This window comes from Xenopus tropicalis, chromosome 4, assembly GCF_000004195.4.
Source record: "Xenopus tropicalis strain Nigerian chromosome 4, UCB_Xtro_10.0, whole genome shotgun sequence".
Taxonomy (NCBI): Eukaryota; Metazoa; Chordata; class Amphibia; order Anura; family Pipidae; genus Xenopus; species Xenopus tropicalis.
Genome location: NC_030680.2, coordinates 27,035,408 through 27,323,765, shown reverse-complemented (window position 1 = coordinate 27,323,765; position 288,358 = coordinate 27,035,408). Strand labels below are relative to the sequence as shown.

The following is a 288,358-nucleotide window of genomic DNA, read 5'->3' as shown; positions in this document are numbered from 1 at the left end:
ATATTGACAAAGACAAGCAACTAAACAGAGAACTTCTTCTTGCAGGACAAGAAATCACAACAAGTGACAGCACAGAAAGAGCAAGAAATGGAAAATGCTACAGCCATTCATGTGACAGCAAATGTAATAAAGTAAGAACTGAGACCTCTTGTCCAGTATGTCACTGTGAACATGAAGGAAGACGATATTTATCAGGTAAATCAGCCAAAGGTATACGTGTTCCTTAAAATGCAAGCAACCGAACAGAGCAACTAAACAGAGAACTTCTTCTTGCAGGTCATGAAATCTCAAGAATCCACAGTAGAGAAAGGGTTGGAAAATGCTACAGCCATGTATGTGACAGCACTTGTAAGAAGATAAGAACTGAAACTCCATGTACAGTAACTACTCCAAGCACAACAACCCCCACATGTTACTGTCATCATGAAGGAAAAGAGTATTTACCAGGTAATTCAGCCAATGCTAGAATGCCTGCGTGTTCCTTAAAGGTCATTTTAACCCAAAAAAGATTTAGTGTAAACTAACTCAGACTGCTGCCCACCTGAGCACTTTAGGAATTTGTATTCCTTTTTTGTATTTTAAGTAGCTTCTGAAATAATTGCAATTTTAGGCAGTTATCTTCTAATGGGCAACCTTTCATCGCAACAGCTTTTTGAATACTCAGAGTGTCAGTGGCCTTAGTTGTCCAAGAATGTTTTATACACTGCCTGTATTTACTTACATGTTGAGTTGCTACCTCTAAGTTGAGCCAAAAGCCTGCCATAAACAGTCTGGGAATCTTGGCTGATATCTTTAAAGCTATGGCTATTGCATAGTTTTAGTCAGAGCAAGGTCCAGGGACACTAGCAGTGCAGGACGGCCGAGGATCCCGTCTGTTGTTACGCTACCTTGCCATCATTTCCAATGGCCTGTCTGTCCTAATCATTTCCATGGAGTGGTGGTGGCCCATGGGAGAGAGCTTTTTTTCTCTTAAACCTGGATATCTTCTCTGTAACCTGCACTTCAAATTTATTTTGCTGTTAGAGGCCTGCATTGCTCATACTGGCAATCTATTTGGTGTATTTGCATAGATATATTTCTCTATATCCATACATACAGATTTAATAGGCTTTAAGGATATATTGATATCAACTCGGTGCAAAATTACATACGCTTTTACCAGTCAGTGGAGGTTCTTAGGATAAATAAATGAGCCCCCTGTGTGCAGGTACAATGTTTTTATTACAACAGATGCAGGGAAGGCGGCATGACAGTCCTTTTAAACAATAGCTTTACAGATAAATGGAGTTCTCTGCAACTAATATTGACAAAGACAAGCAACTAAACTGAGAACTTCTTCTTGCAGGACAAGAAATCACAACAAGCGACAGCTCAGAAAGAGCAAGAAATGGAAAATGCTACAGCCATTCATGTGACAGCCAATGTAATAAAGTAAGAACTGAGACCTCTTGTCCAGTATGTCACTGTGAACATGAAGGAAGACGATATTTATCAGGTAAATCAGAAAAAGGTCTACATGTTCCGTAAAAGGCAAGCAACCGAACAGAGCAACTAAACAGAGAACTTCTTCTTGCAGGTCATGAAATCTCAAGAATCCACAGTAGAGAAAGGGATGGAAAATGCTACAGCCATGTATGTGACAGCACTTGTAAGAAGATAAGAACTGAAACTCCATGTACAGTAACTACTCCAAGCACAACAACCCCCACATGTTACTGTCATCATGAAGGAAAAGAGTATTTACCAGGTAATTCAGCCAATTGCTGGAATGCCTGTGTGTTAATTAAAGGTCATTTTAACCCAAAAATGATTTAGTGTAAACTAACTCAGACTGCTGCCCTTCTGAGCACTTAAGGAATTTGTATTCCTTTTTTGTATTTTAAGTAGCTTCTGAAATAATTGCAATTTTAGGCAGTTATCTTCTAATGGGCAACCTTTCATCGCAACAGCTTTTTGAATACTCAGAGTGTCAGTGGCCTTAGTTGTCCAAGAATGTTTTATACATTGCCTGTATTTACTTACATGTTGAGTTGCTACCTCTAAGTTGAGCCAAAAGCCTGCCATAAGCAGTCTTGGAATCTTGGCTGATATCTTTAAATCTATGGCTATTGCATAGTTTTAGTCAGAGCAAGGTCAAGGGACCCTAGCAGTGCAGGACGGCCGAGGATCCCGTCTGTTGTTACGCTACCTTGCCATCATTTCCAATTGCCTGTCTGTCCTAATCATTTCCATGGAGTGGTGGTGGCCCATGGGAGAGAGCTTTTTTTTCTCTTAAACCTGGATATCTTCTCTGTAACCTGCACTTCAAATTTATTTTGCTGTTAGAGGCCTGCATTGCTCATACTGGCAATCTATTCTGTGTATTTGCATAGATATATTTCTCTATATCCATACATACAGATTTAATAGGCTTTAAGGATATATTGATATCAACTCGGTGCAAAATTACATACGCTTTTACCAGTCAGTGGAGTTTGGTAGGATAAATAAATGAGCCCCCTGTGTGCAGGTACAATGTTTTTATTACAACAGATGCAGGGAAGGCGGCATGACAGTCCTTTTATACAATAGCTTTACAGATAAATGGAGTTCTCTACAACTAATATTGACAAAGACAAGCAACTAAACAGAGAACTTCTTCTTGCAGGACAAGAAATCACAACAAGTGACAGCTCAGAAAGAGCAAGAAATGGAAAATGCTACAGCCATTCATGTGACAGCAAATGTAATAAAGTAAGAACTGAGACCTCTTGTCCAGTATGTCACTGTGAACATGAAGGAAGACGATATTTATCAGGTAAATCAGCCAAACGTCTACGTGTTCCTTAAAAGGCAAGCAACCGAACAGAGCAACTAAACAGAGAACTTCTTCTTGCAGGTCATGAAATCTCAAGAATCCACAGTAGAGAAAGGGATGGAAAATGCTACAGCCATGTATGTGACAGCACTTGTAAGAAGATAAGAACTGAAACTCCATGTACAGTAACTACTCCAAGCACAACAACACCCACATGTTACTGTCATCATGAAGGAAAAGAGTATTTACCAGGTAAATCAGCCAATGCTAGAATGCCTGTGTGTTCCTTAAAGGTCATTTTAACCCAAAAAAGATTTAGTGTAAACTAACTCAGACTGCTGCCCACCTGAGCACTTTAGGAATTTGTATTCCTTTTTTGTATTTTAAGTAGCTTCTGAAATAATCGCAATTGTAGGCAGTTATCTTCTAATGGGCAACCTTTCATCGCAACAGCTTTTTGAATACTCAGAGTGTCAGTGGCCTTAGTTGTCCAAGAATGTTTTATACACTGCCTGTATTTACTTACATGTTGAGTTGCTACCTCTAAGTTGAGCCAAAAGCCTGCCATAAACAGTCTGGGAAACTTGGCTGATATCTTTAAAGCTATGGCTATTGCATAGTTTTAGTCAGAGCAAGGTCCAGGGACCCTAGCAGTGCAGGACGGCGGAGGATCCCGTCTGTTGTTATGCTACCTTGCCATCATTTCCAATGGCCTGTCTGTCCTAATCATTTCCATGGAGTGGTGGTGGCCCATGGGAGAGAGCTTTTTTTCTCTTCAACCTGGATATCTTCTCTGTAACCTGCACTTCAAATTGTTTTTGCTGTTAGAGGCCTGCATTGCTCATACTGGCAATCTATTCGGTGTATTTGCATAGATATATTTCTCTATATCCATACATACAGATTTAATAGGCTTTAAGGATATATTGATATCAACTCGGTGCAAAATTACATACGCTTTTACCAGGCAGTGGAGGTTGGTAGGATAAATAAATGAGCCCCCTGTGTGCAGGTACAATGTTTTTATTACAACAGATACAGGGAAGGTGGCATGACAGTCCTTTTATACAATAGCTTTACAGATAAATGGAGTTCTCTGCAACTAATATTGACAAAAACAAGCAACTAAACTGAGAACTTCTTCTTGCAGGACAAGAAATCACAACAAGCGACAGCTCAGAAAGAGCAAGAAATGGAAAATGCTACAGCCATTCATGTGACAGCCAATGTAATAAAGTAAGAACTGAGACCTCTTGTCCAGTATGTCACTGTGAACATGAAGGAAGACGATATTTATCAGGTAAATCAGCCAAAGGTCTACGTGTTCCTTAAAAGGCAAGCAACTGAACAGAGCAACTAAACAGAGAACTTCTTCTTGCAGGTCATGAAATCTCAAGAATCCACAGTAGAGAAAGGGATGGAAAATGCTACAGCCATGTATGTGACAGCACTTGTAAGAAGATAAGAACTGAAACTCCATGTACAGTAACTACTCCAAGCACAACAACCCCCACATGTTACTGTCATCATGAAGGAAAAGAGTATTTACCAGGTAATTCAGCCAATGCTAGAATGCCTGCGTGTTCCTTAAAGGTCATTTTAACCCAAAAAAGATTTAGTGTAAACTTACTCAGACTGCTGCCCTTCTGAGCACTTAAGGAATTTGTATTCCTTTTTTGTATTTTAAGTAGCTTCTGAAATAATTGCAATTTTAGGCAGTTATCTTCTAATGGGCAACCTTTCATCGCAACAGCTTTTTGAATACTCAGAGTGTCAGTGGCCTTAGTTGTCCAAGAATGTTTTATACACTGCCTGTATTTACTTACATGTTGAGTTGCTACCTCTAAGTTGAGCCAAAAGCCTGCCATAAACAGTCTGGGAATCTTGTCTGATATCTTTAAAGCTATGGCTATTGCATAGTTTTAGTCAGAGCAAGGTCCAGGGACCCTAGCAGTGCAGGACGGCCGAGGATCCCGTCTGTTGTTACGCTACCTTGCCATCATTTCCAATGGCCTGTCTGTCCTAATCATTTCCATGGAGTGGTGGTGGCCCATGGGAGAGAGCTTTTTTTTCTCTTAAACCTGGATATCTTCTCTGTAACCTGCACTTCAAATTTATTTTGCTGTTAGAGGCCTGCATTGCTCATACTGGCAATCTATTCGGTGTATTTGCATAGATATATTTCTCTATATCCATACATACAGATTTAATAGGCTTTAAGGATATATTGATATCAACTCGGTGCAAAATTACATACGCTTTTACCAGTCAGTGGAGTTTGGTAGGATAAATAAATGAGCCCCCTGTGTGCAGGTACAATGTTTTTATTACAACAGATGCAGGGAAGGCGGCATGACAGTCCTTTTATACAATAGCTTTACAGATAAATGGAGTTCTCTACAACTAATATTGACAAAGACAAGCAACTAAACAGAGAACTTCTTCTTGCAGGACAAGAAATTACAACAAGCGACAGCTCAGAAAGAGCAAGAAATGGAAAATGCTACAGCCATTCATGTGACAGCAAATGTAATAAAGTAAGAACTGAGACCTCTTGTCCAGTATGTCACTGTGAACATGAAGGAAGACGATATTTATCAGGTAAATCAGCCAAAGGTCTACGTGTTCCTTAAAAGGCAAGCAACCGAACAGAGCAACTAAACAGAGAACTTCTTCTTGCAGGTCATAAAATCTCAAGAATCCACAGTAGAGAAAGGGATGGAAAATGCTACAGCCATGTATGTGACAGCACTTGTAAGAAGATAAGAACTGAAACTCCATGTACAGTAACTACTCCAAGCACAACAACCCCCACATGTTACTGTCATCATGAAGGAAAAGAGTATTTACCAGGTAATTCAGCCAATGCTAGAATGCCTGCGTGTTCCTTAAAGGTCATTTTAACCCAAAAAAGATTTAGTGTAAACTAACTCAGACTGCTGCCCAACTGAGCACTTTAGGAATTTGTATTCCTTTTTTTTATTTTAAGTAGCTTCTGAAATAATTGCAATTTTAGGCAGTTATCTTCTAATGGGCAACCTTTCATCGCAACAGCTTTTTGAATACTCAGAGTGTCAGTGGCCTTAGTTGTCCAAGAATGTTTTATACACTGCCTGTATTTACTTACATGTTGAGTTGCTACCTCTAAGTTGAGCCAAAAGCCTGCCATAAACAGTCTGGGAAACTTAGCTGATATCTTTAAAGCTATGGCTATTGCATAGTTTTAGTCAGAGCAAGGTCCAGGGACCCTAGCAGTGCAGGACGGCCGAGGATCCCGTCTGTTGTTACGCTACCTTGCCATCATTTCCAATGGCCTGTCTGTCCTAATCATTTCCATGGAGTGGTGGTGGCCCATGGGAGAGAGCTTTTTTTCTCTTCAACCTGGATATCTTCTCTGTAACCTGCACTTCAAATTTATTTTGCTGTTAGAGGCCTGCATTGCTCATACTGGCAATCTATTCGGTGTATTTGCATAGATATATTTCTCTATATCCATACATACAGATTTAATAGGCTTTAAGGATATATTGATATCAACTCGGTGCAAAATTACATACGCTTTTACCAGTCAGTGGAGGTTGGTAGGATAAATAAATGAGCCCCCTGTGTGCAGGTACAATGTTTTTATTACAACAGATGCAGGGAAGGCGGCATGACAGTCCTTTTATACAATAGCTTTACAGATAAATGGAGTTCTCTGCAACTAATATTGACAAAAACAAGCAACTAAACTGAGAACTTCTTCTTGCAGGACAAGAAATCACAACAAGCGACAGCTCAGAAAGAGCAAGAAATGGAAAATGCTACAGCCACTCATGTGACAGCCAATGTAATAAAGTAAGAACTGAGACCTCTTGTCCAGTATGTCACTGTGAACATGAAGGAAGACGGTATTTATCAGGTAAATCAGCCAAAGGTCTACATGTTCCGTAAAAGGCAAGCAACCGAACAGAGCAACTAAACAGAGAACTTCTTCTTGCAGGTCATGAAATCTCAAGAATCCACAGTAGAGAAAGGGATGGAAAATGCTACAGCCATGTATGTGACAGCACTTGTAAGAAGATAAGAACTGAAACTCCATGTACAGTAACTACTCCAAGCACAACAACCCCCACATGTTACTGTCATCATGAAGGAAAAGAGTATTTACCAGGTAATTCAGCCAATTGCTGGAATGCCTGTGTGTTCCTTAAAGGTCATTTTAACCCAAAAATGATTTAGTGTAAACTAAGTCAGACTGCTGCCCTTCTGAGCACTTAAGGAATTTGTATTCCTTTTTTGTATTTTAAGTAGCTTCTGAAATAATTGCAATTTTAGGCAGTTATCTTCTAATGGGCAACCTTTCATCGCAACAGCTTTTTGAATACTTAGAGTGTCAGTGGCCTTAGTTGTCCAAGAATGTTTTATACACTGCCTGTATTTACTTACATGTTGAGTTGCTACCTCTAAGTTGAGCCAAAAGCCTGCCATAAACAGTCTGGGAAACTTAGCTGATATCTTTAAAGCTATGGCTATTGCAAAGTTCTAGTCAGAGCAAGGTCCAGGGACCCTAGCAGTGCAGGACGGCCGAGGATCCCGTCTGTTGTTATGCTACCTTGCCATCATTTCCAATGGCCTGTCAGTCCTAATCATTTCCATGGAGTGGTGGTGGCCCATGGGAGAGAGCTTTTTTTCTCTTAAACCTGGATATCTTCTCTGTAACCTGCACTTCAAATTTATTTTGCTGTTAGAGGCCTGCATTGCTCATACTGGCAATCTATTCGGTGTATTTGCATAGATATATTTCTCTATATCCATACATACAGATTTAATAGGCTTTAAGGATATATTGATATCAACTCGGTGCAAAATTACATACGCTTTTACCAGTCAGTGGAGTTTGGTAGGATAAATAAATGAGCCCCCTGTGTGCAGGTACAATGTTTTTATTACAACAGATGCAGGGAAGGCGGCATGACAGTCCTTTAATACAATAGCTTTACAGATAAATGGAGTTCTCTGCAACTAATATTGACAAAGACAAGCAACTAAACAGAGAACTTCTTCTTGCAGGACAAGAAATCACAACAAGTGACAGCTCAGAAAGAGCAAGAAATGGAAAATGCTACAGCCATTCATGTGACAGCAAATGTAATAAAGTAAGAACTGAGACCTCTTGTCCAGTATGTCACTGTGAACATGAAGGAAGACGATATTTATCAGGTAAATCAGCCAAAGGTCTACGTGTTCCTTAAAAGGCAAGCAACTGAACAGAGCAACTAAACAGAGAACTTCTTCTTGCAGGTCACGAAATCTCAAGAATTGACAGTAGAGAAAGGAATGGAAAATGCTACAGCCATGTATGTGACAGCTCCTGTAAGAAGATAAGAATTGAAGCCTCATGTACATTTACTACTCCAAGCACAACAACCCCAGTCACAACAACCCCCACATGTTACTGTCATCATGAAGGAAAAGAGTATTTACCAGGTAAATCAGCCAATGCTAGAATGCCTGTGTGTTCCTTAAAGGTCATTTTAACTCAAAAAAGATTTAGGGTAAACTTACTCAGACTGCTGTCCTCCTGAGCACTTTAGGAATTTGTATTCATTTTTTGCATTTTAAGTAGCTTCCGAAGTAATTGCAATTTTAGGCAGTTATCTTCTAAAGGGCAACCTTTCATGGCAACAGCTTTTGGAATGCTCAGAGTGTCAGTGGCCCTAACTGTCCAAGAATCTTTTATACACTGCCTGTATTTACTTACATCTTGACTTGCTATCTCTAACTTGAGCCAAAAGCCAGCCATAAGCAGTGTGGGAATCTTGTCTGACATCTTGACATCTATGGCTATTGCATACTTTTAGTCAGAGCAAGGTCCAGGGACCCTAGCAGTGCAGGAAGGCCGAGGATCCCAACTGTTGTTAGGTTACCTTGCCATCATTTCCAATGGCCTGTCTGTCCTAATCATAGCCATGGTGTGGTGGTGGTGGCCCGTGAGAGAGAGCTTTTTCCTGTAAAACCTGGATACTTTTTCTGTAACATGCACTTAGAATTTGTTTCACTGTTAGAGGCCTGCATCACTTATACTGGCAATCCATTCTGTGTATTTCCATAGATATAGTTCTCTATATCCGTAAATACAGATAGAATAGGCTTTGCGTATACATTGATCTCAACACGGTGCAATATTACATACCCTTTTTGCCAGTGAATGGAGTTTGGTAGGATAAATAAATGATCCCCCTGTGTGCAGGCAAGATATATTTATTACAAGAGATGCAGGGGAGGCGGCGCAACAGTCCTTTTATACAATAGCTCTATAGAAAAATGGAGTTCTCTGCAACTAATATTGACAAAGACAAGCAACTAAACAGAGAACTTCTTCTTGCAGGTCAAGAAATTACAACAAGTGACAGCACAGAAAGAGCAAGAAATGGAAAATGCTACAGCCATTCATGTGACAGCAAGTGTAATAAAATAAGAAGTGAGACCATTTGTCCAGTATGTCACTGTGAACATGAAGGAAGACGGTTTTCACCAGGTAAATCAGCCAACTGTCAGCGTATTCCTTAAAAGCAAGCAACTGAACAGAGCAACTAAACAGAGAACTTCTTCTTGCAGGTCACGAAATCTCAAGAATTGACAGTAGAGAAAGGAATGGAAAATGCTACAGCCATGTATGTGACAGCTCCTGTAAGAAGATAAGAATTGAAGCCTCATGTACATTTACTACTCCAAGCACAACAACCCCAGTCACAACAACCCCCACATGTTACTGTCATCATGAAGGAAAAGAGTATTTACCAGGTAAATCAGCCAATGCTAGAATGCCTGTGTGTTCCTTAAAGGTCATTTTAACTCAAAAAAGATTTAGGGTAAACTTACTCAGACTGCTGTCCTCCTGAGCACTTTAGGAATTTGTATTCATTTTTTGTATTTTAAGGAGCTTCCGAAGTAATTGCAATTTTAGGCAGTTATCTTCTAAAGGGCAACCTTTCATGGCAACAGCTTTTGGAATGCTCAGAGTGTCAGTGGCCCTAACTGTCCAAGAATCTTTTATACACTGCCTGTATTTACTTACATCTTGACTTGCTATCTCTAACTTGAGCCAAAAGCCAGCCATAAGCATTCTGGGAATCTTGTCTGACATCTTGACATCTATGGCTATTGCATACTTTTAGTCAGAGCAAGGTCCAGGGACCCTAGCAGTGCAGGAAGGCCGAGGATCCCAACTGTTGTTAGGTTACCTTGCCATCATTTCCAATGGCCTGTCTGTCCTAATCATAGCCATGGTGTGGTGGTGGCCTGTGAGAGAGAGCTTTTTCCTGTAAAACCTGGATACTTTTTCTGTAACATGCACTTAGAATTTGTTTCACTGTTAGAGGCCTGCATCACTTATACTGGCAATCCATTCTGTGTATTTCCATAGATATAGTTCTCTATATCCGTAAATACAGATAGAATAGGCTTTACGTATACATTGATCTCAACACGGTGCAATATTACATACCCTTTTTGCCAGTGAATGGAGTTTGGTAGGATAAATAAATGATCCCCCTGTGTGCAGGTAAGATGTATTTATTACAAGGGATGCAGGGGAGGCGGCGCAACAGTCCTTTTATACAATAGCTCTATAGAAAAATGGAGTTCTCTGCAACTAATATTGACAAAGACAAGCAACTAAACAGAGAACTTCTTCTTGCAGGTCAAGAAATTACAACAAGTGACAGCACAGAAAGAGCAAGAAATGGAAAATGCTACAGCCATTCATGTGACAGCAAGTGTAATAAAATAAGAAGTGAGACCATTTGTCCAGTATGTCACTGTGAACATGAAGGAAGACGGTTTTCACCAGGTAAATCAGCCAACTGTCAGCGTATTCCTTAAAAGCAAGCAACTGAACAGAGCAACTAAACAGAGAACTTCTTCTTGCAGGTCACGAAATCTCAAGAATTGACAGTAGAGAAAGGAATGGAAAATGCTACAGCCATGTATGTGACAGCTCCTGTAAGAAGATAAGAATTGAAGCCTCATGTACATTTACTACTCCAAGCACAACAACCCCAGTCACAACAACCCCCACATGTTACTGTCATCATGAAGGAAAGAGTATTTACCAGGTAAATCAGCCAATGCTAGAATGCCTGTGTGTTCCTTAAAGGTCATTTTAACTCAAAAAAGATTTAGGGTAAACTTACTCAGACTGCTGTCCTCCTGAGCACTTTAGGAATTTGTATTCATTTTTTGTATTTTAAGTAGCTTCCGAAGTAATTGCAATTTAAGGCAGTTATCTTCTAAAGGACAACCTTTCATGGCAACAGCTTTTGGAATGCTCAGAGTGTCAGTGGCCCTAACTGTCCAAGAATCTTTTATACACTGCCTGTATTTACTTACATCTTGACTTGCTATCTCTAACTTGAGCCAAAAGCCAGCCATAAGCAGTCTGGGAATCTTGTCTGACATCTTGACATCTATGGCTATTGCATACTTTTAGTCAGAGCAAGGTCCAGGGACCCTAGCAGTGCAGGAAGGCCGAGGATCCCAACTGTTGTTACCTTACCTTGCCATCATTTCCAATGGCCTGTCTGTCCTAATCATAGCCATGGTGTGGTGGTGGCCTGTGAGAGAGAGCTTTTTCCTGTAAAACCTGGATACTTTTTCTGTAACATGCACTTAGAATTTGTTTCACTGTTAGAGGCCTGCATCACTTATACTGGCAATCCATTCTGTGTATTTCCATAGATATAGTTCTCTATATCCGTAAATACAGATAGAATAGGCTTTACGTATACATTGATCTCAACACGGTGCAATATTACATACCCTTTTTGCCAGTGAATGGAGTTTGGTAGGATAAATAAATGATCCCCCTGTGTGCAGGCAAGATATATTTATTGCAAGAGATGCAGGGGAGGCGGCGCAACAGTCCTTTTATACAATAGCTCTATAGAAAAATGGAGTTCTCTGCAACTAATATTGACAAAGACAAGCAACTAAACAGAGAACTTCTTCTTGCAGGTCAAGAAATTACAACAAGTGACAGCACAGAAAGAGCAAGAAATGGAAAATGCTACAGCCATTCATGTGACAGCAAGTGTAATAAATAAGAAGTGAGACCATTTGTCCAGTATGTCACTGTGAACATGAAGGAAGACGGTTTTCACCAGGTAAATCAGCCAACTGTCAGCGTATTCCTTAAAAGCAAGCAACTGAACAGAGCAACTAAACAGAGAACTTCTTCTTGCAGGTCACGAAATCTCAAGAATTGACAGTAGAGAAAGGAATGGAAAATGCTACAGCCATGTATGTGACAGCTCCTGTAAGAAGATAAGAATTGAAGCCTCATGTACATTTACTACTCCAAGCACATCAACCCCAGTCACAACAACCCCCACATGTTACTGTCATCATGAAGGAAAAGAGTATTTACCAGGTAAATCAGCCAATGCTAGAATGCCTGTGTGTTCCTTAAAGGTCATTTTAACTCAAAAAAGATTTAGGGTAAACTTACTCAGACTGCTGTCCTCCTGAGCACTTTAGGAATTTGTATTCATTTTTTGTATTTTAAGGAGCTTCCGAAGTAATTGCAATTTTAGGCAGTTATCTTCTAAAGGGCAACCTTTCATGGCAACAGCTTTTGGAATGCTCAGAGTGTCAGTGGCCCTAACTGTCCAAGAATCTTTTATACACTGCCTGTATTTACTTACATCTTGACTTGCTATCTCTAACTTGAGCCAAAAGCCAGCCATAAGCAGTCTTGGAATCTTGTCTGACATCTTGACATCTATGGCTATTGCATACTTTTAGTCAGAGCAAGGTCCAGGGACCCTAGCAGTGCAGGAAGGCCGAGGATCCCAACTGTTGTTAGGTTACCTTGCCATCATTTCCAATGGCCTGTCTGTCCTAATCATAGCCATGGTGTGGTGGTGGCCTGTGAGAGAGAGCTTTTTCCTTTAAAACCTGGATACTTTTTCTGTAACATGCACTTAGAATTTGTTTCACTGTTAGAGGCCTGCATCACTTATACTGGCAATCCATTCTGTGTATTTCCATAGATATAGTTCTCTATATCCGTAAATACAGATAGAATAGGCTTTACGTATACATTGATCTCAACACGGTGCAATATTACATACCCTTTTTGCCAGTGAATGGAGTTTGGTAGGATAAATAAATGATCCCCCTGTGTGCAGGCAAGATATATTTATTACAAGAGATGCAGGGGAGGTGGCGCAACAGTCCTTTTATACAATAGCTCTATAGAAAAATGGAGTTCTCTGCAACTAATATTGACAAAGACAAGCAACTAAACAGAGAACTTCTTCTTGCAGGTCAAGAAATTACAACAAGTGACAGCACAGAAAGAGCAAGAAATGGAAAATGCTACAGCCATTCATGTGACAGCAAGTGTAATAAAATAAGAAGTGAGACCATTTGTCCAGTATGTCACTGTGAACATGAAGGAAGACGGTTTTCACCAGGTAAATCAGCCAACTGTCAGCGTATTCCTTAAAAGCAAGCAACTGAACAGAGCAACTAAACAGAGAACTTCTTCTTGCAGGTCACGAAATCTCAAGAATTGACAGTAGAGAAAGGAATGGAAAATGCTACAGCCATGTATGTGACAGCTCCTGTAAGAAGATAAGAATTGAAGCCTCATGTACATTTACTACTCCAAGCACAACAACCCCAGTCACAACAACCCCCACATGTTACTGTCATCATGAAGGAAAAGTGTATTTACCAGGTAAATCAGCCAATGCTAGAATGCCTGTGTGTTCCTTAAAGGTCATTTTAACTCAAAAAAGATTTAGGGTAAACTTACTCAGACTGCTGTCCTCCTGAGCACTTTAGGAATTTGTATTCATTTTTTGTATTTTAAGGAGCTTCCGAAGTAATTGCAATTTTAGGCAGTTATCTTCTAAAGGGCAACCTTTCATGGCAACAGCTTTTGGAATGCTCAGAGTGTCAGTGGCCCTAACTGTCCAAGAATCTTTTATACACTGCCTGTATTTACTTACATCTTGACTTGCTATCTCTAACTTGAGCCAAAAGCCAGCCATAAGCATTCTGGGAATCTTGTCTGACATCTTGACATCTATGGCTATTGCATACTTTTAGTCAGAGCAAGGTCCAGGGACCCTAGCAGTGCAGGAAGGCCGAGGATCCCAACTGTTGTTAGGTTACCTTGCCATCATTTCCAATGGCCTGTCTGTCCTAATCATAGCCATGGTGTGGTGGTGGCCTGTGAGAGAGAGCTTTTTCCTGTAAAACCTGGATACTTTTTCTGTAACATGCACTTAGAATTTGTTTCACTGTTAGAGGCCTGCATCACTTATACTGGCAATCCATTCTGTGTATTTCCATAGATATAGTTCTCTATATCCGTAAATACAGATAGAATAGGCTTTACGTATACATTGATCTCAACACGGTGCAATATTACATACCCTTTTTGCCAGTGAATGGAGTTTGGTAGGATAAATAAATGATCCCCCTGTGTGCAGGTAAGATGTATTTATTACAAGGGATGCAGGGGAGGCGGCGCAACAGTCCTTTTATACAATAGCTCTATAGAAAAATGGAGTTCTCTGCAACTAATATTGACAAAGACAAGCAACTAAACAGAGAACTTCTTCTTGCAGGTCAAGAAATTACAACAAGTGACAGCACAGAAAGAGCAAGAAATGGAAAATGCTACAGCCATTCATGTGACAGCAAGTGTGATAAAATAAGAAGTGAGACCATTTGTCCAGTATGTCACTGTGAACATGAAGGAAGACGGTTTTCACCAGGTAAATCAGCCAACTGTCAGCGTATTCCTTAAAAGCAAGCAACTGAACAGAGCAACTAAACAGAGAACTTCTTCTTGCAGGTCACGAAATCTCAAGAATTGACAGTAGAGAAAGGAATGGAAAATGCTACAGCCATGTATGTGACAGCTCCTGTAAGAAGATAAGAATTGAAGCCTCATGTACATTTACTACTCCAAGCACAACAACCCCAGTCACAACAACCCCCACATGTTACTGTCATCATGAAGGAAAAGAGTATTTACCAGGTAAATCAGCCAATGCTAGAATGCCTGTGTGTTCCTTAAAGGTCATTTTAACTCAAAAAAGATTTAGGGTAAACTTACTCAGACTGCTGTCCTCCTGAGCACTTTAGGAATTTCTATTCATTTTTTGTATTTTAAGTAGCTTCCGAAGTAATTGCAATTTAAGGCAGTTATCTTCTAAAGGGCAACCTTTCATGGCAACAGCTTTTGGAATGCTCAGAGTGTCAGTGGCCCTAACTGTCCAAGAATCTTTTATACACTGCCTGTATTTACTTACATCTTGACTTGCTATCTCTAACTTGAGCCAAAAGCCAGCCATAAGCAGTCTGGGAATCTTGTCTGACATCTTGACATCTATGGCTATTGCATACTTTTAGTCAGAGCAAGGTCCAGGGACCCTAGCAGTGCAGGAAGGCCGAGGATCCCAACTGTTGTTACCTTACCTTGCCATCATTTCCAATGGCCTGTCTGTCCTAATCATAGCCATGGTGTGGTGGTGGCCTGTGAGAGAGAGCTTTTTCCTGTAAAACCTGGATACTTTTTCTGTAACATGCACTTAGAATTTGTTTCACTGTTAGAGGCCTGCATCACTTATACTGGCAATCCATTCTGTGTATTTCCATAGATATAGTTCTCTATATCCGTAAATACAGATAGAATAGGCTTTACGTATACATTGATCTCAACACGGTGCAATATTACATACCCTTTTTGCCAGTGAATGGAGTTTGGTAGGATAAATAAATGATCCCCCTGTGTGCAGGTAAGATGTATTTATTACAAGGGATGCAGGGGAGGCGGCGCAACAGTCCTTTTATACAATAGCTATATAGAAAAATGGAGTTCTCTGCAACTAATATTGACAAAGACAAGCAACTAAACAGAGAACTTCTTCTTGCAGGTCAAGAAATTACAACAAGTGACAGCACAGAAAGAGCAAGAAATGGAAAATGCTACAGCCATTCATGTGACAGCAAGTGTAATAAAATAAGAAGTGAGACCATTTGTCCAGTATGTCACTGTGAACATGAAGGAAGACGGTTTTCACCAGGTAAATCAGCCAACTGTCAGCGTATTCCTTAAAAGCAAGCAACTGAACAGAGCAACTAAACAGAGAACTTCTTCTTGCAGGTCACGAAATCTCAAGAATTGACAGTAGAGAAAGGAATGGAAAATGCTACAGCCATGTATGTGACAGCTCCTGTAAGAAGATAAGAATTGAAGCCTCATGTACATTTACTACTCCAAGCACAACAACCCCAGTCACAACAACCCCCACATGTTACTGTCATCATGAAGGAAAAGAGTATTTACCAGGTAAATCGGCCAATGCTAGAATGCCTGTGTGTTCCTTAAAGGTCATTTTAACTCAAAAAAGATTTAGGGTAAACTTACTCAGACTGCTGTCCTCCTGAGCACTTTAGGAATTTCTATTCATTTTTTGTATTTTAAGTAGCTTCCGAAGTAATTGCAATTTTAGGCAGTTATCTTCTAAAGGGCAACCTTTCATGGCAACAGCTTTTGGAATGCTCAGAGTGTCAGTGGCCCTAACTGTCCAAGAATCTTTTATACACTGCCTGTATTTACTTACATCTTGACTTGCTATCTCTAACTTGAGCCAAAAGCCAGCCATAAGCAGTCTGGGAATCTTGTCTGACATCTTGACATCTATGGCTATTGCATACTTTTAGTCAGAGCAAGGTCCAGGGACCCTAGCAGTGCAGGAAGGCCGAGGATCCCAACTGTTGTTACCTTACCTTGCCATCATTTCCAATGGCCTGTCTGTCCTAATCATAGCCATGGTGTGGTGGTGGCCTGTGAGAGAGAGCTTTTTCCTGTAAAACCTGGATACTTTTTCTGTAACATGCACTTAGAATTTGTTTCACTGTTAGAGGCCTGCATCACTTATACTGGCAATCCATTCTGTGTATTTCCATAGATATAGTTCTCTATATCCGTAAATACAGATAGAATAGGCTTTACGTATACATTGATCTCAACACGGTGCAATATTACATACCCTTTTTGCCAGTGAATGGAGTTTGGTAGGATAAATAAATGATCCCCCTGTGTGCAGGTAAGATGTATTTATTACAAGGGATGCAGGGGAGGCGGCGCAACAGTCCTTTTATACAATAGCTCTATAGAAAAATGGAGTTCTCTGCAACTAATATTGACAAAGACAAGCAACTAAACAGAGAACTTCTTCTTGCAGGTCAAGAAATTACAACAAGTGACAGCACAGAAAGAGCAAGAAATGGAAAATGCTACAGCCATTCATGTGACAGCAAGTGTAATAAAATAAGAAGTGAGACCATTTGTCCAGTATGTCACTGTGAACATGAAGGAAGACGGTTTTCACCAGGTAAATCAGCCAACTGTCAGCGTATTCCTTAAAAGCAAGCAACTGAACAGAGCAACTAAACAGAGAACTTCTTCTTGCAGGTCACGAAATCTCAAGAATTGACAGTAGAGAAAGGAATGGAAAATGCTACAGCCATGTATGTGACAGCTCCTGTAAGAAGATAAGAATTGAAGCCTCATGTACATTTACTACTCCAAGCACAACAACCCCAGTCACAACAACCCCCACATGTTACTGTCATCATGAAGGAAAAGAGTATTTACCAGGTAAATCAGCCAATGCTAGAATGCCTGTGTGTTCCTTAAAGGTCATTTTAACTCAAAAAAGATTTAGGGTAAACTTACTCAGACTGCTGTCCTCCTGAGCACTTTAGGAATTTCTATTCATTTTTTGTATTTTAAGTAGCTTCCGAAGTAATTGCAATTTTAGGCAGTTATCTTCTAAAGGGCAACCTTTCATGGCAACAGCTTTTGGAATGCTCAGAGTGTCAGTGGCCCTAACTGTCCAAGAATCTTTTATACACTGCCTGTATTTACTTACATCTTGACTTGCTATCTCTAACTTGAGCCAAAAGCCAGCCATAAGCAGTCTGGGAATCTTGTCTGACATCTTGACATCTATGGCTATTGCATACTTTTAGTCAGAGCAAGGTCCAGGGACCCTAGCAGTGCAGGAAGGCCGAGGATCCCAACTGTTGTTACCTTACCTTGCCATCATTTCCAATGGCCTGTCTGTCCTAATCATAGGCATGGTGTGGTGGTGGCCTGTGAGAGAGAGCTTTTTCCTGTAAAACCTGGATACTTTTTCTGTAACATGCACTTAGAATTTGTTTCACTGTTAGAGGCCTGCATCACTTATACTGGCAATCCATTCTGTGTATTTCCATAGATATAGTTCTCTATATCCGTAAATACAGATAGAATAGGCTTTACGTATACATTGATCTCAACACGGTGCAATATTACATACCCTTTTTGCCAGTGAATGGAGTTTGGTAGGATAAATAAATGATCCCCCTGTGTGCAGGCAAGATGTATTTATTACAAGAGATGCAGGGGAGGCGGCGCAACAGTCCTTTTATACAATAGCTCTATAGAAAAATGGAGTTCTCTGCAACTAATATTGACAAAGACAAGCAACTAAACAGAGAACTTCTTCTTGCAGGTCAAGAAATTACAACAAGTGACAGCACAGAAAGAGCAAGAAATGGAAAATGCTACAGCCATTCATGTGACAGCAAGTGTAATAAAATAAGAAGTGAGACCATTTGTCCAGTATGTCACTGTGAACATGAAGGAAGACGGTTTTCACCAGGTAAATCAGCCAACTGTCAGCGTATTCCTTAAAAGCAAGCAACTGAACAGAGCAACTAAACAGAGAACTTCTTCTTGCAGGTCACGAAATCTCAAGAATTGACAGTAGAGAAAGGAATGGAAAATGCTACAGCCATGTATGTGACAGCTCCTGTAAGAAGATAAGAATTGAAGCCTCATGTACATTTACTACTCCAAGCACAACAACCCCAGTCACAACAACCCCCACATGTTACTGTCATCATGAAGGAAAAGAGTATTTACCAGGTAAATCAGCCAATGCTAGAATGCCTGTGTGTTCCTTAAAGGTCATTTTAACTCAAAAAAGATTTAGGGTAAACTTACTCAGACTGCTGTCCTCCTGAGCACTTTAGGAATTTCTATTCATTTTTTGTATTTTAAGTAGCTTCCGAAGTAACTGCAATTTTAGGCAGTTATCTTCTAAAGGGCAACCTTTCATGGCAACAGCTTTTGGAATGCTCAGAGTGTCAGTGGCCCTAACTGTCCAAGAATCTTTTATACACTGCCTGTATTTACTTACATCTTGACTTGCTATCTCTAACTTGAGCCAAAAGCCAGCCATAAGCAGTCTGGGAATCTTGTCTGACATCTTGACATCTATGGCTATTGCATACTTTTAGTCAGAGCAAGGTCCAGGGACCCTAGCAGTGCAGGAAGGCCGAGGATCCCAACTGTTGTTACCTTACCTTGCCATCATTTCCAATGGCCTGTCTGTCCTAATCATAGCCATGGTGTGGTGGTGGCCTGTGAGAGAGAGCTTTTTCCTGTAAAACCTGGATACTTTTTCTGTAACATGCACTTAGAATTTGTTTCACTGTTAGAGGCCTGCATCACTTATACTGGCAATCCATTCTGTGTATTTCCATAGATATAGTTCTCTATATCCGTAAATACAGATAGAATAGGCTTTACGTATACATTGATCTCAACACGGAGCAATATTACATACCCTTTTTGCCAGTGAATGGAGTTTGGTAGGATAAATAAATGATTCCCCTGCGTGCAGGCAAGATGTATTTATTACAAGAGATGCAGGGGAGGCGGCGCAACAGTGCTTTTATACAATAGCTCTATAGAAAAATGGAGTTCTCTGCAACTAATATTGACAAAGACAAGCAACTAAACAGAGAACTTCTTCTTGCAGGTCAAGAAATTACAACAAGTGACAGCACAGAAAGAGCAAGAAATGGAAAATGCTACAGCCATTCATGTGACAGCAAGTGTAATAAAATAAGAAGTGAGACCATTTGTCCAGTATGTCACTGTGAACATGAAGGAAGACGGTTTTCACCAGGTAAATCAGCCAACTGTCAGCGTATTCCTTAAAAGCAATCAACTGAACAGAGCAACTAAACAGAGAACTTCTTCTTGCAGGTCACGAAATCTCAAGAATTGACAGTAGAGAAAGGAATGGAAAATGCTACAGCCATGTATGTGACAGCTCCTGTAAGAAGATAAGAATTGAAGCCTCATGTACATTTACTACTCCAAGCACAACAACCCCAGTCACAACAACCCCCACATGTTACTGTCATCATGAAGGAAAAGAGTATTTACCAGGTAAATCAGCCAATGCTAGAATGCCTGTGTGTTCCTTAAAGGTCATTTTAACTCAAAAAAGATTTAGGGTAAACTTACTCAGACTGCTGTCCTCCTGAGCACTTTAGGAATTTGTATTCATTTTTTGTATTTTAAGGAGCTTCCGAAGTAATTGCAATTTTAGGCAGTTATCTTCTAAAGGGCAACCTTTCATGGCAACAGCTTTTGGAATGCTCAGAGTGTCAGTGGCCCTAACTGTCCAAGAATCTTTTATACACTGCCTGTATTTACTTACATCTTGACTTGCTATCTCTAACTTGAGCCAAAAGCCAGCCATAAGCATTCTGGGAATCTTGTCTGACATCTTGACATCTATGGCTATTGCATACTTTTAGTCAGAGCAAGGTCCAGGGACCCTAGCAGTGCAGGAAGGCCGAGGATCCCAACTGTTGTTACCTTACCTTGCCATCATTTCCAATGGCCTGTCTGTCCTAATCATAGCCATGGTGTGGTGGTGGCCTGTGAGAGAGAGCTTTTTCCTGTAAATCCTGGATACTTTTTCTGTAACATGCACTTAGAATTTGTTTCACTGTTAGAGGCCTGCATCACTTATACTGGCAATCCATTCTGTGTATTTCCATAGATATAGTTCTCTATATCCGTAAATACAGATAGAATAGGCTTTACGTATACATTGATCTCAACACGGTGCAATATTACATACCCTTTTTGCCAGTGAATGGAGTTTGGTAGGATAAATAAATGATCCCCCTGTGTGCAGGCAAGATATATTTATTACAAGAGATGCAGGGGAGGCGGCGCAACAGTCCTTTTATACAATAGCTCTATAGAAAAATGGAGTTCTCTGCAACTAATATTGACAAAGACAAGCAACTAAACAGAGAACTTCTTCTTGCAGGTCAAGAAATTACAACAAGTGACAGCACAGAAAGAGCAAGAAATGGAAAATGCTACAGCCATTCATGTGACAGCAAGTGTAATAAAATAAGAAGTGAGACCATTTGTCCAGTATGTCACTGTGAACATGAAGGAAGACGGTTTTCACCAGGTAAATCAGCCAACTGTCAGCGTATTCCTTAAAAGCAAGCAACTGAACAGAGCAACTAAACAGAGAACTTCTTCTTGCAGGTCACGAAATCTCAAGAATTGACAGTAGAGAAAGGAATGGAAAATGCTACAGCCATGTATGTGACAGCTCCTGTAAGAAGATAAGAATTGAAGCCTCATGTACATTTACTACTCCAAGCACAACAACCCCAGTCACAACAACCCCCACATGTTACTGTCATCATGAAGGAAAAGAGTATTTACCAGGTAAATCAGCCAATGCTAGAATGCCTGTGTGTTCCTTAAAGGTCATTTTAACTCAAAAAAGATTTAGGGTAAACTTACTCAGACTGCTGTCCTCCTGAGCACTTTAGGAATTTGTATTCATTTTTTGTATTTTAAGTAGCTTCCGAAGTAATTGCAATTTTAGGCAGTTATCTTCTAAAGGGCAACCTTTCATGGCAACAGCTTTTGGAATGCTCAGAGTGTCAGTGGCCCTAACTGTCCAAGAATCTTTTATACACTGCCTGTATTTACTTACATCTTGACTTGCTATCTCTAACTTGAGCCAAAAGCCAGCCATAAGCAGTCTGGGAATCTTGTCTGACATCTTGACATCTATGGCTATTGCATACTTTTAGTCAGAGCAAGGTCCAGGGACCCTAGCAGTGCAGGAAGGCCGAGGATCCCAACTGTTGTTACCTTACCTTGCCATCATTTCCAATGGCCTGTCTGTCCTAATCATAGCCATGGTGTGGTGGTGGCCTGTGAGAGAGAGCTTTTTCCTGTAAAACCTGGATACTTTTTCTGTAACATGCACTTAGAATTTGTTTCACTGTTAGAGGCCTGCATCACTTATACTGGCAATCCATTCTGTGTATTTCCATAGATATAGTTCTCTATATCCGTAAATACAGATAGAATAGGCTTTACGTATACATTGATCTCAACACGGTGCAATATTACATACCCTTTTTGCCAGTGAATGGAGTTTGGTAGGATAAATAAATGATCCCCCTGTGTGCAGGCAAGATGTATTTATTACAAGAGATGCAGGGGAGGCGGCGCAACAGTCCTTTTATACAATAGCTCTATAGAAAAATGGAGTTCTCTGCAACTAATATTGACAAAGACAAGCAACTAAACAGAGAACTTCTTCTTGCAGGTCAAGAAATTACAACAAGTGACAGCACAGAAAGAGCAAGAAATGGAAAATGCTACAGCCATTCATGTGACAGCAAGTGTAATAAAATAAGAAGTGAGACCATTTGTCCAGTATGTCACTGTGAACATGAAGGAAGACGGTTTTCACCAGGTAAATCAGCCAACTGTCAGCGTATTCCTTAAAAGCAATCAACTGAACAGAGCAACTAAACAGAGAACTTCTTCTTGCAGGTCACGAAATCTCAAGAATTGACAGTAGAGAAAGGAATGGAAAATGCTACAGCCATGTATGTGACAGCTCCTGTAAGAAGATAAGAATTGAAGCCTCATGTACATTTACTACTCCAAGCACAACAACCCCAGTCACAACAACCCCCACATGTTACTGTCATCATGAAGGAAAAGAGTATTTACCAGGTAAATCAGCCAATGCTAGAATGCCTGTGTGTTCCTTAAAGGTCATTTTAACTCAAAAAAGATTTAGGGTAAACTTACTCAGACTGCTGTCCTCCTGAGCACTTTAGGAATTTGTATTCACTTTTTGTATTTTAAGTAGCTTCCGAAGTAATTGCAATTTTAGGCAGTTGTCTTCTAAAGGGCAACCTTTCATGGCAACAGCTTTTGGAATGCTCAGAGTGTCAGTGGCCCTAACTGTCCAAGAATCTTTTATACACTGCCTGTATTTACTTACATCTTGACTTGCTATCTCTAACTTGAGCCAAAAGCCAGCCATAAGCAGTGTGGGAATCTTGTCTGACATCTTGACATCTATGGCTATTGCATACTTTTAGTCAGAGCAAGGTCCAGGGACCCTAGCAGTGCAGGAAGGCCGAGGATCCCAACTGTTGTTACCTTACCTTGCCATCATTTCCAATGGCCTGTCTGTCCTAATCATAGCCATGGTGTGGTGGTGGCCTGTGAGAGAGATCTTTTTCCTGTAAAACCTGGATACTTTTTCTGTAACATGCACTTAGAATTTGTTTCACTGTTAGAGGCCTGCATCACTTATACTGGCAATCCATTCTGTGTATTTCCATAGATATAGTTCTCTATATCCGTAAATACAGATAGAATAGGCTTTACGTATACATTGATCTCAACACGGTGCAATATTACATACCCTTTTTGCCAGTGAATGGAGTTTGGTAGGATAAATAAATGATCCCCCTGTGTGCAGGCAAGATATATTTATTACAAGAGATGCAGGGGAGGCGGCGCAACAGTCCTTTTATACAATAGCTCTATAGAAAAATGGAGTTCTCTGCAACTAATATTGACAAAGACAAGCAACTAAACAGAGAACTTCTTCTTGCAGGTCAAGAAATTACAACAAGTGACAGCACAGAAAGAGCAAGAAATGGAAAATGCTACAGCCATTCATGTGACAGCAAGTGTAATAAAATAAGAAGTGAGACCATTTGTCCAGTATGTCACTGTGAACATGAAGGAAGACGGTTTTCACCAGGTAAATCAGCCAACTGTCAGCGTATTCCTTAAAAGCAAGCAACTGAACAGAGCAACTAAACAGAGAACTTCTTCTTGCAGGTCACGAAATCTCAAGAATTGACAGTAGAGAAAGGAATGGAAAATGCTACAGCCATGTATGTGACAGCTCCTGTAAGAAGATAAGAATTGAAGCCTCATGTACATTTACTACTCCAAGCACAACAACCCCAGTCACAACAACCCCCACATGTTACTGTCATCATGAAGGAAAAGAGTATTTACCAGGTAAATCAGCCAATGCTAGAATGCCTGTGTGTTCCTTAAAGGCCATTTTAACTCAAAAAAGATTTAGGGTAAACTTACTCAGACTGCTGTCCTCCTGAGCACTTTAGGAATTTGTATTCATTTTTTGTATTTTAAGTAGCTTCCGAAGTAATTGCAATTTTAGGCAGTTATCTTCTAATGGGCAACCTTTCATGGCAACAGCCTTTGGAATGCTCAGAGTGTCAGTGGCCCTAACTGTCCAAGAATCTTTTATACACTGCCTGTATTTACTTACATCTTGACTTGCTATCTCTAACTTGAGCCAAAAGCCAGCCATAAGCAGTCTGGGAATCTTGTCTGACATCTTGACATCTATGGCTATTGCATACTTTTAGTCAGAGCAAGGTCCAGGGACCCTAGCAGTGCAGGAAGGCCGAGGATCCCAACTGTTGTTAGGTTACCTTGCCATCATTTCCAATGGCCTGTCTGTCCTAATCATAGCCATGGTGTGGTGGTGGTGGCCTGTGAGAGAGACCTTTTTTCTGTGAAACCTGGATACTTTTTCTGTAACATGCACTTAGAATTTGTTTCACTGTTAGAGGCCTGCATCACTTATACTGGCAATCCATTCTGTGTATTTCCATAGATATAGTTCTCTATATCCGTAAATACAGATAGAATAGGCTTTACTTATACATTGATCTCAACACGGTGCAATATTACATACCCTTTTTGCCAGTGAATGGAGTTTGATAGGATAAATAAATGATCCCCCTGTGTGCAGGCAAGATGTATTTATTACAAGAGATGCAGAGGAGGCGGCGCAACAGTCCTTTTATACAATAGCTCTATAGAAAAATGGAGTTCTCTGCAACTAATATTGACAAAGACAAGCAACTAAACAGAGAACTTCTTCTTGCAGGTCAAGAAATTACAACAAGTGACAGCACAGAAAGAGCAAGAAATGGAAAATGCTACAGCCATTCATGTGACAACAAATGTAATAAAATAAGAAGTGAGACCATTTGTCCAGTATGTCACTGTGAACATGAAGGAAGACGGTTTTCACCAGGTAAATCAGCCAACTGTCAGCGTATTCCTTAAAAGCAAGCAACTGAACAGAGCAACTAAACAGAGAACTTCTTCTTGCAGGTCACGAAATCTCAAGAATCGACAGTAGAGAAAGGGATGGAAAATGCTACAGCCATGTATGTGACAGCTCCTGTAAGAAGATAAGAATTGAAGCCTCATGTACATTTACTACTCCAAGCACAACATCCCCAGTCACAACAACCCCCACATGTTCCTGTCATCATGAAGGAAAAGAGTATTTACCAGGTAAATCAGCCAATGCTAGAATGCCTTGTTTTCCTTAAAGGTAATTTTAACCCAAAAAAGACTTACTCAGTCTGCTGTCCTGCGGAGCACTTTAGGTATTTGTATTCTTTTTTGTATCTTAGTAAGCTTCTGAAATAATTGCAATTTTAGGCCATTATCCTCTAAATGCTTGTGTGTTCCTTAAAGGTCATGTTAATGCATATGCACTTCTGAATTTTACTTTCACTGAGCAAACCTTCATGACAGCTTTTTGGATACCCAGAGTGACCCTAACTGTTCAATCTCTTTTCATGAACTTCTTCTTTTCCATTATCCCTTTAGTTGTCTACTCTCATTTCAGCCAAAATCTTGATCTGAGCTTTCTAAAAATGTAAATATCTCTGAAACCACTTTTAATAAAATATATACATATATTGCAAAATTGAACAGAGAGCAACACTGATTATACCTGTTCATTCTATGGGATTAATTTCCATATATATACAGTATACAGTTTTTAAAAAAGCTGTTTAGTAAAGGTCTGCCCAGTAGAAAACATAATTTAAACTGCTATTATCTCAGAATCCACTTAAAATAGAGATAATTATAAGTGCTCAGAGCACCTCTTTACACTAAGGGGCACATGTACTAAAATCCAATTTTTGGGGGGCTTCAAACACGATATGGTAAAAATTTGTAGTAACCACAATCATTTCTGATGTTCTAAAATGTCACAGAAATAGTCAGTTGTGGAAAAATTTAGAGTTTACATCCCAAAATCTTAATTTTTTCGAGTTGAAAGCATTGTTTAAAGTCGAAAAATTCCACTTTCAACTGACATCCATTTCCATGAATCCTTTTCATTTTTCCCAAACAGGAATTGCTCCTTCAGGCATTTTAGGAGCACTGGCACTCATTCTTGGACAACAATAATGTGTTTAAGTTTCAGTTGAAACTGGGTGAAGCTGAAAACAATCATAGGATTAACTTTCCCTTAAAAGGTGTTAAACTGAAAACAATGAGGGGGTTAAATTCCCCTTTGAAGCTGGGTGAAACTTAAAACAATAAGGGGGTTAAGTTCCCCTTTCAAGATGAGTGAAACTGATAACAATGGGGGGATTAATTTATCCTTTAAGGACAGGCTGTCACTGACTATTCTGTGCCTCCATGGGACTCAATGGTACTTGACAGATGAAACCTGTTGAACTTTTATTTTACAAAAACAAAACATTAATAAATCACAAATTATGGGAGTTATTTTAGAAAAACTCAAATGTTTCTGGGAATAATAACGAAAAAATCGAGTTCTGGTGAAAACCTACTTGTAAATCTCGAAATTATCCAGAAGAAAAAATCCAAATTTATCTCATAATTGCTTAGCAAATGTGCCCCTAAATCTTGGAGAGGCAGTGGAACAGTACTTTTATACAATAGCTATATAGAATAATGGACCTCCCTAGAGCTATTATTGACAAGAACAAGCAACTGGAAGAAGGAAAATGCTGCAGCTATATATGTGACAATATGTATTTTATTACATATGTAATAAAATAAGAACTGAGAGCTCATGTACACTTCCAAACACAACACCCCAATCACAACACCCCCCACATGTTTCTGTCATGTTAATTTACAATAAATTCTGGAGGGGCAGTGGAACACTGTCCTCAAATTTAAATTGGCAAGTATAATAAACTAAACAGAGAACTTTTTTTTTGCAGGTCAAAAAGTAATAGGTAGTGAAAGTAGAGAACGTGATGGAAAATGCTACATCTATGTATGTGACAGCACTTGTCAGACATTAAAAACTAAGACGCCTTGTGAAACAACTCAAAGTAAGTTTTTACCACTAAACAAGAGACATTTTATCACTAGGGTAATAGCAGGGATAAAAATTAACTATTAATTAAATATTATCTAATTGCCATATTCATATTATTGTTATAATGCACCACTGTATTACTGCCTAGTACAATAAAATGGAAGAAAAGTAAACCACACAATAATATTGCATAGAGCAATCATTTTCTTATCTACTCTGTTTGAGGTTATGATATATGACAAATCAGCAGGCATATGATAATAATGTCAATGTCGGTGTAAAGAAATTTAGTTTTTATGGATGTAAGAGTACCTTTTTTGCAGCAGCTCTCATTTCAAACAGTAAGATGGAAAGTGATTTCCATTAATACAATATAAAACGTTCAATGTTGCTGTTCTTGTTTTCGTTATATCTACTTTAAAAGAGTTGTCATGCGTATAATTTATACTGAGTCAAAAAAGAAAGAAAAATAAACCGCCTATAGGAGCATTAAGGTCATCCTAAATAAGTCATAAGAATGATGGTGAAATAACTTTTTTTCAGTAATTACAATTAACAAACTTTTTTTATGTGTGTTTGTTAAGTTTGTTTTAATTTTAACATCTACCCAAATTTTAAATGCAGAATTAATTATTGTTTCTTGAGTGAATTATTGTTTCTTGAGTGAATGTTAGTGACACAAAAATAAATATGAAACAAAGTGATCTGATTTTTCTGTATTGTTAAATAAGTGTTTCACCTTTAAATTGATTTTTTTGTAAGTTGTAAATGGCAAACAGCTGCCTTATTGATTTTTGATTACTTTCAAGAAATGAAATTCTAGGCATGAGAAACATAGAACACAATATAAAAATAATCAATTGAATTTGTTTTAGAATACTGCTATCTTCACACTGGGGGCCAGATTTATGATTGTTCCAAACTTTTGGCTTGAACAACCAGAAAGGAAATCCTGCATGAGTTCAAAAACTCTTTGTGGGGTTGGGGCAAAACCTAATTGCCCAAAACAGGAAGATAACCCAGCCTCTGAAGTTGGCCGCAGGTCTGACTATGAGTTTAAATGTCAGGTAGCAAAGAACAAATCATGCAAGGACCAAAAAATAAAATGCTACTGGCCTCCAAATGGTATATTATTGATTTGTGTAGTGGAGGAACTAAATATTGAAAAAAGAAAACCCAGTGTTCATGTTGGCTAGGAAAACCAATAACTAATTGCTTTAACAGTATTCCCCTTAAAAAAGAAGATTAAAAAAGATACAAAGTCCCTTTATGAGTAGTGATGAGAGAATCTGCCCTGTTTTGCTGAAAAATTTGCAAGTCTAAACAACGAAAAATTCACAAATCTAAACAACAAAAAATTCATGAAACAGCTAAAATATCATGTGTCAAAATACGGAACACCGAAATTCGCTGTGAATCCATGCCTGGCAAATAATTTCGCCCATCACTATTTATGAGAATGGGCACAGGGAAATTAACAGTATTTAAGAGGGTGGAAATACACAATCCCCTCACATAGATTTAATAAAATGTGAGGAGTATGATTTAATTTTTACAAAACAGTATTTAATATCTTGTTAAATTTTTAATGTATTATAATTTCAATATATTTTTTATTTATTCTAACAGCAACATCTTCAACAACAACCCCTTCAACAACAATTCACACCACAAAATGTTCCTGTTATCACAATGGGAAAGCATACATGCCAGGTAAAGCATTAACCCAAAAAATCTAGAAACTGGTGGGATATATATATATATATATATATATATATATATATACCCCACTGAATACTGATACTGTCACTCATTAGTACATATACGGTGTATATATAATATATAATAATGTAGTTAAACAAGAGATAAGTAAACTTTTTTACTCAGTACAGTTTTCTAAAGAAAAAAAAAGAAAAAGGATTTAGCACCTGTGTCATTATTATGCATCCCTCACTTTCCACATTAACCAATTATATCAGAGTATGACTTTACCCACCACATGTTTGTCTAAGAAACTGCTAAGTTTGGAAAAAGTAGGCAACATGAGAGTTTATTTGTGAGTAACAGTTTTAGCATAGCAGAAAGGAGCTTCTATAACAAGGTCAGGCAATGTATTTTTTTTTTTTTTTTTAAATTAAGGAATATATACCATTCCTTAATTTAAAAAAACAAACAAAAAAACAAAAACAAACCTTATCCCTACTGTTAACAGGGACAAGCAACTAATGAAATGGCTTCTTTTACAGGTGAGGAAATAACAAGAAATAAAATCCTTGGAAAGTGCTACAAAGTTGTATGTGATGGAAGTTGTGGAGAAATACCTGCCATTGAGTTCCCGTGTGAAATTACAACAACACCAACAACTACACCAACTACAAAAACAACAACACCATCAAGTACAACAACCACCAAGTCAACCACCATCACTTCAATCAGTACAACTACACCTTGTGTAGTAAGTTCCTATCAGTATGATTTTGGTGGCATTTTGATTAATAGTTGCACTCATAATAATGTGCCCCTCAATATTAAAGTCTTCACAAGACCTTGCTTTCCAGCATCAACCCACATATGAAACATATATTTATTAGTGAGGGACCAAATTCAGTATTTGTCAAGATCCCAGCAATTCTTGCAGAATCCAGATTTGGCTGAATCTTTAGGGTTCAGATTTGGTTCCAAACTTAAAGTTATGTGAATTTAAACCTCTGGGAAACTGACTTGGACCAATATTTGTCCACAGATATGCAAGAAAAAAAACACTGTACTCCCAGAAACATTACAACATGTAATTGAAACTCTGGACTGCATAGTTAACCACAAAATTTTATTTTGAAAGTCCCAAGAGTATAGGTTTTTCTTTGGTTCTTGTAACCCATTTTTTTGTTTAGTGGCAGCTTTAATGATATTGTTTATGGAAATTTTGCCCATCCAGCTTTCATGAAAATGAGGAACTATGCTATTGGGATTTAAAATGGAATCTATTAAATACTATTATACTAATTTCTATGTACTCAATTTTCCTGCATCTACAGCCCCATACAAGTTGGCAGATTTTCAATTGCACCAAAGCTGTGTGCAATGGAAACGGTGAGCTACAGATTGTTCAAAAATCTTGCACACCTCCACCAGAGATTAACTGTGCCAATAAAATGAAGCCAATTGCTGTTCCTGATGATGACTCCTGTTGCTGGCATTGGGAGTGTCCTTGTGAGTATATACCTAAATGATAAAAGCTAAGCCCTAAGGGTCTTTTTACGATGCCATCTATTATGATTTAGATAGTAAAACTGTTCCATTAAGTGTTAGCTTTCAGTATTCACAGACAGATTTCAATAATTTGTGTGGGTAACTATATTAATCAGATACAGAGTAAACTACTTGGTCCTAGCATCACCATCACCAGTAATAATGGATATGGACTAATCAATAATCAATACAAAATAATCATACAGACACATAAAACAGCAAAGAGGAGCAACAATCATCCTTATATCATTTGCAAAAATCTAACATTGTTCAATTAATAGTGCACTTGGGGTACTTAATAAGGGTGATTTATTAATTTAAAGTAATCTGGCCAGGTTGCATATTAACAAAGGGACAATCTGGACTTTAAGCAGCCATATACTGATGCTCTCCGCTGCTATCTCTTTACCTCTCTGAAGTTGCTACTTTCACAGAGATGTCTTTTGTCTTTGGTTGCTGTTGGCAACTGCACTTGTGCAAGTTAGCACCTGTGGTAGTAAATGAGCCTTTGATTCAGCTGCAAAATACAGGACAGCCATCTATAGTACATTTTAAATAAATTATTCAATTTTCTTTGGATACAAATTTGTTTAGGTTGCCATCTTACCTATATTAATATTTTTATTTAGGCGTCTGTAGTGGTTGGGGAGATTCTCACTATCTTACCTTTGATGGAACCTATTATTCATACCAAGGAAGATGCACCTATGTTCTAGTGGAAGAAATTGTGAAAACCATCGATAACTTTGGCATTTACCTTGACAATTATGATTGCGGACATAAAACTGGTATTACCTGCCCACGCAAACTTACTGTACGACATAAAACTCAGGAAATTCTAATTTCACCTAAAACATCTACTCCTACAAGCTTAGAGGTAAGTAAATTTAAAAAAAAAAAATTGTTCATATTAAAACATTATGTTAATATATTGTGGAGATGATATTATGTATTTTCTATCCTAGACTCGTGTAAATGGAAATCTTGTATTGCTTCCTTACACAAAATATGGAGTAACAATTTACCAGTCCGGAGTATATTTAGTAGTTGAAATACCAGAGCTGCACACCAATGTGACTTACAATGGTTTGACCTTCAGTATAATGATGCCATATGGAAAGTTTTATAAAAACACACATGGACAATGCGGTAAGTGACAGCATAAAGGCAAAGCTTTATTATCCTTCATGTAATTACAGCCTTGTTCACATACACAGCAGGTGTAAAATTTCTGCTTTTGATCTCATTCAAACTTTGTAAGTTTTCATTGTTAGTTTGATTCTAAAGGATTTACCATATTAGTAATCTATGTGTATTTTCCTTTCCAAACAAGTCCAGTTGCTTTAAAATTTATTTATACTAGATATACCATGACCTGGATGAGTGAAAATCGTCATAGACATATTTTCCTTTCCTTTTTCTTGTTGAGTTTTGTATCATTGCATTACATTGCACCAATAACTGTGATAAAATGTTTCTGTCTTGCTTTTTTAAATTTAGCCTATGTTTTAGAATGACAAATACCTCAGTAAACTCATTTATACCTGTATGAGCAGAGTTCAATATTGTGCAATGCCACTGTGATATATGGTTGAAATAACAACATTGTAAATACAGATTTATTCAGAGTTTGTGTTTTGTTTTATCAACATTAGCATTTTCCAAAATAGTGGGTTGCACCAAAAACTGTAACATAATTTCACTGTTTTATCTTAGGTACTTGCACCAACAACCAAGCTGATGATTTAATGATGGCTAATGGTAAAGTTACAACTAGCGCTGCAGCTATGGCTGATTCTTTTATGGTGCATAACCCAGACAAGCCTCGATGCAACAGCATTCCTCCAGTACATCATAACACTTGCAAATCTGCTGTCTGTGATCTCATCATGGGACCGTAAGAATTGACTTGAGATTTATTCATAATAAATTTATTAAATAATATCATTATGCATTATTCTCATTGCTGTTAAATGGTGATAGGAAAAATGTATTGTGAAAGGTTCCTAAGGACAGAAAATAACTTGCCAAGTTCACACAACCATATCAAAATACAACCTGTAGATAGCCTTAACTGTAACTATATAACAAAATACATGTTGTTTGTTCCTGCTGGCTCTTACAAACAAAAATAGCTTTTGTATTGATGTTTGGAAGGCGTACTAGGCCTAGACTATTCTTAAGACAACCAATAATGGAAGATTTGCTTCTGCCCTATACTTCTTTAGCAATTCAGGTATTCCATGAAATTGTTATTGCACATAATGATTTGTTGATGTGGGGTGCATAAAATAGCATACAACATGCATATCAAGATAATGATTGTATATGTTTCCCAGACCATTGCTCAGTTCATAAACAGTTGTTATATGGCGCTTAATTAATTCAGTGAAAAACTCTTACTATTGATCTCATATAAAGTCTATTTTAGTCCATGAAAAAATTAGATTTAAGGCTAAGAGATATTTTAAACAAGCCAGATCAAGTGAACAGAGTAGATAAAGGGCCATTACATAGGATAAAAAAGGAATTTGAGTCAAGTAAAGGAAAACTTTTCGTAAGAGTAGACCAATGATCTAAGGTTTTACAGTGATCCATTGACTTTTTAGATGAATTATCCTTATGTAGCTATGGAACTGAGCAGAAGTTGAGGTTGATAGAAGACTCACTCCATAAAGTTGTATATTTTTGTTACGGCTTCCTAAATGGATCTGATGCCTCAAAAATTCTGTCCTGTCTCCAAAAGGACAACTTAATACTTGGATTTAACTTCATAAACCCTGTATATTTTAAATTTTTAACCTGTAGTACCCTAGAAGTAAGTTTCCATGTTTCACCCAAGCGTTTGCATAATGCTCATTGCACCAATGTAAAGCAAGAATAGTATTTGTAATCTACCTTATATAAAAACACAGATTTCCTTTGTTCCTCTTTATTAGAATAAAAGATTTATGTATTAGCACCATTCCATGTTTATAGCTTTGCAAGATATTATTCATTGATTCCAAGTTAGATTTCAGTTATGAGGATTAATTGTATTTTACTTACAGTGTTTTATTGCTCTAAAAGTGCAATTTATGTTTAACTCTCGCACACCATCTTTAATTTGTGGATAGAATAAAAAACACTACTTTAAGAAGTTATTTACTCTTTCACATTTTCAAATGAACTAATTCTATATTGGTATTTATTTAAAGGGTTTTCCAAAACTGCCATGCATTCCATTCACCAGAACCTTTCTACCAAGCCTGCCTTTTGGACAGTTGCAATAAGGCCAACTCAGATAGTGAATGTTCAAGTTTACAACATTATGCTTCAATCTGTGGTGATCGTGGTGTCTGCATTCAGTGGAGAAGCCATGCCCCATCTTGTCGTAAGTTTCCTATTCAGCTCTTGCTTATTAGATCAAAACTCATCACTAAATAAAGGTACAGTGTATACATATACATATTCAGTAGAAGCATTCTAATAATGGCCTTATTTATCAATTTTTGAGTTTGGTTATTCAAGAGTGTTTAAAAAAAATTGAATATATTTATTCATATGGAAATCTATTTCAAATAAAAAAACTTGAATACTTCAAATTTGTGGGTTTACAAACTAGACAAACTAAAAAAATCTCGAATTGAAAATATGGCTTGACTTTGCTCAGGACAACCCCCATTGACTTCTATATAAAATTAAAGTTTTACATTTGAGTTTTCAGTTTTTTTGCATTTAATAAATATCAGACATTCAAGGTTTTGAACCATAATTCGAAGTGTGTGAGTTTTAGCACTATAAAACTCGAGAAATCACCCCCTAAAAGCAATAATTTATATCTTTCTCTTGTTTTAGCATTTACTTGTCCTTCTAACAAAGTGTATGATGCATGTGGCCCGGCTCTCCCCATCACTTGTCAAACTAGGTAAGTAGTTATTCCTGTGTTAAATGTTCTGGGAAAAATAATAAAACCTTCAGTTACTATATTTGTATAATACAAAAAATGTCTATAAAACTCCTTAATGACGCTGCAATTAAGATCAATGAATAAGTAGTCAACCTTCAAAGCAATAGATTTTTGACTTTTTGATTTTTGTTTCCTGTCATTTACATATATATGCAACAATTTATTTAGTGCACAGTGAGTGAAAATATATTAATATAAATCACAATACATTTTTAGGTTTTATGTTCTGCAATAAAATGTGCCATAATGCATATACCTGAGCCCAGAACTTCCTTATTAAATAACAGTATTAAGTATAAAGCCACTAAGTTCAGTTCAGAGACCCACATTTTTTATAAGATTTTAATAGATCAGCTTTATTATTCTAAGACATATTTAGCACAAAACTATACTAAAATTATTTCTTTTCAACATATAGATCCCATTAGTAATTTGGGGGCAAGGGGAGTCAGATTATGCATTTCATTAATGCATAGCCCATCAAGAACATTACTTCACCAATCTATTGCCTTTAGTTTTAAGTAAAATATTTAACTTGATTTCTGAATCTGTGTGGTCTTTGTTTAGGCCAACAGATACAATGGCAATGAAAAATGACAGACGTGTTGTGGAAGGATGCTTCTGTGCCAAAGGCAGCATGCCATTTAGCACGAAAATTGATACCTGCGTAAGCGAATGTGGTGAGTAAATGTACTGATGTTTTATGCAGACAGGCTGATTTTTATGCAGACAAGCTAAACTATCTATAGGACTCAATAGGGGGAATGTAATACAAATTGTTAACAGAAAAAATATTCACAATGAGAAATGTATGCCTTTGCATAAACAAATTTTCTTTGGGCAAATTCAATTTTTAGACTGCTTCTGAAAGTGGAGAAAAGATATTTTTTTAGTTTGTTCACCAAATGTCATAAAACTTCTTTCTATGGTATGGTTTTTGTACTGTGCGTTTTGCTCATGCGCATAAAAGAATTGCAGGTGTGCCAGCTGAGCTGGGGGTGGGAAGCATGTAGGTGCCCCTTTTCCTGTTCACCAATATGTGCATCATACAGATACAATTTAGGGAATGCGTGTAGGTGCAGTTCACAACAAAACCCTGTTTTGTGCTGGTCTGGTTCTTTCTCTGCTAACAGAGCTCCAATACTCCTATGGCTTTTACACCAGCCTGTTACTTGGTCATGCCACCAGGAATTATTTACTGTTTGGATTGAGTGTGCTGTTCTTACTTTTGGTAGTACAGTAAGAGTATAGTGAGAGAATTCTTGGGATAAGGGATATTTTTGTAATTTAGATCACCAGACCCAGTCTTCTACAATCATTTAAATATCAAATAAATATAATAGGATTGTTTTGTCTCCAATATGGATTTATGTAGCTTAGTTTAGATCAAGTCCAATGATCCATGTTATGTTTAGAGAGAAAGAGAATTAGAATTACTTGCTTAAAACAGACTCCCCTTTCGGCAAAATGGATTTCTAGATAGTGGCTCATACCACTGTAGGATCTTAAGTAGTGAGTTTAAGAAACTCAAATCTGCAGGTCCAGATTGAGAAACCAGTGCTATATATGACGATCCCTATAAGTATGATATATGTTTTATTAATGAACAGATTTACTAAAATTAAATCAGTTTTTAAAATTAGAATTACTTGCTTTAAACAGACTCCCCTTTCGGCAAAATGGATTTCTAGATAGTAGCTCATACCACTGTAGGATCTTAAGTAGTGAGTTTAAGAAACTCAAATCTGCAGGTCCAGATTGAGAAACCAGTGCTATATATGATGATCCCTATAAGTATGATATATGTTTTATTAATGAACAGATTTACTAAAATTCTGTTTTACTGAATTTGCTATTGGATATTTTCCTTCTTTCTTATGAACTTTTTCTTTATTTTTCCAGGATGTGTTGGGCCAGACAACATTCCCCGCAAGGTATTCATTTTTGATTTATATATGAATATATGAAAATAAGTATAGTTGTTGTTATGGAATTTTGCCACTATTTTAACTTTAAACTTAGTGCTGGTGTTTTGTTGGTTTAGTTAAAAATTAAACATGTCTTGGAAAAAAGATGACAATCTTCCTGTTTTGCTGAGCCAAGTGGTAACCTAATCCATATGTCGTTTAGACAATTTTATTTATTTTTCAGTTAAATGATACATCATGCTATGTTTCACTGTGTATTTTATGGTATCCCTATATACATTAACTTACTGTGCCCACAGCAATCAACCTGTGATGAGAAAATTATTCAACCTTGGCCCTACATTATTCTGACCTGGCTTTATTTACAAAAGTTTCAGACGTTTACCTTGTTGATAGATTGGGTATTTGTGTTAAATACTCTTTTAAATACACTTTCCTTTCTTTACAGTATGGAGAATCCTTTGAGTTTAACTGTGAGACCTGCAAGTGTTTGGAGGGTGGTAATGGAATAACCTGCCAAAAACAACAGTGCCATCATGCAAGAAATGAAGAGTGTACTCGAGAAGGCTTCTACAAAGTGACTCAAGTCAGTGCTACAAACAAGTGTTGTGAAGAAACTGTATGCAGTAAGTATAGTTTATCACACACAAAAAGTTTAGAGGTCTTTTCCTACCATGACTAAACTCACAAATGAAAAAAGTATCCTTATTTATGACAAAAGTGACAAATAAAATGATGTACGCCAAAATGCTTAATCTGTTAAGCTTTTAGATGGTGTATTTTTATAATAATATGGCATAAATGGCAAAAAATTTGGCATTTTTTAATCAAAAACATTGGATTGTTTTTGCAAAAAAACATATATGTTAGGGAGAGAGAGGCTGAAAGGTGCCACAGAGCCCTTCGTAAATGCAAGACAAGCATTGACAGCTATCTTAAAACAGAAAGTATTCACATGCCTCATTCTATGCACATGGCACTGATTTTAAACCAAGAATTAAAAGCTTTGACCTTTATTTTAGTTCAAGGCATTATAGGTGGAGACATGCAAATGACAGGGACAATAAGGAGTCATTTGCATGTCCCTGTATATAATGCCTTAAGCAAAGGTCAAAGTCTTTAATTGGTGGGGTGTATAGTATATTGCCACCTTGTCCCTTGTCAATTACTTTTAAATTACATTTGTGAGGTCTGCAAATCAATGCAATTTATATCAAATTCAAATAAAACCAATACATGTAAAAAAAACCTGATTTTTGGATAATCTTGTTTAAAGGATGTGACCCAAGTCGGTGCTCAAATACCTTCCCTAAATGTGGACCTGGATTTGAACTTAAAGGTGGCATCAATGAAGGACATTGTTGTCCTACTTATGTTTGTGGTAAGTTTATGGTAAAGTGAATGCATGCAATTAAAAGTGACTAAAATAGATATCTTAGGATTTAACAAAATATACAATGAATAGAAGACTCTGCATTGAGTCATGTTATCATTAATGTAGCAACCTAGTGCTAAAAATAAGGCACACCCTAGAAGAAGAGTTTCAGGGTTTTAAATCTACAAGAGAAAACAGGAGAAAAATAGGGTCATGTAGGCAGAAGGTAGTAGATAAGAAAGCAGAGAAAATAGGCAGAAAATTGGGTGTGGTACAAAAATAGGATAAAAGGGGAAACTTGGCAAAATTGGGGAAAAAAGGAATGTGGGTGGAAATAGAAAGGCGGGTGTGATGGATATAGGGAAAAGGCTTTTAGAGGCTGTGGGGAGAAAATGATAAAAAATGAGTAACAGGAGAAATACTGTTGAAAATTTGTTGTGATATGTAACTTACTAAAATAATATCAAACATCTGATGCATTTTTTTCTTCCAGAACCAAAACCTGTTTGTGTTAGAGGAAATGCTGAATACTTGGTAAGAAGCATTTTTTAGAGCTAAATAAAAAATAACAACAAAAAAAATATTAAACCTACTAAAGTTAAGTCATAGCTTCATAGCTATCATAGATTTTGGCAGGCCAATTTTACTAAAATGATGTGAAACCATACATGAATAATAATTAAACAGAGTCTTTGCAACTTTTCACAGCATCAGCCAAGCCTTCAGTGTTTTTTTTATCCTAGACAACACTAAAGGTGGACTATAGAATCCAATATCCTTTATAGATATTAAATGGGTAGTATACCCTGTATTGGACATGGGTTTAATGAATAGGACTTCATTGGCCCTGTTTGGTCCTCATGAGTTAGATAATTAGATTTCCATTATACAACACCTTTCTGTCACCCTTTGTTGTGACTGTTTCATCAGCAGGAGTCCATTATGTGGAAGGGTTATCTGTACACTGTACAATATAATTATCTACCTCTCAAAAATAAAAATAAATTCTGTTTAGCCTAAGAAAAAACAAAACAGAGTGACAACACAGTTACATGGTTAAGCTGGTTTGAAAAAAGACCAAAGCCTTTCAAGTCCAATCCAAATAAACCCCAGTGAGCATATTTATACACAGACTTATTATATACAGACCTATCTATACACTCACATATATAAACCATATACTAAACTTTATATGCCAGTACCTATGCCAGCTAACTAACTGTAGTTCTTAAGATCACAAAAGTCTTGAATATTATACTTATTTAAGAAATCTTCCAAATCTCACAATATCACCCTTTAGGGTGTTCCACAACCTCACTCAATGAAAGTTCTGTTCCTTCAGTCTAAAGCCTATGGTGCATTGATTTTTTTCTATGAGGCAAAAGATTGCTCCCTATCTGTTTATAATATCCTCTAGTGTACTTAAAAAGTACATAAAGAATAATCAAGCCCCCCCTCCCAAGCACATTTTCTACAAAGAAAATCACCCCAACCTTGACATTTTTTCCTTTTAGCAAGTCCTCCATCCCTCTTAACAGTTATGATGCATGTCTCTGCACTCTCTCCAGCTTATTAATATCCATGTTAAAGGAATAATGTCATTGGAAATCCTGGATTGAAATCCATTTTTTAAAAGCACACATTTTTAATTTGAAATTTCATATGGGGGTAGCCATATTCTTTGAGTTTTACCAACTTGAAAAAAACTTGAAAAACTCAAATGTCTCAAATTGAAAATATGGCTTCACTTTGCCTAGTACAACTTTTATTGACTTCCACATGTCTAACACACAATCCAATAAAACTTAATACTGCCCAGAAGTGCAAAATATGTGGTTCTACGGATCATGTTCTTGAGATTCAGAACTGTCGTTTTTATGTTCTTGGACACTGAGGACAAATAACCTCAATGTTGGAATAAGTAATCATTGACACAACTTACTAAAGAATATTATTGCACTTCTTTGGTAATTGTTAGGTACATGGTAATAGGTAACATTTTAATGTTATAAAGTGGTGCATTGCAGGTGTTGTAAAAGCCAAAGTTGTACTGCTATGGTCTAAAAATATATTATATATTTGCACCAAAACTTAAGTTTTTTTCTTTTGTGTTCCGACAGCCTGGATCTCATGTCTATTCAGAGAACTGTGAGAATTGTGTTTGTGCACAAAATGGACACAACTTTACAATAGCCTGCAACCCAGTTGTCTGCAACATACACTGCCCAGCTGTAAGTAGTGTGCAATGAGCATTAAAATATTTTGATAATGGCAAGAGGCATGAATTTATTTCACATACTCTTCTTATATATTGTGTACTGTGCTGAAGTAATGTAACAAATCTCTTCTACATACAAAATAGCACTATAAAAGTAATGTTCAAAATATACAGGTTTATTAATAGTTTCTAATTACTTCAACAGGGTTTTAAGGTGAAGAAAAATTCCCCATCTGACTGCTGTGGTACCTGTCAGCAAACCAACTGTGTTGTGAAGTATGATGGCTCCTACAGGATTATGAATGTAAGTTCAGTCATAGCTAAATGTTATATTGCAGCAAAATTATCTAGCATGTATATTTCATTTAGATGAGTTGTATGTGTTCATTTATTTTTTTTATTGTTTTTATGTTTTTAATGTCAAGTTAAAATGTAACAACATAAAATATCTTACAATTTATCCTACTCTATTTTTATCTTTATTTTAGAATGGAGATGTTCTGCCCTCTATGAACGATAACTGCACAATGTATAAATGCTCATTAATCAATGATCAGTTCATCACCACTGTCACTCAAATGTCTTGCCCCTCATTAAATGAAGAAGACTGTGAGCCTGTAAGTAATCCTTATTTGCCATGAACCATAATACATAATCATATCATACTATCATTTGCATAACTGTATCCTGTGACCTTAAGGTGTCACTAATTCATATATGTAGTTGGTTATAGAAGGCTACATACAAATGCATATTTTGTGTAGGGAAGATAGCAGTCCTATATTGGACAGTCCTTAGCCCTTATTAAGCAACATTCTTTACCCAGTATGGCAAGTTACAATTCCCTACTTGCTTATTATGGAACATTCCTGCTTCACCCTTTAGTGCCAGTTAAAGAGCTAGCTGATCACTATTTTAGTCCTTCTCCTCTTTCTTGCAGTCTCTGTACCTAAACAACATAGGCCAAAAAGGCACACTGTAATGTTTATCCATTTCTTCACACCTCAGTAATGTATTAAAGCTACCTTCAGTTCAAAGCAGTGGTCAAAACATAATTTACTTAACATTCTGTCCCTTAAGATGAATGACCTGTCCTGCTGTTTGCTGCCTACAATGGCCTGGCAACATGTATACAATATATGGATCAATAGTACAATGATTCTTTGTCGTTTCTATGGTTGGTTAAAGTAGGTCCAGTTTCAAAAGCTAGGGCAAGTACCATAGTCTTGCAAAAAATATTGAGACACATTTGTAAACAGAAGCTGCATTAGTATTAACAATCCCTGTTTTTGTCTGGCTCTTACTCTTCATGGTTTGTGCTTTTGGTGACCTTTAGGCTAAACGCTGCAACTGTAAATCTCTTGCTTATAATCCATAATTGTACAAATATATTGCATATCATGAATGTTATCCTAATATACACTACTTTTTTCCCCCAATACCAGGGAAGCATTCAACTCTTACCCAATGGATGCTGTAAAACATGTAAGTCCTTTATAAATTTAAAAAATGTGATTACGTGTGTGTTTCCATGCCTTTTCATTGATTCACCATCCATGATACAATAATTTTATTAGAAAACAGTTTGTTTTCCTTTTTAGTTTTCAAACAATTCATGAAAGAATAACAACAAAATGTTTCTTTAGGAGCTCATAAAATACTATTTGACTTTAACTATATTATGCCACCCATCTAATTGCCCCTGTGCGACTGAGTTGACAGCAGAGTTCCTTTATTGGATGTAATTTTAATTAAACAAATTTTGTTTATGATAACAAGCCAAAAAAAGCATTACATTACAATGTAAAAATAAATGATAAGATGGCATTCTTTATAGACTAAACAGAAATGTATTTTTAAACAGAGAGATTAAGAATTACTCTTAAGGGCTCTGGCACACAGGGAAATTAGTCGCCTGCGAAAAGTCACCCGACTTACATGTTCGCTGGTGGGATGGCGGGTCATGGCAACTCGGGGAGATTAGTCGCCCGTGATTTGTCGCGGGAGACTAATCTCCCCGTGTGCCAGAGCCCTAAAACATTACTTTAAAATGTATATAACTTAAATGTCACATTTAGTTAAACCATGTTGGATGTAATAAAATGGCCATTCTTTAAATGACTGTAATGTAACTCCACTACAGGTATCCAAAAGAAGGACTCCTGCAAGGTACAGGCATTTGATGATTACTTGTCCTACCAAGGGTGCAGATCTGTGAGCAGGATCAAAATGTCTCGCTGTGAAGGAGCCTGCGGAAAAGTTTCAAGGTAAGATGAAAATAATAGTTACATAAACTGAATATAATATACAGTATGATTATATACATATATGGTGCCAATGATTTCCAACTTTCCCAGTCTATTTGTTTCAAGAGTAAGTGTCCCTTACATTAAAAAAATTCACTGTACATGAGGTTAAATTTATAACTTTCCATACTAAACTTTAACTTCAGGGGTTCTTATAGTCTAGTCTTGATAAATATACCTTTGTCTAAGTTTTAAATAATGATATTCCCTAATTGTATTAAATGCAAGCCCTGGCAAGAACAATTTCCAACAGATGTTTTACATTTATAATTATATTTAATTTATAATTTAACATTCTGCTCTGAAAATTAAAATAATTCTGGCTACAGATGCTAAAAAGTCTGACTTTAATAAATATTATTAGACTGCCTTTAGAATTCTGGTACCTATTCACTAAGTATCACTTACTGCTATGTATGACTATTCAAAAAAATATTTTTAACCAAAAGTGGGCTTATCCCAATGATAGTGTAGGAGGCTTGTGTAAGTGGCCCAAAAGGGATATAAAAAACATTCCATATAAGGTAGTTATCTGGGTTTTCTTATACCCTATATAGAGAGATGAAAATAGTTTGTGCAAGCATAGGGATTAATTAATTACAATTCTGCTGAAAATGTGGGGGTATATTAGACCCTTAATTAGGTAATATGCTGAGTCATTTGTCTAGAAATATACTTTTTTGCAAGTAGAAATTGAAAGGGGTAATTTTATAAAAAGTTTCAAGTTTGCCTACATCTAGTAACCCATAGCAACTATTCAGATGTTTGTTTTCAAGCAGCTGACCAGTAAATAGCTGATTGGTTGCTAAGGCTTATTAACAAGTAACAAACTTAAGACCATCAATTGCAGCACCCCCTAAGGGGCTGCATGAGCCTAATTTAGTAGACACAGAAGACATTCTTTTATGTACAATAGTCTTCAAATTATCTCATTACAAACAAAACATGACAAATTGTAAGTTGGAGAAAAACCACTTCTGTGAAAGACAATTTAAATTTAACTTTATTGTATTTCCTTTACCTAGGTACTCTGCTGAAGAACATACTATGTCCCATACATGTTCTTGCTGCAATGAGGTTCAGACTAAAAGAAGTAAAGTCAAGCTGCAGTGCCCCGATGGAACATTAATTGATCATGAGTACATTGATGTGCTGGAGTGCAAGTGTGCTGGCACTAAATGTCCAGGTAGAAACGTCTAGTCTAAATCTTTAAGGAGGTATTTTAATTAGAGAAAAACACAATTATTTAATATTTTAATCACTTTACTGTCAATTAAATTTATTGTTAATTTGTATGATTTATACCTTTACCTCCTCAAATAAAGTACTTTCTGATGCAATGCAAAGATTTGTATGCTTCTTATTACACTGGTTTTCTTCTTTTCTAACTCCACCTTCACCTTCAAGTTCACCTCAATTTGTCAGGTGTATTTTCATAAATTTCCTAATGTGAGAAGCCAACTGGGTGCCCTAGGCAACCCGGTCGGCCACCTCACCCCTGCACCTCCCCCCTTCACTTGTGCATGCATGTGCAGTCACGCTGTCAAGCATGGGTGGGAGTCGTTGCCCCCACCACGTAATGAAAACAGGGGGGGCAAATAGAAGGGAGTGCAGGCTAGGGGTAGGCAGGAGAGGTTCCTGTCTGGCTCCCCCAATCAATGTACCCTAGGCAGTTGCCTCTTCTGCCTATCCCTAGCTTATCCCTACCTTATCATACCTTATCATACTCTCCTTTAAGAGAATATGTGATGTGAAAACTTTCTGTTGACAATACTCCAAATGCTCACTGTTCAGTAAATATGCCCAAGTATGCATTATAGAGTTTGAGGGCAAGATCCTCTATTCATTTTTTTACTCTTAAATTTATCCTTAAGGAATAAAGTCTCAAAAGTGTAACAGATTTATATTGTAAATTTAGAAATAAAAAGCAAAAAATAGAGAAGCACACTTTGGTATTGAATAAAGAAGAATAGAATTGAATAGTGGAAAAGATGATCATAGCATCAGGTTTTTTTTATGAGTAAAAAAGAAAATGCATAAAAAGGAAGAGTTTGACATGCAAAAAGAAACAGGTACAAGAGAACTGCACCAATGGGCTAATAGAGGAATATGGAGAGCACTGCACAACAATACAGAAGAGAAATAGTGGAATATGGGTAGCAGAGAAAGAAAAGAGAGAGTGTGGACTTCAGATAACGTACAGTATATAGAAGAACATTTTACAAAAAAAAGTAGAATATAATATTGAATAAAAGGGGAAAGAAAAAGGAAGGACCTAAGCAACCATTTATGAACAAGAGAAAAGAAAGTGTGAGAGCAAACACTTAGGGGCACATTTACTAATCCACAAATCCGAATCACGAATAGGAAAAAAACGGATTGGAAACGAAAATTTCTAAAGATCGCAAATATCACGAAAATGCTTACGAAAAAATCGTATTAGTCACGATAATATCGTATTGGCGATCCGAAAGTCACGAAATGTTCGTACCGAACAATTGTAAACAGTGGTAAAACCCTTCCGATTTTTTCGTGCAAACGTCCGAAAAAGTCGTGCGGCATACGAAAAAGTCGCGAGGACGCCCGAAAAAAACGGCGAAAATACACTCGGAGCATTCGCATGAATGCTCGAGCGTTCGTGCTTTTGTAAATGTGCCCCTTACTGTACAATTAATAGAAGAAATGGGATGGCGGAGAAAGGAGGAAGATGGGGATATCAAAGGGAGAAAGAGTTAATGGAGTAATAAGGAGAGAAATCCAAAAGAGAAGAAAAAAGAAAGGGAGAATGACACTTTGACTGTATTCTGAAAATAAAAGGGGAGGGAATTTAAAATAATATTTAAAGTAATAGAATGGCAGTAGGAGGTAAAAAAATGAAAAAAAGGACTTCACAAAGGTGATAATAGAATGATTTGAAGATATAAAAAAATAGTTTATGACTAACATAGAAGAGAGAAAAAATTAAGGAGAGTGAAACTAAAGTGAGCAGATATGAAGAAGGTGGGCAAAAGGTGCAGAAACAGAGATGTACAGGCAGGGTATAGGCAGTAAAAGGAAGAAACAGACCTGGACCAGAGCCAAAAATTATATATGGCTGTATGTATATGCATGGTATATATAAGGTTACAGACCTTTACATAGCTTTCAGTAAAGTGGAAGTGGAAGACATTTTGTTTCACAATGTGACATTCCTGTGACATTATCTTGCATCTACAAAGGTGATGGAGCTTTGATTACAGTTTTTTTTTTACTATTTCAAAGCCATATGGTATTTTTAAGTCTAAGCAATATTAGTACCACATGGGCCTGCAGACCTTGACTATATTGCAGAGTATAGTCAGGACAGGAAATCACAGCATATTGTGATTTTGAATTTCAACATAAACTATAACATGTACAAAAGTTTGTTAATTCAAAGCACCAAGACACATTGGGCATTAAATGTGTGTATGTAGGGATTCCAAATTATACCTGACAAGTAGTAATTTCAAGGCTTTCATTTTAACTAATTCAAAGACACACTGCTTGTATTATGTGGGGTAAAAGCAAAAAAAATCTAACCCTTGAAAACTTTTATTTTTGGAAAATAGATATTCTCTAGGATCCAAAATGGGTAAAAATGTTTTTATACTAAAACTAAAATGCTTTCCTAAAATATTTTTTATAAATTTATTGCCTGAAAGTTTCCCTTTTGCAGCATCTTATCTCCTGCAAATAATTTGGTAGCAAGATTAAATAACCTAAAAATGAATGCCAACAGTCTACTGAGCAGTATGATGCCCAATGTACATAGGTTTACCAAAGTTTATGTCATGTAGAGGCCCCAAAATGAAATGTAAGCACACAAATTTTCATGATTACCACTTTAGATGCTGTACACTGAAGCACACTTTGTGTATTTTATGTGTCATAAGAGTCCAAAGAGTATATGGACCCTTAAAAATGATATATATTTAAAAAGGACACATTCTGCCAAACATCCTCAATTTAAACACCAGGGATCTATTAAAAAGTTCATGTCCAATATGCATAGATTTACCAATGTATGTGGCATTCAGTGACCCTAAATGCAAATAGTGCAGATATAAATTTTCTCAGCTGCAATTCAGCTTTTGCAAAATAGTACCCTGCATGAGTATTTTGTGTTATAATTGGCTGGTGACTGTAATTGTACAAAGACCCTTGAATACCATAAATTTAAAAGTACACATTCTTTCGAATAGGTAGAAACAAGTAATGAACAACAATAATTCAGTAATAAATATAATAACATCAAAAAATCAATTAAAATTATGCAAATACAGTAGTAGTTAAAAAACTTGATCCACTCATGAAACTGAGAATAGTTTTTTGATGAAAAACAAATTACAAAATTATATAATTAATAATCAAAAAAACAGCTAATTTTAGTAATATGTGTGTTGTGTGTAGATGTGTAAATAAGGGGGACACCATTTTTATAGCAAAAGGGCTGCTAGACCAATGAGGTTACTTATCAAAAGTCTTGCACAGCAGAAAGCATGGGGGTGACGCAGGGGGTTGTATTGCGCTACCATAGAATCCTCATAGAGAAACTCTAACCGGCAAAGAATATAACAGATATGTTCTAGGCAGTTAAACCTTCTTCTGCTAGCATGTACGATATACATGCTGGTCAGGAAAAGTGTTAAAACCCTGTATCAATTGATACTTTGATATCAGCTCTTAAAGCTACCAGTGTAACCCATATAAAAGGTAATTAGAAATTACTCAGGTATTTTTTGGTCACTAGTTTTTATTGTTCTTAGGTAAGGTTAGGTTACAGTTGAACTTAATAAAGAGTTAATTCAAAAAGAGTTTCTTTGAATTGAGATAATGATCATGAAACAATTACACAATAAACACAAAATGAGAGTCAGTAAGTAATGGCACCCATAAACATTATATAAACTAGAAAGCAATGGGTCCTACACCCAAAATACATTATATTCAGTGAAAAGTAATGGTATAAGGTCCCCTACCTGTATATTGATTCCTGGACACCTGTGCAGAAGTGCAACCAATCAGTCAAGATTTGTTGTTGCACGGGGGCACATGTGGAAGTTGACCCCGCACATGTGCACTGTATTTATGCATTACCATCGTTTCTCCCCCACTGTTCTGTAATTCTATGTGCTCCTAAGTTAACACCCATTCTTAGAGTAAGTATGTGATCAGAGAGTAGGAGGGCTCAGTGGGTGGTCAAGTTGCTGAGGGCATACGTTATATGCCTGAAGGAAAAGTTGAGTTTTAGGTAACCATTTAAAAGTCTGGAGTTTCTGAGAGTGTCTAATGGGACAGGGAAGAGGATTCCAGAATATAGGTGCAGTACATGAAATGCCCTGAATTCAAGAGTGAGAGGAAGTAATTAGTGAGAGGGTGGTTGTGTGCAGATAGAAGGTAGTGTCTTGGGGTGTACTTGGTGATTAGGGAGGTAATATATATGGTGGTGTGGAACTGGTGATCACTTTGTATGTGAGTACAAGAATCTTAAATTGAATCATGTATATGCCTGAACAGACCAAACATTTCAAGGGCTTCACACCATCAGTGGAAAAAGTACACACTGATGAAGAGAGAAGCCCTTAAAATGTTTGGTCTGTATGTGCATTCTGCAATAAACAGGTTTGAGGTATTTTTTTACACCAGCAAACCATTTTGTGTGCATCTCCTTTTCTCCTTTTGTGCTCATTGTTATAGGCACCTAGCTAGGTGCATCTGGAAGATCTGCACCAATGGATAATGGACTGAGTTTACAATGAGGAACTGTGAGTGTATGGACTTTTTGTGTTTGTACTATTATAGGAACCAACCAGCAGGTGGTGCTAGTGTTACAAAATTTATTATATTGGAAGTTCATAAAAACAAATAATGTAAATTGCAAAAGTGCTTGAGCAATTTTTTAAGGTTTACTTATGCTTAAAATTCAAAAAAAAATCATTGTGATATAGTCCCTTGTGTTAATAGGAGCAAATCATGCAATAATATAAGGAACTTTCACCCTGCAAGATAAACAAAAACATATAACAATACTTTTATGAATACTGAGCTTGTTGCCAAAATATCAAACGTATTATGTAAAATATGTTCATACAGAATTATAGTGACCACAGCATATGAAATGTACACTTGTCTTGGTCATTCACACATACTTGTAAGTTTATTTGGGAAAGGACTGAGCACACTTTTTAACATATGCTCTTGCCTTTTATAGATACTTGGGGGGTAGTAGCATACTGAAACCAGGCATATACTCTTGGACACAAGGTTCTCTCTCTTATCCCAGGAAGGACAGACACACCTTCTCTCTCTCTTCCCTGGAGGGACAGACAGATCTCTCTTTTGAAGATGGGCACACATCCAGACATGCACACACATATATGACATGCACATATATCACATATACTTAACATTATATTTATATGCATTAATTGTACAGATTATTCCTGTGAAGGAGTCTGTGAATTCCAACAGCCAATGGACGCCAGCAGTATTCACTGGCCAATCAGAGGAGCTCAAGAGAAGAAGCTGGTGACTGGGGACTTGCCTGTTGAAGTTTTCAGTTAGGAGTTTTTGCTAGATAAAATAAAGAAGTTATTTCTCTTGCAATTGTGGTTGCTTGTGAGCAGTCATTGATTAGATCGCGGTGCCTCCCATCACAATCACCTTGGTGAGTGGTACTTTGACCATAATACTTGCACAAAAATGTTTTAATAAATACATGATATTCTACTTTAGCCCTCTTTCACTACTGCATGAGATCTAGCACGCATTCACTTGCGTGTGGCGCTACAGGAGCCCTTTGCCTCTGCTATCTGGAAGAGCAGGTACACTGATAAATGGCGTGCCTCCACCCAGGGTCAGGACAGGTTGAACTGCGGTACCCTTCCCTGGGAAACTTCTCTGATCCACAACACACACTGGAAAGATTGATGGATTTATTGGCCTATGTTATACCTTTAAATTTGCAGAGATAGATACAGCCTGCCAGCCAGGGGCAACTCCACTTACATAACATAGCTTATACTTTCTGAACTGAGGGAAATCCCCCACTTATGTGGCAAGTGCTTTTGAGTCTTGAGAAGAACTGCCTTTGGCTTTCCGTGCCCTGAGAAGAGCGCACTTTGCTCTCCAGAGCCCTGTACAGGACCCTCTTTTCTTCCGCACCCTAAAAGAGTGCACTTTCTGCCACTGGGGGGTTCCCAATTACTTTCTTATACAGAACACTTTCTAAGCTACCAGCACCTTGCTTGTCTCTCTGCTTCCTTGTTCCCAGCAGCACCTCCTTCTCTCACTTCCTTCCTGCCAGCTCACACAGAGGGTGGGGGCTCCTCCTCCTTGCACAGTAACAACACAGAGGAGAGACAAGTGTACACAGCTCCCCTACACTACATTGACGAGCCAGCCAATAAACACTGAGCTTTATAAACCACATGTATACCCACTTTGAAAGGTTCATAAGGGGGGGGTATAATAATACATATAAGAGTGTGCAGTATGTATGAAGCTTCCATAAGTCTTTAAGTAAAAGAACCTACGGTGGATTTTTGTGTAAGTATCAGAGGCATTGACACAGGAGTGCAGCAAGGAGTATTCTGCCTTCCGTAAGTATGGGTTTTATTAATAATTTGTCATGTAAGAGCAAATTAGAATTTAAAATTCTAAATGATTTGTCTGATGCAAAGTTATGGTCAAAGTCAGTGTGTGGATGCAAATTTAGAGTTAGATGAAGGAGTGTAATTTTCCAAACAAAAGCACAAAATTAACAATGTAATGTTAATGGTGAAAACATTTAACATGTTAAAGGAACAGTAACACCAAAAAATTCAAGTGTATAAAAGAATTTCCAATATAATGTACTGCACTGAAAACACTACTATGGTTTATATGAAGAATGCAGCTGTGTAGCCATGGGGGCAGCCATTCAAAGGAGAAAAGGCACAGGCACATAGCAGATAACAGATAAAACACTATTGTATTCTACAGAGCTTATCCGTTATCTGCTATGTAACCTGTGCCTTTTCTCCTTTTTTCCAGCTTGAATGGCTGCCCCCGGAGCTACACAGCAGCTTATTATAGATAAACTATAGTAGAGTTAATGTAGCAAACACACAACTTTTACCAGTGCGGGGCAACAGTACATTATATTTCATTTACTTTAAAACTCTTTAATGTTTTGGTGTTACTGTTCCTTTAATGTGCTCTAGTGAGAGGGACGCTGAGGAAGTACAGGTTATCTCTGAAACATTAAAAGAAAAGAAATGTGACTCAGTTGTATGATTCTGGCAGAGATAGGAAAACATAATGTCAAACTGACAGAGTCAGTTTTGCAACAAAATAAACTGACACGTTTCTGTGATCACTAAAAAACAGAGACAATTCCACAGAGTATGCCGGATATTAATGACCCAGAATTGGATTATCAAACGGCAAAGTTAAAATTAAAAATTGACAAACATTTGTTAAAAATTGCTAAGACTTTTCAAAAGTTAGATAGAAAATAGTCACATATTTGAGACTTACTGCTTCAAATATATTTCAGAAACACGAAAAAAATTTTTTTTTAAAAGATGGCTACCTGTATCTATAACAAGTTGGTTGCCAGACTTAAACATGGTGAGTGCAACTAGTTTGCATGCATGCAAAGACATGCAAGTTACAGGATGATGTTTTTGCATTTGAGGCAATGTTTGAAAAAGCATACAGATTGGTCAGGAAATTAACTGATGTAAATTAACCAGTACCAAAGTCCATGATCAATGAATTTGTACAATTGTTTTCAAGAAACAATTGCTTATATTGAGAAATATACTGTAGATTGGAACTTCTATCACACAGCTCAGAATCTACTGATAAGCAGATAGGATCCCTGAAAGAATCAGTTTTAAAGAAAGCCAATTCCAATTAATTTTTGGTTTGTCATTTTTGTGGTAATATGGGGCACCTAATCTGAAAATGCTTTTGTTTACGTCAGCATACAAAAATAATTAGTAAAAAATAATTCTATGAGGAAAGTATAAGGTCAGATAAATAGGGATTCACAAAGATGTGACTCTGGTATAGAGACTAGCAACAGCTACAATCCCAAAATAACCATGACCAGCACAACCCATGGAGGTCAGGAAAGATTTGAACTAAATTATTCACTAGAGGTTTACAAAATTTGTATTAATTAACCAAAGGTTTCAGAATTGTTGTAAAGCAAAGTTAATATATACATGGAAATGTGTATTGTGTTTAAAGGAACAGTAACACCAAAAAATGAAAGTGTATAAAAGTAACTAAAATATAATGTGCTGCTGCCCTGCACTGGTAAAAGTTGTGTGTTTACTTCAGAAAGTCTACTATAATTTATACAAATAAGCTGCTATGTAGCCATGGAGGCAGCCATTCAAAGGAGAAAAGGCACAGGCACATAGCAGATAACAGATAAAACACTATTGTATTCTACAGAACTTATCTGTTATCTGCTATGTAACCTGTGCCTTTTCTCCTTTTTTCCAGCTTGAATGGCTGCCCCCATGGCTACACAGCAGCTTATTATATAAATTATAGTAGTGTTACTGTAGCAAACACACCAGTTTTACCAGTGCAGGGCAACAGTGCATTATATATTTATTACTTTAAAGCTCTTTCAATTTTTGGTGTTACTGTTCCTTTAAATAGCCATTTATCTCACTAACATATAATCAAAGCAGGTTCCATATAATTTTGCCTAATATGGGCAAGGTTGTCCCCAGATTAATTAAACAATATTGTATATGCTGCTAGCTGGAGCTGGTAAACCATGGGATAGTGTGGAAATATTGTTTATGTGGGAGAATGTATTCTAGTATGTTGCATTTTCATTTCCATGTATATTGACAAAAGTGTCTAAAATTAAAAATTAATTAGCCAACTTTTACTGAATAAGACCCTAAGAAATTTTAATACTTTGGTTGAAAGGGAATGAAATTGCTATGGTGCTAGAACAGCAATTCCTTGAGACAGCAGAACAGCTGCTGGGGGTGATTAGTGTACTATGTATATTTCCCTATGTGGCTGAGGAAATAGCCAACTCATAGTATCATAGTATGATATGGCTGGAAGAAAATTATTTCTGAATCTATGTCTCTACTATGTTTTAATGTTTTTTCCTAATTTCCCCTAGGAGTTATGGTTTAGTCCAAGTGGAAAAGGAAATTATTTGTATTTTTGTTTTCCTCTTTTGAAAGTGCATGAGGAAAATTGCATGTGAGATTAATAGTTTGGTGCTCATTTACTCAAACAGATTAACCAATTGCAATATACTGTAACATAGTTAGACTGTAATTGAGTGGTCCAAGGTAAGGGAATGATGTCCTTCCTGCACAAGGACTGTTGTCGCAATTTGTCATGTGGTGTTTATAAGTGACTGACAGGTGCATGTGGGTATGGTAGTTAATGTGAATAAGGGGTGATGTCAGGAACAGCCACAGGTGGGTGGCTGGCAGGTAGGAGCTTATATGCCGTGTAATATGGGTACAGGGGGTACTGCGCTTGTTGATAGGCAGGAAACAAGTTATGTTGCTGAAACATGATTTATTAATGAAAATAGAGTAATAAGAAATATGGAAGTCCTTACAACAGGCCAGTGGTAAGAGGCAGGCAGAAGACGAAACAAATCCGGAAAGCAGGCAGAGGGTCTGGACTGGCAGCAAACAAGGAGGGTCCGGAATAACAGGCAGTGGTCAAGGCAGGCTGAAGACAGGGAAAGTCCAAATAATCAGGCTGAGGTCAATACCGGGAGATCAAACAGAGGTCGGAAACAGGAGTTGTAGAACAGGGTAAGGTGAATGGAATCAGGCAGGTATGCGGGCAGGAGTCAGGCAGGAACAGGGACTGGAACAAGCAGGTAAGGACACTGGAACGCAAAAGGGCTCAATGATCAAGCAACCAGGGGTTGCTTGTGACAGGCTTATAAAGCCGTTAATTGTCTGATTGCAACCACCTGGGCTAATTAAAGGAGGAGAAGGTGAACATAAACACAGAAGCAAAGAAGAGGGGTTAACAGAATGTTCAGGGCTGGATGCCCAAGGTCTCTAGTGGCTCAGTGAGGTAATGCTGAACCTGCCTAACATAGAGTCCAGAGTTCTGGTACAGGCAGGTCCTGACAGGTGATTAACATAAATTAACAGTCTTTCCCCTTGGTTTGCAAAATATGTGGCAAATAAAGAACTAAAAGTGCACATATTAGGAAAAAGTGGTACTGCACAGATTAATGTATTGACATTATTTCTAAAATGTATGATGAATGATATCTTGCAATGATACATTTTTTAAGAGTACTCCATATACATCTTAAAGATTTTTGATGATTATATTTTGAGATCTATCAGATAATCTTGCCAATTATATGAAAAACAGTTTCAAAAATCAACAGAGATGAATTACAAGATGTATACTGTATGACCTAGTCTGGATTCACTGTTTAATTTTTATTTTGTTAAATGTACACTCTTTGTTTAGGGTATATTTTATCAAGGTCATAAAGTCTGAATGACATGTTTGTCTCCTAGTTGGCAACTGCCAACTGTTAAAGGTATTTTTGTTTGCATGCCAGGATACCTGAGTTAGCTATAGCTATGTATTGTATTACAAAAGTAGTTAGTATCCTGAACTGCCTGACAGCAGAGATGTGTGAGAACATAACTAGTTTTACAGTTTCCTAAGGAATGAAGGGTGATCCAAATCAAATGTGGTTTGATATGGGTCAGCTATTATGGTGATGATATAATATATTCCTTTATCTTTATACATTGTAGAATAGGTTGTAACAAAGGATAATGGAATAAAGGGTAAGAATCACAGGTATCATATGGAATTATGTTTTTAAAAGGTGGTAACATCTCTGAAGGGTAGTAATTATTTGTCAATGAAGCCATAGTTTAGTCTAACATATAAGAAACCCACATAACATCTGAGGAATAGTTAAGATTGTTATGAAATAATGCAGATTTATAATCTAGAAGGAGGGGTAATATTTGTCAAAAATCATTATGTAATATCACATCAGTTAATTGTATGAAGTTTTATGTGCAGTAAGATACAAATTTGTGAGATGTTTTGCCTAAATCATCCTTAGTGCCTGATTTATCAAGCTCAAACTAGCAAAATTATGCAAAGAAGAGTTATGAATATTGCATTTTTTATATTGGTAATGAGTCTTGAATATATAAAATGTATGAAATACTTTTGTTTGCAAAACAGTTGGTCGCAGTCTTTCCAAGCTTGTACTTGCTGTTTAAAGATGATAATGCCAGATCAACAGTGCAAATGTGTGATAAAAGACATGGCAAGGCAGAAAGCACATTTGCTACTATCTGGTATTAATTCATATATTATTATGATGAATTGTGGTAATAGCATAAATGAAAAAAATCTCACTTTAATGAACAAGAAAATACATATTATTTAATACCTCAAAGAAATAATAAATTTGATCATATACCTCACTGTTCAACTTTTATTGAATAGACCACTAAACCACTAGACCACTAAACCGGTCTGATTTTAAATTTACATTTTTATGTACTTTGGATACATTTATGTATGAATGTTTAGAAGTGTCTTTATGTAACATGTTTATTAATATTGTTTCTTATCCATATAATTGTAAAATTATAGGTTTAAATTAGTTATTACTTTTGTTAAAGTGTTAAATGAGGGTTCATTTTTATTGACATGTCCCCTTTATTCCCCTTACAGTACTGACAGTACTGTACTCCTACTATTAGTTGGTTTGTTTATTTATTTTTTTTGTTAAAATAATTCAGTTCTTATTTTGTAAATTCATCATATATTTACACAATACACAACAATACACAAAAGCTCACGTTTTATTTCTTGTTGTTTTTTCCAGACAGTAACAAGTTCTGCATGGAATGACATGGTAATACAGTGATTGGGTTAATATATATCTATAAATATCAGTGACACTGATTTTTGACCAAGGAAATTGTAGCAATTGTAGAAATTGTAGCCCCAAAGCCAGCAGTATAGAGAAAAGTTAATATGCATATACTTCAGCTAATAACATTATACTACAGAGAGAGCTTTTACTTATGTTTTACCTGCTCAGAATATAAGTAAGTAAACTTCTTCTATCCCTACCTTTTCTCTGCCCCCTCAGCCCAGTTCATCTCACTCAGGCAGCCTGGGCCCAAAACAATCAACTAAAAGGCAATGTCATGCTGTGGCACTGAGCTGTTGCTACAGCAACTCGTTGCTTCTCACCCAATCACAGCTACATCTGATTCTGCCAATCTTTAAACATAAACCAATCTAATTTGGCTGCTGGTCATAAGGATCCCTTGTCATGCAGCCCCTACGCTTAAAGCTCCAGGGCTTGTCTGGAGGAGCATAGAAGGGTTTCTGTGGTGCAGGAAGGAAGGCGGGCAGCACTACTGCTGATGGTTGGCTAATTTATTATTGGTCAACATATGTGCTCAACACTTTTCATATATAAAAAAATGTCCCCACTTCAACATATCAAACAACAATGGCTTTCCCCCCAAGTTATGCATTTTCTGGACATATGGCAGCACCATAAAAAAGCATACCATTGGCTCCCTCAGCTACATTTGAACTGCTTATTTCAAACATCTTACTGACCCAATGGGGGAACTAGCAATATGCACCAATTCATTTCATAACAAAAAATGTACAGCTGCAAACATTTGGCAACCTGCAACAACTACTTCACCTTACAAGATCAGTGTTTTAGCAATATCTTCAGATCAAACACTGTGGGCAATCTTTGCCAGATAGCAGAACTCACCAGATAATTGGAATCCACAAAGGTTCTTTATTTAGGGCAGATGTATAAATGTTGGAGTGGATGACAAATGCCAGAGGTGAAAAAGAATATTGCTTTCCTAACCCCTGGAGTAGCTTCTAAAATGTGGAAAGCAGGAACAGGAAAGGAATGATGGGAGGGGAATGGAAGGGTCTATAGACTTAGAAATAAACATCTTGCAATATGACCTTGGTCACTAGGTGGCAGTATAACAATGTGTATGCACATAAACCATGATATTTAAACCTAACACACAACTATTAACTGCTGGGGCAGCACAGGGGCTATTTAATAACACTTGGATTTTTCTTTACGATTCTGATTTTTTTGTGCTAAAAGGTGCAGAAAAAAGTTACACATTTTTCAGGATTTACTATGTGACAAAACAAAGATCCATATCCAATTATTCAACAGCTAAAACCTGCCAATATCATGTATAAGTCAATGGTAGATCGATTTGTAACACTGGTTTTTTTGTGCAACAATTTGAAAACATGACCAAATGGACAAATGAACAAGTGGACAAATTGTTTTTTTTGCTACTTTTTTATTTTATTTGAATTTTTATAAAGAAAAAAAATGGAAATGTTATAGTTGTAGTAAATCTGCCCCTAAGTGTATACCCAGCTATACTCTTAAAATGTATTACACTTTCAGAAACACCCAGGAAAATTCTCTATGACTGCTATTTAACCCCAAATAAACTGAAATGAATTTACAAAAATATGCCAAATATATGCTGGAGAGGATGCCACCTAAAGGGAGACCCCCATCCACATCTGGTAAGGTTGCCATTGCTGTTGGAACAGCATATAAAGCAAACCTAAGAACCTACAAATGACTATATCACCTGGCTTACTGCTTCTGCGTCTGATTCCCCCCAACATTCCTAAGCCATTCCACACTATCATTTCTCATATGATTTAAGCAATTGCCAATTATTTTTTAAAAAATAGATCCTGACAATTTCACTTATTATTAGGGAACTGGATTTTTGTAAATGTAGAAGTCCCACACAAAAAAAGAGGAGAAATTGCAAGAAATCTTCCCACAAGGAGGTCTCTCAGTCCCTATTGGTAATGGTAACCACAAGTGCTACTAACTAAGGTTAGTCAGACCCAATTCAATCTATATAGAAAACACAAAAAGGAAGGGCATGCTCTGGCGAAGAAAGTTTTTAAAAAAAGTTTAACAAGAATAAAATATTCCACTTACAATTTTTAGTGTATTTACATACGATCATCAAGCAATACAGTATTCAGCCCCACGTGCTTTGTCCAAAAAGAACTTCATCAGGGGCACATAATTTTCAAGCTTGCAAGGTCTTCTATGCTATCAGAGCCAGTGGGTCTAGACAGGAGGAAGGAGACTCTCAGGATGGAAGGAGGGTCGTAATTACCACAAAACCATGCAGCATAGGGTGGTGGACAAGGAAGAGAACCCTGTGAAGGGCCTAAGCTCAAAGCTCAGATACAGGTATAGCACCCATTATACAGAATGCTCGGGACCAAGGGTTTTCCGGATAAGGGGTCTTTCTGTAATTTGGATCACCATACTTTTTTTTTTTTCAATTCTTTATTTAAAGTTTTGCAAATATGGGGAAGGGATACAAAAGAGAAAAGGGAGGGTAGGGAGGGGAAATTGCATGTTTAAACTTTACATTGTTTGTCAACAAAGATATTCAAGCAAATCTGTCATCAAGTCATTCCTAGATTTTCACATATAAATTAAATTAACTATACCTTGCACTCATTACGTCTATTGTTCTTTTTGTGGATGGCTGTCCTTGAAATTCGTGTCAAAGTGACCTTAGATAATCTAACCAAGGGGTCCAGATATTTTTATACTGATAACTGTTATTATGTATCATGAAGGTTATTTCTTCCATTTGCCATATGTCTTCAGTGTTTGCTAACCATTCCGTAAATGAAGGGGGGTCTATAGATTTCCATTTTCTAGGGATGAGCGCCTTTGCGGATTGTTGGATTACCATACTTTAAGTCTACTAAAAAATCAATAAAACTTGAATTAAATCAAACAGGATTGTTTTGCATTCAATAAGGATTATTTATATCTTAGTTGGGATCAATTACAGGTACTGTTTTATTACTACAGAGAAAAGGGAAATCAGTTTTCAAATTCTGAATTATTTGATTAAAATGGAGGCTTTGGGAGACAGCTGTTCTGTAATTTGGAGCTTTCTGGATAACGGGTTTCTGGATAAGGGATCCCATACCTGTACAATGATAAGAATGATGTCTGCAGTAATCAGACAACAGCATCTCTTGTTGTTTGTGGCTTAATCCCTTCACATCACTACTGCCACTGGAAACACTGCATGTAGCAGAAGTAGCGGAGTTCTGCAATGGCCTCACAACATATACAATAATGTTTAATTAATCTGTAATTCTGTATTCAAGAAAAGTTTTTGGTCTGGAGGGATAAAGATGAAAGAGCTGGCAGAGGGCCTCTTCTTCCACACATTGGGGCAAATTTACTAATGGACAAATGTTGAATTTTGCCAAGAATGTTGTTATAACATGAACAATTTACTAAAAGATGAGTGTAATAAGTTTTGGAAAATTATCTTCGCATCAGAGAAAATTTTCCTCACTGTCACATAAAGTCACATTTTGACAATTGACTATTTGACAAGCTCATTATCTTCAACATGTCCTCCATGCTAATATCCCACATTTGTTATTTCTTAATAGTGAAAAAAAATGCAGAAATTTTAACCATGAGAAAATGTGGCACCTTTCTCTCACAAAAGCATACTTACATTTTTTAGCAAATATTCAAAGTCTTGCCCAGGAGCTGTAACCCAAGGCAACCAATCAGCAGGTAACATTTACCTTAATGGTAAACCTTATTGGTTGCTGTGTTTTACTGATCCTGGGCAAACTTAGTGCCTTTTATTACATATGGGGTGTTATATATTCTTTACAATTTCCTTTATGAAAGTTTTGAGCTTTCTTGTCTACAGAGTGTGTATAGAGAAAATGATAGTGCAGTGCAGGACATTTATGGATACATTTACTATGCAATTTTGAGAAAAAGTTGATTTTTTTTTTTTACTTCTTAGTATTTTCGATTTACGAATGGGTTTTTCCCTGTACTCAATTTTTCCGATATGGTTTTTAGAAAATAATTTTGAAAATAACTTCTATAATTTATCATTTATTAATGTTTAATTAACTTTTTTTTTTGAAAAATAACATTTGGCAGCTTTTATCTGTTGAGTTCCATTGGGTCCTATTGAGGCTTAGAATAGTAGAGGAATAGAATAGTCAGTGACAGTCCTTGGCACATTTTTAGGGGAAATTAATTCATCATTGTTTTAAATTTCACCCAATTTTAAGGGGAAGTTAATCATATCATTGTTTTCTACTTCATAAACTTTCAAGAGGATGTTAATCTCATCATTGTTTTCTAATTCACCCAGTTTCAAGTAAAACATAAACACATTATTGTATTGTTTTGCAAGAATGAGTGCCAATGCTCATAGAATGGCTGCTGGAGCAATTCCTGTTTGGGAAAAATAAAGAGGATTCATGGAAACATACAGCCATTTAAACTTAAAACTTTCATACAACCGATGACAGCAGTAGCATGACATTTTATAAATACAACAGTGATATAGTTTAATTTGAATTTCTAGTTTATAGACCAGGAGAAAACACATTTTAGTAAATCCTAAATGAAGGATCCTGGACAGTGGGATTTGGTTTAAAAATGATGACTTTCCATTGAAAAGCAGGATAGTTGGGAGGCAGCCTCTGTTATCACATATTTAATTGCTGTTCCATTGTTTAAAGGAGTAAGAATTCAAATGGCAAAACATATTTCTTGTAGGAATACATCCACATACTTGGACTAGGAGTTGGTCACCCTACTGTCCTTGAAAAAAACACATGCCATTGTTGGAAATATAAAGCAGTAGCTGCTTAATCCTGGGTCTCACATAAAATTCTTACATTTAGATGTCCGTTGTCCTTAGCAGCAAAAATGTTTTTTTTTAATCAATTTAGTCATCAACTCAAACACACTCAAACTGTCATGTCATGCCATCTCCACTCTCTCCCTCCTCACTAATGCCCTATGCAGCTGCTATATCTCTTCAATTAAGACACTAAAGGCCATTTACTAATAGTCGGATGTTTTTTCCAAGATTTACTAGGCAACAAAACTGCTAAATCCGACAAGTCAATGGCAGATGTCCCTCTCCTGGAGGATCCTTCTTGCTTTAGAGGTTTTTGACGCTGTTTTTTGTACGACAGTTCAAAAAAGTAGAGGTTTCAGTGTGGCAATTCTCCCAGTTTTGTGACTTTTGCCTGAACCTCAGACTTCTTTGAAAAATTAAAGCATGGTGTATGTTTCAGGCTACTTTACAAAAGACTAAGCAGTCGCCTACAGGTGAAGAGATTTATTGCAGGCAACTAATCTGTAATATCCCCAAAGACCATTGTTTGTCATTATTATTCACTTTGACTAATAACTGGGCTTCCAAATCAAACAAACAGCCCTCCTACTAACAAAATTATTTGTTGTTGGCCACAAATGTCTGCTTCTCCTCTTCAAATTATTTATTAGCAAGTTATTAACAAATAGTACTATGGACTATGATTTTCTCAGGGTGGGCGTAAGGCCTATTCCTAGTATAGATGCACCAGAGCACACCCATGTGTTCAACCATGTGCCTTGGTGCATGCTGGTTCATTAATCAGCATGTTTAAACAAATGTATTGGTCTTATTAAGATTTATTACAAACAAATATGGAACAGTTGATTGACTGGTAGGGGGTACACTTGTCAAGGTTTCAGGAATCTGAATCACAGTCCTTGTTTTTTACTCCTTATTTTGATTAATCACAAGTAGACAACAGACATATTAATATACATGTATAGTTCCAGACTGTATATCACTTTTGATGTAAAAGGACATTAGACTATCATTTTTTAAAGTTTTCTTATTGCCTATTGATAAAGTATTGATATCTATATTTTTACAAAAGGCTTCAAATACATTTTCCATACTGAAAACATAAAGCTATGGGGACAGGGGGATCCATGTCATGTCCTATGCTATTACCTTATTTTTAAACTTCTGTGGAATTTAAGGTTTTAACTCTTGTGCTAGTATTCTGGTGAAGATTTTTCGATAAATATTCAACAATGACATAGGTCTATAATTATTGCAACTGGCTGGATAATAACCGAAATGTACTAGTAAGAAATCTTTGTTCAGTATATAAACATTATCAACACCATTAGTAAAATCAGTAAAAAAGGAGATTTATTTTAACCATTTACCTCTTATCCTTAAGAGGCAAGCTCTTTAAAAACTATTTTCTTCATATAAAAGATATTTATAATTTAAAAAAAAAAGTATTCAAGTTAGATATGTAGTTAAGCAGCAAATTGCAGCCCTATAGTCAGACTGTTCTTTTACAGATCTACACAATTAAACAGTAATGCGCATGGTCTTCCTCTTCATGGTCATTTGCATATCTGTGATCCTATTGGCTAAATCCAATGTTAGCAGCCAATCAGATCAAGGACATGCAAGTGACCATGAAAAGAATAGGTCATTGTCAAAATTGCAGAATTGGGCTGCAGTTTCTACAGCTTCTTACATAATCCACAGCAGGGAGGATCACTGACTCAGCCTGGGAGTTGGCTATCCCTTGCAAAGCAATAACAATGCATAAGTTTTATTGACAATATATTGCAAATGTGTTTTAGATGAAGAAAATGGTTGTTTAAGTGTATGTCTTTAAAGGTGAATGTCCTCTTTAAAAATATTTTATAAAAGCTTTCTAAGAAGCCATATGGTCCAGGAGCATTTACATGTTTAATCATTTATTTTGCTTGGATTAGAGAAAAGGAGAATCAAAATTTCTCCCTCTGCCATTGTTGGAGTGATATCACCCCCTCCCAGCAAGTGATCAGCAGAACAATGGGAAGGGAGCAAGATAGCAGCTCCCAGTAGGTATCAGAATAGCACTCAATAGTAAGAAGTCTGGCTTGGGACTCCTCCAGTTACATGGGAGTAGGAGAAAAAATAGGTTACCTAAAAGCAGTTCTAATGTGTAGCGTTGGCTCCTTCTGAAAGCTTAGATTTACAAAAAAACTTAGATGGATGCCTACGCACCAATATTACCACTTAAAAGAAAAAAATACATTTGATGGTTCAAGAATAAAAATTTAAATGGTAGAGGGAATTTTTCGCTATGCAAACAGTGTAAAATAAAAAGTACCCCATAAAAATCATGACAGTATCCCTTTAAAAATGTAACCCTTGAGTGTAGTATTATTCACTTCAGGTGTGGATCACAATCTGTTTTCATATGTAACGGGTTGTATTACCCAACTAGTGTGAGGTTGTTATAGTAGCGGCATCTGAATAACCAGAAGGTGGCATTGTGTTCATTTTAATCAATGACTAAGACACACTGATAACTTTTAGTTATATTGTATTTTCAATTGCAATAAATATAATACCTTATGGCCATATTATTGTCTGGTACTTGGACCCTCAATTAGATTTAAGAAAAAATAATTAAGCATCTACCTGGCTCCCAATTAATCAATGCTGCATACTGGGTTACTTATGGCATAGCTGTACATGGGCCCAATAATCCAGCCCCCTGTCTTAGGCTGATGCCACACGTGGCGTTTTTACGCGGCGTTTTTTCTCAGCCTAAAAACGCTGCACAAGCCACACATGGCGTTTTTCAGCCTAGTACTGGTGACGTAAGCAAATCCTGTTGCCATGGTGCTAATAGTGCGAAATAGCAAAAAACGCAGCGTATTTCCGCTAGGTCTGGCAGCTGCCTTTGCGTATCCATAGGAATAGCTTGCTTTGCAAGTACTGGCGTATTTCAGCCAACGCTTGAAAAATCCGTGCTTAGGCGTTTTCTAGCGTATTTCCGCATTGTGTGGTTTGCTTCGCATCTTTTCAAGCTATTTCTATGGATGATGATATCAGGCGTTTTTCAGCCGCCGAGAGAATTAGAAAATACGCAGCGTAAAAACGCCACGTGTGGCATCAGCCTTATATTCTAAGGCTGTCTGGCATACCTATACCAAAAATAATACCTCAGCCTGCCAACTAAATGCTTAACCAGAATGGTGCATCTCTCTTATATTTTGTGAGACTGTCTGATATTCAGTAAGACTGTTTAGAATGCCTACACCAATGATTTTGCATCAGCGTGCCAGCTAGGCTTTCAAATAGATTGATACAGCTCAGCCATATACAAGTTCTGATGACCATTCCACCCTCATTCCACATCATTGTACTATTAACTGACATGATTGGGCTTTGTATGGTTGAGCCGTTAGTACCCTACTGAAGTTATCAGTGCATCTCATTAGACATTGATTAAAGTAGACACACTGCCACCTTCTGGTTTTTCAAGTGCCAATATTATAGCAACCTCACTCTAGTGTGTTAAAGTTCCCCCTCTACCTACTTGGGTAATACAACCCATTATATATGTAGGAACCCTATGGAATTAGGGCATCCTATGGGTTTAAAGGAACAGTAACACCAAAAAATTCAAGTGTATGAAAGAAATTCCAATATAATGTACTGCTGCCCTGCACTGGTACAACTGGGGTGTTTGCCTCAGAAACACTACTATGGTTTATATAAAGAATGCAGCTATGTAGCCATGGGGGCAGCCATTCAAAGGAGAAAAGGCACAGGCACTTAGCAGATAACAGATAAAACACTATTGTATTCTACAGAGCATATCAGTTATCTGCTATGTAACCTGTGCCTTTTCTCCTTTTTTCCAGCTTGAATGGCTGCCCCCAGGGCTACACAGCAGCTTATTATATATATAAACTATATTAGAGTTACTGAAGCAAACATACACGTTTTACCAGTGCAGGGCAACAGTACATTATATTTCATTTACTTTAAAACTCTTTAATTTTTTGGTGTTACTGTTCCTTTAAGTTGCTACACTTTCCTATTGTCTTGTTGCTGGGTATATGTCCATGTAACCATTTGACTCATTTCTATATTTTGCATTATTGGCCCATAGTTTGGATGACCACTTCCTGCACACTGTAATATAGAGTTTAAAGAGGGGGTAGATCTTGTGCTTTAGACTTCCTTATCTAGGTACATGTGTTCCAGAAAGCCTGGGATAAACTGGACCCAGAAATGTTTTGCCATGAGGGGACCATCATCTCCAGTAAAGTTGGGGAACAGGGACCCTGTGACTGAGGATTATTTAGTGTACAGGATAAAACTTTTAATAGCACATTCTAGGAACATGAGGCAGCTCAGAACTGGCTAGTAAGAGCAGCTTGTGTGCTCCAACCAGGAGAGATTGCGGGGAGTAGTTCTCCTATAGGTGCTGTGGCTCTAGTGAAGGGACCATTGTACAGGTTTGGGACCTGTTATCTAGAATGCTCGGGACCTGGGGTTTTCCGGATAAGGGATCTTTATGTAATTTAGATCTCCATAACTTAAGTCTGCTAAAAATCATTTTAATATTAAATAAACCCAATAGGGTTGTTTTGCCTCCAATAAGGATTAATTATATCTTAGTTGGGATCAAGTACAAGGTACTGTTTTAAAATTACAGAGAAAAAGGAAATCATTTTTAAAAACTAGAATTATTTACTTATAATGGAGTCTATGAGAGATGGCCTTTCTGGATCTTTCTGGATAACAGGGTTCCACATAAGGGATCCCATACCTGTACTGAAAGGGGAATCATTCTATATTAAACCTTGGTTCAGTTCTACTGAATGGGATTGGGGCCATTGGAGGTGGAAACCCTGGGGACATTTCTCATACTCCCCAAGATGGTCACCACGGTGGTGCCACAATGCTTTGTTCTGTATATGACTGTACCTGACATTTTGCTTCACTGCCTCATGCACTGTGAGTATTTTCCTTGAGCATTTGTCAAGGACAAATACATTTTTAGTTCAGATTTGTTGCAAAGTACTCTTGACATCCTGTTTCTCTATTCCTTTAATTTGTGGCAGTGGAGGTGTACAGTTTTACTACATCACCTCAATACTTTCTTCCATTTGACAAGGCCCATTCTGATGGATAGAGAGAGTTCAAATGTAACCCATGATCTCATTAGCCAGATTTGGCTGATTAAGTCAAGATAGGGTTACATTTATAAAAAATAAATTGTGATCCACACCTGATGTGAATAATGCTACAAGGGCTACAGTTTTAGGGAATTTTTTAAATTGTTCTAGAGTTCTAAAAGTTATGTTTTAATTCCAGTCTGTTATCGAGGTGCCCACTTACATATGTCTCTCTATCTGTTTAAATTACACTTATTCACATATAAAGGTACACTTCAAGAGAGCCGAGTTTATCGTTTATATCTTGAATGGTTTGGAGCTTAGCCTTGCCCTGTTGGAGATTTCTTTGCTTCCTTATTGTAGCTTTCCTTTAGTTAAGGTGGGGACCTTAGGTGGAGGTATTGACATTTGGCTTGTGTTGCATGATTCATTGAATGTGCCAGTACGAGTAAGGGTTGGCTTGTTTCTCCCATATACAGGAACTGTAGATTATTCCAGCATCCATATTTAATGGTAATGCCTTGTTATGGTCTCAAATCACAGATTTCAACAGCTTTTCCAGGAGCTTGTGGAGGCCAATTTATTGGATGCACCAGTTTTGGATTCTGGGATTTCAACAGTGATTGGTGGATAATAGCATGAGGAGTGGTTCTAGATTCTACTGTGCATGTTTGCAAATATTGTCAAGAAAGCAGAATCTTAATATGACATGGCCAAAGATGGAAGCCTTCAGCCCTACTGTGCAGCTTTGCTGGGAACGGAGGACCCAGGGCATTTTCATGGGGTTGGGGACAATAAATTAACATCAAGGATGAGGGATTTTTTTTAACTTTAAGAGTTAACAAAATACCATTTTTTGGGGGAGTCTATTGTATCTTGTCTACGTGCCCTCTACCCTGTTTCCTCCTATATTATTTGAAGTTGGCAAACATCCTTTCTTCCATACTTTTATTGCGTAGGTTGTTTGCTTTTCAGTTATTTGTATTGTATTTATTTATTTGTATAGCATGACAAATGCACGCAGTGCTTTAGAAGGCGTTATTTGTTGTTTGAGGTTGGATTAAGTTCTCCATTAAATTGCCAGCGCCTTCGTTCTGTGTCCTATTTCTATAATCCAAGTGTTAAATGGTATTTTTTTTAACTGTATTTGCTCTTGTTTGATTGATTTTGTTTGATAATCTGTCTGGCAGGCTTACTGAAGTCTTTAATGTTACTATTACGCATTCAGTGTTCAGCCTTGGGCTGATGATGTGGACAAACAGGTGACTAGATCTCCAGAAATCAGATACAGTATCTACAATCTGCCCAGCAGTCTAATGTAAAAAGCATTAGTGCACATCAATATGTACTAATTTAAATCTACTTTATAGGAATTTTAACTTTTAATAAAGCTTTATTATTATTATCATAGAAGAATCTATCCTAGCAAATCATTAACTAGTCTAAATTATGTTTTACCATTCTACATATTTACAGGCTACATGTAAAAATGCAGTCCCAGTCTTTTTATTCAGATGCTCACCTATTCATCTTCCATTCAGACTTCCAAAATACTGCCTGCTTACAATCCCCTCACCATAAACTACAGAATCCATGAGCTGTTATAGGGGAGGCATATTAAGTAACTTTCAACGTCGGGAAAAAAAAAAGTTTGAAAAAACTTGTGCTTTATTTTTCTTGAATGCTAGTTTATTTAAAGGAACAGTAACACCAAAAAATAAAAGCAATTAAAATATAATGTACTGCTGTGCTGCACTGGTAAATGTTGTGTGTTTACATAGCAGATAACAGATATGCTCTGTAGAATACAATAGTGTTTTATCTGTTATCTGCTATGTAACCTGTGCCTTTTCTCCTCGGAATGGCTGCCCTCATGGCTACATAGCAGCATTGTTTATATAAATTTCCTGAGGCAAACACACAGTTTTACCAATGCAAGACAGCAGTACATTATATTCTAATTACTTTTATACACAAGGAGAATCACATTATTCCATTGTTTTCAATGAGAGTAAAAAAACTTGAATGTAGTAAATGAGCAAATCTGTAGAAAATTTGTGAAATGCGGCTACTGCACAATTTTTATGACATGAATCCCTAACCGAATCCTGGATTCGGTGCATCCCTAGTTTTTTCAGACCCGAAAACCTCTTACAGCTACTGCAACTATAATCTGTTCTTATTTTTAACCCACTGGGGTTTTATTACTGTCAGTTAAAAATATTGCCTACATTGCCATATGGAAAAGAGTAGACAATGTAGGCAATATTTTAACAACACTTATGCGGATAAATTGCCAGGTGTAGGGTGAACGATTCAATATGGGGCACTTTAAACTTAAGAAAGAGAAACAATGAATAAGATATTATCTTTTTATTGATTATGGGAAAAATAATGTTGTTGATTTCTGGTGTACTTGGATATTCTTTCATTCTTCAATTTTGATTACATAGTAACTGTTTATTGTTTCTCCTAGGGCATGTTGGGACTGACAACATTTCCCACAAGGCGTTCATTTTTCCATTTGTATATAAGAAAACAAATACGGTTGTTTTAATAGGCTTTTGTCACCATGAAAAAATTCAATATTCCAACTTTAAACATTAATGGTGAGTTTAGGTACAAAATGTACCTAGCCAGCCAGCCATCCTGTTTCTCTAAGCCAAGTGCTAACTTAATGCGCATGTTGTTTTTATATTTTCCATCAGTTTACCTTTAAATTTGAATAGCTTTTCATATGTTGACTTTTATATACATTTGAAAGAATGTACCTTGTTAGCTATAAGTATTAAAGGAGAAGGAAATGTAAAACTAAGTTTTATCAGAAATACAGCCATAAGCACTCACAGAAACACTGCGCTGAGTCCTCTATCAAAAGAAACACAGGATTTCTTGTATCCATGTAAAATATTAAGGTTTGAAAATTGGTGATACAGTGGGTTTGAAGGAGTTAATAGCTGTGGTCATTTATGCTGTCCTGTCTTAGCCATACACATATTGACACATAGTCCTTTGTTCCTTACATCAGCAATGTCCCTAAGCAACATATGGAATGCCCTATGCATAAGGGTGGGGGAAGTGTAGAGGGTATACAAAGAACAAAGAAGAGCCTGACACACAAGCACACAAGGACACAAGGACACAAGCACAGACACACATGCTACACATTCAGACACTCTCACACACATTTATCCACATAATACACTTTTTAGACCTCACATTAACCCTTTCACTGCCAGCCATTTGGGACCAAAGTGGAACTTTTGAACATTTTGCACTGTTTCACTTTAGGGGCCTTTCCTCTAGGGGACTTTTAGTTTACCCAGGAAAGCAATGTATTGTTTTTTTCAGGACAACCTAAGCTTTCAAAATTGGTGTAATTCCAATTCTGTAACAAGATATAGGCTTCTAAATGTCTAAAAAAATTTTTCAAAAAATCACATTTTCCATAATATAAACACACATACCAGAAACAAAAATTATTTTATGTACAAAAATACAACTGATTTGGAAATTCCCATGTCTCCTGAACGTGCCAATACCAAATATATATAGTTTTATGGAGATTTCTCACTTGTATAGGTCAAAAACTCCCAGCAGTACACTACCAAATTAACAAAGCACTGCTTCAGAAAGCTGCATACTTTAGATTTCAAGACCAAAAAATCCATTAACAGAAGGTTTATCCCAGAAAATTACACATTTCTGGAAAGAACAGATTCTGGGGAATCCAAAATAGGCACAACTGGCTGTCTACTCCAAACTATCAAGTCACAATGCTTTCCTAAAGTTATTGGTTTTTATCAAAATTTGTGAAATTTAAAAAAAAAAATCATTTCAAAGCTTCCAGTCTATAGTATCTGATCTCCTTTAGGTCATAAAGTAACCAAATAAAACACCCTAAATATGAACGCCAGGGGTCCACTGAACAGTTTGATGTGCAATATGTATAGGTTTAGCTAAGTATGTGACATGTAGGGGCCCCAATGTGAACATACCCCCATATGAACTGTCATTTCTGTCATTTCAGCTCCTGCAAAATCAACACATTTAGCTTTATTTATTTAATCAACACATTTGGCTTTATTTGTGGAATAAAGCTAGTATAAAGTACGCTCACCCCAGAAATCCATATATTTTTGTAAAGTACACATTCCCCTGAATCTATAATGGGTAAACATTTCTTTTTACTCCAAAGTTCCTAGCCGTAAAGCTTTCCTGTTTGGCGATTTTTATGACATTTCAGAAAATTGCCTAAAAATGTTGCAATTTGACACATTTATCTCACACAATTTCTTGCATACAGAGGAATATCACCAAATATCTGCCAAATAGGAACACCTAAGGTCTACTGAACAGTTTGATGCCCAATATGCAAAGTCTGTGGTATGTACTGACCCCGAAATGAAAATAGCGCATATGGATTTCTCGCCTGCCAACTCAGCTTTTGCATACAGAGCCCCCTGACAGCATATTATGTGCAATAACACCCCCTAACTATACAGAAAAACCCAGAAAACCATATAGTTTTGGAAAGTACACATTCTGACATATCCAACATCGGTAAAGAATCCTTTCTACACCGAAGTACCAATCTGCAAAGCTTTCCTAAAGTTAGTGGTTTTTATGACCTTTCAGAAAATCGCCTAAAAAAATTGCAATTTGCTGCATTTATCTCACACAATTTCTTGCGTACAAAGGCAAATCACCCCAAATAGGAACACCAGAGGTCTTTTGCACACAGAGCCCCCTGACAGCCTATTATATGCAGTAAGACCCCCAAACTACACAGGGACCCCCAGAAAACCATATATTTTTGGAAAGTACACATTCTGACAAATCCAACAAGGGTAAAGAGTCCTTTCTACACCAAAGTACCAATCTGCAAAGCTTTCCTAAAGTTAGTGGTTTTTATGACATTTGAGAAAATCGCATAAAAATGTTGCAGTTTGCCGCATTTATCTCACACAATTTCTTGCGTACAAAGGCAAGTCACCCCAAATAGGAACACCTAAGGTCTACTGAACAGTTTGATGCCCAATATAAATAGATATACCAAAGTCTGCGGTATGTACTGACCCCAAAATGAAAATAGCGCATATGGATTTCTCGCCTGCCAACTCAGCTTTTGCATACAGAGCCCCCTGACAGAGTATTATGTGCTGTAACCCCCTAACTATACAGAGACCCCCAGAAAACCATATATTTTTGGAAAGTGCACATTCTGATGAATTCAAAATAGGCAAAGTTATTTTTCTACACCAAAGTTACACATGGCCAGACCCCACCCCGCACAACTACAGAGAATTTGCCACTAATCTCAGAAACCTCAACCTACACCGACTTGAACTAACCAAAAAACAATTATTACATGCCACGGCCACCACTTTTGCCTATGGAGACAAAAATGGCAAACCTCTGGCCTTCTTAGCCAAGGCAACAGAGAACATCACAGCTGTTCCTAAAATAATATCCGCTGTGGGAGAGACACTTATCTCACCAACAGATATAGCCGCAGAGTTCAGCAACTACTACTCTTCACTATATACATCCACTGCACACTACTCCAACCAGGAACTTCACGACTATCTCAACACACTCCCTCTACCAAAACTTACACGGCAACAAACAAGTACGTAGACTCCCCTATTACCCAATACGAAATAGCGGAAGCCATATTATCTCTCCCTCCAGGCAAATCCCCAGGACCAGATGGTCTTATAATAGAATGGTACTGAACACACATTAAAGAAATAGTCCCCAAATTGCATGAAACATTCATGTCCTCCTTTGAAAGCTTCTCCTTCCCTAAATCTTTTTATGATGCAACCATAGTGGTAATACCCAAACCCGGAAAAGATAAAACACTCTGCTCCTCATACAGACCAATATCCTTTAACCTGAGAAGACTCTTTCTCAACCTACAAATCCCACATGAAAACCCAGGCTCCAGATTAGTAGTGTCACTGGACACTGCCAAGGCCTTTGACTCTATCGAGTGGCTATACCTTTGGGAAGTCCTAACCAGAATGAACTTTAGCCCAACCTTTACTAAATGGATTAAACTAATGTATAAAGAACCTAAAGCTAAAATCAGGGTAAATGGGATCCTATCCCCCACAATTAGACTTACTCGAGGCACCTGCCAGGGCTGCCCCCTCTCCCCACTTCTTTTTGCACTAGCCATCGAACCCATGGCAATTGCAATCGGACACTCCCAACAAGTCAAAGGCCTCATATACAAAACAGTCGAAGAAAAGATTTAATTATATGCAGACGATACATTACTGTATCTTGCCGACCCCCACAACTCATTTACATCTGCAATTCAGATAATCAAACGCTTTGGCACGTTCTCGGGACTGCAAATTAATTGGGAAAAATCCATAATCTTCCCCGTAGATGGGCAAATACCACAAATGACAGACCCAGAATGCACCCTCAAAATCACAAATAACTTTAAATACCTGCAACATAACCTGTATCCACTGCACAACCGGTTTAAAGACACTCTTAAATTTTGGACAAAACTACCCTTAACATTAATCGGGAGAATTAATATATGTAAAATGATTTTCTTATCAAAATGTTTATATATCTTCAGTAACACCCCCAGCTATATACCCAAAAAAGCCCTACAGGACATCGACCGGACACAGTCCGAATTCATCTGGGGAAACAAAACCCCCTCCCTTTCTAGACCAACGCTTAACGCCCCCCTAGACTACCTAGGACTTACATCCCCCAACTACAAATTATACTACTTAGCCTCCCAAAACTCCCACATTGCTAATTGGAAAGTATTTGACACCGAAAACCCAGCATCACTATTAGAAGCTCTATATGCAACCTCCATTGAAAGCCTACACAATGCTCTTTACAGAAGTCGAAATGACATTAGCCCCCTACCACCAGTTCTAGATGCCACAAAGAGGGCATGGGATACTATGAGGTATCTCACCAACACAACAGAGCTGCTATCACCCGATACACCACTATGGGGCAATAGCAACCGTAAACACTTTGCAGCATTTCCAGAGGCAGCAATCTGGGCCAAAATAGGAATTAAGCACATCGACCATTTATATACAAATGGAACCCTGAACACTTTACCCCAGCTATGCCAAGCTACTTCCCGACCCGACCTGTCGGAGCTTAGATATGCGCAAATTACGCATCTCTGTTCCGCCCAATTCCCAATATCAGCACCACAAATCCAGCGTACTGATCTGGAAAAATTAATAACTCAAACAGCTACACAGAAACTTCTCTCCAGCACATACAAACACCTGATCTCTAAGCGTTATGACCCACGGCCCAGAGTAAAATACAAATGGAAAGCAAGCGGGATCCACATAGAATCTGATGATTGGGATGAAATTATTGAAAACCTAAATCAACCTTTAGTGAGTGTGAGAGACAGACTCATACAATTTAAAATCATTCATCAAACCTACCTCACACCCCAAAAACTACACACCATTGGAAGACTTGCCTCTCCTAACTGCTTGAGATGCAGGGCCTCCTCCGCTAATTTCCTCCATCTAATGTGGGATTGCCCAGACATACAAAAATTCTGGAGGCAAATTGTACAATTCATGGCCACAGAACTGTCACTCCCCCAAGTCTATAGCCCAACTATGTGCCTATTAGGCCTACTTGACTCCCTGGTGCCCAGAGCATATACCAGATGTTTAATGAGGCTACTTTTCTTCTACGCAAAAAAGACAATCGCCATGCACTGGATGGGCCCAACCCCACCGACACTCGGCAAATGGATCTCTCTGATCAACTCTCAACTACAACTATACAAACTCACTTACCTGGCCAGAGGCTGTGCAAACAAATTTGAAGGAATTTGGTCCCCATGGCTCGAATCCTCAGCAACTACCACCGAATGAAAACCAAAGATGTCCGGTCCCCCCCCCCCTTTTTTTCTCTCCCCTCTCTTTCCTACTTTTCTAACTTTTCAGTTAAAAAAAAAACAATAAAAATATGTTTAAAAAAAAAAAAGTTACACATGGCAAAGCTATGCTAAAAACAGATCAGGAATACTAATACAGGGATAAAAATGCAATAAAACCACAAAAATTGTGTGAATTAGTGAAACAACAAAATAAGTCACTTGACAGTGTAATTAGTGGTCAGAATATCTGATCCAATAGTCATGCTGTCAAAACATAGAGTTTTTTAGGGAAAATAAACTAAAAACAAAGTGGTTAAAAAAAAAGTGTTTGTGTATACATGTGTGTACATGTGTAAAAGTTGTGCGACAGTGTGTAAGTGTGTATATTAGTGTATATAAGTGTAAATGAAAAAAACAAACAAAAAAAACCTGCTAAATTTTCTGCTGTAAATGTGTGTAAATGTATGTAAGTGTGTGTAAGTGAGTGTGTAAGTGCAAAAAAAACCCACCTTACCTGTCCTGAAGCAAGGATCGCAGTCCTGGTCCTCCTGCTGCAGTTTTCATCCGGGCCGGTGCTTGGGGGGGGTGAACAGGAAGCAGGAAGTAAAGACTAAGCAGCAGACGCGATGCAATCACATCTGTTGCTTGGAGGTCAGCCCTGCGATGCGCTCGTTGCCCAGGGGGCTGTCATTGCTAAAAACTCTCTGCAGAATCGCCACATGCCGCTTCTGCAGAGAGTATCTTTATCTGACAAACAACGTCCGGCGCTCGTTGTTGACAGATAAAGCCTTTTACTGCAACAACGTATGCCGTACGTTGTTGGCAGTAAAAAGGTTAATACATTCATATATTAGGTTTTATGGTTTTGGTAGGCTGTCGATGATATATCTTAATTGTTATAATTTGTATGTATTTTTCTGTAACATTATTTCCACACATTAAATATACTTAATATATCACCCTGGTGAGTGGTATTTGTTGACCATAGAACTTACACAAACTTGGTAAATATACAGCAGTAATTACAATCCGTTTTTGTAAACATGTTCTTTGATATCAGACTTCCTCTCTCAGAAAAATCTTTCATTCCCGGGGCCAGAGTCTGCGCAGCTCTCTCCTCTCTCCCGTCTCCTGCTCAGCCCTCCCTTAAGAATTCATAAATCTCACTCCTCCCTCCCTTAGGAATGTGTACTCTGAGCTACTAGCCTTTAGAGCTACAGCAGGAACCTGGGAAGACCAAGCTAAAATGGCAGCTGCAATGTTAAACAAATGGAGGGAGCTTCTAGGGCTCTTTACTCAGGTATAGTAAAGCTTTCTGCAGCATAGATATAGTGTTCTATGTGGTGAATCTATTGGCAGTAAAATGCCAAAATGACCTTCCTTCTGCTTTAAATAACTTAAAGGAGAATGCAAGTCAAAATGTAAAAAGCATACTGCCCAATAGTCCTCCTATTGTTTAGTAAAAATGCCACACTTTTGGCTCACCTAATCATATATTTACTCAGTCACACTTACTTCACATTTTCTAGAACAGGCAGCCATCTCTAAAAAGGTATTCTCCCTTCCTTTCCCTCCTTGCTTCATACTGCACATGTGTTTCATTCCCTCCCCCCCTCCCATCTGCCAGATCAGCTTCTGATTGGCTGGTGGGCATGTGTAGCTCAGAACAGGAGACAGGATCAAGTTACACACATGCTCAAAGAATAGGAAGGCGGCCGCTGGCAGCCTACAGGAAGGGGAGAGAGATTTCAATGATGTCACTGTAGTCTTCACACTGCTGTAGGCTGCCAGCACCATATCTCAGAGAAGCAAGCAGGGATCTGGGAATTTAGATATGCAGTACTTAAAAAGAATGCCTTTAGACTTACTCTTAATTTATATTAACCTTTCATTGTCCTTTAACTTGTTCTTACTTTGCACTATGGGAATCCTTTGAGTTTAATCATGGTGGCCTAACATAAGAAATGAAGACTCTGGAAGGTTTCTCCCAAGTTACTCAGTGCTACAAAAAAACTGTTTGTGGAAAAACTGTATGAGTGAGTATCTAAGATGTCTATCATCATGTTATGTGTGTCAACAGCAAATAGAGTATTTGACAATTCTCTAACAAGAGAAAATGCACAATAAATGACTAACATCATAGAATAAATTCCAGCAGAGTGGTTAAGCCAAAAGTGAGAGAGAGAAAAAACCTTCAGCCACAGACAATTTGCCCAGATGTCTAAAACTGGCCATATATACCCAGATTTGGTAGGGCAATTTGGACAATTTTGATGATGCTACCCAACAATCAAGGCATTGATGTCACCTCATGGGGTTGATTGTGGCAGCCCGAAAGAAAAAATCAGTAGCATTTACCATTCTCTGTGTATGGGCAGCTATATGGGATCCATTCTTCAGTTTGATCTCTTAAATATGGTGAAGTGATGGTTAGGGGCACATTTACTTATCCACGAATGCTCCGAGCGTTTGTTCGATCGGTCCAATCATATTTTCCATGACTTTTTCATACCTTGTGTGACTTTTCCAGTGCTTTCGCAACTTTTTCGATGCTGGCGCGACTTTTTCGTATTTTTAGCGCAAAAAAATTGTATCGGTTTTGCCGCTGTTTACAATCATTCGATACGAAAATTTCATGACTTTTGGGTCGCCAATACAATATTATTGTGACTAATACGATTTTTCCATAAGCATTTTCGTGATATTTGTGAAATTTTCATTTCCAATCTGAATTTTTCCCATTGATAAATCTGCCCCTTAGTATATGGCCACCTTAAAGTGCTTGCCTAATCTTAAATACAATTGTTTTGTTTAAATCATGAATTTCATGAACATTTTAAATAATGATATGTGTAAATACAAAGTGAACTGAAGCAACTGAAAGCAATTTCTGTCTGTACTTTGACTTCTTTGACTTTGACTTCTTAGTTTTCAACATGTAAGTCATTGTGGGAAATGGAGTCTTGCCTGAAGAATTGTTGATTACTGATGCAGGGTTGCAATGGTATAAGTAGTCAGAGGAAGAAGAAGGAATTGTGAGCCAGGCAAATATTATTTCCATAACAATTATCTAACTGTAAGGGGATGTAACCCTATCCTCACCGCTTCTGGCACTTTTGACAGTGTTACACTCCACGTGTGGTGCTTACCTGATGGCGCGGGACAAACCTGAATCACTCCGCAGTGGTATTGGGAGAGACTGGGTACCTGGTACTTATTAGCGCAGTGCCTCCACCTAGTGGGATCCGGGAGTGCACCTACGGGTGGCCCCACTAGGAACAATAATAATGCACACACAGTACTTGATAAACGAAATAACTTTTATCTGAAATAAAGGGGAAACTAATACACATAACACTCCTATCAAAGTGGCAATAAGGGCCTCACTAACTATCTTTGCCAGCACAATCTATCTCACTATCAATGTCTAGCTCAGTCCAAAGGAAACAGTTTATATACTTTAAATCTTCAAGCGCCCCTTTATTACTGTCACTTTAATTATACTCACTCCAGGGATCTCTTTGGGCAATTCACACAGAACCTTCAGGCAAGTCCAGCACCTACAGACATGCAGTGCGACTACTAGCCCCTTTAGCTACTCAGATGGGATTCCCCTGCAGGTGTTTGTTCCTCCAGTCAGGACTCCTCACAGAATCTCTGTCTCTCCAGGTACAGGATCTGCCTTCCCTGTACCAGCCTGTTCCAAAAGACAGCTTCTTCTTGTGCTGCTCCTCTCTCTGAGCCCACTTGCAGCTTCTGGAGCTCTGGAACTTTCTTTCTCCTCCTCCTCCTGACTTCCTCTGCCAGGCTTTCCAGCTTCATTACATTACATTAACATTTATTTATAAAGCGCCAACATATTCCGCAGCGCTGTACAATATGTAGCTTCCTTTTCTTTTTTGTGGCTCCCAGGCTGCTTTGCAACTTCCTGCAGCCCTGAGCTTGCTGCTCACCTTGTTGCTAGGCAGCAGCTCACAGCACAAAGACAGTCTCAGTGCCTGCTCCCCTACAGGGAACAGCAGCAGGAGGGGGGTAAGAGCAGGGACCCAGCACTACCTCCCTACAGGGACTTCAACCCAGCTGCACAGCACTGCTCAAGCAAACTTTACTCAGTTGTTAATGGACTACAAATCCCAGAATAATGTCACATATTTTGTAAGCTCTACAAATATTGTAAGCTCTTCGGGGCAGGGACCTCCTTCCTACGGTGTCTCATACCACATGGCACTTATTCCCTGTGCATTTATATATATTTATTGTATTTATTTATTATAACACTTGTCCTCCCTGTGTGTCATTTTGTATTTTGTAAGATTGTACAGGGCTGCGTACCCTTGCGGCGCTTTATAAATAAAATTATACATACACATAAAATGAAGGTTGAGGTATGCTGGAAGCTGTAGTCCAGCAACATCAGGGTTGTATTCTTAAAGCAATATTGCACAATAAAACTTTTCCCTAAATCTCCACAGCCAGCACCTGCTTTTAAAATGCAAAAAATCCTCCAATGAGAATCCCAGCTGACCTGTGTAAACCTGGCTCCATGTTCTCTGTTCCTGCAATTGGAATTGTAAGCATCAAGCACAGTTTCCCGGCCAGCACTGAACAAGTCTGTCCTTTATCTCCATGTCTGATTGCAGTATCATATAATGAAGGAAGAAAATGACATCTCTATATGCAAGATAACAGCAAGGTGTCTGACATCTCATTGTTCAGTTCTTTTGCATTTATAATAATGTTTTTATCAGTAGAATTTGCATTGTGAATTTTGCAGCTATAATTACGTTTTTTAGCAACTTCTATAGCAAAGCTAGAGGCACAGTGACATAGTTTGGTTTACAACCCCTTTAAAATCATTGACCATTTTGCATTAATATATATATATATGAGAAACTTCTATACCAAAATTAGCTTTTGTTCTGCTATCCATTTTTTTTAATTTTTTCCTATTCAAAATATAACATTTTCTAAAAGTTGTTCTTTATATGAGTAAAGAACAACTGTCAAAAGAGATGGGTGAATAAATGGTGGTGGGTGAATATCATTAAAAGAGAAACAAATTGAGAAAAATAGGGAAAGCGCCCGAAGCACGGCTTCGGGCACTGTGTTTAGAAAACCAAAGCTGCAAAAATTTTAACTTCTGATGCATTTGTTGAATGCCCCCTTTCCAGAATTAAAACAACTATGGACAGTAAAGCTTGGACGTACATCATACAGGGCGGGGGATAGGGAAGACTGGCAGTATGAAAAGTGTGAAAGGAGAGTGTGAAACATGGACGTAATTTACCTGTCAACTTTTTAAATGAGCGTGTGTCTCTACTTCGTGGTTCCTGCTGGTATGAAGTGCGCCAGTACTCTGGGTCAATCATCAACCTTAACACTACGAAGAAAGAAAACAGCAGAACAAAGTACAAAGGGGCAGAAAAGGGCAATTTTAGACAGAAAGATGAGTGGAACAGAAAGGAGAGGGGGAGAAAACAGCTAAATACAATGGAAAAAAGGGGGAGGATGAAAGAGTTTGGATAGAATTAGAAAAATAGGTAAAAGATATAGCATGAGACCCAGGACAGTGGAAAATGACAGAAGGTATGCACTCATACATTTGTATAATTGAACAAACAGTATGCAATAGAACAAAGAGAAAAGAAATTAAATGAAAAAAAACAGCAGAAGGTAAAAATAATGTGTGAGCGGAGGAATCATGGGCAACATGAGTAAAAAGTAGTTTGAAAAAATTCTGGAATATTTATTGCACAGTGGAACGCACAACCATTCATCTCTGCTGGAGTTTTAGATGAGGTAAGGGAGAGAATGATTAGCAGCATGGGAGAATTTAGGGAGAAGAAAGGATAGAGGAACGCTGCTTGTGTATGTGTGGTTAGGTAATGCTTGTAATCTATACATGTTCTGCACTGATTTTGCTGGCATATTTGGGGTTAATAAAGCACTTATGATCCATTTCTGTAGTGATATATTACTGGTATGTCTGGGATTAATTTGATTATTGTCCATTTTCTTGCTGAACCTAATTCAAATGCCTAAAATCATGTAACTTTAGGTCACAAGATCAAGGAAATTTGAATCTTTTTTTCTGTGGGCTCCTCGTCCATTTTTTGTCCTTCCTTATGCAAATTAGGGTTTGAATTGGGATCCCCCCAAAAAATATATTTGATGCATCCATATAAAATATGCCTAGTAATAAATATGTACATATATAATTATATATTTTATTATAATAGAGTGAGTGTGTATGACTTCATGTGTTTCCTATGCAAAGCACGAGGCCCCACCAAGTAGAACTTTTCCTAGGATTGGCCAAGGCCTTAAAATGGCCCTGACTTCAACAACTATCTCCTAATTTGCCCCTTGATTCTCTATTGCCGTTGCTTATTTTCCCTTACATAAAATGGGCAACAACTTCTGCATGCTGCCGCTGCTGTGTGTTTTTTTTGGTTGTTATTTTTTTCCTTGCTTACCTAAGATTTGTAAAAACCCTGTAAAACTTTGGGGAGCATAGAGTTGCTCTTCATACTGTATGGCATATACAGTATATATATGCAATGTGGTCATCCCTTACCTTATTTGCTGCATAAATTAACATCAACTCCAGACACTTAGGGGCAGGCTTATCAAAATGTTAGATTAGAGCTCCCCACAGAAAAATTCATCCACTTTTTATCCATTTGTATGGGATTTTTAGAAGCGTAAAAAGTGAACTCTAACTTTCATCCATATATAAATGCGCTTCTAAAATTCCATAGGAATTCAATGAGAAGTTTTCTGTGGTGAGCTTTAATTTTGCACTGATAAAGCTGCCCCTTAGGGCAAACAGAAATGCAGAAAAACCAATTCACTTCCTGAACTCACTTATTCTTTCTGCACTCAATTAGCCTGGCCTGCCGAAGATGCCATCTGTTTGTTATTGGCAAAACCTGCTTCTGTGAAAATCAGATGTCATTCTCCAGTATGCCAGAGTAATCAATTGCAGAAAAAAAACCAGTGAGTTCAGGAAATCACCTTGTTCTTCAGCAATCGAATGATCCGACCACTGATGGGTAATTTTGATAAAAATGCTCCTTAAATTTTCAAGATCTTTCATTAACTTGCCAGAGTTTAAATACCAATTTGTTCTATTGTTCTTGAAACTCAAATTCAAATGTGTAATTCTTGCTGTGAGAAAACTCAAATTGCATTATAAACTAGAATTCAAATATTGATAAATCTGCCCTGCCTGCCTGAAACCACAGTGATTTATAAGGGTTCCAGGAAGTGCTCAAGAAATGATCTACTTGGATGCAGGTTCTTTATACATTTAATATACTTGATTTTGTATTTTTCCATGACTTTTCATTTATATAAAAATTACAAAATTATTATTACAAAATTATATTTATTGGAAATGAAATAAAGCCAAATTTCTGGCATCACTATTACTCAAAATAAGCACCTGTTGTTACCAAAAGGGGTCCTTCAAGGGGATTAACTTCAAAATATCAAAATTAGTAGTCAGGAACCCCAGGTCTCCAATACTTTATGGACCATGTGTTGATCTCTGCCATTTTGTGAGTGGTTGAAGAAAACAGAAGTCTTAAACAAAGAAATGGGCGATAAACATGTTTTTACTGTATAGTTGAAGTCAAAGAGGACACCAACCTAGTGATTTAAATACAGGTATGGGATCCCTTATCCGGAAACCCATTATCCAGAAAGTTCAGAATTACAGAAAGGCCGTCTCCCATAGACTTCATTATCAGCAAATAATTTTAATTTTATAAAATGATTTCCTTTTTCTCTTTAATAATAAAACAGTACCTTGTACTTGATCCCAACTAAGATATAATTACCCCTTATTGGGGGCAGAACAGCCCTATTGGGTTTATTTCATGGTTAAATGATTCCCTTTTCTCTGTAATAATAAAACAGTACCTGTACTTGATCCCAACTAAGATATAATTACCCCTTATTGGGGGCAGAACAGCCCTATTGGGTTTATTTCATGGTTAAATGATTCCCTTTTCTCTGTAATAATAAAACAGTACCTGTACTTGATCCCAACTAAGATATAATTACCCCTTATTGGGGGCAGAACAGCCCTATTGGGTTTATTTAATGGTTAAATGATTCCCTTTTCTCTGTAATAATAAAACAGTACCTGTACTTGATCCCAACTAAGATATAATTACCCCTTATTGGGGGCAGAACAGCCCTATTGGGTTTATTTCATGGTTAAATGATTCCCTTTTCTCTGTAATAATAAAACAGTACCTTGTACTTGATCCCAAATAAGATGTAATTAATCCTTATTGGGGGCAAAACAATCCTATTGGGTTTATTGACTATTTAAATGATTTTTAGCAGACTTAAATTATGGAGATCCAAATTACAGATAGATCTATTATCTGGAAAACCCTAGGTCCCGAGCATTCTGGATAACTGGTCCCATACCTGTACTGAGAGTAGAGCCTCAAAATGGGATTTGAAGCTTTCTGTATAGCACTTGCACATTGCCTGCTAGATACCACTAGTGTAAAATGACTTGTGGTCTAAACAAATGAAATCATAGTAAAGGGTGTATATATTCACGTTAGTGATGAGCGAATCTGTCCCGCTTCGCTTCGCCATCAAATTTCATGAAACAGCAAGAAAATCCGTGAAACGGGCAAAAATTTGCGAAACGCATTTGTTGCGCAATTTTTTTGTCGCCCGTGTCTTTTGTCACATGCGTCTTTTTTTTTTGTTGCCCATGCTTTTTTACGCTTTTTTGATGCGACTGCGCCCAATTTGACAATTTTTTCTGCTGCAAATTTTCACAGGAGCTTTGCAAAACAATTCGCTGATGGCTAAATGTGGAAATTCGCAGAGAATCCATGCCTGGTGAAATAATTCGCTCATCACTAATTCATGTTTTTCTGAAACCTGATGATCAGTTTGCCCTTATGCGAGTTAATGATTATGCTATTTTTACACAATGGCTTAAAGCCTTTCCTGAATACCGGTAGTGTTATATGCTTACTTACATTACTTTCTAGAGTTCTCCCCTGACAGGACAGAGAGGTGTTGCTGTTATATTCCACTGAACAAATTAAACATATAGTGGCAGATTGGCAATTAGATTTCAACAGTTAGAAAACCACAGCAAAGCATCTGATGTAATGAGTAATGTTTTACTCTTTTTACACAGCACAATAAATAACCCCTATGTGTATTTAACCCTTTAAGTGCCAGCCGAATTCGTCATTTCGGTTCCCCCCAGTGCCAGACGTTTTTTAAGCATTTTGTACTCATTCACTTTAACAATGTTTTTTGGTAGGAAAACCTCCATGAAACTAGGGAAATTATATATCGTTTTTTTCGTCACTAATTGGGCTTCGACATACATACCAAATTTTATAACTTTTCTGGAGATATGATGTGTATTTTGGGTGAAATATGTAAAAAAAAAAAAATTATGAAAAATTTCTGTATATTTTGAGGTTTTTTTCCATAGAAAAGTTAATTTTACACAATTTTTTTTGTCGTTTGTAAAAGCCCTGATACTCCCAAGTCCAACGATACCAAATATGTGGTGGTACCCCACAGTTCCTGTCCAGAAGTAACCCCCAAACTAAAGCAATACTTAGTACAATATCACACCAGAACAAAGCGGAAAAGCGCTTGTAACAGTTGATGCAGCATAACTTACATGTAAATCTAAAATATCCCCTCATGTTCGGTATCTTTAGAAACTACAGACCTTCAGGTTTCTAGGTGCAATGTAGTTTTCTCTCAAAAGCCAAATACTTTTTTTCTAAAACGTAAACTTGGACGCATGATCAAATGTGGATTTGACAAAAAAAAATCTCATAAAAATATTCTAACAAAGGCAAATTTGAAAGACAAACTTCTCCTGAATAAAATGATGCCCCATATGTATGGGTGCACATAAAGACATGGGCACCAAACACTCCAAAGCAGGGGCAATGCACAAGGGCAATTACAGCTAAAAATGTGGGTGCTGTGCTCTATGTGCACTACCTGCAGTTTTTCAGTGTTACCCCCCCTACCTGTGAAATAACCCCCACAAACTATATATTTCTGAAAAGTGCACACCTTCAGCTATTCAGAGACACCATTCTTCTCTTACTACATGGAAAATTGTGGCTGCAGTCCCTTGCAGAAGTCAGCGCTTTGGTCAGAAATCAAGGAAAAACCAGATACAAACCTAGATTTCTCCCCAAAATCTCCATGGCAACTACCAAAAACTTACTAAACATCAATCTGCAAGTTCCCCTGAATAAAACGATACCCCATATGTATGGGTGCACATAAAGACGTGGCCACCAAATGCCCCAAAACAGGGGCAATGTATAAGGGCAAATTCAGTTGAAATTTTGGGGGCTGCGCTCTATGTGCACTACCTGCAGTTTTTCAGTGTTAACCCCCCCTACCTGTGAGATAACCCCCACAATCTATATATTTACGAAAAGTGCACACCTTCAGCTATTCAGAGACACCACTCTCCTCTTTCTACATGGAAAATTGTGGCCGCAGTCCCTTGCAGAAGTCAGCGCTTTGGTCAGAAATCAAGGAAAAACCAGATACAAACCTAGATTTCTCCCCAAAATCCCCATGGCAACTACCAAAATCTTACTAACCATCAATCTGCAAGTTCCCCTGAATAAAACAATACCCCATATGTATGGGTGCACATAAAGACGTGGCCACCAAATGCCCCAAAACAGGGGCAATGTATAAGGGCAATTTCAGTTGAAATTTTGGGGGCTGCACTCTATGTGCACTACCTGCAGTTTATCAGTGTTAACCCCCCCTACCTGTGAAATAACCCCCAAAATCTATATATTTACGAAAAGTGCACACCTTCAGCTATTCAGAGACACCACTCTTCTCTTTCTACATGGAAAATTGTGGCCGCAGTCCCTTGCAGAAGTCAGCGCTTTGGTCAGAAATCAAGGAAAAACCAGATACAAACCTAGATTTCTCCCCAAAATCCCCATGGCAACTACCAAAATCTTACTAACCATCAATCTGCAAGTTCCCCTGAATAAAACGATACCCCATATGTATGGGTGCACATAAAGACGTGGCCACCAAATGCCCCAAAACAGGGGCAATGCATAAGGGCAATTTCAGTTGAAATTTTGGGGGCTGCGCTCTATGTGCACTACCTGCAGTTTTTCAGTGTTAACCCCCCCTACCTTTGAGATAACCCCCACCATCTATATATTTACAAAAAGTGCACACCTTCAGCTATTCAGAGACGCCACTCTTCTCTTTCTACATGGAAAATTGTGGCCGCAGTCCCTTGCAGAAGTCAGCACTTTGGTCAGAAATCAAGGAAAAACCAGATACAAACCTAGATTTCTCGCCAAAATCTCCATGGCAACTACCAAAATCTTACTAACAATCAATCTGCAAGTTCCCCTGAATAAAACGATACCCCATATGTATGGGTGCACATAAAGACGTGGCCACCAAATGCCCCAAAACAGGGGCAATGCATAAGGGAAATTTCAGTTGAAATTTTGGGGGCTGCGCTCTGTGCACTACCTGCAGTTTTTCAGTGTTAACCCCCCCTACCTGTGAAATAACCCCCAAAATCTATATATTTACGAAACCTGCACACCTTCAGCTATTCAGAGACACCACTCTTCTCTTTCTACATGGAAAATTGTGGCTGCAGTCCCTTGCAGAAGTCAGCGCTTTGGTCAGAAATCAAGGAAAAACCAGATACAAACCTAGATTTCTCCCCAAAATCTCCATGGCAACTACCAAAAACGTACTAAACATCAATCTGCAAGTTGCCCTGAATAAAACGGTACCCCATATGTATGGGTGCACATAAAGACGTGGCCACCAAATGCCCCAAAACAGGGGCAATGCAGAAGGGTGGGCTGTGCTCTATGTGCTCTACCTGCAGTTATTTAGTCTAAACACCCCCCTACCTGTGAAATAACCCCCACAATCAATATATTTACGAAAAGTGCACAACTTCAGCTATTCAGAGACACCACTCTTCTCTTTCTACATGGAAAATTGTGGCCGCAGTCCCTTGCAGAAGTCAGCGCTTTGGTCAGAAATCAAGGAAAAACCAGATACAAACCTAGATTTTGGTCAGAAATCAAGGAAAAACCAGATAAAAAAACCTAGATTTCTCCCCAAAATCTCCATGGCAACTACCAAAAACTTACTAAACCTCAATTTGCAAGTTCCCCTGAATAAAACGATACCCCATATGTATGGGTGCACATAAAGACGTGGCCACCAAATGCCCCAAAACAGGGGCAATGCAGAAGGGTGGGCTGTGCTCTATGTGCTCTACCTGCAGTTATTTAGTCTAAACACCCCCCTACCTGTGAAATAACCCCCACAATCAATATATTTACGAAAAGTGCACAACTTCAGCTATTCAGAGACACCACTCTTCTCTTTCTACATGGAAAATTGTGGCCGCAGTCCCTTGCAGAAGTCAGCGCTTTGGTCAGAAATCAAGGAAAAACCAGATACAAACCTAGATTTCTCTCCAAAATTTCCATGGCAACTACCAAAAACTTACTAAACATCAATCTGCAAGTTCCCCTGAATAAAACGATACCTATGTCTGGTTGCACATAAGTACATGGCCGCCAAACCTGAAAATGCATAATATTGGGGCTGCACTCTATGCACCCCTTTTTTTTTGCCTGCACCCGAATGAATGGAATACGCTCGGGTGCAGGCACATGTAGCCGATATACGCATGAAAACGCGTGAGAATGCAAAGCCTCGCGTTTTCATGCGTATATCGGCTACATGTGCCTGCACCCGAGCGTATTCCATTCATTCGGGTGCAGGCACAAGTAGCAGGCGTAGGGCTGAATTTTCGGCAAGCGTTTTTCCACTTGCTGAAAAAATCAGCCCTACGCCATGTGTGGCATCAGCCTAACCCTTGGCAATAGAAACTACCAGAACAATCTTAGCACCTCTGGACCTTTCTAGAACAACTGAAATCAAATGAAGTTAAAATGGAATAAAACCACTAAAAGCAATCAAAGAACAATAATTGCAATGAAATCGGTGGTCAGAGCCCTGGATCCACCAATGTCACTGCAAAAGCAACCTTTTTGGGGCACTAAATACACAATAAAGAACAATGCAAAGATAAAACACCATAAAATCAGTAAAATCCAATAAAACCACCTAAACCAACAGAAGAACAATAATTGCAATGAAATTGGTGGTCCGAGCCCTGGATCCACCAACGTCACTGCAAATTCAGCACCCAATAGCAATAAAAAAAGTTACAATACAATACAATAATAAAAAAACAGAAATCAATTATGAAAATGCCAAAAAAACACTAAAATGCAACCAAATAAATCAGATAATTATAGAGCAAGATCAGAAATAAAGTTTTAGTAAAAAAAAAAGACTGCCAAAGAAAGCAAAGAAAGAAAGAAAAGAAAAGAAAGATAGAAAAAAAAAAAAAAAAAAGTAAGTGTAAGTAAGTGTAAGTGTAAGTGTGTGTGTAAGTGTCTGTGTGTGCTTGGGAAAGTTGTAAATAAGTGTGTATGTGTGCAAAAGTGTAATAATGACAAAGATAGAAGAAAAAATTGAAAAAAAAAAAAAAAAATTTAGACAGTTGAGATAGAAATAAGCAAAATAAACAGTGGTAGAGAGTTGTAGTTCAGCTTACCCAAGGCAGGCAGGCGATCAGGGGCGACCAATCTGGCAGGAAGGCAGCAGGGGAGCTCCATCACGTCCGAAGTGCGCAGCAGGAATGAGGAGCCGACAGTAGGCGGCGCTATTTAAAGGGACAGCAGTGGACACGTCATCATCGCGTGTCCACTGCTGTCATTGGCTGGCGACGCGATCGGGGGACCGGATCGGTGAGTATGTTGTTCTTTGCTCGTTGCCTAGGGGGTTGTGAAGGGTTTACAAGCGCTGCGCTGCTTTAAAAGCCAGCGCAGCGCTTGTAAACCTGATAGTGCTGTAGGACGTAGATTCTACGTCCTGTGGCACTTTGGTCCTTTGCTACCCAGGACGTAGAATCTACGTCCTATGGCACTAAAAAGGTTAAACATTTGAGCAAACTTAGGAAAACTAAACCTTCAGAATAAATACTGGGGCTTTCAGTCTTCTTTCTTCCTTAATCTGATCAGTCCCACGTGTCTGTTAGACACTAGAGTCACTTTATCTAATATTTATTTAAAAGAGCAATTCTTGTTTATGATAACCAACAGCCAATCAATCATTATGGACTAAAAGAGCAAATAAAACAAATTATCAACTAAATAATAAAGAAAGAAATCATTATTACAAAATGTTTACAACTTTCAAGTTACATTTAGTAATATAATGTTATATTATGTAAGATGTAATGAATTAGTCCTTTTTTAATGGCTGTTATGGGGGTTAAAAAGTCTTAGGGGCGTATTTATTATGCTGTGTAAAACTAATTCACCGAAAAAACGGAGTAAAAAGCTGTGTAAAATAAATGGAAAAGATCGCCATCTGAATGCCGGATATTACGCCGTTATTTTCCATAAGTTCCGGTGGAAGAAAAAATGCGTAAAACAATTATGCCGTTTTTCGCCATTTTTACACGGGAAGCCTGGCGATGTGTGACGAATTTTTTCGCCGTTTTTTACACAGCATAATAAATATGCCCCTTTATGTAAAGGATACTGTGGAATCTTTTCAATTTAAAGGAATACTGTCATGGGAATAGAGCTTCCCCGGCAGAACCCTGCATTGAAATCCATTTTTCAAAAACACAATTTTTTTTTAATATATTTAATGTTGCCATATTCTCCATGGATTCGCAGTGATTTTCCACATTTTGCTATGAGCAAGTTGTTCTGTGAAAATTTGCAGTGGAAAAATTTGTTGGGCGTGAAATTATATTGTCTTGCTTTTTAATGTCATACTTTTCAATGCCTTTGTGATAGTTTGTATTGCTGCTAGAAATATTATCTAAAGTTGTTTATACTGAAGATTAGTGAATCACTTGCAATTACTGTTAGAAGGGTGGTTCACCTCTACATTAACTTTTAGCATGTCCTATTTCTAGCAACTTTGCAATTGATTGAAACTATTTGCCTTTCTCTTCTACATTTTTACAGCTTTCAAATGGGGGTCACTGACCCCGATAGGCAAAAACTATAGCTCACTGCACAAATGTATTAATATTGTTACTTTTTATTACTTATCTTACTATTCAGCCCCTCGCCTATATTCCAGTCTTTCATTTAACCCACTGCCTGGTTACTAAAGTAAACAAGACCCTATCAACAAGATAGATACTGAAATTACTACCTGAAGAGCTGATGAACAAAAAGCTAAATAATTGAAAAACCGCAAAGAACAAAAAATGAAAATCAATAGCAAATTGCCTCAGAATATCAGTGTCTATATCACATTAAAACAATAACCCCTTTAAGTAAAGCTTGCACAGTGTCACATCTAATGGTGATGTGAAATAATAAGAATATTGCATTATTATTATTAACATTTATTTATAAAGCGCCAACATATTCCGCAGCGCTGTACAATAAGTGGGTTTCATACATTGGACATACAGAGTAACATATAAAGCAATCAATAACCGATACAAGAGGTGAAGAGAGACCTGCCCAAAAGAGCTTACAATCTACAAGGAGAAAGGATTGAGACACAAGGTGTGGGAATGGGCATGACCAGAGTTGTGAGAGGTGTGGCACAGGGTATTGTTAAACTAGATTAGGGTAAGCTTCTCTAAATAAATGTGTTTTTAGAGATCTCTTGAAGGCAGAGAGATTGGTAGAAAGTCTGATTCGTGGGAGCGAATTCCAGAGAAGGGGGGCAGCCCATGCAAAGTCTTGAATGCGAGCGTGTGAGGAGGGAATGAGAGAGGAGTTGAGGAGCAGGTCAGTAGAGGAGCGTAACAAACGGGTTGGATGGTACCTAGAGATAAGTTCAGAGATGTAGGGTGGGGCAGAGTTATGAACAGCTTTAAATGTGAGAGTCATTAGTTTGAATTTTATCCTGGATGGTAGGGGAAGCCAGTGCAGGGATTGGCAGAGGGGCATGGCAGAGGAGGAGCGGTTGGAGAGGTGTATGAGCCTGGCAGCAGTATTCATTATGGACTGGAGAGGGGACAGTCTTTGGAGGGGAAGGCCAATTAATAGGGAGTTACAGTAGTCCAGGCGAGATATTATAAGAGAGTGAATAAGAATTTTGGCAGCATCTTGGGTGATAAATGATCGTATTTTGGAGATATTTCTTAGGTGAAAGTGACATGATTTGATAAGTGATTGGATATGAGGAGTGAAGGACAGGGCAGAATCAAGAATAACCCCAAGGGTGATGGTAGAATTGTTAACCGTTATAGATACCTCGGGAACAATGTGGGCGTTGGATGGGGGAAAGAGAACCAGTTCAGTCTTAGAGAGGTTTAGTTTAAGGTAACGTTGGGACATCCAAGTGGAGATAGCGGACAGGCAGGAAGAGACGCGAGTTATACACTCTTATCCTGAATCAAGACACTGTAGGGCAAGTCCACCAGATATAGTATAGAAACCCACTTGTGCACCCCAACAACAATTGGCCTTTTGTTAGCCTAAAAGCTTTAAAGCTCTGAGGTGTCAAAAATGGAAATGTATGAAATGAGTATAGTATTTAGGTGTTGAGTATATTTCAGCTGTGAACAAAGGAAACCTTATTCATGCATGCTGTTTGCTACATAGTGGGGTTAAGTGGGGTTGTTATAAAAAGTCTTAAATTTGCCTACATCTAGTAACCTACTGTATAGCAACCAATCATATCTTTGTTCTCAAACAGTTGACCAATAAATTGTACATGCTGATTGGGTGTTAAGGGTTACCAGACAAGAAGCAAACATATAGCATAACTCCCCCCCACAATAGTGTAGGCAATAATAATTAATATATGGTGCTGGTTTCAATCTGAGCTAAAGGTTTTATATTAAATATTGCCCCTTTATTGGAGTTCTCTATAGAATTCCTATGGTCCCTTCCATTTTTTAAATGAGGTTTGGAAATATGCTAGCAGTCTTTGCCAGAAGTACAGGAGGAGGGGTATAGCCAATCACAGCCATCTTGTTTTCTTAACTCCATCTTGTTCATATCATTTAATATTAGAGGGTTTTGAAATAAGATTAAGTTGTTTTTTTCTGTCAAAAAGCTGTTTGATGAGTATTGCTGAGTCCGCCTGGCAGAGGGTCCTCAACTGTACATAAGGCTCCTCCTCTCATTGTATTTGCATAACTGAGGGGCCTTGTTGTGTTGGCCAACTGGACACCACTGCCTGTTCTGCTTTTAGAGAGAACAGTGCTAACTTCTCAACTGGTACAATTGAATTCTTTAAGGTCAATAATTTTAATAAAAAAATTGGTCGTTCAGTAAGTCCATACATGAATTAAAAGAATATTATCATGGGAAACATGTTTTTTTCAAAACACATATCAGGATGCTGAACGATGAGCCACTGTAAGAATTCATAGAGGAAAGACCTTCTACTTCTTCCAGTGACTGAGAGTGAGATAGGACTGGACCAAGTGGAGGAGTGGCAGAAGTGCCAAGCCGGGTGTTTAAGCCGAATCGAGAGGCAGAAGAATGGTCAAACAGGCAGAAGGTACTGACCTTCTGGCAGTACGGTTCGGAATCAAAGGTCAGGCTGGGTCAGAAAATCAGAAATACAGGAACAGGAATAATGCTTACTGTCTTCACCAGGGTAACAAACACTTTGCAGTCATTCCAGGCCCTTGGTGTCCTTTTAAACGCAATACGCATGTGCAATTGTTCAGACACGCCATCTTGGAGCAGGGTAGTAACGCGACAAAGTGTGGGCCCAGTGACCGTGCCTGCTGAGCTGCTCCCAGGTACCTTACAACACATCAGTTAATCCATTTTTTAGGTGCAAACAGATTTTTTTTATGTTTATTTTTGAAATTTCACATGGGTGCCACAGCCATGTGACCTGGGAAGGTAGCAAAATACCATCTACCTGACACCTGTATTGCTAAAAGTGGTAGATATCAGAATAGCACTCAATAGTAAAAATCCAAATCTGGCTCATGACTCCATTTACATGTGAGTAGAAAGAACAAAAGCTTAAGCAGTTATGATGTGTAATACTGGCTTCTATTGAAAGCTCAGAATCAGGCAAAATGGCGCCGACACACCAATATTACGATTAAACAAAAAATTCATTTGTTGGTTCAAAAATAATATTTTAAATGGTTGAGTGAATTGTTTGCTATATAAACAATGTAACAATGTAATTTAGAAATAAAAAATACCCTATAAAATCATGACAGAATCCCTTTAACATAGTAACATAGTAACATAGTAAGTTGGGTTGAAAAAAGACATACGTCCATCACGTTCAACCATAATGACTATATATAACCTGCCTAACTTGATCCAGAGGAAGGCAAAAAACCCCATCTGAAGCCTCTCTAATTTGCCGCAGAGGGGAAAAAATTCCTTCCTGACTCCAAGATGGCAATCGGACCAGTTCCTGGATCAACTTGTACTAAGAGCTATCCCCCATACCCCTGTATTCCCTCTCTTGTACTGAGAGCTATCTCCCATACCCCTGTATTCCCTCACTTGTACTGAGAGCTATCTCCCATACCCCTGTATTCCCTCACTTGTACTGAGAGCTATCTCCCATACCCCTGTATTCCCTCACTTGTAATAAGAGCTATCTCCCATACCCCTGTATTCCCTCACTTGTACTGAGAGCTATCTCCCCTACCCCTGTATTCCCTCACTTGTACTAAGAGCTATTTCCCATAACCCTGTATTCCCTCACTTGTACTGAGAGCTATCTCCCCTACCCCTGTATTCCCTCACTTGTACTGAGAGCTATCTCCCCTACCCCTGTATTCCCTCACTTGTACTAAGAGCTATTTCCCATAACCCTGTATTCCCTCACTTGTACTGAGAGCTATCTCCCCTACCCCTGTATTCCCTCACTTGTACTGAGAGCTATCTCCCCTACCCCTGTATTCCCTCACTTGTACTGAGAGCTATCTCCCCTACCCCTGTATTCCCTCACTTGTACTGAGAGCTATCTCCCCTACCCCTGTATTCCCTCACTTGTACTAAGAGCTATTTCCCATAACCCTGTATTCCCTCACTTGTACTGAGAGCTATCTCCCATACCCCTGTATTCCCTCACTTGTACTGAGAGCTATCTCCCATACCCCTGTATTCCCTCACTTGTACTGAGAGCTATCTCCCCTACCCCTGTATTCCCTCACTTGTACTGAGAGCTATCTCCCATAACCCTGTATTCCCTCACTTGTACTGAGAGCTAAGCAAGTAATTTGAACTAAAAGTACAAATGTAGGAAATGTCAGGGATGACAAAAGTAACATAGTAACATAGTAAGTTGGGTTGAAAAAAGACATACGTCCATCACGTTCAACCATAATGCCAGTGGGGAACTGAAACGTTGGTCACAATAAACCTCTGAATATTATTTCACATCTTCGTGACTCCTTGTGAAAATCCTGTGTGTGCCGTCACCCCATGCCTGTCTAGATTTTGTTTTGCCACAGGCACCCAGGTATTATTGTTCCTTATGGTGTGCAGCTTCCCAGCACTTCCTATTGTATATATATATTACACAAAATAACATCTTGCAATACTATCTCACAGAACTTCAGCTGGACGTAGCGCCTCATCCCCAGGCCCAACCCCAGGCACCCCAGGCTGCAGAGGCTCTTCAGGCCCCCGATGCCCCACAGGCCCCCGAGGCACCACAGGCCCCCCGAGGCACCACAGTTCCCCGAGGACCCCCAGGCACCCGAGGACCCCCAGGCACCCGAGGACCCACAGTCCCCCGAGGACCCACAGGCCCCCGAGGACCCACAGTCCCCTGAGGACCCCCAGGCACCCGAGGACCCCACGCTGCAGAGTCCCACCCGGCTACACCAGCAGCTCTGAACTCTCCCCAGGCCAAACACTGGGCATCAGGTCCTCCACCCTCACGACAGACCGAAGATGTGGGGGCCCAAACAACACCTGGATGGACTGACCCCACACTTCGGTCAGTGCAGGAGGACCTGAACACTATAAAGGCCCAGTTGGCCGAGCTCCGGGGGGACATGGCCCAGCTGCAGCAGGATGTGGGGGAACTCAAGGCCAGCAAGGCCTAAGTTTTTAATGTTTTAAATTTTATTGTTAAAATAAAACTTGTTATTTTTCTACTTTTGAACTGGTAATGTCTAATTATTTTGCCTTCCTTGATATGGTATTCTATACTTTCATGTAGTTTCTCCTCCACTCTTACATTTATCAGTAACAGCATCAATATGTTATATGGTTTAAATGTTTGCAAATATTCTGCCAACAATTTAGTCTTTAGCCCATTTTGCTGAATAGTAAAACTTGCGTTAATTAGTAGGTAGCGTATTTTCTGGCGAGTGTGATAACTGCCAATCAAATGTTTTGTTGCCAGAATAATTGCAATATTATATTTGTTCCCATTTAATAAAGTGCCCATAACATATTTGCCATTTATTCTGTGTCTAAAATCTCCCACTTAATTTAAGCCACTTTAGCAAACAGACCGCTACGTATTTGGCTAAATATTCTTAAATGCCCCCCCCCCCCCTTATTTTATTATCTATAGCACTTCTTTTTTTTCTTACTTATATTTTTATAGTTTTTTGTTTGTTTTTTTTGCAAATAAACATTTATACAGCACCTCTCTAGCACTTCTGTGCTGTCCCAGGGCAAAATGTCGCCAGTTTTATGCTGCCGATTGCCGCATGCATAATGTCGCGACAATGTAAAAGCTACTGCACTTGCGATAATTAGCGTGCATGTGGAAAATACTGCACGTGCGTTATTTAGCGCATAAAATATCGCATGCAGTATCGCGGGTAAATTAGCGCAAGTGTGCTTATAGTGAATCGTGAGATAAGTTGCGAAAATTTAGACGCGATAACATTTTTAACGCACGCTATAAATAGCACACGTTAAAAAGCACTTTAGTTAATCAGCCCTCTTGTATCATGGACTTTATGGGCAAATTCATCTATTCATTTTTGACTCTATGGCAGGGCATGCATTTGCCTGCCTTCCTCTATGTGTTTCTTTTTGCCCATTGCCATTTCAGCATCATATGAGATGTTGTGAGTTTGTAGGATCTGGAATCATCTTTTATCCTTAAATTTGCTGTGTTTTCCCATGGTAAATATTTTTATTTTACTTTTTGGTAGCACAGAGCTACCAAGTAAAGCAGGTAGCTGGCTCAATAGTTAGCCTTGCCCACCAAGTCACTGTACCTTTCATTTTCAAATTGTTATTTTTAAATGTCTAGTTAAAAAGAGCAGTCTGTAATAAACCCTTTAGTGGCACTACTATATAGAGACAGACAGGTACTGAAATTTCCAGTGGTACCATACTTCTTCATTCTTCTGTACCAGATTCATCAAGGGAGCCAAAGAAACAAGTCAATGTACCATAAATATAATGAAGTAATCATTACATGTTATCAGAATTTATTAGATACACCTTCACATCTAGAACCCGTGGCATAACATGCTTGGGATGTCATTGGAAAGCTAGAATAAATGATTTATATGGACAAGGTAAGGAATGTGAACATAGTTGTCAAAAGGGGCAATTGCTTTGGATGCAATTGCCTTGTTCCTACCAATATTGCAGCATTTTCCTCATAATTCCAGTGCAATTGTCATTAGGGGGGGGATGCACCCCACACAATAGCAGTTGAAGCATTAAAATCAACACCTAGGGGCACATTTACTAACCCACAAACGGGCCGAATGCGTCCGATTGCGTTTTTTTCGTAATGATCGGTAATTTTGCGATTTTTTTTCGACGTCTTTACGATTTTTGCGTAAAAACGCGAATTTTTCGGCGTCTTTACAATTTTTGCGTAAAAACGCGAGTTTTTCGGCGTCTTTACGAAAGTTGCGCAAAGTCGCGATTTTTTCGTAGAGTTAAAACTTGCGCGAAACGTCGCGCCTTTTAAGTTTTAACGCTACGAAAAAGGCGCGACTTTGCGCGCAAGTGTTAAAATCGCGACTTTGCGCAACTTTCGTAAAGACGCCGAAAAACTCGCGTTTTTACGCAAAAATCGTAAAGACGCCGAAAAACTCGCAAAAAATACGAAAAAGTCGCAAAATGTTCGTTTCCAATCGGAATTTTTCCAATTCGGATTCGAAATCGTGTCTTAGTAAATCAGCCCCCTACTATTTAACATAAATTAGAGAACACAGGGCATTTTCAGGGAAGGCACCAATGTGGTGTGGTTGGAGGCAGGCGGAACCTCTGTGGTAGAAAATCAGTTTGTTTTGTTAGGTAATTTTGCTGAGTCTACTTTATCCTTTCTACGTGTCAAGTCCTAAACCCACTCTGTTATTTCAAGTTAAAAAAACAATTCTGTTATTGCGTAGGTTCTTTGCTTTTCAGCTATTTGAGGATGGATTAAGTTCTTCATTTTAATCTCCAGTGCATCTGTTCTGTGTCTTCTTTCCATAATCTCAGTGTTAAAATCTCTTACTGTTTGTTGAACTGTATTTGTTATTGTCTGAATGACTTTGTTAAATAATTTGCCTAGTTTGCTTATGGAAGTCTTTCAGTGTTACTGTTGCACTTTGTATTTAGCTTTAGAGTGATGATGTGGACAAACAGGTGACTAGATCCCTAGTTATCAGATACAGCGTGTATTCTATGTGCAGAAAGATTACAAAAAAGCATTAGTGTATATCCATGTTTACTCATCTTAGTTTACTTTAAAAGGGGGATTTCCAAATTTGAATATTATGGTATATAAATGCATCTAGTCTACCAAATTCTCAATAAGTATTTTTTTGTTATGCTTATTTTGTATTCCTTGTCTTTCTTTTCACTTAACTATTCATGTTTCATTCTGACTACCAAAACACTGCCTGGTTACTAGAGTAAATAAATTTTATTAATGAGACAATGCTGGGGATTGTATAACAAAAAAAATGTACATATTCCAAACATCACAAACAATAAAAACAATAAGACTAATTGTAATTTGTCCTAGAATAAAACTAACATAAAAACACATAACATAAAAAATGGAACTAGTGAACTACCACTTAGGATTTATTTCCTCTGACTATAGTAGATCATCATGAATTAGGAAAACAGGTAACTTTGGAGACAAGGAAAAACCTTTATATATTTATATTGAGGTTTTGCATACAATACATCAAAATTACATCAGCTGTATGAGACAAGAGCATCTGTATGTCAGGGGAACTGGCACAAAAATCAAATGTGTGGGCAAAAAAGAATGCAGGGACTGGATCACAGGAATGATAGGTACTGCAAAACAGGCTTACACTTTATTAGGCACAGGCAGGCTAATTACAAAAGGATTTAACAAGCTTGTGATCAGTGATGAGTCTTGTCAAAGGTCGTGACAAGTTTCATTTTAGAAATGTCAGAATAACAGGCAAAACTTAATATGCAAAGTATCAAGAAAAGAAGCTTGCACTCGCAGAAACAGGCAAAGTGGACCTATTAACAAGCTACCTGTCTAGTTGATGTCAATGCATCCATTAAACATGTCACTCGTGGTGCACAATCACTTTGTATATTTTAATCATCATTGCTATTAGGTTTCTTTGGCTAGCCAGAGGCTGCTATTGCTGTAAAGTAGAGCAGGTTTGTATCTGCTTGTCTCTATCTGATGGGTACCTGTGCCAGCACCACTCAAGCATACTCTTTGGAGATCTTTGTTATGGTCTGTGATCCAAGGTTTTAGCTGTTTGAGTCTAATGTGTTTCAACTTGGCAGGAGCAAACCTGTTCAAGGCAGTGGTTAGTGTGTTATAGTAGATAGAAGTAGCCAAATAAGGACTAGAGATGTTTGAGATGATGAGCAAAACTAACCAAAGTTTGCAAAAGTATGTAATTTCACTGAAATGTCACAAAATGCAGTTTAGGCACCCTACCATGTTAGAGAAGTTCTTCATAACAAAAGGCTCCAGTGTTGCCAATTTCTTCCAGGCATGGCAGCCGGACAGCTTCTTAGGCAGACAGAGGGAGGCTCATTACCATTTCTTTGATGTGGAAGGTAAAATCAGCTTTTTTTCTTTAAGTGAAACAAAACACATGGGGAAGTGCATTTTATTTTACCACTGTCAAAAGCAAGAATTTCACTGCAATTCTGTACCAGATTAAAACTTTAATCACCTCTAGTTTGGCATATTAAAGTAAAGCAAATAAAAAAATAAGACGTGATATACTTGCAGACAGTCCATTGCCTTTTGACTTGTCATTGCCTTGTCTAACTGCCATTTTCCTAGCACTTGTGAATTATTAGGAAAACCTAGGCTAAGAAATGCTATTGCCTATACTAGCTCTGAATTTAAAGTTTGGTGATTGGGAAAACCAGAGTCTGATTAAATGAACTGACTTAGGAATTAGCCTTAGAATTTGGCTCTTGGCTAACTAATCATGCTCAATTCTTATCAGCTTAGGTTACTAAACACATCCTTCAATCTAACAGCTAATGAAGAGATGGCACCACTGTCTTCCATAAAAACTATGCCCCACCAGACAGACCAGTAATGCCAATCAACAAAAACTATGAATGGTAGAAAATGGCAAATGAAAATGGTAGGTTGTTTAAATGGTAGGAAAGCCCCAATCATTTTTCAAAATGTATATATTGTAAGGACCCCCTCCTGTCCATAATGAGTACATTGCTGCTGAAAGCAAGCAGCATTATAGTCAAGGGGCGTAACCACCGGTCTCTGCGCTCACAGGAAAAGGCAGTGTGTGAAAAGAAGCAAACAAACAAAAAAAATAATTGTGAACATTTTTTGCACTTCTTTGAACACTGCCCTCGTCGCTGTTAGTTATCTCTTTATTCTACCAGGAGTGGGAGATTTAAATGAAGCTGTAAACGTACTGTTCTGGGCTCCAAAAAAGCTGCTCCATCTCTCTACAGACTAACATAATGAAATGACAGCAGAGAAATGAAAAGTTCAGTGCTGGAAAGGTTCTGACTGGAAAATGCTATATATGAGAAGGGAATCATTGTCTTTGATTGCAGAACAGAAAAGCAATACAGTGAACTTCACTTTGCAAATATTTACACACATCATTAAACTCCATAAATATTGTCAGGCAGTGACCCCCAACCAGTTGCTCTTGAGCAACATGTTGCTAATCAAACCCTTGGATGTTGCTCCCAGTTGCCTTAAAGCAGGTGCTTATTTTTGAAATCTTGGCTTGGAAGAAAGATATCGGTTGCATAAAAACCAGATACTGACAGAGCCTCCTGCAGGCTTCCAGTCAATATAGGGGCTACCAAATAGACAAAAACAGCACTTATTTGGCACCCTTTGGCAAACTAAAGACCCAAATGCTCCCTAAAGACCCACTTGTTTAAAGAAGCATATTCAATGCATCTTGACTGATCAGACATCAATTGTTTGAATTTTTCTCATGTTTTATATGTACCATAACCCTTTAGTTTGAAAGCTCTTGTGAGTAGAGCCCTCTCCTTGTTTGTTAACTTATTGCAAAATCCCTAATTGTAAAGTGCTGCAAAACCACCCTGTATAAATAAATAAATAAATAATGATGATGATGATGATGATAAGGGCAGCTGTTAAGGAATCCCTGTAGAATAAAAGACTTTTAGTCCTGAAGCTGTGGTTTTCTGTTCTATTAACATAGCAGTAAGATAATGTTGTAGACTGTGTTCTTTTGCAATTTTTTACACACGTTAATAAGTTGTGTGCAGAACAATAACTACTCCATGGAAATGCTGAATAATGTGGAATCACAAAGTGTTCCAGTGTTAATATATGGAACAGAGCCATACTTTTAAAAACATTAATTATGATATTGTTGCAGAACCACAACGTACATATGCCCTAAAAAACAATTGTCTGGACTTTAAAAAAACATGTGTAAAGGATATGGGTCAGTCCTTGCAAGTACTAAACTATACGTGCAGCCAATTTTCTGAGCACTCCAAAATTTGTGAACACGTTTACAAGACCCGAAGTGGGAGGAGCCAACAACAACCAATCAAATTTCACCCATTGACTTTAATGGTGGAAATGTAAACTGCTGCCAATCTTTGAGCTTTGAGGCCACACTCACCAAACTTGAATCACATAATCATGGGGTCAGCCTATATGAAAATATGATATTTGTTGGATGCCCAAAAGTGGGTGGAGCTTTGAACAGCCAATCAGATTTTACCTTTTGACTTTCAATGGGTGAAAATCAACCTGCTGCCATTCTCACAGGGTCCCCAAACAGCCAATCAGATTTCACCTATTGAATTTAATTGGTTTATATTCAAACTGCTCCCATTCTCACAGTAATAGCACCAGGGTCCCTAAGTAACTGTGGTTCAAGGTTTGAAAAGGTGGGCGGAGCCACCAACAGCCAATCAGATTTTACATATTCAGTGAGAAGTTACAAAAGCACTTCTATGTCTCAAACTTTGCACCAGTATAAAATTTGCACCTGTGGATAAAATGAAGCTAATAAAATAATAATAGATATCCTATCTATTTTATTAAATAATAATAACTGTTAAAAATACAGTTTATGGCATAATATCGGGGAGCTACTAAGAGCTTTATGGGGTTATGTAATAAAAGGCCAGTAACCCATAGCAACTAGCAGCGGGAAGCATTTACTGGTCACCTATTTAAAAGCAAACATCTTATTGGTTGCTATGGCTTACTGCTCCTGGGCAAATTTTGTGCCTTTTATTACACATGGGGGTTAGTGCTTTATGACAGTAACTCATTTTTTACTTTCTTCTTGTTTTTTTGTTGTAAAGTAAACCACTATTTACCCATCATTCAGTTGTGCAATCACACGAAGCAGGGAATTTACACAATCCCTGCAGCAGTGAAGTCACATGAAAGTAGTAATGACCTGTGGTATTTGCTTGATGACTGATATGCTTAATTGTGCTTGAATTCAGGTCAGTGACTACTTATGGATTATATGGAATTCATAGAATCATTGGGAAAATATTACTTGAAATTAATTTATATGATTGATTTACAAATAAGGTATTATAACAAAATGAGTCAGCGTGTAAAAAAGCCAATCATGTCAATTTTATTCTTAATACTGTTGTGAAAATTGATCTAACACCCAAATGACCTCTGGTATCTAAATTTCCGCAACAATACTTAAATGCTTAAATATGCCTTTACATGGCTGTTCTTTTAGCTTGTATGTTGTGGGCAATGAAGATACTTTACATTTAATTGTGCACATTGGCCAAAGGTCACTTGGTGCACTGGTAAAGAACATGTCTAGTATATCTATGGATGTGAGTCTTAGCAGAGACTAGTTTAATTTCTGGAACATGTATTTTTATTACGTATATTTTCAAGTTATTGAAATTATAAACTGTTTGGAATAGGCAGGGTTTAAAAATTAGATTCTTCTGTCCACAAATGAACTGCAGTTGGCCGCTCAGAGATAGAAAGGGAACCCAACATAAGAGGTTATTTATTATGTGCAGGGCAGAGAGCAAAGTGCAAAAAAACAGCACAATCCACTATGTTGCTTGCACCGCCTGCGCAGAAGAATTGACGCAGGTCACTGCACTCTAAATTGGAGCACAGAAACATTTGTAACCCTGATGAATAAAGTGCTGCCTGTGTTTGGAAGCTCTGCATTCATGGAGAGTGAGCGTCTGCCCATGTCCTAACTTTGCAATATTCAGACATACAAGTTAGGGAACACCATAGGATGCAGACATGAAACTGTGTAATGCATATTTTGCTTATCTTGATATATCATGGATTTGTGTATTCTGCAGTTCACGATGGTTTGAGAGGAACGTATAAAATACCAACCCAAATATATTGCCTAATAGTATAGGAAACCCAGGGGCTACTGTCAAAAAACCCTTAGCATTTTTTTTATTGCCCTTAGCTGTAATTATGTGATTTTCATTTGATAACTTATGGAGAGAAAAGCACAAAGTTGAGCACTTTGCTCATTCCAATGTACAAGGTTGCACAGTTTGCTTGTTTCCCAGCACAAGGAATTACAGAAGTTAGTCAAGAGCAGAAGCTGAATGCTTCAGAACAGGGCTGTATAATGGTCTTTGATATGCTATGACAACCCCAATCTTGACAGTCTGCTATCATAGTTTAAATTCTCCATCCTATCTATACACTGCCATATACAAAGTATAAATACCAATATCTATACTAACTATAGATCTTAAAATCACAATAGCCATGGATAGTATGACTGTTCAGGAAATAGGCCAAGCTACTTTTACAGGCATTATAAGAATCTACCATCACAACATCAGCTTTCAGGGTATTCCATAATCTCACAGGGAGGGCTGTGTAGAACAACCTAAACTGCTTCAAATAAAAGGTGAGTTCCTCTTGTTAAATTGGGTGGTCTCTGGTTCAATAATCTTTTCTATGTGAAAAAAGATTCCCCACTTTCTGCCTATGATAATCCAGTTGCAGTCCCTGCACTCTTTCCAGTTTATTAATATCCTTCTTAAAGACTGGAACAAAAAACTGTACTGCATACTCAAGGTGAGGCTTCACCAGGGACTAAAAATGCCAAATGATGTTAATAGCTTTTTATGCAAGATGGTACTTTCTTTGCTATAGTAGATCTGGAATGACATTGCCTAGAATTACACAAAATCCCCAGATCTTTCTTGATTAAGGCTACCCAACACACTACCATTTAGGGACAGATTTATGACTGCTTGAAGCCGAATGCTAACTCACACTGGGTTTTGAATGGAAAAAGCTTGGAAATTTCTGTAAATTTCCCCGAATGAGCTTTAGTAACAAAAAAAAAACCCAAAAGCTCCTCAAAGTTTTTCTTTGTTACATAAGCCCATTTGGGGAAAATTATTTTTTTCCAAAACCCAGAGTAAAGGTCCCCATACACTATAAGATCCTACGGGGGGGGGGGGGGGGGGGGGGGGGCGATATCGGGTAGCAAGTTGCTTAAAAAAAAAATAATGCGATCGTTTGGCCCTGGGGGATTACATTTGCGGCCATGGGGCAGTCGGTTCGGGGACTGCATCAACGAGCTGATGCGGTCCCCGATCCGACTGGATTTTCTAACCTGGCCGATCGATATCTTGCCAATTTCAGGCCAGATATCGGTCGGCCAGGCCGCTCATTTCTGCCCATACACGGGCCGATTAGCTGCCGAATCGGTCCAAGGGACCGATATCGGCAGCTTCTATCGGCCCGTGTATGGGGGCCTTAAGTTAGCAAACTCAAGCAGGCTGTCCTTTATGATTGCTCAAGCACAAGGCTCAAGCAATCATAAATCTGACCCTTAGGGGCACATTCATGAAATAATGAGTTCGAATCCCTAATGGGATAAATCTGGATTGGATACGAAAATTTCTGAAGATCGCAAATATCACGAAAATGCTTACGAAAAAATTGTATTAGTCACAATAATATTGATAATATAGATAATATCAGTAATATTGTATTGGCAATCCGAAAGTCATTAAATTTTCGTACCGAACGATTGTAAACACCGGGAAAACCTTTCCGATTTTTCCGTGCACGCATACGAAAAAGTCGCGCGGACGTCTAAAAAGTTGCGCAAGCGATGGAAAATTCTGCGAAAATAGACTTGGAACGTTTGAATGAATGCTCTAAGCATTCGTGTCTTAGTAAATCTGCCCCTTAGTCTAAAACTCACATTTATTATAACCTTGTAATTATCAACAGAGAACCTAATTTGCCAGTTTACTGACTAGCTTTATAGTTAAGTCAAATAACTCTGCTTAATGGCATCATCCTGCATTGAACATATAGTTTGGACAGTTTAGTATGGTCAGCTAATATTGAGATGCACTTTTAATGCCCATAATAAACAAAAAGTTCAAAAAAAAGTTTTGAAAAAAGTTCAAGGACAGACCCATGTGGTACTCCACTAGAATATGCTCCATTTACCACCCCCCTTTGTAATCTATCCTTCATCCAGTTCTATCTAAATTAGCTTGTATGTCTTCTTAACAAAGAAAAGGTAGTAAGTAAAGTGGAGTTAGTAGAGGTAAAAAGAAGTTTAACTTACCATAGCAGAAAAACGAAAACAAATAAATAATGATAATGCCTACAATATCAAATAATATAAACATATTTGTGCCTTTGAGTCTCTTTAAATGATGGCAACTTCTATGGTCAACTAGGTGCACAGTGGAACAGCATTTTTGTTAGGTTTAGATACATTTTACCATTTTTTAATTTTTAGGTTTAGCAATAGTAATGTTTAAACTAGAATTTTCCATGGAAATTCCAAGTAGGAAAGGTAGAAGTGGTGAGGGTCTGAAAACACCTTTAAAACGTCATTGAGTAAAATGCATGTATTCTCTTCTTTCATCAAATGCACAATATACACTACATGCAATGCTGGAAGTCACTCACCCACGACGTGAAGAACAGATGATTTACGTTTCTTCTAAGCTTTTCCGTGAAAAACAAATTGGAAGGAGGTGATGCAATAAAACCACACATAAAATATAAGTGATGTTTCGATAAATAGGAACTGTCAATTATTTTTTGAAAACTTGTTTGGCCTAATTTATTTTTGTTTGTCTGTCTATCTATCTGTCTATTATGACAGGAAAACACATCTTTCTGCCTTGAAAATTTACAGGAAACTGTGCATTTAACATCCCTTTATGTTTGCTTTTCTATTATTCTATATTATAGAAGACACTAACTATAGGGTTAAGTCAGAAGTGTATATTTTACATTTCAATTAACTTTTCTCTTAAAGTAACAGCAACATCTTTGTCTAGTGAAAATTCCATGATACTAGATACTCATGATAGCTGTTTAAGAATAGATTGTTTATGATTATAAAACAGACTCATCTTGACTAAACAACATTTTTAGTCAGTGTACCCTGCATAATTGATGCTGCAGTCTCTAAAAAAACACAAACCTGCATTTTAGTGGAAATTTAATAAAAGATTATTATCTACAAATACAGTTATGGGACCTGTTAACCAGAATGCTCGGGACTCGGGGCTTTCCAGATAATGGATCTTTCCATAATTTGGATCTCCATACCTTAAGTCTACTAAAAAATAATTTAAATATCATTTAAACTCAATAGGATTGTTTTGCCTCCAATAAAGATTTATTATATCTTAGTTGAAAGTACAAGGTACTGTATTATAATTACAGAGAAAAAGGAAATAATTTTAAAAAATTAGAATTATTTGCTTATAATTAGTGATGGGCAAAATTTTGTTGCCAGGCACAGATTCGCAGCAAATTTCCGCATTCGCCATTGGCGAATTGTTTTGTGAAACTTCCGTGAAAATTTGATGCGAAAATTTTTTTTGTTGCGTGTCAAATTGGGCAAAGAAGACGTGGTCACGACAAATAGGGTGTGGTTGCTTTAAAAAGGGCACGTCAAATCAGGTGCAGCCGTGGCAAAAAAGGGCACGGTCACGTCAAAAAAAGGTGCGGTCGCTTAAAAATATACACGGACTACAAAAAATAGACGCGGGCGACAAAAAATAGATGCGGGCGATAAAAAAGATTGTGCATCAAATGCATTTTGCGCATTCTTCGCCTTTTCGCAAATTTTCTTGCCGTTTGCCAAATTTTATGGCGAACCGAAACACGGCACAGATTCGCTCATCACTACTTATTTATTGAGTCTAAGGGACATGGCCTACACTTAACTTTCTAGATAATAAGTTTCTTGATAATGGATCCCACACCTGTACCAGAAACACAATTAGAGCAGAATTAAACAGGCAACCAAATCAATAGTATCAAGTATATGGGAATAAATTTAGCTAGCTCACATGGAGCACTTATTCAACTTAAGCTAAAAAGCATTATTCTACAAAGTGATGCGCGACTCTGTCCCGTTTCGCTTAGCTGGAAATTTTGTGAATCTTTCAAAAGATTAGCAAAACGGCAAAATTGCTGTGCACATCATTTTTTTGACGCATGCAACATTTTGACGCCCATTTGTGAAAGAATCAGTCAATGGCGAAACACAGAAATTCATCACAAATCCATGCCTGGTGGATAATTTTGCCCATCACTACTTAATTTAGATGATCCCAATAAAGATACACTTACATTTCCTTACTAGAGTCACAACAAAATACAAGATGTTAATAGAAAAAAATCAAAAGGTCTACATTTATCATGCCCTAACGATATTACAGATCCACCTCAACAGAATTTAGTTATAAAAACATACTAAAATATACAAATTATAAAAAAACAAGTAGTATAATACAGCATAAAATTAAATTAAAGGAGAATAATGAATATTAAAAGGTACACACAAGCAGATTTATCATATTGTAAAATAAGAGCTTGCTACAGAAAAAAATACATAATTATGTTAGCCTCTCGTTATAATGTATATTACTATAAAAGTACACAATTACATTTCTTGTGCTATTATATCAGGAATTGTTTCCAGATTGATTTATGATACAGGTATGGGATCCGTTTTCCAGAATGCTTAGGACCTGGGGTTTTCTGGATGGGGTTTTTCTCCTACCTTAAGTATAAAAAAAAATATTAAACATAAATTTTCCGCATTCCGAGAATTTCCCGGTGAAGCAAGACGGGATAGATTCGCTCATCACTAATACTGGAAGCTAAGTTCTGCTAGCTATTTGACTGCTTATGCTAGTGTCTTCTCTTCAGTTTTGTTTTACTTTTGCATTAGTCTAAATAATAAAACATAAAACTGTATGTTTTCTAATATCGTATATAAAGTAGTACAATAAAATAAAATACTATCTCGCTTACCACACAATTTCACAGGGGAAATTTTTGTGTTATTTCAGATGGTGAAAAAAAAACAATAAAGTAAGTTGCAGCATAGTTCTGCTCTGCTTCCTTCATCATTCTAGATTTTTAGCAAAGAAAAAAAGTTGCAATTTTTTTCGAGATTTGCTTCAAAATGACTAAAAACACAAATCTGACAATTTGCCAGTTTAAACTTGCCAAGATCATATAGAAGTAAATGGCAGAGGTCCTTTCCCTTTCCTTAAAGATCCTTCTTTTTTCTCAAAACTTTAGAGGTTTTGGTGCAAAATTTTGCCTTGTTGAAGGTCTGAGATCACTAGACACAAGATGAAATAAGCTTTACCTTTTTCCTTTTCAGTACATTGCGCTGTTCCATTTTTGACATTCTAGGAAGGTTAGAGCAAATGTGCTACTTTCTAGTCAATACTTGGCAAATTAAGGCAGCAATGTAATCAATGAAACCATATTATCATTTGCACACTAGGGGCACATTCATAAAAGTACAAATCCAAATCACGAAATCCGATAATTTCTGATGATTGCAAAAGTCATGAAAATTCCGTTTGTTTGAATACGAAGATTTCGTACTTACGATCCAGGAAGTTCCGAAATTTTCTTATTGAAACGATCGTTTGTGAATGGGGATCCGAATGATCGCAAATGGCGGGAAAACCTTTCTGACTTTGGACCTTCAGTGCATGATTTTGGAAGCCTCCCATAGGACACAATGGCACTCTGCAGCTCCAACATGGCCAAAGGAAAGTCACGATAACGAAGCTTTAATGAATCCAAAACTTTTGTACTTGTTGCGACAAATTTTGGCACACAAATTGCCGCAAAGTACAAAAAAGTTGCACAAATTAACAAAAATATTGTAGAAGATATGCAAAAGTTGTAAATTTTTGTAATCGGACCTGTCGTACTTTAATGAACGTGCCCCTAAGGGGCAGCTTTACTAAAACTTCCTAATTTCAAATTTTCTTTTTTTTATTTTCAAATTCAACTAAAATTATTTTCCTGATTGTCTAATATATACTATAAAAAAAGTCACAAGGAAAAGTCGCTGCAAGAAAACTTGTAATAAACTCAACTTTATTGAATTATCAGTGTGGACCCAGCAAAATCTCTAAAGCTTCAAGACAAAAGAAGAAACCTCAAGGAAATGAAAAGGATTTTTGCCATTGACTTCTACATGAACTTAGCAAATTTAACCTAGCAAATTGTTGAGATTTTTAGTCATTTAGTAGTAAATTTAGAAACCATTGCAGTATTTTTTCTCTTCAACTTTTTTGTGCTAAAAATTAGATTTGCATTAAAAAAAATTGATGGTTAGTAAATGGGCCCCTAAATTTGTATTTTGGCATTCGTATAAGGTTTTGAAATCCATAAAGTAATTTGTAGCTGTCTATTTATTTAAAAGCCCACTCAACACAACTCAAAGGGGCTGATTTACTAATCCACGAACGGTCCGAAGGTGTCTGAATGCGTTTTTTTCGTAATGATCGGTATTTTGCGATTTTTTCTGAAATTGTCGCGCCTTTTTCATAGCCATTACGAATGTTTCGCAAAATGTCGCGACTTTTTCGTAGAGTTACGACTTGCGACTTTTTCGCAGCTTTCGCGCCGAGTACGAAAGTTTCGGATTCATTCAAGCTTCAGTATGGTGACTTTTCTTGGGCCAGGTTGGAGCTGCAGAGTGCCATTGAGTCCTATGGGAGGCTTCCAAAATCATGCTAAGTCTGAAAGTTTCGCCCGCCGCTTACGAGCGCTCAATACGAAAAAGTCGAGACAAGATACGAGCAAATCGTAACGGCCACGAAAAAGTCACAACTTTTCGCGCAAGTCGTAATGGTTACGAAAAAGTCACGACAATTTACGAAAAGTCATAACGGCGACGGAAAAAATCACAAAAAATATGAAAAAGTCGCAAAATGTTTTCCAATCGGAATTTTTCCAATTCGGATTCGGATTTGTGGGTTAGTAAATGTGCCCCAAAGTGTGAAATTAGAACTCAACACATAAAAACTCGCCCACTTTCTATTCATTCCTATGGTATTTTCAGAGGTGTATTTATCAAATAGTGAACTCTAACTTTCACCCATTGATAAATGCACTTCTTAAAGTCTCATTAAAATGAATCAAGTGTGGGTGAGTCTTTCTGTGATGAGCTTTAATGTATAACTTTGATAAATCTGCCTCTATATGTGTTTGCTGTTGATTATAGAAGCCTAATTTTGTCTGGCTATAGATATTTTTAGGCTTTTCATATGGGACATGAATACAACAGCATTTTTATATAATATCCTTGTCTGTTTGAGATTATTCTTTGAGTTCATAAATGATCAGTACTGGTGTTTTCATAAAATAATTATCTGAAGTCTTAACTGAATGGTACATTATTTCTGTGGATATTGTACACTTTTGCCTTTCAAAGTAAGACTATGGTTTATACTGTATTTCACCTGAATGGTTTGTTCCATGTATATTTCCATTGGAGCAAAGTGTTAATATTTGCAAAAAGTTAAAATTATAACTGAAATGAATTTTTCCATATGTTTTTTTCCACAGGTCTTTCTCTAATGACTTTTTGTGGTTAAAACACAATGTTTACCTTGATTGTAAATAATGGAGATTTCCATGTCCAGCCTAGGATGAGGTCAGAAATGGTCCTGGTGAGATGTATAAAAGGCAGAAGCTGAGAGAAGCAGGTTGTCATTGCAAGGCCAAGGAGCAAACCATGGGGCACCAGATGTGGGTGTTGGCCTTGATGCTTTCTCTCTCAAATGCCTATGACATTATTCCAGGTAAAAATCTATCTGTATTGCTTCATTAATATTTCCATTTTTAATAGATGCTGAATGTGCAGATTAAGAAAGAAATTGCTATTGTATAGTCTAATGTTCCATCCATTTTATATTGAATCACAACATATGCAGAACTGAAAAGATGGAGCATGCATTCTCCTACAAGTTCTGAAAATATTCTACACATTTTTCTGTCTGCATTGAACAGATCTACGCATTTTATACATCATAACATTTTATATGTGTGGGTGCCCGTGTATATCCCAACAATTTTCAGAAATGAATGGAAGCTAAAAGCCTGTACATTTATTTACAAGATTACTAGCTAACTGGCAGGAACGTTAAACACAAGTGAAATCAGAAATTAAGATGGGATAGTGTTATGTTTGTATATATTTTCTGGTTTGTTACTTTTGTTTTCAAAAGGGATGTACTGTAATTATCCCTTATTAAATGTAATTTATAAAGCACATTTCCCAAGAATATTTAAAATATTTATATTAAACTTAACACTTATAATTAGTACTAAGCACTAACATTACTTTCTCAGTATTTGAATCAATTATGCTTTTGCCCCAAAACTCCTTTAATAACTATAATTTGTAATACAACTAAGATAACTTTGGTTGCTCTAAGCTATTTAATAAAAAAACATACTGTACACTACATAGAAACATTTGGTACTTTTCTGTAAGCTCTTGTCATATTATTTTAAACTACTTTGCTCTAGAACATACTTAACTTGTTTGTGTTTTTACCAAATAGGTAGACCTATCGACCATACTAATTCTATCTGCAGTTCATGGGGGAACTTCCATTACAAGACATTCGATGGAGTGATCTATCAGTTTCCTGGAACCTGCAACTATAATTTGGCTACAGACTGTGGGAACTCCTATCATGATTTTTCTATCCACATCCAGCGTGCCATTGAAAATGGTAGCCCAGTAATTCACCAAATAAATATGCAAATCAAGGATGTTACCATTGAACTAAAGAGAGATTCTGAAAAGCTGAATGGGATCGGGTAAGTCAGATGCACATTTCATACTTGATTTTATTATTTTTACAAATTTGGAATTGAAAAATAATGTGACTAAATTCCAACATTACCAAAACAGTGCTACTGATATATCCCTCAGTTAAAAAACATTTACATTCATTTGGAAAAGTATAAATTGTCATACTAGACCTCTGAGCTTTAGAAGAATAAGGGGCAGATTAATCAAAATGTGAGTTTAGGGCTCAATACATAAAAACTCACCCACATTCTATTCATTTATATGGGATTTTTAGAAGCATATTTATCAATGGGTGACAGTTAGAACTCACCATTTAATAAATACACATCTAAAAATCCCATAGAAATGAATATAGCATGGGTGAGTTTTTATGTATTAGGCTCTAAACTCACATTTTGATAAATCTGCCCCTAAATGTCCTGATTCTTTATTTGTATTCGTTATACATATTTATGTATTTAGAATGGATGAATCAGTATTTGATCTAGATATATTTCTTTACCCAAATGAGTCTAATTTATCTGATGTATCTGATTTTGGGCTATATTTAACTTGAACGTTTACCTCATGGTTTATCAGAAAAAAAACCCCAAAGAGAACTGAAATTAAAGATAAGTATTTCTCATTCAATGAAATCTCAGGAATATAGAAAAGATGACTTATTCTTAACCCAAATGAGCCATCTGATTTTGGACTACATTTTATTTTATGGCAACGTTTACCTCATGGTATATAGGAAATACCTCAGTAATAAATGTTTTACTTTCTTAAAGGGTGCGGAGGTTTAGTCATATTTATTTTGTGCTCCCTTACATAAATATGCTGTATGCAAATAAGCACTACCAAGCAAAATTCTTTTTATTTTAAAAGGCATATCAAACTCCCAGGTTCATAAAGTAATATTTGTTCACTACATTCACACATAATTTAGACATTGAAACCTGACATCTGCCACTATCAACCAGTACTGACACAGGGAGTGCTATGTATAAAACCATTCATGGCTGGAATTGATTATGTGGCATATTGGAAATTTTAGTTCATGTATATCTCGCCCTGAAAGTGCAAATGAACATAATATTTGTTTAATGTTTTATTTCTTTTTAATACATATAATTTATTTTTAATACATATTTGTTTTAACACTTTAATACTATTTTATACTATTCCTCAGCTTTGAGACTCCTTACTTTAGCTATGGAATTTTCATCAACAAGAAGGATGGGTACACAATGGTGAATACAAAGACTGGTCTAACCCTCACATGGAACCAAGAAGACTCAGTTATGGTGAGTATCTTGCTCTTATTTGCAATAAAATATGGGCTGCATTGTCATTATGAATAGGTTGCACTTACTTTTTATGCCAAGGGTGAATGGAAAAAGAGTAGGTATATCATTCATCATAGAAAGGATTTCAGTACAGGTATGGGACTTGTTATTCAGAATGCACTGGAGCTGGGGTTTTCCAGATAAGGGATCTTTCCGGAATTTGGATTTCCATAACTTAACATAAGTCTGCTAAAAATCATTTAAATGTTGAATTAACCCAATAAGCTTGTTTTGCCTCCAATAAGAATTAATTATATCTTAGTTGGGATCAAGTACAGGTACTGTTTTATTATTACAGAGAAAAGGGAATCATTTAACCATTAAATAAACCCAATAGGGCTGTTCTGCCCCAATAAGGGGTAATTATATCTTAGTTGGGATCAAGTACAGGTACTGTTTTATTATTACAGAGAAAAGGGAATCATTTAACCATTAAATAAACCCAATAGGGCTGTTCTGCCCCCAATAAGGGGTAATTATATCTTAGTTGGGATCAAGTACAAGGTACTGTTCTATTATTACAGAGAAAAAGGAAATCATTTTTAAAACTTAGAATTATTTGCTTATAATGGAGTCTATGGGAGATGGCCTTTCCATAATTGGGAACTTTCTGGATAATGGGTTTCCCGATAAGGGATTCCATACCTGTACTGCCTGTGTGTTAATTTTTGTTTTTAAGTTTTATAACACAATCACATTGCAAGCCTATTCTTATTTTAATGAAACCAATAATAAGTTGACCCAAATGTATTTTTTTCATTGCAGTTAGAGCTGGATTCCAAATATAATGGCAAAATATGTGGTCTTTGTGGGGACTTCAATGGCATGCCAGTCAGTAATGAATTTTATATGAATGGTAAGTTGGTTTCCTTAATTAGTCCAGGGACTATGGTCAAAATATTTTGGGATAGCTATGCAATTTCTGTTATTAATGGATATTATTTTTGTTAGATATGCCACTCAACCCTATCCAATTTGGAAATATGCAAAACATCAATGATCCAACTGTTACCTGCACAAATGTAGATGAAAGCCAGCAAATGAATGCTTCCAGTTGTGGACAATACGTAAGCATATTTGTATATAGGCCTTGTTAATAAGATTCTCTAGACCTGTCAATTATGCATTGTTTTGCCAAATAAATGTTATATCAATAAATGCCAGGATCAGTTCTGATGATACTGTATCTAAAAATCAGTACTCTAGAATATTTATCATGGACAGCATTTGAAGATAATATTGTTTTTTTTTTCTCTTTCCAGTACTCAGTATGCAAAAGTTACCTTAGCCAAAGTGCTTTTTCATCATGCCAAGATCTTCTTGAAGTATCCGATTATGTTATGGCCTGCATGCTTGATGTGTGCTCCTGTAGCAGTGCCGATGTCTCCTGTCTATGCAATACATTAACTGAGTTTTCAAGGCAATGCACTCACGCAGGAGGGAGCCCACAGAACTGGAGAACTGATACCCTCTGTCGTAAGCATCTTATTTTTTTAATATACAATAGTATCAAACCCTATAGCTTACTTCTTACTTTCATTACTTAATTATTCCTATTCATATAATAAATACACAGTCCATGTTTTTACATACACAGCAAATTAACTATTTTTAACAAATAGCAAAAAAAAATAACTTTTTCAAATTTTTTTTTTTAATTTAAAGCTAAACAGTGCCCTGGGAATATGATATACAAGGAGAGTGGTTCCCCATGCATAAGTTCATGTTCTCATCGTGAAGTAAAAAGCCTTTGTGAGGAACATGATGTAGATGGTTGCTTCTGCCCTGATGGTAAGTCTTGTGGAAATGTTATACTAAATTGTTATTAGCAAAAAAAAGAAAAAAGTAACTTTCCTATCCCAGTTATTGGATAGAGTACTAAAACTAATGTAAAATGCATGAGTCCTACTTCTTATCTTCAAGTGTGAAATGGTATATATTACAGCTAGTCAAAAAAAGTCTGTGGTAGCAATATAACATCTGTGTTGATGGTGAATTCAGAGTTTAGAGACAGGGCACTCAGTAATGGGGCATTGGTCCACAGTCAAGCTACTGTGGACCAATAGAAAAAGATTAAACAAGATATAGAGAAGGTATTTGGTCATTGCCTAATGGTTAACCTCAGGAAGAATGCAAAAAGCACTACAGCTATGATTATTTATTTATTTTTTTTAAATTGTCGTTTTTATTGTAATTTACAGCATAACAATTCATGACAGCACACTTGTATTACATTCTTATTTAACAATGCAGGTAAATCAAAAGGTGCACAATCTTTTGCTAATTTCAGTCCTAATAATGGAATAACAGTGCTTAGTTATCGTAACCAGTGTTTCGGGGTAGGGGTTTCCCGTCTTTGAGGGGTGGTCTAGTTCCCCTCGCTAGATTGAGTTTGTTGGAAACCACCTTGCCGGGTATTTTGCTAATGGATAGTGGTGGTGTGCCGTCTGGATTAACCGAATTGAACAAAGATAGTGGTATATATACTTAGTGGAAAAGGGTAAGAAAGGGGGAAACAGTAAAGTATATATATTAAAACCATAACTAAGAAAAGAAAAGATAGAAAGGATGAGAAAGATTATAGGAACATTCTGCTCATTCGCTTTATGGATTATTCCAGTGTAAGTCCATGGTCTTGTCGTGTGGATACATCCAGTGGCCATTAGGATGGAGTCTTCCACTCCTATTCAGTCTGTGTGCGAGCGTCGGGCCATGATTATTTTTTTAAATGTTATATCTATGGAAAATCATTGGCTGAGCTTATAACTCACTGTAATTTTACCTTGTAAAAATGTTTAGAATATGTTTCCATTGCAAGTATTGTCTACTGTTTAGCTTCTGTAGCATGCATAAAGGATTTATATTCTTTCTGTAAGGCATAATCATTACCACTATGGCTTCAGTGGTGTCTCATTGCAGTGTTTTCAAAACACTAGTTCTACAAAAAAGGCAATGATTGCCAAAAATTACTACAGACAATGATCTTAATTGGCCTAAACCAATTAACTATGACCTTAACATTTTGTCAGACACCATAACAGATTGTAAACTATGTGTTCTTTAGGCTTTTTCCGCCCTATTGTTTTCAGAGACATTACAAACAAAAGCTAAGATGGGAGTGCAAAAACTTTATTCCAAAGAAAATAGCAACTGACTTTTTTTATTTGGCTTTCTTTAGGCACAGTGTGGGATGATTACAATAACACAGGCTGCATTTCAACTACTCAATGTTCCTGCAAGTTTCGAGATCAGCTCTATGCTCCCGGATCAAACATTATAAACGATTGTGATGAATGGTAAGCATGGGCTATGTTATGCAACTTTACAAGTACCCTAGTATACTGTACCATAATGGATTTTTTTATTGATTTAAGCTAGATATTTAAGTTTTATATTTAATTTGATAAATATACAGGTATAGGACCTGTTATCCAGATTGCTGTGGACCTGGGTTTTTCCCGATAAGGGGTCTTTCTATAATTTGGATTTCTAAGTCTACTAAAAAACCTTAAACATTAATTAAACCCAATAACGTTAATTTGCTTACAATAAGTATTAATGATATCTTAGTTGGGATTGAGTATAAGGTGATGTTTTATAATTATAGAATAGGAAATGAGCTTAAAGGGGATTGATTTAGGATGAAGTAAATAGCACGGTTTGGAGCTGGGTTTCCAGATAACAGATTCTATACCTGTATTTAACCAGCTGTGTAACCAAATAATTATTAGTTATGCTCTGTGGAGTATTCTATTCATGCATTCTTTTTAGTAAAAACTGTTTATCCCTTTTTTAGCTATTGTAACGAGGGAAAATGGGTCTGCGCAGGGGGAACATGCCCCAAAGTTTGTTCCATTGAAGGAGGAGCTCATTTCCAAACGTTTGATGGGAAGCTGTATGATTTCTTTGGAAGATGCTATTATTTGCTGTCTAAGGCAAGGCACTATACAACACAAAATCTGGATGCTAATAATCTTTTATCTAAGGGAGCAGTGTGAAACTACTCATATAGTAATATAATAGAGCAGAATTGTGATCTACATCTTATGTAGTAGAATTTTGAAGCATTAATCTATAATGTATATATTGTGTGCCAAATCTGTGGTTCTTTTCTTTACATTTAGTTCAATAATTTTATAATTTCTTCATATAAAAATAGTTACTGTATATTACTGCAGTCACTGTTGAACATAACTAAACTGTTGAACATAATACCAATGTTTGTGATATGAATGATTTCAAAACAACACTTTGGCTTTTAATATTTATTTCCCCTCTAGATTGATTTAAGGAGTAATGACAGCTACACAATCGCAGCAGAGCTGACTCCATGCAATGCCTATTCACGGGAAACTTGCCTGAAAACCATCAAGTTCTACACCGATAATGGGAAAAATGTAGGTTTGCTGAAAGCACATTTATTTTTGTTCCATTAGTTATTTCTAGTTAACATAATTGTTACAATAACATTTCCTATATTATGCAGATTTTGTCTATCAGAGCTGACGGATCTGTTTTACTAAATGATCTTCAAGTAAGCATCCCGCATATCACAGGTAAGAAATATCCATGTAGAAAAGTCTTTAAACTCAAAATCGGAATCAGAATATCACTGTCTATGCTGCATAGATACTATTCTTATCCAAAAAGTTGAATACTCTCACGTGAAAATTTTTTTTTGTCCCTTAATGTCTTCAAAGGGTAACCAATAGCAACTAAATACAGTATATGTCTACTACTAGGTGACTAGTAAATGCTATCTGCTGATTATCTACTATAGCTGATTAGAAAAATAGCAAACTTTTTACCTTTTTATATTATTATCATTGTATGAAATTCCAGCCAATAAACATTCAGTACTGTATATTTTTATCACCCTATCAAATGGAAAATGTTGTTCTATACTGGCCTTTTATTGTATTTTCCCCATGTTAATACTGTGTTTAAATGATATCTTATTTCTAGGAAGTTTTTCAGTTATACAGCCCTCTGAATCATTTGTCGTTGTGGAGACAGAATTTGGTCTCCAAATCCAAATTCAGTTCCTACCATTGATGCAAGTGTATATTACCATGGATAATTCTGAGGAGAATGCAGTTGAAGGTGGGTTTATAATTACTGATATCTAATTAACCTATAAATAGAGCGTACAATAAGAAATCATTGCATATAACCCAGCAAACCCTAAAATGATTTTAATAATTTCTAAAAGCACTACAATTCCAAGAAATTAAAATTGATTTATAGACCTTTTTTTAGCAGAAATTTTCTTTTTTGCAACCATTTGCTTTTATGAGGGTTTAGTTGTCCCCAAAAGCAGGTATGTTAGTAAATAAACTTCTAATAAATTATGTGTATCTACTGTAACTTTATTATGACCCCATGGAAAGAACCGCTAACTCCTGACCAGGTGGCCTGATCTACAAACATGTGAAGGTCGATTTTAACCTGTTAGAAAGTATCCATTTTTTTTGTTCATGAATGTTGAGGGGTTAGATACAATGTGAGCTTAATGATGTCCTGTGAGTATCAAATATATTGAAATTATACTCAAACTTAGTACCTAATTTGTCTGGTATACAGTATAAAATGTTTTACCTAAAAATGTTCAACATGTTGCATGTGTTCAAAACATTTAGAAATGTTTCCTTGCCTGATCCCAGAATTCCTCTATGAGGGGGCGGCCATATTTGTGCAGCAGTAGTCCGTTAGCATTAGAAGCTATAACTGAGAGACTGAGAAGGGACAGTCAGATTGGCAAAACAGTCAGGTTTAGGGGCTTCAAGTAACAATTACTTACAAAAGTAGGTCTATCAGTGAAAAATGATCAACATGACGTATAGGGAACATTTACATACATTGATATTTTGAAGAGTAGTGTTAGTATCACATTTGTTGATAGCATTTTAAGACATAGACTCATAACAACTTGCCCAACCAATTGACAGGGTTTACATGTGTTCCACAGATAGCCCATGTGTAGCAATCCACAAACAAGCAGTGTTTAATATTATATACTGCAGTGCTTAATATTATTTGCCCTACTGGTTAAACAAATCCAATGGGGGCTCATGGTCCCATGACAGTCCAAAGAGCCTTAATGGGAGGGATTTTGGTCTCTGAGACTTCATTAGTTAAAGACAGTTACTCTTCCTTAAGGGGGGAAGGTCTCTGCAGATATTATGACTCATTGTTCTTCTCAGTCCTCTTTTTCCCAAGAATTCCCACCCCCCCCCCTTTTAGATTTTACTTCCTAACTTATCATTTTTCCATACTATTTCATCCCTCTGTCCTTTCATTCCCATTCTGGGCTGTATGTGTAAAGCAACAGACGAGAAAGGTATAGACTACTGCTATTTTCTGTTTCTGGGATAGGTAATAGTATATACGATAGGTATGGGCTAGGTAATAGATATAATAGTATAATATTTTAATACTGCATTTTAATACCCAGGTCATCAAACTAACTGAAATAGAATAGTATTAGATTATATTGTACATTGTTAGAAGATAAAAAAAACAATTTCTTGTTTTAACCTTTCACTGTATTTCCTAGCATTTCACATTCAGCAAAAAAGTATAATATATTATCTTCTTTGTAGGTCTTTGTGGTAACTTTAATTACATAGAAGGAGATGACTTCACAACATCTGGAGGTATAGATGAATCAACAGCATCAGCCTTTGCCAACACCTGGAAAATGCAGTCTACCTGCCAAGACTCAGTAGAAATGTTAGGAGATCCATGCAGCTTCAGTGTTGAGACTAGTAAGTAGCTTGTTTGTTTACTTGACATATATGGCTTATACAATGCATTATAGATCTAACTTTCTTCATTTTCACCTCTTTTAATTTGTCTTCTGCAGAAACATATGCTGAGTTCTGGTGTTCTAAAGTAAAAGATTCAGATTCTATTTTTGGGACATGCCATGATACAGTAGACCCAAATGAATATTATAAGGTAATTCATTATAAGCTTCACTTTGCCAATACCTTATAGTTTTATGGTAATAATATGTTACTTATTTACATTCTGTGATAAGTCTTGTGCTCTTGGCCATGGAGAATTCTCAGTTCTGGAAATTTTACAATAACCCTACTGTGACATTCAAGCAAGCAGTTATGATGTAATATGATGTAATATTTCTTATTGCCAATATATGTCACAAACAACCCTTTATCATTCGTAAAATAGGGTTACAAGGGGTTTTAAACATAATTTAAAATGTCTCATACAGGAAAAAGTATAGAACCACCCCCATATATGCACGGTCATAATCAAGTGATTTTAGGGCCTGATCCAAATGCAGTTTGTGTCATTATCTGCAATTCATGGTTCTTTTAAAAAAAAAAGTCTGAAGACTGACAAATTTCTACAAAAATTCAGCTCAGATTCTTTTCTAAATGTCAGACATTTGAACTTTAATAATAAATCAGCCAGAAGAATGATCACTTTGTAATAAATTACTTCTGTGGCCTTTTGTGAATTTGATATGTAAAATTGGGAATTTTATAATTAAGACACAACTATCTTTATTAGAACCTTAAAGAAACTCAAGATCATTTTCTTCCTATAGAGATGTATGTCTGATACCTGCAGCTGTAGTCGTAGCGATATCTGCATGTGTGCCGCAATGTCCTCATATGCCAGAGCCTGTGCTGCAAAAGGAAAGATCTTGTGGGGCTGGAGGAATGGAACCTGTGGTAAGACAAGTTTCCAGTATTGCTGAAATGGCAAGATTTTAGGCACACATCAGTACAGAGGGACATATTATGTTCCACTGAAGCTGCTCGCGCACTTGGCATAGACTTATCTCTATATACAGGCTTTGAGAAAATGTAAGATACTGTTTATGGCCCCATTCAGCTGACGGATTGAAATATTTTCATTAAACATATTAATAGGGGAAAATAAAGATTATTATGATCTTTAGAGTATAGTTTTTATACCTTGACATTTATTACAGCCAATTCAGTCAATACTGAATTATGAAGCTTACATGCTTAAGCCCCATAATTGTAAAAGGTTTAAAAATACTTCCTTAATAAGGCATTGCTATAACTCTGTAGGGTATATGTTATGGTAGTAATAGATACCATATGTAACAGGTACTTGATCATAACTAGGCTGAATGAATCAATATTGGTGGCAAAACAATCCTACTGGCTGTATTTAATCTCAAAATGATTTTCAACAGACTAAGGTACAAGTTGTAAAAACATTCCTTATCCAGAAAACCCAGGGTCCAAAGCATTACAGATAACCCTATACCAATATATGTTTGTAATAGTTTACGTATTAGTATTCTTCTAAACGTGCTTTAATATTTACAGAAAATGACATTCCCAGCTGCCCTGCCACACAGACATACTTGTATAACATCACTACTTGTCAGCCTACTTGCCGCTCCCTGTCACTTGGAGAAAAAGACTGTGACAGTGAATTCACACCTATTGATGGCTGTGGCTGCCCAGATGGAACATATGTTAATGAAAAAGGTGGTTGCGTTCCCATATCAGAGTGTTCATGCTACTACCAAGGAATGTATCTCAGACCATATGAGGTTTTCTACAAAAGGGATGAACGATGGTACGTATAAGTAACATATAAAGAAAAAAAATATTATTTCTATATTCCTTGCACCCCTCTGAACTGTTTGCATAGTTTTCTGTGAATGTAGGAGTAATAAAACTATATAGCTGAAGTACTGTAGGGCAGATACTGTCAGTAAATCTTAAAAGAGGTGATGCTATTGACTTGAGTGCCAAAATACTGATTTTTATGTTTTCCCACCAGTTCCTGTATTGCGGGAAAACTTAACTGCGCCAGTTTTATCAATGACAGTAAGTTAAACAATGATACAATTCTTTTTTTTTTGTCTTGCTTTTCTATAATAATTTCCATAACATTTTAAAAATGTATGGTATTTGATGCTTGATAGTTGATTACCATATAGGTTTATCACTTTGTTTGCAGCCTTCTTTTTTTCAAAAATAGTATTTGCGATACTAGCAAAATAACATATATGTATCAATGTACATGTTCATTTTTTTATAGCATACCAAGCTGTACTTATGTTATCATCACAAAGTTTCTAATACCTTATATAATTTGTAGTATTATCTAATATTTTGTAATAACATGGTCTAATGCAAAGTCTTCTTGCAGCTTGTTCCAATGGGAAAGTCTTCTTTGACTGCAGCTCACTTCAGAAAGGAGATCCTATTCCACAGCATAGGAGTTGCCGTACTCTGAATATCGGACCTGTATGTTAATATAATTTGTTTTAGAATAATGTTGTTATTATCAAATGTTTGTAAAGTGTGACAATATTTGAGTTGTGCGACAACTTCATTAATAATACTGCTACTTATCTCCAAAAGATTACTTTTAAAATGTAATTTTTTAATTTTCGTAGTCAATATTTCATTCAAGAAAAGTAATATATTACAAACATTGGGTAGCTGTGTAAGTCCCCTGTTACCTACTGGGTTACCCACAATGTCAGCGTTAAGATTTTGCACATTTCACCTAATATTTACTGTATATGCCACTGTTATTCTTTGGGTCATTTGGATGTGATTTCTTCTGTAGTACTCCAGACCAAACTTGTTAATGTTGGAATTGGACTGGTTTGTGTTGAAAAGGACCTTGTAGTACTCCAGACCAGTCTTGTTCTGGTCTGGAGTACTACAAGGTCCTTTTCAACACAAACCAGTCCAATTCCAACATTAACAAGTTTGGTCTGGAGTACTACAGAAGAAATCACATCCAAATGACCCAAAGAATAACAGTGGCATCTTAAAATATGTTACATGCAGTCATTGTTCAAAACATTTTTTTAGTTATAGATGTAACACGTAGACTAACAAGTGGGCAACTGCCCTACCTATCTTATTCAGAATATGAATGTGCACAGACTTTTAGGTGGTTCCCTCCCGTATGTGAAATCTAAAAGGTTGTGCATCTTCATCAACTAAATAAAATAAAATGTCCTGTCCATTGATATTTTGGCATTTTTTTCTTTATTTGTGATCACAAAGGATTGCATGCTTTTTTTTGCATTGGCAATATTCAGTAGATCTCATAAATCTACTTGTATAACTTGTATTTGACCTCATTGTCCAGGTCAAATAGAAAACAGTGACTTTAAACATGGGCAAAGATATGCAACATTTCCATACACACTGTTATATTGGAATGATTACTAACCTTGACATGTGAAAATAGTTCATAGCAGTTGCATTTACAGAACAGCTTCAGTTAATAGTGTTTCTGGTCTACAGTACATATCAATAGAAATAGTGAAAAAAGTTTACTGTACCATGATATAATCAATTTGTTAAATTCTTTCGTAACCAGTTTTTTTTTCTTTGAATAGGTATGGCCAGAATGCATCTCAGGCTGTGTGTGCCCAGAAGGGCTACTTGATGATGGCACTGGTGGCTGTGTACTCGAGAGTTACTGCCCTTGCACATATAATAATGAAGTATTTCCTCATGGATCTAGCCTCAATGAAGAATGCAAATCCTGGTGAGGTTATTTTAGATTTTAAATAGACCATTACAATGTTTTATGGGATATCATTACAAATTATAATAACTAGAGAATGAGTTTGTAATATAATGTTCTTTCTGCAGCGCTTGCGAGAGTGGCATTTGGTCATGTATACAAACACCTTGTTATGGAACGTGTACCATCTTTGGGAGCGGCCATTATATTACATTTGACAAAAAATTCTATGATTTTGATGGAAGTTGTGAATTTGTAGTTGCTCAGGTAAGCATTTTTATGTTTCAGGAAAACTATTTATCCTGCCTTACATTTAAAAAAAAAGAAAAGAAAAAGAACATTTTAGGATTTAAGCTGAAAAATGTATTTATTTATAGACTGTTAAATTTCATATCAATATGGAAATAAGCTGAATCCTAGGGTGAAAAAGCTCAAATGTACATGTACAGAAAGGGGGATGTCCAATAAGAGGGAAGAGTAGATGGTGACAAAGAGGACTCTTTCTATGCACTATATATATATCAAATATACATTTAAATCAAATATGCATTTGAAAAAAAATAATATAAACATGGTAAATCTAGAGTCAAAAAGAACAAATACATTTTTCTAATGCAACATCTCTTTTCTTTCATTATTTTATTTATTGCTGTCTTATTATTATTATTATTTTTAAATTATAGGACTATTGTGGCGATGTAAATGGTACCTTTAGAATAATCACAGAGAATATTCCATGTGGCACCACTGGAGTAACCTGCTCAAAGTCTATCAAGATATATTTAGGGGTAAGTTTTGCACTGTTGTACTCTATTGGTACATACTGCCTGTGTAAAATATTATTATATCATTAGCAACAAGGCTTTTTACTTGGGTTAGAGGGGTATTTGGTAAATTAATAAAACAACATTCAAAGGCTGTTGTTTGGTGTGACAGCTCTAAAAATGCTTTCTGTTTTAACCCATTGTACATTCAAAAACTCTATTGTAGGCATCTTTTAAAACCAATCTATCCATACATGCACTGCATTATGATACATGCCTAAGAGGTAATGTAATAAAATATCTAAAGTTTTAGCCAGTACATGCTACTTACTGATTGGTTGCAATGGGATACTAGAGAAGTTGCAAACTATATATATAAAGGATATCCAGTAAACTACAATTCCCAAGATATCAACAACAAGGAAAGGTGTCATTGGACACAAGAGTTATGTTTCAATCATGTGAGGATGGGCAGTGAGACCATATGATTAACTTTTTACATAGTTTTTTAAAAGGTTCTACATTTAATTTAAATCTTGCTTTGTTTAACCATTCAGAATTCAGAACTGAAGTTGGCCAATGAGCACTTGGAGCAAACTGTAGTGGATCCATTAAGTGTAGAGGAACAATACAGAGCCCGTGAAGTGGGTCTATACATAGTAATTCATACAAAAGATGATATTTTCTTCATTTGGGACAAGAAAACTTCCATATTAATTAGACTACCATCTTCATACAAGGTAAGATATGAGGGACCATTTATAACCCCATGTGCAATTGCAGTAGCACAGATTTCCCCACAGTGTTTGCATGCAAAAATTCCATCCGTTACTTGGTACTTGTGCCAACATGCACCCCTTGCACTTCCATATATTTGCACTCGGCACTGTTCAGTTCATCCTAACTGGCATTCGCTCTTACACTGAATGCCAGCAATGATAGCAACCAGACTTGCTTATTGTTTACATTAAGAAATATCTATGGTTTCTTTTATTTCTGGCACTAAACAAGAATATGAAGTTTCACCTTAGTACTCCCTGTCACTTCTGGTCCCAAAAAAACTTCAAAGGAGCTGATAAAACTAATCACCAGTCCACTCAGAAGCCCCTAATAATGAGCTGCTCAAAAGCTAAGGAAGATATTTGTTTGTTTAAAGGGAGCTTTGAACAAATAGATAGAGGTGAGTTCAGTTAACATAGCCCAACTTGCAAATTTGTACTTCATAATGGCAAGAAAAATAGGAAAATAAGGATTTTTTAACATTAAAACAACAGGGAGATTTGAATTTCAACAAAGCTGTTTGTTAAGTGTATACACTAATGTCCCTTTAACAAATTTATGCCCAACCACAGAGTTATTCATTTGAAGGCCAGTGGTCTGCTGGTGGACCTCCAACAGATTTTGAAGGCATCCCCCCACATGCCCAATTTGTTCTTTGGCTTTTTTATGTGTTTTCATTTTTGACTTTTCACTTGGTGCCCTAAGACTGAAAGGTTAACCCAACCCTGGCCCTTATCTGCTTTCAGTTCTGTCATGGCTATAATCCCCCTTTAAACTAAGGACTTTTACTTGACTTTAACTTGACCATCACTGATTAATTAAAATTGCTTTTGATAACTAAAAACTGATATTTTTCTGCAGAAACTCTCTTACCTGCAGTCCTACCCTATTAAGGCCCACACCTTAGTCACATTTCCAGACCTGGAGACAGAGTAGGGGGTAGGGTAGGATTCCTTCTCTCAGCCCCACTGCAAATTTAAAGTTATTATTCTGTTCTATCACTATTCATTTCTCCTTTACAGTTCACTTGATTTGACTTTGTCTTTGACTTTGATTTGCATTGCTGCCAAATCATGTTCTCTTGATGCAGCTTTGCACTTTTTGGGCAGCTTTTCTGCCTGGATTTCATATTCCCTTTCCTTTGACACCGCACCCATCATTCTTGGTGACTTTAACCAACTCAAAATCCTAGTTATAACACTGTTAAATGACAATGTTCAGCAACATACTCTTAGAAGCCCACCTCCATCACTTAATGTTCCTCAGTTTCTTGAAGATGTAGTTTTAATATATATATATATATATGTGTGTTATTTGTAGATTTCATTATACAACTATCTTGTATGGGGCCTCAAGAACTTTACTTATCTAACAAGACAGAAAAGGGACTCAAGACTATAAGAACGATAGAGAGTAGGAAATAGAAAGTAGAAAATGAAAATGGAGGAGAAAGGGTATAGAAAGGAAAGAAGAAGTTAAAGAGAAGAGTGGAAGGAAGAATAGTTAAGTACCGGTGCATGAGTGCAGGAAAAACATCTGAAATTGTTTAAGTATACAAAAGGGTACAAAATGAGAAGGTTAATTGGGCCTTAGTGATGTCATCTGGAAACCTATGGAACCGGAAAGTGAAGAGACCCATTAGGTAGGAACCTGTCCAAATAGGAGCTGAAATTCCACACTGACCATTTGAGATTGTATTTGCACAATAAATGATTGTTTCTAGCGCAGTAATATTCCAATCTATTGATTTTGTTAATAAATTTGTTTTTTAAAGGACTCACAAGACTGAAATTGAGTTTATGCACTGATTTTCATATCTCAATTAATATGCTTAAGGTCTTTCTTGATTGTAATCCTTATTTTTTTAGGGAAATGTTTGTGGTCTGTGTGGAAATTATGATGACAATGCCAACAATGACTTCCTGACCAGTCAATTGATACAAGCCAGCAATGTAATGGACTTTGGAAACAGCTGGAAGCGAAGTAATCTTTGCCCTGATGCAAACAGTATTCCCCAGCCATGCTTTTCAGCACCCCACCGCAGATCTTGGGCTGAAAAGAAGTGTGATATTATCAATAGCAATGTTTTTCTCAGCTGCCACAGCAGGGTAAATGCTTTTTCATTATATTCATTTAATATTTATTTACCTAAAAAGTTGTCATAGTAATACAAAATAATTTGGATTTAACAGTTAATTAGTATTTAAATTGGACTATATGTATTCCATATGAAACACATTGCAAAGTGTAAATGTTTGCCTAAGCCTACGCACCACTGGGTCAGTTGTTATAGGATGGCAGATATAATTTTACAGGAGATGACCTGAACATATATTGTTAGAATATTAGTCAGTAATGATACATCTAAAACAACCTTACTTGTTGAGAAATCCCTAACCTTTTCCTTCACTCATCTGGGTAGATCTTCAGTTCAGATTAAGTACGTATGTTACTTTAGATGTATCACTACAACATACTGTACTGTATGTCACTGCAACATGTAGGCAAAGCTCCTCATGTCACCGTGCCCATTACTATTTAATTACCATATGTAGTAGACTCTTGCTTTTTTAGCTAAAGTATTTTCTGGACTTTTTTAACTTTAGTTAAAGTCTGTGTCACCATTGTACCTTGTTATGATGCATCAAAACAAGCACAACATAAATGGCGGTGCTAATAAATAATTGCTTTAGAAAGTAATATTTTGATGTGATGTGACTTTTCAAGATGGTAGATATAATAACTAATTATATATAAAGAAGGTGTATCTCTTATCTTGTTGTGCTTAGCCATCACTATTTACTGGGAAAATATAAAAAAATATATAAAACATAAAAAAGTTCCAAGCAGATTATTCAGTGCCTTGACTGGAATTAAACCTAGGACCTCAGCTTTGCAAGGCAGCAGGGCTAACTAGGCAGGGTTCTAAAAGGACAAGACTGTTGCATTACCTAGGCCACTGGTTCTGAAATTTTTTTGAAAAGGTGGTGCTTAAAAAATTATTTTCTATGTTATAGTTCCCATAATGCTTTTAGTCCTTGATAAGATAGAAAATGCTTGGAGCTAGGTGGACCAACAATGCTATGGAAGATTTATTGAGATATTTCGTTTTTGGTAGGTGAATCCAAAACCCTTTTATGATTCTTGTGTAAATGATGTCTGCTCCTGTGATACCGGTGGAGACTGTGAGTGCTTCTGCACTGCTCTGGCTGCCTATGCTCAACAGTGTTCTAAAGTAGAAGTCTGTATTGACTGGAGAACGCCAGAGATTTGTCGTGAGTATATAAAGACATTATAAAGCAAAATTTGAGAAAATTATATTACTTTCAAACAATTATTGGTTTCCTAAAATACAAATGTAATTTCACATACAGTCAGTCTCCAGATAAGGGATCAATCTATAATGAAGAGCTTTTTGCTTTAAAGGGAAAGTATACGCTCTTGTTTAACATAAGCTCAAAGAATAGGACTGTGTTGTACTTTTTGCCTATTGTTTTAAATACACAGATTCTAAATCAAAACAAATAACTGCAATATAAAATAATAGGCAAAAAGAATGTTCTGTATTTTAAACTTAATTTGAACAAGGGAGTACACTGTACATTTCTAGATAATAAACATTTATTTGAAAGAAAAAAATATTGATTTGTTATCAAAATCAATTTATATTAGTCAAATTACCCTTATAAGGTAATCTGTCTCTGGATAACAGATTCAGCCAAAGCTTGATGTATATAGTATATACATATATAGTAGCATAAATTATACACTTTCTTTTTCACCTCTAGCAATATACTGTGACTACTATAACGATGATGCAAATGAATGTATGTGGCACTACATGTCCTGCGGCCCACAGTATAGCACATTTCAGCACATCACCAAGTACTGCTTCTCACCCCCTGTCACACACCTGGAAGGTATGTTTTTACCCTTATCCTGCCTGACCTTATTTCATGTTTTTGTCTGTGACATACTTACAGCATTCTGGGATGGAAAGACTGAACTCTAGAAAAGCAGTGTGTAATAAAGAGCACCTTTGGGGGTGATGTATCAAAGTTTGATTTTTTTAAAGTTTCACGCAAATTCCAACAAATTCAAATTTGGTTTCGAAAATCCAAATGTTCGGTTCTTATTAAATGCAAAAAATTTAACAAAAACTCTTCAGCATCTAAAATCTTTAAAGTTTATGTTGAACTCTAGAAAAGCAGTGTGTAATAAAGAGCACCCTTGGGGGTGATGTATCAAAGTTTGAATTTTTGAAAGTTTCACGCAAATTCCAACAAATTCAAATTTGGTTTCGAAAATCCAAATGTTCGGTTCTTATTAAATGCAAAAAATTTAACAAAAACTCTTCAGCATCTAAAATCTTTAAAGTTTATGTTGAAGTCAATAGGAGTTTTTTTCTATTCAAGGTTTTCAAATGTTTTTGCAAGTTTTTAGACTTTTAGAAAATAATGGATACAACATGAATTTATGGAATTCAAATTTTGTTAATGGTTTAATTTGATAGCATTTTAAATTCAATTTTGTAAGTTTATTCAAAGTGTTAAAAACATCTACAATTCTCAGATTCTAGAATTAATAAATAAGTCTTCTAGTAATTATATTTTTTTGTTAGGTCTGGGAATATTTAGAATTAACATAAACATTTTAGACAGAGTAAGCCTGACTGCCAGAGTATGTTCAAGTAGATTAAGGAACCAATGAACCCTAGCCTAGGAAACAATTCACATTTTTATTTCCACCAGAGACATATACAAACTTGATATCATGTAATAATGTTATATTTTTAAATATTACTGTTTCATTGTTTGGGCCAGCTTTATTAGGATTATTCATTTTAAAAAGATCCTTGAACAATATAAACAAAGGATCCATGACCACTATCATAGTTAACTGTGCAATAGCAATAGATTGAAAATCAGGCATAAAGTTTGAGAGAACCTAAACAAAATTTGTTTGTTCTTATAAGGTTGCTATCCAGTTTGTCCACCTGAACGTCCTTATTACGATGAAAGAAATAAATCATGTGTCGATGCATGTGATTCATGCTTTATCAATAACAGAATCTACATGATAAATGACACTGTACCTAGTAATGACATCTGTCAAACATGGTAAGAGAAATCTATTCTATTGTATTACAAAAATAAAACATTTTGTGACTTTGAATTCAATTTGTTAGTGTATTAGATATATGTATGTATTTAAAGTTTGGTAAATTGCTGTTGCACTATGAGAAAGGTCCTAATAAGGACTGAAATGGCTTTTTGTGCAATGTGCTTGGCATAAATATAATTTTTGTGTGTCTTTATATAATTATAATGGCTTTAAAAAAAGCTGCTCTGAAATGTATTTTTTGCCAAATGTCCTTTTGTCCTTTTTGTGTTCATATCATAAAAATGTTTTGTATGTTTTCTTTTTTAGTAAGTGTGATACTAACCAACAACTGCGTTGTACTCCTATCGAGAACCCTCCAGCAGAATGTTTCTCCAAATGCTATATCAATGGCCAAACCTACAACATTAATGATGTGGTACCTAGTACAGATGAGTGCTCAACATGGTGAGTAAGAGAAATAATTGCTGTACAAGAAAAAGTTTGGCAAGCTGTATACAAAATGTTAGTGCAAACAAAAATGTTTAGGCAACCCCAATGCTGCATACTATTCTATCAATAACTGCAGGTTTCCCACTATATTGGGAACCTCATAACACCTTGTCAAGGAGGACATGTACTCCCTTTGAACAGATATGCCACAGGGGACCTAGACACAAGAGAGTAATATTATATTTTATAACATAGTAGTCATACTTCCTACTGGAAAGTTTCTGAAGCACTCCATTATTGTAGGTTTGGTAAACCATTTCCAGCAAACCTCTAGTATATAGTCTGGGAGGATATATTGGAGAATGCTAAAAAGTCATCTTTTTGGTATAAAGAGAAACATTATAATATTATATTAAACTGGTATACCACTCCTGATAAACCACCTACCCTCAGTCTCAAACTGATGCTGATGTAAATGTGAAGACGTGGATACTCTGTCCTACACTAGATTTGCCCTAAGATGAGCCCTTGGGAGGCAGTCCAGAAGTACCTCCATGGGGAATTTTGGACTACTAGACATAGGGATGTTTAAATGTATGTCTTTATAATCTAATAAACCAATATTTAAATCTACTAAACCAGCAAGGAGACTGATAAGCAATCATTTTTAGTTGCATGAAGATTGATCTTTCTAAAATGGAAACAGCAAGTCATACTAACAGAAAAAGAACCACAAAAGTATATAGAGGAAATTAAATGTATGGAATACTTATTTGAATGGAAAAATGCTACAATGCATCCATATCTTGAGGTGGACTTAATGTTGACTCTTATTATGTTGTTGCCACCTTTTAATGGGCCAAACATTTTGACTACTTTAATATATGATCAATTGCTGTACTTTTTTGTATTTGATAAAGGTAAAGTACTAAAATAAAAACAGTTTAGATTTTAAAGATATATATCTATGACTGCAGTGGGTTTTTATGTAATAATACATGTGTTTGTATAATAGCACTGTTATATCTATTTCTTTAAAAATTTGTTTTAGGGTTCAATTCTAAAACTATTTTGTCTTTTTTTTTCCTCTTTCAGTAAGTGTGATATTAACCGACAGCTGAGTTGTTCTCCTATTCCAAATCCTCCAGCAAAATGTATTTCCACCTGCTCCATCAATGGCCAAACCTACAACATTAATGATGTGGTACCTACTTCAGATGACTGTTCCACATGGTAAGTAAGAGAATTTGCTGCTGCAGGAAAAAATATTTTGTCAGGTTGTATTCTAAGAAGTTAGTTGAAATAGTATACCCTTCATTTTTAGAGCACCGATTATGTAATTATGTAATTGAGTGCCTATGAATGAGTGAATCTGTTCCATTTCGCTTTGCCTACTATACTTTTAATTAAAATATACCAAATTGTCTTTCTTTCTCCATAAAATAGCAAAATTGAACATAGGAGTGCTTATTTAAAGTGTAGTATGTGTTCTAGCCCTGTATGGTCTATGTGCTAGCCTCTGTGGTGTCTTTCCAAGCCTCTTTTCTCCCATAAATATTAATTTAGTCATACCAATCCCGGATTGTTTTTGCTAGGCCCTTTCTTAAATCAATCCAGGAACTGTAAAAAAACAGCCCACATTTTGTAATGATAGTTGTTCACATATACCAGGCTTTAAACATATATACCTAGATGTCATATGATTGTGGTTTAGTGTGTTAAATTATAAATCTGTTTGTCTTTTATTTGCTATTTCAGTAAATGTGATACTAACCGACAGCTGAGTTGTACTCCTCTTCAGAATCCTCCAGCAAAATGTATCACCACCTGCTCCATCAATGGCCAAACCTACAACATTAATGATGTGGTACCTACTACAGATGACTGTTCAACATGGTAAGTAAGAACAAACGCTGCTGTACAAGGAAATATTTTGACAGGTTATATACTTAAATGTTACTGAAAAAAGTATATCCTTAATTTTTGAAGCATTGTTTTTATGACATATATTATAAAAAAAAGATTGAGTTTTTATTTTGTATTTATCCTCTTCTTAAAGATCAGCATGCCCTTTTCTTTAAAAAGAAGGGCCTTCACCAAAAATGTATTTTGTCTACATTTTTTACCATACCATATTTTCTTTCTTTCTCCACATACAGTATAGCACCTTAATGGTACATAGAAGTGACTATTTTAAACCAGACATGCTACTTTTTGCTAAACCCTTTCTTCATTCAATCTAGGGATTGTGCCACAGGGGCTCAGAAACAAAAGTGTACTATGTTTCAATAACAAATTCATCAGACTTCCTACTGAAAATGTTCCTATTCATTTCTATATGGTATCCTTGATACATGATCAATGACTGCACTTTTTGTATTTAATAAATTTATAAAATTAAAGATATCTCATTGTTTTTGTTTTTCAGTAAGTGTGATACTAACCAACAAGTGACCTGTGCTCCTGTTGAGAATCCTCCAGCAAAATGTACCTCTAAATGCTATATCAATGGCCAAACCTACAACATTAATGATGTGGTACCAACTACAGATGACTGTTCAGCATGGTAAGTAAGAACAAACGCTGCTGTACAAGGAAATATTGTGGCAGGTTATATACTTAAATGTTAGTGGAAAAGGAAAACCTTAATTTTTAAAGCATTGCTTTTATGACATATATTATAAAAAAAATACAAGATTGAGTGTTTGTTTTGTATTTATTCTCCTCTAAAATATCAGCATGCCCTTTTATTTAAAAAGAAGGGCCTTCACCAAAAATGTACTTTATCTACACTTTTAAATAAAACATACCAATATTTTCTTTCTTTCTCCACATAAAGCGCCTTAATGGTACATAGAAGTGACTATTTTAAGCCAGACATACTACATTTTGCTAAACCCTTTCTTCATCCAATCTAAGGATTGTGCCACAGGGGCTCAGACACAAAAGTGTAATATCATGTTTCAATGACAAATTCATCAGACTTCCTATTGAAAATGTTCCTGTTCATTTCTATATGGTATCCTTGATACATGATCAATGACTGTTCTTTTTGTATTTAATAAATTTATAAAATTAAAGATATCCAATTGTTTTTGTTTTCTCAGTAAGTGTGATACTAACCAACAAGTGACTTGTACACCTGTTGAGAATCCTCCAGCAAAATGTATCTACAAATGCATTATCAATGGCCAAACCTACAACATTAATGACATGGTACCAACTACAGATGACTGTTCAACATGGTAAGTAAGAACAAACGCTGCTGTACAGGGGCTCAGACACAAAAGTGTAATATCATGTTTCAACAACAAATAAATCAAACTTCCTACTTTAAATGTTCTATTCATTTGTATGTGGTATCATTGATCCATGATCAATGGCTGTACTTTTTGCATTTGATAAATTTATAAAATTAAAGATATCCCATTGTTTTTGTTTCACTCTTTCAGTAAATGTGATACTAACCGACAGCTGAGTTGCACTCCTCTTCAGAATCCTCCAGCAAAATGTACAACCACCTGCTCCATCAATGGCCAAACCTACAACATTAATGACGTGGTACCTACTACAGATGTGTGTTCAACATGGTAAGATAATTTGCTGCTGCAGAAAGAAATATTTTGTCAGGTTGTATTCTATAAAGTTAGTGGAAATAGTATACCCTTTATTTTTAGAGCACTGATTATGTAATTGAGTGCCTATTAGTGATGAGTGAATCTGTTCCGTTTCCACTTTCAAATAAAACATACCAAATTGCCTTTCTTTCTCCATAAAATAGCAAAATTAAGTGTAGTATGTGTTCTAGCCCTGTATGGTCTATGTGCTAACCTCTGTGGTGCCTGTCTCTCAAAACATCATTTCTCCCATAAATTATTAATTTAGTCATACCATCCCTGATTGTTTTTCCTAGGCCCTGTCTTAAATCAATCTGTGAATTGTAAAAATAACAGCCCACATTTTGTAATGGTAGTTGTTCACATATGCCAGGCTTTATATACCAAATTGTCTTTCTTTCTCCATAAAATAGCAAAATAGAACATAGGAGTGCTTATTTTAAGCGTAGTCTGTGTTCTAGCCCTATATGATCTATGTGCTAACCTCTGTGGTGCCTGTCTTTCCAAGCCTCTTTTCTCCCATAAATATTAATTTAGTCATACCAATTCCTGATTGTTTTTGCTAGGCCCTTTCTTAAATCAATCTGTGAACTGTTAAAAAACAGCCCGCATTTTGTAATGATAGTTGTTCACATATACCAGGCTTTAAACATATTTACCTAGATGTCATATGATTGTGGTTTAGTGTGTTAAATTATAAATCTGTTTTGTCTTTTCTTTTGCTATTTCAGTATATGTGATACTAACCGACAGCTGAGTTGCACTCCTCTTCAGAATTCAAAATGTATCACCACCTGCTCCATCAATGGCCAAACCTACAATATTAATGATGTGGTACCTACTACAGATGACTGTTCAACATGGTAAGTAAGAACAAATGCTGCTGTACAAGTAAATATTTTGGCAGGTTATATATACGTAAATGTTAGTGAAAAAAGTATATCCTTAACTTTGAAAGCATTGTTTTTATGACATATATTATTTAAAAAAAAATACATGGTTGAGTGTTTATTGTGTATTTATCCTCTTCTTAAAGATCAGTATGCCCTTTTCTTTAAAAAGAAGGGATTTCACCAAAAATTTATTTTGTCTACTCTTTTAAATAAAACATACCAATATTTTCTTTCTTTCTCCACATACAGTATAGCACCTTAATGGTATTTAGAAGTGCCTGTTTTAAACCAGACATGCTACTTTTTGCTAAACCCGTTCTTCATCCAATCTAGGGATTGTTCCACAGACACAAAAGTGTAATATGTTTCAATGACATATTCATCAGACTTCCTACTGAAAATGTTCCTGTTGCTTTATATATGGTATCCTTGATCCATGATCAATGACTGGACTTTTTGTATTTAATAAATTCATAAAATTAAATATATCCCATTGTTTTTCTCTTTCAGTAAGTGTGATACTAACCAACAAATGACTTGTACTCCTGTTGAGAATCCTCCAGCAAAATGTATCTACAAATGCGTTATCAATGGCCAAACCTACAGCATTAATGACGTGGTACCTAGTACAGATGACTGTTCAACATGGTAAGTAAGAACAAACGCTGCTGTACAAGGAACTATTTTGGCAGGTTATATACTTAAATGTTAATGAAAAAGGAAAACCTTATTTTTTTATGACATATATTATAAAAAAAATACAAGATTGAGTGTTTGTTTTGTATTCATTCTCCTCTTAAATATCAGCACGCCCTTTTATTTAAAAAGAAGGGTCTTCACCAAAAATGTATTTTGTCTACACTTTTAAATAAAACATACCAATATTTTCTTTCTTTCTCCACATATAGTGCCTTAATGGTACATAGAAGTGCCTATTTTAAACCAGACATACTACATTTTTCTAAACCCTTTCTTCATCCAGTCTAAGAATTGTTCCACAGGGGCTCAGACACAAAAGTGTAAAGTCATGTTTTAATGACAAATTCATCAGAATTCCTATTGAAAATGTTCTAATTAATTTCTATATGTACCCTTGATCCATGATCAATCGCTGTACTTTTTTTATTTAATAAATTCATAAAATTAAAGATGTCCCATTGTTTTTCTCTTTCAGTATGTGTGATACTAACCAACAAGTGACTTGTACTCCTGTTGAGAATCCTCCAGCAAAATGTATATATAAATGCGTTATCAATGGCCAAACCTACAACATTAATGACATGGTACCAACTACAGATGACTGTTCAACATGGTAAGTAAGAACAAACGCTGTTGTACAAGGAAATGTTTTGGCAGGTTATGTGTTTAAATGTTAGTGAAAAAGGAAAACCTTAATTTTTAAAGTATTGTTTTTATGACATAAATTTAAAGAAAGAAAAAAAAAATACAAGATTGAGTGTATGTTTTGTATTCATTCTCTTCTTAAAGTTCAGCCAAAAATGTTTTTTGTCTACACTTTTAAATTAAACATACCAATGTTTTCTTTCTTTCTCCACATATAGCACATTAATGGTACATCGAAGTGCCTATTTTAAGCCAGACATGCTACTTTTTGCTAAACCCTTTTTTCATCCAATCTAGGGACTGTGCCACAGGGGCTCAGACACAGAAGTGTAATATCATGTTTCAATAACAAATGAATCAGACTTCCTAATGAAAATGTTATATTCATTTCTATATGGTATTCTTGATCCATGATCAATGGCTGTACTCTGTATTTGATAAATTTATTATATTAAAGATATCCCATTATTTTTGTTTTTCTCTTTTAGTAAATGTGATACTAACCGACAGCTGAGTTGTACTCCTCTTCAGAATCCTCCAGCAAAATGTTTCTCCACCTGCTCCATCAATGGCCAAACCTACAACATTTATGACATGGTACCTACTTCAGATGACTGTTCAACATGGTAAGTAAGAGAATTTGCTGCTATAAAGGAAATATTTAGTCAGGTTTTATTCTAAAAAGTTAGTGGAAATAGTATACCCTTCATTTTTAGAGCACCGATTATGTAATTATGTAATTGAGTGCCTATGACTGATGAACAAATCTGTCCTGCTTCACTTCACCTACTACACTTTTAAATAAAATATACCAAATTGTCTTTCTTTCTCCATAAAATAGCAAAATATAAAATAGGAGTGCTTATTTTAAGCATAGTCTCTGTTCTAGCCCTGTATGATCTATGTGCTAACCTCTGTGGTGCCTGTCTTTCCAAGCCTCTTTTCTCCCATAAATATTAATTTAGTCATACCATCCCTGATTGTTTTTGCTAGGCCCTTTCTTAAATCAATCCAGGAACTGTAAAAAAACAGCCCACATTTTGTAATAATAGTTGTTCACATATACCAGGCTTTAAACATATATACCTAGATGTCATATTATTGTGGTTTAGTGTGTTAAATTATAAATCTGTTATGTCTTTTCTTTTGCTATTTCAGTATATGTGATACTAACCGACAGCTGAGCTGTACGCCTCTTCAGAATCCTCCAGCAAAATGTATCACCACCTGCTCCATCAATGGCCAAACCTACAACATTAATGATGTGGTACCTACTACAGATGACTGTTCAACATGGTAAGTTAGAACAATAGCTGCTGTACAAGGAAATATTTTGGCAGGTTGTATACAAAATGTTGAAATTGCATAACCTTAATTTTTAAAGCATTTATAACATTTTTTATGAAAAATATCTTCGAAAGTTCATTATATTCAACCTCTGTTTAAAGATCAGCATGTCTTTGTAGTAAATTGGCAGGGCCTTCAACGAAAATGCATTATGTCTCTTTAATAAAACATTTTCTTTCTTTCTCTACAATATAGCACATTAATAGTGCACAGGAGTGAATATTTTAGCATAGTGTGTGTTCTAACCCTGTATAGTCTATGTGCTAACCTCTTTTTCCCATAAATTATTAATTTAGTCATACCACCCCTGATTCTTTTGGCTAGTCCCTTTCTTAAATCATTCGAGGAACTTTAATAAAACAGCCCAAAATTTGTAATATTAGTTGTTGACATATATTATAACTGTAGTATGTGTCTCTGAGGTTTACCGTCACTACAAAGCACTTAATTCCCCATTACCCAATGACTATCAAGATACAGTAAGAAGGATACAATGAAGATTTAAGAAAACTCATAAACACTGTGCCTTTAGCTGTGGCAGAATCTGGTGGTATAAATAAAAAAATCATGTTAGGCCTCTGGCAATAAGGTGGATAAAATATGTGAAAAGTAGAATGATGTGCTTGAACTGTTTATTTTTATTTGCTATATTGAAAAGTTTTTGTGCCTCTCAAATAAAAGGTTGTATTTTGCAATATAACATGTTTTACTATCCCATAGTTTAATGTATGCTATTATGTCATGTCCATAGTGCAATGGGAAGTATTGATAGGCAGCAGTATCAGTTTCTTTCATGGGTTAAAATATACTTAGACTATCCTAAATCTCTATCTAAAAATAAAAACATGCAATGCCTGCATTGCAATGTCTCCCCTATATTAAAAGCCCCAACAAGGAGGTCACAAATTCCTTTTGAGCAGATACTGTATACCACAGGGACTCAGGGTACAAAAGCACAGTATCAAATTTTAATGACATATTAATCATACTTTCCTAATCACTTCCGGTGGTGTCCTTTTTTCATGATCAATGGCTATACTTTATGTATTTGTTAACTTGATAAAAAATAAAGTACCAAAATCAAAACTGTTTAGGCTTTAGACATATATACTTAGATGTCCTATGATTGTGGTTTAGTGTGTTAAATCCTAAATTTATAATGTCTTTTCTTTTGCTATTTCAGTAAATGTAATACAAACCAACAAGTGAGTTGTAGTCCTCTTCAGAATCCTCCAGCAAAATGTATCACCACCTGCTCCATCAATGGCCAAACCTACAATATAAATGACATAGTACCTACTACAGATGACTGTTCAACATGGTAAGTAAGAGAAATAGCTACTGCACCAGAAATAGTTTGGCAGGTTGTATACAAAATGTTGAAATAGCATACCCTTAATTTTAAAAGCATTTAAAATTCCTATAAATTATTGTTTTTTTTTTCTTTGCTAAGTTCTTTATTGAGTGTTTATATAATTTGATGGTGTTTGTCAAACAGCCTTGTAATATATTTTTTCTTTTAGTCAAATATTCCATAGTTTTAGCATGCTCAATCATAAAGCTGTTTTGTCTTTTCTTTTTCTCTTTCAGTCACTGTAATACTAACCAACAAGTGACTTGTAGTCTAATTGAGCAGCACCATAATATTTTTTTAGACAAATATGCTTTTATGTGACTGTGTTTAATCATAAAGATGTTTTGTTTCTTTTTCTCTTTTAGTTATTGTGATACTAACCTACAAGTGAGCTGTAGTCTTATTCAGAATCCTCCAGCAAAATGTATCTCCAAATGCTATATCAATGGCCAAACCTACAACATTAATGATGTGGTACCTACTACAGATGACTGTTCAGCATGGTAAGTAAGAGAAATAGCTGCTGTATAATGCATCAGAAAATAAAAGCCTACCATTCTATAAATAACTGCAGGTTTCTCACTATATTACCTGCCTAAGCAGGTAGGTTACAGTTATGTCAAGGTTCAAACAAGGCACAAATTGTAGTAGATTGTTGCCTCCACAGCTGCCTAATTTTTTTTAACTACATTAGGAACTGTTGTGCACATTAAAAAAGCTAAAAGCGGCAGAGACAAAAAACTAAAGAAATGTGAAACAATTCACAGATGGCGAAATACAGATACATAATAATACAAAGCATATGTATGAGGAATTGTGAAGTTAATGGATTTACTGCTTTCCTGACTGAAGCCATTTTGGGAGTCATAAGCATTCATAATTCTCGTACTTTCTTCTAATCCTTTCATGTGCCTGGTTTCTCTCTCTCTTCATTTATTTTCCATTCCTCTCCACCTACTATATACTGTAGTTTTGTTGAATTTGATTATGTTGTTAACATACTTTTAATGGACCAAATATTAGGACTATTTCATTGCATGACTATTAGCTGCATTAATTGTATTTGATAATTTTAAAAGAAAAAAAATAAAATCAAGTTCCAAAATTAAAAATATATACTTAGCTGTCATATAATTGTATTGTGTATTTATGTAATTAAACTGTATTTGTAAAGCAGCACTATATTATACCTTTAAGTCAAATATTAATTTGTATTATCATGTTTCTATTATAAAGCTTTTCTGTCTTTTTTCTTCTCTTTTAGCAAGTGTGATACTAACAAACAAGTGACTTGCACTCTTATTGAGAATCCTCCAGCTAAATGTACCTCCAAATGCTATATCAATGGCCAAACCTACAACATTAATGATGTGGTACCAATTACAGATGACTGTTTAGCATGGTAAGTAAGAGAAATAACTGCTGTACTATTGAATCTTTTGGAAAGTTGTGTGCAAGAGGTTAGTGGAAAACAAGAATGCTTATTTTGCCCTGCTGCTGGGAGAATCAAAGAACTAGAACACAGTGGAAATTTCTATCTGAAAATAAAATCATATTATATGTGCAGTTCTCCCACTATATTAAGACCCTTATTAAAACAGGAAGATTACATACTCCTTTTAATTGGATATGCTACATAGACCCAAGGTGCAACAGAGTGATATAATATTTTATATGATATTATCATATTTTTGATTGATCAGACTTCCTACTGAAACTTTTCCCATTCACTCCAATATGGTATCCTGGGTGGAATGATGCCTAGCAACCATCCAGTATATAGACTGGGAGGACATTTGGAGAGAACACATTATTTTCTCTATTTTGAACCTTTTCCAAAGGAATTGTCTTTATTTAACCCCTTATATGGAGACAGTATGGATGCTCTTTCCTAGGGTGCTTTATACTAATATAGATAGGGATCCCGGAGCTTAAGTCTTGCCAAAACCAATAAAAAACAGCTAGGAGACTAATGACATATTTTGATAGTGGCTAGGAAATTGCTCTGTCTGAAATGGAAACAGCAAACCATACCTACAGAAATGGAACCACAGAAATAAATAGAGTAAATTTAACTAATTCAATTCTTATGTCATGGCATAATAATACAATGCATACAGATGATGACATACCTTTTTAATTTGATTACAAAACTTTGTTGCAAAACTTTTAAAGACCAAACATTATCATTATCTGATCAATGGCTGTGCCTAATTTATGTGATAACTCGATAAAAATAAAGTACAGGTATGGGACCCATTATCCGGAAACCCATTATTGAGAAAGTTCCGAATTATGGAAAACCATTTCCATTTTAATCAAAGTCACATTTTTGAAAATGATTTTCTTTTTCTCTGTAATAATAAAACAGTACCTTGTGCTTGATCCAAACTAAGATATAATCAATCCTTATTGGAGGCAAAACCTATTCCTAAACCTATTGGGCTTAATTACTGTTTAAATAATTATTTAGTAGACTTAAGGCATGGAGATCCCAATTATGGAACAATACCTTATCTGGAAAACCCCAGGTTCCAAGCTTTATGGATAACAGATCCAATACCTGTACCAAAATAAAGAATATTTATGCTTTAAAAATATATACTATATATAGCTATCATATGATTGTAGTGTTTCTTATGTAATTGCACTGTATTTGTAGCAGCACTGTAATATATTTTATTTATTTTACCCGGATCTCATATCTATTCGTTTTACTGTGTTCAATAATAAAGCTGTTTTGTCTTTATTCTCTCTTAGTATGTGCGATACTAACCAACAAGTGAGCTGTACTCTTATTCCGAATCCTCCAGCAAAATGTATCTCCAAATGCTATATCAATGGCCAAACCTACAGCATTAATGATGTGGTACCTACTACAGATGACTGTTCAACATGGTAAGTAAAAGACATTCCTGCTGTATAAGAAAATATTTTGGCAGGTTGTATACAAAATGTTAATAGAAACAAAACTGCTTAGGCTACCCTGCTGCTAGCAGAATAAAAGAGTTGATGCAGCTGAAATCTCTATCTGAAAATAAAAACATACTATTCTCCCACTGTATTAAGTCCTATGGAAGCCTCAACAAGGATGTGATATACTCCTTTTGAGCTGATGTTCCACAGGGCAAAGAAAGCAATATCATGTTTTATGACATATTAATCAACATTTCCTAGTCATTCGTATGTGGTATCCTGAATAGACCAATTCCCAACAAACCACTGGCATATAGACTGGGAAGAGATTTTGGAAAATGCTTAAAAGTCATCTGTTTGTCTCCAATACAAATAGCACATTTATAAAATAAAACAGAAATGGTGCCTTTTTCTTAATTTAACTACCTTTAATACTTCCCTCAGTTGCTAGACACTGGCATTAATGTGGACAAGTGGGAACTTTGCCCCATACATTATGGTATTGCCATAAGATCATCTCTTTCTGGGAGACAGTACAAAGATCTTTCACAGATTGTTTGTGAATAATATGCATACTGATTCCATGACTTAAGTCCAGCTAGGAGACTGATATAACATATTTTGAAATTAGCAAGGAGATTGTTCTATCAAAAATGGAAACAGTAACCATTAAAGAAAAGTAGCCACAGAAAGGTATAGAGCAAATTAAACAAATGGAATACTAACTTACACAGGCATAATAGGATTTACTGCTTTCCTGACTGGAGCTGTGATTGAGACTTGATTTATACACTGTTACAATGCTCCCTTTTTCTCATTATCCTTTTCATTTGCCTGTATTCTTGTTTCTTTGACTTAAGCCACTTCTTTCCACATGCTATAGAGCAATTGTCATTTTTCAATTTGATTATGTTGCTGACTTACTTGTAGTGGACCAAACATTGTCTTCTTCATTATATGATCAATCACCATCCTTATTGTATTCGATAACCTGATAAAAAAAGTAACAAATTGAAAAATCTTTAAACATTTATACCTAGCTGTGATATAATTGAAGTGTCTTATTTAACTGCATTGTGTTTGTAAAGCAGCACTGTTATAATTGTAATTTGTTTTAGCCAGATATCTATTTGTTTTACGGTGTTCAGTCACAAAGATGTTTGTATTCTTTTTTTTCTCTTTCAGTAAGTGTGATACTAACCAACAAGTGAGCTGTACTCTTATTCCGAATCCTCCAGCAAAATGTACCTACAAATGCTATATCAATGGCCAAATCTACAACATTAATGATGTGGTACCTACTTCAGATGAATGTTCAACATGGTAAGTAACAGAAATATCTGCGGCAATAGAAAATATTTTGTCACGTTGTACACAAAATGTTAGTGGAAACAAAAATGCTGCTGGCAGAATCAACAAGCTAATTATATCAATAACTGCAGGTCTCCTAATATATTAAGAACCTTATGAAAACCTCAACACTCAGTTTAATATATGGCAGATGGTCCCAGGGCAAAAGGCAGTGATAATATTTTTATGACATATTGATCAGACTCCTTACTTTTTCAGTCATTTGTATTTGATATCTTAGGTGGGATGATTCCCAGCAACCCTCCAGTATATAGACTGGGAGTAAATATGGGAGTACACTAAACAGTCATCTATTTTTGTCAAAAAGAATATGTTTCAGATTATACTGAATTGGTACTCTATTGCTGAGAAGCTACATGGAATACTCCTGCCAGTCTCAAATAGATGCTGGCTTAAATGTGAAGAATTTAGAATTGTGTCCCATATATTATGGAATAGCCTTGAGATCACCCCCTTCTTGGAGTCAGTATGGTGATCCTCTACAGTGTAATATGAACAATATGCAAAAAGATCCATGTAATAATGTTCTGGGCAACCAGTGCTTATATCTACTAAACCACCTAGGTGTTGATGAACTATATGTTGAAGGTGGCAAGGAAATTGCTCTGTCTGATATAGAATTAGCAAATCCCAGCCACAGAAAGAAAAGGGGGCATACAAATCAATGGAATAATGACATTCATAGCCTAAAAGTACAATGCATACATATGATATAGTGTGGATTTATTGGGTTTACAGCTTTCCCAACTGGAGCTATGATTTAGGGTGACATGGGTATTTATAATTCTCCTTTTTTATCATCCATTTATTTGCCTGTCTTCTTTCTCCCTTTCCTTTTACTTTGGTCATGACTTTCCATCTGCAAAATATATGTAATTTAATTAATTTGATTATGTTGTTGTCATACTTTCAATGGACCAAGCATTGTGACTGCTTCATTAACTGATCAATGGTTGTTCATACTGTATGTGATCATATGATAAAAGTAAAGTAAAAATATAAAATGTCTGAAACATACAGTATATAGCTAGCTGTCATATGATTGTAGTGTGTTTGTGTTGTTATAATGTTATCATTATAAAGCAGCTCTGTAATATAGCTCATTTAGGGAGTCATAAAAACTTTAAAAGCTTCTTCTTTCTTCTGGTCTTCTTTCATTTTCTTTACATTTTAACACTCCTCTTTACATGCTATATAGCTGGAGTTATTTTTGAATTTTATAATGTTGTTGTCTCACTTTTAATGGACAAAACATTGTGACTATTACTGTATATTAAATGATCAATTCCTGTACTTATTGTATTTGATAACTTAATAACCATAAAGTATCTAGATTTAGGTTTTAAACACCTATACCCAGGTGTCATATGATTGTATTGTGTGTAATTTTATTGTGTTTGTAAAGCAGCACTGTAAGATATTTTGTTTATTTTAATCACATACTCTTTTGTTTTACGTTTATCATATAATCAAGACATTTTGTCTTTTTTTCTCTTTCAGTATGTGTGATTCTAACCAACAATTGAGTTGTACTCTTATTCCAAATCCTCCAGCAAAATGTATCTCCAAATGCTATATCAATGGCCAAACCTACAATATTAATGACGTGGTACCTAGTACAGATGACTGTTCAACTTGGTAAGTAAGAGAAATAACTGCTGTACATGAAAAACTTTCAGAAATTTGTATACAAAATGTTAGTGGACACTACCCTGCTGCTGGCAGAATCAAAGAGTTAACACAGCAGAAATTTCTATCTGAAATGGAAAACATACCATTGTATCAACAACTGATGGTCTCCCACTGTAAAGAAGTCCAGGGCACAAGAGAGCAATATCATGTTTTATGACATATCAATTAGGCCCCCTACTGAAAATTTCGTAGTCACTCCTATATGGTATCCTGAATCGACTAATTCCCAGAAAACCTCTGGCGTATAGAGATTTGGGAATGCTAAGATGTCAACTCTTTGGGGCACATTTACAAAAGCACAAACTCACGAGCGTTCATGCGAACGCTCCGAGTGTATTTTCGCCGTTTTTTTCGGGCGTCCGCACGACTTTTTCGTACGGCGCATGACTTTTTCGTACGCTGCACGACTTTTTCGGACGTTTGCACGAACAAATCTGAAAGGTTTTACCGCTGTTTACAATTGTTGGGTATGAAAATTTCGTGAATTTCGGATCGCCAATACGATATTATCGTGACTAATACGATTTTTTCATAAGCATTTTCGTGATATTTGGGATCTTACGAAATTTTCGTTTCCAATACGATTTTTTCCCATTCGTGATTCGGATTCGTGGATTAGTAAATGTGCCCCTTTGTCTCCATTACAAATAGCACATTTATTAATTTGCCATACAGTTTATTTTGGAAAAATATATATAACAATTCCTAAAAGTCCTGGAGAAAACAATATGTTTATCTTTTAACCAGCTAGGAAACAAATAAAGTATATTTTGACATTAGCAAGGAGATTGCTCTGTCAGAAATGGAAACAGTGAACTTTACTGGGTGACACACAGATCTACTAGTAGCAGCTACTTTTTCACGGCTACTAAACACCAGGAAATCCCCTGCCATTGACAATACTGAGAATTGCCTCTGCTAAAACACACATAGAGACAATTATCAACATTGTCTAGTTTTGTAGCCATGACAAGTAGCTGCTACTAGTACCTCCATGTGTCTTCACCCTTACTCAAAGAAAAGTAGCCACAGAGATATATAGAGAAAATTAAACAAATGGAATATTTACTTGTATGGTATAATAATACAATGCATACATTTGATAAATGGTGGGGTCATTGTTGTACTCTTTTAGAATGCTCTTTCTTTCTTATGATTTTTTTTATTTGTTTTTTTTTTTTCATTTTGATTATGTTGTTGCCATACAACAGACCAAACATTGTGACTTCTTCATTAAATAACCAATCACTGTATCTATTGTATTTGATTAAAATAAAATAGCAAAATGAAAAATGTTAGCACTTTAAATATATATATTTTTTGCTTCATACAAGTCCTGTGAGTGAGGTTTGTTTGTGCTTACTTGTTATGTTATGTAAACCATGCACCCAAGCAGTACCTGGAGTTCTCTGTGTACACCATTCCTGGACTTTTAATATCATATTTATCATATGATTGTAGTGTTTCTTATTTGTTTTAGCCAGATATCCACATGTTTTACCGTGTTCAGTCACAAAGATATTTTGTATTCTCTTTTTCTCTTTCAGTAAGTGTGATTCTAACCAACAAGTAAGCTGTACTCTTATTCAGAATCCTCCAGCAAAATGTACCTCCAAATGCTATATCAATGGCCAAACCTACAACATTAATGACGTGGTACCTACTTCAGATGACTGTTCAACATGGTACGTAAGAGAAATAGCTGCGGTAACGGAAAATATTCTGGCACGTTGTATACAAAATGGTAGTGGAAACAAAAATGCTTAGGCTTACCCTCTTGCTAGCAAAATAAACGAGAATCAAAGAGCTAATTTCATCAATAACTGCAGATTTCCTAATATATTAAGAACCTTAAAAAAGCCTCAGCAGAGAGGTAACATACTCATTTTGAGTAGATATGCCAGAGGGGCCAAGGGCACAAGAGAGTGATATCATATTTTTATGACATTTTGATCAGACTTCTTAGTGAAAAATTTCTTAGTCATTTATATATAATATCCTGGGTGGAATGATTCCCAGCAACCCTCCAGTATATAATGTAGATTGGAAGGAAATATGAGAGAATGGTTAACAGTCATCTATTCACCACCAGCAGCAGCACTGTAACATATTTGATTTGTTTTACCATGTTTAATTACAAAGCTGTTTTGTATTTTTTTTTCTCTTTCAGTATGTGTGATTCTAACCAACAATTGAGTTGTAGTCTTATTCAGAACCCTCCAGCAAAATGTACCTCCAAATGTTATGTCAATGGTCAAACCTACAACATTAATGATGTGGTACCAACAACAGATGACTGTTCAACATGGTAAGTAAGAGAAATAACTGCTGTCCATGAAAATATTTGGCAGGTTGTATACAAAATGTTAGTGGAAACAAAAATGCTTACGCTACCCTGCTGCTGGCAGAATCAGAGTTGATGCAGCTGAAATTTCTATCTGAAAATAAAAACATACTATTGTATCTGAATAACTGATAACCTGCTCTGTAAAAACATTTTAAGTCATGTATTCATTTGTTTTACCATGTTTAATCACAAATCTGTTCTGTCATTTATTTTTCTCTTTCAGCAAGTGCGATACTAACCAACAAGTGAGTTGTACTCTTATTCCGAATCCTCCAGCAAAATGTACCTCCAAATGCTATATCAATGGCCAAACCTACAACATTTATGATGTGGTTCCAACTACAGATGACTGTTCAGCATGGTAAGTGAGAGAAATAACTTCTTGTATTCTAGTTGTATACAAAATGCTTGTGGGAACAAAAGTGCTTAGGCAACCCTGCTTATGGTAGAATCAAAGAGCTAATGTAGCTGAAATCACAATCTAAACCTAAAAAAAACATACAAAAAAATCTATCAATAACTGCAGGTCTCCCACCTTGTTAAGAAGGTGAGGAAGGTTGAGGAAAACCTCAGCAGGAAAGCTACTTACACCTTTGGAGCAGATAAGCCACAGGGGCCCAGGGCATTAGAAAGTGATATTATATTTTTTTGACATATTAAACTTCCCACTGAATATTTTTTCTATATGGTATCCTGGGTGGAATGATTACCAGCAAATCATCAGTGTATAGGCTTGGGGACATGGGAGAATGCTAGAAAATACATGTAAGTGATTATATACAGACAAGTACTTAAATCTTCTAAACCAGATAGAAGAAACATATTTTGACAATAGCAAGCTTCCTACTGAAATTTTTTAAACTACCTATAAATTCCCCTTCGTCTCAGATACTGGTGTGAATGTAGAGAACTGGCAACTTAATCCCACACATTGTGGAATTATCCTGAGATCACACCTTTCTTGGATCCAGAGGATCCACAGGAAATTTCATTGTAATATACATAGGGATCTACAGACTTATTTTATGAGGGAATTAATATTTAAATCTACTAAACCAGCTAGAAGACTGATAAACCATATTTTGATAGTGGCAAGCAAATCGTTCTGTCAGAAAATGAAACAGTGAGTGATACCCACAGAAATTTAAACAAATAAAGATGCAAGAAAGAGGAAATTAAAGAAATTGAATAGTTGCTTGCATGGCATAATAATACAATGCATACTTTTAAATAGTGGGTTAATTTGATGTACTGCTTTCTTGACATAAACCACGATTAAGAGCCAATTTAGGTACGCACTTATAGCATTCTAATTCTTATGATCCTATTATTTTTCTGTGGTTTTTATTTTATGTTGTCTCCTTCATTCCACCAGCTATATAGCTGTTGTTATTTTTAAATTTGATGATGTTGTAACCATACTTTTTTTTTGTATATTCTTTATTTATAAACATAGACATTTTTTCAGTTTTATATCACATAATAAAGGGGGGTAGAGAAAGAAAACACGTGTGACATAATGCATCCATTCAGGCCCCAGATAGTCCTCTCTGGGTACCTGTTAGATGCTGTCTCCTTCCAGTCGCTGGGAAAAGTAGTTCTGATGACTACATAGGGAAACCATTTTAGTCGTGTAGAGTCCACTTTGTTGGGATTTTCAATATAGTATGCTACCATTCTGGAACAGTTACTATTAGTCTTCTGTTATGTCATCACATGTGGGTGGAACGGGGGAACAATAACATTCAATAGGAAAATTAAATCATATTAATAATTAGAAGAAGAGAAAGAAAGAAGAACAAAACCTGATAGGTCGCACAGCCGTTCCGCTCCCATTGATTCATTCTGTAACCATACTTTTAATGCACCAAACATTGTGACTACTTCATTGCATGATTGGTTGCTATAATTATCGCGTTCGATAACTTCATATACAAAGTACCAAAACAAAAAATGATTGTAGTGTGTGATTATGTAATTAATCTGTATTTGCAAAACTGCAAATTAATATCTTTAATTCATTTAAGTCAAATATTGCTTTCTATTACAGTGTTCTATCATAAAGCTGTTTTGTCTTTTATTTTTCTCTTTCAGTATGTGTGATACAAACCAACAAGTGAGCTGTACTCTTATTCCAAATCCTCCTGCAAAATGTATCTACAAATGCTATATCAATGGCCAAACCTACAGCATTAATGATGTGGTACCTACTACAGATGACTGTTCAACATGGTAAGTTAGAGAAATTCAACAAGATGTTAGTGAAAACAAAAATACTTAGGCTACCCTGCTTGTGGGAGAATGAAAGAGGTAATGCAGCTGAAATCTCTATCTGAAAATCAAAAAAACATAAAATGTTATCAATAACTGCAGGTCTCCTTATGAAAACCTCAACAGGAAGCACATGTACTCTTTTTGTGCAGGTATGCCACGGAACCCAGGATACAAGAGATCTATTTTACATTTAGATGACATATTAATCAGACTTCCTACTGAAAATTTTCAATTATTCCTATATGGTATCTGGGATAGAACTATTCCTAGCAAACCTTCAGAATACATACTGGGGGGATATATAAGTCATCTATATATATTTCTGTTATGTATAAAAATAACATGTATAAGATTCTACACACCTGATACTATATTCCTGAACAACTACATACAATACTCCTCTTAGTGTCAAAATAGTCACTGATGTAAATTATCCCATACATTATGCCTTGAGATCAACCCTTTCTTGGAGACAGTAGGGTAATTTCAGACTAAAATACATATAGATCACTGGAGTTATGTCATAGGGGAAACTATTAAATTAAATTAAATCAATAAATTAAATTAAATCAACTAAAAAAGAATTATTAGGACATAACTGCTTACCACTTTGTCTTCCAAGAGAGAAGGCTGCTAAGAGGAACCATGACTGAGAGCCCATTTAGGGTATCATATGCAGTCCTAATACTCCTTCTCTTGATCCCTTCTTCTCTTGTTTTTCTTTTTCTTTGGTCACGCCTTTCAACCTTCTATATAGCTATCGTCAGTTTGTCATTTTTGAGTTTGATTATGTTAATGCCATACTTTTAATAGACTGAGCATGGTGACTACATTTTTACATGATCCATGGCTGTACTTATTACATTTCACAACTTTATGAAAAAATAGTACTAAAATAAAAATCGTTTAGGCTTTAAAAATGCATGCCTAGCTGTCCTATGATTGTGGTGTGTGTTTATGTAATTATACTGTACTGTATACTGCAAATTAACACTGTAATAACTTTTATTTTATTTTTAATTTCCCTTTTTTATTGTGTTAAGTAATAAAACTGTTTTCTCCATTTTTTTTTCTCTTTTAGTAAGTGTGATACTAACCAACAACTGACTTGTAATCCTATTGCGAATCCTCCAGCAAAATGTACCACCACCTGCTCCATCAATGGCCAAACCTACAACATTAATGATGTGGTACCTACTACAGATGACTGTTCAACATGGTAAGTAAGAGAAATAGTTGCTGTACAAAAAATATTTTGGCAGGTTGTAAACAAGCTTACATTTTCATATTTTCACATTTATATCAGCCTTTTTTTCAAGATTAAACTGTTAAAAGTTATAATAGTATGCCCTTAAAAGTGAACCAATTTGCTTGAACCATTCATTTTCATTCATGTAGCTGTCTTGTACAACAGTATGCTCTTGTGCCCCTCAAATGAAAAGTTTTATTCTGTAATCTAACATTGTTCACTATTACATAGATTAATGTGCAATACAGGTATAGGACCTGTTATCCAGAATGCTCGGGACCTGGGGTTTTCCGGATAAGGGATCTTTCCGTAATTTGGATCTCTATACCTTAAGTCTACTAAAAAATAATTTAAACCCAATAGGATTGTTTTGCCTTCAATAAGGATTAATTATATCTTAGTTGGGATCAAGTACAAGGTTCTGTTTTATTATTACAGAGAAAAAGGAAATCATTTTTAAAAATTAGAATTATTTGCTTATAATGGAGTCTATGGGAGATGGCCTTTCCATAATTCGGAACTTTCTGGATAATGGGTTTCCGGATAAGGGATCCTTTACCTGTATTATTTAAAATCAATACAACAATGGGACTTATTGATAAGGAGTAGGACGTACCCTTTTCTTGCATAGTCCCAATAATATTTAGGCAACCCTACTGCTGGGAGAACAAAAAGGCTAATGCAGCTCAAATGTTTTTGAGAAGATATGTCTCAGTTGTCCTGGGAACAACAGAGTGATATCATATTTTTATGACATATTAATCAGACTTTTTACTGATACATTTTCCAATCACTCCTATATGGTATACAGGGTGGGACAATATCCAGCAAACCTCCAGTAAATAAACTTAGAGGACATATGGGATAATACTAAAATGTCATCTATCTATGTCCAGTACCAAAGGAATATCTTAAGGATTATTCTCATTTTGTACTATACTCCTTAAAAACTGACAAGAATAACCCTCCTCAGTGTCAAATTGATGCTGAGATGATTGCAGAGGATATTGAACTTTTTCCCAAACATTATGGAATTGTCCTGAGATCACCTATTTCTTGGGAATAAGATGGTAGCTACTTTCTTGGTATTTTAGTCTAATATACATAGGCATTGATGGCGTTATGGAATGCAATACTGATATCTACTGAACCAGTTTTGAAAACTGATAGCCATATTGATAACCATATAGCTGCAAGTATTTGTAAAGCAGCACTGGGATGTAATTTATTCTTTGTGTCAAATGTCCTTTTACTTTGCTGTGTTCAATTATAAAGCTGTTTTATCTTTTCTTTTTCTCTTTCAGTAAGTGTGATAGTAACCGACAGCTGAGTTGTACTCCTCTTCAGAATCCTCCAGCAAAATGTACCACCACCTGCTCAATCAATGGCCAAACCTACAACATTAATGATGTGGTACCTAGTACAGATGACTGTTACACATGGTAAGTAAAAGAAACAGCTTCTGTACAGTTAAAAAAAATTGCTTCTGTACAAGAAAATATTTTGAAAGGTTGTATACTAAATGGGATTGGAAACAAAAATGCATAGTCTGTCCTGCTGCTGGGAGAATCAAAAAGCTAATGCAGTTGAAATCTCTATATGAAAACAAGAAGGACATGTACTCCTTTTGAGCAAACATGCCACAGGGACCCAAGGCACAGTAAAATTATATCATATTGTTATGATATATTAATCAGACCTCCTTCTGAAAAATCTCTGGCCCATGGAAAAACTATTGAGGTGCCATGTTGGCATCTCCTTACCCTAGGTCTTTGTTCCTTTGGCATTTGGCATTCTGTGCAAGCACAGTAGAGTAGATCTCACCAGAATTACATTACTGCTCATGCTGTAACAGGGATTTTCCAAAGGCATGCCTGGGAAGCCAGAAGGAATGTAAGTAAGATGCCAGCTCAGGCAAATGCAGTTTTCTCCTAACAGGGGCACCAGTCTTGGGAAAAAATTAACAATCTAGGTGGCGCCTAATATTTTGGCATCCCCAGTGAAATGTACTTTATATGTCCTTTATAGTGGCAAAGAGATTGCTCTGTCAGAAATGAAAACCATACTTACAGAATGGGAACTACACTAAGAAATAGAGGAGATTAAAAGAATGGAATACTTAATTACATGGCATAAGTGCACAATGCATACCTATGCTGATGTGTGGAGTAATAGAATGTATTGCTTTCCTGACTGGAGCCATGATTCACAGCCAAATTAGAGTGAAATATAAATTCATAATTTGCTTTCTTTCTATGCTTTCATTTGCCTTTTTTTCCCATTTGCATCTTTTTTTCTTTAATTGTGGTCACTCCTTCCACCTTTTGTATAGCTGTTGTCGTTTATAATTTTCATTATGTTGTTGTCATACTATTAATGGACCAAATATAGTGATGACATCTTTACTTGATAAATAACGGTTCTTATTATATTTGATAGCTTGATAAAAATAAAGTACCAAAATAAAAGCTGTTGTAAAGTGATACTGACACTAAAACTTTTCAAAATACAAATATACATAAAAAGTACCTATAGGTCTCGATGATCATGTTTTATAAATTTGGTTTGTTTTTGTAAGTATTACTTGTTACCTGAAGTTCCTAAACCATTTTTGCCAATCTGACTGCCCCTTCTCAACCTGTCAGTTCTAGCTTCTACATCTAATAGACATCTGCTGCATGAAAATGGCAGCTCCCTCACAGAGGATCATGGGGGGTCAGAGAGGTTATGTAAACGCAAATACTTTTATAGCAAAATTATTAATATCAAGCAAAGAAAATGTTAAGATAGATGTAATTTCTAGTGTCAGTATCTCTATAAGATTGTAGTGTGTTAATGTTATAATGCTGTATAAAGCAGCACTTTAATAACTGTTATCAATTCATTTTATCAGGTTCAATCTTAAAGCTGTTTTGTCTTTTCTTTTTTCTTTCAGTCTCTGTGATACTAACCAACAAGTAAGCTGTACTCTTATTCAGAATCCTCCAGCAAAATGTACCTCCAAATGCTATATCAATGGCCTAACCTACAATTTGAATGATGTGATACCTACTTCGGATGATTGTTCAACATGGTAAGTAAGAGAAATAGCTGCTGTAAAAGAAATTATTTTAGTATATTGTATACAAAATGTTAATCAAAAATGGAAGAAAAAATGCCTAGGTGCTGCTAATGCTTCTGGGAGAATCAAAAAGAAAATTCATCTAAACTCTCTATCTGAAAATGAAATACCATTTTAACAATAATTGTAGGTCTCACTCATATTAAGAGCCTTATAGGGTGGTCACATACTACTTTTTGGCATATATGCCAAAGAGGCCAGGGCACAAGAGAGTAATGTCATGTTTTTTTTTTATATATTAATCAGAATTTCTACTAATACATTTTCCAGTCACCCCACAGTATATGGTATTTTGGGTGGAACAATTTGTTGCAAACTTCCAGAATATAAACTGGGAAGACATATTGAAGAATGTAAAAAGTGATCTATTGTGTCCAGTACAAAAAGAACATGTATATGATTGAAGAAAATGTGTACTCCATTCATGAGAAACTATATTGTCTTTTCTTTTTCTCTTTCAGTTACTGTGATACTAACCAACAAGTGAGCTGTACTCTTATTCAGAATCCTCCAGCCAAATGTATCTCCAAATGCTATATCAATGGCCAAACCTACAACATTAATGATGTGGTACCAACTACAGATGACTGTTCAGCATGGTAAGTAAGAGAAACAGCTGCTGTACAAGAAAATATTTTGATATGCTTGGCCTCAAATAGATACTGGTATGAATGTGGTGAACTTTCAACTTTGTCACACACATTGGGGCTGATTCATCAAAGTACAAATTCGAATCCCAAAATGGGTAAAATTCAGATTAGATATGATCATTTCTGATGATCGGAAATGTCATGAAAATGCTTACGAAAAAATTGTATTAGTCACGATAATATCGTATTGGCGATCCGAAAGTCACAAGATTATATATAAATTATACTATGGAATAGCTGAATCTTACTTTGAGATTAACAAATAGATTGTTCTGTCTAAAATGTATGTATGTATGTATATTATTTTTATCTATATAGCATTACTTATGTATGCAGTGCAGTATAGCAGAACAATAACTCAATAAACAAACATGGGTTCATTACAATAATAGATACATAACTAGAAAGTACAATAATGAATACAAATAAATATAAAGTACAGTTGCATTTTTAAGATTCAACAGAGCTAAGTGACAAAGAGACAAGAGGATGGAGTTCCCTGTAGAGCTTACAATCTAAGTGGGAGGGTAACTTAAGACACAAATAGGAGAGTGATAAATGTTGCAGGTTACAGTGGGTGATACTGTAATATAAGTGCAAGTTCTCAGTTCAGGTGCTTTGCAAGTGCTTCCAAGGAAAAATGGAAACAGAAAACCATGCCCACAGAAACTTCAATAAGAAATAGAGGAAATCAAATGAATGAAATACTTACATGCATGGCATAAAAATGTAAGAAAAAAATGTTGCACGGTAGAAGTGAGAAGAAATGCTCATTGACTTTAATGCATTTGGAGTGACGCGCATTGTTCAATGTTATTGCCATACTATTTAGGGACCAAACATTGAGACAACTTCATTACAGAATAGCTATCTGTACCTAATTTATGTGATAACTTGATAAAAACATAATATATGCTTTAAACATATATATCTAGCTGTCATATATTTGTAGTGTGTATCTTGTATTTCTTTTAGCCAAATATTTCTTTGTTGTATCATGTTCAATCATATTTTATCTCTTTCTCTTTCAGTAAGTGTGATACAAACCAACAAGTGAGTTGTAGTCTTATTCAGAATCCTCCAGCAAAATGTACCTCCAAATGCTATATCAATGGCCAAACCTACAACATTAATGATGTGGTACCTACTTCAGATGACTGTTCAGCATGGTAAGTAAGAGAAATATCTGCTGTATAAGCAATTATTTTGGCAGGTTGTATACATATTGTTAGTTGAAACAAACATGTCAAGGCTACCATGCTGCTGGGAGAATTAAAGAGCTAATGCAGCTAAAATCTCTATCTAAAAATAAAAAAATAACATTCTTTCAATATCTGCAGGACTCTCACTATAGTAAGAGCCTAATGAAGACATATGCAGATTTATTACATACTTCCTTTTGAGTAGATATGCCAAAGGGGCTCAGGGCACAGGAGAGAGTGATACCATATTTTTTTCTGACAGATTGTAGTACAGGTATCGGACCCCTTATCCGGAAACCCGTTATCCAGAAAGCTCCGAATTACGGAAAGCCCGTCTCTCATAGACCCCATTTTAATCAAATAATTCAGAATTTTAAAACTGATTTCCTTTTTCTCTGTTGTAATAAAACAGTGCCTTGTAACTGATCCCAACTAAGATATAAATAATCCTTTTTGGATGCAAAACAATCCTATTGGGGTTAATTAATGTTTTATTGATTTTTTAGCAGACTTAAGGTATGGAGATCCAAATTACAGAAAGACCCCTTATCCAGAATACCCTTGGTCCCGAGCATTCTGGATAATGGGTCCTATACCTGTATTAGAAATGGAAACAAAGAACTATAGCTACAAAACAGCAACCACAGAAAGAAATAGAGGAAATTAAATGAATGTTACATAGTAACATTGGGTTGAAAAAAGACCAGAGTCCATCAAGTTCAACCCTTCCAAGTAACCCCAGCACACATAAACCCATACTGACCTATCTATATTCACATGCATAAACCATATATACCAACATCAATACTAACTGTAGATTTTAGTAGCCTTGGATACTATGCTTGTTCAAGAACTCATCCAAGCCCCACTTAAAGACATTAACAGATTCTGCTATAACAACATCACTAGGAAGGGTAGTCCACTTATCTGCATGGCAAAATAATACAATGCAAACATTTCATGAGTTGCGGGGTAATTCTTTCTTGACTGGAATTATGATTATTCAGAGAGCCATACACTCCTTGTTTTTTTATCCTTTTATCTTTTATCTGTCTTCTCCCTTTTTTATTTTGCTTTTGTCACTTCTTTCCACCAGCTATATAGCTATTCAGTTTGATAGTGTTGCCATAATTTTAATGGACCAAACATTGTGACTACTTCATAACATGATTGATGCCGGTACTTAAATTATATTGTATAAGCTGATAAAATAAAGTACAAAAATAAAACATATTTTGGCTTCAAACATACTGTATATACCTTGTTGTTATATGATTGTAGTATTTTTTTTTATTTAACACTGTGCTATAAAGCCACACTGTAATATATTTTATTTCCTTTAGTCAAATATACTTTTTTTGTTACCATCTATAATCATGAAGCTGTTTTGTCTTTTCTATTTCAGTATATGTGATACTAACCAACAAGTGAGCTGTACTCTTATTCAGAATGCAAAATGTACGTCCAAATGCTATATCGATGGCCAAACCTACAACATTAATGATGTGGTACCAACTACAGATGACTGTTCAGCATGGTAAGTAAGGGAAACAGCTAGTGTACAAGAAATTGTTTTGGCAAGTTGTATACAAAATGTAAGTGGAAACACAAATGCTTAGGCAGAAAATAAAAACATACAATTCTATCAATAACTGCATGTCTACTACTATATTAAAAGCATCATGAAAACCTTAAAAAGGAAGTTGTGTATTCCTTTTTAGACGATATGCCACCAGGACACAAAAGAGTGATTTATGAAAAATGAATCAGTCTTATTACTGTAAATTTTCCCAATTTCTCTTCTATAATATCCTGGGGACTATGATTCCCAGCAAAACTTCAGTAGATAAACTGGGAGGACATATGGCAAAATGCTAAAAATAAATCAACATGTATTTGTGTGGAGTATAAAGAAAAATATGTATAATGTTATCGAAAATTGGTACAGGTATCGGACCCCTTATCCGGAAACCCGTTATCCAGAAAGCTCTGAATTACAGAATGCCCGTCTCCCATAGACTCCATTTTAATCAAATAATTCAGAATTTTAAAACTGATTTCCTTTTTCTATGTAGAAATAAAACAGAACCTTGTAATTGATTCCAACTAAGATATAATGAATCCTTATTGGATGGAAAACAATCCTATTGGGTTTAATTAATGTTTTATTGATTTTTTAGTAGACTTAAGGTATTGAGATCCAAATTACGGAAAGACCCCTTATCCGGAATACCCTTGGTCCCGAGCATTCTGGATAATGGGTCCTATACCTGTACTATATTCCTACATAGAAAATTCCCCTAAGTTTCAAATAGATGTTGCCATCTTTTAGTTTGTGTGCTTCTTTTCATCTGTTATGTAGCTGTTGTCATGTTTTAATTTAATTATGTTATTTCCATACTTTCATTAAATGATCATGGGTTGTGCTTACTGTATTTTAAAACTAAATTAAAAATAAAGTCCTAAAATACAAATTGTTCAGGGTTTAAACATATGTAGTTAGCTATCAAATAATTGTGGTGTGTTTTTATGTAATTATACTGTATTTGCAAAGCAGCATTGTAATAACATATATTTGCATATTTTCTTCTCTTTCAGTAAATGTGATACTAACCAACAACTGAGTTGTAGTCCTCTTCAGAATCCTCCAGCAAAATGTACCACCACCTGCTCCATCAATGGCCAAACCTACAACATTAATGATGTGGTACCTACTACAGATGACTGTTCAACATGGTAAGTAAGAGTAATAGCTATTGTACATTGGTTATACAACATATTGTGAAACACATTCTTCAATTGTCTTAGGTTTTAAATATACGTATATATACCTAGCTGCTGTATGATTGTGGGCCTGATGCAATTATATTGTGTGTATATTTTTCTCTTTCAGTAAATGCGATACTAACCGACAGCTGAGTTGTACTCCTCTTCAGAATCCTCCAGCAAAATGTACCACCACCTGCTCCATCAATGGCCAAACCTACAACATTAATGATATGGTACCTACTACAGATGACTGTTACACATGGTAAGTGGTGAGGATATGGTTGTCAAAAATGAAAACGTTAGTTGTAGGGTAATGGGATTTACTGCTTTCCTTACTGGAACCATGATAGTAAGCTAATTTAGGGAGTCATACACACTCCTTATACTACTTCTTTCTTCAGATTCTTTCTTTTGTCTATCTTCTATCCTTTTTCCTTTAAATTAGCCACTCCTTCAATCCCACTACTTAGCTGGTGTTGTTTTTTTTATTACATTGTTGCAATACTTTTAATTCAACAAACATTGGGCCTGATTCACTAAAGTCCGAAATAAGGAGTGCTATTTATAGCATGCGTTAAAAATCTTATCACTTCTTATTTTTCGCTCGATTCACTAAAAGGACACTTGTCATAATTAAGAAGCGATGTTCTTGGCGTTATTTATCTTGCAACGACATATTTTCAAGCAATGTGCTGCGTAATATGTTGTGTGCTGCGTAATATGTTGCTTGAAAATATGTCGTTGCAAGATAAATAACGCCAAGAACATCGCTTCTTAATTATGACAAGTGTCCTTTTAGTGAATCGAGCTAAAAATAAGAAGTGATAAGATTTTTAACGCATGCTATAAATAGCACTCCTTATTTCAGACTTTAGTGAATCGGGCCCATTGTGTCTACTTTATTACATTCTTCACAGCTGTACTTATTTGATAGGTTGATAAAAATTAAGTACCAAAATAAATACTGAGTAGGCTTCAAACCTCACTGTCATATTATTGTAGTGTGTGTATATGCAATTATACCGTGTTTATAAAGCAGCATTCTTATTTATTTGGTCTTATAATCAAATATCACCTTGTTTTACTATGTTCAATCATAAAGCTGTTTTGTTCTTTTATTTTTTTAGTAAGTGTGATACTAACCAACAAGTGAGCTGTACTCTAATTCAGAATCCTCCAGCAAAATGTACCTCCAAATGCTATATCAATGGCCAAACCTACAACATTAATGATGTGGTACCTACTACAGATGACTGTTCAACTTGGTAAGTAAGAGAAATTGCTGCTTTAAAAGAAAATAATGTGGTAGGTTTTATACAAAATGTAAGTGGAAGTCTAGCTTAAAGGAACAGTAACACCAAAAACTGAAAGAGCTTTAAATTAATACAAATATAATGCACTGTTGCCCTGCACTGGTAAAACTGGTGTGTTTGCTACAGTAACACTACTATAATTTATATAATAAGCTGCTGTGTAGCCACGGGGGCAGCCATTCAAGCTGGAAAAAAGGAGAAAAGGCACAGGTTACATAGCAGATAACAGATAAGTTCTGGAGAATGCAATAGTGTTTTATCTGTTATCTGCTATGTGCCTGTGCCTTTTCTCCTTTGAATGGCTGCCTCCATGGCTACATAGCAGCTTATTTATATAAATTATAGTAGACTTTCTGAAGTAAACACACAACTTTTACCAGTGCAGGGCAGCAGCACATTATATTTTAGTTACTTTTATACACTTTCAGTTTTTGGTGTTACTGTTCCTTTAAGCTACAATTCAGCTGGGAGAATCAAAGAAATAATGCAGCTACAATCTGTATCTGAAATTAAAAAGATACCATTATGTCAATAAATATATGCCTCAACCTATATTAAGAGTTTGATCAAAAACCTCAATAGGGCGGTAACATACTCCTTTTAAGCAGCTTTGACAGGGGTGCAGGACATAAGAGATGATTTCATAGTTTTAGGTAATATATATTAGACTTCCTACTGAAAAAATCCCCATTAGTCCTATATGGTATCTTGTATGGAATGATTCCCAGTCCATACACCAGTCCATACATCAGTGTCTAGGACAATGAAACAGTGTAGAAGATTCTGATTAGTTTTTGCTATATTCCTGAAACACTCTATAGAATATGCCTCTCAGGCTCAAATAGATGCAAGTTTAAATGTGAAGAATTCATAATTCTCCTTTCTTCTGATCTCATCATTGACCTGTCTACTCTCTATTTTCCTTTTACTTTGGTCACTCATTTCTGTTGTTGTTTTTGAATTTCATAATGTTGTTTCCATACTTTTAAATTACCACAAATTTGACTACTTCATTACATGATAAATGGCTGCACTTATTTCATTTGATAATTAGGTAAAAGTAAAATAACACAATAAAAATGTTTAGGCTTAAAACATGTAAATACTTAGCTGTCATATGATTGTAGTGTATTTTTGTAATTATATTTTGTTTGTAAAGCAGCACTCTCATTTCTTTAATATCCTTTTGTTTTATTCTGTTCAATCCTAAAGCTGTTTTGTCTTTTTATTTCTCTTTTAGTCTCTGTGATACTAACCAACAAGTGAGTTGCACTCTTATTCAGAATCCTCCAGCAAAATGTACCTCCAAATGCTATATCAATGGCCAAACCTACAACATTAATGATGTGGTACCTACTACAGATGACTGCTCAGCATGGTACGTAACATAAATAACTGCTGTACAAGAAAATATTTTGGCAGGTTGTATACAAAGTGTTAGTGGAAACTGTATACTCTTAACTTTTAAAGCATTATTGCATAGTAGTGCCTATTTTAAGCATAGGCTGGGTTCTAGCCCTGTACAGTCTATGTACTTACATCTTTGGTACCTCTTTTCTTCCATAAATTATTATTTTTTGCTGAGCCCTTCCATAAAGCCAGTCCAAGGACTGTAAAAATAATAAATCCAGGCAGGTTGAATACAAAATACAAAAACCTCTGCTAGCAGAGGTTCATCTATATATTCTATATATTCATCTATTTGTGTCCAGTACCAATCAAACATGTATAAGATTATACTGATTTGGTACTTCAGTCTCAAACATATGTTGGCATGATTGTGGGGAATGAGATCATCCATTTCTTGGAGACACTACAGAAAATACTCCACAGGCTATTTCGATCAAATATACATAGGAAGTACTTATGTCCTGTGGAAATCAATACTTAAATCTATTAATACAGCTAAGACACTAATGAACTGTCATTCAAGATTGACAAGGAAATTGCTCTGTCTGAAATGGAACAGAGATCCATACCCACATAAAGGAAACAGCAGAAAGAAATAGAGTGGCAAAATAATATAAATATACATATGATGATGATGTGTGGAATAATTGCTGTTACTACTACTACAGAAACTTCAATTGAGAGCCAATTTAGGGAGTCATATGTACTCATAATACAACTTATTTCTCCTGATTTTTTTATTTTGCCTGTTTTCTCTCTTTTTTCCTTTTACTTTGGTCACTAATTTCTACCTACTATATAGCGGTTTCTGTTTTTGAGTTTGATTATGTTGTTGCCATCTTTTTAATGGAGTAACATTGTGACTACATGATCATTGATCATGATCACTGATACATGATCAATGGCTGTACGTAATGTGTTTCATAAGTTGATAAAATAAAGTACAAAAATAAAAAATGATTAGACTTTAAACATATATACTTTGCTGTCATATGATTGAAGTATGTTTTACCATGTTCATTTACAAAGCTGTTCTGTGTTTTTTTTTAGCAAGTTTTATTTTGTTTGTAAAGCAGCACTCTCATTTCTTTAATATCCTTTTGTTTTATTCTGTTCAATTCTAAAGCTGTTTTGCCTTTTTATTTCTCTTTTAGTCTCTGTGATACTAACCAACAAGTGAGCTGCACTCTTATTCAGAATCCTCCAGCAAAATGTATCTCCAAATGCTATATCAATGGCCAAACCTACAACATTAATGATGTGGTACCAACTACAGATGACTGTTCAACATGGTAAGTGAGAGATATAGCTACCTTAAAGAAAATATTTTGGCAGGTTCTATACAAAAAGTTAGTAGAAATAAAACTGCTCAGTCTATACTGCAGCTGAAATATCAATATGAAAACAAAAACCATACTTTTCTATTAGCTGCACTGCTGAACCAGCCTGGAGCTTGTTGAACCATTTTTGGACAGTAACAAGGTGATTGCTCAGTCAGAAATAGAAACAGCGAGCTGTACCAACAGAAAGGGAATGGCAGAAAGGAAAAGAGAAAATTAAATAAATAGAATTCTTAATTGTATGACATACTAATACAATTAATACATTTGATGATTTGTGGTTTTTTTTGGATTTACTGTTTTCCTGACCTTAGCCATGATTGAAATCCCAGCTGGGGTATCACACACACTCATAATACTTTGAATGCTTTTGCTAGCCTGTCTTTAATTAATTTGGTATAGGGGGTGTCGTCCTTTTTAAATTATATTATGCTGTTGCCCTACTTTTAATGGATCAAACATTGTGTACTTCATTTCCTATTCCATGGCTGTACTTATTTTATTTGAGAAAAATAAAATTAAAAAAATAAAACAGTTCAGGCTTTAAACATACTCTTAGTTGCTATATTATTGCAGATGTGTTGATGTAATTATACCTTGGTTTTGCAAAGCAGCACTTTAAATTCTTTTATTTCTTACAGGCACAGTAACACTATTGTTTTACTGTATGAAATCATGGCGCTGTTTAGTATATTTTTTATTATTTTTCTTTCAGTAAATGTGATACTAACCGACAGCTGAGTTGTACTCCTCTTCAGAATCCTCCAGCAAAATGTATCACCACCTGCTCCATCAATGGCCAAACCTACAACATTAATGATGTGGTACCTACTACAGATGACTGTTACACATGGTAAGTAAGATAAATAACTGCTGTACAAGAAAATATTTTGGAAGGGTGAACACAAAGTTTTAGTGAAAACAGAAATACTTAGGCACCCTGCTTTTTTTTTTTTTAGCAAGTGTGATACTAACCAACAAGTGAGCTGCACTCTTATTCAGAATCCTCCAGCAAAATGTACCTCCAAATGCTATATCAATGGCCAAACCTACAGCATTAATGATGTGGTACCTACTACAGATGACTGTTCAACATGGTAAGTAGGAGAAATAGCTACCTTAAAGAAAAGTATACAAAAAGTTAGTAGAAATATAACTGCTCAGGCTATACTGCAGCTGAAATATGAAAACAAAAACCATACTTTTCTATTAACTGCTTTGCTGAACCAGCCTGGAGACTGATGAACCATTTTTGGACAGTAACAAGGCGATTGCTCAGTCAGAAATAGAAACAGCGAGCTGTACCAACAGAAAGGGAATGGCAGAAAGGAAAAGAGAACATTAAATGAATAGAATTCTTAATTGTATGGCATGATAATACAACCCATACATTTGATGATTTCTGGGGTTATTTAGATTTGCTGTTTTCCTGACCTTAGCCATGGTTGAGATCCCACCTGGGGTATCACACACACTCATAATACTCTTTGAATACTTTCATTTGCCTGTCTTTACTTAATTTGTTAAAGAGGTGTTGTCCTTTTTAAATTATATGATGCTGTTGTCCTACTTTTAATGGACCAAACATTGTGATTACTTCATTTCCTGTTCCATGGCTGTACTTATTTAATTTGAGAAAAATAAAAGTACAAAAATAAAACAGTTCAGGCTTTAAACATATTTCATAGCTGTCATATCATTGCAGTAGGTGTTGATGTAATTATACCTTGGTTTTGCAAAGCAGCACTTTAAATTCTTTTATTTCTTTCAGGCACAGTAACACTATTGTGTTACTGTTTGACATCATGGGGCTGTTTAGTCTATTATTTTCTATTATTTTTCTTTCAGTACATGTGATACTAACCAACAGCTGAGCTGTACTCCTCTTCAGAATCCTCCAGCAAAATGTACCACCACCTGCTCCATCAACGGCCAAACCTACAACATTAATGATGTGGTACCTACTACAGATGACTGTTCAACATGGTAAGTAAGAGAAATAGCTGTACAAGAAACTGTTTTAGCAGGTTGCATTCAAACCATTAGTGGAAACAGAATGCTCTTAATTATATTATATGATGAAACACAACATTGAGTTTTCATTTTTATATTCAGCCTCTTTTGAAAGAGCATGCCTTTTCAGTCAAAAAACAGGGCCTTTATTGGAAATGCATTATGTCTTCAATTTTTAATAAAACATACCAATATTTTCCTTCTTTTTTCTTTTCCCTCACATTTAAAACACCCCAACCATTACCCCACGACTAACAAGATACATTTAGGAGAACACAAAAGAGATTAAGGAGAACATATAAACACTGTGCCGATAGCCCTGGCAGAACCTGCTCAAGACTAAACTTTTTTTGAGGACTCTGGCATGTTATGGGTTTAGTGCAATAAAGGTGGATAAAATATAGCTGGATAAATATGCTCAAACTATTCATTTTCAGTTATACAATGGGACTTATTGCTAGGTAGCAGTATCCGTTTTTTGCATTGTTTCAAAGGACCAAGGGTATCAGGACCAAGGGTATTCCGGATAAGGGTTCTTTCCGTAATTTGGATTTCCATACCTTAAGTCTACTAAAAAAATCAATAAAACATTAATTAAACACAATAGGATTGTTTTGCATCCAAAAATGATTATGTATATCTTTGTTGGGATCAATTACAAATTACTGTTTTATTACTACAGAGAAAAAAGGAAATCAGTTTTAAAATTCTGAATTATTTGATTAAAATGGAGTCTATGGGAGATGGGCTTTCCGTAATTCGGAGCTTTCTGGATAACGGGTTTCCGGATAAGGGATCCCATACCTGTTCAGTGAAATCTCTATCTGAAAATAAAAGCATTCCATTCTTTCAATTAATGCAGGTCCCACTATATTAAGAGCCTTATGAAAACCAAACAGGAAGGTCATTTACTCTTTTAAAGCATATAAGCCTAAGGGACCTTGCCAAAATATAGCAATATCATCATTTTATGACATATTAATCAGACTTCCTAGTGAAAAATGTCCCAATAATTTCTAAGTAGTATGCTGAAATTAATGATTCCCAGCAAACCTCAAGTAAAAAAAATACTAAAAAGCTATTATCTATAGTATTACAATGAATAGCTATTTGTTAAAAAATAGCTAGAATACTCCCCTCAGTCACAAACAGATACTGGCATGATTGTAGAGATTATGGAACTAAGAATTGGCTTAAGATCACCCCTTTCTTGGAGACAGCATGGAAGATACTCCACAGGGTATTTCTGACAAATATACATAGCGATCCCTTGTTTTTTGTCCTAAACCGGCTAGAGAGATTGATCTATCTGAAGTGGAAACAGTGAGCCGCACCCACAGAAAGGAAACCACAGACAGAAATAGAGAAAATTAAACAGATTGCTTACTTGATGATAGTGAATACTTTATGACATGATCACTGTACTTAGCTTACTGGATTAGAACACGTCTAACTCATTAAAGCCATTGGCTGTTTTTTTTAAGGTGACTTTTTCCATGCCACTTGTCTTTTTTACAGTGCAACTTTTTTTTTTTTTTTTGCTGCAATTGGAGTCTATTGTCATTGCTCATTGCTATATTTGATAACTTAATAAAAACAAAGCACCAAAAAAAACCAATGTTTTGAATGTAAACATTTATATGCATACCTGTCTTAGGACTGTGGTGTGAGTTTATATTATGATATTGTGTTTACAGAGCAGCACTGTAATAGCATTCATTATATTTTCGCATCACATGTAGTTTTAGTTTAGTATAATCAATTATAAAGCTGTTTAATCTTTTCTTTTTCTTTTTTAGTAAATGTGATACTACCCGACAGCTGAGTTGTACTCCTCTTCAGAATCCTCCAGCAAAATGTACCACCACCTGCTCCATCAATGGCCAAACCTACAACATTAATGATGTGGTACCTACTACAGATGACTGTTACACATGGTAAGCAAGAGTAATAGCTGCTGCATAAATAAATATTTTTGCTGATTGTATACATAAAAATAGTGGGGAAAATAGCTAATGCAGCTGAAATGTCTATCTGAAAATAAAAACATACCACTCTATTAAAAAATGCAAGTGTCCCACTATATTAAGAGTCATATGAAAATTTCAACAGGGAGGTACTCTGAGAAACTACAAAGAATTTTCCCCTTGACTTTAAAACATACTGATGTGAACGTAGAGAATTTGTCAAATTCTCCAAGACGTTATAACATTGCCCTGAGAGTATCTGATTCTGGGAGACATGCACAGATGGAATAAACATACATGGAATAATATACACCTTGATGTCATATGATTGTAATGTGTGCTTTTTGCAATTACATTTTGGTTATAAAGTAACACTGTCATTTCTTTCCTTTCTTTAAGTCAACCATGTTCAATTTTAAAGCTGTTTTATTTTTTTACTTTTTCTCTTTCAGTAAGTGTGATAGTACCCAGCAAGTGAGCTGTACTCTTATTCAGAATCCTCCAGCAAAATGTACCTCCAAATGCTATATCAATGGCCAAACCTACAACATTAATGATGTGGTACCAACTACAGATGTCTGTTCAACATGGTAAGTAAGAGAAATAGCTGCTGTACAAGAAAATATTTTGAAGGTTGTATACAGACTGCTAGTGGAAACAAAATGCTTAGACTGCCATGTTCCTGTGAGAAATAAAGCACTTATGCAGAAAAAATAAAAACATACAATTCTATCAAATTCACATCTCCAACTCTATCAAGAGCCTTATGAACACCTCAACATGCTGTTCACATACTTTTTGAGCAGATTTGTCAACATTTATCAGGGTGTAAGAGAGTGTTATCATAATTTTATGACATATTAGTCAGTCTTCCTACTGACAAATTTTCCAATCATTCCTATATGGTGGAAAGTTTCCCAAAAAACACTCTGTTATAAACACTGGGAGGACATATGGGAGAATGCAATTCATCTGAGTCCAGTACAAAGAGAACATGTATACGATTATACTGATATTCCCTTCAGTCTAAACTAGATGCTGGCATGATTGTGGAGAATATTGAACTTTGTCTCTCAAATTATTGAATCACCTTGAGATCACACCTTTTTTGGAGACAGTACAGAATTTTCACCACAGGGTATTTCTGACTACCATAATTAGTGATCCCTGGAATTATGATCTGGGGAAACCAATACTTAAACCTCCTAAACCAGCTAGGAGACTAAGGAACCATATTTGACAGTGGCAAAGAGATTGCTCTGTCAGAAATTAAAACATACTGACAGAATGGAAACCACAATACTTCCAGATCTTCTGATCCTTACATTGTCTAAGTTTTTTTTGTGTTACCATTATAAAGCTGTTTTGTGTTTCATTTTTTTCTTTCAGTCTCTGTGATACTAACCAACAACTGAGTTGTAGTCTTATTCCGAATCCTCCAGCAAAATGTACCTCCAAATGCTATATCAATGGCCAAACCTACAACATTAATGATGTGGTACCTACTACAGATGACTGTTCAGCATGGTAAGTGTTAGTAGAAACACATTTAATCAACATTTAAACAACCCTAATCTCTATCTAATTTTCAATGCTTATACAGCTGAAATCTCTATCTGAATATAAAAACATACCAATCTATCAATTACAACAGATCTACCACAAGAGAGCCTTAGGAAAATGTCAATAAGGAGGTCATGTACTCCTTTTTACTTAATAAGTAAAAATGTTCCCAGTCACTGCCATATGGTATCCTGGGTGGGAAGATTCCCAGCAAACCTCCAGTATAGATACTTCTATCAATAACTGAAGGTCTGCCACTACATAAAGAACCTTATGAAAACCTTATGAAAAACCTCAACAGGGAGGTCATGCACTTTTTGAGCAGATATGCAATTGGCCCTGGGAACAACACAGCGATTTTAATAATCAGACTTCCTACTGAAATGTTTTCAGATCACTCCTATCTGATATGCTGGGTGAAACAATTCCCACCTTACCTCTGGGACATAGACTGGGAGGACATATGTTAGAATGCTAAAAAAAAAGTCATCTACATATATTTATGTTCACTACATAGACAACATGTATGAGATGTTTCTGAAATGATACTATATTCTTGAGAATCTGCATAGTATACTCCTTTCAATCTCAAATAAATGCTGGCATAAATCTAAAGAAACTTGAACTTTTCCCCATAGATTATGGAAGTGCCTTGAGATCACCCAATTATTGAAGATAGTAGAGAAGATTTTGAGAGAAAAATTTTCAAAATAAAAACTGCCTTAAACATAAATACCTAACTTTCATATCATTCTAGTGTGTTTATTTATTTATACTATGTTTGCAAAGCAGCACTGTGATATTTTTTATTTTAGACTATAATTCCTTTTTTTATCACGATTAATCATGAAACTGTTTTGTCTATTTCTTTTCTATTTCAGTAAGTGTGATACTAACCAACAAGTGACTTGTACTCCTATTGCGAATCCTCCAGCAAAATGTATCACCACCTGCTCCATCAATGGCCAAACTTACAACATTAATGATGTGGTACCAACTTCAGATGACTGTTCTACATGGTAAGTAAGAGAATGATAAACGTTATTTTGACAGTGGTGACATTAGATGTAGGGTAATGAGTTTTACTGCTTTCCTTACTGGAACCATAATTGTAAGCTGATTTAGGGAGTCATACACACTCCTTATACTCCTTCTATCTTCTGATTCTTTCTTTTGTCTACCTTCTATCCTTTTTTCTTTAAATTAGCCACTCCGTTATACCCACTATGTTGTTGTTTTATTACTATGTTCAATCATAAAGCTGTTTTGTTCTTTTATTTTTTTTAGTAAGTGTGATACTAACCAACAAGTGAGCTGTACTCTTATTCAGAATCCTCCAGCCAAATGTACCTCCAAATGCTATATCAATGGCCAAACCTACAACATTAATGACGTGATACCATCTACAAATGACTGTTCAACATGGTAAGTAAGATAAATTGCTACTTTAAAAGAAAAAAATGTGGTAGGTTTTATAAAAAATGTAAGTGGAAGTCTAGCTTAAGCTACAATGCAGCTGGGAGAATCAAAGAGATAATGGAGCTAAAATCTGCATCTGAAATTAAAAAGATACCATTATGTCAATAAAAAAATATGCCTCAACCTATGTTAAGAGTTTGATAAAAACCTCAATAGGGAGGTAACATACTCCTTTTGACATAGTCTAATATATTAGACTTCCTACTAAAAAAAATCCCAATTACTCCTGTATGGTATCTATGGAATGATTCCCTGGTATATGGACTGGGAGAACATAGTGGAGAATTCTAAAAAGTCTTCATTGTCCAGGACAATGAAACAATGTATACGATTATGATGCGTTGCTACTGTATTCTAGAACAACTATATAGAATATGCCTCTCAGGCTCAAAGAGATGCAAGTGTAAATGTGGAGAATTCATAATTCTCCTTTCTTCTGATCCCATCATTGTCCTGTCTTCTCTCTATTTTCCTTTTTACTTTGGTCACTCATTTCTGTTGTAGTTTCTGGATTTCATAATGTTGTTTCCATAATTTTAAATTACCACAAATTTGACTACTTCATTACATGATAAATGGCTGCACTTATTTCATTTGATAATTTGGTAAAAGTAAAATAACATAATAAAAATGTTTAGGCTTAAAACATGTATATACCTAGCTGTCATATGATTGTAGTTTTTTTGTAATTATATTTTGTTTGTAAAGCAGCATTCTCATTTCTTTTATTTTCTAAAGTCAAATATCCTTCTGTTTTATTCTGTTCAATCCTAAAGCTGTTTTGTCCTTTTATTTCTTTTTTAGTCTCTGTGATACTAACCAGCAAATGAGTTGTACTCTTATTCAGAATCCTCCAGCAAACTGTATCTCCAAATGCTATATCAATGGCCAAACCTACAGCATAAATGATGTGGTACCTACTTCAGATGACTGTTCAACATGGTAAGTAAGAGAAACAGCTGCTGTACAAGAAAATATTTTGGCAGGTTGAAGACAAAATGTTAGTGGAAACAGAAATGCTTAGGTTACCCTGCTGATATAAGAATCAAAAAATGAACACAGCCACAATCTCTAACTGAAAATAAAAACATGCCATTCTATCACTATATTGAGACTCTTATGGCATCATCAACAGGGTTATCACATACTCCATTTGAGCAGATATTCTAGAGGAGCTCATGGTATAAGAACAGGATATATTTTTACGACATATTAATCAGACTAAGTACTAAAAATGTTTCCAGTCACTCCTATATGGTATACTGGGTGGAATGATTCCAAGCAAACTATAGTGATTTGGTACTTCAGTCTCAAACATATGCTGGCATGATTGTGGGGAATTGCCATGAGATCACCCATTTCTTGGAGACAATACAGAAAATACTCCACAGGGTATTTCGATCAAATATACATAGGAAGTACTTATGTCCTGTGGAAATCAATACTTAAATCTATTAATACAGATAAGACACAAATGAACCATCATTTAAGATTGACAAGGAAATTGCTCTGTCTTAAATAGAAACAGAGATCCATACCCACATAAAGGAAACAGCAGAAAGAAATAGAGTGACAAAATAATATAAATATACATATGATGATGTGTGGAGTAATTGCTGTTACTACTACTACTACAGAAACTTCAATTGAGAGCCAATTTAGGGAGTAATATGTACTCATAAAACGACTTATTTCTCCAGATTCTTTTTTTTTTTTACTGTTTCTCTATTTTTTTACTTTGGTCACTAATTTCTACCTGCTATATAGCTGTTTTTGAGTTTGATTATGTTGTAGCCATATTTTTAATGGAGTAACATTGTGAATACATGATCACTGATACATGATCAATGGCTGTCCTTATTGTGTTTGATACGTTGATAAAATAAAGTACCAAAATAAAAAATGATTAGACTTTAAAAATATATATCTTGCTGTCATATGATTGAAGTGTGTTTTACCATGTTCATTTACAAAACTGTTCTGTTTCTTTTTTTTTAGCAAGTGTGATACTAACCAACAAGTGAGTTGTAGTCTTATTCAGAATCCTCCAGCAAAATGTACCTCCAAATGCTACATCAATGGCCTAACCTACAACATTAATGATGTGGTACCAACTTCAGATGACTGTTCAACATGGTAAGTGAGGGAAATAGCTAATTTAAAGAAAATATTTTGGCACGTTGTATACAAAAACTTAGTAAAAATACAATTGTTCAGGCTATACTGCAGCTAAAATATCAATATGAAAACAAAAACCATACTTCTATCAATAACTGCTTTGCCTGGGGACTGATCAACCATTTTTGGACAGAAACAAGGTGATTGCTCAGTCAGAAATAGAAACAGTGGGCTGTACCAACAGAAAGGGAATGGCAGAAAGGAAAAGAGAACATTAAATGAATAGAATTCTTAATTGTATGGCATAATGATACATTATTTCTATTTCTTTCAGGCACATTAACACTGTTGTGTTACTATATTAAATCATGGGCTGTTTTGTCTATAATTTTTCTTTCAGTATGTGCGATACTAACCAACAGCTGAGTTGTACTCCTCTTCAGAATCCTCCAGCAAAATGTACCTCCACATGCTATATCAATGGCCAAACCTACAACATTAATGATGTGGTACCTAGTACAGATGGCTGTTCAACATGGTAAGAGAAATAGCTGTTGCAAAAAAAAAAAAAAACTGTTTTAGCAGGTTGCATTCAAACCATTAATGGAAACAGAATACTCTTAATTATATTATATAATGAAACACAACATTGAGTTTTCATTTTTATATTCAGCCTCTTTTGAAAGAGCATGCCTTTTCAGTCAAAAAGCAGGGCCTTTATTGGAGATGCATTATGTCTTCAATTTTTAATAAAACATACCAATATTTTCCTTCTTTTTTCTTTTCCCTCACCACAAAAAACCCCAGCCATTACCCCACGACTAACAAGATGCATTAAGGAGAACACAAAAGAGGTTAAGGAGAACATATAAACACTGTGCCGATAGCCCTGGCAGAATCTGCTGTAGATAAAAAAATACTTTTAGGGCTCTGGCATGTTAGGGGTTTAGTGCAATAAAGTTGATAAAATATAGCTGGATAAATATGCTCAAACTATTCATTTTCAATTGTACAATGGGACTTATTGCTAGGTAGCAGTATCAGTTTCTTGCATTGTTTAAAAAATGCTTAGCCTGCTGGGAGAATCAAAGAGAAATGCAGTGAAATCTCTTGCTGAAAATAAACACAAACCATTCTTTCAATTAATACAGGTCTCACAATATTAAGAGCCTTATAAAAACCATGTCTTTTTTTTTTTGCTGCCATTGGAGTCTATTGCCATTTTTTTTACTGTGAAAACTGGTGAAAAATGTTGCTCAGTACAATATTTGATAACTTGATAAAAACAAAGCACCAAAATAAACAATGTTTTGGATTTAAACATATACATACCTGCCTTAGGACTGTTGTGTGAGTTTATATTATGATATTCTATTTACAGAGCAGTACTGTAATATCTATAATAATATTTTCACACCATCTGTAGTTTTAATTTACTGTGTTCAATTATAAAGCTGTTTTATCTTTTCTTTTTTTCTTTCAGTAAATGTGATACTAACCGCCAGCTGAGTTGTACTCCTCTTCAGAATCCTCCAGCAAAATGTACCACCACCTGCTCCATCAATGGCCAAACCTACAACATTAATGATGTGGTACCTACTACAAATGACTGTTACACATGGTAAGTAAAAGTAATAGCTGCTGCATAAAGTAATATTTTTGCTGACTGTATACATAAAAAGTGGGGAAAATAGCTAATGCATCTGAAATGTCTATCTGAAAATAAGAACATAGCATTCTCTTAAAAACTGCAAGTGTCCCACTATATTAAGAGCCACATGAAAACTTTAACAGGGAGGTACTCTGAGAAACTACAAAGAATGTTATAGAGATTTTACACAGGTTGTTTCACAATATAATACCTAAAGATTCCTGGACTTGTGTTCTGGGGAAAACAATACTTAAATCTACTAAACCAGCCAGGAGACTTTAACAGTAACAAGATGATTGTTCTGTCAGAAATAGAAAAAGACAACCGTACCCATATATATATATACACACACACACACATATATACCTTGCTGTCATATGATTGTAATGTGCGCTTTTGAAATTACATTGTGTTTGTAAAGTAACACTGTCATTTCTTTTCTTTCTTTTAGTCAAAAATCCTTTTTTGGACCATGTTCAGTTTTAAAGCTGTTTTATTTTCTTACTTTTTCTCTTTCAGTCTCTGTGATACTAACCAACAAGTGAGCTGTACTCTTATTCAGAATCCTCCAGCAAAATGTACCTCCAAATGCTATATCAATGGCCAAACCTACAACATTAATGACGTTGTCCCTACTACAGATGAATGTTCAGCATGGTAAGTAAGAGAAACAGCTGCTGTACAAGAAAATATTTTGAAGGTTGTATACAAACTGTTAGTGGAAACAAAATGCTTAGACTGCCATGTCCCTGGTAGAATTAAAGCACTAATGCAGACGAAAATAAAAACATACTATTCTATCAATAAATTCACATCTTCCACTCTATTAAAAGCCTTATGACCACCTCAGCAGGCTGTTCACATACTTTCTGAGCAGATTAGTCAAAATTGCTCAGGGTGTAAGAGAGTGTTATCATATTTTTCCAATATTTTTTTTTCCAAAATTTTCCAATCACTCCTATATGGTGGAAAGTATCCCAGAAAACACTCTGTTATATACACTGGGAGGACATATGGGAGAATGCAAAACAATTCCTCTATTTGAGTCCAGTACAAAGAGAGCATGTATAAGATTATACTGATATTCCCTTCAGTCTAAACTAGATTCTGGCATGATTGTGCAGAATATTGAACTTTGACTCTCACATTATTGAACTACCTTGAGATCACACCTTTTTTTAGAGACAATACAGAATATACACCACAGGGTATTTCTGACTAACATAATTAGTGATCCTTGGAATTATGTCCTGGGGAAACCAATACTTAAACCCTCTAAACCAGCTAAGGATCCATATTTGAAAGTGGCAAGGAGATTGCTCTGTCATAAATTGAAACAACAAGCCATACCGACAGAATGGAAACCACATACAGAAACAGAGGAAATTAAACAAATTAAATACTTACAGATCTTCTGATCCTTACATTGTCTGTGATCTTTTTTTGTGTTACCATTATAAAGCTGTTTTGTGCTTTTTTTTTTCTTTCAGTCTTTGTGATACTAACCAACAAGTGAGCTGTACTCTTATTCAGAATCCTCCAGCAAAATGTACCTCCAAATGCTATATCAATGGCCAAACCTACAACATTAATGATGTGGTACCCACTTCAGATGACTGTTCAACATGGTAAGTAAGATAAATAAATGCTGTATTTTATTTGGCAGGTGATATACAAAGTGTTATTAGAAACAAACTTAGACAACCCTAATCTCTATCTAATTTAAAATTTTAAATCTTTATCTGAGGATAAAAAATATACCATTCTATCAATTACAGCAGATCTACCACAAGATTAAGGAAAATGTCAATTAGGAGGTCATGTACTCCTTTTGAGCTGATATGCCACAGGGGCCCAGGGCACTAGAAAGTCATATCATATTTTTATGACATCTTTATTAGTAAAATTTTCGAAGTTACATAGTTACATAGGGTTGAAAAAAGACTATCAAGTCACTGCCATATAGTATCCTGGGTGTAAAGATTCCTAGCAAACCTCCAGTAAAGATACTGGGAGGATATTCTATCAATAGAAGGTCTCCCACTATATAAAGAGCATTTTGAAAACCTCAACAGGGAGATCATGCACTTTTTTTGAGCAGATATGCCACATGGGCCTAGGGTACAATACAGCAATTTTATATCATACCATTATGTCATATTAATCAGACTTCCTAATGAAAATGTTTCAGATTCTCCTATATGGTATCCTGGGTTGAATAACTCCCATCTAACCTCTGGCATATAGACTGGGAGGCCATATGGGAGAATGCTAAAAAAATCATCTACTTGTATTTATATTCACTATATAGACAACATGTATGAGATGTTTCTGAAATGGTACTTTATTCCTGAGAATCTACATAGTACGGTATACTCCTTTCAATTTAAAAAAAATGCTGGCATAATTCTAAAGAACCTTGAACTTTTCCCCATAGATTATGGAAGTGCCTTGGGATCACCCTATTGTTTAAGATAGTAGAGAAGATTTTAAGAAAAAAAATGTTTAAAAATAAAAACTGCCTTAAACATAAATACTTAACTTTCATATCATTGTAGTGTGTGTTTATTTATTTATACTATTTTTGTAAAGCAGCACTGTAATATCTTTTATTTCTTTTAGACTATAATCCCCCATTTTTATCGTGATCAATCATGAAGCTGTTTTGACTGTTTTTTTTTTTTTTTTTTCAGTAAGTGCGATAGTACCCAACAACTGAGTTGTACTCCCATTGCGAATCCTCCAGCAAAATGTACCTCCACATGCTATATCAACGGCCAAACCTACAATATTAATGATGTGGTACCTAGTGCAGATGACTGTTCAACATGGTATGTAGGAGAAACAACTGCTGTATAATAAAATATTTTGGCAGGTTGTATAAAAACTGTTAGTGGAAACTGTATACTCTTAACTTTTAAAGCATTGGTTATAACATATTTTCTAAAACATATCCTTGATTTTTCATTTTTTTATCCAGCCTCTTTTTAAAGACCAGCAGGACCTTCAATGAAAATGCAATTTGTCTATACTTTTAAATAAAATATATAATTTTTCTCTCTTTTTCCACAATATAGCACATTAATAGTACATATGAGTGCCTATTTTTAACAGTCTATATGGTCTATGTGCAAACCTCTGAGGTGCCTGTCTTTCCAAGCCTCTTTTCTCCCATAAATCATTCATTTAGTCATGCCAGTAATGCTTCTATTTGCTAAGCTCTTTCTTTAATTTGGGGACTATAACACAAAAAAACAACACCCTATTTCATGAATGTAGTTGTTTATATGTACCAGGAAAACATAAACATTAATAGATGAAAATGCTTTTTAGAGGTCTAGCATGTTAGCATATCAGACATCCTAGCGAAAATTTTCCAAATAACTACTATATGGTACGCTGAAATTAATGATTCCCAGAAAACCTCCTGTATATAGACGGGGAAACATATAAGATAATTCTAAAAAGCTTTCTATTATTGTCCACTTAAAGAGAATATCTATAGGATTACACTGAATAGGTATTATATTTTTTAAAAAACTACGTAGAATACTCAAACAAATTCTGGCATGATTGTACAGATTATTGAACTCATAGAATTGGCTTGAGGTCACCCCTTTCTTGGAGACAGAATGGAAGATACTCCACAGGGTATTTTGGACAAATATACATAGCATTGTCTTGTCTTTTGTCCTGGGGAAACCAATTCTTAAATCTCCTAAACCAGCTAGAAAACTATTTCAAGGAGATTGATCTATCTGGAGTGGAAACAGTGAGCTGCACCCACAGAAAGGAAACCACAGATAGAAAAATAGAAAATAAAACGGATTACTTACTTGATGATGTGTGGAGTAATTGGATTTATTGATTTACTGACTAGAGCCATGATTGAGAGCCAATTTAGGGAGTCATACTCATTCAGAATACTACTTGAAATCTCTTCATTTGATGTCTTTTTTTCCTTTTACTTTGGTCACTCCTTTCTACCTGCTATATAGCTGTTGTCATTTTTGATTATGTTGTTGCCATACTTTTGTTGATTAAACATGTTAATACTGTGAATACTGTGAAACATAAAGTGAATACTTTATGACATGATCACTGTACTTAGCGTATTGAATTAGTGATGAGTAAATCTGTAATATTTGGCTTTGTGAAAAAGATTGCAAAACGCCAAAAACACGTCTCATTGACGGCCATTGGCTGTTTTTTGAGGTGACTTTTTCCATGCCACATGTCTTTTTTTTATAGAGCAACTTTTTTTTTTTTTCTGCAAAAACAAAGCACTAAAATAAACAATGTTTTAGATTTAAACATATACATACCTGCCTTAGGACTGTGGTGTGAGTTTATATTATGATATTGTGTGTACAGAGCAGCACTGTAATAGCATTAATTATATTTTCACATCACATGTAGTTTTAATTTACTGTGTTGAATTATAAAGCTGTTTTATTTTTTTTCTCTTTCAGTAAATGTGATACTAACCGACAGCTGAGTTGTACTCCTCTTCAGAATCCTCCAGCAAAATGTACCACCACCTGCTCCATCAATGGCCAAACCTACAACATTAATGATGTGGTACCTACTACAAATGACTGTTACACATGGTAAGCAAGAGTAATAGCTGCTGCATAAAGAAATATTTTTGCTGATTGTATACATAAAAATAGTGGAAACAAACAACAAAGAAAATAACTAATGCAGCTGAAATGTCTATCTGAAAATAAAAACATACCATTCTATTAAAAACTGCAAGTCTCCCACTATATTAAGATCCTGGACTTGTGTTCTAGAGAAAACAATACTTGTATCTACTAAACCAGCCAGGAGACTGACGAACCAAACTTTGACAGTAACAAGATGATTGGTCTGTCAGAAATAGAAAAGCAAATCATACCCAAATATATAGAAAAAGGCTAAGGCACACACTTATAGGGATAACAACCTGGGTGCAAATCAGATAAACAATGTAAATATGTAAAAAATGCTGATGCACACCAGGAAAATTTTACCGAAACGTCGATCTAAATAAACTAAGTATCTTTTTTTTGATAAAATTTTCCTGGTGTGCATCAGCATTTTTTACATATATATATATATATATATATATATATATCTTGCTGTCATATGATTGTAATGTGTGCTTTAGCAGTTACATTTTGTTTGTAAAGTAACACTGTCATTTCTTTTCTTTCTTTCACTGAAAAATCATTTTTTTGACCATGTTCAATTTTAAAGCTGTTTTATTTTTTTTTACTTTTTCTCTTTCAGTCTCTGTGATACTAACCAACAAGTGAGCTGCACTCTTATTCAGAATCCTCCAGCAAAATGTACCTCCAAATGCTATATCAATGGCCAAACCTACAACATTTATGATGTGGTACCAACTACAGATGACTGTTCAGCATGGTAAGTAAGAGAAACAGCTGCTGTACAAGAACATATTTTGTCAGGTTGTATACAAACTGTTAATGCAAACAAAATACTAAGACTGCCATGTTCCTGGGAAAATTAAAGCACTAATGCAGATGAAAATAAAAACATATCAGTCTATCAATAAATTCACATCTCCCACTCTATTAACAGCCTTATGAACACCTCAACATGATGTTCACATACTTTTTGAGCGGATTTGATGAAATTGCTCAGGGTGTAAGAGATTGTTATTTTTTTTTTATATCATATTAGTCAGTCTTTCTACTGACAAATTTTCCAATCATTCCTATATGGTGAAAAGATTCCCAGAAAACACTGTTATATACACTGAGAGGACATATGGGAGAATGCAAAAATATTCATTTATTTGAATCCAGTACAAAGAGAACATGTATAAAATTTTACTGATATTGTCAGGCCTGGCCTCTGGCGAGAGACCAGCAGGTAGGAGCCTTTGTATAGATAACCCCCAGAACTCCCTTAAAGGGCCAGACAGCCAAGTGAGATGAAAATAGGTAGTTTAATGAACACAAAAATAAAAGTAAAGTACAAGCCTGTGGTAAGGTAAGGTACAGAGTCCGGCAATATGCAAATCCGTGAGCAGGCAGAGGTCAGTCCAGGCAGAGTTCAAGCAAATCCAAATATCAGGCAGAGGTCAGTCCAGGCAGAGTTCAAGCAAATCCAATAATCAGGCAGAGGTCAAATCGGGGAACCAAACAGAAATCAGGCAGGGCAAAGGCAGGGAACAGGAATCAGAAGTGGCAAGACAAAGCTCAGCAGGAACGATGATCGAGCAACTGGGTGTTGCCCGAAGAGGGTTTATATAGGCGGGTAATTAGAGAAGCAGCCACACATGTGATAAACGATATCTGTTGCGACATAAGCAAAACTGGTGGAAATGCAGAAGGCACATAAGGGCGACTGATCCCATGGAGCTCGTGGAGCCTCCTGTGGCTCACCAAGCAAGTGCACCTCCAGTTCCACACACAGTCCAGGGATCGAATCCCTATAGTTCCTGACAGATATTCCCTTCAGTCTAAACTAGATTTTGGCATGATTGTGGAGAATATTGAACTTTGTCTATCAAATTATTGAACTACCTTGAGATCATCCCTTTTTTGAGACAGTACAGAATATACTCCACAGGGTATTTCTACCATAATTAGTGATCCCTGAAATTATGTTCTGGGGAACCAATACTTAAACCTCCTAAACCAACTAGGAGACTAAGGAACCATATTTACAGTGGCAAGGAGATTGCTCTGTCAGCAAATTTTCTTGCCGTTTCACGAATTTTATGGCGAAGCAAAACTGGACAGATTCGCTCATCACTATGTGTTGCCATCATAAAGCTGTTTTTTCTTTCAGTTACTGTGATACTAACCAACAAGTGAGCTGTACTCTTATTCAGAATGCAAAATGTACCTCCAAATGCTATATCAATGGCCAAACCTACAACATTAATGATGTGGTACCAACTACAGATGACTGTTCAACATGGTAAGTAACAGAAATAAAGGCTGTATATAAAAATATTTGGCAGGCGATAAACAAAGTGTTACTTAGACAACAAACTTAGACAACCCTATTCTCTATCTAATTTTTAGTGTTAATGCAGCTGAAATCTCTATCTGAAGATAAAAACATACCAGTCCATCAATTACAGCAGATCTATCACAATATTAAGAGCATTAGGAAAATGTCAATAAGGAGGTCATGTACTCCTTTTAAACTGATTTGCCACAGGGGCCAAGGGCACTGGAAAGTGATATCATATTTTTATGACATCTTCATCAGTAAAAATGTTCCCAGTCACTGCCATATGGCATCCTGGGTGGGAAGATTTCCAGCAAACCTCCATAGTATCATAGTATAGTATCAATAACTAAAGGTCTCCCACTATATATAGAGCCTTATGAAAACCTCAGCAGGGAGATCATGCACTTTGTTTGAGCAGATATGCCACATGGGCCCAGGGTACAACACAGCAATTTTATATCATACCATTATGTCATATTAATCAGACTCCTACTGAATATTTTCCAAATCACTCATTTATGGTATTCTGGGTAGAACAATTCCCGTCAAATCTCTGGGATATAGACTGAGAGGATAAAAAATAATCTACATGTATTTATGTTTAATATATAGACAATGTATGAGATTTTTCTGAAATGGTACTACCTGTATATTCCTGAGAATTTACATAGTATACTCCTTTCAATCTCAAATAAATGCTGGCATAAATCTAAAGAAACATGAACCCTTGAGATCACCTAATTTTTGAAGATACTAGGGAAGATTTTGAGAAAAAAATGTTTCAAAATAAAAACTGCCTTCAACATAAATACCTAACTTTCATATCATTCTAGTGTGTGTTTATTTATTTATACTATTTTTGCAAAGCAGCCTTGTGATAGTTTTTATTTATTTTAGGCTATTATCCCCCATTTTATCGTGATCAATCATGAAGCTGTTTTGTCTATTTTTTTCTTTTTCAGTAAGTGTGATAGTACCCAACAACTGAGTTGTACTCCTATTGAGAATCCTCCAGCAAAATGTACCTCCACATGCTATATCAACGGCCAAACCTACAACATTAATGATGTGGTACCTAGTGCAGATGACTGTTCAACATGGTAAGTAGGAGAAGCAACTGCTGTATAATAAAATATTTTGGCAGGTTGTATAAAAACTGTTAGTGGAAACTGTATACTCTTAACTTTTAAACCATTGGTTTTAACATATCTTATGAAGATTTTTTAAAGTTTGTATACAAGCTGTTAGTGGAAACACATAAACACTGATAGATGATCCCTTTTAGAGGTCTAGCATGTTAGGGGTTCAGTGCAGTAAAGATGGATAAAATATAGGTAAAGTGAATAAATATGCTTATAATATTTATTTTCATTTAGCTATTTTGTAAAACATTATGCTCTTTTGTCTCTCAAATAATACATTTTATTCTGTGATCTAACATGTTTTACTATTACATAGTTATATTATATTATTACATAGTTATATTATTATTATTATATTATTACATAGTTATATTATTATTATTATTATTATTATTATTATTATTATTATTATTATTATTATTATTATTATTATTATTACATAGTTATAGTATTATTATATTATTATAATAATTATATTATATTATTATTATATTATATTATTATATTATTATTATTATTATATTATATTTTTTTTTTAATTTGACAATTTTTATTATTTTTCTTTCCATTAAAACAAACAAACAATCACATTACAAGGGTATAGCCTTTCCAAAAGTTGGTCAACTTATGAATCTCGCCTTCAGGCCATACAACTTTTATTAACTACACTCTATACTCAATATAGAGAAAATTTTAGGGGATAGAGAAACAGGAGAGAGAAGGGAAAGATAGAAAAGGAGAGGGAAAGAAAAAAAAAAAAAGGAATTAGGAGACACATAAGTAAGAACATTAAACTAGATTATTATTATATTATTACATAGTTATATTATATTATTATTATTATTATTATTATTATTATTATTATTATTATTATATTACATAGTTATATTATTATTATTATATTATTATTATAATAATTATATTATATTATTATTATATTATATTATTATAGTATTATTATTATTATATTATTACATAGTTATATTATATTATTTGAACTCAATAGTACAATGGGGAGCTCACTATTCTCTCCTATAAGGTATCCAGGGTGGAACGACTCCCAGCAAGCCTCCAGTATAATGACTTGGAGGACATATGGGATAATACTAAAAAGTCATCTATTTGTTTCCAGTATCCAAAGGAATATACTGAATGGTTATTATAATCCTGCATAGAATAATCTCCTTAGGCTCAAATAGATGTTTGCATAATTGTGGATAATATGAAATTTTCCTGGTCTTTTGTTATGGGGGGGGGACGACAATATTTATATCTACTAAACTAGACTTGAGAGTAAGAACCATATTTTGATAGGGGCAAGAAAATTGCTCAGTCAGAAATAGAAACAGCGAGCCATACTGAGGAAATGACACAAATGGAATACTTACGTGCACGGCAGAATAATACAATGCATACATATGATGACATGTGGGATGATTTACTGGAGCCATGACTGAGATCTAAGATATCACAGTCATTTAAAATTCTCCTTTATTCTCAGCCTTTCATTTGTCTGTCTTCTCTCTTCTTTCTTTTACTGTGGTCACTATTCATTGGCTATATAGCTGTTGTCATGTTTGACTTTGATTAGGTTGTTGCCATACTTTTAGTGAGTCAAACACTGTGACTACTTCATTACATGATTATGGGCTGTACTTACCGTTTTTGATACCTTGATAAAATTAAAGTTCCCAAAAACTTTTTAAGCATATATATATATATATATACTTACCTAGCTGTCATATGATTGTGGGTTGTCTTTATGTAAACAGTGTGTTTAATTATAAACCATGTTCAAGTATTAAGCTGTTTTGTCTTCTCATTTTCTCTTTCAGTAAATGTGATACTACCCGACAGCTGAGTTGTACTCCTCTTCAGAATCCTCCAGCAAAATGTACAACCACCTGCTCCATCAACGGCCAAACCTACAACATTAATGATGTGGTACCTACTACAGATGACTGTTACACATGGTAAGTAAGAGAAATAGCTGTTGCACAAGAGAACATTTTGACAGCTTACATACAAAATGTTAGAAGAAACTAAACCTATTTGTCTAGATATCATTCTATCGATAACTGCAGATCTCCTTTCAATCTCAAATAAATGCTGGCATAAATCTAAAGAAACATGAACCCTTGAGATCACCTAATTTTTGAAGATACTAGGGAAGATTTTGAGAAAAAAATGTTTGTCTATTTGTCTAGATATCATTCTATCGATAACTGCAGATCTCCCAAAGAAATGCTAGTAAAAAAATTTCCAACTGGGTAACAGTTTGAAGCTTCTCCACAGGGTATTTTGGAATAATATACCTAGGGATTCCTGTACTTATATTCTGAGCAAACCAATGGAGATGGAAACAGCAAGCCATGCATACAGAATGAGAACCTCTGAAATAAATGAATGAAATTAAAGAATGGAATGCTTACTTGCATGGCATAATTATCCAATGCATACATTTGATGAGTTGTGGGGTATTTGGATTTGCTGCTTTCCTGACTGAGAGCTGATTTAGGGAGTCATACACACTCATATCACTCCTTTTTTTCCAATTTTTTCATTTTTTTTTCTTTTCATCATTCACTCCTCTCCATGTGAAATATAGCTGTTGTTGTTTTTCAATTGGATTATTTTGTTACCATACTTTTAATGGACCAAACTTTGTCACAACTTCATTTCAGAATCAGTGTCTGTACTTAATGTATTTGATAACTTGATAAAAGTAAAATTTAAAAATAAAAACCGTGTCATTTATTGTAGTGTATGTTTATTTAATTTGACTGTGTTTGTAAAGCAGCACTGTAACATATTTAATTCTTTTAGTAAACATCTGTTTGATTTACTGTGTTTAGTATTAAAGCTGTTTTGTCTTTTTTCTCTTTTAGTAAGTGCGATACTACCCAACAAGTGACTTGTAGTCTTATTCAGAATCCTCCAGCAAAATGTACCTCCAAATGCTATATCAATGGCCAAACCTACAACATTAATGATGTGGTACCAACTACAGATGACTGTTCAGCATGGTAAGTAAAAGAATTAACTGATGTGAAAGAAAATATTCTGGCAGGTTATATAAAAATATTAGTGTAAAGAAAAATGCTTAGGTTACAATGCAGTTGAAAGGATCAACGAGCTAATGCAGCTCTCTATGTGAAAATTCAAACCATACATCTCCCACTACTTTAAGAGCCTTATGAAAAACTCAGTAACAGGGTAACATACTCCTTTTTAGTAGATATGCCTAAGGGGCACACGGCTCAAGACTGACTTCCTAGAGAAAATTTGTCAGTCACTCCTATATGTTATCCTGGTGGGAAAATTCCCAGCAAACCACTGGCATATACAGTATAAACTAGGAGGACATATTGGAGAATACTAAAAAATCATCTGTTTGTGTCCAGTGCAAAGAGAACATCTATAAAATTATATTGAATCGGTACTATATTCTTGAAAAAACAACATAGAATAATCCCCTTGGCCTCAAATAGATGATGGTGCACATATGGAGAATTTATAACTTTTTCCCAAACATTGCATTAGCCTTAGATCACCCTTTCTTTGAGACAGTACAGTGAAATCTCCAGAGGGTATTTAGATCTAATATACAGTACAAAGTGATCCCTGGACTTATGTCCTGGGGAAGCCAATACTTAAATGTACTTAACCAGCTAAGAGACTGATGAACCATACTTTACCAATTGAAAGGAGATTTCTCTGTCTAAAATGGAAACAGCAAGCCATACCCACAGGAAGGGCAATGCAGAAAGAGATAGAGGAAATTAAACAAATGGAATACTTACTTGCGTGGCATGCTAATATAATGTGCGCATATGATGATGTGTGGAGTAGTTGGATTTACAGCTTTCCTGACTGTAGCCATGAAGCAGAAACAATTTAGTGCATCATACACATTCACAATTCCCCTTTCTTCTGTTCCTATCATTTGCCTGTCTTTTTTTTTTTGCTTTGGTCACTCCTTTCCACCTACTTTATAGTGATTTGTCATTTTTAAATTTTGTAACTTTGTTGCCATTCTTTTAATTGACCAAACATTGGGACTTCTTTATTACATGATCGACGGCTGTACTTATTGTATTTGATAAATTGTTTCAAATAATGTATCATAAAAAAAAAAAAGTTTAGGTTTCAAACATATAAAACTTGTCATATGATTGTAATGTGTCTTTTCACAATTATTTTTTGTATAAAAACCACACTGTCATTCTTTACCACAATCAATCATAAAGCTGTTTTGTGTTTTCTCTCTCTCTTTCAGTCTCTGTGATACTAACCAACAAGTGAGCTGTACTCTTATTCCGAATCCACCAGCAAAATGTACCTCCAAATGCTATATCAATGGCCTAACCTACAACATTAATGACGTGGTACCTACTTCAGATGACTGTTTAACATGGTAAGTAAGAGAAATAGATGCTGTACTTGGAATTATTTTGGCAGGTTTTATACAAACTTTAAGTGGAAACAAAAATGCTTATACTACCATGTTGCTGGGACAATCAAAGCCCTAATGCAGCCGAAATCTCTGAAAATAACAAGCCATCAATAAATTCACATCTCCCACTATATTAAGAGCCTTCTAAAAACCTCAACGAACTTATCACATACATTTTTAAGCAGATTTATCAAAATGGATCAGAGGATAAGAGAGGGTTATCATATTTTTATGACATTTTAGTCCATATGGTGGATAGATTTCCAAAAAACATGTATTATATAGTCAGGGAGAAACTATGGGAGGATGCACAAAAAAATCCATCTATGCAGTACAAAGAGAACATATATAAAGTTATACCCTTCAGTCTAAAATAGATGCTGGTGTGAATGTGGAGAATATTGACCTTTGTTCAACATATTATGGCATCAACTTGAGATCAACCCATTCTTGGAGACAGTACAGAAGCAATACAACAGATTATTTCATCTAATATACACAGGGACCCATAGACTTATAAACTGGGGAAACCAATACTTAAATCTGCTAAACCAGCTAGGAGACTAATGAACCACATCTTGCCAGTAGCAAGGAAGTTATTTTGCCTGCAATAGAAACAGTGAGACATACCCACAAAAAGGAAACCACAGACAGACAGAAATAGAGGAAATTAAACAAATGGAATATTTCAGTACTTGCCTAGCATACTAACAAAATGTATACATGATGATTGTCATTGCCATACTTTTAATGGATCGAACATGTTGACTTCTTCATTACATGATCAATGGCTGTTCTTTTTGTATTTAATAAGTTGATATAATAAAGTACCAAAATAAAAAAAAATTAGTCTTTAAACATATATACCTAGTTGCTGAAACAACACCATAATATTTTGTATAGTCAAATATGCTTTTATGTTACTGTGTTTAATCATAAAGATGTTTTGTTTCTTTTTCTCTTTTAGTCTCTGTGATACTAACCAACAAGTGAGTTGTAGTCTCATTCAGAATCCTCCAGCAAAATGTACCTCCAAATGCTATATCAATGGCCAAACCTACAACATTAATGATGTGGTACCTACTTCAGATGACTGTTCATCATGGTAAGTAAGAAAAATGTATGAGATTTTTCTGAAGTGGTACTATATTCTTTAGAAACTACATAGTATATTCTGAAGGATCTTAAACTTTCCCCCACAGATTAGGGAATTGCCTTGAGATCAACCCTTTCTTTAAGACAGTAGGGAAAATATAAATACCTAGATTTTATATGATTCTAGTGTGTGTTTATGAATTTATACTGTTTGCAAAGCAGCACATCTTTTAGACTAATATCCCCTTTTTTACTGTGATCAATCATGAAGCTGTTTTGTCTATTTTTTTTCTCTTTCAGTAAGTGTGATAGTACCCAACAACTGAGTTGTACTCCCATTGCGAATCCTCCAGCAAAATGTACCTCCACATGCTATATCAATGGCCAAACCTACAACATTAATGATGTGGTACCTAGTGCAGATGACTGTTCAACATGGTAAGTAGGAGAAACAACTGCTGTATAATAAAATATTTTGGCAGGTTGTATACAAAGTGTTAGTGGAAACTGTATACTCTTAACTTTTAAAGCATTATTGTATAGTAGTGCCTATTTTAAGCATAGCCTTGGTTTTAGCCCTGTACATTCTATGTGCTTACATCTTTACATCTTCTTTTCTTCCATAAATTATTTTTTTTTGCTAAGCCCTTCCATAAAGCCAGTCCAGGGACTGTAAAAAAAATAAATCCATATTTTGCGATGGTAGTTGTTTACATATGCCATAACTGAAGTGAGTTTCAGCAACTTTTACTTGAAACCAGCAGAATTTCCCTCACCACAAAACACTCATTTCACCATCATTACCCCCAACGATTCATTCTCATTAAGCTATCTTGTAAAAGATTATGCTCTTGTGCCTTTCAAATGAAAAGTTTTATTCTGTGATCTAACATGCTTTACTATTCGAGTTTAATGTGTGATATTTTTTGAAGTCAACAGTGAAATGAGACTTAATGCTAGGCAGCAGGATCAGTTTTCCCTATTCACTCCTATAAGGTTGCAGGGTGGAGCAATTCCCAGCAAAGCTCTGATATATTGACTAGGAGGACATATGGGATAATACTAAAAAGTCATCTATTTGTTCCTATTTCTGTGGATTTACCTTTTTCCTTACTGGAGCCATGCCTAATATTTAGAGTTTTATAGACATTCATAATTCTCCTTTCTTGTCATCATTTTATTTGTCTTCTCTCTTTTTTCTTTTACTTTGGTCACTCCTCTCCATCTGCTATATAACTGTTGTAATTTTTGTATTTGATTATGTTGTTACCATACTTTGAAAGAACATGTGAACCCTACATTTTCCTACCATGTATATAAGTTGCATACATCTCCCCCACCCACATCATTTATACTGCAAATATTCCCTCTGTTTACCAGCACCATCACATTTTCCTAAAACAAATAGCAGCTTTTACTCGGTGGTCATTTTTCCTCTGATCTTCAGTAACATCTACATCTGCAAACAGAACATGTGCACTGTACAGTTCATACATTGAAGAATGCAGGCTTACACAGACAGAACTTACTTAGATAAAAAGTTCTGCTTGGGTTGTGCCCTGTAACAGTTAAGCTAGACTCAGGTTAATAGGTTAGGAGAAAAAATATGTTTCGCCAGCACAGTGCACAGCTAGAGCAGAGTTTCTATAGAAACCAGCAGTGCCATCTCTTCATTGGCTACTAGACTGGAGGGTGTGTTTGGTTACCTAGAGTTGAGAAGAACTGAGCATGCTCAGTAATTCAAGATTAAAAGAAAATTCCTACAGGAGGGGGCCTAGTGGGTTAGAGTAGAAGAAAGAATCCTAAGTGATTAAGGGGATGCTGTAACCTTACGATTATCTTTTAAACAGCAGGAGTAGCAGGCATTTAAAGATTTCAAAGAGGCTTTTCTCATTTTTAGTGTGGGGTTTACATGTCCTTTAATGGAGCAAACATTGTGACTACTTCAATACATGATTGTGGGCTGTACTTACTGTATTAGATAACTTGATAAAAATTAAAGTCCCAAAATAAAAACTTTTTAGGCAAATATATACTTTATATAATATACTACCATGTTCAATTATTAAGCTGTTTTGTCTTTTCTTTTTCTCTTTCAGTAAATGTGATACTAACAGACAGCTGAGTTGCACTCCTCTTCAGAATCCTCCAGCAAAATGTACCACCACCTGCTCCATCAATGGCCAAACCTACAACATTAATGATGTGGTACCTACTACAGATGACTGTTACACATGGTAAGTAAGAGAAATAGCTGCTGCACATGAAAATATTTTAACAGGTTGTAAACAAAATGTGGAAAAAAAATGCTTAGACTTCCCTGCTGCTAGAAGAATTCAAGAGTTAATGCAGCTAAAAACTCTGAAGATTGCCCAAGGCACTGGAATGTGATATCATATTTTTATGACATCATAAAAATATGTTCCCAGTCACTCCCATTTAGTATCCCAGGTGGAAAGATCCCCAGCAAACCTTCAGACTGGGAGGACATTTGTGAGAATGCAAATAGTAATTTATTTGTGCCAAATATAAATCAAAAATATATGATTATACTGAATTGGTACTATATTCTGGGACATCTACATAGAAAATTCCCTCCTCCTCAAATACAGTATATGCTGGCCTGAATGTGGAAAATTGTATCACAAACTTTATCACAAACATTATGGCATTGCCCTCAGATCATCCCTTTGTGGGAGACAGTACGAAGCTTCTCCACAGTGTATTTTGGAATGATATAACTAGGGATTTCTGTATTTACTGTATGTTCTGGACAAACCAATAGAGATGGAAGCAGCGAGCCATACCTACAGAATGTGAACCACAAAAATAAATAGAGGAAATTAAACTATGGAATGCTTACTTGCATGGAATAATTATCCAGTGCATACTTTTGATGAGTCGTGGGGTAGTTGGATTTACTGCTTTCCTGATTAAGAGCTGATTTAGGGAGTCATACCTCTCTCTATTTTCCTTTTCATAGTTTTCACTCCTCTCCACCTGCTATATAGCTGTTGTTGTTTTTCAATTGGATTGCTTTTTTACCATAATTTTAATGGACAAAAAATTGTGACAACTTCATTGCAGTATCAATGGCTGTACTTATCGTATTTGATAACTTGATAAAAGTAAAACGCAAAAATGAAAACCGTGTCATATGCTTGTAGTGTACGTTTGTTTAATTATAGTGTTTGTAAAGCAGCACTGTAAAATATTTTATTTCCTATAGTAATCATCATTTTGATTTACTGTTTCATTGTCTTTTATTTTTTCATTACTTTGGTCACTCCATTCCACCTGCTATATAGCTGATTTCATTTTTGAGTTTTGTTATGTTGTTGCCATACTTTTAATGAACCGAACATGGTGACTTCTTCATTACATGATCAATGGCTGTTCTTATTGTATTTGATAAGTGAAATGTACCAAAAATAAAAAAAAATATTTAGCTTTTAAACATATATACCTAGTTGTTGAAGCACCATAATATTTATTTTATTTAAATATGCTATCAAAAAGATGTTTTGTTTCTTTTTCTCTTTTAGTCTCTGTGATACTAACCAACAAGTGAGCTGTACTCTTATTCAGAATCCTCCAGCAAAATGTACCTCCAAATGCTATATCAATGGCCAAACCTACAACATTAATGATGTGGTACCTACTTCAGATGACTGTTCAGCATGGTACGGAAGAGAAATAACTGCTGTAAAAGAAAATGTTTTGGCAGGCTGTATACAAAATGTTAGGTTATAATGCAGCTGGAAGGATCAAAGAGCTAATGCAACTGAAATATCTATCTGAAATTCAAAGCTTACACCTCCCACTACTTTAAGAGCCTTATGAAAACCTAAATAGGGAGGTAACATACTCCTTTTAGGCATATATCCCTCAATGGCCCAGAACACAAGAGAGTGACTTCCTAGAGAAACTTTCCCAATCACTTTTATATCTTATCCTGGGTGGAACAAATCCTTGCACACCTCTGGTATATATATAGACTGGACGGACATATTGAAGAATACTGAAAAATCATCTGTTTGCGTCTAGTGCAAAGAGAACATTTATAAGATTATAATGAATTGGTACTACCGTATATACTCGAGTATAAGCCGATCCGAATATAAGCCGAGGTACCTAATTTTACCTAAGAAAACTGGAAAAACGTATTGACTCGAGTATAAGCCTATAGGGTGGGAAATGCAGCCGCTACTGCTAAGTTTCAATAATCAAAATAAATACCAATAAAATTACATTAATTGAGGCATCAGTGGGGTATATGTTTATAAATATTTATTTCAAAGAAAAATAGTAAACTAGCTCTGTAAGTGGAGAAGAGGGTCAACAAAAACAACAGGCACTGGAGGGTCTGGTTGTGGGTGGCCTAATTTGCACACAAAGTACAGAGGGTGCTAGTCTGGAGGGACCCATGGCACCCGACTCGAGTATAAGCCGAGGGTAACTTTTTCAGCACATTTTGGGTGCTGAAAAACTAGGCTTATACTCGAGTATATACAGTATATTCCTCAGAAACTACATGGAATAATCTCCTTGGTATTTAACTCTAATGTACATAGGGATCCATGGATTATATCCTGGGGAAATCTATATTTAAATGTACTGAACCAGCTAAGTGGCTAATGAATCATACTTTGATAATGGCAAGTAGGTCTAAAATGGAAATAGCAAGCCATACCCATAGGAATGGAACTGCTGAAAGAAAGCAAGGAAATTAAAAAAATGGAATACATATGATGATATGTGGAGTAACTGGATTTACAGCTTTCCGGACTGTAACCATGATGGAGAGCCAATCATACACATTCATAACTTCTACTTACTCTTAATCCTATCATCATCAAGTATGCCTGTCTTCTTTTTTTCTATTGCTTTGGTCACTCCTTTCCACCTACTTTATAGTTGTTGTCATTTTTGAATTCTGTTACATTGCTGCCATACTTTTTATCGACCAAACATTGTGACTTCTTTATTTCATGATTGCCAGCTGTACTTGTATTTGATAAATTGTTAAAAAAAAAAAAAAGTACTATAATAGAAAAATGTTTAGGCTTCATACATATAAAACTTGCTGTTGTATGATTGTATTGTGTATTGTATTATGTTTTTTTTGTAAAGCAGCGCTGCCATTTCTTTGTCATCAATCATAAAGTTGTTTTATCTTTTCTTTTTCTCTTTTAGTCTCTGTGATACTAACCAACAAGTGAGCTGTACTCTTATTCAGAATCCTCCAGCAAAATGTACCTCCAAATGCGTTATCAATGGCCAAATCTACAACATTAATGATGTGGTACCAACTACAGATGAGTGTTCAGCATGGTAAGTAAGAGAAACAGCTGCTGTACTAAAAAATGTTTTGGAGGTTGTATACAGACTGTTAGTGGAAACACAATGCTTAGACTGCCATGTTCTTGGGAGAATTAAAGAACTAATGCAGCCAAAAATAAAAACATACCATTCTATCAATAAATTCACGTCTCCCTCCTCATTAAGGGCCTTATGGAAACCTCAACAGGCTGCTCACATACTTTTTGAGAAGATTTCTCAAAATGGCTCAGAGTTTAAGAGAGTGTTATATTTTTATGACATATTAGTCAGTCTTCCTACTGACAAATTTTCCAATCATTCCTATATGGTTGAAGGATTCCCAGAAAACTCTGTTAAATACAGTAGTAGGGCATATGGGAGAATGCAAAACATGTATCCAGTCCAGTACAATGGGAATATGTATAAGATTATACTGATATTCCCTTCAGTTTAAACTAGATTCTGGCATGATTATGGAGAACATTGCCCCACATATTATTGAATGACCTTAATATCAGCCCTTATTTGGAGACAGTACACAATATACATCACAGGGTATTTCTGACATCATATCTAGGGATCCCTGGAATTATGTCCTGGTGAATTCACCTAGGAGACTAATTAACCATGTTTGACAGTGGCAAAGAGATTGCTCTGTTAGAAATGGAAACAGCAAGCCATACTCACAGAATGGAAACCACAGACAGAAATAGATGAAATTAAACAAATTGTGTAATTACAGTATTTATGTGGCATACTTACATAGTCCATCAAGTTCACCCCTTTCAAGTAAACCCAGCACACACAAACCTATAATTACCAATCTATACACTCACATACATAAACCATATATACCAACATCAATACTAACTGTAGATATTAGTATCACAATAGCCTTGGATACTATGCTTGTTCAAGAACTCATCCAAGCCCCTCTTAAAGGCATTAACCAAATCTGCCATTACCACATCACTAGGAAGGGCATTCCCCAACCTCACTGCCCTCACCGTGAAAAAACCCACTTACGCTGCTTTAAATGGAAGCTCCGTTCCTCTAATCTAAAGGGAGAAAACAACCCCAACCTCGACAGGGAGAAAACAACCCCAACCTCGACAGTCTAACCTCATAGCTTAAATCTTCCATCCCACTTACCAGTTTAGTTGCACGTCTCTGCACTCTCTCCAGCTCATTAATATCCTTCTTAAGGACTGGAGCCCAAAACTACACCACATACTCAAGGTGAGGCCTTACCAGGGACCTATAAAGAGACAAAATTATGTTTTCATCCCTTGAGTCAATGCCCTTTTTCTATACAAGACAGCACTTTATTCGCTTTAGTAGCCACAGAATGACACTGCCTGGAATTAGACAAGTTATATAGAAAAAAACCCTAGATCCTTCTACATTAAGAATACCCCCAACACACTACCATTTAGTAGATAGCTTGCATTTATATTATTTCTATTTCATAACTTTGCACTTGTCCACATTGAACCTCATATTCCAATTTGCTGCCCAGTTTTCCAATTTTACTAATATAATGCATAAATATAATGACGTCTGGAGTGATTAGATATACTGCTTTCCTGTCATGATTGAAAACTGATTTAGGGAGTCATATGGACCAGCAATACTCTTTCTTTCTTCTGATCCTTTAAATGTCTGTCTTCTTCTCTTTTTTGTGTTACCATCATAAAGCTGTTTTGTCTTTTCTTTTTCTCTTTCAGTTACTGTGATACCAACCAACAAGTGAGCTGTACTGTTATTCAGAATGCAAAATGTACCTCCAAATGCTATGTCAATGGCCAAACCTACAACATTAATGATGTGGTACCAACTACAGATGACTGTTCAGCATGGTAAGTAAGAGAAATAGCTGCTGTACAAGAAAATATTTTGGAGGTTGTATAACAACTGTTAGTGGAAACAATATGCCTAGAATGCCATGTTCCTGGTAGAATTAAAGCACTAATGCAGATGAAAATAAAAACATACCATTCTATCAATACATTTACATCTCCCACTCTATTAAGAGCCTTATGAACACCTCAATAGGCTGTTCACATACATTTTGAGCAGAATTGACAAAATTGCTCAGGGTGTAAGAGAGTGTTATCATATTTTTTGTCAGTCTTCCTAGTGACAAATTTTACAATCACTCCTATATTTTAGAAAGATTCCCAGTATACACTGGGAGGACATATGGGAGAATGCAAAACAATTCATCTATTTGAATCCTGTACAAAGAGAACATGTATAAGATTATGCTGATATTCCCTTCAGTCTAAACTAGATTCTGGCATGATTGTGGAGAATATTGAACTTTGTCTCTCTAATTACTGAACTACCTTGACATCACACCTTTTTTGGAGACAGTACCGAATTTACACCACAGGGTATTTCTACCATAATTAGTGATCCTTGGAATTATGTCCTGGGGAAACCAATACTTAAACCTCCTAAACCATCTAGGAGACTAAGGAACAGTGCCTAAGGGACAGTGGCAAGGAGATTGCTCTGTCAGAAATTGAAAAGAGAATCCATACCAACAGAATGGAGACCACAGACAGAAATAGAGGAAATTAAACTAATTGAATACTTACAGATCTTATTATCCTTACATTGTCTGAGTTCTTTTTTTTGTGTGTTACTAGTGATGAGCGATTTTTTTCGCCAGGCATAGATTCGCATAGATTCCGCATTTTGCCATTGACGAATTGTTTTGCGAAACTTCTGCTCATCACTATGTGTTGCCATCATAAAGCTGTTTTTTCTTTCAGTTACTGTGATACTAACCAACAAGTGAGCTGTACTCTTATTCAGAATGCAAAATGTACCTCCAAATGCTATATCAATGGCCAAACCTACAACATTAATGATGTGGTACCCACTTCAGATGACTGTTCAACATGGTAAGTAACAGAAATAAAGGCTGTATATAAAAATATTTGGCAGGCGATATACAAAGGGGCTGATTTACTTACCCACGAACGGGTCGAATGGAGTCCGATTGCGTTTTTTTCGTAATGATCGGTATTTTGCGATTTTTTCGTATGTTTTGCGATTTTTTCGGATTCTTTACGAATTTTTCGTTACCAATACGATTTTTGCGTAAAAACGCGAGTTTTCGTATCCATTACGAAAGTTGCGTAAAAAGTTGTGCATTTTTCGTAGCGTTAAAACTTACGCGAAAAGTTGCGCATTTTTCGTAGCGTTAAGTTTTAACGCTACGAAAAATGCGCAACTTTTCGCATAAGTTTTGGTAACGAAAAATTCGTAAAGAATCCGAAAAAATCGCAAAACATACGAAAAAGTTGCAAAATGTTCGTTTTCAAGTCGGAACTTTTCCAATTCGGGTCGGATTCGTGGGTTAGTAAATCAGCCCCAAAGTGTTACTTAGACAACAAACTTAGACAACCCTATTCTCTATCTAATTTTTAGTGCTAATACAGCTGAAATCTCTATCTGAAGATAAAAACATACCAGTCCATCAATTACAGCAGATCTATCACAATATTAAGAGCATTAGGAAAATATCAATAAGGAGGTCATGTACTCCTTTTGAACTGATTTGCCACAGGGTCCCAGCGCACTGGAAAGTGATATCATATTTTTATGACATCTCAATCATTAAAAATGTTCCCAGTCACTGCCATATGGTATCCTGGGTGGGAAGATTCCCAGCAAACCTCCATAGTATCATAGTACAGTATCAATAACTAAAGGTCTCCCACTATATATAGAGCCTTATGAAAACCTCAACAGGGAGGTGATGCACTTTTTTAAGCAGATATGCCACATGGGCCCAGGGTACAACACAGCAATTTTATATCATACCATTATGTCATATTAATCAGACTCCTACTGATAATTTTCCAAATCACTCATTTATGGTATTCTGGGTAGGACAATTCCCATCAAACCTCTGGGATATAGACTGAGAGGACATATGGGAGAATGCTAAAAAATAATCTACGTGAATTTATGTTCAATGTATAGACAATGTTCTAAAATGGTACTATATTCCTTAGAATTTACATAGTATACTCCTTTCAGTCTCAAATAAATGCTGGCATAAATCTAAAGAACCATGAACCCTGGAGATCACCCCATTCTTGAGGGTTTTAGGGAAGATTTTGAGAAAAAAAATGTTTTAAAATAAAAACTGCCTTCAACATAAATACCTAACTTTCATATCATTCTAGTGTGTGTTTATTTATTTATACAATTTTTGCAAAGCAGCACTGTGATAGTTTTTATTTATTTTAGGCTATTATCCCCCATTTTATCGTGATCAATCATGAAGCTGTTTTGTCTATTTTTTTCTCTTTCAGTAAGTGTGATAGTACCCAACAACTGAGTTGTTCTCCTATTGAGAATCCTCCAGCAAAATGTACCTCCACATGCTATATCAACGGCCAAACCTACAACATTAATGATGTGGTACCTAGTGCAGATGACTGTTCAACATGGTAAGTAGGAGAAGCAACTGCTGTATAATAAAATATGGTGGCAGGTTATATAAAAACTGTTAGTGGAAACTGTATACTCTTAACTTTTAAAGAATTGGTTATAACTTATATTATGGAACAGATCCGTGATTTTTCATTTTTTTATCCAGCCTCTTTTTAAAGACTTTTTTAAAGTTTGTATACAAACTGTTAGTGGAAACACATAAACATTGATAGATGAAAATCATTTTTAGAGGTCTAGCATGTTAGGGGTTCAGTGCAAAAAAGATGTATAAAATATAGGAAAAGGGAATAAATATGCTCAAACTATTCATTTTCATTTAGCTATTTTGTAAAACGTTATGCTCTTGTGTGTCTCAAATAAGTTTTATTCTGTGATCTAACATGTTTTACTATGATGTAGTTATATTGTGATATTATTTGAAGTCAATAGTACAATGGGGAGCTCAACAGTGAGGTCATGTACTACTTTTTATGACTTCCTACTGAAAATTCTCCCTTTTCTCTCTGAGAAGGTATCCAGGGTGGAACGATTCCCAGCAAACCTCCAGTATAATGACTTGGAGGACATATGGCATAATACTAAAAAGTCATCTATTTGTTTCCAGTAAAAAGAGATTATCCAAAGGGTTATACTGAATGGTTATTATAATCCTGCATAGAATAATCTCCTTAGTCTCAAATAGATGTTGGCATAGATGTTGTGGATAATATGAAATTTTCCTGGTCTTATGTTATGGGAGGGAAAACAATATTTATATCTACTAAACTAGACTTGAGAGTAAGAACCATATTTTGATAGTGGCAAGAAGATAGCTCTGTCTGAAATAGAAACAGCAAGCCATACTGAGGAAATTACACAAATGGAATACTTACTTGCACGGCAGAATAATACAATGCATACATATGATGACATGTGGGATGTGGGATGACTGAGATCTAAGATATCACAGTCATTCAAAATTCTCAGCCTTTCATTTGCCTGTCTTATCTCTTCTTTCTTTTACTGTGGTCACTATTCATCAGTTATATAGCTAATGTCATGTTTGAATTTGATTAGATTGTTGCCATACTTTTATGTGACTACTTTATTACTTGATCTTGGGCTTTACTTACTATATTTGATATCTAAAAATATATACCTACCTTGCTGTCATATGATGGGTTGTCTTTGTCTTTCTAATTATAAACCGTGTTCAATTATAAAGTTGTTTTGTCTTTTCATTTTCTCTTTCAGTAAATGTGATACTACCCGACAGCTGAGTTGCACTCCTCTTCAGAATCCTCCAGCAAAATGTACCACCACCTGCTCCATCAATGGGCAAACCTACAACATTAATGATGTGGTACCTACTACAGATGACTGTTACACATGGTAAGTAAGAGAAATAGCTGCTGCACAAAAGAACATTTTGACAGCTTATGTACAAAATGTTAGAAGAAACATTTGAGCAGATATTCCACAGGGTCCCAGGGAACTGGAAAGTGATATCATATTATTATGACATCTTAATTAGAAATGCTAGTAAAAAAATTCCCAGTCATTTCCAAATAGTATCCTGGTTGGAACTATTCCCAGCAAACCTTTGATACAGAGACTGGGAGGACATTTGTGAAAATGCAAAAAATGCGATCTATTTGTGTCAAATACAAATGGAACATAAACATGATTAGACTAAATTGGTACTATATTCCTAAGACTCTACACAGAAGAACTCCTCAAATACATGCTGACACAAACTTGTAAACTTTGTCACAAACATTATGGTATTCCCCTTTCTGGGAAACAGTGTGAAGCTTCTCCACAGGGTTTAATGTTCCAAAATACCCTGTGGATTCCCATACTTATATTCTGAGCAAACCAATAGAGATGGAAGCAGCATGCCATGAATGTGAACCACAGAAATAAATGGATGAAATTAAACAATAGAAAGCATACTTGCATAGCATAATTATCCAATGCATACATTTAATGAGTTGTGGGGTAATTGAATTTACTGCTTTCCTAACTGAGAGCTGATTTAGGAAGTCATACACACTCATAACACTCCTTTTTTTGAACCAAACATCGTGACAACTTCATTTCAGAATCAGTGGCTGTAAAATACTTGAAAATAAAAACAGTGTCATTTATTGTAGTGTATGTTTATTTAATTTTACTGTGTTTGTAAAGCAGCACTGTAACATATATATTTATTTTAGTAATCATCTGTTTGATTTACTGTGTTCAGTCATAAAGCTGTTTTGTCTTTTTTTTCTTTCAGTCTCTGTGATACTAACCAACAAGTGAGCTGTACTCTTATTCAGAATCCTCCAGCTAAATGTACCTCCAAATGCTATATCAATGGCCAAACCTACAACATTAATGATGTGGTACCAACTTCAGATGTCTGTTCCGCATGGTAAGTAAGAGAAATAACTGCTGTAAAAGAAAATATTGTGGCAGGTAATATAAAAATATTAGTGGAAAGAAAAATGCTTAGGTTACAATGCAGAGCCGTATAAAAAACAGGGTAACATACTGCTTTTAAGTAGATCTGCCTCAGGGGCCCGCAAGAGTGACTATCTAGAGAAATATAGTCAATCACTCCTATATTTTATCCTGGGTGGAAAAATTCCCAGAAAACTACAGGTATATATAAACTAGGAGGACATATTGGAGAATGCTAAAAAAAGCTAACATTCTAAAAAGGCATCTGTTTGTGTCCAGTGCAAAGAGAACATTAATAAGATTATACTGAATCGGTACTATATTCTTGAAAAAACAACATAGAATAATCCCTTTGGCCTCAATTAGATGATGGTGCACATATGGAGAATATATAACTTTTTCCCAAACATTATTGCATTAGCCTTAGATCACCCTTTCTTTGAGACAGTACAGTGAAATCTCCAGAGGGTATTTAGGTCTAATATACAAAGTGATCCCTGGACTTATGTCCAGGGGAAACCAATACTTAAATGTACTCAACCAACTAAGAGACTGATGAACCATACTTTTAAAAATGCAATGAGATTTCTCTGTCTATAATGGAAACAGCAAGCCATACCCACAGGAAGAGCAATGCAGAAAGAGTTAAAGGAAATTAAACAAATGGAGTAATTGGATTTACAGCTTTCCTGACTGTAGCCATGACTGAGAGCCAATTCAGTGCATCATACACATTCACAATTTCCCTTTCTTCTGCTCTTATCATTTGTCTTTTTTTTTTTTTTGCTTTGGTCACTCCTTTTCACCTACTTTATAGCGATTGTCATTTTTGAATTTTGTAATTTTGTTGCCATTATTTAATTGACCAAACATTGTGACTCCTTTATTACATGATTGACGGCTGTACTTAATATATTTGATAAATTGTTTCAAATAATGTATCATAATAAAAAAAAGTTTAGGGTTCAAACATATATAACTTGTTGTCATATGATTGCAATGCGTATTTACACAATTATTGTTTGTTTATAAAACCACACTCATTTTTTTACCATGATCAGTCATAAAGCTGTTTTGTCTTTTCTTTCTCTCTTTCAGTAAGTGTGATACCAACCAACAAGTGAGCTGTACTCTTATTCCGAATCCTCCAGCTAAATGTATCTCCAAATGCTATATCAATGGCCAAACCTACAACATTAATGATATGGTACCAACTACAGATGCCTGTTCAGCATGGTAAGCAATAGAAATAAATGCTGTACAAGAAAACATATTGACAGGTGATTTACAAAATACTAGTGGCAACAAAAATGCTTAGACCCCCCCCCTCCAATTTACAGAGTCTAAGTACTTTTTCTTTCTTCTGATTTTTTTATTATATGTCTTCTTTTTTTTTACTTTGGTTAATCCATCACCAGCTATTTAGCTGATTTCATTTTTGAGTTTCATTATGTCATTGACATGCTTTTAATGGACCAAACATGTTGACTTCTTCATTACATGATTGATGGCTGTTCTTTTTGTATTTAAGTTGATATAATAAAGTACTAAAATAAAAATAAAATTAGCCTTTAAACATATATACCTAGTTGCTGAAACAGCACCATAATATTTTTTTAGACAAATCTGCTTTTATGTGACTGTGTTTAATTATAAAGATGTTTTGTTTCTTTTTCTCTTTTAGTTATTGTGATACTAACCTACAAGTGAGTTGTAGTCTTATTCCAAATCCTCCAGCAAAATGTACCTCCAAATGCTATATCAATGGCCTAACCTACAACATTAATGATGTGGTACCAACTACAGATGACTGTTCAACATGGTAAGTAGGAGAAACAGCTGCTGTACAAGAAAATATATTGGTAGGCGACTTACAAAGTGCAAGTGGCAACAAAAATGCTTAGACCCCCACCCCCCTGCTGTTGGGAGAATCAAACAACAAAGGCAGCTAAAATCTATTTGAAAATAAAAACCTACAAGTCTATCAATAATGTCTGGTCTCCAACTATATTAAGAGCTTTATGAAAACTTCAACAGGGAGGTTATTCACTCTTTGAAAATAAAAACCTACAAGTCTATCAATAATGTCAGGTCTCCAACTATATTAAGAGCTTTATGAAAACTTCAACAGGGAGGTTATTCACTCTTTGAAAATAAAAACCTACAAGTCTATCAATAATGTCAGGTCTCCAACTATATTAAGAGCTTTATGAAAACTTCAACAGGGAGGTCATATACTCTGGGCCCCAGGGCAAAACAGAATGATTTCAAATTGTTATGTCATATTAATCATATTTCCTACTAGAAATTTTTCAAATCACTTCTATATGGTTTCCTAGGTAGAACGATTCCCATCAAACCTCTAGGATATAGACTGGGAGGAAATATGGGAGAATGCTAAAAAATCATCTATTAATTATTTGTATTCAGTACAGTGAGAACGTGTATGAGATTTTTCTGAAATGTATTATATTCCTTAGAAACTACATAGTATAACCCTTTCAGTCTCAAAAAGACCCTAGCATAAATCTGAAGAAACTTTAACTTTTCCCCATAGGTCATGGAATTGCCTTGAAATCAACCCTTTTTTGAAGACAGTAGGGAAGATCTTGATAAAAATAAAGTTTCAAAATAAAAACTGCCTTAAACATAAAAACCTAGCTTTTATATGATTTTAGTGTGTGTACTGTGTTTGCAAAGCAGCACTTCTTTTAGGCTAATATCCCCTTTTTTACTGTGATCAATCATGAAGCTGTTTTGTCTATTTTTTTTTTCTCTTTCAGTAAGTGCGATAGTACCCAACAACTGAGTTGTACTCCCATTGCGAATCCTCCAGCAAAATGTACCACCACCTGCTATATCAACGGCCAAACCTACAACATTAATGATGTGGTACCTAGTACAGATGACTGTTCAACATGGTAAGTAAGGTTGTATACAATATGTTAGTGGAAACTGCATACTCTTAACTTTCTTAAATCCTTATTGCATAGTAGTGCCTATTTTAAGCATAATCTGGGTTCTAGCCCAGTACAGTCTATGCGAGTATGTCTCATAACTTGAAACCAGCAGAATTTCCCTCACCACAAAACACTCATTTCACCATTGTTACCCCCAACTATTCATTTTCATTAAGCTATCTTGTAAAAAAATTATGCTCTTGTGCCTCAAATGAAAAGTTTTATTCTGAGATCTAACATGCTTTACTATTGCAATTTAATGTGTGATATTACTTGAAGTCAACAATGAAATTGGACTTTATGCTAGGCAGCAGTATCAGTTTTCCCTATTCACTCCTATAAGGTTGCAGGGTGGAGCGATTCCCAGCAAAGCTCCGGTATATTGACCAGGAGGTCATATGGGATAATACTAAAATGTCATCTATTTGTTCCTATTTGTGTGGATTTACCTCTTTCCTTACTGGAACCATGCCTAATATATAGTGTTTTATAGACATTAATAATTCTCCTTTCTTGTCATCCTTTCATTTGTCTTCTCTCTTTTTTCTTTTATTTTGGTCACTCCTCTCCATCTTCTATACAACTGTTGTCATTTTTTTATTTGATTATGTTGTTACCATACTTTGAAAGAACATGTGAACCCTACATTTTCTTACCATGTACTGTATATACTCGAGTATAAGCCTAGTTTTTCAGCACCCAAAATGTGCTGAAAAAGTCACCCTCGGCTTATACTCGAGTCGGGTGCCATGGGTCCCTCCAGACTAGCATCCTGTGTCCTTTGTGTGCAAATTAGGCCACCCACAAGACGCTCCATTGCCCTGGCCCGCTCCCAATTCATCTCTATCTACCATCCTCATCTGCCCCATTCTGCACTAGACATTGCACTTTATATTCTATATTAACTATATATAGTTTTGAATCATTTTAACTCTGTGTTTTAGCTGGGTTGCTGATTGAGCTAAGGGAGTAGTACTCTTAAGGTATCATTGTTGATACCATATTGTTTTTGCTGACCCTCTTCTCCACTTACAGAGCTAATTTACTGTTTTTCTTTTAAATAAATATTTAAAAACATATTCCCCATTGATGCCTCATTTAATGTAATTGTATTGGTATTTATTTTGATTATTGAAACTTAGCAATAGCCGCTGCATTTCCCACCCTAGGCTTATACTGGAGTCAATAAGTTTTTCCAGTTTTCTTAGGTAAAATTAGGTACCTCGGCTTATATTCGGATCGGCTTATACTCGAGTATATACGGTATATAAGTTGCATGCATCTCCCCCACCCACATCATTTATACTGCAAATATTCCCACTGTTTACCAGCACCATCACATTTTCCTAAAACAAATAGCAGCTTTTACTCAGTGGTCATTTTTCCTCTGATCTTCAGTAACATCTACATCTGCAAACAAAACATGTGCGCTGTACAGTTCATGCATTGAAGAATGCAGGCTTACACAGACAGAACTTACTTTGATAAAAAGTTATGCTTGGGTTGTGCCCTGTAACAGTAAAGCTGAACTCAGGTTAATAGGTTATGAGAAAAATATATGTTTCTCCAGCACAGTGCACATGGAAAACCAGCAGCAGGAGTCGCAGGCATTTCAAGATTTCACACTGGCTGTTCACTTATTACATTTTTTTGTGTGGGGTTTACATGTCCTTGTGACTACTTCAATACATGATTGTGGGCTGTACTTACTGTATTAGATAGCTTGATAAAATTAAATAAAGTATAAATATATATGTTATATAATATACCGTATAATATATTACCATGTTCAATTATTAAGTTGTTTTGTTGTTTCATTTTCTCTTTCAGTAAATGTGATACTAACCGACAGCTGAGTTGTACTCCTCTTCAGAATCCTCCAGCAAAATGTACCACCACCTGCTCCATCAATGGCCAAACCTACAACATTAATGATGTGGTACCTACTACAGATGACTGTTACACATGGTAAGTAAGAGAAATAGCTTCTGCACAATAAAATATTTTAACAGGTTGTATACAATATGTATGTGGAAACAAAAATGCTTAGACTACCCTGCTGCTAGAAGAATTGAAGAGTTAATGAAGCTAAAAACTGTATCTGAAGATAAAAACATATCAGTCTATCAATTTCTGTAGATCTACCACAAAAATAAGAGCCTTAGAAAAATCCCAACAAGAACCTCATGTACTCATTTTGTGTGGATATGCCACAGAGACCCAAGGCACTGGAATGTGATATCATATTTGTATGACATCATAATCAGATAGTCTAGTAAAAAAAAATTCCCAGTTACTCCAATTTGGTATTTCAGGTAAAAGATCCCCAGCAAACCTTCAGACAGGGAGGACATTTGTGAGAATGCAAAAAGTAACCTTTTTGTGCCAAATACAAATCAAAAATATATTATACTGAATTGCTACTATATTCCGAGACCTCTACATAGAAAATTCGCTCCTCTTCAAATACATGCTGGCCTGAATGTGGAGAATTTTAAACTTTGTCACAAACATTATGGCATTGCCCTGAGATCATCACATTCTTGGAGACAGTACCAAGCTCCTCCACAGTGTATTTTGGAATATGGATTCCTGTATTTATGTTCTAGACAAACCAATAGAGATTGAAACAGCGAGCCATACTGTACCTACAGAATGTGAACCACAGAAATAAATAAAAGAAATTAAACAATGGTTGCAATATTGCAATAGTTGAAATAGTTCCATACTTACATGGAATAATTGTCCAGTGCATACATTTGATGGGTTGTGGGGTAATTGGATTTACTGCTTTCTGGACTGAGAGCTGATTTACGGAGTTATATCTCCTTTTTTCTAACCTTTTTTTTTCCCTTTTTATAGTTCCCTCCTCTCCACCTGCTATATAGCTGTTGTTGTTTTTCAATTGGATTGCTTTGTTACCATAATTTTAATGGACTACAATTGTGACAACTTTATTGCAGTATCAATGGCTGTACTTATGGTGTTTGATAAATTGATAAAAGTAAAACAAAAAAATGAAAACCATGTCATATGCTTATAGTGTATGTTTATTTAATTATTCTGTGTTTGTAAAACAGCACTATAAAATATTTTATTTTCTTTAGTTTGATTTACTGTTTTATTGTATGTCTTCCTTTTTTTGTATTACTTTGGTCACTCCATTCCACCTGCTATATAGCTGATTTCATTTTTGAGTTTCGTTATGTTGTTGCCATACTTTTATTGGACTGAAAATGGTGACTTCTTCATTACATGATCGATTGCTGCTCTTATTGTATTTAATAAGTTGTATAATAAGTACCAAAATAAAAAAAAAAAAATTTAGCTTTTAAACATATAAACCTAGTTGTTGAAGCACCATAATATTTCTTCAAATATGTTTTTATGTTACTGTGTTTAATCATAAATCTGTTTTGTCTTTTCTTTTTCTATTATAGTAAGTGTGATACTAACCAACAAGTGAGCTGTAGTCTTATTCAGAATCCTCCAGCAAAATGTACCTCCAAATGCTATATCAATGGCCAAACCTACAACATTAATGATGTGGTACCTACTACAGATGACTGTTCAACATGGTAAGTAAGAGAAATAACTGCTGTAAAAGAAAATGTTTTGGTAGGCTGTATACAAATGTTAGTAGAAAGAAAAATGCTTAGGTTACAATGCAGCTGGAAGAATCAAAGAACTAATGCAACCGAAATATCTGAAATTTAATGCATACATCTCCCGCAACTTTAAGAGCCTTATGAAAACCTAATTAGGGAGGTAACATACTCCTATTAGGCATATATGCCTCAGGGGCCTAGAGCACAAGAGAGTCCCAATCACTTTTATATGTTATCCTGGGTGGAACAAATCCCAGCAAACCTCTGGTATATATAGACTTGAAGGACATATTGAAAAATACTAAAAAACCATCCATCCATTTCCAGTGCAAAGAGAACATTTATAAGATTATAATGCATTGGTACTGTATTCCTCAGAAACTACATGGAATAATCCCCTTTGTCTCAAATAGATTATGGCGTACATATGGGGAATTTAGAACTTTCTTACAAACATGATGGCATTGCCCTGAGATTCCTCCTTTCTTTGAAACAGTACAGGGAATCCTCCAGAGGGTATTTAGATCTAATATACACTGGGATCCATGGATTATATCCTGGGGACATCTATATTCAAATGTACTAAACCAGCTAAGAGACTGATGAATCATACTTTAATAATGGCAAGTAGGTCTTAAGTGGAAATAACAAGCCATACCCACAGGAAGGGAGCTGCAATAGGAAAGAGAGGACATTAAACAAATGGAATACTTACTTGCATGGCATGCTAATATAATATGTACATATGATGATGTGTGGAGTAATTGTATTTACAAATCTCCTGACTGTAACCATGATGGAGAGCCAATTTAGTGTATCATACCCATTCATAACTTCTTCTTTCTTTTGATCCTATCATTTGCCTGCCTTGTTTTTTTCTATTGCTTTGGTCACTCTTGTCCACCTACTTTATTGGTGTTGTCATTTTTGAATTATGTTACATTGTTGCCACACTTTTTATCGACATTAACATAGTGACTTCTTTATTACATGATCGATGTCTGTACTTGTTGTATTTGATAAATTGTTTAAAAATAAGTACAATAATAGAAACATGTTAAGGCTTTAAACCTATAAAACTTACTGTTGTATGATTGTATTGTGAGTTTTCAAAATTATGTTTTTTTTGTAAAGCAGCGCTGTCATTTCTTTTCTTTAAGTCAAATATCTTGATCTACCATAATCAGTTATAAAGCTTTTATGTCTTTTCTTTTTCTCTTTCAGTATGTGTGATTCTAACCAACAAGTGAGCTGCACTCTTATTCCGAATCCTCCAGCAAAATGTACCTCCAAATGCTATATCAATGGCCAAACCTACAACATTAATGATGTGGTACCAACAACAGATGAGTGTTCAGCATGGTAAGTAAGAGAAACAGCTGCTGTACTAAAAAGTATTTTGAAGGTTGTATACAAACTGTTAGTGGAAACACAATTCTTAGACTGCCATGTTCCTGGGATAATTAAAGCACTAATGCGGCCAAAAATAAAAACATACCATTCTATCAATAAATTCACTTCTCCCACTTTATTAGGGGCCTTATGAAAACCTCAAGAGGCTGTTCACATACATTTTAAGTAGATTTGTCAAAATGGCTCTGGGTTTAAGAGTATTATCATATTTTTATGACATATTGGTCAGTCTTCCTACTGATAATTTGTCCAATCACTCCTATATGGTAGAAATATTCACCAAAAAACTCTGTTATATACAGTGGGAGGGCATATGGGAGAATGCAAAACATGTATCTGAGTCCAGTACAAAGAGAACATGTATACGATTATACAGTTTAGATCTGGCATGATTATGAAGAATATTGAACTTTATCCCACACATTATTAAATCACCTTTATATCACCCCTTATTTGGAGACAGTATAGCATATACATCACAGGGTATTTCTGACTAACATAATTAGTGATCCCTGTAATTATGTCCCCGGGGAAACTACCTAGGAGACTAATGAACTATACTTGACAGTGGCAAAGAGATTACTCTGTTAGAAATGGAAACAGCAAGCCATATTTACCAAATGGAAACCACAGACAGAAATAGAGAAAATTAAACAAATTGAATAATTACAGTATTTATGTGGCATACTAATATAATGCATAAATATAATGATGTCTGGAGTAATTAGATATCCTGCTTTCCTGACAGGAACCATGATTGAAACCCGATTTAGGAAGTCATAATAAAGCTGTTTTGTCTTTTCGTTTTCTCTTTTAGTCTCTGTGATACTAACCAACAAGTGAGCTGTACTCTTATTCAGAATGCAAAATGTACCTCCAAATGCTATATCAATGGCCAAACCTACAACATTAATGATGTGGTACCAACTACAGATGACTGTTCAACATGGTAAGTAAGAGAAATAACTGCTCTATAAAAAAAAACCTTTTGAAAGGTAGTATACAGTATGCAGCTGAAATATCTATTTAAAAATAAATAAATATAATTCTATCAATAATTGCAGGTCTCCCACTATACTGAAAACCTCAACAAGAGGGTCATGCACTTTTTTTTGAGCAGATAAGCCACATGGGCCTAGGGAGTGATTTTATATCATACCATTATGTGATATTAATCAGACTTCCAACTGAAAATTTTCCAAATCACTGCTGTATGGTATCCTGATTGGAACAATCCCCATCAAACCTCTGGGATATAGAGTGGGAGGACATATTGGAGAAAAAAAAATTATCTACTTGTATTTATGTCCACTATATAGACAACATGTTTGAGATTTTTCTGATATGGTACTAAATTCCTAAGAAACGACATAGTATCTCTATAATCTCTATAATCTCAAATAGATACCTAACTTTCATGTCATTTTAGTGTGCATTTACGTAATTGTTTTGCAAAGCAGCACTGTAATATCATTTATTTCTTTAAGGCTAATATCCCCTTTTTAACAGTGATCAATCATGAAGCTGTTTTGTCTATTTTTTTTTCTCTTTCAGTAAGTGTGATAGTACCCAACAACTGAGTTGTACTCCCATTGCGAATCCTCCAGCAAAATGTACCTCCACATGCTATATCAATGGCCAAACCTACAACATTAATGATGTGGTACCTAGTGCAGATGACTGTTTAACATGGTAAGTAGGAGAAATAGTTGCTGTATATGAAAATATTTTGGCAGGTTGTATATAAACTGTTAGTAGAAATGTATACTCTTAACTTTCAAACTTTGTTCATTACATACTGTATATTATGAAACATCCTTATTTTTCAATTTTTTTATCTGTTTTTTATATTTGTATCCTGTTTTATTCTGTGATCTAACATGTTTTACATATTACATATTATGATATTATTTGAAGTCAGTAGCGTAATGGGACTTAAGAAGCAGTATCAGTTTCTTGCATTGTCTCAAAAATGCTCAGGAAACCATTCTTCCCTGTTCCTCTTTCTTTTACGGTGGTCACTTTTCATTCGCTAAATAGCTGTTGTCAATTTTTAATTTGAATAGGTTATTGCCATACTTTTAATGGCTCAAACATTTTCACTACTTCATTACATGATTGTGGGCTGTACTTACTGTATTTTATACCTTGATAAAAAATAAAGTTCCCAAGATAAAAACTTTTTTGAGCTTAAAATATACAGGTGTGGGATCCCTTATCTGGAAACCCATTATCCAGAAAGCTCCGAATTACGGAAAGCCTGTCTCCCATAGACTCCATTTTAATCAAATAATTCAGAATTTTAAAACTGATTTCCTTTTCTCTGTAATAATAAAACAGTACCTTGTACTTGATCCCAACTAAGATATAAATAATCCTTATTGGATGCAAAACAATCTTGTTGGGTTTAACTAATGTTTTATTGATTTTTTAGTAGACTTACAGTATGGAGATCCAAATTACGGAAAGACCCCTTATCCGGAATACCCTTGGTCCCAAGCATTCTGGATAATGGGTCCTATACCTGTATATACCTAGCCGCCATTTGACTGTATGTTGTTTTTATGTAAACAACGTGTTCAATTATAAAACTGTTTTGTCTTTTCATTTTTTTCTTTTAGTAAATGTGATACTACCCGACAGCTGAGTTGTACTCCTCTTCAGAATCCTCCAGCAAAATGTATCACCACCTGCTCCATCAATGGCCAAACCTACAACATTAATGATGTGGTACCTACTACAGATGACTGTTACGCATGGTAAGTAAGAGAAATAGCTGCTGCATAAGAGAAAAATATTATTGCTTATATACTAAATGTTAGTGGAAACAAAAATTCTTAGGCTACATACTATTCTATCTCCAACTATATTAAAAGCCTTATGTAAACTTCAAGAGGGAGGTAATGTTCTCCTTTTTGACCCTTTTGCCATAAGGTCCCATGGCACTGGAAAGTGATATCATATTATTATGATATAGTAATCAGACATCCTAGTAAAAATGTTCCCAGTCCCACAATCCTGGGAGGAACAATTCCCAACAAACCTTTGGTATGGAGACTGGAAGGACATTTATTAGTATGCAAAAGAGTAATCTACTTGTGTCAAATACAAATGGAAAATATATAAGATTATAATAAATTGGTACTATATTCCTAAGACTTTGTCGCAAACATTATTACCGTGCCCTGAGATCATTTCCTTCTGGGAAACAGTATAAAGCTTCTTACAGGGTATTTTGGCATAATATACCTAGGGATTCCTGAGCACAAATATTTTCTTTTCTTTAAGTAAATATCAGCTTACAGTGTTCAATCATAAAGCTGCTTTTTTCTTTTTTCTCTTTTAGCAAGTGTGATACTAACCAACAAGTGAGCTGTACTCTTATTCAGAATCCTCCAGCAAAATGTACCTCCAAATGCTATATCAATGGCCAAACCTACAACATTAATGATGTGGTACCAACTACAGATGACTGTTCAGCATGGTAAGTAAGAGAAATAATTGCTGTACAAGAAAATATTATGGCAGGTTCTATACAGATCTTTCCAGATCCAGCTGGGACGATCGAAGAGCTAATGCAGCTGAAAGCTCTATCTGAAATTCAAACCACTCATCTCCTACTACTTTAAAAGCCTTATGAAAAAATCAATAAGGAGGTAACCTACTCCTTTAAACAGATATGCCTCAGGGGCACAGGGCACAAGAGAGTGACTACCTAGACAAATTTTGCCAATCACTCCAATATGTTATCCTGTGTGGAAAATTTTCCGGCCGACCTCCAATATATATAAACTAGGAGGACATATTGGAGAATGCTAAAAAAATCACCTGTTTGTGTCCAGTGCAAAGAGATTATACTGAATTGGTACAATATTCCTGAAAAAAGGCATAAAATAATCCCCTTGGCATCAAATAGATGATGGCGCACATATGGAGAGTTTTAGAATTTTGCCCCAAACATAATAGCATTGCCCTGAGATCACCCTGTTTTAAGACAGTATATGGAAATTTCCGGAGGATAGTTAGGTCTAATATACTTAGGGACCCCTGGCCCCTTGTCCTTTCTTCTGCTCCTATCATTTACCTATCTTCTTTTTTTTTTTTTTTTTCATTTTTCTTTGGTCACTTCTTTCCACCGACTGTATAGCTGTTGTTATTTTTGAATTTTGCAATGTAGTTGCCATACTTTTAATCACCACTTGGGTGACTTCTTTATAACATGATTGACAGCTTTACTTATGGTATTTAATAAATTGTTTAAAATAAAGTACGATAACAAAAAAAGTTTAGGCTTCAAATATATATAAGTTGTAACGTATACATTTTTGCAATTATGTTTTGTATATAAAAGTCATTTCTTTTCCTTCTTTTTTTTACCATGGTCAATCAACTGTTTTGTCTTTTCTTTTTCCTTTTTAGTTACTGTGATACTAACCAACAACTGAGTTGTACTCTTATTCAGAACCCTCCAGCAAAATGTACCTCCAAATGCTATATCAATGGTCAAACATACAACATTAATGATGTGGTACCAACTACAGATGACTGTTCAACATGGTAAGTAAAAGAAATAACTGCTGTAAAAGAAAATATTTTGGCAGTTTTTTTTACAAACTAGTAACGAAAACAAAAATACTTAGACTACCAAAGAACACATGTATATGGTTATACCCTTCAGTATAAAATAAATCCTGGTGTGAATGTGGAGAATATTAACCTTTGTTTAACACATTATGGCATCAACTTGAGATCACCCCATTCTTGGAGACAGTATAGAAGAATAATGAACCATATTTTGCTAGTAGGAAGGAAGTTGTATTGCCTGCAATGGAAACAACAAGTCCTACCCACAAAAGGAAACCACAGACAGAAATCGAGGAGATTAAACAAATGGAATACTTGTTGAAGCATCATCATAATATTTATTTTTGTCAAATATGCTTTTATGTTACTAGGTTTAATCATGTGTTTTTGATTATTTTTCTCTTTTAGTCTCTGTGATATTAACCAGCAAGTGAGTTGCAGTCTTATTCAGAATCCTCCAGCAAAATGTACCTCCAAATGCTATATCAATGGCCAAACCTACAACATTAATGATGTGGTACCAACTTCAGATGACTGTTCAACATGGTAAGTAAGAGAAATAGCTGCTGTACAAGAAAATATTTTGAAGGTTGAATACAAACTGGTAAGAGAAATAACTACTGTATAAGAAAACATTTTGGCAGGTGCAAAGTTCTAGACCACCCTGCTGCTGGGAGAATCAAAGCACAAAGGCAGCTAAAATATATTTGAAAATAAAAACATACAATTCTATCAATAATGGCAGGTATCACACTATATTAAGAGCTTTATTTTTAACAGAATAAGTTCAATATTTTATCTCATATTAATCAGAAAATTTTCCAGTTCACTCCTATACAGTATCCTGGGTAGAACAATCTCCATTATATATATGGGATATATATGAAAATGCTAAAAAATCATATATTAAGTATTTGTGTCCAGTACATTGAGAACATTTGTGAGATTTTTTTCTCATAATATACTGTAATATACTTACGAGAAATTACATAGTATACTCCTTTCAGTCTCAAAAACATGCTGGCATAAATCTGAATAATCTTCCATAGATTATGGAATTGCCTTAAGATCTATCCTTTCTTGAAGACAGTAGGGAAGATCTCTTAAAAATAAATTAAAAATAAAATAAAAACTGCCTTAAACATAAATATCTAGCTTTCATATGATTCCAATGAGTGTTTATGTATTTGTGATATTGTTGCAAAGCAGCACTGTACTGTATTTGATTTATTTTAGACTAATATTCCCTTTTTGACTGTGATCAATAATGAAGCTGTTTTTTTTTTTTCTTTTTCAGTACGTGCGATAGTACCCAGCAACTGACTTGTACTCCTATTCAGAATGCAAAATGTACCTCCAACTGCTATATCAACGGCCAAACCTACAACATTAATGATGTGGTACCTAGTGCAGATGACTGTTCAACATGGTAAGTAAGAGTAATAGCTGCTGTACAAGAAAATTATTTGCAGTTTGTATACAAACTGTTAGTGGAAACAGTATACTCTTAACTTTGAAATCATTAGTACATAGGAGTTCCTATTTTAAGCATAGTCTGGGTTCTAGCCCTGTGGCAGAATCCACTTGGTTAAATTATGAAAATCCCTATCATGTTAAGAGTTCAGTGCAATATAGGTAGATAAAATATAGGAAATGTAAATGAATATGTTCCAACTATTATTTTTATTAAGCTATCTTGTAAAACAATTATGCTCTTAGTGCCTCTCATATGAAAAGTTTTATTCTGTAATTACACTAAACTATTGCATAGTTTCGTGTCAACAGTAAAAAGGGACATAATGTTAAGTAGCAGTATCAGCTTTCCCTAGTCACTCATATCCAGGGTGGAACAATTCCAAGCAAACCTCCAGTATATTGAATAGAAGGACATATGGAATAATACCAAAAAGTACCTCTTTCCTTACTGGAGCCATGACACACAGACATTCATTAGTCTCTCTTGTCATCCTTTCATTTGACTGTCTTTTTTCTTTTACTTTGTTCACTCATTTCCATCTGCTATATAATTGTTAATTTTTCTAATATGTATATGAGTAGGGCACATCACCCCCACCCATACCATATGATTTATACTAGCACAGTGCACAGCTAGGGCAGAGCTTCTATGGAAACCAGCAGTGCCACATCTTCATTGAAAGAACTGAGCATGCTTAGCAAGCTAAAAGCCAAAGTTAATTCTTATGGGAGGGGGCAGAGTGGGTTAGATTAGGAGAAGGAATCCTAAGTAAGGCTGCAGCCTTAGTATAACCTTTAAACAGCAGGAGTAGCAGGCATTTTAAGATTAAGGTGCTGTTCACTGATTAATTTTTTCGTGTGAGATTTACATGTCCTTTATTGAATCAAACATTGTGACTACTTCATTACATGACCATGGGCTGTACTTGCTGTATTAAATAACTTAAGATAAAATAAAGTCCCAAAATAAAAAACTTTTTAGGATTCAAATATATTCTTTCTATACTATGTAATACTTTACCATGTTCAGTTATGAAACTTTTTGTCTTTTATTTTTCTCTTCCAGTATATGTGATAGTAACAGACAGCTGAGTTGTACTCCTCTTCAGAATCCTCCAGCGAAATGTACCACCACCTGCTCCATCAATGGCCAAACCTACAACATTAATGATGTGGTACCTACTACAGATGACTGTTACACATGGTAAGTAAAAGAAATAGTTGCTGCACAAGAAAATATTTTGGCAGGTTGTATACAAAATGTTAGTGGAAACAAAAACGCTTAGACTACCCTGCTGCTAGAAGTATTTAAGAGCTAATGCAGCTAAAATCTCCATCTGAAGATAAAAAACATACCATTATATCAATTACTGCAGATTTACTACAAGATCAAAAGCCTTAGAAAAATGTCAACAGGGAGGTCATGTACTCCTTTTGAGCTGATATGCCACAGGGGCCCAGGACACTGGAAATGATATCATATTTTTATGACATCTTTATCAGACATCCTAGTAAAAAATGTTCTCAGTCACTCCCATATGGTACTCCAGGTGGAAAGATTCCCAACAAATCTTCACATTTGGGAGAATGCAAAAAGTAATTCATTTGTGTCAAATAAAAATGGAAAATCTATAAGATTATACTGAACTGGTACTATAGTATATTCCCAGACCTCTACATGGACAATTCCCTCCTCCTCTAATACATGCTGGCCTGAATGTGAACATTTTTAAACTTTGTCACAAAGATCATCCCTTTCTGGGAGACAGTATGAAGCTTTTCCACAGGGTATTTTGGAATAATATACCTAGGGATTCCTGTGTTTATGATGTGGACAAACCAATAGAAATGGAAACAGAAAGCCATACTGTACCTACAGAATGTGAACCACAGAAATAAATAAAGGAAATCAAACAATAGAAAGCATACTTGCATGTAATAATTATCCAATGCATAGATTTGATTAGTTGTGGGGTAATAGGATTTACTGCTTTCCTAAGAGCTGATTTAGGAAATCATACCTCATGACACTTTCTTTTTTTTTTTCATTTGTCAGTTTTCTCTCTTTTTTCCTTTTCATAGTTATGAAATTTATGCTATTGTTGTTCTTCAAATTGATTGCTTTGTTACCATACTTTTAATATGGCAAAGATTATGACACCTTCATTGCAGGATCGATGGCTGGATTTATCATATTTGATAACAGTATAAAAGTAAATTATAAAAAATGTGTTATATGATTGTAGTGTACTTTTAGTTAATTATACTGTGTTAGTAAAGCAGCACTGTAAAATATTTTCTTTTCTTTTAGTAAGCTTACTATGTTCAATCATAAAGCTGCTTTGTCTTTTTTCTCTTTCAGTAAGTGTGATACAAACCAACAAGTGAGCTGTAGTCTTATTCCGAGTCCTCCAGCAAAATGTACCTCCAAATGCTACGTCAATGGCCAAACCTACAACATTAATGACGTAGTACCAACTACAGATGACTGTTCAGCATGGTAAGTAAGAACAATAGCTGCAGTAAAAGAAAATATTATGGAAGGTTGTATACAAAGAAAAATGTTTGGGTTACAATGCAGCTGGGAGGATCAAAGAGATAATGCAGCTGAACTGCAGAAAGAAAGAGAGGACATTAAACAAATGGAATACTTACTTGCGTAGCATGCTAATATAATATGTACATATGATGATGTGTGGAGTAATTGGATTTACAGTTTCCTGACTGTAACTAAAGCTAATTTATTTTGACACGCACATTCATAATGTCCCCTTTCTTCTGATCCTGTCATTTGCCTGTCTTTTCTTTTTCTCATGCTTTGATCACTCCTTTCCACCTACTTTATAGCTGTTTTCAGTTTTGAATTGTGTTATGTTGTTGCCCTATTGTTAAAAGATCAAATGTGACTTCTTTATTACATGATCGAAGGCTGTACTTATTGTATTTGATAAATTGTTTTGAAAAAGTACCATATTAGAAAAAATGTTTAGGCTTCAAACAAATAACACTTTCTATCATAGGACTGTAATGTGTGTTTTCACAATTATTTTTTGTTTGTAAAGCAGCACTGACAGTTCTTTTTGTTTTACCATGATCAATCATAAAGCTGTTTTGTCTTTTCTTTTCTCTTTTAGTCTCTGTGATACTAACCAGCAAGTGACTTGTACACTTATTCAGAATCCTCCAGCAAAATGTACCTCCAAATGCTATATCAATGGCCAAACCTACAACATTAATGATGTGGTACCTACTACAGATGACTGTTCAACATGGTAAGTACGAGAAATAGCGGCTGTACAAGAAAATATTTTGAAGGTTGAATACAAAGTGGTAAGAGAAATAACTGCTGTATAAGAAAACATTTTGGCAGGTGGTATACAAAGTTCAAGAGGCAACAAAAATGATTAGACCACCCTGCTGCTGGGATGTTTTGGTAGGCTTTTTACAAACTATTAGTGGAAACAAAAATGCTGAAAATATAAACATTCAATGCTATCAATAAATCCACATTGCCTTATATAAACCTCAACAAAACTGGTCACATATTTTTTGAGAAGATTTGTCAAAATGGCTCAGGGCATTAGGGAGGGTTATTATAATTGTTTAAAATATTAGTCAAACTTCCTACTGAGAATTTATATGGGGGGACAGATTCCCAGAAAAACTATGTTATATAGACAGGGAGGACGTATGGGGACTATATAAAAAGTCTAGTCTAGTACAAAGAGAACATTCATAAGATTATAACCTTCAGTTTAAAATAGATGCTGGTGCGAATTTTGGGGATATTGGCCTTTGTTCAACGCATTATGGCATCACCCCATTCTTGCATATAGTACAGAAGATACATCATAGATTATTAATATAAATAGGAATCCCTAGACTTATATCCCGGGGAAACCAATGCTTAAATCTGCTAAACAACCTTGGAGACTAATGAACCACATTTTGTCAGTAGCAAGAAAGTTATTCTACCTGCAATGGAAGCAGTAAGTTATACCCACAAAAAGGAAACCACAGACAGACAGAAATAGAACAAATTAAACAAATGGAATACTTTCAGTACTTGTCACATACTGTGTGACAAGTACAGTCACATACTAATATAATGTATAAATATCATGATGTGTGGAGTAATTCGATTTAATGCTTTCCTGATGGGAACCATGAGAATCAATTTAGGGAGTCATGATACTTTCATTGTATACCTCTTTTTTTTTTATTTTACTTTGGTCACTACATTCCACCAGCTATATAGCTGTAATCTTTAAATTTGATGTTGTTTCTATACTTTTCATGGACCGGACATGGTGACTACTTCATTACATTATCGATGGCTCTTCTTATTTTATTTGATAAGTTGATATATTAATGTACCAAAATGATTATACATTTGTTTTGTTTCTTTTCTCTTTTAGTAAGTGTGATACTAACCAACAATTGAGTTGTACACTTCTTCAAAATCCTCCAGCAAAATGTACCTCCAAATGCTATATCAATGGCCAAACCTACAGCATTAATGATGTGGTACCAACTACAGATGACTGTTCAACATGGTAAGTAAGAGAAATAACTGCTGTACAAGAAAATAATTTGGTTTACAAAGTTCTAGTGGCAACAAAAATGCTTAGACCACCCTGCTGCTGGGAAAATCAAACAAAAAAGGCAGCTAAAATCTATTTGAAAATAAAAATAATGTCAGGTCTCCAACTATATTAAGAGCTTTATAGAAACCTCAACAGGGAGGTCATATACTCTTTTGAGATGCCAGATATGCCACATGGGCCCAGGGAGTGATTTTATATCATACCATTATGTCATATTAATCAGACTTCCAACTGAAAATTTTCCAAATCACTCCTATATGGTATGCTGGTTGGAATGATCCCCATTCAACCTCTGGTATATAGAGTGGGAGGACATATTGGAGAAAAAAACAGAATAATTTCATATTTTTATGTCATATTAATCAGATTTCCTACTGGAATTTTTTCGATTCCCTTCAAACCTCTAGGATATAGACTGGGAGGAAATATGGGAGAATGCAAAAAAAAAATCTATTCAGTATTTGTGTCAAGTACATTGAGAACGTGTACAGTATAGGATTTTTCTGAAATGGTACTATATTCCATAGAAAGTAGATAGTATACCTAGCTTTTATATGATTCTAGTGTGTGTTTATGTATTTATACTATGTTTACAAAGCAGCACTTCTTTTAGACTAATATCCCCTTTTTACCATGATCAATCATGAATCATGAATATTTTTTTCTCTTTTAGTAAGTGCGATAGTACCCAACAACTGACTTGTACTCCTCTTGAGAATCCTCCAGCAAAATGTACCTCCACATGCTATATCAACGGCCAAACCTACAACATTAATGATGTGGTACCTAGTGCAGATGACTGTTCAACATGGTAAATAAGAGATATAGCTACTGTACAAGACAATATTTTGGCAGGTTTTATACAAACTGTTAGTGGAAACAGTATACTCTTAAAGCATTAGTACATAGGAGTTAAGCATAGTCTGGGTTCTAGCCCTGTACACTCGATGTGCTAACGTCTTTGGTGCCTGTCTTTACAAACCTCTTTTCTTCTATTGACTGATATTTAGGGTGTAATAGGCATTCATAATTCTCATTTTTTTTCATCCTTTCATTTGCCTGGCTTCTATCTTTTTTCTTTTACTTTGGTCACTTCTTTCCATTTGCTATATAACTGTTGTCATTTTTGTATTTGATTATGTTGTTACCTTTGAAAGGACATGTGAACCCTACATTACTTTGATAAAAAGTTCTGCTTGGGTTGTGCCCTATAATGGTCAAGCTGAGCTCAGGTCAGGAGGTTAGGAGAATAATATGTTTCTCTAGAACAGTACACAGCCAAAGCAAAATTTCTATAGAAACCAGCAGTACTCTCTCTTCATTGGCTGCTAGACTGGAGGGTGTGTTTGGTAACCTGAGTTGAGAAGAACTGAACATTAAGCCAAAAATTAATTCTTAAGGGAGGGGGATGAGTGGGATAGAGTAGAAAAAGGAGGGGATATTAACATTCGAACAGCATTAGTAACAGGCATTTAAAAATGTCAAAGGGGCTGTTCACTGATTAAAGTTTTTTTGTGTGGGGTTTACGTGTCCTTTAATGGAGCAAATATTGTGTCTACTTCATTACATGATTGTGGGCTGTACTTAACGTATTAGATAACTTGATAAAAATAAAGTCACAAAATAGGCTTTAACTATATATTTGATATAATATATAGTATATTAGCGTGTTCATTTATGAAGCTGTTTTGTCATTTGTTTTTTTCTCTCAGTAAATGTGATACTACCCGACAGCTGAGTTGTACTCCTCTTCAGAATCCTCCAGCAAAATGTACCACCACCTGCTCCATCAATGGCCAAACCTACAACATTAATGATGTGGTACCTACTACAGATGACTGTTACACATGGTAAGTAAGAGAAATAGCTGCTGCACAAGAAAATATTTCAACAGGTTGTATACAAAATGTTAGTGGAAACAAAAACCCATAGACTACCCTGCTGCTAGAAGAAGTCAAGAGCTAATGCAGCTGAAATCTCAATCTGAAAATCTAAATTATATCAAATACTGCGGATCTACCACAAGATAATGAGCCTTAGAAAAAAAACAGGGAGGCCATGGGCCAAGGGCGCTGGAAATTATATCATATTTTAATGACATTTTAATCAGATATTCTAGTAAACATTTTCCAAGTCACTCCCATATGGTAACCCAGGTGGAATGATTCCTAGCAAACCTTCAGTATAAAGATTGGAGGACATTGGTGAGAATGCAAAAAAAAAATCTATTTGTGTCAAATACAAATGGAAAATATATAAGATTACACTGAATTGGTATTATATTCCCAGACCTCTACATAGAAAATTCCCTCCTCCTCAAATACATGCTGACCTGAATGTGGAAATTATGGCATTGCCCTCAGATCATTCCTTTCTGGGAGACAGTATGAAGCTTCTCCACAGTGTATTTTTGAATAATATAACTAGGGATTCCTGTATTTATGTTGTGGACAAATCAATAGAGATCAAAACAGTGAGCCATACTGTACCTACAGAATGGGAACCACAGAAATAAATAGATGAAATGAAACAATGGAATGCTTACTTGCATGGCATTATTATCCAATGGACCAAACATTGTGACAACTTCATTGCATAATCAATGGCTGTACTTATCATATTTGATAATGTGATAAAACTAACACACAAAAATAAAAACCATGTTATATGATTTTAGAGTATGGTTAAAATATGGTTTAAATATACTGTGTTTGCAAAGCAGCACTGTCAAATATTTTGTTTCTTTTAGTAAACATCAGTTTTGCTGTGTACACTCATGAAGCTGTTTTGTCTTTTTTTTCTCTTTTAGTAAGTGTGATACTAGCCAACAAGTCACTTGTAGTCTTGTTGCAAATCCTCCAGCAAAATGTACCTCCAAATGCTATATCAATGGCCAAACCTACAACATTAATGACGTGGTACCAACTACAGATGACTGTTCAACATGGTAAGCAACTTCTGTAAAAGAAAATATTTTGGCAGGTTGTTAGTGGAAACAACAATGCTTAGGTTACACTGCAGCTGGGAGGATCAAAGAGCTAATGCAACTGAAATGCAGAAAGAAAGGACATTAAACAAATGGAATACTTACTTGCGTAGCATGCTAATATAATATGTACATATGATGATGTGTGGAGTAATTGGATTTACAGCTTTCCTGACTGTAGCCATGACGGAGAGCCAATTTAGTGCGACGTACACATTCATAATTTCTCCTTTCTTCTAATCCTATCATTTGTCTTCTTTTTTTTTTTTTTTTTGCTTTGGTCACTCCTATCTACCTACTTTATAGCTGTTTTCATTTTTAAATTTTTTTGAGCCACGCATCATTTTTTTGATGACAATTTCTTTTTGACGTGCACACCAATTTTTGTTTTGACAGCAACAATTTTCGTGATTCACAAATTTTTTACCTTTTTGCAAATCTTTCGATGAAGCAAACAGGACAGAGTCGCTCATAACTAACCATAATAACAAAAACAAATTAAACTTGCTAATGTGTGTTTTCACAATAATTTTTTACCGTGATCAATCATAAAGCCGTTTTGTCTTTCTCTTTCAGTATGTGTGATACCAACCAACAAGTGAGCTGTACTCTTATTCAGAACCCTCCAGCAAAATGTTTCTCCAAATGCTATATCAATGGCCAAACCTACAACATTAATGATGTGGTACCTACTACAGATGACTGCTCAACATGGTAAGTAAGAGAAATAGCTGCTACCATGTCACTGGGATAAACAAAGCCCTAATGCAGCAGAAATCTGTATCTGAAAAGAAAATTATACCATAAATTCACATCACCCACTATATCAAGAGCCTTATGTAAACCTCAAAAAACCTCAAAAAAATTTTGGGCATATTTGTCAAAATGGCTCGGGGCATAAAAGAGAGTTTTCATATTTTTGTGAAATATTAGTCAGACTGTTAATTTTCCAATCTTATGGTGGATATATTCTCAGAAAACCTATGTTATATAGACAGGGACATATGAGACATATGTGAGAATGCACAAAAAATGAATCTAAATAATGAAGTCCAGTAGAAAGACAACACGTATAAGGTTAAACCATTCAGTTTAAAATAGATACTGGAGAATATTGACCTTTGTTCAACAGATTCTGACATCCACTTGAGATCAACTCATTCTTGGAGACAGTACAAAAGATACACCACAAATTAGTTCAGACTAATATATATATATATATATAAGTATCCCTAGACTTATATTCTGGGGAAATCAATACTGAAATCTGCTAAACCAGCTAGGAGACTAATGAACCACATTTTGCTAGTAGCAAGAAAGTTATTCAACCTGAAATGGAAACAGCGAGTCATACCCACAAAAAGGAAACCACAGACAGACAGAAATAGAGGAAATTAAACAAATGGAATACTTTCAGTACTTGTGTTTCATACTAATTTAATGTACACATATGATGACATGTGGAGTAATCAAATTTAATGGTTATCTGACGGGAACCATAATTGAGAACCAATTTAGCGAGTATTATGGACTCATAATACTTATTCTTTCTTCTGATCCTTTTTTACTTTGGTTACTCCATTCCACTTGCTAAATAGCTGTTGTAATATTTCAGTTTGATTATGTTGTTGTAATAATTTTAATGGACCGAACATGGTGACTGCATCATTACATGATCAACGGCTGTTCTTATTGTATTTGATAAGTTAATATAATAAAGTACCAAATATATAAAAAAAAATGTTTAGGCTTGTTGTTGAAGCTGCGCCAAAATATTTATTTAGTCAAATATGCTATTTTTTTACAGTGTTTGATCAAAAATGTGTTTTGTTCTTTTACTCTTTTAGTCTCTGTGATACTAACCAACAAGTGAGTTGTAGTCTTATTCAGAATCCTCCAGCAAAATGTACCTCCAAATGCTATATCAATGGCCAAACCTACAACATTAATGATGTGGTACCAACAACAGATGACTGTTCAACATGGTAAGTAAGAGAAATAACTGCTGCAGGCAGGTGTTATACAAAGTGCTAGTGGCAACAAATATGCTTAGACCATCCTTCTGCTGCTGGGAGAATCAAAGAGCAAAGGCAGCCAAAATCGATATGAAATAAAAACATACAATTCTAACAATAATGTCAGGTCCCCCACTATATTAACAGCTTTATGAAAACCTCAACAGGGAGGTCATAAGCTCTTTTGAGCAGATATGCCACATGGGCCCAGGGCACAACAGAATTATTTCAAATTTTTATGTCAAATGAATCAGATTTCCTACTGGAAATTTTCCAAATCACTCCTATAGGGTATCCTGGGTAGATCTATTCCCATGAAACCTCTAGGATATAGACTGGAAGAAAATATGGTAGAATGCTAAAAATCATCTATTAAATATTTGTGTCCAGTACACTGAGAGTATGTATGTGATTGGTCCCATACTATACTGTGCTATATTCCTGAGAAACTACATAGTAGACTCAAAGAGATGCTGGCATAAATCTGAAGAATCTTAAACTTAATCTTTTCTTTATAGAATATGGATTTGCCTTGAGATCAATCCTTTCTTGAAGACAGTAGGGAAGATCTTGAGAAAAATAAAGTTTCATTAAACATAAATACCTAGCTTATTATTCTAGTGTGCATGTACATATCTATACTATCTTTACAAAGCAGTTCTGTAATATCTTTTATTTCTTTTAGACTAATATTCCCTTTTTTTACTGTGATTAATCATGAAGCTGTTTTGTCATTTGTTTCTCTTTCAGTACGTGCGATAGTACCCAACAACTGACTTGTACTCCTATTGAGAATCCTCCAGCAAAATGTACCTCCACATGCTATATCAATGGCCAAACCTACAATATTAATGATGTGGTACCTAGTGCAGATGACTGTTCAACATGGTAAGTAAGAGAAACATCTGCTGTACAAGAAAATATTTTGGCAGGTTGTATACAAACTGAAAAATGTTCCTGGGGTTACAAATAGGGGCTCTGACTGGCAATTTGTTAGCCCCTATGTGGACTGGCAGCCTACATGAGGCTCTGTTTGGCAGTACACTTGGTTTTTATGCAACCAAACCTTACCCAAAAGCCAGAAATTCAAAAATAAGCATCTGATTTGAGACCACTGGTAGCAACATCCAAGGGACTAGTGAGCAACATGGTGCTCAGGAGCCATTAGTTGGGGTTAACGTCTTTGGTACCTGTTTTTACAAACCTTTTTTCTTCCATAAAGTATTTATTTTGTCTTGCCAGCCATGCTTCTATTTGCTAAGCCCTTTAATAAAGCCATTCTAGGAACTGTAGAAAGATATCTATATTTTGTGATGGTAGTTGTTTACATATGCCATAACTGTAGTGAGTAACTTTTACTTGAAACCAGCAGTATTTCCCTCATCATAAAACACCCATTTCACCGACTACTGAGATGCATTTAGGAGCACACAATGAAGATTAAGGAAAATACGTAAAAATTGTGCCTATAGCCCTGACAGAATCTGCTATCTTAAATGATGAAAATCTGTTTAAGGGCTCTAGCATGTTAGGAGTTCAGTGCAATAAAGGTTGATAAAATATAGGAAAAGGGAATGAATATGTTTCAACTATTCATTTTCTTTTAAGCTATCTTTTAAAAAGGTATGCTCTTGTGCCTCTCAAATTAAAAGTTTTATTCTGTGAGCTAACCTACCTTACTATTGCAGTTTAATGTGTGATATTATTTGAAGTCAATAGAAAAATGGTACTTAATGCTAGGCAGCAGTTTTCCCAAATCAGTCCTATAAGAAATCCAGTGTGGAAAAATCCCAGCAAACCTCCAGTATATCCACTAGTAGGAATGGGATAATACCAAAAATTACCTCTTTTCTTACTGGAGCCATGACTAATATTTAGGGTGTCATAGGCTTTCATAATTTGCAGAGTTTCTATGGAAACCAGCAGTGCCATCTCTTCATTGGCTGCTAGACTGGAGGGTGTGTTTGGTAACCTGAGTTGAGAAGAACTGAGCATGCTTATTATGAACATTTTCTTTTTCTCTTTCAGTAAATGTGATACTAACCGACAGCTGAGTTGTACTCCTCTTCAGAATCCTCCAGCAAAATGTACCACCACCTGCTCCATCAATGGCCAAACCTACAACATTAATGATGTGGTACCTACTACAGATGACTGTTACACATGGTAAGTAAGAGAATTAGCTGCTGCACAAGAAAATATATTGACAAGGTGTATACAAAATTTTAATGGAAATAAAAAATCCTCCTAGAAGAATTCAAGAGCTAATGCAGCTGAAATCTCTATCAGATGATAAGCACATACCACTCTATCAATAACTGCAGCTCTCCCAAAAGATTAAAAGCGTTAGGAAAACTTCAACAGGAAAGACATATATGCCACAGGGGCCCAGAGCACCGTAAAGTGATATCATATTTTCATGGCATCTTAATAATCTTAATCAGATATCCTAGTAATTTTTCCAGTCACCCCCATATGGTATCCCGGGTGGAACGACTCCCAGCACTGGTATAGAGACTGGGAGGGCATTTTTGAGAATGCAAAAAGTAATCTATTTGTGTCAAATACAAATGGAAAATATATAAGATTATACTGAATTGGTACTATATTCCCTCATCCTCAAATACATGCTGGCCTGAATGTAGAGAATTTGGAACTTTGTAACAAACATTATGGCATTGACCTGAGATCATCCCTTTCTGGGAGACTGTACCAAGCTTTTTCACAGGGTATTTAGGAATAATATACCTACTATATACCATATACCACACTTCCTTCTTTTAGTAAACATCAGTTTGATTTACTATATTCAATCATAAAGCTGTTTTGTCTTTTCTCTTTTAGTAAGTGCGATACTACCCAACAAGTCACTTGTACTCTTGTTGTGAATCCGCCAGCAAAATGTACCTCCAAATGCTATATCAATGGTCAAACCTACAACATTAATGATGTGGTACCAACTACAGATGACTGTTCAGCATGGTACGTAAGAGAAATAACTGCTATACAAGAAAATATTCTGGCAGGTTGTATACAAATGTTAAGAAAGAAAAATACTTAGGTTACACTGCAGCTAGGAAGATCAGAAATTTAATGCAGCTGAAATCGCCATCTGAAATTAAGAAGAAATTAAACAAATGGAATACTTACTTGCATAGCATGCTAATATAATGCGTAAATATGATGATTTGTGGAGTCATTGGATTTAAAGCTTTCCTGACTGAAGACATGATGGCGATTCAATTTAGTGTATCATACACATGAATAATTTCTTCTTTCTTCTGATCCGCCTTTTTTTTCTTTTGCTTTGGGCACTCCTTTCCACCTAAATAAAATACCATAATAAAAAAATGTTTAGGCTTCAAACATATTTAACTTTCTGTCATTTGATTGTAATGTGTGTTTTTTCAATTTTTTTTTTATATAAAGCCACACTGTCATTTTGTTTTCTTTCTTTATGTCAAATATCTTTTTGTTTTAAAAGTTTTTTGTCTTTTCTTTTTCTCTTTCAGTAAGTGTGATACTAACCAACAAGTGAGCTGTACTCTTATTCAGAATCCTCCAGCAAAATGTATCTCCAAATGCTATATCAACGGCCAAACCTACAACATTAATGACATGGTACCTACTTCAGATGACTGTTCAACATGGTACGTAAGAGAAATAGCTGCTGAACTACTGTAGAATATACTTTTGGCAGGTTTTCTACAAACTTTCAGTGGAAACAAAAATGCTTATACTACCATGTTGCTGGGACAATCAAAGTCCTAATGCAGCTGAGATCTCTATCTGAAAATAAAATCATTCTGTGCTAGTAATAAATTCACAATTCCCACTATATTATAACCCTTATAAAAACCGTACGAAAATATTTTTGTTTTATAGCAAATCTGTTAAAATGGCTCAGGGCATAAGGGATGGTGTGACAAATTAATCAGACTTTCTATAGATTCTCAGAAATCCTATGTTATATAGACAAGGAGGACCTATGGTAGAATGCAAAGAAAATACATCTTTCTGAGTCAGTTACAAAGAGAACATGTATAAGGTTATCCCCTTCAGTTTAAAATAGATGCTGGTGTGAATGTGGAGAATATTGACCTTTGTTCAACACATTATGGCACCAACCTGAGATCACCCCATTCTTGGAGACAGTACAGAAGATACACCACAGATTATTTAAGACTAATATATAGGGATCTCTATATCCTATAGAAACCAGACTAATATATATTAAACCAACTATGGGACTAATGAACATTATTTTGCTAGTAGCGAAGAGGTTGTTCTGCTTGATATGGAAACAGCGAGGCATGACCACAAAATGAAAAAAAACAGACAGACAGAAATAGAGGAAATTGAGCAAATGGAATACTTTCAGTGCTGGCGTGGCATACTAATATCATATATATATATATGATGGTGTGTAGAGTAATTAGATTTAATGCTTTCCTGATGGGAACCATGATTGAGAACCAATTAAGGGAGTCATATAGACTCATAATACTCCTTCTTTCTTCTGATCCTTTTTTTTTTAATCACTGCATTCCACTGCTATATAGCTGATGTAATTTTTGAGATTATGTTGTTGCCATACTTTTCATAGACTAAACATGGTGACTACTACATTACATGAATGATAGCAATTCATATTGTATTTGATAAGATGATATATTAAAGTACCAACATTTTTTTTAATGTTTAGGCTTCAAAAAGCACAGTAATAGTTTTTTGTATCACATATGTTTTTGTGTTACTGTGTTTAATCATAAAGATGTTTTCTATCTTTTCTCTTTTAGTCTCTGTGATACTAACCAACAAGTGAGTTGTAGTCTCATTCAGAATCCTCCAGCAAAATGTACCTCCAAATGCTATATCAATGGCCAAACCTACAACATTAATGATGTGGTACCAACTACAGATGACTGTTCAACATGGTAAGTAAGAGAAATAACTGCTGTAGAAGAATATATTTTGGTTTAAACAACCTTGTTGTACTATCATTTTAGTGCGCGTTGAAGTTCTATGTTTACAAAGTAGCATTGTAATATCTTGTATTTCATTTAGACTAATATCCTCTTTTTTACTGTGATCAATCATGAATCTGTTTTGTCAATTTTTTTCTTTTTCAGTAAGTGTGATAGTACCCAACAACTGACTTGTACTCCTATTGAGAATCCTCCAGCAAAATGTACCACCACCTGCTCCATCAATGGCCAAACCTACAACATTAATGATGTGGTACCTACTACAGATGACTGTTCAACATGGTAAGTAAGAGAAATAGCTGCTGCACAAGAAAATATTTTGGCAGGTTGTATACAAACTGTTATTGGATACAATCTACTTTTAACTTGTCTGTGTACAAATTTTAACTTGCCCTGTACAATCTTCTTTTCTTCCATAAATTATTTATTTTGTCTTGCCAGCCATGCTTCTTTTTGCTAAGCCCTGTCATAAAGCCAGTCCAGGGACTGTAAAAAAAAAAATCCATATTTTATGATGGTAGTTTTTTATATATGCTGTAACTGTTGTGTCAGCGAACCACTTGTGAGTGTCAGCATTCACTTCACCACAAACACTCATTTCACTGTCATTACGCCTTGACTAATGAGATGCATTTAAGAGGAAACAATAAAGTTTAAGCAAAACACATAAATATTGTGCCGGAATCTAAGCTGAATTGATGAAAAACCTTTTAAGGGCTTTGGCATGTTAGGAGTTCAGTTCAATAAAGGTAGATAAAATATATGAAAAGTGAATGAATAAGTTGCAACTATTCATTTTCATTAAGCTATCTCTAAGTTTTATTCTGTGATATAACATGCTTTACTAATTATCTTTACTAAGATTTCAAAGAGGTTGTTTACTATTTATATTTTTTGTGTAGGGTTTACATGTCCTTTAATGGAGAAAACACTGTAACTGAATCATTACATATCATGGGCTCTACTTACGGTGTTAACTTTTTAGGCTTTAAATATACTGCATACTTAATATAACATATAATACTTTATCATGTCCAATGATGAAGCTGTTTTGACTTTTCTTTTTCTCTTTCAGTAAATGTGATACTACCCGACAGCTGAGTTGCACTCCTCTTCAGAATCCTCCAGCAAAATGTACCACCACCTGCTCCATCAATGGCCAAACCTACAACATTAATGATGTGGTACCAACTACAGATGACTGTTACACATGGTAAGTAAGAGAAATGGCTGGTTGTATATAAAATATCAGTGTAAACAACAACTCCAAGGGGCTGATTTACTTACCCACGAACGGGTCGAATGGAGTCCGATTGCGTTTTTTTCGTAATGATCGGTACTTTGCGATTTTTTCGTATGTTTTGCGATTTTTTCGGATTCTTTACGAATTTTTCGGATCCAATACGATTTTTGCGTAAAAACGCGAGTTTTCCTATCCATTACGAAAGTTGCGTAAAAAGTTGCGCATTTTGCGTAGCGTTAAAACTTACGCGAAAAGTTGCGCATTTTTCGTAACGTTAAGTTTTAACGCTACGAAAAATGCGCAACTTTTCGCGTAAGTTTTAACGCTACGAAAAATGCGCAACTTTTTACGCAACTTTCGTAATGGATACGAAAAACTCGCGTTTTTACGCAAAAATCGTATTGGTAACGAAAAATTCGTACAGAATCCGAAAAAATCGCAAAATGTTCGTTTTCAAGTCGGAACTTTTCCAATTCGGGTCGGATTCGTGGATTAGTAAATCAGCCCCCTAGACTACCCTGCTGCTAGAATCTCCAGGTGGAATGATTCCCAGCACACCTCTGTTATAGAGACTGTGAAAACATTTCAGAGAATAAAAAAAATATCTATTTGTGTCAAATACAAATAGAAAATATATAAGATTGCACTAAATTGGTATTATATTTATATATTTATATATTACATTCTGGCCTGAACATGGAAAATTTTGAACTTTGTCAGAAAGATTATGGCATTGCCCTGAGACAGTACAAAGCTTCTCCGCAGGATATTTTGGAATTATATAACATAGGATTCCTATACTTATATTGTGGACAAACCAATAGAGATGGAAACAGGGAGCCATACCTACAAAATGTGAACTACAGAAATAAATAGAGGAAATTAAACAATGGAATGCTTGCTTGCATGGCATAATTATCCAATGCATAGATTTGATGAGTTGTAGGGTAATTAGATTTTCTGCTTTCCTGACTGAGCGCTGATTTAGGGAGTCATACCTTCTTTTTTTCTAATTTTTTAATTTGTCTGTTTTCTCTCTTTTTTCCTTTTCATAGTTTTCTCCTCTTCGCCTGCTATATGGCTGTTGTTGTTTTTCAGTTTGATTGCTTTGGTTCCATACTTTTAATGGACCAAACATTGTGACAACTTCATTAGAGGCTCAATGGCTGTACTTATCATATTTCATAATGTGATAGTAAAACATGAAAATAAATACTTTGTAATATGATTGTAGTGTACATTATGTTTCTTTAATTACACTGTTTTTATAAAGCAGCACTGTAAAATATTGTGTTTCTTTTAGTAAACATCAGTTTAATCTACCGTGTTCAATAATAAAGCTGTTTTGTCTTTATTCTCTCTTAGTATGTGTGATACTAACCGACAAGTGAGCTGTACTCTTATTCCGAATCCTCCAGCAAAATGTATTTCCAAATGCGTTATCAATGGCCAAACCTACAACATTAATGACGTGGTACCAACTACAGATGACTGTTTAGCATGGTAAGTAAGAGAAATTACTGCTGTAAAATATGAAAGGTTGTATACAAATTCTTAGGTTACACTGCAGTTAAGAGGATCAAGGAGCTAATTCAGCTGATCTGCAGAAAGAAAGAGAGGAAATGAAACAAAAGGAATACTTAATTGCATGGCATGCTAATATAATGTGTACATATGATGATGAGTGAAGTAATTGGATTTACAGTTTTCCTGACTTTATACATGACGGAGAGCCAATTTAGTGCATATCATACACATTCATAATTTATCCTTTCTTTTGATCCTGTCATTTGCCTGTCTTCTTTTTTTTTTGCTTTTGCTTTGGTCACTCCTTTCCACCTACTATAGCTGTTTTCATTTTTTTTTTTGTTACTGTGATCAATCATAAAGCTGTTTTCTCTTTTCTTTTTCTCTTTCAGTCACTGTGATACTAACCAACAAGTGAGTTGTTCTCTTATTCCGAATCCTCCAGCAAAATGTATCTCCAAATGCTATATCAATGGCCAAACCTACAACATTAATGATGTGGTACCAACTACAGATGACTGTTCAACATGGTAAGTAAGAGAAATAGCTGTTGTACTAGAAAATGTGTTGGTATGTCGCTGACTACCATGTCACTGGAACAATCAAAGCCCTACTGCAGATGAAATTTCTATCTGAAAATAAAAAAAATGAATAAATTCACCCACTATATTACGATCTTTATATAAATTGATATCTATCACTATATTAAGAGACTTATAAAAACCTCACAAACTGGTCACATACTTTTTTTAGTAGATTATCAAATTTTTGTGGCATATTGAGAATTTTGTCCTTTGTTCAACACATTATTCTTGGAGACAGTGCAGAAGATATGCCACAGATTTTTTTCAGACATAGGGATTCCTAGACTTATAGCCCAAGGAAACCAATACTTAAATCTGTTAAACCAGCTATGAGATGAATGAACCACAGTTTGCCAGTAAGTTTGCCAAGGAAGTTATTCTGTCTGCAATGGAAACAGTGAGACATTCCACAAAAAGGAAACCACAGACAGAAAGAAATAGAGGGAATTAAACAAGTGAAACACTTTTTGAACTTGCTTGGCATACTAATATAATGTATACATATGATGATGTGTTGAGTAATTCGATTTAATGCTTTCCTGATCTGAACCATGATTGAGAACCAATTTAGGGAGTCATATGGAATCATAATACTCCTTCTATCTTCTGATTCTTTCATTGTATGTCTTCTTTTTTTCTTTTACTTTGGTCACTCCATTCCACCTGCTATATAGCTGTTGTCATTTTTGAGTTTAATTACGCTGTTGCTATACTTAACTGGTGACTACATCATTACATGATTGATAGCTGTTGTTATTGTATATAATAAGTTTTTTATAATAAAGGACCCTTGGTTTTTTTTCTTAAAATGTTTAGGTACATTGTTAAAGCAGCATCATAATATTTATTTTAGTAAAATATGTTATTATGTTACTGTGTTTAATCACAATGTTGTTTTGTATCTTTTTGTCTTTCAGTTACTGTGATACTAACCAACAAGTGAGCTGTACTCTTATTCAGAATGCAAAATGTACCTCCAAATGCTATATCAATGGCCAAACCTACAGCATTAATGATGTGGTACCAACTACAGATGACTGTTCAACATGGTAAGTAAGAGAAATAACTGCTGTACAAGAAAATATTTTGGTTTAAAAAGTTCTAGGGCCAACAAAACTGCTTAGACCACCCTGCTGCTGGGAGAATCAAAGAGCAAAGGCAGCTAAAATCTATTTAACAATAAAAAGGTCTCCAACTATATTAAGAGCTTTATGAAAACCTCAATAGGGAGGTTATACACTCTTTTGAGCAGATATGCCACATGGCTCCAGGCACAACAGAATGATTTCACATTTTGTCATATTAATCAGATTAATCAGATTTTCTAAATCACTCATATGGTATATGGTATGGTAGAATGATTCCCACTAAACCCCTAGGATATAGACTGGGAGCATATATGGGAGAATGCTCTATTAAGTATTTGTGAGTACATTGAGAACAGGTATGGGATCCCTTATCCAGAAACCCGTTATCCAGAAAGCTCCGAATTACGGAAAGCCTGTCTCCGATAGACTCCATTTTAATCAAATAATTCAGAATTTTAAAACTGATTTCCTTTTTCTCTGTAATAATAAAACAGTACCTTGTAATTGATCCCAACTAAGATATAAATAATCCTTATTGGATGCAAAACAATCCTATTGGGTTTAATTAATGTTTTATAATTTTTTTAGTAGACTTAAGGTATGGCGATCCAAATTACGGAAAGACCCCTTATCCGGAATACCCTTGGTCCCGAGCATTCTGGATAATGGATCCTATACCTGTACTATATTTCTGATAAAATACATAGTATTTTTAGTCTCAAATAGATGCTGGCATAAATCTAAAGAATTTTGAATTTTTCCCCATAGATTATTGCATTGCCTTTAGAATGTCCCTTTCTTGAAGACAGTAGGAAAGATCTTGAGAAAAATAAAGTTTAAAAATAAAAACGTTCTGAAAGATAAATACCTAACTTTCATATTGTGTGTTTATGTATTTATACTATGTTTGCAAAGAAGCACTGTAATATCTTGTATTTCTTTTAGACTAAGGTGATCAATCATGAACTGTTTTGTCTATTTTTTTTTTCTCTTTCAGTATGTGCGATAGTACCCAACAACTGAGTTGTACTCCTATTGAGAATCCTCCAGCAAAATGTACCACCACATGCTATATCAACGGCCAAACCTACAACATTAATGATGTGGTACCTAGTGCAGATGGCTGTTCATCATGGTAAGTAAGAGAATTAGCTGCTGCACAAGAAAATATTTTGCCAGGTTGTATACAAACTGTTAGCGGAAACAGTATAATTGTAACTTTTAAAGCATTAGTACAAATGAGTTCCAATTTTAAGCATAGTCTGGGTTCTGGCTCTGTACACTCTATGTGCTAACATCTTTGGTACCTTTCTTTACAAAACTCTTTTCTTCCATAAATTATTTGTTTTGTCTTGCCATTCATGCTTCTTTTTACTAAGCCCTTTTATAAAAACATATTTTATGTTGTTAACATTTGCCATAACTGTAGTGAGTGTGATCAACTTTTACTTTAACCAGCAGCTTTTCCATCACCACCTCATTTCACTATATTTACCCCTTGACGAATTTGATGCATTTAGGAGGACACAATAAAGATTGAGGATAACACATAAACATTGTGCCTATATCCCTGGCAGAATCTGCTTAAATTCTGCTCTTAAATTCTGAAAATCCTTTTAAGGGCTATAGCATATGAAACTAATTTTTCTCCAGCACAGTGAACAGCTAGAGCATTCTATTCTATTGAAACCAGCAGTACCATCTCTTCATTGGCTGCTAGACTGGAGAGTATGTTTGGTAACCTGAGTTGAGAAGAACTGAGCATTAAGCCAAAAATTAATTCTTAAGGGAGGGGGATGAGTGGGTTAGAGTAAGAGGTTGGGGATTATGGGGATGCTGCAGCCTTACTATTAACCTTTGAACAGCACGAGTAGCAGACATTTAAAGATTTCACAGGGGCTGTTAACATTTTTTGTTTCTGTTTACATGTTGTCCTTTAATGGAGCAAACATTGTGACTGCTTCATTACATGATTGTGGGCTATAATTATTGTAGTAGATAACTTGATAAAAATAAAGTCACAAAATAAACACTTTTTAGGCTTCAAATATATACTTTATATAATATGTAATACTTTAGCATGTTCAATTATGAAGCTTTTTTGTCTTTTCCTTTTCTCTTTCAGTATATGTGACACTAACAGACAGCTGAGTTGTACTCCTCTTCAGAATCCTCCAGCAAAATGTACCACCACCTGCTCCATCAATGGCCAAACCTACAACATTAATGATGTGGTACCTACTACAGATGACTGTTACACATGGTAAGTAAGAGAAGTAGCTGCTGCCAAGAAAGTAGTTTAACAGGTTGTATACAAAATGTTACTGGAAGCAAAAATGCTTAGATTTCCCCGATGAAGAATGCAAGAGCTAATGCAGCTGAAATCTCTATCTGAGGATAAAAACATACCTTTCTATCAATAACAGCAGATCTCCCACTATATTAAGAGCCTTAGGAAAACTTCAACATGGAAGGATATTTGTGAAAATGCAAAAAGTAATGCTTTTGTGTCAAATACAAATGGAAATTATATATGATTATAATGTGGAGAATTTTAAACTTTGTCACAAACATTATGGCATTGCCCTGAGATCACCCCTTTCTGGGAGACAGTGCCAAACTTGTCCACAGGGTATTTTAGAAGAATATTCCTGTATTTATGTTACTGACAAACCAGATGGTGACAGGGAGCCATATTTACAGAATGTGAACCACAAAAATAAATAGAGGAAATTAAACAATGGAATGCTTGCTTGCATGGCATAATTATCCAGTGCATACATTTGCTAAGTTGTGGTGTAATTGGATTTACTGCTTTCCTGACTGAGAGCTGAATTAGGGAGTCATACCTTATAACACTAATTTTTTAATTTGCCTGTTTTCTCTCTTTTTTCTTTTTCATCATTCACTCCTCTCCACCTACTATATAGTTGTTGTTGTTTTTCAATTTATTTCTTTGCGATCATACTTTAAATGGACCAAACATGGTGACAAGGTCATTGCAGGAGTATTGGCTGTACTTATCCTATTTGATAACTTGATAAAAGTAAAACATGCAAATAAAAACCGTGTTATTTGATTGTAGTGTATGTTTATTTAATTATGCTGTGTTAGTAAAGCAGCACTGCAAAATATGTTGTTTCTTTTAGTAAACCTCAGTTTTACTGTGTTCATAAAGCTGTTTTGTTTTTTTTCTCTTTTAGTAAGTGTGATACTACCCAACAAGTGACTTGTAGTCTTATTGAGAATCCTCCAGCAAAATGTACCTCCAAATGCTATATCAATGGCCAAACCTACAACATTAATGATGTAGTACCAACTACAGATGACTGTTCAACATGGTAAGTAAGAGAAATAACTGCTGTACAAGAAATATTCTGGCAGGTTGTATACAAATGATAGTGGAAACTAAAAGCACTAATGCAGCTGAAATCTCTATTTGAAATTCAAATCATAAGTCTCCTACTACTTTAAGAGCCTTATGACAAACTCAATAGGGAGGTGCCATTCTGCTTTTTAAGCAGATATGCCTCAAGGGCCAGGGCACAAGAGAGTGACTTCCTAGAGAAATATTCCAAATTACTCCTATATCTTATCCTGGGTGGAACAATCCCCAGCAAACCTCTGGTATATATAGACTGGGAAGACATACTGGAGAATGAATTTGAATTTTCTGCCAAGCATTATTGCGTTGGCCTTAGATCACCCCTTTCTTTGAGACATTACAGGGAATTCTCCACAGGGTATTTAGATAAAATACACAAGGGATCCATGGATTTATGTCCTGGGGAAATCAATACTTAAATGTACTCAACCAGCTAAGAGACTGATGAACCATACTTTGACAATGGCAAGGAGATTTCTCTGTATAAAATACAACAGAGAGCCATACCCACAGGAAGAGAACTTGTCTTCTTTTTTTTCCTTTGCTTTGGTCACTTTTTTCCACCTACTTTATACCTGTTATCATTAATCAAACATTGTGACTTCTTTATTATATGATCGATGGCTGTACTTATTGTATTAGATAAATTGTTTAAAATAAAGTACAGGTATAGGACCCATTATCCAGAATGCTCAGGACCAAGGGTATTCCTGATAAGGGGTCTTTCCATAATTTGGATCTTCATACCTTAAGTCTACTGAAAAAACAATAAAACATTAATTAAACCCAATAGGCTTGCTTTGCATCCAATACAGATTAATTATATCTTAGTTGGGATCAAATACAAGGTACAGTTTTATTATTACAGAGAAAAAGGAAATCAATTTTAAAAATCTGAATTACTTGATTAAAATGGAGTCTATGGGAGACAGGCTTCCCGTAATTCGGAGCTTTCTGGATAATGGGTTTTCAGATAAGGGGTCCGATACCTGTACTATAATAAAAAATGTTAATGCTTAAAACATATATAACGTTGTGTTATGATTGTAAAGTGTGGTTTTGCAATTATATTTTGTATATAAAGCCACACTGTCATTTCTTTACTTTCTTTAAGTCAAATGTCTTTTAGTTTTACCGTGATATATCATAAAGATTTTTTTTGTCTTTTCTTTTTCAGTCTCTGTGATACTAACAAACAAGTGAGTTGTTCACTTATTGAGAATCCACCAGCAAAATGTATCCACAAATGCTACATCAATGGCCTAACCTACAATATTAATGATGTGGTACCTACTTCAGATGACTGTTCAACATGGTAAGTACGAGAAATATAGCTTCTGAGCTAGAAAATATCAAAGCAGATGAAATAGCTATCTGAAAATAAAAACATACAATGCTATCAATAAATTGATATCTATCACTATATTAAGAGCCTTATAAAAACCTCACAAGCTGGTCACATACTTTTTTGAGTAGATTTGTCAAAAATTTTCAATCTTTCCTATATGGATAGATTCCCTGTTACATAGACAGGGAGGACCAATCAGAGAATGCAAAAAAAAAAAGGATCTATCTGAGTCCAGTACAAAAGATAACAACTATACAAACAACTATACAACAACTATACAGTACAAAAGATAACAACTTTAGTTTAAAATAGATGCTGGTGTGAATGTGGAGAGTACTGAACTTTGTTCAACGCATTATGACATCAACTTCAGATCAACCAATTCTTGGAGATACTACAGAAGATACACCACAGATCATTTCAGACTAATATAATCGGGGATCCCTAGACTTATATCCTGGGGAAACCAAAACTTAAATAGCTAGGAGACTAATGAACAATATTTTGCAAACAAGGAAGTTATTCTGCATGCAATGGAAACAGCGGGTCAAACCACAAAAAGGAAATGACATACAGAAAGAAATAAAGGAAATTCAATTAATGAAATACTTTAAATACTAATATAATTTATAGCTATGATGATCTGTGGAGTAATTAGATTTAATGCTTTCCTGATGGGAACCATGATTGAGAACTAATTTAGGGAGTCATATAGACTCATAATACTCTTCTCTTCTCTTCTTTCTTCTGATCCTTTTTTTTTCTTTTAAGTTGGTCACTCCATTCAACCTGCTATATGGATATTGGCATTTTTAGATTGATTATGTTGCCATATTTTTCATGGACTGAACATGGTTACTTCTTCATTACATGATAGCTGTTAATATTGTATTTAAGTTGACATAATAAAATACCACAATTTTTTACAAAATATTTAGGCTTCAAGAAGCACAGTAATAGTTTTTTTTAGAACTATCATAAAAAAACATCATAAAGATGTTTTGTATCTTTTTCTCTTTTAGTCTCTGTGACACTAACCAACAATTGAGTTGTTCTCTTATTGAGAATCCTCCAGCAAAATGTATCTCCAAATGCTATATCAATGGCCAAACCTACAACATTAATGACATGGTACCAACTACAGATGACTGTTCAACATGGTAAGTAAGAGAAATAACTGCTGTACAAGAAAATATTTTTGCAGGTGATATGCAATGTGCTAGTGGAAACAAAAAAGCCATCCTGCTGCTGGGAAAATTAGGCAGCTGAAATATATTTAAAAATATAAACAAACAATTCTATCAATAATCATCAATAAATCTATCAATAATGAAAACATCAAAAGGGAGGTCATACACACTATTGAGCAGATATGCCACATGGGCCCAGGGCACAACAAAATGATTTCATATTTTTATGTCATATTAATCAGACTTCCTGCAAGAAATCAGATTTCCTACTGGAAATTTTCCAAATCACCCCTATATGGTATTCTGGGTAGAATGATTCCCATCAAACCTCTAGAATAAAGACTGGAAGGAAATTTAGGAGAATGCTAAAACATAATTTATTAAGTATTTGTGTCCAGTACATTGAGAACATGTATGAGATTTTTCTGAAATGGTACTATATTTCTGAGAAACTACATAGTATACTCATTTCAGAATCAAACAGATGCTGGCAGAACTTTTTCCCACAGATTATAGAATTGTTGTGAGATCACTCCTTTCTTGAAGACAGTAGGGAAGATCTTGAGAAAAATAAAGTTTCAAACTTAAAAATATATAGTTAATTTTCATTTCAGAGTGTATTTATGTAATTATACAATGTTTGAAAAGCAGCACTGTAATATCTTTTATTTTTTTTAGACTAATATCCCCTTTTTTACCATGACCAATCACAAAGCTGTTTTGTCATTTTTTTCTCTTTCAGTAAATGTGATACCAACCGACAGCTGAGTTGCACTCCTCTTCAGAATCCTCCAGAAAAATGTATCACCACCTGCTCCATCAATGGCCAAACCTACAACATTAATGATGTGGTACCTACTACAGATGACTGTTCAGTATGGTGAGTAAGAACAAACACTGCTGTACAAGTAAATATTTTGACAGGTTGTATACAAACTGTTAGTGGAAACAGTATACTCTTAACGTTTAAATCATTTGTCTTTTAGTGCCTCATTTAAGCATAGTCTGGGTTCTAGTCCTGTACAGTCTATGTCTTAACATCTTTGGTACCTGTCCTTACAAACCTATTATTGGAAAAGTGAATTAATATGTTCCAACTATTCATTTTCATTAAGCTATCTTGTAAATGCTCTTGTTATGCCTTTCAAATAAAAAGTTTTATTCTATAGTCTAACAAATGGATGTGTGATATTATTTGAAGTCAGTGGTAAAATGGGACTAGGCAGCAGTATCAGTTTCTTGTATTGTCTCAAAACTTCTTAGAAAACCCTGTTGTTGGGAGAATTAAAGGGCTCAAATGGAGGGGGGGGTCACATATTACTTTTTATTACATATTAATCAGACATCTTAATGAATATTTCCCCCCTTATCCCTCCTATAAGGTATCCAGGGTGGAACGATTCCCAGCAAACCTCCAGTATATTGACAGGAGGATATATGGGATACTATTTGTTCAGATTTACCTCATTCCTTCCTCTAGTTATGACTGATATTTAGGGTGTCATAGGCATTCTCCTTTCTTGTCATCCTTTGTCTGTCTTCTCTATTTTTTCTTTGGTTTGGTCTCTCTTTTCCATCTGCTATATAACTATTTATCATTTATCATTTTTGTATGGAAGTTCACTGATTTTTTTTGTGTGGGGTTTACATGTCTTTTAATAGAGCCACAATTGTGACTACTTCATTACATGTTCTTGGGCTGTATTAGATAACTTGATAAAAATAATGTCCCAAAATAAAAACTATTTATGATTTAAATATATACTTCAAACAATATATAATACTTTACTGTGATCAATGTTGAAGCTGTTTTGTCTTTTCTTTTTCTCTTTTAGTAAATGTGATACTAACCGACAGCTGAGTTGTACTCCACTTCAGAATCCTCCAGCAAAATGTGTCACCACCTGCTCCATCAATGGCCAAACCTACAACATTAATGATGTGGTACCAACTACAGATGACTGTTACACTTGGTAAGTAAGAGAAATTGCTGCTGTACAAGAAAATAGTTTGACAGGTTGTATACAAAATCTAAAGATTAATTTTATGAAATATGAAATAGACATCTTAGTGAAAACATTCCCATTCACTTCCATATGGTATTCCGGGTGGAAGATCTCCAGCATACCTCCAGCCTACCTCTAGTATAGAGACTGGGAGAACCTTTGTGAGAATGCAAAAAGTAATCAATTTGTGTCAAATACAAATGGAAAATATATAAGATTATACTGAATTTGTACTATATTCCTGGAACTCTACATAGAAAATTCCCTCATCCTCAAATACATGAAGGCCTTAATCTGGAGAATTTTGAACTTTGTCACAAACATTATGGCATTGCCCTGAGATCATCCCTTTCTGGGAGACAGTACAAAGCCTGTCCACAGGGTATTTTTGAATAATATACCTAGGGATTCCTGTATTTATTTTGTGGACAAACCATTAAACCATTAACCATTAAACCAAGATGGAAACCAACATACCTACATAATGAGAACCACAGAAATAAATAGAGTAAAGTAAACAATGGAATAATATTTGATAACTTGATAACAGTAAAAGACCAAAATAAAAACATTGTCATGTGATTGTAGTGTATGTTTATTCACATATATTATATAAAGCTTCTTTTGGTAAACATCAGTTTGATATACTGCATTCATAAAGCTGTTTTGTCTTTTTTTCTCTTTTAGTAAGTGTGATACTAACCAACAAGTGAGCTGTACTCTTATTCCGAGTCCCCCAGCAAAATGCATCTCCAAATGCTATATCAATGGCCAAACCTACAACATTAATGATGTGGTACCAACTACAGATGACTGTTCAGCATGGTAAGTAAGAATTATAACTGCTGTAAAAGAAAATATTTTGGCAGGTTGTATACAAAATGTTAGTGGAAAGAAAAATGCTTAGATTACAATACAACTGGGAGGAAATTCAAACTATGCATCTCCCACTACTTTAAGAGCCTTATAAAAAAACTCAATAAGGAGATGACATGCCTTTTAAACAGACTTGCCTCAGGGGCCCAGGGCACAGGGCACAAGGGAGTTATTTCCTAGAGAAAATTTCCTGATCACTTCTGTACGTTATCCTTGGTGTAACAATTCCCAGTAAACATCCGGTATATAGACTGGGAGGACATATTGAAGAATGCTACAAAATCATCCTTTCCTCAGAAACTAAACCCTTGGCCTCAAATAGATGATGGCGTACATATGGGGAATTTAGAACTTTCTCCCAAACATTCTAGCATTACCCTGAGATCACGCCTTTTTGAGACATTACAAGGAATCCTCCAAATGGTATTTAGGTCTAATACACATAGGGATCCCTGCATTTATATCCTGGGGAAACGAATACTTAAATGTACTCAACATCTAAGAGACTGATGAACCATACATTAACAATAGCAAGGAGTCTAAAATCTGTCTAAAATCAGCCATATTCACAGGAAGGGAACTGCAGAAAGAGATAGAGGAAATTAAACAAATGGAATACTTACTTGCGTGGCATGCTAATATAATGTGTATTTATGATTATGTGTTGAGTAATTGAATTTACAGCTTTCCTGACTGTAGCCATGACAGAGAGCCAATTTATTGTGTCATACACATTCATAATTTCTCCTTCCTTCTGATCCTATCATTTGCCTATCTTCTTTTTTTTTCTTTTGCTTTGGTCACTCTCCACCACCTACTTTATAAATGTTGTTGTTTTTGAATTCTGTTACATTGTTTACATAACTAAACATTGCGACTTTTTTATTACATGATCAATGGCTCTATTGTATTTGATAAATTGTTTAAACAAAGTACCCTAATAATAAAATGTTTAGGCTTCAAACATATATAACTTACTGTCATAGGATTTTAATATGTGTTTTCGCAATTATTTTTTTTTTCTTTAAGTCAAATATCTTTTTGATTTACTGTGATCAATCATAAATCTGTTTTGTCTTTTCTTTTTCTCTTTTAGTAAGTGTGATACTAACCAACAAGTGAGTTGTACTCTTATTCAGAATCCACCAGCAAAATGTATCTCTAAATGCTATATCAATGGCCAAACCTACAACATTAATGATGTGGTACCAACTTCAGATGACTGTTCAGCATGGTAAGTTAGAAAAATAGCTGCTGTACTAGAAAATGTTTTAGCAGGTGCTTTAGAAACTATTAGGGAAACAAAAATGCTTTTTTTGCTACCATGTTGCTGGGACAATTAAAATAAAAACATATCATGCTATCAATAAATTTACATCTACCACTATATTAAGAGTCTTATAAAAATCTTAACAGACTGGTCGCATACAGTGACCAGTCAGATTTGCTAATTTGTCAAAATGGCTCAGGGCATAAGGGAGGGCTGATCATAATTTATGACATATTAGTCAAATATCATACTGAAACTTTGTTATTTAGACAGGGAGGACCTATTGGAGAATGCAAAAAAATGAATCTATCTGAGTCAAGTACAAACATGTATAAGATTTTACCCTTCAATCTAAAATAGATGCTGATGTGAATGTGGAGAATATTGGTCTTTATTCAACACATTATGGCATCAACTTGAGATCACCCATTCTTGGAGACAGTACAGAAGATCCATCGCAGATCATTTCAGACTAATATACACAGGGATCCTTAGACTTGGTTTCCTGGTGAAATCAGTACTGAAATCTGTTAAACCAGATAGGAGACTAATGAACTACATTTTGCAAGTAGCAAAAACGGTTGTTCTCCCTGCAATGGAAACAGGGAGTTACAACCACAAAAAGGAAACCACAGACAGAAATAGAGAAAATTAAACAAACAGTACATGTGTGGCATATTAATGTAATGTATACATATGATGATGTGTGGAGTAATTAGATTTGCTGCTTTACTGATGGGAACCATGATTGAGAACCTATTTATATGAGTCATATGGACTCATAATGTCCCTTCTTTCTTCTGATCCTTTCATTGTATGTCTTCTTTTTTTTTTTCTTTTACTTTGGTCACTCCATTCTACCTGCTATATAGCTGTTGTCATTTTTGAGTTTGATTATCTTTTTGCCATACTGAACATGGACTGAACATGGTGACTACTTCATTACATTAAAAAAAAGTTTTGACTTCAAATGTATATATATATACCTAGTTGTTGAAGCAGCAAAGTAATATTTATTTTAGTCAAATCTGCTTTTGTGTTTCCATGCTTAATTATAAAGATGTTTTGTTTTTTCTTTTTCTCTTTCAGTTACTGTGATACTAACCAACAATTGAGTTGTTCTCTTATTGAGAATCCTCCAGCAAAATGTATCTCCAAATGCTATATCAATGGCCAAACCTACAACATTAATGATGTGGTACCTACTACAGATGACTGTTCAACATGGTAAGTAATAGAATTAACTGCTGTACAAGAAAATATTTTGCTAGGTGGTATACTAAGTGCTAGTGTAAACAAATATAACTAGACCACCCTGCTGCTGGGAGAATCAAAAGGCAAAGGCAGCTGAAGTCTATTTCAAAATAAAAACATATAATTCTATCAATGCAACAGGGAGGCACACTTTGGAGCAAATATGCCACATGAGCCCAGGGCACAACAAAATTATTTCAGATTTTTATGTCACATTAGCCAAACTTCATGTTAAATTTTTCCACATCACTCCTATATGGTATCCTGGGTGGAATGATTCCCTATATGGTATCCTGGGTGGAATGATTCCCTTCAAACATCTAGGATATAGACTGCTAAAAAAGCCATCTATTAAGTATTTGTGTCCAGTACATTGAGAACATGTATGAGATGTTTCTGAAATGGTACAATATTCCTGAGAAACTACATAGTATACTACTTTTAGTCTCAAATAGATGCTGGCATAAATAAATAGGGACTTTTCCATAAAAATTATGGAATTACCTTGAGATCACCCCTTTTTGAAGACAGTAGGGAAGAGCTTGAGAAAAATAAAAGTGCAAATAAAAACTGCCTGAAACATAAATACCTAGCTTTCATATCATTCTAGTGTGCATTTATGTATTTATACTATGTTTTCAAATTAGCACTGTAATATCTTGTATTTCTTTTAGGCTAATATCCCATTTTTTTTGCTGTGATAAATCATGAAGCTGTTTTGTAATTTTTTTTCTCTTTTAGTAAGTGCGATAGTACCCAACAACTGAGTTGTACTCCTATTCAGAATCCTCCAGCAAAATGTACCTCCACCTGCTCCATCAATGGCCAAACCTACAACATTAATGATGTGGTACCTACTACAGATGACTGTTCAACATGGTAAGTAAGCTGCTGCTGTACAAGAAAATATTTTGGTAGCTAGTATAACTATTAGTGGAAACAGTATACTCTTAACTTTTAAAGCATTAGTACATAGGAGTCCCAATTTTTAGCATAGTCTGGGTTCTAGCTCTGTACACTCTATGTGCTAACGTCTTTGGTACCTTTCTTTGCAAACCTCTTTTCTTCAATAAGTTATTTGTTTTGCTCTGCTAGCCATGCTTCTTTTTGCTAAGCCCTTTCATAAAGCCAGTAAGGGACTGTAAAAAAAAAAAAAAATCTGTATTTTGCGATGGTAGTTGTTTAAATATTCCATAACTGTAGTCAGAGACTTTTACTTGAAACCAGCAGAATTCCCCTCACCCCAAAACACTCATTTCACCGTTCCTACCCCTTGAGGTGCATTTAGGAGGACACAATGAAGATTAAGGAAAACACAAAAACATTGTGTCTATAGCCCTGGCAGAATCTGGTAGCTGAATTGATGATAATTCTTTTAAGGGCTCTAACATGTTAGGAGTTCAGTGCAATAAAGGTAGATAAAATATAGGAAAAGTGAATAAATATGTTCCAACTATTCATTTTCATTAAGCTTGTTCTTGTATTCTTGTAAAATATTGTGCTCTTGTGCCTCTCAATTGAAAAGTTGTTTTGTGTTTTCTTTTTCCCTTTCAGTAAATGTGATACTACCCGACAGCTGAGTTGTACTCCTCTTCAGAATCCTCCAGCAAAATGTACCACCACCTGCTCCATCAATGGCCAAACCTACAACATTAATGATGTGGTACCTACTACAGATGACTGTTACACATGGTAAGTAAGAGAAATAGCTGCTGCACAAGAAAATATTTTGACTGGTTGTATACAAAATGTTAGTGGAAGCAAAAACACTTAGGGGCACATTTACTAACCCACGAACGGGCCGAATGCGTCCGATTGTGTTTTTTTCGTAATGATCGGTATTTGGCGATTTTTCGTAAAATGATCGCGACTTTTTCGTTGCCATTCCGAATGTTGCGCAAAATCTGGTGATTTTTTCGTAGCGTTAAAACTTGCGCGAAAAGTCGCGCCTTTTTCGTAGCCGTTCCGAAAGTTGCGCAAAATGTTGCGATTTTTTCGTAGCGTTCAGATTCATTCAAGCTTCAGTATGGTGACTTTTCTTGGGCCAGGTTGGAGCTGCAGGATGCCATTGAGTCCTATGGGAAGCTTCCAAAATCATGCTAAGTCTGTAAGTTTCGCTCGCTGCTTACGAGCACTCAATACGAAAAAGTTGCGACAAGATACGAGCGAGTCGTAATGGCTACGAAAACTTGCGTTTTTCGCGCAAATCGTATTGGTAACGAAAAAGTCGCAACAATTTCTGAAAAGTCGTAAAGGTGCCGAAAAAAATCGCAAAAAATAAGAAAAAGTCGCAAAATGTTCGTTTTCCAATCGGAATTTTTCCAATTCGGATTCGAATTCGTGTCTTAGTAAATCAGCCCCTTAGACTACCCTGCTGCTAGAAGAATTCAAGAGCTAATGCAGCTGAAATCTCCATCTGAACCATACCTTTATATCATTAACTGCAGATCTCCCACATAGCAAAATTTCAACAGGGATGTCTTGTATTTCTTTTGAGCAAATGTGCCAAAGGGGCCCAGGGCACTGGAAAGTGATATCATATTTTTATGACATCTTAATCATCTTAATCAGACATCCTAGTAAAAATCCCGGATGGAACGATTCTCAGCAAACCTCCAGTATAGAGACTGGGAGGACATTTGTGAGAATGCAAAAAGTATTCTATTTGTGTCAAATACAAATGAAAAATATATAAAAAAATATAAGATTATATTATTATACTGATTATACTGATTATAGTAGTTGGTGCTATATTCCTGAAATGCTACATAGAAAATACACTCATCCTCAAATACATGCTGACCTGAATGTAGAGAATTTTGAACTTTGTCACAAACATTATGGTTTGGCCCTGATATCATCCTTTTCTGGGGGATAGTACAAAGCTTCTTAATAGAGTATTTTGGAATAATATGCCTAGGGATTCCTGTAGTTATGTTCTGGGCAAAGAAATAGAGATGGAACCAGCGAGCCATACCCACAGAGGAAATTAATGCCTACTTTTACTAATTATCCAGTGCATACATTTGATGAGTTGTGGGGTAATTGGATTTACTGCTTTCCTGACTGAGAGCTGATATAGGGAGTTATACCTCCTAACACTTCTTTTTTTCCTAACTTTTACATTTGTCTGTTTTCTCTCTTTTTTCCTTTTCATTGTTCTCTCCTCTCCACCTGCTATATAGCTGTTGTTGTTTTTCTATTTGATTGCTTTGTTACCATACCTTTAAAGGACCAAACATAGTAACAACTTCATTGCAGGATCAAGGGCTGTATTTATCATATTTAATAACTTGATAAAAGTAAAAGATAAAAACTGTGTCATATGATTGTAGTGTATGCTTATTTAATAATACCGGGTTTGTAAAGCAGCACTGTAAAATATTTTTTTTTTTTTTTAGTAAACATCAGTTTGATTTACAGTGTTCAATCATAAAGATGTTTTGTCTTTTTTCTCTTTTAGTCTCTGTGATACTAACCGACAAGTGAGCTGTACTCTTATTCAGAATCCTCCAGCAAAATGTACCTCCAAATGCTATATCAATGGCCAAACCTACAACATTAATGATGTGGTACCAACTACAGATGTCTGTTCAGCATGGTAAGTACGAGAAATAACTGCTGTATGAGAAAATATTCTGGCAGGTTGTATACAAATGTTAGAGGTAAGAAGAATGCTTAGGTTACAATGCAGCTGGGAGGACCGAAGAGCTAATGAAGCTGAAATTTCTGAAATTCAAACCATAGATCTCACACTATTTTAAGAGCCTTATGAAAACCTTAATTGGGCTGTAACATATTCCTTTTAAGCAGATAAGCCTCAGCGGCCCAGGGTGCAAGAGAGTGACTTTCTAGAGAATATTTCCCAATCACTCCTATATTGTCCTGGCATTGTCCTGATATGACCCCTTTCTTTAAGACAAGAAATCCTGTACTAAAATAGGTCTAATATACATAGGGATCTCTGGGCTAACCAATGCTTACTTAAATGTACAGAACCAGCTTAGAGACTGATGAACCATACTTTGACAATGGCAAGGAGATTGTTGTGTCTATAATGGAAACAGCAAGCCATACCCACAGGAAGGGAGCTGCAGAAAGAAATAGAGGAAATTAAACAAATGGAATACTTACTTGTGTAGCATGCTAATATAATATGTACATATGATGATGTGTGGAGTAATTGGATTTACAGTTTTCTTGACTGTAGTTATGACGGAGAGTCAATTTATTGCGACATACACATTCATAATTTCTCCTTTCTTCTGCTCCTATCATTTGCCTGTCTTCTTTTTTTCTTTTGCTTTGGTCACTCCTTTCCATCTAATTTATCGCTGTTGTCATAATTTTTTTCAAATATCTTTTTGTTTTACTTTGATCAATCACAAAACTATTTTGCCTTTTCTTTTTCTATTTCAGTAAGTGTGATACTAACCAACAAGTGAGTTGTACTCTTATTCCAAATCCTCCAGCAAAATGTATCTACAAATGCTATATCAATGGCCAAACCTACAACATTAATGATGTGGTACCTACTTCAGATGACTGTTCAACATGGTAAGAAAGAGATAATAGCTACTGTACTAGAAAATGTTTTGGCAGATTTTTTACAAACTATTAATTGAAACAAAAATGCTTAGACTACCATGTCGCTGGGACAATAAAAGCCCTAATGCATCTGAAATCTCTATCTGAAAATAAAAACATACTATGCTATTAATAAATCCATATCTTCCACTATATTAAGAGCCTTATGAAAACCTCAAAACACAGGTCACATACTTTTTTTGAGAAGATTTGTCAAAATGGCTCAGGGCATAAGGGAGGGTTATCATATTTTTATGACATATTAGTCAGACTTCCTACTGAGAATTTTACGATCATTCCTATAAGGTTTTAAACAGACAGGGAGAACCTATGGGAAAATGCACAAAAAAATTATCTAAGTCCAGAACAAAAAGAACATATATAAGATTATACTGATACTCCCATTTGTCTAAAATAGATGCTGGTGTGAATGTGGGAAATATTAATCTTTGTTCAACACATCATGGCATCAACCTGAGATCGCCACTTCCTTGGAGACAATACACAAGATACACTACAGATTATTTCAGACTAATATACATATTGATCCCTAGAGTTATATTATGTGGAAACAATACTTAAATCTGTTAAACCACCTAGGAAACTAATAAACCATATTTTGCCAGTAACAAGGAGATTGCTCTGCCTCAAATGGAAACAGTGAAAAGGAAACCAAAGACAGACAGAAATAGCGGAAATTAAATAAATGGAATACTTTCATTGTGTGGCATACTAATATAATGTATACATATGATGATATGTGGAGTAATTAGATTTACTGCTTTCCTAGTGTGAACCATGATTGAGAACCACTTTGGAGACCTTTTTTTTTTTTTTCCTTTGGTCACTCCATTTCACCTGCTATATAGGTGTTGTCATAATGTTGTTTGCCATACTTTTAAAGAACTGAACATGACGTGACTACTTCATTACATGATCAAAACTGTTCTTATTGTATTTAATATGTTGATACAATAAAGTACCAAAAAAAATGTTTAGGCTTGAACCATATATACCTAATTGTTGAAGCAGAACCATAATATTTCTTTTAGTCAAAATAAGCATTTGTGCTACCGTGTTTAATCATAAAGATGTTTTGTTTCTTTTCTCTTTTAGTCTCTGTGACACTAACCAACAGCTGAGTTGCACTCCTCTTCAGAATCCTCCAGCTAAATGTATCTCCAAATGTTATATCAATGGCCAAACCTACAACATTAATGATGTGGTACCTACTACAGATGACTGTTCAACATGGTAAATAAAAGAAATAGCTACTATACAAGAAAATATTTTGGCTGGTGATATACAAAATGCTAGTGGCAGCATAATGATTACATCCTATTGCTGCTAGGAGAATAAAAGAGCAAAGGCAACTGAAATCTGTTTAAAAAAAACATCCATACAATTCTATTAATAATTGCAGGTCTCACTAAAAACCTCATGAAAACCTCAACAGGGAGGTCATACACTCTTTTGAGCAGATATGCCACATGGACCCAGTGATGAACATAATGATGTCATATTTTTATATCATATTAATCAGATTTCCTACTTAAGATTTTCCAAATCCCTCTTATATGGTATCCTGGGTAAAAAGATCCCCATCAAAACTCTAGGATATAGACTGGGAAGACATTTGGGAAAATGATAAAAAGCCATCTATTAAGTATTTGTGTCCAGTACATTGAGAACATGTATGAGATGTTTCGGAAATGATACTATATTCCTGAGAAACTACATAGTATACTCCTTTTAGTCTCAAATAGATGTTGGCACAAATCTGAAGAATTTTGAACTTTGCCCTAAAGATCATGGAATTGCCTTGAGACCCCCCCCTTTCTTGAAGACAGTAGGGAAGATCTTGAGAAAAATTAAGTTAAAAAATAAAAAAACATTCTTAAACATAAATACCTAGCTTTCATATTATTGTAGTGTGTGTTTATGCATTTATACTACGTTTGCAAAGCAGCACTGTAATATATTTTCTTTTTCTTTAGATTAATAACCCCCCTTTTTTACTCTGATCAAACATGAAGCTCTTTCGTCAATAAAGATTTCAAAGGGGCTGTTTATTGCTTACATTTTTGTGGGGGGGGCTTACATGTCCTTTAAGTTAGCAAACATTGTGACTACCTCATTGCATGATCGTAGGCTGTACTTAATGTCTTAGATAACTTGATAAATATAAAGTCCCAAAATAAAAACTTTTTAGGCTTTAAATATGTACTTTATATAAGATATAATACTTAACTGTCTTCAATTATGAAGCTTTTTTGTCTTTTCTTTTTCTCTTTCAGTATATGTGATACTACCCGACAGCTGAGTTGTACTCCTCTTCAGAATCCTCCAGCAAAATGTACCACCACCTGCTCCATCAATGGCCAAACCTACAACATTAATGATGTGGTACCTACTACAGATGACTGTTCAACATGGTAAGTAAGAAATAGCTGCTGTACAAGAACATATTTGTTTGCTAAGCCCTTTCATAAAGCCAGTCCAGGGACTGTAAAAACAAAATCCATATTTCTTGATGGTGGTTTTGTACATATGCCATAACTGTAGTGAGCGTCAATGACTTTTACTTGAAACCAGCAGCAATTATCCTCAATTCATCATTGTTATCCCTTGGGTAATTAGATGCATTTAGGAGGATACAACGAAGATTAGGGAAAACATACTACCTATAGATTAATTGACCACTGCAACAAAGGGGAATAAAATATAGGAAAAGTGAATGAATATGTTTCATCTTTTCATTATCATTTAGCTATCTTGTAAAATATTATGCTCTTCTTTTTCTCAAATGAAAAGTTTTATTCTGTGATCTAACATGCCTTGCTATTGCATAGTTTAATGTGTGATATTATTTAAAATTAGTAGTAAAATGTAACAATGCTAGGCAGCAGTATCAGTTTCTTAGGAAACCATTAACAAGCTCAATTGGGGGGTAACAGTACAACTTATGATAAGTTGTTAATAAAATTTTCCTAATCACTTATTAGTTATCAAGGGTTTAACTATTCCTGTATATTGACGGGGAGGACACACCGGATAATACTAAAAAGTCAAATCTTTGTACTCAGTAAAAAGAGAATTTTCTATAGGATTATACTGAATTGGTATTATACTCCTAAAAAAAACTATCTCAGTCTGAAAGTAATGTTGGCATGAATGTGGAAAAGTGGGAACATTTTTTTACAGCATTTTCCTTCATTCCATTTATTTGGAATAATATACCTAGGGATTCCTGGTTCTTATGTTAGGGGGGAACAAAAATACTTATATGTACTAAACCAAATTAGAGACTGAAGAACCATATTTTGACAGTGACAAGGAGATTTCTCTGTCAGAAATGGAAACAGCGAGCCATATCCACAGAAAGGGAAATGATGAAAAAAACTTGTATGGTATAATAATACAATACATACATATGAAGACATGGGATGATTGGATTTACCGTTTTCCTTATTGGGGCCATGACTGATATTTAAGGGGTCATAGGCATTCATAATTCTCCTTTTCTTTTTTTTCCTTTACTTTGGACACTCTTTTCCATCAGCTATATAATGGTGGTCATTTTTGGATTTGATTAAGTTGTTAAACATTATGACTACTTCATTACATGATTGTAGGCTGTGTTTACTGTATTAGATAACTTGGTAAAGATAAAGTTCCAAAATAAAAACTCTTCAGGCTTTAAATATATGTTATACAATCTATAGTTTATCGTGTTCAATTATGAAGCTGTTTTCTCTTTTCTTTTTCTCTTTCAGTAAATGTGATACTACCCGACAGCTGAGTTGTACTCCTCTTCAGAATCCTCCAGCAAAATGTACCTCCACCTGCTCCATCAATGGCCAAACCTACAACATTAATGATGTGGTACCTACTACAGATGTGTGTTCAACATGGTAAGTATTACAGAATGGGAAACAGAGAAATAAATAGAGGAAATTAAAGAATGGAATGCTTACTTGCATGGCATAATTATCCAATGCATACATTTGATGAGTTGTGGGGTAATTGGATTTACTGCTTTGCTTCTTTATTTCTATTTTTTTCCCTTTAAACATGTATATCTCACTGTCATATGCAATTGTGTTCAATCATAAAGCTGTTTTGTCTTATTTCTCTTTCAGTAAGTGTGATAGTAACCGACAAGTGAGCTGTACTCTTATTCAGAATCCTCCAGCAAAATGTACCTCCAAATGCTATATCAATGGCCAAACCTACAACTTTTATGATGTGGTACCAACTACAGATGACTGTTACACATGGTAAGAGAAATGACTGCTATAAAAGAAAATATTTTGGTGGTTTGTATACAAAATGTAAGTGGAAACTTAATTTCTTAGGCTACAATGCAAATGGGCGAATCAAAAAGCTAATGCAGCTGAAATCTGCATCTTAAATTAAAAACGTAGCATTATATCAATAAATGCTATATCAAGAGCCTGGTTAAAACCTCAAGAAGGAGGTAATGTACTCTTTTTGAACAAATATGCCTCAAGGAATAAGAAAATAATTTCATATTTTTATGAAATATTAATCATACTTTCTAGTTAATACTTTCCCAATCAGTCCTATATGTTATCCTGGGTAAAACAATTCCCAGCTAACCTCTGGTATATACAGTATATACTGGAAGGACATATTGAAAAATGCTAAAAAAATCATCTGTATAAGATTATACTGAATTGGTATTTTATTTCTGTAAAACTACATAGAATACTTCCCTCGGACTTAAATATATGCTTTCAAGAATGTCAAAGTATTTTTATGTTTTTATGTTATTGCCCTGAGATGACATCTTTTATCATCTAAAGATTATATTCTGGTAGGTCCCAAGTATATCAACATGGTTACAGAAGGGCACCGGGGCCAACACTTTCATACATAGTAGTTAACTATGGATTTGGAGGGGCCCCTAAAATAAATACATGTATAAATATATACATATATCATGTGCATATGGGTGATTAGTTTCCAACAGGCAAAATTGCAATGTTACTGTTTAAGTGGCTGTAGCTGGTTTTGCGAATGTATAAATTGGTGATAATTATTATGTTGCCCAATATCCTTATGCTCCTTGGTATGGGATTGGGTATTTTAACCCAATTGGTGTATAAATAAAATTCACATTGTATTTTATGTTTCTGTTGCACACAGCTGAGATCCTTGGGACCTACTTTATTCTTGTTGTTGTGGTTGGCATATTGTGTATATTTAGATGCCAAGCAGGCCCTGAGGCTGCCATATGATTGTAGCTTATGTTTGCAAAGCAGCACTATAATATTTATTTTGGTCAAATTTCCATTTTTTTTGTTTCTCTTTGTGTTCAATCATAAAGCTGTTTTGTCTTCTTGTTTCTTTTAGTCTCTGTGATACTAACCAACAAGTGAGCTGTACTCTTATTCAGAATCCTCCAGCAAAATGTACCTCCAAATGCTATATCAATGGCCAAACCTACAACATTAATGATGTGGTACCAACTACAGATGACTGTTCAACATGGTAAGTAGGAAAACAGCTGCTGTACAAGAAAATATTTTGGCAGGTTGTATACAAACTGTTAGTGAACACAGTGTATTCTTAATATTTAAAGAATTGGTTACAACATACTGTATATTATCACTAAGCTTTTATTTGTGCCTACTTTGAAACTTAGGAATTGAGAGGTATTCTCAGCATCCTATGTTCGCGAGATATTCAAATATTTACCTTGTGAGCACATTCTTTAAACTCTTTACATTTAGAGTTGTCAGCCGAATTGCTGAACTCTAACACCCTACTTAATGATTAATTACTGAAAATGTAGCAGTCCTTGCATTAAAATTAACACAATATAAACTAGCCACTTAGTATTAAAAAGTCTTCATAGAAACAATTTTCTAAGCACTATAATACCCAAAATGCACCATTCTTATCCTTGAAATATATGGTGGTAATGATATGCTTTTTTGTGATGAACGAATCTGTCCCGTATCGATTCGCCGAAAAATTTGTGTAACGACAGCAATATTTGGGAAACGGTGAAAAAACTGTGAGATTTGTTTCATCATTAATGCTTTTATGTTATTATACTGTTTTCAAAGATGCAGTGTAATATTTTTAAATGTTTGTTTGTTTTACTGTATTCATTTATAAGGTTTTTGACTTTTCTTTTTCAGTTTGTGTGGTGCTGACCGTCAGTTGAGTTGTTCTCCTATCCCAAATCCTCCACAAAAATGTATATCTTGCATTATTAATAACAGATCTTATCAGCCTGGCGAGCGTGTACCTTCCAGTGACCCCTGCCTTATATGGTGAGTAAGAGAAATTGCTGATGTTTAAGGAAATACTTTTGGACATTGTATACAAGGGGCAGATTTATAACCATTCTGATTTTAGTGTTTTTTTGAAATCATGAAACAACTAATTTCTACTAAAACCACAAATGTGTAGTCATTTACTAATAGATCCAAATTTAAAAAAAAAACACAAAAATAAAAATGCACAATGAAAAGGAAAAGAACAGAAAACACAAATTTTTAGTTTTTTTGTGAGCTTACAAATTTCAAAAAAACCATGAAAATGTCTAAAACCCCAATTAAATAAAGATTGTTACAATTGGCCTAGAGCAGCTCCTATTGACTTCTACATGACCTAGGCAGCTGTTAGATGGTATAGTTTTGTCTTTTTTTTCATGGTTTGTCTTAATAAATCACAATTTCCGTGAGATTTTCTTTTAACTGTGCAGTAAGTTGAACAAAAAAAAAATCCAATTTATTAGACGTGCTTGTGTCAAAATGTGCTCCTCTTAATATTCAGCTCAAGCAATCATAAAGAAAACCCTGCATGATTAAATAACTAACAGGGTTTAAAGGAAAACAACCTTGTTGAGTAGAAAAAAGTTTGGCAGCTGTTCCCTAGGTGCCCACAGGCACTTGGGTAAAATGTGTGGACTAGAAAATATACACCTATTATGGTGTGCATTTTTTTATTATATTATATTCATAATGCAGCAATGTGATCATGCATTGAAGATCAATATCCCATTGTATTACTGTTGTATAAAGCTGTTTTGCCTTTTCTTTTTCTCTTTTAGTCAGTGTGCTGCTAACCTACAACAGAGTTGTTCTTCAGACCCAGGTACTGACACATTTGCATTCCCTATGGGCACCTGGATAAATTTGACTAATCTGTGCCTATTAAAGTGAAATAGTATTATTTGTTGCAGCTAACTAATAGGAATAATCAACATAAATTGGTAGTTTGCCAGGTTAGACCTTAAGTAAATGGTATTTCTATTGGAATATTACAGTCGACATCTCTCAACAGTTTGCCACATTAATTGAGTTTTATATTAGTGATACATATAACAAAAGTATATGCATAAATAAAGAAATAACATAATACCAACTACTGTTTGGCAATCTTGTTGACTGCACAGGTCACATCTGTGCAATTACGGCAAACTAAAAAAAGTTAATTTGTCTTCTGTATCCAGCATCAGAGGGGGCTCTTTAGATTGAAAAAAGAATATATAGATGCTAAGGACCTAGTAAATTATTAAATACTTTCATCATGGGTCAGGATTTTACACCCTAAGGTCCTTTTACTTTTGTTAAACTGTAATTCTACAATCCCACCAAAACCAAAGACTGTTGGAAGCATGGTGGGAAGTATAATAGAACCATTTCTAGATGATCAGAGGATTCATAGAAATTACTTATATATTACTCCTCCAGGTGGGTTCTCCAGGTTTCCTTCTTTTTCTTTTGTAAATCTAACTCTCCTTTATAGTTGGATTTAAAGTATATCCTTAGCTCTCATGTGCTAAGTCAGTGAATCTAATGAAACATTTTCACAGTACCAATGCATACTAAGTAGCCTCTTTTTCTCTTATCTTTTATTAGCATGCTGCAAAATGGATGATATTGCTACTACAACACCACCAACGTATATTACAGCCACAACAGTTGGCAGCAATAATGGTGCAACATTAATACCACCCAGTACCATCATTTCTACATATAATTCATCAGTACTCTGTGCTCAGAGGATATGTGTCAATGGAAAAATAACTCAAACCACCACCCTTTGTTCAACCCCAGTAACTACTCCCACAACTACTGGTAAGAATTTTGTAAATAATAAAATGTAATAAAACATATTCCCCTTTAAATAGATGTATTAAAATGTGAGACATATGGTTTTACTTTGCACCAAGCATTATTTTATATTTTTTTAGCAATGTCTAATTTATTTCCAATTTACTCTAATAGCAACAACGACCACAACTTGTTCCTGTACTTATAATGGAATAGTATATGCACCAGGTAAGGGATACAAATTACATTTAATATGTTTTAATAATAAGTAGACTGTGATTTTTAATTATTTGAGTGACTTCTTGATATCTATGGCTGTGGTATATTGCACTTCTAGTCAAAGCAAGGGTCCAGGGTACTAAGAGGATGCAGGAAAGTTCCGGGTTCAATTTGCTGAAATATTACATAAATGACTGAACATTGAAAACATTGAATCTGCATAGTTACAATGCCATCAATTCCAGTTTTGTGTCTTATCTTAAATCCAGCCTTGGCCAATTTATGTTAAATGGTGTAATAAAAACTCTTATTTTTGCCTACATCAGCTAAATATAGCAATTATGCAGATGTTTGTATCAGTGAATGCTACCTTCTGATTGGTTGCTATGGGTTAAACAAGTAGAAAAATGATGACCATTTATGACATTACCCCTATGTGTGGTGTGGTGGGAAAACTAACAAAAGAAAATTTGCAATGTGGCGAGAGATAGAATGCTAATTATTCATAAGGGTGGCACATGGACTGGGGTTGAAACGGATTTCCCTAGATGAACTTAAATCGAAAAATCCATTTTAAAGGAGAAGGAAAGTCATTTTGGCATTTTACTGCCAATAGATTCACCACAGTGTCACCTAGAACGCTATATTTATTCTGCAGAAAACTTTATCATACCTGAGTAAAGAGCCATAGAAGCTTTCTCTGTTTAAGATTGCAGCTGCCATTTTAGCTTGGTCTTGATAGCTTCCTGCTTGCAATCTAGCCATTATATATAGATTACAGGGAGGGGGGAGTGAGTTTTATGAATTCTTTTTTACAAAAAAGGAGACAAGAAATCCCATGTTTCTTTTGATAGAGTGCAGCATTTCTGTGAGTGCTTATGACTGTATTTACATAGACCTTTCGGATAAAGCTTACTTAGTTTTTACCTTTCCTTCTCCTTTAAACCCAGTGAAGAAGTCCTGTGAGTGCTCATTTTCTAGTATATAAATAATACAATTTGAGCAGCTGTTACTGGACTGCATTTACCCTACCATCTACCTAATATATATATATATATATATATATATATATATATATATATATATATACACAGATAGAATAGGCTTTAATGATATATTTATCTCAACACAGTGCAACATTTCATGCCCCTTTTCCAATGAATGATGTTTAGTAGGATAAATAAATGAGCCCCCTGAGTAAGATGCACACCAGATGTAGGAGAGGCAGTGGAACAGTACTTTTAACAGCAATACAAAGCAATGCATTTACCCAGAATTTACAGTATTTTGACAAGGAGTTAAATAGAAAACTGCTTCTTGCAGGTCAGGAAATCACAAGGAGTAACATACTTGGAAAATGCTACAAAGTCATGTGTGATGGCAGTTGTGGGCAAACACCTGCAGTTGAAATACCTTGTGATACAACAACTACAATAACTACAACACCAACAACTACAAAGACCACAACAAAAACAACTACAACAACACCAACAACTACAAAAACTACAACTACAGCTACAACTACAAAAACAACAACTAAAACAACCAAATCATCAACTACTATAATCAGTACAACTACTCCTTGTGTGGTGAGTTCTTTCTGATATTGCAGAATACAGAATACTTTTTTTTAAGTTTAATATCAGCTCTAAATGTACTTAGCTCTACCCGCAGAAGCAGTGAGTCTGTCTTCATTTGCCATTTTAATTTATAATTGCAAACTTGTGTTAATAATACACTTTTTAATATTTCCTTTTTCATCCACTATGTTTTCCAGCATTAACCCACATGTTTATTCTTGTAAATATGTGTGTTTACTGGCACTCAGGTATTTAATTGGTCAAAATGAGTGTCCCTATACCACTTTCGATGTATGTAGATACAAATGTGTTTTGTAGCCTTATGCAGGTGATCCCTAAAAACCTTTCATTGTTGAACATAAATTATACGGTTTATAGAATTTTAATAGATGAACTATATTACTGAGATCTTAACTGGTGTCTTAAAATATAAACATACTAATATCTGTGTACTCATTTTTCCTGTATCTACAGCCCTATACAAACTGGCAGATCTGTAACTGCACCAAAGCTATATGCAATGCAGCGGGTCAACTACAGATTGTCGAAAAAGGCTGCATACCTCCACCACAGATTAAATGTGCAAATCAGATGCAGCCAATAGCTGTGCCTGATGATGACTTGTGTTGCTGGCATTGGGAGTGTCCTTGTGAGTATATCTAAATAACACAAAGTTAGATCTTAAAGGGAAGGTAAAAATTATATCTGTTATGATTTATATAGTGAAACCCCATTAGATGTTAGCTTTCAGTATTCACATATTGCTGTCTGGAATCTTTCAGGCATTTACAATTACAGAACTACTATGTCCTATTTATTGTACAGTGCTACAGGTACTTTATAAATATATGATGATGATGATGATAATAATAATAATAATAATAATAACAGCAACAACATATCCCTGAGTGTTATAGGACAAGATTATCAATAACCAATGCAGAACTAATGCAATTACAGACTAAAAAGAGCAGAGGCACAAAAATCATTCTTATATTATCTGAAAAAAATCTTCTGTCATGCTTCATAAATTCTCTGTCTATGAAGTTATTATACTACATCATTTGAGATACTAAGGCAGGGATCCCCAACATTTTTTAATCATAAGCCACACTCAGATGTTAAAGATGTTCCTTAAAGATGTTCCTAAAAAGTTCCTTAGGAATGCCAAATAAGGACTGTGATTGGCTATTTGGTAGCCCCATGTGGACTTCTAGCCTGTAGGAGGCTCTGCTTGGGGTCAAATTGTGTCTCTGTGCTTCTAAAAGTGTCTTCCAAGCAGGAAATTTAAAAATAAGCACCTACTTTGAGGCCACTGGGAGCAACATCAAAGGGGGTAGTGAGCAACCTGTTGCTCATGAGGCACTGCTTGGGGATCACTTTACTAAGGGCGATCTGCAAGTACTTTTGTGGTCCCCACAATTCCTCTGCAGCCACTTGTGTGTAAAACCACTTTCTTTAAAAGTACCTGCATCAAAATGTGCTTCTTGCAATTCTGTATATTTGCACTCGGTGCTGCCCAGCCCTTCCAGTTTTGGCTGAAGAAACACTGACCTCTGTTGACTTGTTTCAAGGGACAGAACAAGCAGTGCAGAAAGGGGCAGAAAATAAAGCTTTCAATTGCAACTACAATTTCATATAACAAAATAACTTTTATTTTTTAAAATTAATTTATTTTGGAAAGTTGCTCAAAATTAGAATATATGTATCTATCTCTATTATCTTTTTAATTTCTTTCATTAGGCAAAATGTTTTGTTTTGTTTTTTTTGGTTCAAGTTTCATTCAATTTTTACTAGACATATAACCAGAAAAAAAAGCCCATAACATGAACATAGAAGACATGTGTAGCCATAGTGAAACATTTTAAGAATCCATGAAGATTAGCTTATCACAGTGTTTGTAGTACTATCAGTGTCGGACTGGCCCACCAGGATACCAGGAAAACTCCCGGTGGGCCAAGGTGTCAGTGGGCCCTTTAGCTTCTATTTAGCCTATTTCATGGTCATTCCCTATTTTTGTATGGGAACAAGAAAGCTAGATGGAAGAATAGAGTATGGTATGTAGAGAAAAGAGACTAGGGTAATAAAGAGTTTGAGGGAGGAGAGGATGAATTAAAGTTTTGAGACTGGGCCCATGGTCCAAGGTTCTCTGGTGGGCCCCTGCCATCTCAGTCCGACACTGAGTACCATCACCTGGAAAGCTTTATATGCTTATATCCATTCTACCGTGTCTTTGGACAAAGGTACTCGTGTGTCATCAATCGTACAGTGACTGCCACTGCTATCTCTCAGCATCTAATAAAATAGCCAGTCCAACAGGAGAATATAACGATTAAAGATTATAAAGATTATGTTATAGTTCATTGCATCCATATTGACCTATTTGATGCCTACAGTCCCATGAGTAAATACTATAATTTGTGAAATATTGTTGGAGATCAAAAACACACGTGTTAATCAGATTAAAGGATTTGTAGAACTCAAGGTAAACATGCAATACTGCCCCAACCACTTTAGAACAAACAAGATTAAACTGTGCATGCTGGAATATGAAATATTCATAAACACCTACAGCTCACTTTGGACCACAGGTTGGCAACTTACCAAAAATAACATTCTTTTTTAGGTATGTGTGCTGGCTGGGGAGATCCTCATTACCTTACCTTTGATGGAACATATTATACTTATAATGGAAACTGTACCTATGTTCTTGTGGAAGAAATTGTGAAAACTATTGATAACTTTGGCATTTACCTTGACAATTATGACTGTGGAGATACAACTGGTGTTACCTGCCCACGCAACCTTACTGTACAATATGAAACACAGGAAATCACAATTTCTCCTACATCTTTTGCTCCAATAAACTTAGAGGTAAGCAATGGCCACATTCTTCTAAAGTAACCTGGTGGCAATGTAGGCACTTACGTTGTCACACATTTACAAAAATGTTAGGCATGCAGATAGTTGGATAAGTTCGTCATGTACCCACATTTATCCACCCATTGGATAGTGGCTAATATGTCATCAGGGCCAATATATGAAAGTTTATACTTCTTTTAAACATAAGGTAGCTTCTAGATTCTTCCATTCAGCACTGCAAAAAAAAAACTGCCCATCTTTGTAAGTTCTAAATGAATAGGTGCAAAATCAATAGTTCATGTTAATACGTTGTGACTTAACTGTGGAGATACTATTATGTGCTATAACAGGATTATAACAGGACATTTATATTTTTTATTGTAGACTCGTATAAATGGACAACTTGTATTGCTTCCATACACAAAATATGGATTAAAACTTTACAAATCTGGAGTATATTATGTGGTTGAAATACCAGATCTGAAGACCAATGTCACTTATAATGGTATAACCTTTACTATAAAGATGCCATATGGAAAGTTTTATAACAACACACATGGACAATGTGGTAAGTAACAGCTTAAAGTTAGAAGCTTTAACACTTTTCGTTGTTTGTTTCTGATTTACCATATTAGTAATAGATCTTTATATTCCATTCATCCCCAATCAACTTCCTTCTGTATCTGCAAAATTTACTGTGGTGCAACAATGTTGTACATCATAAAATTGCTAATGCTGGTTTATTAATAGTGGGTGCTTTGTTTCATTAACATTAGCATTTTCTCATATAGGGGGCAGCAAAATAATTGTAACAATTTATTTGTTTTATCCAAGGTACTTGCACCAACAGCCAAGCCGATGACTGTATGATGGCTAATGGCACAATCGCAAAGGACTGTATAACTATGGCTGATTCTTACATTGTGAGTGACCCAGCCAAGCCTCAATGCAAGAGCAACACTCCATTACCTAAACCCATAAATCCAACGTGTAAATCGTCTCTCTGTGACCTCATCATGGGACCGTAAGAATTTGTTTTGATTCATTCATAATTTATTTATAAAATAATAAGAACATTGAGCATTGTACTATAGGAAAGAATGTGTTGTGAACGGTTACTAAGTACCGTATATTGTATATTTTGCATAAATCAACACACACACATGATCTAAATACTTATACAACTGGTTCTTGCTGCCTTGCTGTTTGTGAAGCCTACTATTTCTGTTAATCACTTGTTGAGGTGGGATGCAATAAATACAAAACCAACAACTGTATTTTTCCCAGTCCATTTTCCAGTTCAAAAACAGATGTTATATAGAGCTAAAATAATTCAGTGTGCATAACTGTCACTATTTGTATTATATAAATTTCCTATCACTCTAAGGGGCACATTTACTAATCCACGAATCCAAATCACGAATGGGAAAAAATCGGATTGGAAACGAAAATTTCTGAAGATCGCAAATATCACAAAAATGCTTACGAAAAAATCGTATTAGTCACGATAATAACGTATTGGCGATCCGAAAGTCACAAAATTTTCGTACCGAACAATTGTAAACAGCGGTAAAACCTTTCAGATTTTTTCGTGCAAGCATCCGAAAAAGTTGTGCGGCGTCCGAAAATGTCGTGCGGACGCCAAAAAAATCGGCAAAAATACGCTCGGAGCGTTCATGCTTTTGTAAATGTGCCCCTAAGTATACAGCTTTGCAAGTACAGTACAGGTATGGGATCCCTTATCCGGAAACCCATTATCCAGAAAGTTCCAAATTACGGAAAGACCATCTCCCATAGACTCCATTATAAGCAAATAATTATAATTTTTAAAACTGATTTCCTTTTTCTCTGTAGTAATAAAACAGTACCTTGTACCTGATCCCAACTAAGATATAATTACCCCTTATTGGGGCAGAACAGCCCTATTGGGTTTATTTAATGGTTAAATGATTCCCTTTTCTCTGTAATAATAAAACAGTACCTTGTACTTGATCCCAACTAAGATATAATTGATCCTTATTGGAGGCAAAATAATCTTATTGGGTTTATTCAATATTTAAATGATTTTTAACAAACCTAAATTATGGATATCCAAATTACGGAAAGATCCCTTGTCCGGGAATCCCCAGGTCCCAAGCATTCTGAATAACAGGTCCCATACCTGTATTAATAAATTCCAATTTAGATTTCAGCTATAAGGATCAACTGTATTTTACTCACAATGCTTTTTGCTCTACTGATACAAAATGCATTTTATTCTGTATCACTTTTGAAACACAATTGCCAAAAGCTATCTACCCTTCCATATTTTCAGGAGAACTAAATGTGTATTGTTATTTATTTGAAGGATCTTCAAAGCATGTCATGCTGCCCAACCACCACAGCCTTTCTACCAAGCCTGCCTTTACGACAGCTGCAATGTGGCCAACTCAAACATTGAATGTACTAGTCTGCAACATTATGCCACAATCTGTGGTGATCATGGCATCTGCATTCCATGGAGGAGCCAGGCTCTGGATTGTCGTAAGTTTCTTACTCATTAGGTCAAAAACCACAAAGTATGGTTGCACTTGTAGTGTGTACATATTCAATAGAAACATCTATTTGGTTACTGAAATCTTTGTCTCGTTTTCTCGTTTTAGCAATTACTTGTCCTTCTGACAGGGTGTATAATGCATGTGGCTCACCTATCCCCTTAACCTGTCAAACAACGTAAGTAGCCATTCCTTTGTTCATAAAAGAATTACTATATCTGAATAATACTAAAATGTTAAGTACAGGAAGTACCCTAACAGTTTACCTCAAAAGGTAGTCAACCAATAAAACAGATTAAAGAGGTATTTAAAAAACAAAAAAAAACCAAAAACATTAAGGGGCAGGTTTATTAAAATTTGTATTTGTTTTTTTCTACCAAATAGCATAAGGAATACAAAAACGAAAAGAATACTTCAAAATCGTTATTTACTTAAACATTTTCATGCAATTACAAGTGACCCCCCCCCCAAAAAAAACCCTCAAAAACCTTGATCTAAGTAAATATCTTACAATTTGCAAAGAACAGCTCTACTTCTACATGAGCTTTGAGAGGGTGTAGATTTGTCTTAGAGTTTTTCAGCGGTTTTACGCTTAACCAGTTCTGAAAGTTTGTGGTTTTAGAGTAATAGATTTAGATTAATAAATCTGCATTCATTTAAAATCTTTGTGTGCTCATTTACCAGGCCATCAGATGCGGCAGCACTGAAAAATGACAAACGTGTTGTGGAAGGCTGCTTCTGTCCCACCGACACTAAGCCATTTAGTGCAGCAATTGATATCTGCGTAAGCGACTGTGGTGAGTATTTGTACTGGTGGTTTTTGCAGACATGCTAGCCTATCTGTAGGATTCAGGTAGAGTACCTAGTTTCTATTAAGATTCTTAGGTTTCTTATAGGATTATAAACCATGCTTTTGCTAGTAAGCAACACAACTACCTAGCATACACCCAACATGTAGGAACAAAAATCTTCATCCCATGCTCTTGTTAGTAAGCAGCACAACTACCTAGCATACACCCAACATGTAGGAACAAAAATCTTCATCCCCTCCACTTGTTAGTAAGCAGTTCAACTATCTAGCATACACCTAACATGTAGGAACAAAAATCTTCATCCCCTCCACTTGTTAGTAAGCAGTTCAAATATCTAGCATACCCAACATGTAGGAACAAAAATCTTCATCCCCTCCACTTGTTAGTAAGGAGTTCAACTATCTAGCATACACCCAACATGTAGGAACAAAAATTGTCACCCCATCCTCTTGTTAGTAAGCAGCACAACTACATAGTATACAACCAACATGTAGGAACAAACATTGTCATCCCATCCTCTTGTTAGTAAGCAGCACAACTACATAGTATACAACCAACACGTAGGAACAAACATTGTCATCCCATCCTCTTGTTAGTAAGCAGCACAACTACATAGTATACAACCAACATGTAGGAACAAAAATTGTCATCCCATCCTCTAAGATGCACTAATTTGGGGTATTACTCAGTGTTGCAGGAAAGAAAGGGCAGGTAGCACTGCCTACTCCACTTTATCTGCTAACAGAACAACAAAGCTCCCATGATTAACTAAACACTAAACTCTTTCTAGTTCATTCCACCAAAAATTATGATTTTCAGAAGCATCTTAAGCAGTGGTTTTGAGAAGAAAAATTATAGTCCAAAAAGAGGGACAAAGGACATAAATCATGCTCCCCATTTGTGTAACACAAAAGCCTAGTTTTACTTGTAATTAGATTGATCAATGATGGGTTTTAGTATTTTTTAGTAATTTTATTGACAAACTAGAGGTGCAAGTTTTACACCATTTTTGCATTTGTGTCCTCAAATGACACTATTGCCGACAAATTAAATGATTTAAAGTGAACTAATCAATATGTGGCACTTTATACTTGAGACAGGGAATTGGGGGGGGGGGGGTTAAATACTATCTCTTTATGGATTATACATACTATTCATTTTGTTTGATTCTTGGTGCACTAGGATCCTCCTTCATTTGAACAAACATTAAGTCTTTTTTTTTTTTTTGCTTCTTCCAGGGTGTGTTGGACCAGACAACGTTCCCCGCTCGGTATTCAATTTTAATTTTTATAAAAGAAAATAAGTATTTTTGTCTTGATGGGTAATTGCCACCAAGATGTTTGGTTAGCCTTCCTGTTTAGCTGAGCCAAGTAATAATCTCAAGTACATGTTCCATCTATTTTCTTATTTAATTAAATAGCAATTCAGGCATTCACTTTGAGCCAGATAAAAACAGTAATAAACTGCAAAATTGTGCTGTATATACATTTCTTTTTATCTACCAGAAGAGGTTTCCTATTTTTAGTTAATCAGACCATGATAAGCAATAACCTAAGATGACCTGCCTTTCTTTATAAAAAGAGTTTGACCTTGTTTTATAGATTGAATTATAAGTAATACTTTATGGTTTTTCTCTTTGCAGTATGGAGAATCCTTTGTTTTTAACTGTGAAATCTGCACATGTTTGGAGGGTGGTCGTGGAATAACCTGCCAAAACCAAGAGTGCCTTGATGTAGTAAATGAACAGTGTATTTTGGAAGGTTTTTACTCAGTGACTCAACCAAGTGCTACAAACAAATGTTGCAATGAAACTGTATGCAGTAAGTATATAATACACAGATTATCTTGTTATGTGCACTAACAGCAAATATTTGACAATCCTCTAAACTGAAGGAAAAAGAAAAACAATAACCCTCTTCTGTAATTAAATGCACTAAGTTTGCCCAGGTGCTATAGGAAACAATAAGATGTTTGCTTTTCAATATAAGATCTGCTGAGTAATTGCTATGGGTAACTGCACATGGGCAAACCTGGTGACTTTTATTGCATAACCCCATAAATGACTTTTTATCAGTCACTAATATCATTTTATACCACCGAATTATTCTATTTCTTTTTTCTTTTTTTGTCCATAAAGCCAAAAATAGATTTAAAAAAAAACCACAGATCATTCACTTCATGTCTAAAACTGACCATAAATTTGGTAGGGCTGTTTTGCAAATGTTGACCCCAGTGTCGAACTGGCCCACCAGGATACCAGGAAAACTCCCGGTGGTCCCAGGTGTCAGTGGGCCTCTTGCTTCTAACTCTTTGCTGGAGTTGGACTGGTCCATCGGAATACCATCAAAGCTCCCGGTGGCCTGCTTCATGGTCATTCCCTATTCTTGTGTGAGAACAAAGAAGAACAAAGACACTAGGATAATAAAGAGATTAAATGAGCAAAGGAGTGGGCCCATGGTTCAAGGTGTTCTGGTGGGCCCCTGGCATCTCAGTCCGACACTGTTTGACCCAGCTACCCAACAGCCTAGATAGGAATGCTAGCTGTTGGTTTTAGCAGAGCATCCTGTGACTCCTAAATTGAATCTGTCAGTGCACCTTGTTGGTGGATGAATAGTGTATTGACAGATAAGGAAGGGCAGAACATTTTCACATTTTGCCTTAAAGTGCTTGTCTACTTGTGATGAGCTAAATTATCAGAAATCAACTCTCCTCCAGCTAAGACTCAAGTTCCCACAATGCCCTGCATGTTTCTGTTATTTTTTTATTCACAGGTCTGATAATTACAGAATATGAAATGTATTGTGGGAATTGTTGCTGGAGAAGTGCTGACGACTGATGCAATGTTGCAATGGTATACGTAGTCAGGAAAAGGAAGGATTTGAAAGACAGACAAAATGATTTCAACTGCAATTACTTTTACAAATAACTTTAAATCATTGATCATTTTTAATTAATATAAATCCAAAAGTTGCTTCCATTTTTTTTTTGTGTAAAACCAGTTTTTGGGTGGATATCTCTTTTTTCGGGGTTCTACCCCCCAAATTTGTCTTTTGTTCTGCTATGCTTTTTTTTTCTTTATGTTCTTCCTTTTCAAAATATATTTGTGAATTTTGCAGTTCAGTACAATTTATGTCAAGTTCATACCAAACTATTACTTTGAATATAACTGATACATGCATAATCTCGTTTGAAGGATGTGACCCAAGTCTGTGCTCAGATATCTTGCCTAAATGTGGACCTGGATATGCAATGAAGGGTGGCATTGAAGATGGTCATTGTTGTCCTACTTATTCCTGTGGTAAGTAGTGATAATTAGTGTGACTAAACATGATATCTTAGTAGTAAACTAAACATACATTGCGTAGTAGATGATATGATAGGGTAAAACCACAATATTTAGCCTTAATTTGAATTTAAATCCTTCCCTTAATACTCCCTTAATTTATTTTACATCTAAAAAGTAAGAGTATAAAGAGTAGAATTGTACTTTACCATATAATGTTTGCAACCATTTCACTGACACCTGACAAATACGAGATACTAAAAAAAATCATCCAATGAGAATTCTACCTGACCTGTGTAATCTGGCTCCATGTTTTTGTTCTTGCAATCGGAGCTGGAAGCATTAATCCCATTTATCTTGCACTGAACAAATCTGTTCTTCACCCACATGTTTGGTTACAGTAATCTCATCTATAATTACATTTTTGGTTAGGTTTAGTTCATCTTTTGTATCACTTAGATTTCCAGGATTGCATCATGTACAAATTAAAGGTTTGATACATGGGCAAGCAATACTAGACATTCTTTCTTGTCTGGTCCTATTAAAAACATAAAAAACATAAAAAGCAACAAAATATTATATCTTTTTTATGCTATAGTATTTGTAAGACACTATTTTTTAGATATGTTACTTAGAAAAGTAAAATCAAATATCTGATGCAATTTTCATGTCTTTCTTCCAGAACCAAAACAAGTTTGTGTTAGTGGAAATGCTGAATATCTGGTAAGCAGTAGTTTTAAGAGAAAACAAAGCACAGTAAAGCTTGGAATCAGATATATCATAGCATTTGACAAGTCAGTCCCCTTATATCAGAGTCTGGCAAGCTTTCAGTGTTTATTATTCCGGCCATCACTAAATGTAGACTTCCCCTGACTGGCTGTAGAGAGGGCAATGTGCATCTTTTAGCACTATAGCACTTGAACTACAGCGGCCCATTATGATTTTAGTTTTTCACAGTTTTTCCACCATTATCATTTGTTTTCTTAAGTTTATTTGATGCGCCTTTCCTTTTTATTAATGACTTCCATCTTTTTCTTTTTTCCCTGCCATAGACTGGCAGGTTTGACTTCTACCATTACCATTTTTGTTGTTATCCCTCTATTTCTATTTTGTGTTCCTCAATACCTCATGGTATGGGGTGTGCTTCAAGAAATTATTAAGTGCCCCATCTTGGCACAAAATGTGAGATACTCCAGTTTTGTGCCAGCTGTTTTCACTGTGAAGTGGCATTTGTTTTCAAGAAATATAAGTCAAGAACTGAAAGACTAAAATAAGAAGTGTGATATTATTTTAGAATCATTAGTCTCAACCTTCATGTTCCCGCATTAGGTATTCTCCTACATGACTTACACCAGGGATCCCCAACCTTTCTTACTCATGAGCCACAGTCAAATGTAAAAAGACTTGGGGAGCAACACAAGTATCATAATAGTTTCATGGTGGTGCCAAATAAGGGCTAAGATTGGCTATTAGGGAGCCTCTATGCACACTATCAGCTTACAGGGGGCTTTATTTGGTAGTAAATCTTGTTTTTATTCAACCAAAACTTGCCACCAAGTCAGGAATTCAAAAATAACTACCTGGTTTGGGGGCACTGAGAGCAACATCCAGGGGGTTGGTGAGCATCATGTTGCCCCTGAGCCACTGGTTGGGGATCACTGACTTACAACAAGATGGGCAGGTGTTTAAAAGCACATGAACCCTTTTTCAATTTGTATGTTACCAAGTAAAATCAAATTCTAGAAAACATAAAACAGCCCGGATATGCAGACAGGCTACTATGCTGTATAGCAGTTAAATAGTAAAAAACTATTTAGGTTTTATTCTTTTATTTGCACAATTTATGAGAAAAATGTTGCACTGCTGTGACCTAAACTACTTATTTATATTTGCACCAAACATTTAATTTTTGTTTTCTCCCACAGCCTGGATCTCATGTTTACACAGAGAATTGTGAGAACTGTATCTGTGCACAAAATGGAAACAACTTTACAATAGCCTGCGACCCGATCGTCTGCAACATACAGTGCCCAGCTGTAAGTAGTGTGCAATGAGCATTCGAATATTTTCATAATGGGGTCACATTCTCTCACAGTACACAATGTAATGTAATAATAATGAACACGTAATGGAACACGTCTCTCTCATTCAAAAAATGGCAATATTACAGGAATGTGCAAAGTTTACAGGTTTACTAATAGCTGCATTTTACTTAAACAGGGTTTTGAGGTGAAACCAAATTCCCCATCTGACTGCTGTGGTTCCTGTCAGCAAACCAACTGTGTTGTGAATTATGATGGCTCCTACAGGCTTATGAATGTAAGTTCAGTCGCAGGCTATTAAATGTTACATAGCAGCAAATATATGAATGTAGAATGTACATTTAACTAAGATGAGTTCTATGTATCCATCATTTTTGTATTTGATTTTATTGCCAAGTTAAAATCTCAATGATAACAACTGTTAAACTTCCAATTCACCCTACTTTATTTTTCTCTAATACTTTAGCCTGGAGATGTTTTGCCCTCCGTGACTGATACCTGCACAATGTACAAATGTTCATTAATCAATGGTCAGTTCGTCACCACTGTCTCCCAAATCTCCTGCCCCATATTAAATGAAGATGACTGTGAGCCTGTGAGTAATCTACTGTATATGAATGATTTGCTCTGTGCTATAATACATATTCACTTGATCTTATAGATTGCATAATGTTACCCTGTAAAAACTGCTTAATTAATATGGGAAGATGTTTATAGAAGGCTACATAGAACTGTAAATGCAATAGCAGCATGTATAGATCATATGTATCATAACAGAATACATATTTTGTCCCAGCTATCTACTTTTAAAAGCAATACTGTATAGCAGACTTGGCTTTTACTAAGCAAAGTTTCATTTCCCTACTTGTTTTTTTAATTGAAAATTCCTGTTTCACCCTTTACTGCCATCTACTGTTTCTTTCAGTCTCTGTACCTAAACAACAATGGCAAAAAAAAGTCACAGTGTAATGTTTATTCATTTTCTGAAACCTCTGTGATTTATTAAGGCTAGAGAGGGTTTAAGACATGACCTAACATTTAACCTTTAAATGATTTTTTAGCAGACTTAAGGTAGGGACATCCAAACTATGGAAAGATCCCTGATAATGGCAGCGTCAATTCTGTGGCCCTCTCTACCAACCCACTTACCTTCACTACCTGCTTTGCTCCCACCAAGGCACTCGCACAACAACCTTTTGGGTAGAAAATGGCCGCAGCCCGTTTATTGCAACAGTATCAAATTTGTTTAACAATAGCACTCATAACATTAAATAATATAACTTAGTCATAATAACAATAATAACAATAATAACATTAAGCCGCTGAAGGCTGCTTTGTGGCAGCTGTATCTGCCCCCCACTGTAAACAGTTCCCTGAGGATAGAAACCCCTTTCTCTCTCCACCACAGCCCCATTTTCCTCCGAGCTATGGCTGTAATCCCTATCCTCAGGCCTAACCTTCCACCCGCTCCTCTTGGTTCTTGCCACCAACCGGCTGCGACTATGTCCCTCTTGATCCTTGCACCCTATGACCCTCTTTTCTTGCTCCCACAACTAAGGGAGGGAGGGTGGGAGCTGCTGCAAACAAAATGGCTGCTCACCTCCGCGCTCCTCCCGGTTTGTCTTCTTCCTTCTGGACTACATCCCCCATAATGCCTCTCACTAACACTCCCCCCGGGCCCTTTCCTAACCTTATCATGGCCCCGTGCCCTCATTCGTGCCTCCTTTATTACGGGGCCCCTTTATCCAGAATACCCCAGGTCCCAGGCATTCTGGATAATGGGATATTTGTAAACAAATGTGGAATTCGTATTAGAAATGCTCTTTTAGTCCAGTCTGATCTACAGTAGGTTCTGATCTTCTCTGGTTCTTTAGGCAGAAGGCTGCAACTCTAAATCTTTTGTTTATAATCCACCGTTGTAAGGCTTTATGAAACATGTTGGATGTAATGAAAGTTATTTTAAAGAGACACTAACATTTGTTCCCCTTCACAATACCAGGGAAGCATTCAACTCTCACCTAGCGGATGCTGTAAAACATGTAAGTCCTTTATGCATTTATTGTTCATGACTTTATATATTTCCCCTTTACTTTATACAACATCCATTTTACAACTCTATCTTTCTGTATATATCCCTACTCATTTCCCACTATCTGGAATTCTCCCATGAAAGAAGATGCCAGGGTGTGCTTTAAGGGTGTACACACTCACTTACACCTGGTGCATTTCCTGTGGCAATCTGGGGATACTGGGGACAATATGTATATAACTTGTATGTTACATAAAGGAATACCGTCATGGGAAAACATGTTTTTTTTTTCAAACCCCTTCAGTTAATAGAGCTTCTCCAGCAGAATTCTGCATTGAAATCCAGTTTTTAAAAATCCAAACAGATTTTTTTTTTATATTTCATTTTGAAAATTCACACAGGGCTAGCCATATTCTTCATTTCCCAGGGTGCCACAGCCATGTGACTTGTGCTCTGATAAACTTCAGTCACACTTTACTGCTGATCTGCAGTGATATACTCCCCCCCCCCCCCCTCCAGCAGCAGATCAGCAGAACACTGGGAAGGAAGCAAGATAGCAGCTCCCAGTAGATATCAGGATAGCACTGTTATAGCATAAGATTTTAAATGGTAGATTTGTTGGTGAATTATTTGCTATGTAAACAGTGTAATTTGGAAATAAAAAGCACACCATAAAAATCAAGACAGTACCACTTTAAATATGTTAAATTATGATGGATGTAATAAATTAGCCCTCTTTTAAATGTCTGTAATGTAACTACACTTTAGGTATCCAAAAGAATGGCACCTGCAGCGTACAGGCATTTGATGATTACTTGACCTACCAAGGGTGCACATCAGCAACAAGGCTCAGAATGTCTCGCTGTGAAGGATCCTGCGGAACCTTTTCAATGTAAGATGAAAATAATTGTTATATAGAATATGATTTTATATATATATATATATATATATTCAAAAGCTCATCTAGATAATTTTGTAACCATGTGTAACTTATTTATTCATTTTTTATTCTGGAAAAATCTATAAATGCTTTGATAAAGAGAACCTGTCACCAAACTGGTCTATGCAGACTGAGGATAGGATGAAAAAGAGGTTACCTGTCAAAAACCATAAATCAAAGCAATTAGTAAATCCAGAGATATAGGCTGTTGGAATCATTGGCAAATCACTAAATGTGATTTAATACCTTTTTGTCTTGCATAATACCTTTATGCATGCAAAAGCATTTCCCTATGTTAATCCAAGTTCTGCTGGAATATGTGATGGTATAACAGACCTTTAAACAGGGGAATATGCTAAGGGAAATGTCAAGTAATGTTCATTTTTTTACAGCCTAATCTGTTAATATTATTAACAAAAAAGTCTGTTTGCCCACAGATAGTAACCTATACCAGCTAATCAGATGTTTATTTTCAGACAGCTGACCAATAACTCTTACCTGCTGATTGGTAGCTATGAGTTACTATAGAAGTAGCAAACTTAAGACCATTTATTACTTAAACCCTTGCCTATTATTGCATGTGTTTGTAGATGGGTTTGTAGATGTAGCAGGCTATCTTTTATGCAGATAGGCTTTGAAAATATCTCATAGACATTTTTTTTAGATAAAAAAGTGAAAAATCAGGACTTGAAAAGAAAACATTTTCTGGAAGATCTCCACAATAATTTGACTTTGACCCCAATATATTTTCTCTGTCTAGGTTCTCTGCTGATGCACAGGCTATGTCCCATAAATGTTCATGCTGCCAAGAGGTTCAGACTACAACAAATAATGTCAAGCTGCAGTGCCCCGACGGAACATCACTTGATTATAATTACATTGATGTGCAGGAGTGCCAGTGTACAGGTTCCCAATGTCCAGGCGGAAATGTGTAGTCTAACAATGTAAATCTTTAACGAGGTATTTTAAATAGAAAACAAAACAGAAAACTAAAGTAAAAAAATAATATTGTTTAAAAATCATTTTCCATGCAAATATAATGACTTGTTAAGTTGTATGATTTATACCTTTGCCTCTGAAATTAAAGCACTTTCTAATACAATGCAAACTAGAGTCTGAAAGATTTGTTATTATTATACTTCTTATAACACTGGAACAACTGAAATTGTCTAGGTCAGTGCTGTCCAGCTTCTGGGGTACGGAGGGCTGAAATTTTTCTGACCTACGTGGTGGAGGGCTGATAATAAAAGTCAGTTATGACCACTCCCTTTTAAACCACACCTACTTCAAACCACACTGATGTTATCTCAAGATCTTTTAAGACCATGCCCACTTTAATGGTGGTAACACACACAAACAAAATAAAATTCAAATAATTGGTGTTTACTGCAGGGATATCATCCTTCACTCATATGTGAAAGACATGAGCTTAATAATGGGCCCAATAGGGTCCGAAACATTGCTGTAATGCCCTAAAGTGTGCAATAAGGGCATTTTAAATACATAAGAAGTGAGGTGCTGTTCAAAATCAATTTTCTAACAAAATGTATTATGTCATATTAATTAGACATTAAATCCATATGGCACCTCCCTCCCTGTGGATAGCACAGCAACCTCCAGCACCCTAGGGACTCCTTAACAACTATTTCCAAATGCTAGCAAACTCTCAGAACAAACCCCTTCTAGGTTCTTAAATAGAAGGGGAAGACATTTGAAAATAGAGATAATAATAGAAGGACAGTAGGAAAGAAAACTGTAAATAAATAAGGGATGAGAAGAAAATGAGGAATGAGAAGACTAACCAATTAAAGATAAAAAATAAAAATGAAAGGAAGAAGGATAATGCAACTGGAGTGAACACATACACATAGGTATTTCCATTCATCAGGTAACAGAGCTTTGCATTCAGTAAAATGGAAGACCTTCAAAGACAATGGGTTAGATTCTAGATAATGGGTGCTCCAGAGTAAATTATAATATCCATATGAATTAAAAAGCATGAGGCACATAAGGCACACCATTTTATTCTGTAGTAAGCACAATGGCACAGAGGATTGCTCCTAGACACAGATTTATACTAGAGATGAGCACCTGGCACAAACAGTGTCCAGTTCTCTGCATCTTCTATTCCCCCCCCCCCCCCACCCCCCACACACACTTCCTGGAGCCAACAAGCAGCACCTCCTCAGGAACAACAGGCAAGTGTGAATCTAGCTGTTTATTATAGGAGAACATGACCATTTAGGATGTAATCACCATAGCTAAACATAGCTTATACAGCATATAGTACAGAACAATTTTAAATGTGCTGTAATACATCTACTCTGTAATTTCAGTTCTTCTGCAATCTCTACTTACACTGAATATACCCAAAATCACAACTATGTTTATTAAGCTTCCGGCTCTTCTATTGAATGTACTTTTTAGGCCACAAAAATAGTTGAAACCTATACTAAGCAGATAGAAAAAGTAATTAAAAATAACACAGGTTGACCTGGTGTCATGTGGGTGGTCAGTAATTCCATTGTTTGTAGCTAAGTTTACAACATGGATGCATAATATTTGGTAAAAGAACCATACACACATTAATTTTAAGGCATTAGTTAATAAATGTTAGGTTCTCAGTTTATTGAGTAAAAAATGTTAACAATCAACAACATGGCATCTTTTCTGACTCATTTTATATTAGGAATGGGACCCAGCAAGGGTGCCCCCTATCCCCTTTATTGTATGTACTATGCATGGAACACGATAGCGATAAGACAAAAACCAGTACATTCAACAGAATACAAAATTGCTGCTTTTGCAGATGATCTCATGCTATTCTTAACCAACCCACAAATCTCCATATACCCCAAGATCTTAACAATATACACATATATAACTACAAACCAATGCTATACACTGTAACTAACCTCTAAAAAAACCTGGGATATTAAGCACTTTACCAGGACAGGGAGAATCTGTATGGTGAAAATGTCAGTTTTACCGAAAGTGCTTCATCTCTTTCAAACTTTGTCTGTACCTATACCTAAAGGATTTTCCAATCATTGGACACTACTATCAGTAAATTTGTTTGGGCAAACAAGCACCCCAGAATATGGAAATCTATACGGTGTAAACCTAAAACAAAAGGAGGGTTAAAGGAGAAGGAAAGGTAACTAAGTAAGCTTTATCAGAAAGGTCTATGTAAATACAGTCATAAGCACTCACAGAAACGCTGCAATGAGTCCTCTGTAAAAAGATTAGTTGTGTCTGTTTTCCTCTGCCAGAGACTCGCAGCTTTCAGCTTTCTGCTCTCTCCTGCTCCCCCCTCCCTCAAGAATGCTAAGAGCTCACTCCCCCCCCCTTTGGAATGTGGATCTGAGCCAATCAGCAGGAAGCTGACTCATAGTCTTACTAACTGAGCATGTTCACTTGGTCTGGGTGTCTGTGCAGGAGTGGGGCATTATGGGAACTTTCTTTACACAGCTCAGCGTTTTTTCTTCCTGTTTGGCTTCTGATCATCTAAACAGGAGAAATATGGGGAGACTTAAGGGCACTATTGAGACAACTGAAGGTATGCCTGCAGCTTGAGATTAACTCTTTACTAGCCTTTCCTTCTCCTTTAAGCTTATCAGATCTCTTACTACCAGGTATGCATACAAGCCAAACTAATAGAACACTTCAATACAAACTCAACAAATACTGAAGGAGCAATGAGTAAAATACCTTCTTGGCAATATACTTTGGAACAAAATGAGGCATGCAAGCCTGAATATTGAGGGTAACCCTCAGACCCAAACTATCTTTTTATTTTGGTGCTCATTAACACAAAATACCAACTAGTACCATACCCCTCATCACTGTCCCTCCTTGGTCACAACTTGGACTTCCTACATGGAATAATAGACAGGGGCATGACATCAGGCTTTGGAATACAAAACTTTCATTTAAGACATATCTTGACCATGTACAACAAACCAGCTCCAGTTTCCTTGTGGGATTATTGGAGATTCCAGAAATTACAACATTACCTACGAGAGAACCCTATGCTCCAACTTGCTGACCGCCCACTAAGTGACTTTGAAAACTTTTGTTACACAAAAACTCCTCCAAACTATATGATTTCATTACTTTACAAATTGATACTACAAACAAATTACCCAAACTTACCTTACTTTGTCCACTCATGCAAAGAAGAGGAAATGGGAAAAGATTTTCAGACTAAAAGCTAAATGTTCTATTAGTAATAGATACCTGGAGAACTCCTGGAATATCCTTTCTTAATGGTATAGGACAGCAACTTTAGAGTTTAGAATGCACTTAACCCTGAATGGCAAGTGTTGGAGATGCCTTAGGGATACAGGGTCTATTTCACATATCTGGTTTTCATGTTCTAGAGAAGATCATTTTTGGAATAAAGTACAGTCAACCTGCAAGGAGATCCTGGGATGCCAGATCACTCTCACTAATATTACAGAGGATTTATTTAAACATAGCCTCCTAGTCGAACTTATACTGGCAGCAAAACCCTACAACATTTGAGGGATGGATAGCTAGCATAAATAATATATACCTTATGGAGGAAATGACCTCCTCCTTTAAGGGAAAACAACACAAATTTATTATAACATGACAACCCTATACCTTTACATTCAGAATACACTCTCTCTTTCTGTTTCCTGTCCTTTCCTTTCTATTCTGCATCTTTAATACTTGTACTTTTCTTCCACTGCAGTAAAAGGTTTTGCGTTTATCAATAATGTGTTAAGTGTTGTAATGTACTATTGTCATAAATAAAAGCATTCTGAAAAAACAAAACAAAAAAACAACCTGATTCTAATATAAGTGCAGTAGACCAAAAGTTGGTTGGTTATTACGTATGAGTTATAAGCAGAGCTGTTTTTTTTTTTACCCGTACTGACTGACACTGCCTGGACTTGCAGAGTCTGATATTTACAAAATTCCAAAATTCTTGTCAATTAAGAGGGCCCAAGACATACTGTTGCGTTATGTCTCTGGTTATCCAGTTAACACAAGGAAAAAAATTAACCACCAGGTGGTGCATGGTCTATGGCATTTTCTTCTGTATTTTGCTTGCAAGGTTTCTAGATGGGAGCCTTGACTGTCGAGGTTGGGGGTTCAGTTCCATAAACTAACCAATGATTTCTCCTTCTTTTAACTTTGCCTTCTGCTTTAAACATTTCTTTAATTTCATTTTAATTTTTCCTTGAACCCTTTTGTTTTCTTCTTCCACCCTACATATTCATATTGGTAGAACAAGAGATGTGCAGTAAAGATTTCACATATTGCTCAGAACTGTTCCCTCAAGAAGATATGGTGGAAAGATAAAGAAGAGAAAGTATTTCGGTTCCATATGTACCCTTGCTTTTCCAGACCCTGCTAATTGATTGTAAAGGACTCAGTAACAGACCTGGCCTTACCTGACCTTGATTTTGTCTAAACCCACTGGTATTGCTCGTCCTGCTTTTTTATTGAAACAGCTGCTAATCTGCAGATCCTCACTGAACACAGTCTGTGTGTGTACATTGTGTGCTTTCCTGGTGTTGGTAATAGTCCAGACTCAGGGAAGGAGGGGTGGGTTATTACATTATTATACTGAAAATATTAATACTGCGCACACTGTGCAAAAAAATATATATATATATAATACAAACATGCATAAACACGTATATGAATACGTATATAACTGGAACATGAAACACATAAGCTGGCACACATTAGGTGTACAGCAATGTTTCTGAGCTGCTAGTGGTGGCTTAGTGCAGTTTTAAGTCCATTTGCTTTCCAGAGTGAAAAACTGTGCGCTTCTTCCACACCATGAGCCAAAAAATGAAGTTTAATCTCTTACAAGTTACTTTTCTGGGTCACATGTTGGAAGGATGGTGGTTCAAAAGGGTCAAATGCAACACTGAAAATTGTTTTTTGTAGATACAGCAAACGGCCAGCAGAGGGAGTTAAACACAAAAGAACAATGGAAATGACAAATATTATAGAAGCTTATGCTGAACACATGGCACTCATTGTAATGTACCCTGGTCCATACACATATAGAATCTTCCTTATTTAAAGGAACAGTAACACCAAAAAATGAAAGTGTATAAAAATAATTAATATGTTATATACTATTGCTCTGCACTGGTAAAAGTTGTGTGTTTTCTTCATAAACACTACTGCAGTTTATATAAATACCCTGCTGTGTAGCCATGGGGGCAGCCATTTAAATTGAAAAAAGGAGAAAAGGCACAGGTTACTAAGCAGATAACAGATAAGTAGCAGATTCCCATTGTATTCTACACAGTTTATCTGGTATCTTATTATGTAACCTGTGCCTTTTCTCCTTTTTTCAATTTAAATGGCTGCCCCCATGGCTACACAGCAGCTATTTCTATTAACTATAGTAGTCTTTTTGAAGCAAACACGCAACTTTTACCAGTGCAGGGCAACAGTACATTATATTTTAATTATTTTAAAACATTTTTATTTTTTAGTGTTACTGTTCCTTTAAGTTAAAAATTTTAGAGAATTATTTTCTTTTAAGCTTATTTAAAATGTCCTCCAGACATTTATCTTGTAGGTTAATATAACTTACGGTGCCTCTTAATATGTAATAAAAGGGATAAAACAAACTGATTTTTTTTTAAAGGACTAAACATACGTTTCCTGTAAATAAAATCTACATACTTGCTTGATCACTTGATAAGACATAAAACCAAATACTTTGTATATGAAAATATTTCTTCTACCCTTTAGCCACATTGTGAGGAGACTTTTGGGGACCATTGTTACTGTTATTATTACAAGTGTTATAAATTAATAAAGTTGTGGAAGTTGTTAAAGTAAGGTGAGAGTTTAGTATATAAGAGATAGGGAAAGAAGCAAATGATTGAGGGCTAGCTCAACATACCCCCCAACTGTCCCATTTTTTTCGGGTTTGTTCCGGTTTTCAGGGCACAGCCCGCTGTCCTAGAGTCATAGTGTAAATATGCTGCATTGCCTTGACTATACAAACAGAGCTTCTAGAACTACACTACCCAGCATTCCATAGGGCTACTAAGACCGTGTCAAGCCAATAGATGAGCTGTAATTTAAGCATCTGCTCCCTGCTATGCTCTTTCTGGGGAAGGTGAAGGGTGGGGGAATAGTATAGTTACCACACTGTACTTGTGCATAGCAAAAGCTGTGTACATACTGGGCATTGAGTAAACGACAAGATATTTGATCATTCCTCCTCCCCAAACAATTTTAAATCCAGTTGGTCTGTTCCATTTCTGTTTATACTGAGTCTCACGCTGGAATGCTTCTAAAGTTGCTTTTAACAATTCATTTGGTGCAGGCTGTCAGATCAATCATGCCACCTTCCAAAACTTTGGCAAATAACTTAAAAAAAAAAAAAAGAACAACAGCTACTTAGTCTTCCCCCACAGAATGAGAGAGAGTATTAGCTGTTCAGTGTATGATTTCCATATCAGTATAGACAACACTGAAGCTGACTGTACATTGTTAAGGAGAATGATGCTGAGAGTTCCAACTGGGCAAAAAGGGAGGATTAAATAGGTGCAGTAGGTGAGTAAATAAGAGGCTAAAAGCAGAGCCCCCCTTTAGGAGCAAAGGGAGAAATAATAAAGAGATTAAAGTACAAGTGATATGAAAGTGAATGTGTTTCATTGTTTTATTTAGGACAAACATTATGTCACATAGGTATCAGCTATGCCCACAATACATACAACATTTTGATCACTGTGTATAGTGGAGATCAAATCATGGAAAAGGGGTGTGTTTTGGTCAAAATGGGTAAAAGTCTGCTTGACCAGTGCTATGTACTGCAAATCTTTTTGTCCCTCTTTCTGTTTTTCAAATGTTGGGAGGGAATTTGTAACTGTTGTAAAGTGTAAATTGGTTTTAATTAAAAAATAAACTCTTGGTTAAGCTGTCGAGCCTTCCATATCCCTTTGTGACTTTTATATTTGGCGTAGTCAGAGGGATGAAAAGAATTCTGGTAGCAATAGCTGCCCTGCTGGTAAACACTGCATTGGAAAACTTACCTACATTTGATGGAACCAGTTTGGACATGACAGACTAGGCAGAAAGGCTATGAGGCACCACCATCTTCTTGTACCAAGTGCTCATAGAGCATGGAGCTGATCTGGCCCTAGAGTCCCTGGAGGGAGATGCCTGCAAATCAGTGCTACAACTACCAGCCATGGAGAGAGAGATTGTAACCCTTTGGAAAGGCTGTGCGAAGAGGTTGCTGCAGTCACTAATGGTCATTTATAAAATCACATAGTGATTTTATAAATCCTATGTTTATGTTTATAAAGCTGCCCATGTTTATGTTTATAAAGCTGCCCATGTTTATGTTTATAAAGCTGCCCATGTTTATGTTTATAAAGCTGGACATGACTGATGCATTTAATGTGCAAGCATAATTGCAACATTTTTATTTGCAGTGTGAATGTCTTTAAAGCTTTTTAAATATGGCATATTTGCTAATTGCAAATATTTATGGACACATTCTGTGTCCGAGTTACGCCACAGCTTTAGTGGCGAAAAAAATATTCAGTAAACTGATTTCGCAAATTGTGAATTTATATTCGCAAGAGAAAATCGGTGCTATATTAGTGCATAATAAACATGCACAGAGGGCATGCTCATGCAAATCGCATCTATTTGTGACTTACAACCTTTATCAGGTGGTTTATTATAACAATTCTCTTTAACATCTCCATTTTTTTAGAAAAAAAAATGTTCTTGTCCATTGTTTTAAAACCAACAAAGATGAGGGATAGGTAAGAGCAGGACTCCCTCTATAGCAGTGATCCACAACCAGCAGCTCCCTAGCAAAATATTGATCACCAACCCCTTGGATGTTGCTCTCAGTGCCCCCAAACCAGGTAGTTATTTTTGAATTCCTGACTTGGGGGCAAGTTTTTGTTGAATAAAAACAAGATTTACTACCAAATAAAGCCCCCTGTAAGCTGATAGTGTGCATAGATGCTGCCTAACAGCCAATCATAGCCCTTATTTGGCACCTCCATGAACTTTTATGGTGCTTGTGTTGCTCTCCAAGTCTTTTTACATTTGACTGTGGCTCACGAGTAAGAAAGGTTGGGGATCCCTGCTCTATAGTAATGTGCCTGATAAAGTCTATGAAACTACTTTTAGTAGTAGGCATTTATTCTTTTTATAACCATATTCCAAGATTATCTCCCATCATTATCTGTCACAATCTCCCTGAGGAGACGCCATGGAGTACCAGGAAGTTGGGAGCCTGAAGACTGAGTAACCCGGAGTGTAACCATATACCACAGAACTGATGTTAGAGGCCATGATGATCAGTGAGAGGAACTTTAATAAACGTAGTGAAGTAAGTAACAGTGCACACTATGGATATACACTTGAATAGTTGAAAATGGCAAACAGAGACAGAATCCAAATCAGGCCAAAGGTCAGGGCTAGCAGCAATCAAACAAAGTTGAGGACAGGCCAAGGTCAGAACCGGGGAATCAGAGAACGGGACAACGAAGGGCACCAGAGAACAGGAACAGGGCAAATGGCAGGAACAAGACACAGAATCTGGAGCTTGGAACCAGAAGGGGGTCTCGAGAATGATAGCGCAGGACCAAGGGAATCAGCAGCAGGGTCACAGGAACAGCTTAATAACCAGCAAGGTGCAATGGTCAGGAACAGGCTTATAAAGGTTCATGATTAGAAGATGGGAAACACATGAGGATAATGAGGTGGGCAGAGGAAAGGGAGCAGACAAGAGAATTAGTCAGAATCGGCCCAAAATGCCTCCAGTGGCTCAGGAGATAAATGCATGTTGCCAGAAGCACATCAAGCAGTGTTCAAATCCTGACTGATCCTGATGTTATCTGAATTAAAGACAGTTAAAATCTTGAGAGACTCCTTTTGCTATATTGATGACAAGATGTGCCATTTCCCAATTGTTAACATGCAGCTTTTTTCATTTTTACCCAGAAGTAGCACTGAAATGCTCTGTCCTTTGAACCACATTTTTTTATGATGAGGCTATCTGTTTTCATAAAGTGGCAAAATTGCCACATACCAAATGCTATCTCCATGCTATGAGAAATGTAATTTGGTGGATTGTGTGCCCAGGGATGACACATCTGATTGGGATGTATGGCCTACTATAAACCATCTTCAATCTGTTTGCAAACACTTTGGCAAGTATGTTATAATTATATATTATTATATATGTGTGCATCAGGAGAGAGCCGGCACTCACGTCAATCGGGTCACAATAGCCTGGGTGCAGGTCCAAGTGAAGAATTAGATACAGCAGCGAAGAGATCCGCACTCACAGGACTTATAGAATTGATCTGGTGTTTATTGAGAAGACTATATATATATGTGCTTATCATGACATGATTGTTTAAAAGTACGATTTGACCATCGCAGAAAACGACCATTTCAAATGATATTTAACTTATATCTGTGTGATTCCTTTCTCTTTGGAGCCTTCATACATATTTATTGCTGTTATTTATTAAAATGAATAAACGTTCATGCAATGACACCTGTCATTATTTTGTCATAGTTTTATGCGTAACAGATCTAGCCAGACTAATTTAATTGCCTGTAATGAGGAGGTGAGCAGGAACGTTGATGCAAAAATGGCTGTGGATGTCATCTACTTGGACTTTGCTAAAGCGTTTTATACAGTACCTCACAGCTTCCTGTGAGGTACTGTATCAAACGCCTTAGCAAAGTCCTTTTAAAGGAACAGTAACACCAAAAAATGTATATATTTTAAAGAAATTAAACTAAAATGTACTGCTGCCCTGCACTGTTAAAAGTTGTTTGTTTGCTTCAGAAACATTACTAGAGTTTATATAAACCCTGGTGTGTAGCCATGGGGGCAGCCATTCAAAAGAAGAAAAGGCACAGGTTATATAGCAGCTAACAGATAAACCCTGTAGAATACAATGGTGTCGTATCTGTTATCTGCTATGTGCCTGTGCCTTTTCTCCTTTTTCCAGCTTGAATGGCTGCCCCCATGGCTACACAGCAGCTTATTTATATAAACTATAGTAGTGTTCCTGAAGCAAACACCTCAGTTTTACCAGTGCAGGGCAACAGTACATTATATTTCAATTACTTTTGAACACTTTCATTTTTTGGTGTTACTGTTCCTTTAAGGATAAAATTAACAGATACCGGCCGAGAAAATAATATTTGTAATTAAATAGTGAACTGGGTGAAGGATAGATTACAAAGAGTGGTGGTAAATGGAACATTTACAGTGTTGTTAGTGGGTACCGCAGGGGTCAGTCCTTGGTCCTTTGCTTTTTAACTTATATATTAATGACCTGGAGGTGGGCATAGAAAGTACTGTTTCTATTTTTGCTGATGACACTAAATTGTCCAAAATGATAAGTTTGATGCAGGATGCTGCCACTTTGCAGAGCGATTTAACAAAATTTTAAAACTGGGCAGCAAACTGGAAAATGAGGCTCAATGTTGAAAAGTGCAAAGTTATGCACTTTAGTAGAAATACTATAAATACGAGTTATACACTAAATGATAGTGTGTTGGGGGTTTCCTTAATGGAGAAGGATCTGGGGATTTTTGTAGATAACAAGTTGTCTAATTCCAGGCAGTGTCATTTAGTGGCTCCTAAGCAAATAAAGTGCTGTCTTGTATAAAAAAAGGGCATTGACTCAAGGGATGAAAATATAAGTTTGCCTCTTTATATGTCCCTGGTAAGGCCTCACCTTGAGTATGGGGGGCAGTTTGGGGCTCCAATCCTTAAGAAGAAAAGGCATTTTAGCATTTTACTGCCAATAGATTCACCACTGCTCTGGCTGCTGGAGCAAATTCTGATAGGAGGGAGAGAAGGAGAAGGGAGGGGGAGAGTGGAGCAAACTGAGCAGACTTGTGCCCATGCCCTGAAGAAAGTCCGACACTGAAGAATATGTGTGTGTTCCTTCTTCTTTTAGAAGGATATTAATGAGTTGGTGAAAGTGCAGAGCTGTACAACTAAACTGTTAAAGGTTATGGAACATTTAAACTATGAGATTAGACTGTCAAGGTTGGAGTTGGTTTCTCTGGAAAAAGAAAGGTGATTGCGTGGGGACATTATTACTTTGTACATTAGAGGGGATTATAGGCAGATAGGGGGGTTCTTTTTTCCAATAAAAATTATCAGAGCACCAGAGGCCCCCCCTTTAGATTAGAGGAACAGAACTTTCATTTAAAGAAGTGTTTCTCGGTGAGGGCAGTGAGGTTGGGGAATGCCCTTCCAAGTGATGTTGTGATGGAAGATTCTGTTAATGCCTATAAGAGGGGCCTGGATGAGTTCTTGAACAAGCAAAATATGGAAGGCTATTGTGATATTAATATCTACACTTGGTATATATAGTTAATGTGTGTGAGTGTATAGATAGGTTGGTATGGGTCTATGTGTGTGTACTGGGTTATGCTTGGGAGGGTTGAACTTAATAAACTTTGGTCTTTTTTTCAACCCAACTTAGCTATGTAACTATGTTTATCCCCAGGTCAGCATTCTATCTCTGATTTTGACAGTTGCTTAGCCTTGGGGCACTCTTTTGTCAAATGAATAAATAACTGCATCTGCCGAACTGTGGATAGTCATCAGTAGAATGTCCATATTTAAAACATATCTGGCAGAAACTGCCCATTTCATCAAAGAACAAGTCCTGCTGCTAAAATAGGCTGGTAGTAAAAGGTTGCCAGTCCAAAACTGGATTACCACCGGCAAAGTGTTACTTTTTCACAGTGCACCCCTACCACACAATGTACACTAAGAAGTACGAGAAAGTGAAGCTTGGAGACCCCAAAAATGCACAGCTCAAAACACAGTGATGAATTTCAGACCACTTCTTTTAGTCATAATTACTCAGACATGCCAGTGTAATCACTTCACAAAATGTACAATGAGAACTCCATTAACCCCAGACATGCCACCATTATCAGAAATATTGAGCATATTAACCCCACCATGATGTGACAGTAAGCACTGTCAGACTGAAACACCAGCGACCCACCACAGAAGTTTGAATGCAGGGGCTCTATCTAAATTGTAAGTTAAAGGAACAGTAACACCAAAAAATGAAAGTGTTTTAAAGTAATTAAAATATAATGTACAGTTGCCCTGCGATGGTAAAACTGGTAAGTTTGCTACAGAAACGCTACTATAGTTTATATAAATGAGCTGCTGTGTTAACACGGGGGCAGCCATTGAAGCTGGGAAAAAGGAGAAAAGGCACAGGCACATAGCAGATAACAGATAAGCTTTGTAGAATATAATGGGGTTTTATCTGTTATCTGCTAAGTAACCTGTGCCTTTTCTCCTGTAAATGGCTGCCCCCGTGGTTACACAGAAGCTTTATTATATAAACTATAGTAGTCTTTCTAAGGAAAACACACCAGTTGCACCAGTACAGGGCAGCATTACATTATATAGTAATTACTTTTATACACTTTCATTTTATGGTGTTACTATCCCTTTAACAAAAAAAAGGTGGACAGTTCAACACACTCTATAATTTTAAGCAAAAAAAATGTGAACAAATCAGTAACTGCGGATCAGGTACAACGCAGGGAGCTCCCGCTACACTCCATCCTAAAAGTTTGCAGGGTACATACTTTTTTTGAAGAGAGTGAGCAAACCTTAGAACTAACCAGTTGAGAGAGCTGTTCCCACCCCACCCCCTTTATAACGTAACCCCTTAGCTCATATATTTATTTAGCTAGAGAGCAAACGCTTACTTTGAAGAGGCAGCTCACTCACACTCCCATCCTCTCTTGTTACATTTCTCTTTGGCAGCTGGAAAAAAAAAATAGTGTAGAGCACATTACATCTTGCAGCCCATTACAATCATTCTTCTCTTCCCAGATGAGGCCTGCTCTTTCCCTTTCTGTCAGTCTGTTTAGAACAGATTATTGTATATACTCGAGTATAAGCCTAGTTTTTCAGCACCCAAAATGTGCTGAAAAAGTCACCCTCGGCTTATACCCGAGTCGGGTGCCATGGGTCCCTCCAGACTAGCACCCTCTGTCCTTTGTGTGCAAATTAGGCCACCCGCAACCAGACCCTCCAGTGCCCTGGCCCGCTCCCAAATTCATCTTCATCTACCATCCTCACCTGTTCTATTCTGCACTAGCCATTGCACTTTATATTCTATATAAACTATATAGTTTTGAAGGATTTTACCTCTTTGTTTTCTAGCTTGGTTGCTGATTGAGATAAGAGGGTAGTACTCTTAAGTTATCATTGTTGATACCATATTGTTTTTGTTGACCCTCTTCTCCACTCACAGAGCTAGTTTACTGTTTTTGTTTAAAATAAATATTTAAAAACATTTACCCCACTGATGCCTCATTTAATGTAATTTTATTGGTATTTATTTTGATTATTGAAACTTAGCAGTAGCTGCTGCATTTCCCACCCTAGGCTTATACTCGAGTCAAAAAGTTTTTCCAGTTTTCTTAGGTAAAATTAGGTACCTCGGCTTATATTCGGATCGGCTTATACTCGAGTATATACGGTACTTATCAGCATTGGATGTGCAGTGCAGAGAAGTACTCAGGTCTAAATAGGCTTTACATTACATGCTGTAGGATGAGCCCATGGAACACTAGGGCTGGGGCCCACTGGGATTTTACCTAGTAACCCAGTGGGCCAGTCCAACCCTGGATAGATGATAGATAGATAGATAGATAGATAGATGATAGATAGATAGATAGATAGATAGATAGATAGATAGATAGATGATAGATAGATAGATGATAGATAGATAGATAGATAGATAGATAGATAGATAGATAGATAGATAGATAGATGATAGATAGATAGATGATAGATAGATAGATGATAGACAGATGATAGATAGATGATGATAGATAGATAGATAGATAGATAGATAGATAGATAGATAGATAGATGATAGATAGATAGATGATAGACAGATAGATGATAGACAGATGATAGATAGATGATGATAGATAGATAGATAGATAGATAGATAGATAGATAGATAGATAGATAGATAGATCGTAATTAGTATATTCTACCAAAAAAAAGACATTTTGGGGCAGATTTACTAAAACTCTAACATTTCTCTTTTTTTTTTTATTTTAAAATTCAAATAAACTTGTTTCCACAAATGTTTTATATTTACTAAAAAGTCTGAACTGAAAAAGTCCGCACTGGGAAAAATTGCAGAAAAGTTGTGAAAATTCAAAATTTTTCAACTTGTCGCATGAAACGGCAATTTTTTTTTGAACTGTCACACAAACACCAGCATCAAAAATCTATAATCTCTACAGTTTCGAAGCAAAATAAGGATCCTCCAGGGAAGGGACATCCTCCATTGACTTCTACATGATCAGTTTTAGCTGGCGAATTGTTGGATTCTGATTTTTTAGCAGTTTTGATGCATAGTGAATGCCAAAAAAGGCACAGCTTTTCTGCAAATTTTAGGGCTAAAAATCCGAATTGGGAAAAAAAATCCAATGGTTGGTAAATGGCCCCCTTGATTTCACTTTGAGCTCTTGAGTTTAATTTTCTTTACATTATATAGCTTAGTCTTGAACTGTATCTTGCCTACGTGCACTGTCCCAAGGCTCCTCCTATATTATTCTGAGTTCACAAACCTAACCTTTTAATACGTAGGTTGTTTGCTTTTGAGTTATTTGAGGTTGGATTAAGTTCTCTATTTTAATCTCTAGAGCCTCTGTTGTGTGTTCTACCTCCATAATCTCAGTGTTAAATTCTTTTGCCGTTTGTTGAATTGTATTTGCTATTGTCTGACTGTCTTTGTTAATCTGTCTAGCAGGCTTACTGAGGTTTTCAATGCTACTGTTGCACATTGTGTTTAGCCTTGGAGTGATGATGTGGACAAACAGGTGACTAGATCCCTAGTAATCAGATACAGTATGTTCTCTATGTGCAGGCAGATTACAAAAAGAATTAGCACACAATAACAAATATCACTTAATTCAAAGTTGAATTTACTTTACTTTATAGATGAATTTATGATAACAAATGTAATTGGTCTAGCTGTTTACTGCCTACAATGATAATGCAGCCCCAACAACTAAATAAGGTATAACTGTAGAATTGTGAGAGGTCTTTCATATAATTCTTGTTTATTTAATTATGTATTTGCTTGTTTTTATTTCAGAGATCTTCCCCAAGTCATCTTCCATTCTAACCTTTCTGGTTTCTAGTGTAATAAAGTAAAAAAATGAAGGTGTAATTTGAAGGGCATTATTTGCAAAAAATGTACATATCTCGAACATTACTAGAATATAAAATGAAGGTAGAGTTCAAATAGTCTTTGGATGCTGCTGTCTGCATCATACAAAAATAATTTATACAGAGCCTTTTTTCATGCAGGAAACCTTTGGCTAGAGGAGATCATCACAGATCAGGAAAGCACTGGTAACTTTTGAATTTGGGGACAAGGATAACCCATTGACACTATTTTAGAATCCCATGGTGTCTATGTTAAATCTTGTTCTAAAATCAGCAGTTTTTCATGTATATTGGGACAGCTCTTTATAAAAAATAACATTAGGTATATGAAATCTGTGTGTCAGGGATACTGGCTAACATACTGGATGGAAGGACTAAGGAAGAAGCTGGGACTGGGGCACAGGCAGGTTAGTCAATGCGGGTACAGGATTATAATAAGCAGATGAGTAAGGTGCAGACATACAGGTAGTCTGGCTTGGGCCAACATCAAAATATCAACAAGTTTGTGGTCAAAATTCATATAAACATCAGGGCTGACAGCATTCTTAGTGAATCAGAATAACAAGCCAAAGTCACTTTGCAAAGTTTCAGGAACAGAGTGTACATACAGATACGGCCAATGCAGACCTACAAACAGGCCACCCCATTGGCTTTAGTGGGAGATTTAACACACATATTTTCATATTAAATCAATCATTTATCAAATAAATCTGGTTTCAGTATTTCTAAAGGAACATGGTTCTACCTTATCTAGTATAAATAAATTTGAAGCAACTGGACTTGTTTAGTAAGTCCAGTTGCTTCAAATTTATTTATACTAGATATACCATGACCTGGATGAATGAAAATCTTCATAGACATGGTTCTACCTTATTAGTTCCTTTCATTTTCCTTCTGGTGTGAAAAGTTTTTCCCAGTTAATATATTGTAGAGATGCTTTTTTACTGGTAAAGCTTAACATTTTGTTTTATACAGTTGTCTCTGCGAAGGAAGATAAATTGGAAAGTGCACACCCAGATAAAATATGAGTGAAATGCTTTTCCCAGGGAAGCCACCCATGTATAGTCTCCTGGAGTTGAAGACCAAAAGCAAATAGGAGAAAAGCACACTCTTAAAGTAAAGAAAATTTGTTTGTCGACACAAAAAAGTCATTACAACGCCCATTTTTTTTGTTATGACTTTTTGTGTCAATAAACAAATTTTCTTTACTTTAAGAGTGTGCTTTTCTCCTTTTTGCTTTTGGTCTTCAACTTCAGGAGACTATGTTATGATCAT

General features: G+C 35.7%; 2 protein-coding genes and 1 long non-coding RNA gene across 3 annotated transcripts in view; all 3 read left to right on the top strand.

The window, feature by feature from the left end:
- LOC100485197 (mucin-2) overlaps positions 1-48,763 on the top strand; it is a 138,457-nt gene extending 89,694 nt beyond the window's left edge. Inside the window, exons 29-48 of the mRNA XM_031900759.1 lie at positions 27,053-27,166; positions 28,783-28,866; positions 29,400-29,608; positions 30,189-30,363; positions 31,032-31,279; positions 31,368-31,551; positions 32,119-32,299; positions 33,600-33,775; positions 34,240-34,309; positions 34,919-35,031; positions 36,254-36,285; positions 36,728-36,905; positions 37,556-37,660; positions 38,148-38,188; positions 39,775-39,885; positions 40,078-40,176; positions 40,361-40,493; positions 42,016-42,139; positions 43,204-43,364; positions 48,636-48,763. Of these exons, the coding sequence (XP_031756619.1) occupies positions 27,053-27,166; positions 28,783-28,866; positions 29,400-29,608; positions 30,189-30,363; positions 31,032-31,279; positions 31,368-31,551; positions 32,119-32,299; positions 33,600-33,775; positions 34,240-34,309; positions 34,919-35,031; positions 36,254-36,285; positions 36,728-36,905; positions 37,556-37,660; positions 38,148-38,188; positions 39,775-39,885; positions 40,078-40,176; positions 40,361-40,493; positions 42,016-42,139; positions 43,204-43,364; positions 48,636-48,763 (2,666 nt within the window). The remainder of the gene's footprint in view (positions 1-27,052; positions 27,167-28,782; positions 28,867-29,399; positions 29,609-30,188; positions 30,364-31,031; positions 31,280-31,367; positions 31,552-32,118; positions 32,300-33,599; positions 33,776-34,239; positions 34,310-34,918; positions 35,032-36,253; positions 36,286-36,727; positions 36,906-37,555; positions 37,661-38,147; positions 38,189-39,774; positions 39,886-40,077; positions 40,177-40,360; positions 40,494-42,015; positions 42,140-43,203; positions 43,365-48,635) is intronic.
- A 59,691-nt stretch (positions 48,764-108,454) lies between these two features.
- Positions 108,455-271,939, top strand: LOC100498223 (mucin-2). Its single transcript, XM_031900758.1, has 104 exons — positions 108,455-108,581; positions 109,347-109,608; positions 110,778-110,892; positions 111,700-111,790; positions 111,886-112,001; positions 112,197-112,410; positions 112,600-112,725; positions 114,113-114,230; positions 114,731-114,869; positions 115,215-115,331; positions 115,421-115,490; positions 115,900-116,037; positions 117,537-117,701; positions 117,800-117,894; positions 118,511-118,637; positions 119,268-119,523; positions 119,731-119,777; positions 120,103-120,200; positions 121,316-121,467; positions 121,575-121,713; positions 122,130-122,234; positions 122,768-122,950; positions 124,859-125,098; positions 126,109-126,265; positions 126,779-126,910; positions 127,966-128,110; positions 128,421-128,558; positions 129,639-129,776; positions 130,302-130,439; positions 130,972-131,109; positions 150,252-150,389; positions 151,883-152,020; positions 152,530-152,667; positions 159,243-159,380; positions 160,567-160,704; positions 161,468-161,605; positions 161,712-161,849; positions 164,565-164,702; positions 167,177-167,314; positions 167,583-167,720; positions 168,579-168,716; positions 174,237-174,374; positions 176,016-176,153; positions 176,818-176,955; positions 178,351-178,482; positions 181,499-181,636; positions 182,552-182,689; positions 183,943-184,080; positions 185,087-185,224; positions 185,515-185,652; positions 187,314-187,451; positions 188,760-188,897; positions 190,411-190,548; positions 192,264-192,395; positions 193,317-193,448; positions 194,871-195,008; positions 202,230-202,367; positions 203,840-203,977; positions 205,232-205,369; positions 206,238-206,369; positions 206,975-207,112; positions 217,800-217,937; positions 220,921-221,058; positions 221,839-221,976; positions 223,117-223,254; positions 223,933-224,070; positions 228,685-228,822; positions 229,239-229,376; positions 231,516-231,653; positions 232,644-232,781; positions 235,081-235,218; positions 236,274-236,411; positions 237,184-237,321; positions 238,277-238,414; positions 239,135-239,272; positions 240,420-240,557; positions 246,267-246,404; positions 247,551-247,688; positions 248,732-248,869; positions 250,211-250,348; positions 250,577-250,714; positions 251,814-251,951; positions 252,608-252,742; positions 253,525-253,568; positions 254,336-254,554; positions 254,705-254,758; positions 256,073-256,338; positions 256,804-256,978; positions 258,956-259,203; positions 259,576-259,759; positions 260,026-260,215; positions 261,539-261,714; positions 261,834-261,903; positions 262,410-262,522; positions 263,776-263,807; positions 264,180-264,357; positions 265,731-265,835; positions 266,503-266,543; positions 267,746-267,856; positions 268,041-268,139; positions 268,329-268,457; positions 269,862-269,901; positions 270,660-270,783; positions 271,592-271,939. The coding sequence occupies exons 1-104, from the start codon at positions 108,455-108,457 to the stop codon at positions 271,764-271,766; spliced, it is 14,286 nt and encodes a 4,761-aa protein (XP_031756618.1). The 3' UTR covers positions 271,767-271,939.
- LOC116410331 lies at positions 156,646-157,933 on the top strand. The gene is made up of 3 exons (XR_004222294.1): positions 156,646-156,656; positions 156,814-156,951; positions 157,817-157,933. It is a non-coding gene; the product is annotated as an uncharacterized LOC116410331 (long non-coding RNA).
- Positions 271,940-288,358: the final 16,419 nt, after the last annotated feature.

Coding starts and splice junctions, on each gene's coding strand:
- LOC100498223 (XM_031900758.1), top strand. CDS start 108,455: ATGTATAAAAGGCAGAAGCTGAGAGAAGCAGGTTGTCATTGCAAGGCC. Junction 164,703..167,176: donor ACAGATGACTGTTACACATG/GTAAGCAAGAGT, acceptor TTTCTATTTCAG/TAAGTGTGATACTAACCAAC. Junction 176,154..176,817: donor ACAAATGACTGTTACACATG/GTAAGCAAGAGT, acceptor TTTCTCTTTCAG/TCTCTGTGATACTAACCAAC.